Source organism: Pseudopodoces humilis, chromosome 4, assembly GCF_049639895.1.
Source record: "Pseudopodoces humilis isolate 2021_Gansu_Grassland_sample_001 chromosome 4, ASM4963989v1, whole genome shotgun sequence".
In the NCBI taxonomy this organism is placed as follows: domain Eukaryota; kingdom Metazoa; phylum Chordata; class Aves; order Passeriformes; family Paridae; genus Pseudopodoces; species Pseudopodoces humilis.
The window spans coordinates 21903993-22192350 of NC_142203.1; the positions used below are offsets into that span (position 1 = coordinate 21903993).

Here is a 288358-nt window from a genome sequence, read left to right on the forward strand (position 1 = left end):
CTGACTTTTTCTGGTAATGGCTGTGGGCACCTCTCTGATCTATGAACAGCTTGGTGTCGGGGCTTGTCTGCTTACTCACTCTTACTGGCAGACATGTAAGAATCTGGAGACTGCCTCTTTTTACATTTAAAGACTGCAAAAATATTTTAACCCTATTTCCAGAAATCCCCAGGAAGAGCACAACAAAGAAAACCCTTGATTAAACAAATTGTTTACCCTTGATTTCAAGCTTCACAGCTTTCCCCTTTGGATGGCTTGATGTGCCTGATCATAAAGCATAGTGTGCAATATCTGAAACAGTTTGGTATCCTGCAAGGGCAAATACCTCCAGAAAAAATATGTGTAAACATTTGCAGTTTAAGTGGTAGATAATCAAATGCAGATACTAAAACAAAGTAAACTATTGTCAGTGTGGAATTATCTTCATAGCTCAGTGAAAGAGTAACTAATTCTTTCTTTTTATTTCTTTTATACATATTGATACAGCTTGCTTATTTACATTTGGAAAATGGAGATTCATCAACACAAATTTGTGATCATTTCAAACTGTTAGTCTGTTATCATTTCTGGCCACAGTCAGAAACCAGTAATAAACTGCATACAATTAGACTGTATAGATGTTTGCATTGTGTATTGTATTGCACAAGCTGACAGGAAAGGAAAAGCTGGTTAGAGATCAACTGATTAGCTGGTTAGTTTGAAGAAAACCAAGTAGCTACAAAGGGAGAGTCATGTTTTTCACACTTTATTGAATGACAGAGTTGTCTACCTACCAGACTAGATTCCTGATACAAAAATTGGTGTTTATGTACCTATGGAAGGGATTTTTTTTTTTTATTAGGAGCAGTAATGTCAAATAAGATCATTAGAAGGCACTTTCTTGATGCAACCTTAGCATAAATAGATGAATTGTTGTTGTGGATCCTTCAGCTTTTATTTCTAATTGTTTGGGGTTTTTTTATTTTATGGACAATTACTAAACTTAGCCTGCTTTGATTAGTGGGTTAAATGAACTAGAAGAAAACATGGTACTCTTAATCCAAGGATGTGGTGAGGCTATGAAAAGGGTCTAGGGAAGGGTCTAGGGACACCTGAAATACTTCATCTCCTCAGCACATCCTCCCCACTCTAGGCAAAGGATCTCAGGTCCCTCTTAAAGCTGCATGGGCTGTGGGAGAGTGGGCATCACCACTCAGCAGTGATGCGTTTCAGCAGTGACTGCTGATGACACTGCATGCAATAACTAGGATATAACCCTAAGACTGTAGGCACACAAAAGATGTATCACATTTGAGAAGAGATTTTCCAGCTCATGCAGGAACTTGTGAATGATAAGAAGCAAAAAACTCGGTATCTTGAAAGAAGGCATGAAAGTTGGGCTTCTGATCAAACAGAAATGGCCTGATGATTCTTTCAATTTTGATATCAAGTTCCTGTAAACTATTTGAATTCCAGTAAATTCATTAAACTGTCAGTCAAACACCTATGATGTTATAGAATATGAAAATGTCCTCTGTGTTCATGTAGAGTAGGACACAGGTGATTTCCCTGAGATCACAAACACAGCAAACTGCTGATCCAAATCTGGGACACTGTTCTTCAGAAAACAGTGTAAAGTCTTGTCTTGTGAAAGGTACTCTCACTTCAAGTGGCTGATCCCACCATAAAAATAGCATATTACTTGTAGTTTAGCAGGTGGCTTCTAAAACGTTTAAATGACACCATTTTCTGCTGCCAGAGAAAACACCACATGCCTGGAATTGTGGATTTCTTACAAGGGGCCAAGAAACTGGTTACATGTGCTCTAAAGTCCCCTGCAGGTCCATCAATACAGGTCAGACAAAGACAAGGACCTACACAGAAAGGGTGATTTGGAGATATTCAGATAAAAGAGGGTTTAAATAATTTCTTGAATCTTTACTTTTCTTTCCTTCTCTATTACTTCCAGATGCTTCAGAGAGTATTGGTGTCAACTGGAGTTTACTTTAAAATTAATAATTCAGAAGTTTGATCATATATGTATCAATTTATGACTCTGTCATGGGTTGTGTCATTATATAAAGTAAAATCATGGCATGGAATCACTAAAAAAAAAAAATCTGTCAGTGAATGTTTTATTCCACTTCTATGGAAAAAGAGTCTATACAGGTCTCATAGGAACAGAGAGGGAGTTATTTTCAAACATTCTTGAAACTGAAATAACTTTACAGTCATAGTACAAACAGTATGAAACAAATGTATAGAGTCTTCTCCCTGCAGATGTGTTGGGGTTCTTTTCTCACTAATTCTCCCAGTATCATTATGGTAGCTTGCAAAACATTGGCAACAGGTGTGAGCCAGTAGTCAGCATATTTTTTGTATTACATTATGAAGCTGGAATACTCCTCTGTTCTAGGGAGACAGAATTCAGTAGAGCGTGGGAGCTATGGTTCTAGAATCTGGCATGTCTTCATAATGGAATGAGTTCTATTTTCAGTCAAAACCCAAGTAAAAGTAAGGCAGTTATTGGTATTCTTGGTGAACTTCTTAATTTTATTTCTAATTTTTTTTCAGTTATTCTGTGTTTATTTGTATGGTCATTAGTTAAGTCCATAAGAAAAAAGGCAAGTGGAAATCATTATACTAAAAATTGTAAAGAAGAGTGAACTAATTCAAAGTAAGATATTTCCTTAAGTATCCCATAACCTGTCATTTGTGGAAACTATGATGCTGTTAGGAGCACTCACTAATGCAGGGAACAGCTCATCATTCAATTCACCACACACTGAAAAAAATCCATGCATTGTTATTTATTATTCTTCTTGGCATATACTGATTGCTTCAGAGAAGACATAAAATGTGTTATTTATTCTTGGACTTTTCAGTGTATGCTTCAGCTGTATCACTGTAACAGTGACAAAAATAGAGGCTGCAGTGGATCTATCCCAGTAGAAACAAATGCACATGTGATTATTCATGGCAGTATTGAGGAATGGAATCTCACGCTGCTGTCGGTCCCTTCTTGCTTAGTCATGTATGCTGAAGTTTCTGATCAAAACCACTTTTTTATCTCCAAACCACCAGTTGCATACTCCTTGATAGTGTCTTTTGGACGCACATAATGTGAATGCCATACCAGATGTTGGTTCATGCCAGAAAACCTCAGATGTCTCAACGATTTTATTTCAGTTTTTCTTTATCTATGAGCGGTATGTGTGGTTTTTGTGCCAAGCCAGCCAGCCAGATTTGAAGGAATGGAAAGGCTACAGTTATCTTTTAGACAGATTTGATGAGGTTGTACTGTGTGTGGCATATGCAGAGACCAGATCCTCCATGGGCAGATGTGAACCTGATCGATGTGCACATGCCAAATTTACTCACAGTATTCTGTGCTACTTCATGAAGGTCTCCAGTGGGTGTATTTCATCTTAAGATACAGTGTGATCCTGAGTAATGTCCACTGAAATTGTGGATGTAAAACAGGGGTTTATGTCAAGATAGAGAAAGATGGAGCAGCTGAGCCGTGTCTGCCCATTAGATCTTTTACATCTTATGGCATACTAAGATTATGAAAAGGTTGTTCAGTTTCCCATCCTCTGGTCCTAGGCTCTATTCTGTTGTAGTAAACAGTGGAGCTGTTTACTCCCTGTAGTAAACAGGGAGCTGACTTTTTAAGTATACACACTACTGAGATGCCTCTGTATTGAGGCTTTTCTGACAGAGTTGGTCAGCAAGCAGTTCCCCTTTCTACTTCATAATTAACATCTACATTATGTCAGTTAGCTCAAATTTTTAGTAAGGTTTCAAAGCATCTAGTTCTTCAGAGTGCATCAAGGAAGTATATAAATATTTTAAAGGGTGGCATATATCAAACATTATGTGCACTTGGAGAATATGATGAAACTGTATTTTTAATTTCTGGTTTTTAATTCCTAGCCAAGTCAAGTGTTTGGACATATATGCAAATACGTTAATATGGCTTATATGAATGCAGGCAGTTGCCAAAATCCATCGTAAAACAAAAAATGTATTTACTTTATTAAATAAATGAAAAAAACAGCTTTGTATAAATACCTTTACCCTTTTTTTGCTAAACTTATTCTAAAAAAAAAAAAAGTCATTTGTGCAGAAAAATGAAATCTAGTGATATAGAAACAGAGAAAGGTCAGGAAACATACTATGAAACTATGAAACTCAGTGTGTTGTCTTATCTTTCTGTTTTTGCTGAAGCTACACCAATGTCATATAAATCTAAACTTTGTTTAATTACCAAGTGTTCACCATACATGTTCACATGTATACTTGCACTGGCCAAGCAGGATGACTTTTTCATCTGATTTAAGCCAGCATATTGGATCAATGCTGTTAATGTTTTACATCAGGGGAGAATGATGTCTGTACTATGCAGCTGGCATGCTAAGAGAAAAAAAAGCCACTCACTACCTTCCTTGCCACAACAAGAAGCAGTAATGTAGGATACATCTGCTTTAACACAGTCATAGCTGAAAGTGTGGTGTGCAAGGAATCCTTGACACAGATATATTTGGGGTTATGTAATACACAGTATTTCTAAGGGTTCATTGACACCTGCTCTTCACCTATCAAATCTTATGCTTCCATGATGGAATTAAGATGACAACATTCTTGCAGGCCCCCCAGGGGCTTGTGTTTTTACTTTTCACAGTAATACCCAAAAAACGAGCAAAGCAAACTGCTGCTGTGGTTATCCAAAGTTCATTTTCTCTTTCTCTTTATCATCCTGCAATAATTTCTACATCTTTTCTATTGATCTAGAGAGGGGAAGCTTAGTACTGTGCCACAGTCACCTGTTCCTTGGGGAAAGAATAAATAATCCCAGAAAAAGAAGCAGAAGGGAAAAAAATAAAAAAGCCCTGAAGATTGACTGGAAGCCCCGGTGTATTCCTTCTTACACCAGAGCATCATTTAAGTCTATGTTCTTCCATCTACCTTGTTTGTAGTAAATAGCTGCCCATTATGTCAGGTCAGGCAAGCGCTGTGGCGTCACAGCCCAGCAGCTGTGATCAGCTTGCCAAGCTGCAGGACAGCCCCCAGGGAGCAGGCACATGTGTCAGGCTCTTGAGCTGTCAAGGCTCAAAGCGACAGTTTATCTCGAGGCTTTAAAACATCCTCGCAAAGTTTCCCCTTCTTCCCTTCCCCCCCTCCTCTTGTTGACAATCTGCTTGAGAGAAGACAGATGCTGGAGTAGTTTTCTTTAGACTTGTGTAATTCCACAAGGCCCAGTGCACCAAATACAATTCCACCTGTCTTTTAAGAGGCCAAGCTGTGGAGGCAGATAGGTTGTTGTGGGGAGGACAAGGGGTCCTTCGTGCTAACACAAATATTTCCAGATGAATTTGATGCTGTCAGTGTGCCTTCCTTATGTTCTTTGCCCACAATAAACAAACTACTCTACAAGTTCCTAGAAAAACCAAGGAAATGTGTCTGGGGTCACATTTTTCAAGACACTTTTCAACTGCATTTAGCTGAATATTTTATAGTCTTTTTAAAGAGCACAGACTTACCAATATGACACATATTTTCCCCTTGCATCATTTTAGCCTTAGAACACAATAGAGTTCTCTGCAGATTTGTTTGCATGAAAATTAGATTTATCTTGTAAACAGAACTAAATTACTTATGAAATGCATCTTAAAATGCCAGTTTTATGTCACTGCCACCTTTGCAGGCTGATTCTATTCATGGTGCAAATCCAGAGCCATTTGTCATAGATATTATGTCCAATAGAGTACATTTTAAAAATATAACCTCTAAAAATCCCATAAATTGTGATGTACTCTCAGTGTACTTTGTCATCCTGTAATCACAAGAAAACACATTTTCACTCAGGGCCAACCTTTTCTGATCCTGACTGTCTTTTGTCACGAATGACAGATAATTTCTGTATTCACTTCCTAAATTGCACCTGCACCAACAGAAAGGAAGAGTACCCTTTCAATATATTTTCTGTCTTCCTTCTGCTCCTACTTTCTGTCTTTTACAAATATAGCCCAGGCAATCAGTATTAGAAAATCTTCCTTTGAGATGATACTGCCCTTGGCCCTCTCCATAAGACAAAAGAGTGATAAAAGTAGTGAAGAAACAATGAAATCTTCCTCCCTCACCACCAATTTTGCCATGCCTGATCTCCTCAAATAGTTGCTTTTCTTCATCTGAAGTTATGGAATTTAGAATGGGGAAAGGCACATTTTAAACTACAGAGTTGACAGGAAAGGTCATCAAGTTTATACTTAGGCTTTCTTCATTTTTCAGACCAGTCAGAACCTGCATACACAAGGAATCAAATGCTTTGGGGTTCATATGTGTATCCTCAAGCTGGCCTGCATGATGTTCTCCCTTCCCTGTATGGTTCCCGACGCACTCACAGATGGAACTCATCCTCACCTTAAGAGGTAACCAGTCAGGTCTGGACTTAGCATCACAGCCCTGCTGTTGTTCTGTTTGATTTACATCTTCAAAAAGCACACCTGGAAAGCCTCTTCTCACAGAATCTGGCTAACCAGAGAGGTTCATTATAGCATCCACCCATCCTTTGGTATCTGTTTCTTCAGAAGGGGAATGCTCACAATAAACACATTTGCAAAAGACATCAGCTAATGACTGAACTTATTCTTAGATGCTCATTGCTAAATATCTTCAGGTGGTCATGGTATTTTCAACTGATTCCTGTTTTTTAATTCTAATTTCCACACAAATTCAGGTAAATTAAATATATACTGACTCTCACAGCACCGGGAAAGGCACCAAGTATTTTTCTCTGGTCTAGACAGTTTTCTGTGCCTCTTCCAAATTTCTTATAATTCTTATATTAGATACCCAAACCTGAAATAACAAGTCAATTACTGCCAGTAGGGCACACTGAATCTCATCCAGGTACATCACAGAATGATTAACAGTAGCACTAAATTTCACACACGTGGCCTGTACCCTGCTGAATTTCAGCATGCGTAGCTAGAAACGAAGAAATGGAAGCTCCATCACTATGGTACAAGTGATTTTTCTTTCCCCATACTATCAGCAAACTGTAAAGATTATTTTTAACCTTAAAATTGTCATGGGTTTTTTGTTTGTTTGTTTGTTTGTTTGTTTGTTTGTTTATTGCTCTTCAAATCAAATCCTTCTGAGTCACCCCCTTTTTTTTTGCCCAGCTGCATACCTTCCAGTGGATGAGCATAATGGGATCTTTCAGATCTGCAAACTAAGCCATGTATATCATGGTACAGAGATGCCACAATAGAAGGTCTCTGAGTTAGTTTACATAATTAAAAAAAAAAAAAAAAAGCGAGCTTGTCCAGCAGCAAAATTTTATTAGCGGTACAAGTACATAATCTAACTTTAAGCTGAAACTGAAGATAGTTAGTAGAGATGATATTTTTTCCTCAAATGGCTTTCAGATAGGTCTCCATGGACAGCAATATTTGTTCATGCCACATAGGAAGGCATAAATTATATCATAGGAAAGTACTACAGTGACTTATGAATATATAATTTAAAATTATTTTTCCTATTCCTTTGAAATCAGTAGCCACAATATATAAGGACTAACATGATTCCAAAATCACAGTTTTTCTGTCTCTTCTAAATGTCCTTCAATAAATTGAAAAATTATGAACTTAACTATTTTTTATGGCATTTGGATTTGGTTTTGACAGCTCACAGCAACCCATACCATGCCTTTTGTAAGAACTCTTCTATGCTGCTTTGTGACCACTTTGAAAAATATAATGCCATCAACAAAAAGCCTTCATGAACTTTGAAGAATATTTTTAAAAGATGAACTGAAGTAGCAGAACTTTTGAATTTGACTTTCTCCACTAAAATTCAAGATTTCAGAGATGATAAGAGAATCCAGGATACCACTGTTTGGATTCTGTTAGTGTCCTACTAACTGTTATACAGTGCAGTGGAAATTTGCTAAGCTATCGTTTAGGAAACCAAGTCTCTATCCACTTCAGGAATGCTCTGAATTATAAAAAGGGAACGCTTCGGTTCATAAAAATGTGGCTGGATTGCTCAGAATGAAGTCTTTCAGTGCTTTTTTTTTCCTGCTAAAATGCATCAAACTGAATAACTGAGCTGTATTATTGCTATTCAAGGAAAATCTACTTAGTGATTAGAAAATGTCATTAAGAGCAGAATGTTTGTCTGTAAAAGTCTTTCCCTGATAAAATGTGTTGACCTAAATGATATTCCTCAAAGGTAAGTCAGAGCGTTATGTGATGTTCTCTTATCGATTGTTGATTCTATGTGTACCTCTGGGATCATAAACCACAAAGAAGTGTTTTGAAAGGAAAAAGAGTGACCTTTTATATGTAGGCATTTTAATACTATGTGATGCTGAAATAAATATAACAAAGGGAGGGGAAAATTTTTGTGAAAAAAAAATTTTGAGGGGTATTTTTGTTTATTCAGGATGAAATCGGAGTTGTAATACAGCACCTGCCCCTACAGTGAAAGCTATAACTTCAAACCAGCCCTTATATTCATGCAGTTAATATTGGAGAGGTAAAGTAGCAATCTTTTGCAAAGAAAGCATGAGACTCCCATCTGGGATGATAAATAAGGTGTTGCACCGTTGTCATTGTTAAGAAAAATAACTTCTACAATGATTATCTTTCTATATATATTTTTAAAATGATAAACAATCTTTGCTTCTTTTGTTTAAAAAACAAAATGAAACAGTGATATTGTTTATTAGCCAAATCAGCTCTCATATTCTTAAAAGAGGAGGCTTTGTAGATGCTGTAACAGTAGAAGGAAATTGAATTACTTTTATGCAACTGAAATGACTTGAAGATTGTGATTACTTTAAGGGCAATATTTGAGTCATGTTACTGGAAAGCTTATTTCTAGCCATCTGTCAGACTGACTTATATAATGCTCAGTTATATACAAGCTTTACAGAGAGCACCATGTGACTTATTCTTCATCAGTTTCTTTATGGTCTAAAGAGAACTAAACAATCCATCCTAAGCCTAATGTATTCCAAATCCCAAGAGGAGGAAGGAGGGTAAGTGTGGATCTATAGAGGGTTATGACCTTTAAGAGAACTCCAATTACAGGTATGGTAGGTAATTTCTCTTGGATCTTTACACTCCTCAAGACTAAGTGGTTCCTATTCCTGTGTTCAAGATATGGCTATATAAACTAACATATATCATGAAAGTGTACCTAAATATTTTAGCTGGAGTATATTTTGGACATGGTATTAATGAATCACAGAAACAGTTTAGCACTGAAAAATCAAACACAGCAGATTGGAAATAACAAGGCATTTATGTTAGAAGGATTTTTTGTAACACAGTACAAGTATCAATATATTTTGTGTAGACAGGATATTCCATCTGTGTTTTGTATCTTGTTATGGCTAACTTATAGTAGTCATAAAACTGAATAAACTGAGATGAGTAACTAGTGTTACAAAGAACTAAATCTAATTACTGGATACAAAGTCTTGACAAGGGTATGGAGTAGAGACTTAAATATTCACCTTACCTTCCAACAAAAGAAACTTTTCTTTTTCCCTAGAAATAAAAATATTTTGTTATTTCCAAGTAGCTAAGCTTTTCTGCATTTTTAAAATCCTAGCTGGAATTAGAATTAAACTACAGAAAAAATACAGTACACAATATTGCCAGTCTGTTCTTGGACAGGAAAGAAAGGGAGGAAGAGCAAGTAAGTATAGGCTTCCAAGTATTTAGCCAGAACTTTGTGGCTTCCTTACTGTGGCATCAAAGACAGTAAAAGTACACAGAGTTTCTCCCCTCCAAATTTGGACAGAATTTGCCCACTTCTATTCCATTTGTGTGAATTTACCCAGTATTTACCTCTGCTCCTTAGCACCATTTGAAGGCAGGGAAGATGTGTCACTCTGCCATGACCTGGAACAATGTATTTTTTAGTTTGGGGAAAATATTTCCAAACTCAGGAGTTACATGTTGATAACTTATGTAATTCTAATTTGTGACAAAATAAAATTGATTTCCCTGTGACTGAAGATTTGAATTGCAGAGGCTGGAACTAAAGAAATACTGCACAACAGTGGGGCAAGAGATGTTCTCCCAGTCTGTGGGAGAAGATGGCTGGAATAAAGGAGGAGTTAAAAAATGGCTGGCATGGAAGAGCACTGCAGAGGAAAGCAAAGTGTTTTGATACTAGTCAAAAATTCTCCCAGCATCTCCAGGGTGTTCTTGTATTGAAGGGATGGATCATGCCAGCAGCTGTATGATGCCTAGCCAACTCTCCTTCTGTCTAACCAGCTGTATGCCTGCTCTGTTGCAAGAGTGTCCCCTCCAGGTGGCTATCCTGGTTAGCTGATTGTTCATTCAGGCACTCACTTAGCTCCAGCTGTTCTCTGTGTAGCAGGAACACCTCCACGTCTCCCACCCTTTGTCACATCCCAGTAGCCAGAGCTGCCTGAGCAAGAGGTCATTTGAGACTGTCTGCTGTGGAGGCTGTAGCAGCCACCTTCCAGCCACATGGCCTGTGAGCCGCTCTCCAACCCTTGTACCTTGCCCTCAGACCTCTCTGCTCCTACTGGATCACAGTTTTCCACAGAAGCAATTTCAGGGGCTGTTGTCTTGCAGTGGTGGTCACTTTTTCAAGTGTTGACACAAGTTGTTATGATTTTCACCCTTTGGTTTATTTCTTAAGTTTTATCTCTTCCTTTTATGGTACCATGAATGTTGTCACCTGCACTTTCTCAACAGTCCAGAGTATTTGCACTATAAGAATTGCCCCTGCCTAGACATAGTTTCTTATTTTTTACTTTATTTGCATTTTATTTTTTTTTCAACATTTTAATGCACCTTTTCTGATGTTATTTCCCTTTAATGTTTGTGCATTTTTACTTATACCACCTTATTTTTATTTCTACTATTGACTTTTCCAGTTTGCTCATGCAATCTGTTTGCATTTGATTTCTATTCTCTATCTCTCTTTGCGTTTGATAAAATCGTTTGCACAATTAATTCCAGGTAAATATTTCTGCACCACTGCACTGTTTGCACAACCAGCCTGCCTTGCAGGTGAGAGGAAAAAAGGACTAGGATAGCACTCAGATCTCTGCAGAGCCTTTTGCCTTCCATACACAGTGATGTTGGAAGAGAGAAGGTGGAGAGGGAAAAAATGACCAAAGAATAAGTAATTTTTTCCCCCAAATATAGAAATCAAATGCAAACAGATTGCGTGAGCAAACTGGAAAAGTCAATAGTAGAAATAAAAATAAGGTGGTATAAGTAAAAATGCACAAACATTAAAGGGAAATAACATCAGAAAAGGTGCATTAAAATGTTGAAAAAAAGGTAATAAAATGCAAATAAAGTAAAAAATAAGCAACTATGTCTAGGCAGGGGTAATTCTTATAGTGCAAATACTCTTATGTGAATAAGAGCTAATGGGAGATGGTGCTGTGGGAAACACTGACAGAAAGAAAGATCTACAAACTTAGAAAACAGGAGATGCCAAACATTTCAGGTTCCATACGAAACAGTGATTTAGACTTTCGTTGTTCTCATAAGCAGTGAAAAAGAAAAATTGATCCTATCATTCCCCTTTGAGTGGATAATCCCACCTCCATTTGTAAAAAATAGCAAAAAAATTATTTCATGACTCAGCAATTGAACGCAACCCAAAAATGTTTGTGTCCTTACTTGTTTTGTACATGAAAATAATTACATAGAGGATGGTGAAGGGCTTAGAGGGAGAAGCTGTTCAAGGGGTGGCTGAGGTAATTTGATCTGTTCAGCCTGGAGAAGAGGGGACTGAGGGGAGACCTCACTGCAGTGACAGCTTCCTTGGGAGGGGAAGAGGAAGATCTCTCTGGTGACCAGTGATAGGACCTGATGGAACGGCCTGAAGCTGAGTCAGGAGAGGTTTGGGTTGGGTATCAGGAAAAGGTTTTTCACCCAGAGGGTGTTTGGTCACTGAACAGGCTCCCAGGGAAGAGGTCACAGCATCAGCTTGACAGAATTCAAGAAGTTTCTGGACAATGCTCTCAGGCAAACAGTGCTATCTTCAGGACTGTCCTGTGTAGGGCTGGGAGTTGGACTTTGATGATTCTTTTGGGACCCTTCTAACTCAAAATATTCTGTGATTCTATGACTTCATTTTGTTTTGTAATTATTGTAATTATCCCTTTCCTCTTCTGTCCTATTATCCTGTCTCTATCTCAACCCATGAATTTTACCTTTTCCATCCCTCTGTGGGGGCAATGAGTGGACAGCTCTGTAGTGCTAAGCTGCCTGCTGGGTTTGACCACAACACTTGTGAATGACCTTCCAAGCAGGGAGCACACAGAGGCATTGCCACACACAGCTGTCACCACTCTGCTGATGTCCTGTGCCTGTTACAAAGAGGTGTCACTGAGCTAGAGCTGTGGGACACACTGGTGTCGTGCAGATGCCCACACTGCCTGCCACTGAGCACAGTCACATACCAGCCAACATCTACCACAGCCTGAAAACACGCACACAGCACCTTTCTTGGCTGAAGCCCAGTACTGCCTACAGGAGAGCAGACAGAAGTTAGCATCCAGTCTGTACCTCTGGTGCACCCTTTAGAGAGCATGCATGCAGGATTCCGTGCTCTGGTACCCACATCACATCAAGCCTATGAATTGCAAACAAGTAATGTGTTCTCACAGGTTACTGTGAGGACTGATGACCTTACTACTCCAAACAGAGGAAAGCTGGAGCTGTCAAAAGCAGTTGGCAAAAGACTAGGACAGCTTGTTTTTCCTTGCAGGTAAGGGAAGGGTGTATTCATTAGCTGGTGCAATAGACAAAGGCCAAGATCAGAAGAAAGCATAGGGGATATTGTCTCTCTGCCTGTAAACATGAACACATTTTCGTGATCCTCTCCATTTTGTTGCCTGCTGAAGGTAGTGAGGTTTGCAATCCACTGGCAGCAGCATTGTGAGCAGAATACAAACATAGACTGAGAGAAAACCATGATCAAATAACTCCCTAGAGAGCAAATAGGCTCCAAGCATGCCAGAGTAGAGGGCTGTGTGCAAGGGGTTACACCAACCAGCCAGACCAGTTTCCACAGCTGCTTCCTTGGGGAATGGCTCAAATGGTTCAACAATGGCTCAAAAACTGCAATGTGCATCTTCTAGTTTCACAGAAGAATGGAATGGCTTAGATGGATGGTCCAGAGATCTAGATGCTCTAGAGATCATCTTGTCCAATTCCCCTGCTGAAACAGGTTCACCTACAGCAGATTGCACAGGATTGTGTCCAGATGGCTTCTGATAATCTCCAGAGAAGGAGACTCCACCACCCCTCCTCACAGACCGTTCTAGTGCTCTATCACTCTCACAGTAAAGGTGTTTAACCTCATATTCAGATGAAACTTCCTTTATTCTAATTTGTGCCTGTTGACCCTTGTGCTGTCAATGGATACCAGAGAGAACAGTCTGGCCCCATCCTCTTGAAACCCACCTTTAAATTATTTGTAATAAATATTTTGGTAATATTAAGTTTTTTAAGTAGGTACCACAAACTAATAATTTAGTGGGAGTAAACACCTTTCTATTGACTAAGAATTCTGCCAAGTTGTAGTGAAGACTCAGCAGCTTCGTGTGAATCCTTTACAATACATGCACACAGCATACTGTCACTGGAGCAATTTGATAACTTTTTGCAAACCAGTACAATGGATTTGTGCTCAGACTTAGCTAGACATTACAATGAACAAAGTTGTTGGGGTTTGGAATCTGTACATAAAGAATTCAAAGATCTGTTGGTAAACATGGCTCCCCCCAACATTTTGTCCAAGTTCACCTTCTGCTTTTTCTAAGCTCCTTGCATGTGCATAATCTCAATTTTTTAAAATAAAATAAAGATGTTAGCATATATACTGATCATCCTTTCTCTTTCACATTGTATAGCTTGGATATTTTAATTTTTTTTTCTTCACTTATCTACCAGGATTTCATACATTTTAAAATGTGGTATTTTTCTATGGGGCTGTTGGCATTTCTAATGGTAGATGCTCCATTAGGCTCCCCTTTTGACCTTTGTTCTAATCTAAGAAGCAAGTTACCTTGCACCAAATTAAACTGAGTCTCTATACTGAAGGGAGTGGAGTTACAGAGATATCTAATGAAAAGGAATCTGTCTGCAGGTGGCTGTAAATATGTTTTGGTTAATATATTAACTAGATAGTTTTCACATAAAAGGACCCAAAGTAAGGGAAGGCCAGTGGAAATCTGCTTGTGTACCATATTTTTCAGTCACAACAGAGACCACAATCTCATGTTGGGTAATATTCTTTAAGCCTATAAGTCAAGCAGTAGTCTAGAGTCCATGGCTTGAAGAAGACAAACACAGTTTAGTGTTGTCATGCAGCTCTCTCATTCTCTCCCCACTCTCCCCTCCTCTCTCTCCCTCTTTATTTTTTTATTTTTTTTTAAACGTAACTAATGTTTGGATACGTTCTGATAACATCTCTTCTATGTAAGTTCCAGATTGTGCAAGATCAGGATATTTTTCAGAGTCACATTTTCGCCTTACAGCAAAATGTTGATACAATCAAGACTGGCTAGATTACAAGCAATCACAATTTTTTAAAGTCATGTTTCATATTAACACAATAAATCTATCACCTGAGCAGATAAAATTATTCAACAGATAAAATCTTATAGTTTATTTGTTTACAAAGCTGCCAGGATGATTTTTAGGATCTTATTTCATGGTGTACATGTAGACACAACTGATATAAGCACTGGATAAGATTATGGTTTTGTTCTGCCTCCAGGAAAACACGTAATAATCTTCCTTTGTCAGAGGAAGTTGCCATGCCTTAGTTTTTCTGTTAAGGTCTCCAGATTGGTGACTGGACACTCCTCTGGAGCAATGGAAGCAGCTATAAAACTATTTAAATGTTGTGCTCATTTTTTTCAAGGTGTAGGTACCCAGCCCGCATTAGGGTGGGCAGAAGGTGCTTGGGTGTTACCTGTGGGACAGCCAAGACTGTGAACTAGATAGGGAGAGCATCCTCTCACACCAAGCTCTGTTTGCTTTCACAGTGGCTGCATGAGTGAGGGTATCCCGTTGCATTGCCTCTCGGGGAGAGAAGTCCAGGTCCCACACCTCAGTTACAGCAGCCCCAGGCAGCACTACAGACCAGGGCAGTGTCTGTAAAGCTGCTCAGAGGAAAAGCACCTGGGGGTTTACAGTGGCTGGACATGAGCCAGCTGTGTCCAGGTGTCCAAGAAGGCCTGTGGCATCCTGGTCTGTATCAGCAACAGTGTGGCCAGCAGGACTGGGCAGGGATCCTTCCCCTGTACTTGTAAATAGATATTTATTTACTATTTGCTTTCATTGTAGATCTGCATGAAATACGTCTTCGGGATTTTTAATTGAAAGTGCTACCAGGTGATCTGTTTTGTAGTTGTTCATTACAATACTGAAAAGAAAAGACTTTGTGATTGGATTTGTACTCTTCTGTCCTTAGTGTGTTTAGATTCCTATTGATTCAGTTAATGCATCCATCAGGGAAATAAAAATGTTAGGCCTCATTTAATTAAACCAAATTACTTCTGTGGCTTTTACATAGTTTTGCTTGGTTTGGTTTTGTTTTTTTTTTCTCTTATGGGAGCCTCATTAACATGTGTTGAGCTTTGCATTTTGTTTATAACCAAAAATAAGTGTAGCATATAATTTTTAGGGTGAATTAGAGTCCTATGTAACTTATCCGACAACACAAATCAGAGAGCACTAAGTGAACATCCTTTAAAGCAACATTTAACTTTAGAAAATAATCAGAAAGCTGGAGGAGCTAAAATTACTTGGTTTGAATATCTGCTGCTATATTTCTTTTTGTACCAAACTCTGTGTACATTTAGGACTGTATCTGACTGCCAAGTAAGCTCCAGATACAAAAAGGTCTTAACTGTAGACAAGGACAAGGTAAATATCTGTAGTTAAATATCTACAAGTATTTCTATCTGTAGTAGAATAATCTTACATTATATGCAATCTGTGGGGTAGAAGAAGGTTTTCTGGAACATGAATTCCAGAAGACTCAGGCTTGCCCCTTATAAAAGTAATCTTTATTCATAAAATTACGGAGGTACCTTGTACATCCTTGATCTAGAGTTTTGGTAAATCCATTAAGGATTTTGTGAAAAACATTTGCTATAATATGCATTTCTATATGCAGCTATGTGTTTATAAAATATAAAAAAGCAAGAGGCAAGCCTTCATATTTTTTGGTTATTCTTTAGAAGAATAACAAGCAACTTTAGAAGTTACTCTAAATGAATAGTAATGTTAAAGAGAACAAGTTCTCCATTATATTTAACAGTTTTTATAATGTTAATAATCAGATTCTCAGCTAAGATAAACTTTCACAATTCCTGTCTAGAGTTTTCTTTCTTCTATAAATCTTCCAAGCTATGCAAAAGGAGTAGCCTATTTTTCCTGTGATTCTATCCTGAAACTCAGTTTTCCAAAGGGAAAAAAATTAAATGGGATTCTCTAATATACAAGAAGTGAATTTATAAGAATGGACAACCCTCTAATTTCTACTTGTTTTTCTTTTCATAGCAACTTATAATGGATATATCAGGAACTCAGGAAGACAGCAATTACGTCAAAGCACTGATTTGTTTTCAGTAAGAATTTATCTGTAAGCAGTTAGGTGAGTACAGAGTGAAAATTTTACCAGCAGTCACTATGCAGCAACTTCCTGAGCATCCTGGGAACACTGGATGAAAGAAATCCTCTTTCTGATTACAGAGGGCTTTAATTTTCTTACTTGTAAATTTAGTATCACACAGAATTTGTGAACTAAATAAATAGTTTTCAACTCTGTTAGTTGCAAGATGTAACACTGGAAAACAAACTGGGTCTCTGGACATAAAAATACAGGATCATTCACCCTATGGAGTCTTTTTTTCCCATATGCAATATGTGTGCAGTTAAAATATATTGTTTGCAGACATTACTGTGTTTCACTATATAAGTTAAGTGAAAAGAAAATAGTGATAGAGGCTTTAACAACTAGTGATAGAGGTTTTAGTAAGTACATTCTGAGAAACTGACACCTATTAATACTGCAAGAACAGGGATTCTCTCCTCATACCTGATAAAAAAACAGTAGCTCTAGCTCTGACCATTGGAGAGCAACCTATGTTTTCGCTGTAATGATTAATGCTCCTCATGAGTGAGAAAGCATTTTCTTTCTGCCCAGATACCTGTTAAGACTTTCTCAACCCTTAGCACTTTTAGAGTATCAAGACCTCTAAGTGAGCAGGATGGGCTGAGACACCCATGCAAGTCACAGGAGAGCATGACGGAAGAAGAAAACTGGTTCAGCGACCTTGGTTAGGAGTGTGCCAGCACCACAGCTAACCCAAAGAGACTGCAGCCCCGATTAGGCTTAGTGCAATAATGGAAAACCATCCCATTCATTCAGTATTCAAGGTAAGCAGCTGTATAACAATTTGTTTCACAACAAAAAGTTGACAGAACAAATCCAAAACAACTCTGTGTGCATGTTTACATGGGAAGCTATTGGCATCAGCAGTGCATTTGATGGTGTGCTTCAAGTCCCTTATGCTTTTTGTAACATTTTCAAATTCATTGCTGTCTTCAAGATGACAGGAAATCCAGGTCTGCCTTCCTCCTGGGAGATCTTTATTCACAGACAAGTCAAAAACCCTTGACAAAAGGCAACCAAGGGAACTTGCTGACCTTTTAGCTGCCTGTCTAACATCAGTGCAAGTATTGCTTCCTGATAAAATGAGAAATTCAATTTAAGGGGAAACATAGCAGGTATTTGAGTAGGCTCTCATTTTATTTTACTTCTTGGGCTGTCTCTCAAGCAGAAAACAAATGTAAATAAATAGGATTTCATTCTTCATTCCTGGGCAGTTACCAGAGCTAACAACACTGCACACCAGGGTAATATCATTTTTGCACCATGGTCCAGACTTCTGTCTGCTCTCTTGTTCACTAATTGATGTTTATCTCCCCAGAACAAAACCATTTAGAAACCCTAGCTTTGTAGTATCCCATTATTTTTGTCCCAGATTTTAGGAATAAAATATTCCTTGATAACGCATCATCAATACCACAGTTCTTTGGAAATTACCTGATTCTCCCATCATGGTAAACCATAGTAAATTCCACCATTTTGATGTCAGATATAATGTCAGCATGCACAAAGCTTGCAGAGTTATTGAGGTGGTTTAGTTTGGTTCCCAACACAGCCAGTACCTTTCCAGTATGAACCTCTTTTCATCTTCCATACTCATCCCAAGAGAACCATTTGTTTCTTACATGATCAGCCTGAAAGACTTGAGTTTTCAGGTTGAAAGCCTTGATTGAAGAATGCACCAAAGACTGGAGCACCTCTCCTGCGAGGAAGGGCTGAGAGACCTGGGATTGCTCAGCCTGGAGGAAGGAAAGCAGCTCAGGGGAATTTTGTTAATGTATACAAGTATTTGAAGGGAGGGTGCAAAGATGATGGATCCAAACTCTGTCTGGTGCTGCCCAATGACAGAACCAGTGGCTGTGGGCACAGAGATTTCCTCTGACAGTAAGAAAACTTACTGCTGGGGATGACCTAGTGCTGGCACAGGTTTTCTGAGGAGGTGGCTGAGTCTCCATTCTTGGAAATATTCCAAACCTGGGTAACTGTCTCTGAGTGGCCCTGATTGAGCAAGCAAACTGGACAAATCACCTCTGGAGGTCTCTTCTAACCTCAGATCTTCTGTGATTATGTGATGCATGAAGGGCATTCGAAACCAGGAGATAACCTGGGTTCCTCCAAGGAGAAGTGATGTCATTTTATATATAGGAAGAAAATGATTAGATAATGGGTCCCCAATTTTGAGAAGGACCGAGAGTAACATTAAAGATACTTGGACTCATACGAAGTAATTTGGAAATATCTTCTTTTTTTTGTTCTGCCAGTATTTTTTGTTGGTTGGTTGGTTGGTTGGTTGGTTGGTTGGTTGGGGTTTTTGATTTTTGTGGGGTTTCTTTTATTTTAGTGTACTAAAAGTTAAAACCACTCCAAAGAATTTACCTTCTCTGCTTTAGTGTATATATAAAAATGTACTATTTTATGTGTATGTGGGACACAAACTATACAGAAGTTTCAAAATTAAATTCTCTGATGATTGTAGAGAATAACATATGGATATAATTAAATTGTGGTCTGTTTTGAAAACTAACACCCAAATGGGGAAATGTTAAAGCACAAAAGTTAGTCTTAGAGATTTACATATCAGGATCAATTTGTATGTTGCATATCTAACTATTTAGTACTACTTCAAGCAATTAGCAATACTAATATCTGCTGTAGAGATGCATATGGAAATTGAAGTAACCAACAGCCAGTGGTCAAAGTTAACAGAAGAGCTGTAATCTATGTTCTTCTTTGTTTTCTTGTTCTGCCTTCTCAGTAAAACTGCAGTGAGTGTTGATGCATGAGTCCCAGAACTGCTCCCTGTGACACCACCAGTAAAATTAAAAATATTAGGATTATTTGTCCTTCATTCATGTCCACAGTAACAAACATTATCATACATGTTCTGTATGTGCAATCCTGCAATGCTGAGTCCCTATATTCTGACTGAGCAGTGAAGATTTTCTGTTATTAGTATTTTAGCTATGCCTTTCTGCCTTTTCTACTTGGGCAGTAGGATAGGAAATGGTTTATTTGAAGAGACTTTATAAGAGGAAGGAAAAGGGCAAGAAATTTTGAAGAATGCTGTCTGTTCTGCATGGCTTCAGTGATGATGCATCTTTGGTTGGTTGGTTGGTTGGATTTTTTGTGCTTTTTTTAAAAGGGACTGTTTCAGTATACTGAAGATACCCTAAGGACATAAACCAATCAGATCTTACCAGCTGTTACATATTCAGGCCACACATCCTACAAGGAATGAAACCTGCCCTCTCAGAACAGCCTTAGCTTCTGTGTGAGCAAAGAAAAGACAAAACGAATTGTCATAAAAGACAAAAATGAGCCAGCTGCCTTTCCAGGGAAAAGGCATTGCCCCTTCCATATACAATTGTTTAAGTGGTTCACTCTGTGTACTTCAGGGCATCCTCCTTCACTCACACATATATTCTGGTATGGCCCATTAGTGTGTTTACACTATATTGCAGTTCTGTGTGCAGAAAGCAGGGACTTTACCAGTGAGAGGATGGAATGGGATGCAGATACGTTATTTATTCAGATGCCCATATTATCTTACAGTAAATTCATATGTGCAGATTAATCTCTTAAGTACTCAGTACCAAGATTTTATGCAATCAATTTTATGATTTATAAACTCCTGCACAGCATTGCTTTGCCTGCCTGTGCTTACACTGTTTATCTGAATCTGGATCATTTGAAGGAATTTATGTCCTTCCCTAGTATGAGCTGAAGGAACTCTCCTCATAGTTGTTAATCGTTGCTATCACTGCAGTGTTCTTGAGTTCTGAATCAATGGTGTGGGAGCAGTTCAATGTCCATTGTAAAGAGAGCATTTTGTACTCTCTGGGTGTGCAACAGGTCATAGCAGTGCCTGTGGCTCTGTGGAGAAGCATAATTATTGCTCTATTCCAAAAGAACATAGGCATTTCCATGTGAAGTAAAGAGGTACTACAATGCATGTAACAAAGTTCCCTAGATGCTGCAAATCTTATTCTTTCCATGTCTTATTCTGCAAAAATTTCAACTTTTGAGGTATGGTAACAGTGCCATTACAAAATCTAAATTAAACCAATATAAACTGTTTTCTAAACCTGACTATGGTATTCACCATCTGTGAGTTCAGAGGTAAAACATGGCCTTAGGAGAAGGATGTCACACAGCAGTTTCTTCATGACATTAACCTCCAAGGATTATATGACATGGATGCATGAACTGGAATCAGGTCAGTGCAGTAAGGATTGAGAAAAGAGCGAAGAACTAGTGGCTGTACAACGTATTCTGAATTTACAGGAGGGGGCAAGACGCAATCACAGTGAATGGTGGCAAAGCTGACATTCACCTGTATGTTGTACATGTGTTGCTGAACACAGAAGATGCTGGCTTATTCTGCATTTTAAAACAAGGCTTATTTTGGGCTGCTCAACCTCCTTTCTTGACTACAGGTGTCACAATGCCTTTTTGGTCCAGGCTGCCAGATTCCCAGCAAATATAATCACCCCAAAGCCACATTCTCTTTTTCTCACATTTATTCACCTGCCTTGAGGGAATTGCAAAGACACTGACCAGAATAGACTAGTAACATCAGGAAGAGATCTTGAAGTAAAACTGAAAAAGGACTTTTTTCAGCACAACCTAAACTGAAAAAGGACTTTTTTCAGCACAACCTATCTGAGTTGCCAGATCCATCTGATGAGTCATTGTCTAGGAGCTGACCATAAGGTATGAAATACATAAGCATAGCAATATGTTTCTTAGGTGAGAAGGAACTTAAGCCAATGTGCCTGTTTGTTATGACTTCAGAAAAGAAATTTTGCTTGTGTCTTGCTACAGCCACCAAAGGATGAGTAGTAATAGGTAAGGAGAAGTATAGGGCTTACCACTTTTAAACAAAGAGCACTACTCCCTGGCATCAGAAGAAAAATAAAATGCCCATTCCTAGCTTCCTGTCCCACAGAGTTCACATGCCCTCCTAATGCTTGTACAAAGGGCCAGGGCCTTGGCAGACATGAAGAATGTCTGGCTTTGCAGAGAAAAAAGGTGATTTTTATTTTATTTTATGGCAGACTCATGCCAGCAGATGCAATGCATCTGACAGCTCTCCTGCTGTAAAGGGTGTGTTGGGTTGGGTATGGATTGAAATGGGAAGTCTGTTCAGGAAGCTTTCAGTTGGCAGCTGATCCAGAGACCACTTTATTTTCAGTCTGGGGCAATGCTGGGTATGCTGGGTCTTGAGATCAGGGAGGAAAGCAGATCCCTCAGGCTTCAGTTCTTTCCGTAGCCCTGCCTTTCTTTGCTCTTTGTAAAAAGTATAAGGGAACACCCTGGAGGCAGTTTACAGTCCAGTCATCTGTGCAACCTACAAGATTCAAACTAAATTTAGAGATAAATCAAGGATAATCCAGCAGGGTTTTCACAGTTTATCCGTGCAAAGTTTGTCATTTCCTCAGTATATTTATTGCTTCTGGGTCTACTTCTGACAGTGGATATCAATAAAGTGGACAGATTTATTATTTAAGTTTAAATCATATTTGATACAATTTGGTGGTTAATATTTTATTTTTTACTAGCAATTCATCTAGAAACACTACTTTTTTCCTAATTTTTCTTACACTTGGAAAATCTCTGCACCCAGCATGAAGAAAATGAACCATCTGTGTGCCTGCATGAAACCCACTCTCTGGCAGTTCCCCTGAAATGCAGGTTCTCTGTGGAGGAGACCCAGACAGCTTCAGAGTATTGATCACAGATGAACAGTCTACAGTAACAAATCCTAGGGATAGCTCACCATTTTTTTTACTGAAGACCTTTTCAAACATTTCTCTAATCACTGGGTAGAAAGCTGTAAATTAAATCAGCCAGTTCAGGCTTTGGAAATGCTTAGCAGGCAGGGTGCAGCAGGAGAACATATAAGAGTTTGAATTATTGCATGCTGAAACCTTCCACATTTACATTCAAGTAATAATTTCTCGAAGTAAGCATAAATAAGAATTAAATATCTGCTAAGTCTTTTTTCTTCTGTCCTTTGATTACAGTTCTATTTTATTTATGGCTCCCAAAAGAGAGCCAGACTTCTATTATGTGACATTTCTTCTGTAAATTGTTAAAGAATAATAAAAATGAAATACTTCACAGCAGGTTTTTCATCTATTGTTACCTGCCTGTGGTATTAGCTTGGTCTCTTTCCCAAACCACTCTTTAGTAGGTGATTTTTTTTTCTGGCAGGGAAGCATCTTATTATAGTTTGTCTATCTCTTTCTCTGAAGAGAGGTGATTTAGCTGTACCAGGTATTTGCTGCTTCTGTCACTTTCTATGTTGCAACAGTTTCATTGTTAGTACCTGAAATACCGTAAAAGAAACTAAACAATTTATAAAAAAACACACACAAACTTTGCATGACCATATGGCAAGTTGTGTATTGAATATTGTTGAGGCTATGTAGAATTTCACGTTATTGGTCAAAACAGCATTTTCTTACCCCATTATACATCTGAATCTTTTTTCCAGACCTCTCAGCTCTGACAGAAATGCTCCTCTGAATTCCAGTCTCTGCTTATTTTTTGCCAGACCAGATTTATTTTTCCTTGTATCAACACTCTCCTTAGATAGCTGGTCTCACTCAGAAGGTACTTATACCTAGCTATATTTACTTTTGTAAAGTCTTTAGTAACCTTGGTTTTAATTTTGGTAAACAGTCCTAAAGATATAAAAAATTATAAAAAATTATGTCATGGAGGGCATAAATCTGAGAGTATAATATCTAGAACTTTATAGGCCACTGTCTTATCCGGCCTTTAAAATTATTTATTTAATTCTTCTTCAGGATGAGCACCCCTTTAAGTACTGCAAGCTTGACTATAAGTGAAGCCCGTTTCTCTTATTTCTGTTATTCCACCTCTTGCATTGGAAATGGTTGTTCTTGCAGCATGTTATGTAAGCTTGCACCAGTATAAAAACATTACAGTAATTTCTCTTCAGCCACACTCAAATTCTTCAATGAACTATATCCATCACTTTAGTTGGTGCTTTTATCTGCAAGACTTCTGCCACTATCCATAGTATTCTTCATTTTCCTTGTCATCCTTCTTTCTCTTCCTCTTTTTCATCTCTTTAAGCACATAAATTCTGTGCTTTTATGGCTGAGGCTTTTTTCATAAAAGATAGGATTGGAGAATACAGTACTGTTTCACTGTTTTAATTGTTTTAAATTTCCTATCAGTCATGGTAACATCCATTCTGAAAAGAAAGTGCCTTGGGGGCCAAGGACAATCTGTCTGCCAAACAGGGGCACATCTCTAGAAAGCAATCGTGCAGTTGACTTCCTTCTTCCTCTTGTCATCCTTTCCTCTAGAGGATGTAATTTTGAGCATCTTTCCTTTTTATCCCAGATCTTTTCCCAGGGGATCTTGTACGGTCATTGGTGGGAAAGCTAGTATCTGATCAGGATTATCTCTATATTTTATCTGTGCTCCTACATCCCATCCATGCTCCTGGTGGTCAGTGGCTCTTGCCTGGCACTTCTCAGGTGTCAGTCCAACCCTTTCTTCTGCTCAAGGAGACTGCCTGCTGGTGCTGGGTTAGCATTTCTATTCCATCCTTGCAAGGGTTGTCCCAGCCCAGACACCAATGCTCTTCACTGTCACAGAGTTAAGCCCTTTGGCCATTGTTGTCGTCCTGCTTTTCCCAGGTACAACAAAGGATTACTCCCTGTCCCTTTCTCTTTTCCCGAGGGGCTGGAGCTCAGGAGTGCAGGCACCAAGCAGTCCAAAGAGCAGCGTTGGCTGCCCCTAGGCATGAACCAGGTACTTGTCACACATTTCCTGCGAAGGTAAAACCAGCACAGCAAAATCTATATAGGAAGACTGCATATTTCACCCCCAGAACATACCTCAGATTTGCAGCATAAGCAGCTGGGCTGATGTGGGTTTTATTTTTAAGAATTCCTCACAACAAGTCTCTGCTTCAAACGCTATGAGCAATTACTCTGGTGAATATCTCAATAGAAGCATCAAACTTTTTATAATTATATCTAGTTGGTTCAGTCAGACAAGTATAGTGACTCAATGACCAGCTTTAGTAGTTTTTTTACTTTTTAATAACTCACATAGAAATTTTATTTTATTATTTGCATTTTTATAGTTTCAGTATCCTTCTGAGAAGAAACTTACCCAGTAAGTAAAGAAAAAACATTCTTAGGCAATATTCCCAAAACCCGAATAAAAAGTAACTTTTTTTTAATCCTGGAAATACAAAACCCCAACCAACCAATGAACTAAACAAAAAAAAAAAAAAAACCACTAACAAAAAAAACCCAAAAAAACCCCACAAAACAACAACAACACCAAACAAAACCCCACCAGACAGGAATTTTATAAAGCCTCCATTTTACTATTTCCTCCTTCCTGCCTATTTCTGACATAATTTCATTCTTACCTGTGTTATGACTGTTATAACTCTGTTATAACAAATTATTAATAACCAGGATGGGGTTAACTTTTGCACAGGCTTATTTTGAAGATCTGGCCAGGCTGCAATGTCAAAAGGCAAATTGCTGCTTTAGATTTTAGTTGCATCTATTAATTCCTCTTTCTTTTGTGGTAAATCTTGTATTACATAAAAATATTATTTAGTAGTAGACTCCGATGTAGATATTACATTTTGTTAAGCAGTGCTCTCCCCAGCCTATGGCATTGACAGGAGATGGCAGAGAAGGTAAGTTGCCCTCCAAAACCTTATACCCTTATTCTGAGTCCATTACCCTAAATGCTGGAAAAGTCTGAACTGAGACCTCTTTGCCATCTGGCTGTCTTCCAATGTTTTCTCCTACAAAACCTATCTCTGTTCTATTTACAGACTGAAGGGCATGTATGGAGCTGGCTCATCACTCCACAAACCTTTCTTGCATCTGTGGAAATAGCAGCCTCTGATCATAGACTCTGTGTAATTGAAACAGAAGTAATCCTAGCAATACATTTAATACATATTTGCAAAGAAAAGTGAAACCCAGAGAGATCCCTTCAATCTAAGGTATTTGTTGTTCAAATGCATAAAAACATCTGCAGCAGAGAATAATTCAGGCATAAGACCAAACAGTAAAGACAAAAATATCCTAGTGATTAGACACAGATCATCCTGAACTGCATACAATGGAGTTATTTCTACTTTTTTATTCCATTAGTAGTATGCTATCAATAAATCCACAAATAAAAGTATATCAGATTATCATCAGTCTTTTCTTAACTCACTTTGAAAATATTCATCATCTAAATCTGTTTCTCGCTCAAGCACAGCTCTGGAAGTGATTCAAAAAGATTAAACAGAGTTCTTCCAGCTCAGGCTTTATCATAGCAGACTGGCAGCGACACTCCCTGTTCTTCCTGTCTCTTGCTCTTAAATGTTTTCATAAATGAATTTGCTCTTATATGTTCTCATTAGCCCTGCCAATTTGGGGAAACACATTGCTTCTAATAAGGTGCAGGCTGTACACATGTTCCTTTTGGGGACTGGTGTAACAGCTTTTCATAAGGATTGTGTCAGCGAAAGGAAAAGAGTATTAACATTCCTCTTTTCTTAGCCAAGAGATTTCCTCAAGATTTCTTCAGTGTGCTATTTGCAAAAAAATGGCTCTAATGCAGCTGTTGCATCAGCCAAGCATTGTCCTCTTACAACGAGTACTCTGCTCTAAGTACTCTCATATTCTGAGCTTCCACCTTGGAACAGCCAAATCCCACATCACACAAATCTCAGCCAGTCACCCAACTGTCAAAAGTGTACAGGTTCTCTCTGCATTTGCCTTCTTGAGTGCAATTTCAGCACTGAAGCAGTGAACTGCTGCATAAAACTGATACATATTGTCTGCACAAAATGTTCCTTTGCTTGTACAGAAGAAAATAATGTGTTAGGGTCAAAAACTATCACCTTGAAATTACTAATATTATGTTGCTTTCACCCACTTCCAATCTTCTCCTTAGAAAAATAACTTCTGAACAAATTTACTCTATAGCAGGTTTTACTAATCTCACCATCTGTGTTTTCTGGCATTGTGTCATGTAAACTTCCCAGTATTACTACATAATATTGTCTTCTGACAGAATCTTAATTTTTTTCTCTCACTTATAAAATAAGCTGATAATTCAAAGCTGCACTTTTTCTTTACTGAGCTTTTCCTGTTTATTTTTTAAAAAATTAAGTTCATATGCAACACTCATATGCAAATGAAATTAATTCATTTTCTTTAATGGAAGGTAGTTATAACACAAAGCCCTCACTTGCAAATTAAAATTTTCTTATTTTATTGGACAAGTGGGTCATTAAATACAAAAAAGAGAAAGAAAATTTCATATCTTCAAAGGAATATTCTAAACCAGGACTTTAAAAAATCAACTGAGGGCTATGAATCCTACTGGGAAAACACAGGGATTTTGAAAGTAGTTTTTTAATGGCATGCAAGGTACTTTCAGCAATAATTGGACTCAATTAGATGACAAGATAAATTATTATTATCATACTCCTTTTTAGTGTTTAACACTTAGGCAATGGTTTACATCAGAGCATGTTTGCTTTACTTGCAGCAGAGAGTGCATCATTCTGGACAAACACCCAATCCTTGTGAACAAGAAAATTAAGGCTTGGGAGTGGGGCCCAAAACACCTTACCTCTGGTCCCTGTATTGGTGCTGGCCAAGTTTCCACACTCTCTCCAACATCAGACAGTGAATATCTGTGCTACAGAGAGAAGTGTGTGGGCTGGACAGCTTTGGCACAGAAGTGACAGGCAGCCATTGTAGGTCAGATATGAAGAGGGCACCACGATCCAGTCAGGAAGGTAGAGGCAAGCCTGTACGTCCTGAGAATGTCAGATAAACAGGTTGGAGAGCAAGCCAGCAGCATCCAGTGCTACCAGTTGCCAAAATGCAGATGATGTACTGTTCTTGGTCATGGAGTCAGGGACCTCTCAAAGCCCCTTTTACAGCACTTCCTAGTGGAACAAACTGGTAATGAGCAAGATGAACTAGCACTGGAAAACACTTAAATTACTTTCTCTTGGGAAAGTCTCATCACTGTGATTTAGTTCCCTGGGTACATCCAATGCTAGTGTCATCTTATGACCTCAAAAATGTTTTTTTTAGGACCAGTGCTCCAAGAAGCTCTGATTTAAGTGGTTTCAGCTTCCCTTACTGACCAAATCAGTAATCTCATAGGGGAGTATATGAAAAGAATGAGCTTCTTACTGAAAATTAAAGTCAATTATAAAATATTATAAGGTTATTACTTTTATTATTTCTATTCCTTAAATAGTTATATTATATTATATTATATTATATTATATTATATTATATTATATTATATTATATTATATTTTACAGTTTAGCAGTCGTGAAAGGTTGTGTACACTCTTAAGGGCCTAATCCCTCATTTCTCTGTACATATTTCACTTTCGAAATTTCACCAGAACTCTCAAATTGTAAAATGCTACCTGACTTCTTTTTCACTCTACATATGTAAAGACTAATCTATTGGAAACCAAGTGATTTTTATGCTGTTTACGCACATTTGAGATCTGACTCGACTTCCCTTGCAGTCATACCCGGCAGCTGAAATATCTTGCAGCCATTCATGGAGAATAAAAACATTCCTTTTCTGCTTTACATTCTTTTGTAATTACACCTGAATTTTGTTTCAGCTGTTGTTCCCTTTCCACTTTTCTTGACTGGAAATCAAAAAAGGTATTTAGTTACCAAACCATCTTCCTGGTTTCATGTAATCTAAGAGCTGCCCCTCTAAGGATTTAAACCATACTCTAGTTCCTCACTTAGGCAGACAGTAGCAGAATTGAATCTGAAATCTGAAAAGCACAGTCCCTTCTGGGTTTTTCTTGCTGTTTGAGCATTATCAAGAACTTTTCATTTTTTCTCTCTGCTGAGCAGTGTGAATGGCTGAAGAGCAAATTACTCCATGCTCAGAGCCAAAGTGAATTTCTTATAAAGAGATACCATGATATCAGCCCATGAAGACAATGAGAAGGCTGGCATCCTTAGTGCTTTTAACATCCCTGCTCTGACACGAGGTGATGCACTAGCCTGCAAGCTTTTGGCTGCTGGGGGAAAATGTGCAGACATCCTGAGAGATTAGATATGTCCATCTGAGCCTCAAAGAAGCGGAAACTAAACGACTGAAACATGTCAAAGGCCTCAGCTTCTGTCCCTTTTCGGAGGACCTTGTCCTGTACGTGTGCACTGGCATTTCAGCCAACTCTGGACACGGGGATGGGAGCAGAGAGAGCAGGCCCCAGTCCTTCTTCCCCCTGCCCCAAATGGTGCTGCCGACCTGGAGCCCCAGCAGCATGGGCAGGGGCGCGAGGCAGCGCTGGGCCCTCAGGGAGATAAGGGCTGATGGATGGCGTGGAAGGCCTGGCGACTGAGATAACGCTGGGACCTGCCCAGAAAGTATGCAGTGGGAGGAGATGTTCCCTGCCGCTGCCACAGCTCTATCTCCCGCTGCTCTTTGGAAAGAGGTGAGGGCCTAACCCCCTGGGTTTTTTTGTTTTTTGCAAGAACGTTTCCACCCCCTTGAAGCGAAAATCTTACCTGTGAAAAAGCTGGAAAGTAAGTCCATGCCTTCAAAGACCTTCCTGGCCTTCCTGACCCACACAGGTACACCTTTGCCGCACTCCTCTTATTCCTTGTCTTCCTGCTTGCTCAAGCATAAGGTCCCCAATGACCATAAGTGTTTGGTAGATCATTTCCCTGCTTCAGTGCCACTTCACACACATCCAATTTCACCCTTACTTAGTAATACGAAATTCTTCCACCTGTGGATTTGTGTTCTGACATCTTCAAGAGAAGATGTAGGCTCTCCTTGTCTTGTAGTCATTGCCACAAATGTAAAATTCAGTATAACCCAACAGAAAAAAAGATGCTCTGCACTTTTTTGAAAAGACAGTGCAAAATGGGATTTTCAAAGCTGTATTTTCACCCTTTCTCCTCACACAATCCTGTTATATTAAAAAAAACCAAAACCAAACTGGTGAGTAATCCTTTGGATCTTACTAGTCTAACATTGATAACACTGCTGTCACAAAGATATCTGCAAAAATGAGTGTATTAGGGGTTTTTTTACATGAAGTCAAAAATGGAAGCATTTATTTTAATTATGAGGGCATGGAATGTGGGTAATAAGAGCAGACCAAATTTGTTGTTCTTTGAAGAAATTTTTAGCATTATCAGCTAGAGCCTGTTGGTGAGGTCTTTTCGGGAGTGAAGTCTCTTCAGCAAATGAGTGTTTAATAATCCTCATGCTCTCATTTTTGTAATAATTTTAGTCTGATATTAAATATGACTTGTTCAGATGTTTCTCTGATACAAGGTATGTGTGTCAGTGTTTGGACAGAGAAAAATTGGATTCATATCTCTGTTATGCTTTCAAATTGCTAGGTCAGATTTGGGTCTCTGGCTGTAAATTCTTCAATTCTATTCTAAGTCAAAGGAATGTGACAGATTTAATACCCAGAATAAGTTATTAACTGCAATGATGCATAAACCAGTGGCACTTTCCAAAAAAGTAGTCTATACTGCTTCTGTTTTCTAAAGAAAAATTAAAATATAATCCTGTTTCCTTGTTATTTACAGTTCTTGCAAAAAATTTCTTGATTAATCCATCAAGAACTTGAAACTGATGTGCCCATAGATACAATTTTCTGAGTTTTTTTTATTGCAGTAATATTTCTGTTGGGATTAGTTACCCTTTCAAAATTTAAAAAGAGGAATTCATACATGCACAAAGCATTGAAGAATCACTAGCTATAAACAGAAAGTGCCTGTATCTACCACGACCTGTTTATAGAAGACTAATATAGAATTACGGGCTGTGTGGAAAGAAATCAAGAGATTGGGAGAGTAGGGAACGTTGTCAGCCTGTGCAGTGCTCAGCTGAAAAATAGATGGAGTGACCTGTTGACTTTGTAAGACTGAAAACACTTGGATTTGCTTCTCCTGCAGGCTAGTAAGTTATGGGGGTACCTTCCACATCAGGTTTACCCCCGCTGTTGTGGGGACCCTCGTACAGATCGTCAAGGTGGAAGCTGCAGGTCCTACACACCTTGTGCTTGAGGGATATATATTTCAAATTTTTCTGGCTAACTGGCACTGTTCATGAGGAGAGGCTGTTACATTTCCCTCTTTGAGGAACTGATGATACAATTCTTTGATGATTCTTTAGGGAAAATGATGATTTTCAGTGATTACCAAGGGCTTGGATAAGGCAGCCTACTATGCTTGTCAATAAATAAGTTTAGTTTTTAAGGTATTAGAGAATTTGTCCCTAAGCAGCAGTCTAAAGGATCACTGGACTGCTGTGAACATCTGCACCTGGAGAAAGGTGTGTGGGAAAAACAGAGTAATTTTTATTACAAAAGCTGAAACAATAAGAAAGAAAAAAAACCAACAAAACTCCAGCACACAAACCATATTTGGGAATTTTGGTATGTGAAATGGAGCCATATCTCTCCATAGCTGGTATTTGCTTAATGTAAGCTGAAAAAAACAATGGCCATACCTCACATTTCATATCTTGGTATCCTCAATAATTGGCTAGAGCATTGTGAATATTATTATTGCTTAGTAACTTATTCTCTTTGCAGCTATTTGCATGAATAACAAGAAATGAGAATGTTTTTAATTTTTAAATTAATAATATATTTTTTCAACCATTACATTACCTTCCTTTGCTGTAAAAAGCTAAGCTCCTAAACTACTAGAAGAGAAATAATGTAGAGTGTGGACTTGAACTGAGGACTTCTATGTCCCAGACAAGAAGCATAATTTCAGAATTTTATCTCTCATTTTAACTGCAAGATTTTTCCTAAATCTGAAAAAGAAGTCATGATTTGTAAAAAGGCTGCATCTCAGTATTTGCTTTCAGAAAAAAAACTTAAACTGAAAAGTTGTCATTTAGCCTTAAGCAGATAGACATTGTGGTATATAGCATTGAGGAATTCTACAAGAAATTAACTGTAATGTGTGTTATATCCTTCCTACTACAACTGTGGTGTTTTGGGAAAAGTACCCACTAGGCTAGAGCCAAGAGAATTTAAAAAGCTGTCATGAAACCCTATGAGAATGAGCCTGGCTTACCTGCAAAGGGCAATTTTGCTTTTTAAGCAGAAGAATAATCACAGAACAGGGTTATAATGTATTATTCTCCTAGGAGTGCTTTCATGATAGTCTTCACTGTGCCCATTCAGAATCCATATTTAGTAAGCATTAAATATTTTCCCTGAGGTAGTACTGTAAGATCTAACAGGTCTTAGCTGCTACCCCACCAAGCACTAATGATGAAGGCAAATGATTGAAAGATACTACTTTATATTCTGATGATCATCTTAATATGTTTCTGATATACTAAACTTGCTTTTTGAGTTTTTCAATACTATGCAAAGTAATTTCTATATACATATATATATACATACACACACATATATACATATACATATATATATATACACACACAAATATATATATACATATATGACTTCATCATGTCGAGTGCTTGGGCCAAAGCAATAAATTATAGGAAATCCTCAAGCTGAGACTTCTGTGCTACTTTTATTTCACCATGTTGTGTCTGGTTGAAGCTGGGATCCCGAATCAGCGGGGAACATTCTATACCTATAAATCACTAGTGGCTGTGTCCACACTTACGTCCTCACTCTTGTTTTGTTATGAGAATCATTTTCTGTTGTCTTAGGTACCCTTGGCATTTCTGATGATTTATGAATAGTTACTCTTATACCGAATTTTATGTTGTGCTGTGACAGAATGATCAGGCACATTTTGTCTTTCACACATTATGCCAGGTCATTGCACGAGGCACCATTTATAGCTGGTGCCAACAGCACCCTACCTCTAGCAGCCAGCATGAAGGTAGGAAAAACATGGGATCATGGAAACAATTGCAAAGGTGTTTATTAGAACTGCTTTAATCGTTTGCATAAGCAGAAATCGTAGCTGCTGTAGGGAGGCAATAGGTGGACTGGAGTCTGTAAGGTGTGATACAGATCTATTAAGGATTTGACATAAAAGTCCACAAAATCCAAGAATAAGGATCACCACCCTGCTCATGGCACCAGGGTTGGAGCTAGATGATCTTCCATGTGCCTTTGAGCTCAGGGCATTCTGTGATTATATGACATAAAAGAGAGTGCACAGTTCAGAAAATTGCTGCTCAGATCCTTCAACTGACACTTCACACTGTGTACAAAGCTGCTGTGATAAACTGGATCATTTGAAAGTTGTGGTTAGTTTTTAAAGAGTACGGGAAAATCCAATTATTTGGGAAGTAGGACCAACTGAATTGAAATTAATTCTGTAAGCACTGAGGTTCCAAATTCTGCTTTTTAGAGAAAATGTAACATAACACAAGTCATATATTTGAAAAAATGTTAAAATGGGCTTTAATTTCATACTTTTTTGATGTATTGAAGGTAGTTTTTATGATGTCATCCATATAGTTTAAATAAACAGTTTGCATATAAGGTTAACAAGCTGCAGTGGTAGCAGGGTCTGTGTGGGATTATATTAGAATTAATTTGATCAATTACTTTTAGTTCCAGAGGTCTCCAGAAGAGCCAGAAGCCAGCATATGCAGTTTGGCAGATGAAGAATCAGTGCAGTCAACACATGCCGTGAAGGTAATGAACATTCTTTCAAACTTCATTTTTCATCCTGAGTGGAGAAGACAAGTAAGCCAAGACACTGCTGCTCAGAGCAGCCAAAATGATAACCATAAATAATCATAATAGAAAGCCCATGGCTTAAATGAAATAGGGAAGGATAAAATAAGTATTTTGCCATTAAAATGATGTTTCTAAACCTCAAATTTTCATTATGATTTGCCCTGGAGTACATGAAGTTTCCTCAACCTTGAGATGCAGCTTTTGAATTAAAAGATTGCTGAACATTTTCTTTTGATAAACTGCTCACAAGAAAAGGCTGGTATAAACAACATTTAGTCAAATCAGGGGAAATCTTTGTAATAATGTATTTCATTTCCACTGCTGAACTGAAAACCAATCCTATTGGCCAGCTTTCATGGAAGAGAGTGGGAGGCATATCAGTGAAAGGATGCCATGGGCTCAGTGCTGCCTGGAGCTCATACTCCCATACAAACAAAACTTCTGATGACTTATTAGACACTTTTAACCAGGCTAGAGCCATAAAATAGGATCACAGATTTGAAACACTCAACAAGAGCAAGCTGCCTGCAGTCCATGTCCCTAATCTGTTTCTTGCTGCAGAGAGAAATTTGTTATTGGCTTGAAATTTGTTAGTATCCAAGCATAATTAAAATGACACCTTAGTGGAAATTGAAAAATGTGACAACAAGAGCAAAAAAAGTAATCTGTCATGCATTGCATTCTATAAGTACGCTCTTCTTCCTATCAGCTGTATTTTGTTTCTTTTCCTATCTCTCACTAATAGCTTATGTGTATGAGAAGCTTGATGCACTTAAATTATCCATAGGCCGATGGATACCAAACATTTTTATTTTTTATTAACAAATATAATAATGTTGCTCTTCTAAAAGAAGACTTTTATATCTTAATGCCTAAGTGTGGATTTAGAATGTTATGTTTAATTAATATGGTAACCTGCTATAAATTTTCATTTAACTGTAGGTGCACAGTTTCATATTAAGTTAAAATTGTCAGGTTGTTTGTACATGTTAAAAACATAAATGTTAGGATTTGTGTTTCATATTATGCAAGATTAAGACAAAAGCTAATACAGTTCAAAAAATCTCTCCTGATCTGATTCATCTTTTGGAAAGAAGAATTTAGTTTGACTATTTCCATGCAACTTTTTAAAATTACAACCTTTAAAAGTAAAATGAAGCCCAAATGAAGCAAATTAGCTCTACTAAAAATATTCTAATCAGAATTGCTTATACTTTCAACTTCTTCTTTCAAAAAAATCTGTGATAGCAGTGTTTTCAACTCAGTATTTTTTTAACAGTATTTTGATAACTTTTCCTCTTATTGAAATAGCAAACATAGTCAAATTCACTGCAAGCCATCCAGTTTTAATTTTTAAATTTTAAGATTGACAGTGTTACCGTATTTTCAATTTGCAAGTGTAAAAGCAAATTTCAATCAACCGAGCCCTGATGGCTAGACATCTGGTTTCTCTCACTTCTTAGAGCAGTCTGTTATCCATATGCAGCTACTGCCAAGTGATTTGCTTCATGTTTGTGCCTTGGCATTTCTCAGTCGTTCAGCCATTGCATTTTGTTACCTCTGAACAGAAATTCTAGGCAGAAATCCTGTTGTTCACTTGGCACGTGCATTGTTGTCATGTAAGTTTTAATCTGCACTGTTAGAGTAAAGATGGGACTTATTAGAGACTGTATTGCCCCTGTCTTCTTCCTTCACATCTCCCACTGCTTTTTCAGTAGCCCAAATAAATGCTCTCTCAGACTTTTCCCTTTGCAGTTCCTGAAAGGAGCAAGCTGTACACAGTGCAGACACAGCTGGCAGCGGGTGGCCATCAGGTCTGCAGCAAACCAGGTCATTAAGACCCGCAGTTTGCAGGGAAAGAAGGAAATTTGGCATGTGCTATCAACACCCACAGTTCATTAAATGCTTCTCAGTTGTCATAGGTGATGTTGCCTGACAAGGGGGAACAACCCACTGCAGTCAATTTTGATAACATTATTTCCGTGTCAAAAATTTGGCTATCACAGCTATAATGAAATGTTGACAGTAGGTGATTCTAAGTGTTTTTAGCGTTCAGGTGCTGGATCATACCACTCACAAGACACAGTTGCTTTCACCATAGTTTTTACTAGATAGGAAACGCTACCTTCACCTTGTGTCTGCAGCATTATTGGCTGTCAGGAAATGTTCCTTTAGGCTGTCTTGCTTGCTCTGTTCTCTCTGGATACATAACAATGCACATCTGAAGAGATGTTTATTGACTTCAGTGAGATTTAGAGTTTATATGTCTGGGAACACTCAAGAAAACTAATACAAATTAACTAAAGGTGTGAATTTAAAGTTGTGATTACTTTAACTGCATTATGTACACATTCTCATTCAAAATTGAAGTGGCCCTAATTCAATCTAACTGCATTTACTTCCAAAGTAAATTAATACATTCTAAATGAGAGTTGGTTACACAGAAACTTAAAGTGGTTTAGCCAATCTATTTTAAAAGTTAATTCAGATTGATTTTTCTGCATGTTCTAGACAAAAAAACAGGTCTTAAATGGAATGTGAAATCCTATTTCATTTAAGAGTGTAATGCAAAATGTTATTTGCTAGTTCCTCTAAGAATTATTCTGCATGTCTGCAGCCTATGTCTGATACCTAGAGATATTTTTTAAGTATCAAAATACTGCTTTTGTCATTATTTTCTACTTTACTATTCCTTTGCAACAGAGAATTCCTACAGATATGTCGCTCAACCTCTCTGGACCTTAGATCAGCAGTATCTGAGTGTTTTTAAGATAAATGATTTTATGTCACACTTTGAAAGCTGTTTCAAGTCTTCAGAAGGAAAAGAAATTAACATACTAATATTATATCTTGAACCAGCACAAAACAGAACTCAGGGCCATAAAGAATACATAAGTAAAAGGAGGCATGTTGGGCTGGTTTAGAGAAGTTATTGTGAAATTAATACAGTAGACATGCATGCATATAGATCCAAGCTCCGCTTAGATTAAAAAATAATGGCTATGAACTGTAATGTGTAACAGCAGAGATCCACACTAACTGCTGGACTGCTGTTAATGCCACACACACACTTATGTACTGGCTCTTATAGCAGCAGAATAAAATGCAGCAAGAAAGATGATTGCAGATAATTCTTGTTAACAACCACCTCTATCAATAGAGAAGTAGTTAATGGTATTTTCTTAGAGCATGGTATAATGTAGTATGTTTTACCTACTTATCAAATTCAGAGCAGGAGAAGAACAATTATTTTTACAAAGCTAAAGCATGCTGTAGTCTTCCAGAGAGAACCATTAGTATATCATTAGTTCACCATTAGCTCAAACAACCTCATTTGCTGATTGATTGATAGATGGACAGAAGAACAATATTTATGGTATGTATAACCAGTGAAGATAAGTTAGAGGAAGACTTATGAAGTGCCTCAATGAGTTAGTATAACAAATTTTACTGGTGGTCAATAAAGATTTGTGCTCCTAACCCTCTTGGTGGTTTTGATGAGAAGGGAAAGATATGACTGCCTATTAAAGTGCAGCTGTACCATATCCTAGCATACTGCTTTTAATTTAACTAAGGGTCCCTGGAGAGCTTCTTTTCTGATAGCACATACTAAGACTGCCCTGATGCCATGACTGTTATTGTTATCAGTGCTTGTTCTATGAGGCTGGTGTGGAAAAACTACCACATATTACAGCCATACCTTCATTTGATTGTGTAGCTGTACCTGAACAGAACAGGGTCTTTGAGAAATAGATTACTATTTAAATTAGGTTAAAAAAAACATTTTGGGCTGTGACAGTCAGGAGTAGGAAGAATATTAGGACTTTTAAAATTTGAGTTATGAAAGGCAGAAAAAGAATTCTTGAATTAACTTGCAATTGAAATAATTTAAATGCCTAAATTCAGTGCACAGGTATGAATTTATTCATGCTTAACATGTCAAAATTTTAACATCTGGCTGTAAAATCTTATCATTTTCTTTTGGATCAGTTGGTATTTCAAATAACTGAAAGTACTAAATCTTCCAAAAATCAAATATAGGATGCCCAAAAAAGTGTCAAATGTTTAGATGTAAAGCAAGCTAAATCTTATCTTTCAGCACAAGCCTGTCCTAGAAGCCACACAAAAATTTAAACCCTCTGTGTGTTCAAGCTGCATTTTGAAACCCCAGCCAGTTCTTGTGGTTCAGAACTGCTTTTTCATGCTTATTTGTGGCTATTTATGGAAATGATATTCAATATCTTAGGAACTTCCTACAATCCTTTTCAAATTCTCATGAGATGAAGAAAAATGAAATAATTTTTGGAAAAATATACAGATAACAAACCTGTTATTCACATTCGTGTCATATTTTGTGTGCTACCCCAAAGCACCTCATGTTATATGTGCCTTCTCTGGAATTTTTCCCTATGTTTATAAGACAAGGATAATTTGATATACAGTAAAACACACTGAAAAAATTAAAAATATTTAATCAACTATGAAGTGAGTTGATTATATTTTCTGTTTGATAAAGTCTATATAATATTTCTCCCTGAATATACAAAGACTTCTCTGGTACTGCTGAATTGAAATAGTAATAAGAAGGTCATATTCACTGAAAAATTTAAATGACAGTACCAACTCCATGACATAGGAAGTTTATTTAAAGTAATGTTGGTTACTTGATCTGCTAAGGCTGCAGCTGATCAGTCAGAGTGGTCTGGTATTTAACATATACTGCACGTGTGCAAGCTATAATTAAGATATAATAAAACTGTCCAAAAAGAGGCTAAAATTAGAGCTCTTTGTGAAACTGAGCCTACAGGTCTGACTATGAGAGTGCAAACAGGTTGGGACTGCAACTGCAGCAGGTTGCAATCCTTTGCACAGGCACCTGGCAGTTCAGCAGTGGGAAAAAGGGCTTCCTGAGCTCTCCCTGAACAGTGACTTACTTAGTGTTAGCACCCTGCTTCAGTGCAAGGGTATTAGTTTAAATCACTGCCAAATATAGTGATTTATCAGCTAAGCATATCTCCTGGGACTGTGCTTGAGCCTGTGTTGCAGCTGCACAGCTGGTGGTGTCCTTGAGGGACAGGAATGAATGCTACATCTACTGCAGTGTCGGCACAAAGTAGCATTATGAAGTCCAACTACAGAGCAAGTCACTAAAACCACCAAAATTAAGAATGAGGAACTCATGCTGATTAGGCTCAGTGGAAAATCGGTAAAGCTACTGAACTTTGAACTTCTAGATTTTGCTGGTTTTCCTACTTACAAAAAGGAAATAAAGATGTTTTAATGCCTCCTACCTCTATCATCTGTGAATAAAATTTAGGCCTAATTGCTATTCTTATATGATGAGAATTAGTCAGTGACATAGAGATTCCTTTACATCAGCAGTACTCAAGGAATTGCTCCATTTGTGGCATCTTTAACACTGAATTTCCTACTTGAGTGAGTTTTGTAATTTTTAAGTGTAAACAGATTTGGTGAGAACTCCTAGGAACAAGCAATTATTTTAAGGTCATTCAGTCATCTGGGAGGCATGCATGTGCACTGCATTACAAAGGAGTGTGCCGTTATTTTGGCTGGGATTGAGCTAATTTTCTTCCTAGTAGCTGATGCAGTGCTGTGCTTAGGATTTAGTATGACAATAGTGTCAATAATATTTTAGTCATTGGTAAGTAGTGCTTACTCTAAATTAAGGACATTTTAGTGTCCTCTGCTTTGGCATAGAGGGGCAAAAGCTGTCACTGGCAGAAGCTGGGAGGAAGCAAAACCAGGACACCTGATCTGAGCTGGCCAGAAGGGTATTCCATACCATAGAATGTTTAGTCCAGTATTTAAACTGAGGGGAGCTGCCAGGAGCTGCTGATCTTAAGATCAGCAGTCTTAAGCTGTGCCAGGAGAAATTTAGGCTAGACATTCGAAAATAATTCTCTACAGAAAGCATGGTTAAGCACTCAAATGGGCTTCCCAGGGAGGTGGTAGAGTCACTGTCCCTGGAGGTGTTTAAAAAAAGAATGGATGTGGCACTCAGTGCCATGATTTAGTTGATAAGGGGGTTTTAGGTCATAGGTTGGACTTGATGGTCTCAAAGGTCTATTCTAATCTAGTTGATTCTGTGATGCTATGGCTTGGGGAACAGTCTGGGCATTGGTCAGCAAGTGGTGAGCATTGTATCATGCATCGCTTTCTCTTGAGTTTTATTTTTCTTTCTCTCTCCTTTGTGTACTAATAATACTGCTACTATCATTAGTTTTATATATTGTATTTTATTTCAATGATTAAACTCAATGAAATGCAAATATAGCATGGTAAGTTCTTCTCCTCCAGTAGAAATCACAGCATCTGTGTGAGTTTTCTTGTAGTGTTTCAAGCTCCTTTTTTTCAAGTTTAAAGTTGGTGGCATATTGGTTTTGATTATTCTTTTAAGATTTTTCAGGATGGAATGAGTCATTCCCACAATGTAGTACAGCAGTCCTTCTGACAGCACCTTATTCTAACAGCCAGGTATCTTCCACATGGGTCACAGAAAATCTTTCATATATATATCTTTTAGTACTTTGGGTGTCCAGTCACAGGGAGCAACTCACAGCTCTTTTGGCCCTTGATGACAGCACAGAAGGACATCCACTGCCTTTAGACATTGACAGTTCAGGAAAAGAAAAAATAGGCAAGATAAACAAATGGAAGAGGCTAACAAATGGTACAGTAGGCCTGGTATACATGAAACACTAAAACAATAATGGAAACATTGAAAATCTGTTTTTCTAAAGGACTTTGTGACATCAAAGAACCTCTGGATGGTGTCAAGGGGGCAGTGCTACAGTATACAGAATTCCTGGCCAAAAAAGGGTAAATGGAGAAAAGTAAAGCGAGAAAAGTAAAGGGAAAAAGACCAGACTTTATTAAAACTGCATCTTTGCTAAAGGTATTGTAGCACCACTTTCCATCTTCCATTCTGCTAAATATCCTGATTTATACCTTACATCCCTTCAGTCATTCACACACAGACACAATTCTTACACACAGAGAACCAAAACTTCCCAAACTTCCCTGTACTGATATTAGTATTTCATTCAATGTGTCTATACAAACAAGCAGCACTAGGAAAACAGAATTAAATAATTGTCTCTAGCAACTGTGTTTCACGTGTACACAGAGTTGTTTAACATAATAACCCTATTGATCAAAACAGAACCTTATCTGAGCATTAAAAGTTATTACTGGAATTTTCAAAGACATTCCTAATCCAGATGTACATTTTCTACATTTTTAGGCTTCAGTATTAGAGATGGTAAGAAAGAACACTTCAGTGTTTCTCTTTTTTCTTTAGCTGCAGACATGTAATTTTATTTTAGTCTCCTTTAACAGCAGACCTTGATTTTGTTCAAATAATAAGAAAAACTGACTAGTCCTAAAAGAACAGCATATTCCAGACTAAAAGGTAAGAATTTGATATTGTTACAGGGAAAAATGCACCTCAAATTAAAGGCTGCTAAGGAATCTGTTTGACCTAGAATTCCTGCTTCAAGATGTTCACAGGCAAGGGAATAGAAATTTGCATCTGCTATATACAGAACAGGTTTTGAAGGTTACACATATAATTTCAAGGACTAGACCCATATTATTTCAAGGACTATATAGTCAGTTCTAAACCCTTGTCTGTGTCTGAAGAACAATTTTGTGTTTCAAAGAAACTGGTAGTCTCATTAAAGTCACCCCTACAGTTTGGCATTTTGGATCAGGCACTTAACTATCCTCTCTTCTGATATCTTTTGAGGCTGACTCAGCTTTTAGCTTATCTAAGAGTGGAGATGATAGCCAAAGATTGTGGGCACAAACAGGGGCCATCATTGTGTGCCATCAACCAAAGAGAGGCCATCAACAGGGTAACTCCACTAGCTCTGTGCTGCCAGATGCTGCTTACACTGGGGCACTCCTCTTGTGCCTTTAGGAAGCCATCTGCATTGGGGTGAAGCAATAAAGACTGTATAGGACATATGTTCTCTCAGGCTTAGTCTAGCTCACTTGATCGTAAGATCTTTTAGATGGAGCCAAAACAAATGATGTTTATGCATGACTTAACCCAGTGGGCTCCCAGTGGATGGCATGGGCTCATATTTGCTATTGCGTTGCAAAATATTAAGAAGCTATTGCACTATGTCATTATTATTCAGTGCATGCCAGAAAGTGCAAATGGTGTTTTTGAAAAGCCTCCAGAAAAAAGTTAATCTAGCTCTGTAGTTTTGCAGTGTAATAAATAGTCACTTTCCAGACAGTCAGAATTCTAATTACAGCTCACTGCAAAGAGACAAATGAATTTATCTGCAGTCTCTGTTTGCAGTGCAGGCACACACATGCACAATGAAGTGCATGATGAATGATGATAAATCCATAATCCCTTCTATATTCCTGTCTCAAAACATGGGATTTGATACCTGTTCAAAGCACAAAAGAAAGGATAAACAATCATCAGTCATTTTTAACAAGAGAAGTTTAGTAAAGAGAAGCAAACAAAATCTGTCTTCAGTTTATATTACCCATAAAAAAAACAAATTCAAGTGTTGAGCTTTTGAGAGAAAGCAATGAGAAAACTCAATCCTTAGGTACAAAAAACCTAAACTAAAACATAACAAAAAATCATCCCCCTATGAAAAAAAGCAAACCCAAAGCCAAAAAAAAAGAGAAACAAAACAAATGGACAAAAACCCTCTATACCCTGCCTGAGTCATTCTGGACTGGGAAAATTGGAAAAATAAAGGAGACAATAACTTTGCTGTATTCTCCATGAACCAGAGACCTAGACAAAATGACCTGTTAGCTCCTAAACCACCACTCCCCGTATTTGAGAAGGATGTCCTAAAGATATCAGAATGACCCCTGTGAGGATGGGTGGAGCGACCTCTCTGCCCAGCAACATCACCACTGTGAGCATTCTAGCAGTGACTGCCTTACACCAGGTTTACTCCTCACTTGGTAGCAGTCAGTGAATTCAGACTGAAGTATTTTGACAGGTAGGAGGATACCATGGCACAAAGCCATAGTACCAGTGCTGAAGAGAGAGGGGAGAGGCTTTGCCAAAATATACTCCCTCAAAGGTAGCTGCTTACTGTAATCACACATCATTTATTGAGTATGAAAGACAGTCTGATACAGGGAGGGTGCAATGACCTTGCAATTCATTTCACTTTTCTTTGTCACAGACAAGACACAGCTGGGTCAGACTGAGGTTCTTACCCACTATCTGACCAATATGTGTTTTTTCCCCCCCCCCTAGCATTAGTTTTCTTTATAGACACCAATTAGGAGAAATTCCTCTTCAGAAGTTAGCAGGTCAGATAGAGTGCAGGTGTTTACACTGACCCAACTCAACTGCGTCCTGCTGAATCTGTCCAGAGCACTATGCAGCATATCAGTGGTCTCCAGACACCATAGGGACCTTGCTGACCTTGCCTGTGCTTGCCCGGAGTAGAAGGGGAGACCACCAGGATGTCTGTCAGAGCTCCTCCAAATGCTGCTTGCCCTAGCATGATGCATCATGGAATTTATCAGCCTGATCTGGCAGAAAAATAGTGTTGAGGATTTTTTCAGATAGCATTTTGGGAACATCGTAGTGCATCAGCCTGAGTTTCTCATTATTGGAATCTACAGGCTTTATTAAATATGTCTGTGCAGTTCCATGTATCACATGGTTTTCCTGAGTTTTAACAGGTTCATTAGTTTTGTGACAAACAACACTACTACAGATAAGATATTTATACAGAGTAAGACAGAGCACATGTAAAAAAATATTAACCTTGTTAGGCAGCCCCATGTTTTAGATGCTACCCAATGTCTGAGCTCTTCTCTTATCAGCAGGTCCTTTTGTTTAAGTAATTAGTGTACTTTCTTGACATTAAAAGGCTCAAAGGCTTGAATGTCTTAGGAAGTTTAAAAGTATACATTCACCTCCTTTCACTGCACACAAGTTCCCTTTGAGTCTTCTCATGGCATACAAACTGTGCCATACTCCCTGGAAACTTGACTGATTTTGTTGAACCCTAGACAACCAGGATAAGTATATTGTTGACACGTACGCAGATAAGAGGATATGGGCAAATTTTGGCTGGTGACTATCTATTGACATGACAAATGTGCTGCTTTCAAGCCTTGTGGCATTAACCAGCATGTATGCACTGCTTTTTTTTAATCCATAGCACACATTGCATACATGAGACAGTTAAGAGATCTGTTCTTATAAAATATATATGCTGTAGGTAGTAAACATGGATTCATTTTTTAATGGGTTTACTTGCAGGAAGTCACTAACTCTTAATGCACATAGTTGCTGATGATCAGATTGTGTATTCATTCAGTAAGCTATAAGTACTCCAGTGGCAAATATCCCTTAGTTTCAGCTATATTGTAATTTTTTTTTTTTTTTTTTGCTTTATTTCTCCTGATTACTGTACATATATAGTATTTAGTATACTGAATACTATACTATTTACAGACAGTGCTCACTATTATTTTCCCTGGAAAACCATGCATTATTTCATTTTGGCTAATCAGATCTTCTCCATTTGTTACTCTTTTCTCTTTGTGTTTTATAGATCATCAATGTATTTTACATGTGCTTGCTTGATCTCTTGCTTGGAGAGAGGCCTTTAAAAAAAATACATGGTGCAAAATGCAGGTGAATTTTTTGTCATAAATGAAATGAAAGCAAAAGATTCACCTCTGTTATACTTTTATAAATCAAAGGGTAGGAGAAGGATTTAGGATATTCCCTGATGAAAAAAGAAAAAAGACTATAGAAAGTACTAAAAGTCTTGGATACTGCCACAGAAGGCAAAGGCATACAAGGTAAGAAAAATGTTGTGTATGGCCCAAATCTTCGCAACACTTATTCCCAGGCACTTGGGATGCTGATAAACAATAACACCTTATGATGGTTTTACAAAAGCAAAAGGAAACAGTCTTCAGTGCTAGTAGAGCCACCCAAGCCCTTCTGAATATTCCACTGAGCTGGAATCCAGCCTCTCAGGTGCCTCTCGGTCAACACATGGTGGATACGGCAGAACTCAGCCTATAGGTTTCTCCTGAATTCCCTCTGTATTTCATGACACTTAGTCATGCAAAGAGACATCATGCTCAAGGAGCTGGAAAAACAAATTTATATTGATGTAGTATGGCTGGGGAAAATCAGCCCATGAAACCCAAATCTGTCATTAGTTTTTGGACTTCCCTTTATTCTGGGAATTATCATGTAAGAGTTTTCTTCATAGCTTTTAGGCCATCAATTAAGGAAGTCTTTGAGATTTTTACTATTTGCACAGCATAAAATGTATCAAATTTATCTACTTTCCTATGGTGGTAAATGAGAAAATGATGGAGCTGATCTCCAAACTGAACTTTATTATCAACAAACTAAATTCACAGGTACTGCTGGTCTAAATGTTCTGCAGTCCATGTCAACTCCTAGAGTGCTTCTTAGAGAAAAACTTAATAAAAATTCTATTTCTAGCTGCTTTCTGGTGAACCAGCTTATCATTTTCATCAGTGAAGCCTTAGACTTCTCTTCATCTCTGTTTCAGCTCATACATAGTAGACCTTCTGGAATGTATGCTGTGAAGACAGAGAAAGCTGGTAAGAATCCTTTTCCAGCATCAAAGCTGGCTAATAGTTCCAAAACAAACAGAAGCTCTGCATATAAACTGACTTTCTGTGAATTTTTTAATCATGGAAATACAATTTTTTTTTTTAAAAAAAAGAAACCTTCAGGGATCTATGTGATTTTTTGCTAATACTATTAGAGTATTCTGTTGCTGCAGCTCATTTATCTTTCCACAGAAAAGAAATGTACCTGACATAACTTTCAATATTTTGAAGGTGTTTCCCAGACTCCACACTGAAATGGACAGTCCCCACCCAAAAAAATGCTCAGTCAACAGCAGCAACTGTGAATCAATATACTGCTACAATTTATACAAGAAAATGTCATATTACAACACACTGCACATGCATTAAGATCTCTTTTCTTCTGTATTTTCAGGGCAAAGAGGTCTTCGCTATCTGGCATTCAGAAATTCAACAGACCTTTCAATTTTTTAATTCTTTTTCTTGCAAATAGAGTATAAGGTTAAACAAAAAGGTCCAAGCCTATTAAGTTATACTATAAAAACCCAGTGCTTAGCATTCCCTCTTTGTACACAATTTTTTTTTGTTCTTTTTCTTTTTAATCATAATTTATAAACTAGAGTTTCACAATTCAGCTGCTAGCATTGAGTATCCATTCCAGAGCAGCACTTGAATGGACATCAGTCCAGCTGTAACAGAGGGTGTTACTGGCTTTTCTAGCTCTTCCCAAATTTCACAATGGCACTGGCTGCAGAACGATGCAGATAGAGCAACATTTACTGAAAGAAAGAAAGGAGGGAAGAAGAATCACAAAGGAGGTTGAAAGTTGATTGCAAAAAACTCTGCAAAAATTTATGTTATTGAAATCCAAATTCAGCATAACTAAACAGTTCTGATAAATCATGAGTGGCCCACACTGCATCATCATGGAGTGTAGAATGGTATGATTAGTATAAGAACCTTCAAAGAAACAGGCTGGATTTTTCCCTAAATTTTTTTTCCAACACATTACATTCCTATAAGTACATGGGTGGGAGGCCAGCCAACACTTTTAGCCTGGCTTTCAGTCATGCTACTGGCATCAGATTTATCTTGAATGAGTAGAGAAGGGAATCTGATGTCCAGAGGAGACCACAAGCTGTCAAAGAAGTGAGGAAGGGAATGTGCTGCTAGGACACAACACTGGATAATCACCGTGTCCTTGCACAGCATGTCTAGACCACAAGATAAATTCAGAGTAGGGAAAAATGGACTGGGAATGTCTCAAGATGATTATCAACACTTACCAGCATCATTTCTGTGATTATTGCATTTCCATTTTCTTCGCTGAAAAGATACTGTACTTCTGACAGATCTTCTATAGCAAGTAATTTCACTGAGTTCTCTTTTTACCATCTTTTGTGAAAATAACAGAAAATAAGGGTGAAGGAAAGACAGAAGGTAGAAAACAACAATTCTAGGGAAAAAAAAAAAAAAACCCTGTAAAATAGCATAAGGAGCAAAAGGAAAACAAAATATACATTTGACAGAGCAAAATGTTGGAATGCAGGCAGGGAGGATCACCATATTGTCCCAGGTGCTGTTAAGGACTTTTCTCTCTACTTTACATTTTCATATCAGTCTTCTTCAGTAATCAGAATTAAAAACAAAAAATTGTAAGTTTTAAAAATTGATCTGTACATATGGTCAGATAGGAGATAGATAGGTGAACATAAGGCAGTGTGATGAACCAGAAGCTTCTTGTGGTCCTTTCCAGCCCCATCTCCTACAATCCCATGATAAGGGAGAATGTTATTAGAGACAGATACCTAACTGACAAAAGTAACTGATCATGTTGAACAAATGTGAGAGACAAGATCATTCTTTAAAGAATTCTTAAGAAAATACTGTACAGGATTTATATTGTGACAGAATGATCTAAGTGATTTTGGTTTATGTTTCAGGATTACTATTTGCTTCACGTGAACTGGAACACTTGTTTCATCTGGATGCTTCTCTTTTAAAAAAATCCCCTGTGGCTTCTTTTCAGATATAAATAAAACTGAGAAAAATATGTGGAGTGTGGATGAAGGAAGAAAAACAACAGATCCAGACTTCCTGGTACCATTCAGTGGCAGCAGATGCCAAACATAACAAGTAAGTTTTACAACAAGCATTACCGATTAGTCACCTTTCTCATGGAAACTCTGGGACAAGAAAAAAAAATCACAGTTTAACTCTGTGTCTTTTGATAAGCACTTTTCAACAATCCATAAAATGTGGGTATCTCCAACATAAAGAGAAATCAGTGCTTGCTCTTGCATTTTGAGCTACAGGCTAAAACTGTGCATACCCTGCAGAAGTTTTATAGGTTTAGCATTAAGACAGAGCACCTTGCACCTAAAATGAAGACCCAGTCTTAAGGCTCCCTATTCTAAGGCCACATATACACATATCATTCATTAAAAACATAGCCAGAGTACTGCACAATGTCTCTTGAAAGATTTGGTTCACATTCCATCAACACTGCACATATTAATTATCTGCCCCAAACTTTCCCAATATACAAGTAAGACTTTACTTCTTGCAACATTGTAAGGGAAATGCAAGATGGTTCACCATCACTTTTCTTTACACCATTCTTTAAAACTTCTCATATATTTGATTAGTATCACATCTTTCACTGCTTCCTCAGTTTTTCCTCAGAGATTATGTAATTTAATTTTTTATCCTTTTGTTGCTGTTCCTTGAAGTACTTTCAGTCAGTGTATATTTTTTACTGTCCTCGACAGACACATAATATTCTTGGCCCAGAGCCTAAACATTATGTAAAAAAATAAAAATCTCTTTCTCATGCCTTATGCAAAATGCTGCTGTTAATAAATCCATAATGAATGTGCAGATGATATTTTGTTGTCTTACGGGTTAGTTCTTGTTTTGCATTTGTGTGTTTCATAGTTTCCTTCTGATACTTTTTTTTCAAATTCTAGCAGACAATTTTCAAGTTCCTTAATTTAAGAATTTAATCCTTTTTCAGTTTTTCACTTATCTATAGAGTAAAGGCAGAATTATTAAGCCTGAATTTTCATCAACTAAATCACTTTTGAAGGACTGGTGGAGACGTGTGTTATCAGCTTTATATCATCTCGGTATTTTGGCTCACCAGTTTTGGATAGCTTTTCTGGGAAGCAGTTGGGTCTTTGAAAATGCATATTATGGTAACTACTCAAAGCTATCAAGGGAAATGTTTTTTTCTAAAGACAAAAACTACTTAGAATTTTAGTTCAGTAACATGCAAAGGCTTTGATTCGGTAGATTTGTGTTTTTCAATATTGCAAGTTACTTTTACTCCTTTTTTCATTCATATGCTCATCTTCTTGGATGGACAATGTGAGAAGTATTTTTTACCTGTCTAGGGGGTGCACAGATTTTAGGTTTTTCTGTAGTACATCTTTGTGAATTTTGTTACCCACTTTGTAAAGAAGGACTCCAGTCATATTACTTTCACAGTAAGTTTTAGTGCACATAGCTCTTGGCCACTGCAGCTACTTGATCAATATAGAGAAATGGTAATCCCTGTTAAATTGAGGTTGGAATTTACCACCAGAGGGAGTCTACCTAGTGTCACATGTAGGACAAAATATGCTCTGATTTCACAATTTCAGACCATAGGTTTTACAAGAAAGTCTAAGAATATAAAATATAATAACATGAGTGACAACCTTGAAGTATGTTCTGAATATAAACTGTGTTACCAAGTGTAGTGTCAACACCTCTGTTAGAAAAGCAAGTTGATGTATCTTAAATTACTGAATTAATGAAGTAACCTGCTGCTTATGTCAGGTTCGACATAAATGTCTGATAAAAATGAAAGCCAACACATTGTTTTTCTTTGACAAAGAATAATATAAAATCCTTTGACTGAAACTGATGAATTTTTTTCAGAAGTAACATTCTCATCTAAAATAATAGGTTCCATGTCAACATACAGACATGGCAAAATAAAATATATTGTGGGCAATAGCTTAGAGCTGTTATAAGAGAACAAAAAGGTCACTAGTGCAAAATAGAATGTTCTTATTTTTTTTTTAATACTCTGGTTAAAACATAGTATGGGAATTTCCTAATGCTGATGGTTTATGTTCAGGATCTCTTAAGAGACACGACTTCGAAACATTTACTCTCAAAACCAGAAAACACATAATGCATTCTCATCATTCTGAAGACATAATTAGAAATCCACTAACATTTTTCTTTTGATTTTATTTGAATATTCTGATACTTGGATCTAATAAGTAGCATGATGAGAGCATTTAAGCATTCTGCCAGAACATCAGAGATTATAATAATTTCCTCTCTTTTAAAAGGCTTAAGAAAAAAGGAATAAAGTTCTAAAAAAAATTGAAGGAATTTATCCAATATAATATCCAAACAGGTTACACTGATAATAATCTTAGCTCAGCATATATAGGTTGTTAAGATCATATATAAATATGTATTATATATTTTTAAATTCTACCATGAATCCCACATTGTATATGCAAAAGCTAAGCAAATAATCATATCTTTATACACCTCCCTATGTTCTCATTGTCAGCTTTCAAGGCACCTCCTGAATGCTCCAGCTGTATCCTCAGTATGCCATAAATACAGGCTCAAAAATTCACAGCACCTCAAGATACACCATTCCTCCTCTATCCCCATCCACTCATCTGTGCCTGGTGAGAGGATGGAAGTGACCCTGCTACAACATTTCCTGGAGCCTGGACAGGAGCAGAGTGCCAAGCAGGGATAGAATCCAGTTCTTTGTGAGATGCTCAGCCTTCCTCATCTTTTCTCCATGAACAGTCAGTGCCTGGACCTGACAACCTGTATCAGGTTGCAGAGCACAGCAAACATCTGCCTTCACAGGTCCTGCTGCCTGAACACCCATGCAAAAGCACTGGTACCATAAGTGCACTTGCATTTCTTCCAGACCCCCCAGTCAACACCATTTCTACAGACAGTGTTGCCTCTGGACAAACCCTGATACAGCAGCAGACTGCTGGAAGAGAAGTGTGTGCCAGCATTGCATTTTCAGCCCTTACTTGGTGAATAGACACATAGAAGTCACCCTGGCACATGGACTGGATGGATGACAGTAAACACTGGGCATGTACTGGTATAACAAAATGAAGAAATTGTACTTACCAAATGTATACCCCTAATGCTAGTGTACTAACTACAAATGTACTAAATGTTAGTGCGCTGTCAGGGACAGCAGTGATGGTGAGGACCACACAGACTGTCCTGAAGTCTCTTCCTGGATGACCAACCATCAGGAGCCTGCACTCTCTCCTAAGGGGGCAGATCATGTCCTGCGGCTGCATGGGCTGTGCTTCATCCTTTTCTGCTTCATGCAACCAGCCCTGTTTTCTGGGCAGGAGATGGGACATCTCTTCTCCAGACAGCACAGAGAAGGCACTGCTTACTCTGATTGTGGCTCCTGCTGCACCGAGATCCCCAAGTGAAACATTGCCTTGATAGAGGTAGGCTCCTTTCCAGCAGGTGCCCGTTGCCAGCATGGCAGTATGCACTTTTATGAAGTCTAACACTCACAGAAGTGTTTAGGTAAAAGTCAAAGAAACTAAAGCTCAATCCACACAGGTATGCACAACCAATCCTCTTGATGTCACCAGAAAACAGGTGCCTGGAGGACCTTAGGTATGTGTAGTAAATTTTTGGATAAAAAAGCATGAAACCTGTGTCACTGCATATCTATGCAAAACAGAGTTGTATACATTACCTTTCTAAATATGCTACTGAAAAAACATAGACAAACATATGATCAGAGCAACAGCCACAACAAACAAAGTTATGGTCTTATCCCAACCCCTGAAATAATTGTTCTCCAAAATGAATATAGGGCAAATCTTCCAAATTTCAACAACCAGATCATTTCTATTTTAAAACTTGAAGACTAACTAACCTTATAAACATTTAAGTTGGTTTTGCAGGAGGTGACACTATACCACATGAATGTCTAAGCCTTTCTGAAAATTTCAACTATGTCTAGATCCAGATTTTAGTACTGATCCCTATTGAATTAATTTTTAAAAATCTAAAGGTACTGCAACTGAAAAATAGTTAAATTGTTAGATACAACAATCATGTCATAATGATTGAACTATTTTACAGTTGCAGTACCTTTAGATCTTTAAAAATTAAATAGATTTAAATAATAAATATTCTCTAAACATGAATCTTGATTCTTAACAATTCTTCCAAAACCACCATGTTCTTCTACTCACATGTACTACTCATTACGTATATGCTATACAAGAACTATATGATACTTTTAGTTCTGTGTCTCTGTCACCAAGTTCAAGTGGGAGCTGTTTTCAGATCACCTGAGACAAAATCAGTCAGGCTTTTTGGAGTGCAAACCTAGCTGGATCCTACTTGGGCTGCCAAAATAATTTCTACCTGTGCCTCTCAGCGGTCTGGTTCAACCAGCAATAACCCCCCGCCCCACATAGGAGAGGACGACAAAAAAAGGAGTACAAGTGCATCCTCTGCTAACACAGAAGAAACTGGGCCAAACTTAAGGTGAGCCAGGTGACATATTTGCCCAGAGCAGGTACTGCTTCCAACCCATGCCTTGAACTGCTCGTTGCCACCAAGTGATTCCCAGCATGTGGATCTTATTTGTTTGATCCTTCATCTGATGGCTTCCAACAGCAATCACTCCCACTTGCACAACAGGCAGATCCACTGAGGGGAACGGCCAGGGGCAGCTCCCAGGTGTGCAGCTGTGGAAACAGCTTTTCGACGCCACAGATCTCAACATCTCTTGGAGAAAAAAAGCTTCAATACAGCACACGCTTTGTAGAAATTCATTTGGTCTGTGGAGATGAAGGTGCATATGCTTTTTGGAAGAAAGTATTCAAAATCTTCAAGGATTTAAAATTTATTGAAATAATTAGTTCAGTGGACTGGTTGTTCTGGAGAAATCAGCATGTCAGCTGTTTCTGACCTACATTCCTAGAATCAGGCAGGAAGTGGGAGGCTGCTCTTCCTTCTTCCATTTTAATCTTAGAACTGAAAAAAAAGGAGGAAATGAGACATCAGTCCACTATCTCCATCTTATCGTGTCAGTACACTAGCAATGACAGGAAGAGAACTTAGTGATCTCCAGGACAAGCTTTTTTTTTGTTTTAATGAAATATTTTTATTTTTCTCAAATATTTATGTTTATTTCTTTTTTCACTGCTATATATATTTATAATACACAAAGTGATAGATATACACAGCTAGACATAATTATATTTTGTATAACAAAAGAGTACATATAATTATTTAAAGAGTGTGTATATATAATACTCAAGTGAGAATATATATAGTCTCTATACACTACAAATATAGACTATACACTATATGTAAGTAGGTACACATAAGTACTTTATCTATATGCAGTGATATATATTAACCTCCACACTCTTTCGCTCTCTATTTATTGCTTTATAGTGGCTTTTTCCTTGTGGATATGCATATTTTTGTAAAAGATTTAAGATCAAAAGCTAAAAAAAATCTAACATGTAGCTTGTGTCAAAGCAGACATCAGTACCTCAGCTACCCAAGGAAAGGACCAAAGATAAGACTTTCTATAAGTTTCCTCTATGGTCATTTAAAAGATGTACAAGAAATAGGGGGAGGTGATCTAGAGTAAATTGGAATTCCTCTTTGAAGGTGTGTATCTCCTACCTAAATGGGGAACATAAAAATTAGGATAGTTACATTAAAGGAAATTAAAAATAATACCTTAAAAATAGGTAAGCAAAAGCTCTTTACTATCTGTCTTTATCTGAAAGGGAAAACAAACCTAAGGTAGGATGAGCTTCCTTATGGTGGTGCTGGGTTTTTTAAGGGTTGAAGTTAAAGCAATCCCACTATGTGCTACTCTGGAATATTCATGCTGAACTTTATTAGTATCACTTTCAGTTTGCATAAAAAATATTCCTAAGCAGATTCAGTGATTTCATTAATTATTTTACTGGCAAATCATATTTGTAAACTCTGTTATTTAAATGAGACACTTGATGCTATGTTTTTTGATATATGCAACACTAAATTAATCAAGGCATATAAAATATATTGCAGGATGCAATGTAAAACAGATAGATTATTAGAAATGCCACATGCCCTCTTTGTAGCTAAATTTGTAGTTTATGCAGGTCAAGCATTTAAAAAAAATCCCTTGTAAGATATCAATTTAATTTCAATGGTTTGTTACTTAAGTTCCCATTTCTTTATTAATGGATTCCTCCTATCTTATGATTCACTGAGCTCTTGAAGCTGTTTTCTTATGAAGAAATTTGAAGACGTGTTTATTAACTTATTTAGAAACCATGTTGATTGCTTTCTCAACACTTTTGAGAGATTAATCTTTTTTTTTCTTGGTCTGTCTTTAGCATATGTTATCACTTGAATTACAAGCTTGAAGGAAATAGATTTTTCAAAGCAAAAATTTATGCCTCCAGAGGATAAAATTAGCCAGAGCATGGTGAAATAAAATTTGTAAAAGGAGAATTATGTTGCAAAGCCAGATTTTTGCTTAACATGTCTGAAAATATCTAAAGAAAAGTAAACATATGTATTAGATACTGTATCAGCTCTAGTGGCAACAGTGCCAGATCCTTTAGCAAGCTTTCCTATTCCTCGATGGGAAAGCCATAATCAACATTAAATTGATAAACTAATTGTTATAACAACCAGAGACAGTGTTATTTGGTGGAAATCAATTATGTTAGAAGTTTTCCATTTTTCCTACTTATCTTTTGCCTGGTTTGGCTATAATGTAGACAGATGCCCCAAGTCAGTTTACAGCAAAATTGTAAATGATGCAAATTACAGCTGCATTTGGCCTGTGAAACTTGAAATAAAGAAAATTCTGGTTCATGCATATTCACTATACAATTTTCAATGAAAAATTGCTTTCAGACGCCTTTATCTTGTATTCCCACAAAGTGGAAAAAAAAATCTCTGTGGATTGGAGGCTATACTCTGAAAAAAAATGACTGGAGATATTTGAAATAATTTTTTTTTGGTGCCTAGCTCTCATAATCCATGCAAATGCAAACATTTTGAGAGATATTTGTACGTTGGATAGTGTTTTTTGTTATCTTTTATTTTAGGGTTTTTGTTCTTTTAAAGCAGCAGCAGTGTACCAGTGTGTCTGGAGGGAGCGAAGACATTTTTTTCTTAGGTTAATTTTGGACTGAGTATTATTAATAGTATTTTGTCTCAGGTTAATTCTGCAGTCACTTTATAATTTTTATTATGATAAATACTATAATTAGCCAGAAAGCTACGTTTAAGACTAAGGCTCATTAACTTAGAGAGTTTATAATTTAGGATATGCGCATATGTTTTGCAGAATGAGATTTTCTCACCTAATCACAGTTGGTCTAAAGCATCTACCTAAGTATAAACTTCCTCTCTTGGTGACGGAAATAGGCACTCATCATTAAATTACTCCTAGTGTAAGAGTTAGAGATGGATAGGAGGCCCGAGAAACCATCTATTTATTTTTATTAACTCCTGCCACAGCCCAAACTAAGTGGAATAGCTCTCATTAGGCTGCTGTCTTTTAGCCAGCTAAAGTTATTCAATGTGAACTGTACCCAAAATGCAAATGAAAAACATAAGGGAAAACTGAAGTGCAGGATTTTGGAAGGAAGTATTGGACACACATGTTCTTACGTGGTTTCAGAGAGCAGATTTCCATTCCTTTACTTTGTGCTTTAAAATCTAGGTGAATTACCTCAAATCAAGCAAACTGAGAGAGCAAACTATTTAAAAGCATTAAACACCTATATAAGACCAGATGTTACAACTCCCTCATTTTGTACATGGCTAACTGCAGCAAGGGAAAAGCTGGAAGCTAAAGAGCTGGCCTTCCACAATCTCTTGGGAGACCATATTGTCAGCTCCCTAGCAATGACTTCAAAGTCATGAGAACATACAAAATACATTGTGTCCAGTGTCTGGAATATAAATAAGAAATATTGTTCCTTTTATATCCCAGAGACGTAGTTGCAATGTCACCCTTGCCTTCTACACACATTTTATGAATGAATCAATTAACCAGCACTATAGTTTAACATTTTTGAGAATGCAGACCTTTTAGAAAAATACTATGATCAGTAAAACTTACATATATTCTGATGGTAACATTGGAAAACTCTCAGTCACCCTGTGATGGATTGAGGCTCCCATTACTGCGATCCCATAGTGCAGGAGTAGGCTGGTGTATTCCATTGGCACAGCCTCTGTTTTGTGCCAAGCAAGCAGAGAAATAAGCTTCCTTCCCACTGGATGCAGATTTGATGCAATTCTCCCAGTGTTTAGAGTGGTGAGCTGGAGTGGTTATTACATTGTTTTTTGCTGCATATCACTTTCATTTTCTTCGATGCTGCTACCTTCTCTATTCTTAGTCTTCTTCCATGATTGTCCAATGAAGAAAAAATATGCAAAAAGCTTCCACTTCATTTACATTCTGCCCTACTCCCACCGCAAATCTTCTAAACTAAGATCAGCTCAGGAATCATAACACTTTGAAAGAGAAAGACAATATAGACTTTCTTCATCTATCAAGTGGTATCACAAAATAATTTTAAGCTCTCACCTTAGTAAGTCCTACACTAGATGGAGATAGGACTTATGGCTGATAGAGATAAGACGTAGGTCTGATTATTGAAATTTTTTTAAAGTGCATGCCTTTGGCAGGTGATTTTTAAAAAATTCTTCTACAAATAGAGAGTTGGAAATGAATTGTTGGTTTGTTTGGTGGTGGTGGTTTTGGTTTGATTTCATTTTTTCATTTTTCACTGTTTTCATTATGGTTCTGACCTCAAAATTCTCACTAGATTAAATTTTCCAGGACAAATTAGATGACATTGAGTGACAATGTTACATTCACCACTGGTGAAGCAGTGATAATAAGAGTTTGGAGGCACTGAGCATTTTCTAATGTAGTACCAGAAACTAACTGCAGAAAAGAGGATTACCTCTGACCTTGTCTTCCACATGAGGAAAGGAAAACGTTCCACATATTCCATGTTCCAAGAAACATGGAATCCATAAAAAAAAAATCCAAAGATCATGAAAAATTGCTCATATCAGGGCCTCCCTTACATGAAACATCTTCTCTAACTGGAGGAATTTTGCAGTGGTAAATTTTGATGTGCCACCCAGGCATAGCACCAACTGATAATGTGCACTGACTTGTCTCTGACACTGTATTGAAGGTGCAGCCTCCTTTCCTCACTGTTCTCTTTTTCTTGTGTCATGCAGTTTTGGACGAAAGAATTAAGACAACTCACAACATAAATATGAACAGATAGCTCTTTAAAAGAGCTTCAAAGAATATCCACTGGGATTAATTGATAGAAATATCACTTGGACAGCAGCTAAGATTGCACATGAATTTTTGAAGAGATTGATAGCTTCTAATGTTCTTATATCTAACTGAAAGTCCTAGCAAGTCAGAAAATGCTAAACAATGTATGTATATTGGCTTCAGCGACTGGACAAAAAACCTTGTAATAACTTGTCCCTGATAAAATGAGTAAAAACTGATTAATAAAATACTGCAAATGGTCATGCCTTGCATGGGACAAGCTGCACAACTTAAATAATTTTGCTTTGCTCTCTGTAAGCAGGAAAGTAGGTCAAGACAGTTATAGTTTAGAATTATAGAAGTGGATGAAATAGACATAGTCATGCACCACAGGTTTGACATTACATGGCACAAAAATTTAACCAGGCTGAAACTGAACAAATTAGGTCAGGGAGACGAGATTAACAGTCGTTCAGAGCTAATATCATGAAGTTGTGGTTTCAATACCCATACAGCAGGCCATTTTCTTAGGAGTTGTACTTGCTGATTCTTGTGGTTTTCTTCCAACTCAGAATATGCCAGAATTACTTGGCACTGAGGAACGTTTAGTTCCCTTTAATGTGATTAAGACTGCTTCTCTTTGCAGACAAAAGCATATGACTGAGGAAGTGTTAACTTCTGGCAAGTGCATTTGATGCTTTTTCCAAGTATTGCCCCACCTCCATCCATTCTGGGTCTTTTAAAATACATCTTCTTCTTTAGAAAGAGATGTCTCAGGTTTGTCACCTGCTAACAACATCCTGATATTTATTTCCAGCATGACTCTTGTATCAGAACACCTAAGATTTGACAGACAGTTGTCAGGGAGCAAGTATCTGAAGCCCAAAGCAAATCAGGATCGCAGAGGCTACTGTGTCTTTAATCAAGTTGCAATGGCCTAGATTATCTAAGATTAGAAGTTCAAAATAAAATCAAAGCTTTGCTGGAAGACATTCTCTCTCTTGTAAATCATAAACAGTGGAGGAAAATCTAAATAGCATGTCAGAGTATATCATAGTAACCAAAGTGTCTTGCTGAGTTCTCACTTAGTGCTTACGAATTTTTTAAAAAGTACTTCTACATCATCTTGCTATTTTAACAGGGTAAACATACCCAGCTAACGTTAGTTGCATTGTATATTTAAGTGTACCGGAGCATTAGATGAACCAGTGAATGGAAATTCCCATTCCATTATTTGTTAGAGGGCAGAACCTGCCACTACTCCAAAGGAAAATGAAATACCTAACTGATAAAAGAATTGTTTTATTTCACATACATTAAATTTTTTTTTGTAAGATATGACAACACTGACCACTCACTGGCAAAAAAAAGGTGAAAGAAAAAGTTCTTTTTTTATAAAGATATGCAATTTTTTATAAGATATGCAATTAAATACTCAGATAGAAAGACAGAACAAAAGAACAGTCATCATGATCTGAAGTGTAAAGTTATTTTTCTGAAAGGAAGAGTGAGCACAAGAACAAAATGGACAGATTTGGTAAATACTTGTGTTTTTTAATTTTTCTTAGGAAGGCTGACTCATTGAAAGTCTTTACTGCTGTAAGCAAGTGCAGTCACTATACAAGAGCACAACATTCCTTTCTACATATTTTATAAACAGGAAAAATAAAATCTTAGAAATGTATTTCCTCTAATTCTAAGCACTCTGGTGGATGTTGCACTCCCACTGTACTTAGACGTTTTCTTGAAATCTCTCTTAGTGAGGAAACATTCCTTTGGTATTTATTGAACATTTATCTTTTATGATTTTCACAAGAAAGCTAATGAAACAATACGTGTTAATCTGTTGTAGAGTAAGTACAAAATCGGTGCAGAAAACAAAATCAAAAGCTACTTTTCAGTGAATACAGTTTTTATGGAAGGATGAATTGAATGAAAGATGAATGAAGTGATCTAGCCTGATACAATTTAACATTCTCACCAGTAATAGAAAGCTGAGAATGCATACTATATTTATAAGTGATGCCAAACAGCTGTAGCTTAGCTAAAGAATTCAAAATCATTAAAACAAACTGGAGTAAATGTTGGTAAAAAGAAAGACAAAATTCAATAGGGAGAGATTTTATCCAGTCTGTACAAAATGAGGCCAGTATCTGTCCTGAATATGGTCACAAACTGAACAAGGGCAGTGTCATGATGCTGCAAAATCATACTTCCTATGAAAATGTTTCACTGGTAGGATAGTGGTGAAACTTCTTTTCTGATCCTTGAGAGCAAAGCATTAAAGCAGTTTGTCTGCAGAAGTTTTGGGGTCTTCATCACTGGAGTTGTTGAAGTAAAGGTTTGACAAATGTTTTCCAGCAAATAGGTTAGGTAATCTCCTGTGGCTTCCTCCAGATCCAAACCATGCAGACAGACCTTGAACTTGTATAATCACTCACTCTTCCGAAACAGCTACTTGTAAGTCATGAGTCATGATTTTCTTTCAGTTTCATTGATATTTCAGTTACTAAAATAACACAATATTACAGTGGCTATTGCACTAGTACAGTCCTAAAACAGAGTCAGTAAAGTAAGACTCTGAAAATCTGGCATATTTGATTGTAAACCTTGATTCACATAGCTTAGAGCATATCCATCTTTATTTTGCATCTAACTTAATAGTTTTTTGACAGATGGGCAGAATGTAGTTAACAGTATAGTGCCTAAACCCAGATAACTTCTTGTAACTATTTCAAGGCTTCAGCACCTCGGTGACCCAAACCAGGGAAATGACATGGAGCTATAATACTGTGGTACTGTTAATTTTAAAAGCAATTTAAAGTCAAGGAGATTATACTTCTGAGTGAAACCTGATTCTGCAGGAAAAAAAATAAAAGGAGCTTTTTATTGTGTAAGAGCTCCGAAGGGTATTTATGCAGCATACATTTTTGATTTCCATATGTCTTCATAAGTGCTGGGCTACGAAGGCTTGCTGAGCCCACAGATGCTGGGGGCAGAAGCAGGAGTGATACAGTGACAGTTTCATGCAGCAGGTGTACTGATTTGGAGGAACTACTGGCTGGTGGGCCAAAACCAGAAATTACCGTTTTTGGAGGGTTCTCAATGGATCCCAAGGCTAATCAAGAAAGTTTGAGCTAGTAAAGGGTTAGAAAGTGACACAATAGAGAAGGAAAGAAACAAAAGCCTACTCCTAAAAATGTGTGGGGGTAAGGCTACTACTGTGATACTGGGGCTTCCTGCCTAGGTGACAAAACATTTGAAATGTTAGATATTCTAGCAAAAAAAGCCCAAACCCTAGTGATCTCAATTAGGGCATCAAAATCAGTAAATCAGTTTAGATTTAAATTTTTCCATCTCTGCTCAGTTCCTGTGTAATGGGCACCATACCCAGACGATAAAGTTCATCAGTGCCTGTGAAACATGCAGTGACAGACCTCAGAGAAATGGATGTGAGAAGATAAATCCTTTTGTCTTCAGTGTAGACTTGAGACTGCATGTAGTAAATGAAGTACAGAGCTGTTAGGAAACAAGGAAAAACTGTAACTGTGCAGTAAATGCTCCTTGGGAAGAGGGCTCCTGTAGAATCTTATTACCAGGTAATTGAAGCAGGAACATGGCACATATGCAAGTTCCACATGTAAACCCAGCTTTGGAATTTCTACTTCTACTGTTCAGCAGCTTTGCAGCTTAATTAATGTCTATCTCACACAGCATTACAGCAGTGGATTTATTGGCTGCAAAGGAAGGGGTGGCTGCAGTTTCCATTAGGATACATTCCTCTTCTCTTAGATTTTCACTTAGTAGCATGAGGTAGAGTTGACAGCTCTGGCATATTTGTTGAATGACGTACATATTAATGTACACCCTGACAGGGATGAGGAATGAGGCTTGGCATTAAATTGGGGTTTTGCCTTTCGCAGTAACACATCACAATCTCATATGAGATTGGCTTTTTGCAGTCATTCTAAATTTTCCTGCAGCATTGTTTTCCAATTTATATCTTTGATTGCTTTTCTCTAATTTGGATTCTTATTCCACACAGATTAACTAATCAGTTTATCAACCTTGAACCTCAATTAGTTAAAAAACCAGTTTCTATAGTTATCTTTGGGTTATTTCTTGACCCGTTTGACACAAAAAAAACCTATTATAGGTTTCTGTGGCCACAGATCTCTTTAGCCTGACTGTAATTACAGTGCTACTTCGAAACAAAGAAGCTAAACTTCTCACATACCTTCCTTAATGATTGACAAAAAACAACCAAGCTAACTTAGGGAATTCTGCTACTTAACCACTTCTTGGGAAAGGTAAGGGGGTGAGGATAGGGCTGGGGCTGTGGAGGGGCTTTGAGGAGGGGCAGGGGCTGTGGCAGGGGCTGTGGAGGGGGTTTGAGAAGGGGCAGGGGCTGTGGCAGGGGCTGTGGAGGGGGTTTGAGAAGGGGCAGGGGCTGTGGCACGGCAAGGGCGGGAAGGGAACGCCCCCCCCGCCCCAGCCCGGCCGCCGCGGTCACGTGCCGGCGCGGATGTGGGGCGGTCACGTGGGCGCGGGGGCCGGGCCGGAGCGGAAGATGGCGGCGGGGAGGGGGCCGCCGCCGCTGGGGGAGACGCGGCCAGCCGACCTCGAGGAGCTGGAGGACGGAGAGGACCTCTTCACCAGCACCGTGTCCACCCTGGAGGTGAGGAGAGCTCGCCCTCCGCTGCAGGCCCTGCGTCCCGTGGCCGGGCCGGCGCCCCCCGGGCCTTCACCTCCCGTACCCTCCCCTCACCGTCAGGCCCCCGGTGCTTCGCTCCTGCCCACCTCTCCCCCCCCCGTCCCCCGCCGATGCCCCTGCCGACCTGGCCTCCGGCCGCGGCCCCACCGCCCACGTCTGCTTCGGCTCGTCGGTGCTTCCCTCACGGAGGGTAGAGGGGCTTCTGATGCCAAGAGAAGCTCAAAACTCTTTTCTCCAAGTACCGCTGTTTTCCCTCCTCTTACCCTCTTCTTCTTGTGCTGCCAGGGAAATATTCTGACCTTACCTCTTTGCAGTTTCGCTGGGGTATGTGGATGTGGGTGTGGGTGTGTGTCTCCGCCTTAGACTTTGAGTGGATTAATAACGACCCATTTTCTTTGTTTGGCCTCTTTCCGAGGCTTCACTCCATTTCAGTTTGCAAATCTTGCAGAAACTTACTTGTCACTGAGGTTTCTTCCAAGAGAGCCGACGCAGTGCTGGGCTGCGGCGGCTGCTGGGACCTGCTGGGAAAGAAGACGAGGAGACATGAGAAATGCTTATGTGTTCATTCCTTATAGTGGGAGCCTTTTTGGCACGTTGTTGTGATCACGTTCCACCTATGTGTCTTGCCAGTATCTTCTGGAAGAACTTTATTCTTCCTGTACACAGATGTCCATTTAAAAAGAAAATGGTTCTTATCCTCTTTTCCTGAAGCGTTTTCTGTCCCTGACCTTTACAGAAATAGGATTGGTGTGTGTTGCTTTGGTTTTGCTCTGGCTGTTGTGTGTCCTTAACAAAAAAAACTGCAGTATACAACGAGGCTTTTAAATGTAATTTAAAGTCACTTGCCTTTTCTCAAGCTTTCTTTTTTCTTTCTTTTTGTAGATGCATTATCTGTGCATTGGTAGAAAAAAGATGTGTGGAAAAAATACACTGAAGGAATAAGAAATGATGTGAATCTGCAGTTGACAAGAATTGCATGAGCAGACTTCTGTGCATCTCTGTGTGACACCGTGTGTATTACTGGAGTCTTTTTCAGTGCACTGAGAAAGACTGCAGTGTAACACAAACAATGTTTTTATTGATGTGGTCTGGGACTAAAGCTGCAGGAGATAAGATAGATTTAGTGTCCAAATCACAGTTACCTTGAGATAAAAAAGTTACTGAAACTCTCTAACTGCAAACACTAGAAAAGAAATGGGCTTTGTATCAGTTGCTTTGGCTGACAATTCCACTGTGCTGCTTTTTTTATGTACACAGTCTGTTTGGGATAGAGTCTCTGAGTAGAAAAGGGAAGCCTCTTTGCATAAAGAAAACCTTTTAAAAGCTGTGTCAGTAAGCTTTTTTGACATCAGCATTTAGGGCACTGCCTTAATCTTGTGATTTTCCTGCAAATTTGGAAGGAAGAAAATTGACTTTGGACTTCTTACTAGCTTGAATACAAATGGATGGATTCAGTGTATAGAGTACCATAGTCCAGAGAAAAATGATTGTCTCATGATGTGGGCCTAGTTAAACTTTTGTCTTGAGTGTTACTTTAATCTGGTAAATATTTATGGACAAACTGATTATAGATGGCAGTGGGAGTTGTACAGTAACAACAGAATGGTGTCATCATTTTTGTAGTTAATCATATATTTGTTTGCTGATACTAGAAGTGGGAGTGTGGCAAGAGACACTGAGGTCCAAACCCAACTTACATGAGGGCTTTGGTACTTTGGAAGGGTTCCCAAATGGTTTATCTTGGAGCTGTCCATTTGCTTTTAGCATGATTAATTTCATTCCCTTCCTATTTTGTCTTGCTTTCATTCTCTTTCCAGTTCACAAAATGTGTGCTGTGCCTTTCCTGCCTATAATTTGATTGTGCAGTGGAAAAGCTGTGTGGTTTCTAATACATCTTTCAAATATCTTCCATATTAACAAAGTCTCCATTGGGAAAACACAGGCTAAGTGCTTTTGACAAAATATACATTCAGTGTATATTACGAATGGCAAATATAGCCATTTAAATACAGCTAAAAAATATGCAAATATAGCATTTAAATACAGAGTCTTAGTTACTTCAGTGCCTTCAAATGGAGAATATTATGAGGTTCAAGTTGAATTCTCTAATGTTTAGAAAAAAGAAGATGGAGTTTTAACTTTCTCTGTTCATGTTGTAAAAAAGTTAATGTCTTTGACTCTCTCAATTGTAGAAAATAAAACGTTAGAAAGATCTCATTGAGCTGTAACACCTGGGATTTCTGGAGTGCAGTAGAAACACATTATAGGACTTGAAAATTTGCTTTGTGGCAGAGAATGAGAACTCTTCCTTCCTATGATCTTAGGACACCAGTAAACTGGGAACTAGGTTGGGCAGCAACTTGTGTGAGCTGATGGGATGCTAGTTTTATTGTCAGGTATCCACAGTGCCTATGAGTAGTAGAATGAGAATGATTATTTTGTTTTCATTGTGCCAGCTGTATTTTGAGTGTGGACAACTGCCTCTCTTACATTCAAGGTTACTAAGAGGTTACCATTTAGCTGGCAGAGTGGCTTTCATTAGTGAGAACAGCCAGGATGAATCATGTAAATGGTTTAAGCCAGAATTGCATTTACAGTGATAATGAGTGGTGAGTTCCATGTGAATAATATTGCTAGTTATTATATATATCTGCTGGTTGGTATCTGCAGTGCTCTCCTAGGTATCAGGTTTTTGTGGCTCAGTGTCTTCCTGAGACCTAGGTAGACTTGTCTACTTGCTAAAATTTCAAGTGCATGGATTTTAGTGGTGATGTTTTGTGCTTGTTTGTGTTTTTTGGGGGGGGTTTTGGGGGTGTTTTTTTGTTGTTGGTTGGTTTTTGTTTGGTTGGTTTTGGTTTTTTGGTTGTTGTTCAGTTTTGGTTTTTTTAAGACTGTCCATAATTTGCACTGCAAGAGGTTCTGGAAGTTAGCTGTGCATTGTGAGAAGAATCACTCCCTATTATAAGTCTAATCAACAAACTGCTAATTTGCTGTCTGTGTCCTCTGCTGCCATTAGAAGGGTCCACAAACAACTATATGAAAGTCAAATTTGGTGACATGTATAAGATATATGTTAGATTTTCCAAAAAAATGGCCTGTTCACTGTTACTCTCTTTTCACCATTTGTACCTTCTTCCTCCTCCATGCACCAGTCTTTGTCACCTTCTTTGTTTATATGTTGCACCATTTCTTACTTCATTTTCCCTAAACTTCTCACTTATCTCTCTACTGCTAGTCTGTCTTTTCTGAAGGTGCCATGTGAATGCAGAAACCTAGGTTGCCACCTACTTACTCAAACAGTATTTATATTCCCATACTCCTGTCCGTTGGTGGGGCTTTTTATAATGGAAAAATACATGGAGGAACTTGAAAATAATCAGTCAGCAGTAGATGTGGTAATTTATCAAGGACTGTCATTTAAGCAGGGTGTATAATAATCTCATTGCCAGTTGATCAGTTTATGTCAAAGATCTGCAATATCCATTTGAGTCAAAACACTAGATAGCCACAGAAGTCCAGATGGCTTTAATGATATTCATTCAGTTTAACAGTGGCCATTACTGAGGATGCAGTAAAGCTCCCATTGGAATATCAGAGAGGAAGGTACTAAGTCCTTCAATACTGTACTATGCCTTTGCAGCAAGCTAAGTCTGTATCCAGGATTAATTGATGTAATTCTACTGAAAATGTGTGTCTCGTTGCTTGATGTTAAATCCTGGCTGTAGTGGAAGTATGTGGAAATTCATTCCAAGGTGGCTGCTTGTGTCATCTTCCTTTCTGCTGCAAATGACACTGTCCTTCTGTTGAGTCTTTTATCTCTGCCCACGCTGTTATTTGTGAGCTCCTGTAACCCTGTTTCAGACAATGAGCTGGATTAACCAGAACAACTAGACTATTATAATGGCCACCTTTTGTCAGCCTTCTGTGTTTTGACTGAAGGAAGCTAGGAGGGGCTCATGCAAGCAGAACTAGTTTGGGGGGGTACCATACTATTAGGAGAAAGGAGGATGTCCAAACATCTAGAGCTATAATTTCAGCCAGCAGAAAATGCAAGATATTTTTCTTGTTTCTGCTAAAGTCAGAGCTCTAAAATACTTGGTTAGTGCCTCCAGATGTAACGAGCAACAGAAGAACAGAAATTTGAGCTTGTTACTGACACTGTAAATTGGGTCCATGAGAATTTTACCAGAAACTTGTTTTCAAGAAGAACAAGGCAGGATCCTGACTGTCCTGCAAGCCTGGATATCCTGGCCATTGAGTATCTTGAGTATTGGAGGCTTCGCCAAACCTTCAGCTCAGGACTTGTTCAGAAATTTCACAGCTGTGTACATTTCAGGAAATTGATGTATTTGTGACATTTTGTGAATCCTTGGCAATGAGTAAGTTTAAAGTTTCTAAAGAGCAGTGCTATTTGTCAGGGCCATGAGGGTTTTGTTAGTCTTATCTCCATTTCTTGTCTTATACAGAGATTTTCACTGCACTAACTACTAACTCCTGTGGCAGCCATTTTCATTGGCCATTTTAGCAGTATTTTGTAGAGATACAAAAGCAAAGTTAGGGTCCTGTCTTTTAGCTCTCTTCCGTAGAAGACTGTCACTGAAACAGCTTAATATATTATTTGCATGCATGTGTGCTTTTTTGGTTTTTGAGAGGCTGGATGGACTTTCTGACCCTCTGGCTGTGCAGAATAATCAGATTATTAGAAATTATTGACTTTGTTTTTGATACATAAGGGCTGTGCCTTGCTGGGTTTTTGTAGTTCCCTGAGGACTATGTCCATTTTGAAGAGATTATACTTCATTGCAAAACTCTTGAACAAGCTGATGCAGTGTTCAGACAATGAATATTTTTAAGATGCTTCTACACATTGTCTTTTTCTTATAAAGTCACAACTCTTAGTGAATATATTTAATCCCATTCTTAATTCATCTTGTCTGAGAACTCAGCTGTTTAAAAGGACCAAAGAGCCACAGAAAGATAAATAGACCAGTAGAGACCTTATTCACATGTCAGCTTGTTGGAGTTTATTTCCATGTGGAATTCATGACTCCCCATGGCATGGGAGAGAAGAATTGCAAGGGTAAAAATGGGAAGACCAGTGGACAGAGATGAAGAGAATTTAATGGGTAGAGTAAAAGTTGCATGTGTAAGCAATATAATGAATTTATTCAACTCTTCCATGGGCACTGTTGTTTTTTTTTTTTTCTCTGTTGCAGTTAAGTGTGCTTAACTATCTGCAGGAAGAGAGAATTGTAATGGTGACTTAGACAAATGTTGTAACTCCAGATATCCTCTCCATCCTCCTTCACCATAGCTTTGCTGAGCATGGTTTTACAAGGTGTGGGATATCCCTCTGGTCAGCTTTGCTCTTCAGCTTTCTGAGGTGCCCATAAGGTCTGTTTGAGTCCTCACCTTTTGCAAATTCTCTCATATGTAATTTGGAGAAAGCTGTCTGTAACTGCTCTACTAACTGCAGCTATGAAGCTTGGTATCCAGTGCAGAAATACTGCCTTTCTTTAGCTGTGCCATTGGAGAGGATCTTTCCTGTCTCAGTAACAGAAAGAGACTTGGTGGCATGTATTTATAGGCATTCTTAGAGGAATCTGTATCTTTCTTTAAAGTGGGAATGTCTCTGACCTTTGGTTAACTTCTAACTTTAGGCATGCAAATTTTACTGTGGGTTGATCAGATTTAAGTGTTCAAAGTGAATTTGGTGTCTGATAGAATAGTTTTGTGATTATTAGCCAGGTTGTGCTGGTTTTGCATTAATTTGTGTTTGGTGAAGAGGGAAGCTCATACTACTGCAGGTATAGTCAAAAATAATCATTAGTAACCAAAATAGCTTCTTCTGATAAAACTGAGAAGATAGACTGAGGGAATAGCTTGAAGGTGTAAGTGTTCTCCAAGTGTTCTTTTCCACCGTTCATTAAGCAAGAGCATAATTAAGTGATAAAGCAGAAAGCTGATGTGCTATAGGGAAGGCTTTTCTTCCCTGTGACTGTCTGTAGTAGAGCTGTTTTTCATGGCAATGACTTGACAAGCACAAACCTATTCTTTGTCTGTGGCAATGTGGGACTCCCCCTGTGTCCTTAAAATTCAGTCTATCAAAATGTAAATGCATTGCTGTTCAAGGCTGACTAACAGCAAAACTGGTTTGGAATGAGAACCTGTGATGTTTCAGTGAAGAACTGCTTTGCTGATAAAACTTTAAACTTCTTGAACCTTAAGCATTGAGAAATCAAGCATTTCCATGCTCTTCTGTTTTAGTTGAAATACAAGGTGTTGAACTTGTGCTGGCTGTAGAGACAGAAATATGCTACTTCTCAGTTGTGAAATTGCTTAAAACCTTCAGCTGTTACGTGTAACACATATATACTCTCAGTTGTAAAATAACTGAAACATGTCAATTGCTGTGGTTTTCTTGCATTTAGCTCACTTAATCTAAATTATTGCAAGTCTCGTAATACAATTGAAAGAGCTGAGTTTTATCTCCTTATGATGCTTCACAGAGTCTTCACAGAGTGGACAAACATACCTTTATTACCACAGAGCACTCTGTTTCCTGTGGGATCATTTTGGCATTTGTTTCATATGAGATGAGAAGTGTTCATGTGACTAGTGGATTGGTTCCTTACAAGGTTATAAACTCTACTACCTACCTACAGTTTCTAAGTGTTCCTTCTTTGATGCTCTTTGCAGGCTCTAGGGCAATATCGTGCCAAGAGTTTGATAGACTGCTCCTTTTGCTATTCATCACTTTGGTTTGTTTCTGGTTTCCCCATGTTGCATTTCATGAGCTTTTCAGGGAGTGGCTGCTTCTGGCAAAAGGAAGGAGATGTGATCTCTTCTGTCATTTGAACAGATCAGTTCATTGTTGCAACCAAAAAGATTTAGATTCTGCTGATTTTGGCTGGGGTAGAGTTAATTTTCTTCACTGTGACTAGAATGAGACCGTGTTTTGGATTTGTGCTGAGCACGACATTGTTAATACAGAGATGTGTTTGTTATTGCTGAGCAGGGCTTACACAGAGCCAAGACCTTCTCTGCTGTTTGTACTTCCGCACTGGTGAGGAAATTGGGAGTGCATGGAAGGCTGGGTGGAGACACAGGTGGGACACCAGCTGACCAAAGGGATATTCCAGACCATGTGACACCATGCTCTGCACATAAAGTGGAGGGGAGAAGGAAGAAAACCAGTTATAAGGAAGGCCTCTCTGTTAGGACTCTTGCCTCTGCTTTATTTATGAATATGAAAATACAATCTGGACAGACTTTTTCAGTGACTTTTCAGTGACGTTTCAGTGTTTTTCAGTCTTTTTTTTTTTTAACCTTTTTGAGTTTACAGTGTCCTTTGAAGTGTAGCTTTAAATATCTAGTGTCTTTTTAAAACATGCATGCATCCATGAATAAATATGCTGTTGTTGAAAACTCCTTAGCTAGCTATCCTGGATGAAGTTGTGAGACATGAGTTTTGCAAATTTTCTGGTAGTAAAACAGTAAACACAGTTGATACATTTTCAAAAAAGATATTTTCTAACTGAAGCACTGATCTTCAATTATGCATGTATTTATTTTATAAGTAAGCTATTCATTTGGTGGCCCATGTTCAGTATTGCTTTAATTTCCCTGAGTGTCTTCAACAGGGCAAGTTCTAGTCTTCAGTGAATTAAATAATTGTATCTGTGGCAAGCCCAGCTTCTATGTACAGTACAATGTGATCCTCTGATCCTCTGTGGCAGTAATCCTGTTGCAAAGCTGTCAAAATTTCTTACAGCTCCAAGCAAGCCTTATATTATTTGGATGGCATTAATGCATTCTTTTCAATCATAGAGCACTAGGAGATTTTGTTACTGATTTCTGGGTATGTATAAATTCAGATTTAAAATCCAAGCCTTTCCAGGAAAAACCTAATCATCAAATTACATTTGGCATTACTAATAAACTTACTCTACATAATTCTGTAGCAGCTTTTGTTTCACATTAATTAAACCTGAAGAAACTGTTGACTGTTCTTTATCTCAAATGAAGAAATTTTAAGAGCTGTTGACTTGCTTATATCTTTTATTCATTGTTGCTATGCTAGGAATAGGAAATGGAAATAGCTGACAGGGTTTTCTTTTTGTACATCTTTTGCTTCTTTGCAATGAAAGAATGTTGCAATAATTGTTACATATTGACACATGGCAACTGGCTCTTTTAATTTTTTTTTTTAATTATTTTTTGGTGTTTTTTTTGGAAACAGTCAAGTCCTTCATCTCCAGAGCCAGCAAGTCTTCCTGCAGAAGACCTCAGCACAAACTCCAATGGTCCAAAGCCATCAGAAATCATGCTGGACGGTGACAGAGAAGACCTCTTTGCTGGTAATGACCATTTTCTTCTAGTGTGCCTGTACAAACCCTTTCATCCTTGGACTGAAAGAAATGTGCTTTTCTGAGGGGGAGGAAATCTTATAAGTAGTTTGACAGTGTTGTATAGTTTTTTTTCTTGTGAAAAAATGTTGTTAGTTAAGTTTGTTTATGAGTTTCTCAGTGGTGTGTACTGTCAGAGTGTAGTATGGGAGTGTTGAGCTGGTTACTAACCTCTTCTGCTGACAGTAAGAATAGTCTTTATCATTCTGTGATTCAAAATGTTCAAATGTTTGTGTGGAAATGCATGACTTAAGTTCCTTTCTTGTTTTCTGCTTAATAATCATGCATAAACTGTCATAGTCCTTTTTCCAATGATAAAAGAGAGAGATAATTCAGATTGTATGGCAAGCATTTCCTTCTTAATACTCTTGTTTTAATGTAAAGGTAACAAACTGGCACATGGGACCAGTCCTATCATTTCACTGCATGGTTGTGTCTCTGACAGTTAACAGTATTGCATGCTTTAAAAAAAGATGTGAAAATTCTGATAAGTGATCTGTTAATAGACAGAATGTTTCTAAAGCTTCATAAATCAGTTGCTACTTCAGTGTCAGTTTTCAACTATGGGTTATTGTTGCTGTCAATTAGAGTTGTAAGAAAATTAACTATTCAAGAAAGGAAGTGTAATATTTGGAATATATTATGTGCATAAGATGGTTCTGAATATTATGTCTCAATACTATAATTTTCCCTATTACTTTATATTGAGTTAGTCAATTGACAGTCTGCTTTGAATGCAGTCATCTCATCTTCATTGATTATCTAATGTAATAATTCCAAAAGAAACTTAAGAACCTTTAGCTCTGGGTTATTTTGTGTAAATGCATATATACACATGCCCATTACATTTGTTCTAAACTTACGTAATTTGTATTTCCATATATTTGAACTTACTTGTTCATGACACTGTTAGAATGCATTGACTAGTTTAGTACCTCTCTGAAAGTGTTTTAAGAGAAAAAAGAAATAAAGGATAGAGGGATAATCTTACTTTTTTCTGTGTTTGATTTGCATTGTAACTCACAAAGACTGTAAGTGCTTTAGCAATGAGGTTTTCTAGTTCTAGTCAGTAGTTTGGTTATTTAGCTTCAGTATATAAAGCCAGCTTTTTATAACCATAGAGCCATCTGGAGTGGATATTTTAAGGAAGCCAGTTCTCCTTTGGATAATATTAAGAAAAGAAAAAGGGGGAGTGGAGTAAATATTTAGGGGAGTCAGACAGAAGGAACAAATGTTTGCAGTCATATTGTTTCAGCTAAAATGAATGCTGTGAGAATAACACATGGAATTGATTTAATGAGTTTGGGTTTTGCCATGTAGGACATTCTCTTAAATGCTTGCAGCACTGAACTGAAGGCATCTAACACTGCATGTCCACCTCAGCTGAGACTGGTCTTTTAAAGTTCAATTTATAGTAGAGAGTGTGTCTTATACTCTCAAATAGAGGAAAAAACAAATGTGATTTATGGACCATGAGATAAAATACGATGTTTTTCACAGTTTCCTGTTCTAAGCAAGAAGTCTGTATAATGCAGTTTAACCCAAGTCATGAACTTCTGTGTTTGTGTCACTGTCATACCAAAATGGTGTTCTGAAAAACTGTGTTGCATTTATTTTCCATTATTGTGCACTCACAAGTATAACTATTCTTTCTTAGGACTGTTTTGCTAGACAGTATAGAAACAGTGTGAGAAAGGCAAGATGAGATACCAAATTTCTTGCTTCCAGCATTATTGCATAAGTCTGGCTTTCTAGGAAAGTGAGTGTGACAGGGTTTTTCTTTGATGTGTTGAAATTCCAAAGAATCTTAACTTGGCACAGCTTATAGGAAATGGAGAGGAGAAAAAATTAGGCTCCATAGCTTTATAACTTCGGTTGTTTCTTCATGTTGAACTACTAGACACTTTAAAATCCAGGTAAAGGAATTCCTGTTTGTGGCTCCTGAATGGAGACATTGCCATTCTTCAGAGTCAGAAATAATTATAGTTTTTCAGACATGTAAAAAATGTGATGGTATGCCCCTGTAGCTGTTGTAGACTTAATAAAACTTTTTCATTGCTCCACCTCATATTCCAACCTAATAGAAAAGGAGGTGAAGCAGTACAAATTTTCTGTACTGCTTTAATGCAGGACAGAACCTGGGAAATGGTTTATGCTTTTTTGATTATGCTTAAAACCTCTTTGCTATTATGTTTCTGTGACAGCTACAGAATAATATGTGCAATATAATTATTCTTTAACTTGTCTTCTGGAACTCATAGCTGAATTATTAAAATAGGGTTTCAAAAATGGAAGAAATTAGTTTTCCTGCTGTCATTGGAGATGAGTAAATTTTGCTGCTTTGTTGTGGTTCTTGGTTCTGTGACAAAGTAAAGTGTCTTGCTAAACCCACTTAAAGACTTCCACCCTTAGAATAAAAGTCACTATGTTGATTCTTTGGCCAGAAGAATTAGTTTATCTTACCATATAGAGCTCTTATACACAGAGATCATAATGGTCAGTCATGAGGCAATGTTAGGTGTATCTTGAGGAATCTGGAGATATATCTTAAAGCTTGGTTGTTAATAACCTGCTATTGCACAATGAAGAGCTAGATACTGAACTGGTCTTCCAAAATGTTGACCCAAAGTTCAGTGTATAGCTGCACAAATATGCCATTGACTGCCCATGAGGGGCATACCTGTCTGTGCCTTCTCCCTCTGGTTCTCATGGTACATGATCTTCGTAGAAGTTCACTAGATGGTGAACTCATCTTTGAAGTTTTATCAGTGTTCTGTTGCCTTCTTCAAAAAAGTGGAAAATTGTAATTTTTCCTCTCCTCTGTCAGGTAGAAGATTCCTGTTACTTTGTTTTTTATACTCTGAAATGTGTTTGGGAATGGATCATGTTATGGAAGTGTCTAGCTGTTGTGAGGAAAAGTCATTGTGTTGGGGGCTGGGGTGATGTTTATTTTCATTGGGCTATTTTTTTGTTTTGGTGGTGTTTTGTCTTGTTCAGTTTTGTGGGTTTTTTTTTTTGCTTTAGGCTTTTTTCTTGGGATTTGAGACAGAAAAGGTGGTGATAATTCTCTGATCCAGACAAGATATGTTCTTCAGGCCCATCTGAACAGAAAAGCTTCTAGCTGACAGTATCTGTCAGGCTGTTGTCATGTCTGATGTGGAGAGTTTGTGCAAATGCCTTGCTGCTTCTTAGAATCTGCTTTGTTTAGTTATTATGCAAAAAATAAATGCATGAAAGCTTGTGAACCTACATTTTTGAAGTCAGAAGGTGGTTATTTTAGTATCTGACTGTTGTGTTAAAACTATTTCTGTTCTCATTAAGGTTATGCTTCTGGTATAACAATAAGGACCATGGACTATGACTTGGGTGTAATAATTCTTACAGTCAGTTCAGTTAAGTCTCTGAAATATTGCTGTGCCCAGAGAAGCCTTTTTTTGTAATAGTTTGTCCCCGCTTCTGCATAACAGCTTCTACTTAAGTTTACTGCCAAATTAATATGTTCGCATGGGCAAACTTTCAAAGATAATAAACCAGTTTAATCATTCAAGCTATGTCAGGATGTTAAAGGTCTGACATTTGGAAGTGTGACTAGTAAAAATAACTTGGGGCTGAAGTGAGCTGCTGGTGAGGAGTTGCAAACTTGCATTTTCTGAGATAGTTCACAAAAACTGCTGGTGAAAAATAAAGAAACAAGCTCTGTGTAATCCTGAGATTAAACCCCATGCTTGAGTGTGGATAGAAACTTGTTGTGGTTGGCTGTTGAATGTTAATTAAGCATATGTAGTTGTCTTCTACAGCAGAATTACATGTCTTCATGTTCTTTTGGAGCTAAGCAACTTGACAGTGATCCCTAACAAAGACTGTTTATGGATGGTAAAGTATGTATTTATGTGTAGCAGTCTGCACTATTAGATTGGTGGCAGTTCTTAATATGTTCTGATAACTCCCATATCTGATATTAAGTGTTGAATCTCAGTGTTTTCTTCCCAAAAGATGAAGAGCAGTTGCTTGCTTCTAAGCAAGAACCAACTATCCTGGAAAAGAAGACATCTAGATTTCATTTTTCATGCCAATAACAATACTGAATATTTTAAAATAACCAAACAAAACCCACACAAACCTCTGAAACCCAAACCCAATAATAAACTACACCACAAAACCACAACTTTATGCTAAGTTTTCAGGTGAAGATCTAAAATGAATAGGTTAAGCAAATGTTTCTGGAAGTGCCATAGTTTCTATTGTGAAGCCTACCAAACTAATGTCCCCATGGGGAAAAAAAACACACCTGCAAAACAAGCAGAAGAATTATCAATAAAACCTTTTAATCAGACCATGTTATCTGATTACTCAAAGTAAAGGGATATATGTAAGAAGCATAAATGCCAGGGTTCATCAGAAGAAACGTATTTAGTTTCATTTACTTCAGCTCATGTACTACTTGGAGACTGCTGCTCTGAGGGGGAAAAATAGCTAGAAGTTAGAACCTGCTGTTTTATATAAAGCTAATGCTTCTTTTTCCTTTCAGAATCCTTGAGTACTTTTGTTTTAAACAAAAAGTGTGTTAACTTTCTTCTGTCCAACTCAGTCTCATCATCCTCTTCCTTATCTTTTCCATGACATGCTTCTAGATTTGCATAATGTCTGGAGGCATGCCAAACCTGGGGTAAGAGGTTACAAGAGTGAGAATGGCATAAATTCTCTTTTCTTCCTAAAGTAGCTGACTTACTACTGTCAAACAAACGGCTACTATTTTCTCTGGGCAAGTTCCTTCAGGGAAATAAAAAAGAAATGTCAGGCAGCAGCTTTAAAAATTTGCTAATCCTGTTTGGAATTCATTTGATACAGAAACTAGGTCACATTATGATACTAATGAGTATGCAGATACAAGTCTGAAATAGAGGAAGCCTAAAGAAGTGTACTTCAGTTTCATCTGATGGCAGCTCTGCTTTCTTACACTAAATTCACAGTTTTTTCATGAAGTTATGCTTTATGAAAAATAGGAGGATTTTGTTCTCAGCTAATGAAAGTGAGAAATCTGTGTACTTGTTTAGTGACTTGTTTTATAAACGTGTCTAAAATTTGAAGATATAGAGAAGTATATAGTGGTGCTTAATTGTTTGTTTCTTGAATGTGCTAGAATATAGCTAGTGATAGAAAAAAGGAAGAACTGAAGTGCAATTGCTTTATTTCGTATATATTTTATATTTTACATTTCATCATGTATATAGTATACTGTGTTGCATATGTATGTGCATATTTTTCTGTGAAATGTTTCTGTGAAATATTCATTTGTACAACATACATGTTGAATGCTGTTAACCACTGAAGGAGAGAAACTGCCTCTTGTTGAAATGTTGCTGTTCTGCCAACCTTAAAGCTCTTTCACAGCTGCTTCAGTATGACTTCCCACCTGATCTTAGGTTTTGAATTAAAATTCCATATAGTTTAACACTCAGTGTCCTTCCTGTGGCATTTGAGGAAAGGAAGCATTAGCAGATGCTTATGTTCTTTAAGATTTAGTAGTAAGAATAAAGCAATGCTGTGAAAATAATTATTTTCAAAGAAAGGCTGTAGAGTCTTCTTTCATATTAAAAATGGAGAATATTTAATTTTAACTTCATTTTGAAAATACTATGAAAAACCTGTCATTTGAAATTAGGAAAAGCAGTGCCAGTGGGCTGGGGGAATTGATCATTCCCCTTGGCTCAGCCCTGCTGAAGCCACACCTGAAGTCCAGGTGTGAGTCCAGGTCTGAGCTATCCAATGCAAGGGAGACATGAACAGTTGGAAGTTACTCCAGTGCAGGGCCATGAAAACGATTGAGGCTGTAAAGTGTACAGCATAAGAGATAAGAAAGCCTTGTGCTGTTCATCCTGGAGTAGAGGCTTGGAGTGGGGAGGATCCTATAGTGTGTATAAATACTGTAGGGTAGTGAATGGAGAAGAGGGAGCCTGACTTCTCAGTAGTGCTCACAGACAGAACGGGAGGCAATGGCTACACACTGAAAACCAGATCATATATAAGACAAATCTTATGTTTTTGTTTGTTTGTCTTTGGTGGGGGTGAGGGTGTGATGTTGGCTTTTGATGTTTTCTTGTTGGTAAGGGTGGTCAAGCACTGGCACAGGTTATCCAAGGAAGAAGTGGATTCTCCTCTTTTGAGATGCTCAAAATTCATCTGGATGTGGTCCAGTTTAGCCTGCTCTAGCTAGAGTTCTGCTTGAACAGAGAGGTTAGATTAGATGATTTCAAAAGTCCTTTCCAAACTCAGCAATTCTGTGATATGCTCCAAAATAAAACAATGACAGAAAATTTGCTAGCCTCAAGCCAGAATGAATGTCTTCTTTGGTGTAGTGAATTTTTACCTGTTTGATAATTACTACCCACAGAAGTCCAGTTTGTGAATGGACTTGAGGTCTATTGGAAAGTCAATTTTGGTATCAAATGATATCAAATTATATAAATTTTGCTATCAAATGGTTCTATGGTCCATGTTCTCTTCTAAGAAACTGTAATTCTTGAAAATGCATGTCTAGTGAGAACACAGCAATGTTCATTTATTTGAGCTAGAACAGGAATTTTTGTGTATGCAGGAAATGTGTAGTTTGCCAGTGGTCAAAACCAGTTACTGAGATTTGTAGACCAGGGGTTTACATTGTCTTTAAAGGCCGCAGAACTGTCCACAGTTTAAAAGAAGTAATCAGTTTCTAGAGAGCTGTTTTAAGCCCCAGAGAGTGGAGATAAAAACTATAGATAATCTTAATGTCTCACCTGCTAATATTGCTACTTTACAGTTTGTGGGGTATTTGGCAGGAGTGGGGGTGTATTAATGGTTTGTAACTTTGTTATATGACTTAGTCTGCTTAGCTACCAGCCTGTATGACCAAATCAGCTGTTGTTCAGAGTGCAAAACAGGTGATGAAAAAGAGCTGCTTCTGTGGTAAAAAAAAATTTATTAGTGTAGACAATATGTCATACAGAAAGAAATGATTTGTGGCTTCTTCTCTAAAAGACTCTTTACTGAACAGTATAAAAAAAAAAAAAAAGTCAATATTGATCTTCATTTAACCCATTCATTCTGCACTACAAACCCAAATGTCATATCTGGTTTTAGCTATGTACTGAAGAAAGTTATCTTGCACAAATGGGTGCTGGTTTTTTTATCGTCATTCTTTATTGTGCATGTTTGTTGTCTTTGTGATGCATATCCATCTGTGTGGCACAGACTATTTGTTGCTAACTCAAAATGTTTATGTAGAAGCAACAGAAGAAGTTTCATTGGACAGTCCAGAGAGGGATCCAATACTTTCACCAGAACCTACTCCGGCAGTCACTCCTGTAACACCTACTGCATTAATAGCTCCCAGAATGGAATCAAAAAGTGTAACAGCTCCAGTGATTTTTGATAGATCCAGAGAAGAGGTATGCTGTAAACTTCTAAATTATGGAAATGTTTCATTTGAATTTTTAAGTTTTATCTTGTTTTAAAATGCCAATGTTAAATTAAAGGCAATGTTAAATGTTGATGCATGGCATTATACCTTGCTGTTTGTTTTGCAAAAGAAGTTTAGTGTGAACTTGACTCACGAAAATACTGTAAGAATTCACTACTGAGCTGATTATGTTTGAGATACTCAGTATTAGGAGTAAGAAGTTCTGTTCCTTCAGAATAGATACTTTAAAAATATGTGTAGGAGTAAGCTGTGAATTTGATACATGAGAAATGTTATTAATGTAAAATAATTTTAGCTAGCATGTTACAGTTTCAACTTGTATTTCTGAAGCTGTTCTTAATGGGGAAATTGAACAAGCAGTTCTTAGAATTATCCTGCGTGCTAACAAACAGCTGAGGATAATTGTATTCTTAACATTTCTATTTACATGTGGTGTTTCTGTCAAAGTATGGACATTGCTGAATGCTATTCATTCTGGACAGTTCTTACTAGACAGTGAATTTGCAAACAAGACCTACCCGTGACTCAATGATGTCTACTTCCCCAGACACCATCTGTTAGCATTTGGTTCTGATTTTGCACCCTTCAGCCCTGGTACTGTCCTTTCTGCCATGGAATTTCTTAAGATCTCTCTTTTTATCAAACTTGGGTATAGTACATGAAAGATTATGAAATGCTGGAAGAATAAAACTCTGGCAAGTATCAGAAAATTTTTTTCTGTTGCTTTTCCCTTCCCAGGCTCCTCTGCTACAGATACTGTTAATGAAAAGGAATGTCTGTCCTTTGATTAGAGCTACATTGAAGCATTGCAAATGAGAGTAGTTGTGAATCAGTGTCTGCTGGCATTGTAGGTGATACAGTGAATGGACCCCTAAGTCTGCTGTACTGAAAGCTTTTGCAGTAGGGCTTAAAGCTGAAATCACAGGACCATTTAGTTTGGAAAAGACCTTCAGGATCATTGAGTCCAGCTGTAAACTGAGCAATACCAAGTCACCACAAGAACTTTTGTTGCAATTACAGTCAATATTAGAAAGTATATTAACGTTGGAGACAGGAAATGTTTCATAATTACACAAACATACTGACCTTTTCTCCTCTATATCCTTATCCTTGTACCCATACATAACATGGATGTCCATTACCTTGTTTAATGTGGTATGTTTTTTTCCTAGATTGAAGAGGAAGCAAATGGAGATTTGTTTGATATAGAAATCAATGTATCAGACCCAGAGAAAGTTGGTAAGTTCCTTGAGCTAGAAATTCAGATGGCAGACTGTCTTATTCCTTGAAGACCATACTTAGATTTTAGCTTGATTTCCTCTTTAGTTTCCCTTTGGCAATTTTTAGTATCTAAATGGAAATCTATTTAATTTATATTTTGGACTAAAAAGTATATGGCAGGATTACACTACCTTCCCTGGGATAAAGTATATGGCAGGATTACACTATCTTCCCTGGGATAAAGTATATGGCAGGATTACACTACCTTCCCTGGGATAAGTATTTTACTTCTCTTACAGGAGATGGCATGAATGCTTATATGGCATACAGAGTAACAACAAAGGTAGGTAGTGGAACAAAAATTTGTGACTACTTTGTATTGTAGCTGAGATGGATCAGTAATTCACAACAATTTATTTTTTTTTAAGACATCACTTTCAATATTCCACAAAAATGAATTCTCTGTTAAAAGAAGATTCAGTGATTTTCTTGGCCTGCACAGCAAATTAGCAACAAAATACATGCATATTGGTTATATTGTGCCTCCAGCTCCAGAAAAAAGTATTGTAGGTAAGTGCAGTTTCAATAAGGTGACACTTAAGTATTGAATAGAAATTACTCTTCTGCATAAATACTGCTTGCTTCTTCTCAGGTGATCCAAATATTCTTCATGTTCTGTATTTTAAAAAAGTTTATGTTAAATTGGAAAGATATGTAATGACCTCTTCCTAACTCAGCCTAGTGTTGATAATGAGAAGGATATCTCTTAATGCATGGCCTTGTGTTTCTTATCTATGAGTCTTTGCTGTTGCTCTTCAAGAGCTGATTAGTCTAACAAAACAAGGATGTTGAAAGAGTTTATTTTTACATTGAGCTGTTACCAATTGCCTGCAATATATAGAGCTTCATACATACTTCAGGTCTCTGATACTTCTGTTTGTTTCTTTTGATCATGGTTGAATGCAAAACCTCATAAATTTTGCAAGGCTTTTATGCAAAAAACGACTTTTGACTTGAATTCCTTAAAAGATCAGGTTCTTTCTCCATGAGCTAAGAAGCATGCCTGCGGCATTAAAACAACTTCAATTTTGTGATCTCTAAGTAGGAGAGGTTCTTTCAAAATAGGTAAATATTTAAAACAGTAAAGCCTGTTAAAGACTTCTGTCTTACTCATAAATAAGTGACTTCAATTTAGGATGTTGTTTGATATGTAGGCAATGGCAGGACTTCTTTTCAGTATTTTAGTCTGTAAAGAAAATCAAAGCAGCAGTTTTTCATGTAAGTTTTCCATGTAGGAGTAGTCAGACTGAATAGATGTAGGCAGCAGAAGGCTTGGAAAATTCATTATTTTACTCATGAAAAAAAGAGAACTCTGTTTTTTAAGCCTGTGAGACTAAAAATTTGACCTGAATCTTTGATAGTTCTTGAAATTTATGGGTAATTCTGTAATAATCAGTTTTTCCTATAACAAAAATAAGTCTAATTCCAAATGCTAACAGGGCTTATGAAAATGGAATGACGCTTCTGATCATGTCCTTTGGATTATACAACATTTAAGGCATTTATGACAGTGTGTGTTTACTTGAAAATGTAGTGCTTGCATCACAGTCAAGTTTAGCTTAGACTGGATTTCAGCTAAGACTTGAGCAAACCCAGCATAAAAGTTTACACACCTGGAAGACAGTAAAATGGTGGGACTTACTGCAGTGCAAGCAAGCACTGGCTGGCACTTCAAAGCCTTGTGTAGAGACTTTATGCTGCAGGTAGGTTGGGAAAACTCAGACTGTGTAGAATATTTTCAAACAAGCATGACACTCCCTGTTTAAAGTTGAACCTCACAGGTGTTAATTCTGTTTAAGAGCATGTAGTCAGTACATTTCCAGTTCTGGAGAAAAGAAGGAATTTATTCTAGTCTGTTTTGAAATAATGCATCTTAAAGCAGAGAGCTTACAAAACAGCTGAAAGTAAGATGACGTACTCTTAATATTACGCATGTTGATGTTTAAAGTCTTAATACATAATGTCATACATTCAGTGTTATGCATTGTATGTTGTAAAACAGTCCTGGTCTGTTCATTCTGTTACACTGTTGGTAACACCTGGAGTTTTAAACTACAGTTTTGCTGTGTTGATGAGTGGTAGGGGCTGGAATTTTAGATCTTAGCTACAAATTCAAGTCCATCAATTACTGACTGTGGAACAAAAGGATACAAGTGAGTCAATTTTGAGCTGGAGTTGGTTATTCATTAAGGTACCTCACTATTTGCATTAGTGTGTATGAAAAATTACATTTTCATTTTTAAAGAAAATAATCTGTTATGTCACAGATCTTTTCCTGTAAAGGGTTAGAGGAGTGCTTGGTCTACAGAAACAGGCTTTGCACTTTCATTTAAATGAGCCTATATTAGCAGAGAAAGAAATCTGGCAAGATATTTAAAAATAACTGTCATTATTACAGGGTACGAATTCCTAATATATGTCATTTGTTTGTGTATTCAGTTTTTCCCTATGAACTTCTGTTCAAAGTTCAGCTATGAAGGCTCTTTTGTATTAAGCCACAGGATATCCTCCTTTCTACAGTAAAATATTATTATATAGTAATACTGTAATGTAAAAAGGTGAGGCATGTGAATTACCTCAACTTCCCTTGAATACTTTAATCCTTGTATTTGAAGGCATACTCAATTTTACAGACAAATTTATCGATTTAGTTACATTATGCTGTGAGAATACTTTTGGAAAAAAAAAATCTTATCAGATTTATTTTCAGCATGTTGCAGAGGAGAGAAAAATTAAGGTTTAACTGAGAGGTTAAGAGTTCCTTCTTGTTCCTGTAAGGCTTTGCTGCTTGTTTCCTCCAGGGTTATACTGTGTGAGACTTCTGAGACCAGAAGGGAGACTGGGGGAGGAACTTAGGGAACTGTTGACCTAGCAGATTAATGAGTACATAGTCAGAATCTCAAAACTTCTAGCTGAAGAAAAAAGTAATAGATAAGAAATACACTACAGCTAGAAATCAGATGTCTGGACTGCATAATAAAATACCTTCCTGTTTTTTAGGAAATAAGAAGAATTATTTATGTCCAGTTTTTTTTTCATAGTGTTTTTGATGGGACTCAGTTTGTTAAACTCTGAGTTTAGATCTTTAGCATGAAAAATAGTGACTTCAGTCTGACTGTTTTAGAGTTCTTCTGTTGCTGAGGTTGAATGTATTTCCCATGCCATGACACATCAATAACTAGTTGCCACTATTGTCATGGTCAGAGGAAGCATTGTAAGGCTGCATACATTTTATTCTCCTGATTTTATTCTCCATGCAATTCAGTTCAGAATTTTCAGAACTTGTTAGATTGAGTTAGTTGATTAAAAACCTATTAGTTTTAGAGCTCAAAAGAAAAAATAGTAGAAAGAAAATAGTGGTAATAAGCTTAACAGTGAGTAGGCTTACAACCTGAGGACATTTTTGTACTCTGCTTTATGTGGCTAACTGTTTTCTTTTTCTGGACATGAGTTGCCAGTAAGACTCTGATCAGCATTTAGATTGTTTACATAAATGCAAATCAACCTAGTTTTACTTACCTATTAGTCACAATTGATATGTTACAGGAAACTGACTATTTCACAGAGCTACTTCCACAAAACCATGTAGCATGCAGTGTGATTTTTTTTATGTTCCTATGTAGTGTTTTTCATTGTAATTTGATTTAAATATGTAGACTTAGGTGAGTCTTACATTCTAATCACATCAGTTATGCTAATGATATATCTCTGATAAAATAAAATCAATATGATGCTGTTTCCTTCAAGGCATGACCAAGGTTAAAGTAGGCAAAGAAGATTCTTCATCTACTGAATTTGTAGAGAAAAGAAGAGCAGCTCTAGAAAGGTAATGTGTGTATCTAAAATTTATTTAGGCTCAGAATTACTTGTACACTATATGGGTTCTGTAATTGCAACACTGGTGATCTGTACTTATATGAATCCTGGAAACTGTATACAACTGTCAAATTTCTGTGTAGAAATTAAATAGTTCCCACTAATGACAGGAAGAGTAGCCCTATTCGCAAAAATGGTTATAGCTAACTTGTTTCAGACCTAAAATTAAGATTGCAGGGGGTCAGTAAATAAAACTACCATTGCCAGCTTCTGTAGACATTTTGGGTGGAAGGAATTTAGTCACTTACAGCAATGTATTTGTTCCATAGCAAATCAGCTGTTGGGCCAGAAGGTAGGTGAAGAGACCATCAATCACTTCAAAGTAAAATGTGCTTCTGATGATGTGCATTGATGACATTGATGTGACTTGCTGAATTTTGGCATAAGAGATATTGGATCTCTGTCACCCAGCACTGATATACAGCTGATACTGTTCAACTGTCTTTGTCAGGAAGGGTTCCATCCCTGGTATACTGCCACGTTAACCTTAACTTGTACTTCATACAGAGTATGGAGCAATGAAAAAAGTTTAGCAATTTAATGTGTAAAATAGTTTTACTGCAATCCGTACTTGCTTGAGTAAAAACCAGATGAGGATCTGGTAGCCATACCTAATGGAGGGTGGATAAAAAAATTACACTTGAAGTCTAAGCAGAAGTGCAGAAAAAAAAAGGAGTTGCATTGAATTTTACTTGTGTGTGAGTCTTTTAGAACTAAATGGATTGAAGGCTGTAGTCTATGCAGTATATAAATAGTTTATACCTAGACCATAATCAAGTTATTTGTCCAAGATTTCCTCTAATTCTAAAATAAATAAGCCAGAATTACCTGTGATGAAAAGCCTGTCCATTGCACTGTGCAAAAATGTTTAAATGAGCTAATTTTTTTTTCTGGCTTAAATTGGTTAATAAAGGAGTAGGTCTTCACTCAGCTATTTAAAATAAGAACTATATTATTTTACAACTGTGGAACATATAGATATGGTAGGCCCCACCTTAAGGAGATTCTGGTGTAAACAAACTGTGTTGTGAAACACTACCCAACCTTTAGTATGCTATGTTGTGGTATGGAGTGCATGCCACTGCATTATGTTCAGTCAGGCACATTAAAACTGTTCTGTTACCTAAAAATTTTAATTTTTAAAATCATAGGTATCTACAACGAACAGTAAAGCACCCAACCTTGCTACAGGATCCAGATTTGAGACAATTCTTGGAAAGCTCTGAGGTATTTATATTCTTCTATCTTCTTTCATTTATTTCTAGATATGGTAGCCTACCAAGCAACATATTCACATTGAGACCGAATTCCCTAAATTAATATGAAATCCAATTGGACTCTGCCCTTCATGGGATAAAATGGCAGAGGCTACTTAGATAATGGTGTGCCTCAAGCTCTGATAAAACTTACAGTGGTATTGACAAAAAGCTATTTGCTGTATAGTGACTTCTCAAGCAAGTTGGTCTTTTCAGTTCTGATGCTACTGCTTGTTAAGGAAGATCCAAAATTAAACTGGCTAAGAAGAAGCAGCTCTCTTGCCTCTAGGAGTTCAGCTTGAGGTGTATTGGTAGGATAATGTGAAAATGCTGGCAGTGCTGCTGGCCAGGCTAGGTATTTTGCGAATAACTATTTCAGTCACCTGTACCATTAATCTGGTACCTTTCACAATATTAAATTGGTTGTTAAAGATACATAATATCTCTTTATAAATGTGCATAGTGGTTTCACTCTAACACTGAACTGTATTTTGGCTAATGTCAGTATCTTTGTTATATTAATAAGTCACAGAGGCCTCCCTACTGATAAAAGCATCAATAGATAACTTACAGTAGGTTTGTCAATGCTGCTGACAGACAAAACATCACAAGAAGGGTAAATGGTCTGACATAGGGGCCACCTTGTATAGCATATCCAATCTAGCCTGAATAATAATATCAATTAAATGTAAAATTTTCTAATGTAACTCTGAGAGTTTCTCAGTGCAGGTACTTCTCAGTACCTAAGCAGGTAACATGTTCTCTTGCTACTTGAGGTACATTTATAGCCTTATATTGAAAAGCAAAAAGTCATCAACTTTTTATTATCAGCATGCAGTGCATGTCTTGCATTACAATTAAACATGTAACAGAATTTCCTTTGTCTAATTTGTTGTTAATCTAAGCTTTTCTGTTCCTGTAGTGGCAGTCTGTTCTTTGTAGCATATAGGTGGCCATTTAGGACATTTGGCTAGTTCATAACAGCTTTGGACAAGTGGTTTGTTTCTTCCATTTAAATGTAAAGATGTAGAAGAAAAGTAAATAGTCTATATTTTTAAGTTTTCCTCTTGAGAATGTAGAGTAGTAAATTTGAGAAATTAGATTCCACTATATTGAAACACTTTACAGGAGTAAAGAAAACACTATATCCTTTTCTTTCCCCCTTGTGCCCAGTTAAACCTCCATCCTTTTAGCCAGTCCCTTTGCCCTTATTTGTCATTCAATTCCAGCTGCCGAGAGCAGTTAACACCCAGGCTCTGAGTGGAGCAGGAATATTGAGGATGGTGAACAAGGCTGCCGACGCTGTCAACAAAATGACAATCAAGATGAATGAATCGGATGCAGTAAGAGCTGATTTTTTGGCTTGAATAATGAGATGAATTAATGAGCCTCAACAATTGCATTTTAAAGCTGTAGAAGTAGAAAATGGGTTATTAATTTCCTTATTGGCTTGAATTCTTAGCTGTATCAGTTGACCACCCTGGAAGTAGCTGGATAATTTGCTTCTTTAGAACCAGAAATGTTGTTGGTAACAACAATTTCTCTAATTTGTAATGTTTGACTCTTTCATCTTTTGTCAGTGGTTTGAAGAAAAACAGCAGCAATTTGAGAATCTGGATCAGCAGCTTAGGAAGCTTCATGCCAGTGTTGAAGCGTTAGTCTGCCACAGAAAAGGTAACTTTACTTTTATATGAACCTGAGGAAATGGTGATGGAACGAGCTCAGCATGTCAGAACTCATAACCAAATTTGTTACACGATGTATTTTAGTGCAAAAATTTTCTAATTGTAACTACTCCAGTGTTTTTTATACCTGTCTTTAATTTTAAATTCAGCCAGAATATCTCTCATTCCTAGAGTTTTGTCCTGGTTTAGGGCAAATTTTGGAGAAAACCTCCAATAGGGCCCCCTCTAGGAAGCAAACCCACGTGGCCCCTTCCCCCCGCCTCCACCTCAACCAGTTCAAAAATTATTGTTCAAAAATGAACAATACCAAATCACAAAACCTCTCGCCACTCTGAAGAGATGACAAAATTCAGAGGGTCTCCCTCCTTTGGGTGTTTGCTCTGTTTTCAGTCCCTCTGGCGCTGGAAAATGCTGCTGCCCAGGCTGGGCTCCCGGTACTCCACGGGTGCAAGCTCCTGGTGTTCCCCCAAGTCTCCAGTCCAGAGCAGGTTCGATTTGTTTCAGAAAAAGGGAAGAAAAGCAGTCCAGGAAGACCTCTCTGCTTTGGCTAGCTGGAAAGCCAAGGCGATCTGTGTCTTGTTGTCTGTCTGTGCTGTAGTCAAAACCCTGTCCTGGAATGTGGGGGGAGCAAGTACAGTCTCTGATAACAGACTCTGTGCTTCTTCTCTACTTATCATTACTCTAAGATGAAGTTTTAAAGGTACAAAACCTATTTCTGGGCCAGGCAGATGAATGGCATACAATTTAACATCACAGTCACTATAATGATATAGCATATTTTTTCCCTTACAGTTTCATTATCACATCTAGCAAGTGATTCTACTACAGTAGACATCCATAAATTTATCTTTAGGTCTCATGGCAAGAGTAATTTCTTTCTGAACAAAAAGTGGCTGCATAAATCCATTTAAACATCTTTTGGTTCAGTATTGCTCTGTTAACTGAGTTTAAGTGCTTATATAGGAATTTCTTATTCTTAATTTAGTCTGCATAATGATATACACTTAAGCTACTGTTAAGGTAAACTTTTCTGGAAAGATAAGTAGTCACAGAATATCAGCTTTTTGTTTGCTTATTTCACATTTAAGCAAAGCATATATGTTTATATTGTAATATAAATTACATTTATATAATATACATTTATATCTGCTTTTTGTCAGAGATGGATTTACATCAGATTATTAAAAAAAAAGAACATAATAAAAACCAAAATAAACAAGACAAAACCCCAAACAAATCACAATTTTGAATTTGTAGCTCAAGAAGACCGTATATGTGCTGACAATATTGTATTGTGTTAAAAAAACTGTGTTACCTTTGAGCCTTTCCAAAAGTACTTGAAGATGTAATAAGTTTCTCATAATTTTAATCAAGAATTACTCTGTGCAGTAGAATATTTTTAGCAACCTCTCCTCAGGTGTAAGGAGTATTTAAGAAGTGATGGAAAATGGAAATCTTTATTTACTGTTTATTTGACACCTTATAGATTTGAAGAACTGTTGGTTCATTAGTTTTTTCTAAGGGTTGTGTTTAAATTGTAAAGGTTTTAAATATCTAAAGACAGCTTCGTTCTGCAATCACTTCTGGTGTTCTGAAGGTTCTGCAGGAACACCAATGTTGCAAACTAATGTGAAGTAATTTGGACCAAACATTTGATTAAAGATTCTTCATGAAACTAAAGTTTATTCAGGATTACATACAGTTTGGGACAATTGCACCAGTATTTGTTAATAAGCTCAAAACTTCACTTTCACTGATGCTGATATATGAGGTGTGGTTGTTTTTTTTTTGTTTTAAGGCATATCAGAATGTGACTACATTACAGTATGTACACATGAAAGTTACTTAAAGTCATTAAAACAGCCCAACAGAAATAAATTCCACTCATGGGAGTGGTTATTATGTGAAAGGGTTGGGTTTTTTCCCATGCTGAACTAAATGGAAAAAATGTGCTGTAAACCTGTTGAAATTTTTGAACCTCTGAAAATTTGCTGTGTAGGTGACTTGACTTTTGTTTTGCGGGTTTGCATTTTCTTTGAAGTAGGCAATTGGATAATACTGAAGTGACTTCTTTTTTTTTCATGTATTTTGCTGGACAGAGTAAGCAGGACATTGACAGGGTTGGCAAAGCACTTACTGATTGAGAGTTTTTTTGCACAGGAGTCTTTTTCCTAAATGTGGTTTCATTGTGATGTTCTTGTGTATCTTACTGTGATCTTTAGCTTTTTTTCAGTTATGAAGTTAAACCTCTGCTCCACTGATTTATACTGCAGAGTAATATAACAAATTAACTAAATCATGGTGAACATTATTCCTGTGTTTCAGAGCTTTCAGCCAACACTGCTGCCTTTGCTAAAAGTGCTGCCATGCTAGGTAACTCGGAGGACCACACTGCTCTATCTAGAGCTTTGTCTCAGCTTGCAGAGGTTGAGGAGAAGATAGATCAGTTGCATCAAGAACAAGCTTTTGCTGATTTCTATGTGTTCTCAGAACTGCTTGGTGACTACATTCGTCTGATTGCTGCAGTAAAAGTGAGTAATACTAGGAAAATTACTGATTTAGTGTTTAAAGTCACATTCCTCAGCTTATAGGTTTAGGGTAAATTAATTTGTGCATTTGCCCATGTAACACAATTAAGTTTTTGCCTGATGTTCTAGCAGGGCAAAGTGAAAGCATTCATGAATTACTCCAGTGATAAAAATGTCTGTGATCAAAAATGTAAATGGAGTGGTAAGATCCAGAGAAAGTGCAAATCTGCTTTGAGCAATACTGATTGTATACAGTATTTGGGGATACTGTACTCTACTGTGTATAAGCATACTGCATCTGTTTATTTCAGATTACTTATTGTTACAGTAAGCATACATAAATGTGGAAGAACATAATTTGGCATTCTATATTCGGTAGATAGCCAGTAATGTTTTTAAATAAAAAACCACAATTTGCGGATCTACATCTCATTAAAGAAAATGTTCAATTTAAGTGTAAGCTATGCTGCACAGCATGATTAGGTTTAGACATGAAAACAGGTGTCTGTGAATTCTGTCCAGAAATACCTTTGAACTTGCCAGGTTGTTTGAAGTTATTTTTCTTTTGACTTTGTTTCTCTTTTAATTTTTTTTCATATGTGTACTTTATTTTTGCTGCCTTAGTCCGCTGCTAATATAAACGTGTTGCTGAAAATGCATGTAATCTATATGCATGATTGCTGGAATCTGCATTTAGAGAATAGTCTGCCTAATAGAGCACTTCATAGTCGTTGTTTTGGTAGTGTTTTGATAAAATGAGGGACATAAAATAATTTGGAGCACTGAAATGTCTGCTCTGAAAAGGGTTCTTGAATAGCCTGTTATTTGTAGAGGGTATTGAACTGTGCAATGTCAAATGATGTCAAGTGAAATGTGATAGATGGTAGATACATTAAAGTTTCTTTGAGTATATTAGTTGTTCTAGCTTTATCCCATAATTATTTTTTCCTACTGGGAATTTAGATATCTCTAACAATTCTAATCGTTTAATAAGTATGTCTTTTCTCACAGGGTGTGTTTGATCATCGAATGAAATGCTGGCAGAAGTGGCAAGATGCTCAGGTCACTTTACAGAAAAAACGTGAAGCTGAAGCAAAGCTCCAACTTGCCAACAAACCTGATAAATTACAGCAAGCTAAAGATGAGATAAAAGAGGTAATGTTATCAAACATTATTTTGGAGGTCAGATTTTCTGCATTGGCTCATTCATTCTGCATTAATGCTGCTTTATACCATTTTTGTTTACAAATCACTTACTTGCTGTTTCCCATATTTACTGAAATTTTTAAGAGGAATTTTCTTAAAACACTTAATGTGTGCAATTTTTACTCGTAAGATCTGTAAGACGGTTAATACTGTCTCTACAGAGTCTGGGAGATTGGAGGGAGGGAACATGGACAAGTTAATGCTTTTAACTGTTAACTGCTCACTTGGATAGGCAGAGGAGCATCTCTTGGTTTCTAAAGCTAAGATGATGGGTAAATCCAGCAAAAACAACTAATAGAGAACTATTCCCATGTTTTGCTTAAATATGCAGCTTTTCTACCCATATATATGTGCATGTATATATGGTGTAATTTCAGTAAAAATAAATCTAACATGTTGAAGTGTCATAATTTATACACTTTTTCTATCATGCTTCACTAAGGAAATTGAAGAGGTAGGACAACTTAATTATTTAACACTAATGCATTCTAAGTATGCTCTAGTGCTCTCCCATGAAATAATGGAAGAACGTTATTGCTGATTTCAAGCTCTTTTGTACAGTTGCTTTGTTTGGCTTCCTCATTGGTCACTAACCACATGCTCCTTTCTTCTTTTTGCCCTTTGGTTTATTTCACATACAGTATTGAAATAACTCATTAACTTGATTTTCTTTCCCTTAAAGTCCTTTGTTTTCTGAGGAAACCTACACTTACTCTTGTGTGAACACATTCTTGTTGATTGTCTCTCCTGATGTCACCCATCCATGCACAATAAATTTCCTGATTACTGGTTGTAGTGGGGAAATAGTGATCCTTTCCTAGTCCCAATATTCAAGTAATTACTTTTTTCTGAAGGAATTATTTTTCCTGCACTATTGGATAATTAGAGAATGTTTTTAGTAAGCCCACAGCTTAAATGTGCCAGTTGAAAGTTTTTACTGCCACTGGAATGTATTCAGAGTTGCTGCATTCAGTAATAGTGGACCCTCTGGCAGAGGAATTGTAAAATGGAAGCCTAAGCAGCTTGAGCATCATCCATGACTTGGTTGTTTCTTGTGGATAAAGGACAAAGGACAGTCCTAGAGATACCTTATTGAATGAGAAATTTCTCCTCATCAGACACTATAAAATGGCAAACTATTACCCAGTGATAATTCACATAGACCTGAGATTTGTGCATGATGAAACTGAAATGTTGAACTCATTAGGCCTGTAGAAGCTTTCTCAGAAATCTGAGGCACCTCTGGACGGGGTAGAAATGTATGGGCAATTACAATCTATTTTTCCTTAGCTGTGTTTTATACTATTTCAGTTACTGGCTAACTCTTCAGGCTGATTTTCCATGAAGAAGATACTATCATGACTCAGTAAATAGCTTCATTGTGTATATCTAAAAGGGCAGTCAGGGAACTAAACATAAGCGTATAAGAATATAAATATGGAGATGTTTATTGGAACACAGAGGATGTTTATCTCATATCACAGTAGAAACTTGACATTGCATCACAAAATGCTTTTTGTGATTAAGTAGTGCCATTGGATTGCTGACAGGAAGATGCTACACTGAAGCATGTTGCTTCCCTGCTGCTTTTTTTCTGATGAAGATAAATGTTACTGAATGTATTTGTTCTTAGTTAATATGTTGAGATGAGCAGATACAATTGCATTTCAAAGAACTGCTAGCCTGCTGTGGGGGCTCTCAGTTAATCTACGCAGCTAGCTTAAATTTAACAGTGTAATGGGTGTGTAAAAACAGCTACAGGGCAGTGTAGATGATGATCATCCCTTCCTGTCTAGCTGGATGCCTTTTTGCAGAAACAGAGGAGAAACAACCTAGTGTCATATGTTACATGAATGCAATGCTCCAAATATGGCAAAACCCCATAAGAAACATCTCTTGCTCTGAATTTTCCTGTAGTGATCATCTTATCTGCAGTAAGGTTTCCATTCCAGCCTTCTATGAAAACAGTTGCCACTGAAAAAGCAGGCTTGTGCTTTGGAAAGCATATAAACACCGCCTCAGTAGCTTGTCATTTGCAACAGAAATATGATAGCGATAATCAAGTACTTGACCAGACACAGAGGTGAAGATTTACTCATCTCTTCTGGAATTAGAAAAGTATGGGGAACTAACTTGAGACTCTTCCAAGCTTGATTGGACAGGTTTAGGTTCCTTTGTATGGAGTTTGTAAAGGGAATAGTAAGTAAAGCCTTTGAGATAAATTTTGTTTTCTAAAGAATATTTTAAGTGCTGTTAATTGTTCTTAATAGCAGTACTAAGATGTTTTTACATTTTATCTACAGATTGCATTGCCTTAAAGATACCTTTGTTGTAACTGATCTGATGACATCCTATAACATAAATTTGAAATTGTTATTGTAAGATTTTCTTTTAAATAGGCCAAAACAATCAATTAAGTCCTTTTAGCTCTTGACTATCAATGTGCTAAAAAAGTTCAGATATGGGTAGACAACACAAAATCTTACCTCTGTATGTCTTTCCTTTGCCAGTGGGAGACAAAAGTTCAGCAAGGGGAAAAAGATTTTGAACAGATCTCCAAAACCATTCGCAAAGAAGTGGGAAGATTTGAGGCATGTATAATTTTGTCCAAGTAAATGACAGTTCTACTGTAGATAATACTGACATTGCAAGTAAAATTTATTAAGAAGTTAATATGCCATAATTTATTTATTAACAGAAGGAACGAGTGAAAGACTTTAAAACTGTTATTATCGAGTACTTAGAGTCGTTAGTGCAAACACAACAGCAGGTAAGATATATTTTAAGCTTTGTACAAGTTAATAAATAATACATTCCATATTAGGGTGGCAGTAAAAAGTTGGGCTTTAAGCACAGGAGTTTCTGAAACATTAAGAGCTACTAATCTGTAGCTAACTAGCTGTATTGATGAATGACATGATGATTGCAGTTTCCCAGCCCTTGCAGAACTTCAGGGAAGCAGTGGAGAAGCTTCCTTAGGGATATGGGCAAGCAGTGGGTCTTGTCATCTTCTCAGACTGAATTAATACTTTCACTTAGAGATTGGAGTAAATTTTAATGAGTATGTACTTAACGCTTACTGAAGAGACTTGGATTCTTAAATGTTTATTGTTCTTTTTAAAAAGTATGATTTATTATTGAATATTGGAAAGCATTAAAACAGTTTTTAGTGTCTGAGAAATAGATCTTGTTACTAAAAAAAGTCTGGATTCTTTCTTCTATTCATGGCAGGAATACAGCCTTCCAGCTTTATTTAATTTAACAAAAACCAAAAAGCTGTATCTTTAGCAGTAAAATTAAGTGATCTTTTAAAAAAGTCTGTAAAATTGTATTCTATAACATTGTATTCAACATGTGGCAATGTATCTATAGCTATGAGCAGATTTGTGTATTCATTACTTGTGTTTTTTCTATATTACTTGTGTTTTGCACTATATAAAAATATTAATGAAATAAGCACCTACATTCTTACTTTGTCTCATGGAGGCAAGTTTACTGCAAAAAGAGGTAGGTATGCATTGTGTTTTCCAACATTTAGTACTTAATGACTGATTTTCCCTTCTCTTCAAGCTAATAAAATACTGGGAGGCATTCCTACCTGAAGCCAAAGCCATTGCCTAAAAGAAGAATATTCCAAATGACAAGACACTCTGGATGTTTGTCCTGGATAAAACTAAATTCCATGGTGAAATCACTTTTAATCATTCAAATAAACCACTATATATTATATTAATTAACATGTGGCTTTTTTTATATACCACAGCATTTTATTAACAAGCTGCATGTCCTGACCCTCTTCAAAGTGGACTGTGGCATGATGTTCTGCAAGACATTGCTGAATTGAACACTGTTGTGTCTTAATACTTGCACTGAAATGTGCACTGCAAGGCCAGAAAGCTGATATTTTTGTTCCCTACAACACATTGTTCCGTAGTATGTTTACCTGATCTTTATGTAACAAATTTAATTGCATTGATTAATGTTCACTTAAACATTCCTATACAAAATCATGTTTTTGTGATTACAATAATAAAGGGATGTACCTTGTGAAACATTAAACACTCTGGGCTTCTGTCTGTAGATAATTAATGGTGTTCTTAGGAGTACCTTTTAGAACAAATTAAGATGTATCCAGGGCTGACGAAATATTTAGCAATGAGTGCTGGAAAAGGTATTAAAGATCCACGAACAATTCTCTGTGGTAAACTCTTCTATTTTTTCATTCTGAATCCCTTCATTACAGGTGTTCTTTTCACTTGGAATTATCACTGCCTTAGCAAAGTCTACTGTGTTAATAATCATAGGGTCAAAGGACTGATGTTTGGGCAACAGATAGTTGTAAACTAAAATCTCCTTCAAGTGTTTACAAAGCTTCTGCAGAGTTAAAATCATCTGCATGATCAAATTCTACTGGACTGATCCATTGCATCAATTGTATTCAGTGGTCTCAGTATACAAAAATAAAAAAAAATCTTGCAATAAGTCTGGTAATAATTGAGGAGGAAAAGTGGATAATTCAGCTGAGTGCCTCTTAGTTGTAAGAGCCAGCATTCTGTTTGAAGTTTCTTGGGTAGAAAATACATTTGAAGGGACTGGTTATACCTTTTGCAAGAAATCAGAGCAGGTAAACATTTTTCTGAAATACACAATATTAACATAAGAAATGCTGTCCTGTCATTTTAATGAAATACTGAGCTTGTTTATTAGTATTAATGGATGGTATTAATGTTAACAAATTTTAGGCAAATACTGATCAAATAAAAAACCAAGAGAAGCGGTTGCTTTCAGCTAATCATAAGACTGCAGGATAAAGCCATGAATTTGTATTGTTTGGGGTCATATATAAAGAGCCATAAATATAAAGAAGCCATTCTGAACAGAATGGAAACATCAATTCAACTGTAAGGTCATACTCTATTTTTACAACAAAGTTAGTGTAAACTTGACAGATTAGTGTTTGCTATTGTTTCTCTACATACCTTTCTTGACTCAGTATTTTTAGGAGTTTTCAAGGCAACTAGAACAGAAAAAAACCCATCAAAATTTATCAAGCCTAAATCAAGCTTATTTTTAAATGATCAAACGCTAAAACCTAAAGCTAGTAATACCTTATGCATCAATGTTTGTTCAGTCATTAATCTTAAAATTGCCCTTTGAAGAGCTCAGGTATGCAGGAGTTTTATGATGAACAAATGGATCTAGGCGTAGCACTGTTAAGTGTTGCAATGTACTTAATGTTGGCTTGCTTGCAGCTAATGAAAATTGACCAACAGCTCAGTATTAAACTTCAGATATATACTGCTCCCACTGAAAATGATAACTTCTGGAACTAAAAGACTCAGTTTGGACATGCAAGAGTGATGGTGAATGGGTGAACATATCCTTTCACAATCTTTTTTCTGTAAGTGGTTTGTCCAGCTTTCTTAGCTCTTGGTCTCTTTTTGCTTCTATCAGGGTTAGAATTCATTTGAATGATGGATCAGTTTTCTTTGCGACAGGAGAATGAGAAAGTCTGCTATCAAAGATTGGTGTGGCTGTCTATACCAGTCAACTGAAAACAAGAATGAGTTGTGCAAGTTTTTTCTTAAAACCAGAAGCCTTTTAGGGAACAAAAGGTTAATGGCATTTCTGGAGTTCGCTGTCATACAGGGTTGGCTGCTAATACAAAAGATTCTAGGGTTTTTTTTTTTGCATCGCAAGGTTAGTTTGAACAGAAGATCCAGATCAGCTGTCACATTTGGCTAGCATAGAACTCTCCTTGTTTCAAGAAGCTGTTAATGATCCTGAGATTGGCTTAGCTGGCTGATAATGCCAAGACTCTGGGTTCAGGTCCCAGATGGGTGATTCATTTAAGAGTTGTACTTGATGATCTTTGTGGGTCCCTTTCAACTCAGAATATTCTGTGATCCGGAAATTTATTTTGTTTATCTTGCCCTGCATTGTGAAGATCGGAGGTTTGGTTACTGTCTTTCTTAGTGCAATTAACATCCATATTAGCAAATGTTTCTCAACCCAAGTGAATGGAGGTATTACTGAACTCTTTCCTCTGTGGACTTCACTACTAGATATTATACTAAATTTAAGTGTGTATTTCATTAAAACTACAAGCCAGTGTACCACTGAAGAATCACTAGCATGAGCAAAATGTAAATGTTTGCAAAATTATGAACTGCATTTGGAATACTGTATGAAAGACAAAGTGCTACTGAATTCTACTTTACCTTTTAGATTAAAATACAATGCACATATTTGCAACAAATTCTTCTATTCATCATGTCCATGGTCCTTTTTAATTTAAATATATACTACATTAAGTGGCTCAAATTGAAGATATTGTTATTTTTCTTAAACCGATGTTCAGTGTACAATAAGTCTGTAATTTTTTCGTTGCCATCCCTTTTAAAACAGAATATTCTGCTTCCCTACCAGTTATTCTTTCTTTTACCTCTCCTAAGTTATTTCCCTCTGAAAGCCTCATATGGGAGTTTGTTTCAGCATCTGTGGAGTTCATGCCCCAAATATGTCAGTTTCTTTCAAATTGTGGAGATGAGCTGCTGGCTGGTAGATCCTGTACATTTAAGTGAGCAGCCAACATCCACTAAAATTATATGTACAGTGAAATGGTTGTCTTAAAAACAAATAAACAAATAAAAACAAAGTAGGAAAAAAAACCCTTTGGGTTTTTATTTTTTTCTCTCCTTCCACTTTGGAGTAGAACAGGCTATGTAATAATTTGTGGCAAAATATGAGTCCATTACAAACGAGAAAAAATGGGCAATATTTTATCAAGTTTGAAGCTGCATTTTCAGGTTGTTCAGAATGTTACTTGTTACTTGCTCAGACGATTCTTCCTTTTCTAAAAAAATTCTTGTCTTCCATAGTTGAATCAATGGTAGTAAATTGCAATGGTAGTAACTTGCTAGTAATCTTTTGACTTCACTGGTAAATTCATTCCTTCCCTTCCCCCACCCCAGATCAATGAGGAAATGATTAATAAAGGGGAAGTGTATAACATAATCCAAATTTTTTTTCTGTCATTAAGAAAGAAAAGTGCACAAAGTAAGGTAGGCAGATCTGTCCTAGCAGGATATTCATATACAAACTAAAGTTAAATATGCAATGGAAATGGTAGGGCAAGAAAAGACTAGCACTAAACCTCGCTGAATTTTGTGAGTTGACTTAAAACAAGATTTGTAGCAATTGAAAAACTGAAAAACTCAGGTTGTGGTCTAATTAAGGACTGTCTTTTTTTTTATCTGGCCTCTTGTTTTGATGTGTATTTTACTTATCATTTAGATTAGAATTTTTCTGTGGGTTTCTTTGCCTACTTCTATTCTGGAAACCAGCCATTCAGAAAGTCCTTGATTCATGAGAATTAGTGGAAATCATCTTTCAGATTTTCCTATAATTATTCCTTTTTCTCTCCTATGAATCATTCTAACATGATGTTAAATTCTCCCTCCCTGCATGAGGAATTGCACAGTGATTATTTTGGGAAAAAAGAAATATAGAAATGGCCAGCAAAGGGGTGGTTTGATGATTCCTAGTTTTGTAATCATGGAAGGTTAGGTAGGATCTGATGACAGGGAACAGTTACAGCTGGAGGGAGTATATTATTAATTTATTTCACATTCTGGATCAAGGTGATTTAAGAATATAACCCAAGGTATTGATACCTGCAACAACACCCAGCAGTGAAGACCAACACTTCCTAGAGTAGTTTTGAGAGCCTGCCCAACAGATGAATTTGAAGACAGTCTATGTCACTATTACCAGCAGAGTTCAACCATTTTACTTAGTTTTGCTTTTAGGATTACTAATATAATTTTAATACATGTTATGACAGTTCAAGTCAAGCTACATTTGAAGTATATTCACCTTTGTTTTTTGGGGAAAGCATTGTAACAGCTGTGCAGTTAGCTTTCAAAGACCTGGCTGGTTTTGAACACATTTTGATAGCAGTCTATGAACTAATGTTTCTTAAATTTTTGATCCTCAGTGTATTAGACAGAAAGACAATCCTTGGCCAGCCAGCCATGGGGAGAAATCCTTTTTTTTTCTTCAGATGTAACTTTAAAGATTAGCCAACTAATGATGATATATTGTGTAAATTAAGTATTTAACATTCTAAAACATATTGACGTATTTGAAATCAGCTCACCATGTAATCTTCCTTGTTCCTCTTGGCTGATGCACAGTCAAAAGTTCCATTAGGTTCTATTGAATTTGAAGCCAGATTAATGTCTAAAACTTTTCTTTGTTAATATGATATTAAGGATAAAAGTAGCTTTTCGAATTTACTGCTTATTAGGTTGCAAACAGCCACAGACAGTGTTCCTATGAAATTCTTCTACTGACTTCTCAGAGTAAATGCATTATGGCACAAGTAGTGTCCTAAGACATCCCTCTGTTATTTTATTGGGGGGAGAACAGAAACAATGCCTAAATACTGGATTTTTAAACAGAAAGTAATTATAATGATAATAGTAAGTAATAATAGATAATAGAATGTAATAATAATAGAAAGTAATGTAATGATAATAGAAAGTAATAATGGTAATTATTACCTAGTATGCTTGCATTTCCTAGAGTGATAAAACTATTATTATATGGCTAGTCTTTCCTTGGGATTATTTTAATATCTTTATCAGAAGGTGGTTTGTAGGGTACACACCTTTCAGTCAAAGGGCATGATGGAGAGCACACAGTGGCTGGAAATGCTGCTTTTGTCACCACTACCACGGAGCAGTGCTGGGACTGTCCTGCTTGTCAGCAGTTGAGGACACTGCTCTGGGAGCAGTGTTGTGCAGAAATAGATGCTTGAGGAATATGTGGCTTTGATTTCAGGTAATTTTTTAAAATTTTTGGTTTGCTACTTTGCTTTAGTTTAGCAAAGTAAAATAGTGTTAGTTTGCTTAAGTCTTCTTGGTGTAAGTGAAACGGTGCCTACTTTGTATTGCATCCTTCAAGGTCACAGTACTTTGTTTAGAGCAAAATATAATTAAATTTACCTTTCAGTAAAATAAATAGAGGGAAAAGGAACTTGTAATGTTCCCCTCTCCCTCCCCAGTGCTATTATCTAGATGGAAACAAGTTAATTTTCAAAAGAAATTGCAAAAAGCTGATAGCATAAATCACAGACATTGGATAAATTTGTTTTCTGCCCATTTTTGAGTTATATTTTCATACTTCAATCTACTTATGAAGCTCAAACCTTCTATGGTCATAGATTTATCATGGTAGCTACCATGAAAACACTACTAAAACATCAGTGACAGTCTGAGGTTGTCTCAGGTAGTGCCTAAGACTCTCCAGACCCTAAAGGTGAGTTCTAAGTTCTACCATCTAATTCAGTAGCAGTTTGTTGACATTTTGCAGTGCTTCCAAATGGTTTGAAGCTTGGAGTTAGCAAATTTATGTGAAGTCAAAGCCTGTACCAACAGCATGGCCTTCTAACAGCACGGTCTCCTAACAGACCTTCTGTTTCTGCCTCTATTACTCCTTAAGCTGTCAAAACAGATGCTTATTTTGGAGTCTTATTTAATTTCTCCAGTGTCAAGAAATCATCTACATTCTCTGAAATGGTATGGTTTTCTCTGCTAAATAACAATGTTGAGAGGTAGCTTCTTGGGAGCACACACAACACAGGCAACTTTCCTGAGTACCAGGTTGTTTTTTTTCCTACTATCTCAATTTCATGTCTGTTCACAACAGGCACTACTAAAGGTGCTGCATTTGTTTGTTGACTGACCTAGTCATAGCAGAAAGCTGTGCTTCCATTCAGTGGGCTTGGTAGTCTGCAGAGTTGAGTGGTAAGAAACCGTATGAGGTTCAGTAAGGGTGAATGTAGGGTCCTGCACCTGGGGAGGAATAACCTCAAGTGCCAGCACAGGTTGGGGGCTTACCTACTGGAGGGCAGCTCTATGGAGGAGCACCATGGACTGCAAGTGCCCTTGTGGCTAGGAGGGCCAGTGGTGCCTGGAGTGCATCGGGAAGAGTGTGGCCAGCAAGCGGAAGGAGCTCCAGTGACTCCACATCTGGAGTCTTGTGTTCAATGCTAGTCTTGGTACGAGAAAGATAAGGTACAATATAAGAGGGTCTGGTGGAGGCCACAAAGATGATGAGGGATCTGGAGCATGTCTCTTATGAGGAGAGATGGGAGCTGGGCCCGTTTCGTGTGAAGACTGAGAGGATCTCATCAATGCATACAAATATCTCAAAGGTGGGTGCCAAGAGGATGGTGGCAGATTCTTTTCAGTAGTGCCCAGCAGCAGTACAAAGAGTAATAGTCATAAACTACAACAAAAGTAAATCCGCCTCAGCCTGAAGAAGAGCTTTACACTGAGAGTGGCAGAGCACTGGCACAAGCTGCCCAGGGGGACCTGGAGTCTTCCACTCTCCCTCTCTCCAAACCCATCTGGATGTGTTCCTGTGTCACCTGCTCTACGTGACCCTGCCTTGGCATGGGATTGGTCTGGATGATCTCTAGAGGTGCCTGCCAACCTTAACCAATCTGTGATTCAGGTTTGAGCTGCGGTGTGATTGTAGGAGTGGATAAATTCATCCCTCTAGAAGTCATTTTTTCCCCTCCGTTTTTTGTGCTCCGCAGTAGTGCTGCAGCTTTGACAGAACAAGAGGCCGACGCTGTCGAGCACCGTTTGTTTTAAACCACGTTTTTTTTCCAGAGGAAGCTTCTCCCACCTCATCCCGCCCGCGCGAGGGAACGCGGGGGCGGGGCGAGCCAATCTCCCGCCCCGCCCCTGTCACGTGTCGGAGGATCACGTGACTGGCGCGCAGATGGCGGTGGCTCTGCCGCCGCACTGAGGGAACTCGGCATGGAGGTGTTCATCCCATCCTTCCGATACGAGGAGAGCGAGCTGGAGCGGGGATACACGGTGAGGTGCGCCGGGGCGGGGCACGCCCGCGCCTCGGGGTGGCCATGTGTCGGCGGCCAGCGGGGGCTACGCTGTGGCGCCCGGCAGGCATCAGCGTGCCGGGGCCGTCCTGCCCTCCCTGCCCAGGCCAGCCCCGAACGGCCCTGCCCAGCCTTGCCCTGACCAGCGCAGCCCATCCTTGCCCTACCAGTCCTGTCCAGCTCTGCCCAGCCTTGTCCTGTTCTCCCCATCTCTGCCATGCTCTTGCCCCGCCCTGCCCTCTCCAGCATTACCCTGGCTAACTCTGCCCTGCAGAGAGCCATCGCAGCCCTGCTCTGTACACCCCAGCCCTGCCCTCGTCCAGGCCGGCCTCTCCACGCCCAGCCGTGCCCAGCGCAGCCCATCCCTGCTCTGCCCCTCTCGGCTCGGGGAGGATGGTCTCAGCCCGCCAGACACCTGCTGCCTCACACGAGTTCTGTTCTGCGGGCCAGCAGCCACAGTGGCCAGCGAGGGAGGAGAGGCAGCTGCCTCGCCAATCGGCCCTGCAGGGTCCATGTACCCTGCAGGGCCAAACACAATGAAGGGGCTGGAGTATCTCGCATGTGGAAAGGCTGAGAGAACTCGGTCTGCTCGTTCTGGAGAAGAAAAGGGGCGGGGCATCTCTTCAATGTGTAATGATGATCTTAAATCATGATCTGAATGGACAGAATGAGGGGGTCAGACTCTTCGTATTGGTGCCCAGTGATAGGAGAGGTGACAGTGGGAAAACATCAGAACACAAGGAATGCCCTTTAAACAGAAGACAAGACTAGTCTGTTATCATGTGGGTGATCAAGCACTGGATAAGTTGCCCAGAGGACTGAGCTCTCTGTTCTTGCAGGTGCTCAAAACCCGCCTGGACACTATCCTGGGTAGCCATTGTATAGTTGAACCTCCTTGAACAGGAAGGTTAGTCTGCACAATTTTTAGAGGTCCTTTTTGTTCCCAGTAGTTTTCTCATTGCACAGAACTGCTGGACAGTAGCACATTCACATGGTCCTGAGTGGAGACGTGTACCAAAACACAAGGTATTTGCCTGAAAGTAGATGGTCAAAGCTTTCTTCTTTTATTAAATATATTCATGTTGTAGCTTAGAATAAAAATTGAATCCTGTAGAACTTCTAGAAGATTAATCCATGTAGGCATAGTTCCATGAAGCAAATTCATCTTCCTTATGCTTAATGCTGCATATTATTTGGTCTTCATACTAGCAGGTGTTTGTAGGCCTTGCAAAAGGTGAACCACTTTAGTTGTATTAATGTGGGAGTGTAGCAGCATTAATATTTTTGCCTCCTGGGTGAATTTAAATGTGACTCCCTACAAGACACCTGTGTGATTCTGGGGACTTGGCTTTAAAGCATTTGGACTGAATGTGATTGAGTGTGATTACAATAGCTCAGACTGATCCCACTACATCCTGGTTGAGCAGGTTAGTTGAAATGACAGAGTGATTTCTAAGATTTGCATATTACACAAATATGATTTTTCATACTAATAGTTATTTTTAGTATTTCCTTTTTAGTGGGTTTCTGTTTCTTTAAATGTAATACAGTCTGTGACTCCTGCTATCTAGAGGATTTGCATTTTTTTAATTTCATAATTGTTAAGCTGTGTAAGCTTCAGAGAAATCAGAAATTACATTATATGATCCTATATATCCTTGAAGATCCTTGGAGTCTTCCAAGAAAATGATCCTGAGAGTGAACATGTTCTATTACAACACTGTTGTTACAGCATTTTTCCTCTTGAGTCATTTACTGGTGGTGAGTCAGTCACATGGATCTGAAAGTTGCTGTAGTTCAGTAAATTTTGGTAGTTTTTCCTTCATGATTATTTTGCCATTTTGATCAGCTAAGGGGATTCTATTCTACATCCCATACAAAACATGACCAAACTTTATGCTGACCGTGGAACTGTATGAGGAAATACAAACTGTAGGTAAAGTTTGTCTGGGTTGGCATGCTTGTAGGAGAGGATATGGAAAACTGTTCTGATCATAATGTGTATTTCTTTTGTGTTTTAACAGGCGTATGGACTATTCATGAGAAAGGCTTATGCCAATTTAATTGCTAATTTTTGATTATGTAAATAATTTGCATAAGTATTGTTTCAAGTACAGAAATTCAAAGGGGTACACTATATGTCCTCCTTTCAGCAAAACTGAGGTTAGTGGAAGCTTACCATTACGCTTTACTGGCTATGAAATTGCACAGGCAATTCACTTTAAATTAGTTTACATCAACTTTACAACATTAGAATTTACAACAGTTTGGTTAAAGGTCAAGGAAGGTATACTCCCAATGAACACTACTGGCAAACTAGTAACAAAGGAACTAGAAAAGGCTGAGCTACATAACTTTTTTTGCTTCAGTCTTCTCTTGCAGTCTCTTTTTCCCACAGTTCTCAAATGGATGGACTGCAAGGCAGGTAATGGGCAAGTAAGTTGTAAGAGATAATAAGGGTCATGAAGCACCTGAACATAGCTAAGTCTATGGGTGCTGACAAGATGCATGCCAGAGTCCTCTGGGAATTGGCTGATGTAGCTGCCAAGCCAGTATCGCCTTGATATTTAAAAAGTCATGTGAAATCCCAGGTGACTGGAAAAAGGAGTACCCATCTTTAAAGAGCATAGAAGGGAGGACCTTTCAAACTACCAATCTGTCAGTCTCACCTCTGTGCCTGGGAAGACGATGCAACAGATCCTCCTAGAAGTTCTGCTAAGGCACATGGAGGACAGGGAGATGATTAGAGGCAGCCAGTACAGCTGCACCAAGGGTGAGTCCTGCCTGACCAGCCTGGTGGCCTTCTGTGGTGGAGTGGCTGCACCAGTGCCTAAGGGAAGGGCTACAGCTGCCATTTATCTGGACTTCAGTATGGCCTTTGCGTGGTCCCCTCACAACATCGCTCTCTCTAAATTGGAGAGATAAGGATTCTGCAGATCAGCTGTTAGATGGAAAGAATTTGTTGGATGGTGACATCCAGAGGGTAGTAGTCAATGGCTCAGAGTCCCAGTGGACCTCAGTGGCAAGTGGTGCCCTCAGGCATCTGTACTGGGACCAGAGTTATTTAATATCTTCATTTATGACGTAGACAAAAGGATGGAGTGCACCCTCAGCAAATCTGCAGATGACACCAAGCTGGGTGGTGCGGTGACACTCCTGAAGATGGGATGCCATCCAGAGGGACCTGGACAAGGTCCAGAAGTGTGTTTGTGGGACCTTAATGAGATTCAAAAAGGCCAAGCACAAGGTGCTGCACCTGGGTTTGGACAACCCCCAGTATCAGTCCAGGCTGGGAATGAAGGTTTTGAGAGCACCCCAAGAAGGGCTTGGTGGTGGTGGTGGATGAGAGACTGGACATGACCCAGCCATGAGCATTCACAGCCCAGAGAGCCAAACTGTCCTGGGCTGCATCCAAAGCAGCGTGGGCAGCAGGGGAGGGAGGGGATTGTGCCCCTCTGCTTTGCTCTGGTGAGACCCCAGCTGGAAGGGATCTGCTGCATTCAGCTCTGGGGTCCCCAACACAAGAAAGAGAACGACTGTTGGAATCAGTCCAGAGAAGGGGTACAAAAGATGGATCAGAGGCATGGAGCACCTCTGCTTTCCTCTTCCAGTGAGTTTTAAGAGAGTTCGTGTGTCCAGCCTGGAGAAGAGAGGACTCCATTTTTGCAATGAACAGGGCTTTTAAGAAAGACAGGGACAGATCTGTCTTTTAAGAAAGACAGAAGACTTTATAGTAGGTCTTTTTCAGTAGAACAAAGAGAGTGCTTTTAAACTAGAAGAGGATAGATTTAGAGTAGACATAAAGAACACAGTTTTTACAGTGAGGATAGTGAAACCCTGCACAGGTTGCCCAGAGAGATTTCAAATGGTCTGTCTCTGGAATCATTCAAGACCAGTTTGGATGAGGCTCTCGGCAACCTGACCTAGATGAGGATCTCCCTGCTTATTGCAGAAGGAATGGATTAGATGACCTTTAAAAGTCCCTTCCAGCCCAAACTATTATGCAATTCTGTGATCATAGAAGTACCAGTTTACACAGTTGATCATTTTACTGTTGTCTTTCCCACAAGCGCTAACTTGCTCAAAGTGTTTTGTTGGACTGGAGTAGCTGGAACAAGGAACTATCAGAGATTATGCAACTAATAGCAGAAAAGGATGATGGAAGCAGATAGAAGATTGCTGACATGCTGACTGCCCACCAGCCCAGTCACATGCCAGTGGGTTACAGAGGGTGCTTTCTGCACTGTGACTGCCGGGGCCATTGCAAACAAGCAGCAGTCAAGGATGGTTTTTTGATAAGAGTGGTGATGGTTGTCCTAGTGTCTTTGCTAGAAGCAGTGATGGTGGTGACCTCCTGCATGAAACGAGGTACTGAAGGGAGAGTTGTTCCTCTCTATGGGGGCTCTGCATTGCAACCATAACATACTTTCCTGACATTCCTGCATTTCTGGTTCCTTATCTTTAGCGGAACAGAGTCCAGTTCCCCTGGATGTAGGCTGCTACTGTGTGTTCTTACTTTCTGGAAAGAAAAGACACAAAAGGGATGTTTGTCCTTTTCTTTATGGGAGTTCATTACCCACTTACTGGCTTATCTTCAGCTTAAGCCTGTTGTTTCAGATTATTTTCTTTTTTTCCCTGGTGTGGCTAGACAGCACTTAGAAAGTGGAATGGTCAAGATCTGTCAGTTCTTTGCCATAGAAAGAGGAAATTTCTCTGTAGCTTCAGAGGGAAAACTACAGTGCAATTAAGAAATAGAAAGGGTGGTCTTGACCAGAGAGGTAAAATATTAGGGATATAAAAGATTAGAAAGAAAAATTAGGGGAAAATCTTATTATGCAATGCTTGAGATTGAGTTCTGTCAGTAAAGTAAATGGGAAACACAGTTTTTTCCAAAGTGCCTGTTTCAGGAGCTCAGCTTTCCTAAAGTACTATTCCTCTGATATAAAATCTTTAAAGTATTTTTCCCTCATCCCCCACACAAAAAATCCCAAATTAAAACCCCAGATTAAATTGAACTTGTTCCAGCTCTGTTTGGAATATACATAAAATGATGAAACACAGAATATGGGAAATGTCAGTTTTCTTGGTGGACAATTAAATTTCATTGTCAGTTTAAATTGATGACACTAGCTTCTAAACTATTGAGCCTGTGCTAATAAATGCAACAGTTGTTCATAATTTGGCAGTGGATGACCTTTAAATGTAGGCGCTTACTAAGGATGTCCCTAGAGAACAATTCAACTTCGAAATGACACTCACGTGTTCTTGTTGTCATTTAAATATGCTCCCTTTGTCAATAACAGAATAATAAATACTAGTTAGATTTCTAATGTTGATTCAGATCCCAGGAAACTTACTGAATAAATTAGTGTACATTTGATTTATATTGACCAAAAAAATTTTACAGTGGTATATTGCAGGTCAAGGTGACATACATTTAAATGTGTTGTAGAGCAGAGGGCATACTTGACTGACACAAGTGCTTACTGCATTTTTAATTAACACTTCCAATACTACTCCCCAGTTTGCTTCTGGAGTTGCAAATGTAGAAGCAAGATCTGACATGTAAGATCATAAACTAATACGGGTTTTTTAAAAGTCCATTGGCTTTACCTCCATAGAATCAGCGGTTTAATTACAAGGCTGTACTTCTCTTTACCACAAGGATCTAAACTGTCCTATGGTTTATGTGTTTTAGCATTCTTTGCTGTTAAATAAATGTACATAGAGTCAAAAAGGGAAGTTTTTAGTTGTTCTTCCATGGAGACCTAGAATAAGCCACAGTAGCAAGTTATAAAGGAGTAATATCTATAATTTTTTTAATTACATAGTTTGGAGGGAGTAATTACAAGTTTGTGTAAAAAAATTTCTAATTACTACTGTTCTAGCCCTTTCACTTTTCTAGACTGTGTAAACTTGGTAGTTCTAAAAAGTCTGAACAGATTTTGAATGCCTTGAGTTTGAAATCTGCCAGTATGAAGACTACTTGCTTACCAGGCAGGCTTTTGTAAGCTCACAATGTATTAACCTAGTGCCACACGTTGAAATAAGTGATACACCAGTTACTCCAAGTTCAAGGAAGTTAAACAGAAGTATTCAATCTATTAGGTCTAATTAGTTTTGTACAGTCTTAGTGTCTTCATTTCAAATGTCCTGGCTTCTCTGCAAGGCAGTCAGAGTAGATCTGTACAGATGCATTTCTCTCCTACAGGGATGGTGAAGATGATAAAAGATACTTTGACAGATGTCAGTGATTCTGTAATGTCGTAAAAATGCTGTTTTGATCATTGGTTTTGGTGAGTTTGATGTTCTAATGAGGGTGCATGTGTTAGGGGAGGAAAAATTGATAATTTAAGCCAGATTGCTGTTATTAAAAATACATTTTTTTCTTTTTTTCTTTTTTTTTTTAGTAACTTGTCAGCAATGGTGATTAAATCTCTTTACTACAGTCAGTTTTCCTGTTTGACAGACTTTGTCAGTGATATGAAACTGACCCCTTGGTATGCAGTGGAAGCTTGAAGAGTGTAAAGTAAGACACAAAGAATTTTGCAGTGCACACCTTGGCAGCCAAGGTGGAAACTAGGAAGAGGTAAAACCAAGGTGAAAACTGGCTGAATTTGTACAAAGCAATCAGTTAGAGCTGTGGACAGATCAGAGGGAGACACCTCTGTGTCCAGTGATCAATGACCAGTCACTTCAGTGATCTCCAGTTGCCGGGCAATTGCTCGAAGGCCCCTGATTCACAGTTATGGAATCTTATTGGAAAGGGCCATGTAAGATTTCTCTAAGGAGGAAATACCTTTTGCTTTATTTGTGATAGATCAGCAGCTGTGTAGAGAAGAAGCAGCATGATTACCTCTATCAATTTTCCATCTGAAAGAGCAGAAGTTGACTCATTCTACAACACAACTGCAAAACATCCATTTTCCATTTATGTCTCAATATCTACTGGTTTGCAGTTTTAATGAGGAATTTACATTTTCAGAAAGATTGGAGGTAGCAGGGCATTCAGACATGCATCACAATAAGGATATATTTGAATTCCATTAGATCTTTGGGAGCGATTGGGGCCAAGATTTTGTTAGTAATGTAATGCTATCAGTTGAATTATTTCATCTGAAGATTCATGCTTAACAGCTCCTGGTGATGTTTCCAGATAGCATCAAGTCATGATAATAAAATCTTGTCCACAAAGATAGTGTTAAACATGTTTACATTCTTCACTAGCCAGGAGTGAGAACACATGAGGCTTTAAAATGCAACATGAGGGAAGATGGAATCAATTTCTCCCTTTTTCTTACTGCAATTTTAAATGGTTTTTAAATTTTTTATCACCTGACATAATTCATTCCAGGTTTAATTGATAATTAGGCACCATTGTTATGACTTTTATTAAGTTATCTTGCAATTTGATGTGATACCTAAGAGGTGCTTTTGTGCTAAGTGCTTGGTGGGCTGACTTCGGTGCTGCATTCAGGTTTAGCTATGCACCGTGGAAGTGTGCTAATGCAGGCTTTCAGCCCACCATATTCTTACTATCAGTAGTCATTATTTATTTGTGTTCACAGGAATTATATGAGAACTTGTATCAACTTTTCATTTTCAGTTTTCTATAAGCCTGAATATTTTGTGATTTGTGGAAGACTAAAATAGCATTTTGGAGAGCGTTCTGTGAGGGGATTTTAAAGACAGAACAGAAGTGTTGTCATTCCCTTTGAAAGTGGCATTGTATTTTTAGTAGAAATTGAAAGGAGAACTGTATGTAGTCCTTTAATAAACTTATTCTGTGACACTGTGATGATAAGTTTTGCAGCTAGAGCATGAATATCTTCCTGTGAACAGTCTTTCTAAAATTATTATTTCAACCTGTATATTGTGTTATAAATTTCACATTTCATAAACCAATAAATGTTGTAGGATTTTTGTTTGGTTTTTTTTTAAATAAAGTATTTGGAGCACAACAGTGAGGCTTGGATACTTTCAGCCATTGAAATAAGATGAGACAGAAGGACCATACCATGAGTAAGGAGCACCATGTCCGTGCTAGGTTCTAAACAAAGTAAGTTTCTTCTCATTCCTCCTCTGTTGGTGCAGTGAGAGCTCCACCTCTCGTTGAAAAAATCCTTCCGTTCCAGAAGTATATAAATAGGAAATCTGAGAAGATGATTTTGGCTGTTGAACTTGCCCTCAGTGTAGGGTACTGACTATGATAAGTAATTTATGAGAAGTGACAGCCAAACCTCCACTGCAACCTCCATCTAGTATATTATTTATTTAGATGTCACAGTGTTTGTGGGTCCCAGTTAAGTCCAGGACCATTATGAGACGGTTGTGGAATAATGTACATGCTACACAGAGTTTCAAAAGTCACTCTTGAAAGGGATTGCCTACATTTGATAATAGTTGTTTCCTGATGACATGCTGTGAAAATCATTGCATATCCAAAAAGGTATTCTTACTATTTGAGTACTTAATTCTTTAACAGAGTGAAAACAGTAAAAAATTTCTGTGAAAGTCTTCTATCCTAGTAGGTTACCTTGAAAATGGTAAGATAAAAATTACCGATCTTCATTATTTAATTTTTTATATTTCTTGTCTCTCCTGTAATTGATTCACTTTAAAAAAATTGAACCACTTTTTGTACCAGTGCAGAAGGTATTCAAGTGCTGCAGTGTCTTCAGATTGGAAAATAATGACATCTAAAGCTTTCCTTATAATCTTTTACTAAAGAATAAAAAAGTCTTGATTAGGTAATGAAATAATCAACTGTTCAGCAGCAAGTCTGCATTGATTACAATACACTACTTTTATAAAAAAGGACCATATGTTTTGAGAAATACAGCTAACTGCCTCTACTTCTGGTTTTGCACAGGACTCTTTCTTTGTATACAGATTCCCTTCTCTACTCTTTATTAAGTAGCCAAGTTCTTACCAGGAATATGTCTCACTGATCATGTGTCTTCCTTGCAGTTGAGCTGTGATAGTAACTAATCTGACTTTCTTGTTCTTTTAAGATGTGGAGAAAATAAAAAAAGGAGTATGTCTTCAGTTTAAAAATAAATTAATGGACTAATACATATATGGCAATGTCAGGGAGTGTAATAAAGATATTAGTTTTTGCTTTAAATATGTGAAGAAATGGATATTTGGGAAAAAATGCACATCAACATTGGATTTGAAAGTTATGCCATTATAGAATCAGAAAACATATTAGCCTATTATTTTTTCTGATTCTGATTGACTTCAAAATTCTTAAATCTTACAATTAAGATTGAGAACATTCAAAAACTAGTTTCTAATTAGAGATTCATTCACTAAAAGTCAAAGACCTAGGATTTATGTTCTAGTGAGGGAGCATAAAAAGTCAGTAATTACTGAAAACATCTGTTTTTAGTGTTGATTAGAAAAGGCCAAAGGCCTTTTCTTTTGCTGAGTGCTCAAAATGTGGATGTGATTGTGTGATTGGTAGGAATAGTGTCTTTGCACCGTTGCCTTTGACATGGTGACTAGAAAGCTCAAGTAGATTCTAAAGTATAGCTGAGTTTGGGGTGGATTTTTTGTTTTTCGGTTTGGTTTGATGTTTGTTGTTTGGTTTTTGGGGGATTTTGTTGTTGTTTTTTTTTAATTAAAATTTCCTTTTCATGTTTGTCCTCTCTAACAAAATCTGTTCCTAATTTTGATTTTACCTTCCCTTGTAAGAAGTGTTTCAATATCAGACATCCAAGTTTTGCCATTTATTCCTATTGCCATTTGGGAAGAAAGAGAGAATATTTTTATGTGTGTTTTAAAACAATTCAGTTAGAGCTTGATGAAAGTGTTATTTCTGATTCATTTTCTTGTCTCAAATAACCCAGTCCTTATGCTGGCCTGAATTAGAGGCAGAAAGTTCAGCACTTGCAGCTAAGAAGTCTTTTAACAATTTATTTTTGCTATCTACTTGCTACTATGTATTTATCTGGAAAATAAGGAGAATATTTTTCATTATGTGCATTTAGTCTTCATATTTGAACTTTTCCTTACCAGGTTTGTATCTAATTGCAGCTTTAGAAAACCTCTAAACACAGTTTTAAGGATGAAAAAACCTGGTACCATCTGGTTCATAGTATAGAACTCTAAATTAAAAGAGATTTTTTTGTCTAACCAGTGTGAGAAAGAAGGAAATTTCTTCTGAAATAAGTTGTTCTGTAAGCTTAGAAAAGATGACTAGATGATAGTTACTTAAACCATGAAAGCCACTGCTGTTTGCTTTTCCTTTTTCTTGCTTTATTTGTTCAGTTGGGTTTTTTTATTATTTTTTTTTAATAAATTGTGAATATTAGTATTACTCTTCTTGAATGCAGTGGCCAAGATAATACCACTAACACAAAACCTTCCTAATTGTCTAAGTATTTAAATAATACATTTTGTGCACTGATAAAGAAAATGTTACTTTTGAAGTGTGTTTGATGTCTAGGAAAGAAATGGTAACATGCTGCACATTCAAAGCTATTTTTTGCTACTAAATTGTCAAAAATTGCTGATTTGAAAGGGGGTAAAAACCTGCTTAAAGTAATCACTGATACAACTGTTATCTGTTACAGGCTAAGAACTTAATGCCCTATTGCTCAAATGACTTTTTACAATAACGAGATAGCTATATCACACTCCTAAGTGAAAAGCTCATGAACTTGCCTGCATGGCAAGCAAGTTATTTCCAACCTCCACTCTTCTAATAAGCTCCCAAAGTTGTTGTTGCTTATAAAAGTGGAAAATGGACCTGATAAAAATGTTTAGTCTGCAGGGCTGTGTTTTATTTATCATATCACAAAAGAACAAAAGAATGTTTTGTTGCATCATGGTCAAAATAGAAGCGACCTTGCTTGTTCATGAGTGCTCAAAGCCTAGAGATAAGAGGCAAAGTAATAGAGTACAATAGAAAGAGTGTAGTGTAATTATTTGTGGCTTGTCAAGTGAAGCCCTTTCAGGCCCCAAGCGATTCAAATCTGGGAAGTCTGCACAATTCTGTACACTAACCATAGCCAGCATCAGAGAAATCTCACCCAGCTTCTCCGACAGTACTGAAATTGCATCAGTTTGTCATGCACTGAGCATGCCAGCTTCGCACAATATCATTTGCTTGCAAATGGGCCTGGCCTCAACGCCCTGAGACACATTCTTTGGTATCTGACTCTTGGCCTGTGATTTGTCATGTCTCCAGTGCTATCGGCGTAAAGTAATTTTAATAGATTCTGATGGTTTGCTTGTGGAAGGTAAAGAATGCACTACAGATTGTGTCAGGTGGCTTTCTATGGCATGTAGTTTGGTGGGGGCCCTCATGATGGTGATAGCCAAACAAAGAGTATGGAGAAATGAGGACTCTATTTTGAATGGTATTTAACACTGCCCTTCTGAGCACCCTGTTGTGGACATCCTTGCTAACTCAGCAAGTCCAAGAACTTAGCAGCTCACCAAAGCAGTGTTATTTGTGCTTCAGAGTTATTTATGTATGAGAGATACAGCAGAAAAACAGTGGGTTTTTTGTCCCTATTCAGAAAGTGCATAAAATGTATAAAAATGTTAATTAGTTTACAAGAAGTAAACTGGATATTTATTTGTTTTGGTGTTTACCTTTTTATTATTTTTATTATTTGTTTGAAGTGTTAGTACTCTCTAAATAAAAATCCCTGGATTTTTAGCAAGTATGTTATACAATACATTAAAAAAAATTAAGAGGCTTGTGCAATTTATACTAACATGTATTTTTTATAAAATTACATAAATATGGCCTAAAATATAGATTCCTGAAGAATTTCTTCATAGATTTTAATTGATGTATTTATTTGACAATTATTTGATTACTAAATCTTTGCCTGGAATTGTTTTCTTACACTATGAAGAAAGTATGTGGCATTTTTTTACTCTTCCTTTGACAACACTGAGATGAGATTATTTTGCCATTGACAACTCTGATCTTTGCATCATTTTTTTTCAGCTGACTTCCCTAATTGATTACTACTTTGGTGCTGGAGCCTGCAGCATAGCTCTCCAGAATTCTGCTGACACCAATCGATTAATGTGAAGGTGTTAGTTAGTGATTTCATCTAAGAAACATTCAAAACCATGTCAGTACTTGATTCTTAAAAACTGCCAGATCATTGGATTTTGTTATTTTGAGCATGTTAGTTTGGGTTAACAAGGATTTCTCTGGAGAGACAGCAAAAATGAAACAAAATAAAAAACAAAAACAAAACACCACCAACTAAAAACAAAACAAAAATCCAAAATAACAATAAAAACCCCAAACAAACAAAAAAGAAAAACAAAAAAAACAAAGAAAAAGAAAAAAAAACAGCCAAAGAAAGAGAAAAAACCCCATACTTTGAAGTGACTCTTGTGGGAAGAACAGATTTTATTGAGTCATACATTAATACAGTATACATGCACATGCCTTAATATTTAAAAGACTGTTTTAAAATATGTTCCTATTAATATTTAAGGTATCTCTGAGGAATTTATAAAAATGCTTCAGCACAAACTATTTCTTTCTGTGTTTACCTGGGGAATTTTTGACAGCAGTGTAACTCTGAGCACCCCGCTAGCAAGTCTGTGCAGGTCTGCCACTTTTTTTTTCCTACAGTAGATTCCACATTTGCTTAGCAGCTTTGCATAGCTAAGCAAATTTTTAAAATGAGCCTGCATTTTTTTCCTTTTTTGTTCTAAATATGTTCTGAAAAATAGCATTGTTTTATGTAATTCCTCAGAGTAATTATGTGTTTTGACCAGAACTCACTGTTCAATATTGCACATAAGAAGAAAGAAGTAAAGTTTATTTTTAAGCTTGATGTTAACTTTTGAAAGCATGTTTTGCTTTTATTTCTTGGTGGAGTTTTTTGTAGGATGATTTCTTAAAACAGCGTAGATTTCTATGTAAAACAACTCTGCCTGATTTCCTAGGGATGCTTATGGAGGCTACAGGTTTGTTAAATCCAGTGAACATGCTATTATCACAGGCTTTGTTTGTAGAGAAGGCGTCCTAAATCAGTTGCCTCTACACCAGCATCAAAACTGACAAAATACTGTGGTCAGTGTAATATCCTTATATTCAGATGGGGCAGAATGTAGATGGGCATCCACACACGTGTTTTTTGGGTGCAGATACACAGAAGCACATGCATATGTCAGTGTTAGAAGAATTTATATGGTTGTATTGCTGAAGGCTCTGTTCGAGTTCCAGTATGACTTGATGTTTTAGTGATATGGATAATGGAATGAGAATGCCATTGACACCAAGGTAGAAGTGACTGGAGAGCAAGAGTAGAGTTTAAAATAATATTGATAAGTTGGAAAGTTTATTTAAGAAAGGAAAATGGGGTGCTAACTCAATAGGAACTAGTTCCAAGTGTTATATTTATCAAAAACTAATCAGCTACATGGAGTAACATCCTAAAGATTAGGCAGCAGATATTCCTGAGGTGATCTGGCGGTTATCATGCATCACAAGATGGTCATGTCACAGGCAAATGCCTTTTAGTGTTTCAAAAGATGAATGTAACAAAAAGGTCAATGATGTGGAGTGTATACTAAGTGTGGAGTATTGTGTCCAGTTTTAGGTACTGCATGTTAAGAAACATGTGAATGTGTGAGAAAAAGTGTAGACAAAAGAAGGCAATGTAGGAGCACATACAACAAGTTACATTGCTTTCTGGATCTCTGATCAATGTGAAGGAGCTCTTTAGATTGAAAACAAAACAGTGGGTAGGAACTGCGTGACAGTGGGTAGGAACAGCAATAAAAAGCTGTTGAGTAACAGAGGCAATTGGTCTGTGTATTGGCAGTGTTATGGTCTTATGCTGTGCAGTTACCTATCCTATCTACCTATCCAGTCTATAGGGCTAACTGTGAAATGGTGCTGAATCCTAAAGATACTATAGCCCCAGAACACTCTTCAGGAGCAGGGTATGGAAGCTTTGTCTGTACGAGGCTTAGAAGTTTCTGTCAAGAGTAAGAAACCAACTGACTTTCTGTCAATGGAGACAGCAGGAAGAGCCAGGTAACTCCAAAAAACATAGAGCCAGAATAGACCTCAGGCTCCTTTTTGTGAGCCCTCCCCTTGACACCTGGCTGTCATCCTTTGCATTATTTCAAAAAGTTTTATTTGCATTTGTCGCCTAATCTTTTGTCTCTTACAAATTCTGTGGCTTTCTGAAATTCTTATTTAAGAGTCCACGCAGAGTAGTTCTTTCTCTTCTCCTGGGAAAAGTAGAGGCATCTCATAACAGAATAGCTGCTGAAACAGTCATGAACTTCTCCAACTCTGTTTCTTCATGCAAGAGAAAAACTGTAATTTGTCAATTTCCCCAGGTAATCCTTTCTCAAGGTCTTCCTGGGAGGTAAAAATTCTATTTTTTCTCCCCCATTTTTAGCTAATATTATTCAGTAAAGCATTTTTGTTTGGTATGTATCCTGTTTAGTGCTTCAGAATTGGACTACATGTATCTGGTTGTGTAATCTGGTTGTACACTGCTGTGTACATAGCAATGATGGGAGGTGCAGAACATCAGGGCTGACATCTTCTTCTATATACTGGTCAAGAAACTGCGAAAATTCAATGCTACTCTTACTTCAGTCAGTATGCCTCTTCCTGTGTATGGTTTTTGCCCCAAAGTGAAAGGTTTCTAAATGCTTAAATTTCTAGATGTGTGGCATCTTAAGAGGTGACTGGTGGGTTAGCTGTGAAGCAGAAAGCAGTGCAGGGACAGGAGGATTAGGAGTCCCATCAGAGGTCTGAGTCTCTAATTCCAGTCCTGTTCACAGATCTGTTTCACCTCGATCCTGTCACATCTCAAGGTCATGAAGATAGACTGTACAAGTTAGAAGACTCTTCAGGTTTACTAAATGACAGAATTAAAAGAAGACCAAGCAATTTGTGCCATTTATTCCTGAGTATTTTCAGAAACTGATGAAAAAATTGTATTTTTAAAGGATTATTTCAGAGGGGTTTGTGGGGCAACAAATTTGGGTTATGCCAAGTTATGTACTTTATCTGCAGAACTTGCTGTAAGTATCACCTAGTCTTGAATTTGATTAATGAATTACTTACATATTTTTAGTTTTGTGGGGTGAGTTGCTGCTTTGTTTCTGTGCTCAAACATCAGCATTATCTCCATTTCCTAATGTATCTTATGTGTTCACTGGTAATGCAGACCTTGTCTCTGCCCTAGTGCTGGAGGCATGATGTGATGACTCTCAGTAGTAAGTTCTTGTTTGCTTGTTCATATGTGCTCTTTGTTAGGCACTGCTACAATCCATTGCATGATGTGATCATGTGCCTTGCCAGAACTCAAAGAAAGAGCAAAGAATAGTGCTCTTCCGCTTGCCATTCTAGTTCCCCCTTGCTTCTCTTAGCCAAGGACATACACTGATAGTCTAGTTCTACTTAATTCTTGGTGTATGTAATCCATTTATTGCTCATGTTTAGATGTAGCTTTTTACCCTTCACACCATGGAAATCATCAAAAAATCTTCTGTGGTTTCAGCAAGAATAGTACCTTAAAACAGAAGGCTCGGTGGAAAATATTGGATGCACAGCAGTATGGTGATGTGCCACTGTCCTGAGCACTAAATAGAAACCTCTCATATTTCACTGCTGTCTTTCTCATTAGTTAGGACACTAAGTGATTTAAATATCCCTACTATGCAAGAATCATGGTCACTGACAAGGAGTATGATTACAGTGGTTTGGTTTTTTTTTTTTTTTACTCCTCATAGCTCAAATAGGCTATTAGAAATAGCCTATTTGATATTTCACAAGGTAACAGGGTGAGGTTACGCTGGGCAGCATGATAAGTAGGCAACATGAGTTGACATCAGTCCACAGTTATAAACCCATTTTTACCTCCTGCATTGCAAAAGTTTTTAATTTCTTGTTTGGAGACATGTAGACAGGTTTGTAAAACATGATTCCGTTTACAAATCGTAAATTTGTAAATTTTGCAGATTTGCAGAAGAGCATTGAGAGCTAATTTATAATTCCCCAGAGAATGCAAATTTGTAGCCAGGTAAGCTATCTTATGGCTGGCATATATTGACTGTCAGCCTTTCAGAGGCCCCAGCACTGGATCCTGCAAGCACCGAAGACACAAGATTGAAATTTGATTACTGACTAACCTTCTTCTGGGTGTTTTAAACCCAAGAGCTCTGTGCATGCATGGACTGCTCAGGTGCTAGTAGAGAGCAGATGGCACAAAGTGCCATGAGAGCATACTTGGAAAAGGAACTGAGGAGGGAAATCCCCAAGTCAGCCCAATTTGGTTTTGTACCCATGCAGTCAAACCATAGCTTTCCACTGCTGTACAGAGATCAGGGGCTTGAAGCTAAAACAGGTGAAAAGCTGTAGTTCAATCAGATAGCCTTCTGGCATAGTATGTTTGGTACTGAATCTGGCTTGGCAATAGCTTTGGCATAGCATGACTTTCTACTACCATATAGAGGGAGTCAAGGTTCCCAATAGACTTAGGGCCCTTTTCTGGTGTGGACAGCTTGAAAATGTAAAATGTTTTCCTTGCATATAATCATGAAATGGTTTGGATTGGAAGGATTGGATTTAAAAATCATCTAATCCAGCTCTTCACCATGGGCAGGGACACCTTTCACAGGATCATACTTCTGATTAGATTCAGCCTGACCTTGGGCACTTCCATTGTTGGCATATCCACAGCTTCTCTGGGCAACCTGTTCCAGTGTCTCATTGCCCTCATCATAAAAAAATTCTTCCTTGTTTCCAATCTAAATCCTTACTCTTAATTTAAGGGTTAATATTGCCACTTTTCCTGTCACTACAAACCTCAGTAAAAATTAGTCTGTCTCCATCTTCCCTGCAAGTCCCCATTATATATTGAAAGGCCACAAAACAATCTCCCTGGAGCTTTCTCATCTTGGGCTGAACAACAACAATTCCTTTACAGCTCTTCACAGCAGGGATGTTTCAGCTCTCTGGTCAATTCTGTGCCGCTTCTCTGGACTTGCTCCAACAGATCCATGTCTTCCATGTCACTGAGGACCCACTTCAGGTGGAATCTCACCAGAGCAGAGAGGGAGAACCTTCTCCTTCTCCCTGCTGACCATGCTGCCTAGAAAGCAGTTGGCTTTCTACGCTGTGAGCGTACATTGCTGGGTCATGCCCAACTCTTAATTCACCAGTAGCCCATATCCTTTTCTGCCTGGCTGCACTCAACCCATTCATACTCTAGCTTCTGTGGATACTTAGGGTTAACTGTTGCAGTGTGTTTCTTGCTAATGGTAGGTTCTCTTATTGCCCATGTTGATGGTTTGGTCCAAATGAGACCCTCCCACCACATGCTCTCAATCTACCCTGAGTTTCCAGTCAATCTGTTTTAGGCCCACTGCATGCTTGAAATTCCACTTCGGAAATCCCCTAAACTTCAACGTTTGATTAGTCCATGTGACCCAACTTACCCCCCCTACCTCCCTCATTGGATGAATTGTGAACCCTGCCTTTTACTCTCCCCAGGATATCTCTGATTAGCTGATGCTTTGTACCCTCCCTTTGAACCGCCTCCCTATTTTAGCTGTTGCACGCTCGCATTTTCTGTCTTCTGCTCCCAATATTCCCCAGAGCAATAAATCCGCCGTTATCCCATGCAAAAGACCTCCCTCTCGTCCTTGTCTCCTCAGAGCGCAGACTGACAGCCAAAAAGCCATAGAGCAAGTGCTCTAGTCGTACCTCGGGTCCTCCTACTCTTGAGGTGTGACCCACTCTTGGCAGGGGCCAAAGTGATAGTTAACTGAACCCTGTTTGCTCTTGGCCATGTGGAATTTCATGACATTCATATGGGCTCACTTGTCAAGCCTGCCAAGGTCCCTCTGGATGACATCCCTTCAGCAAATGAACTGCACCACTCAGCTTGTGTTTGGTTCAGTTTTGTGTTCAGAGGGCACTTACAAGGCCTGGGATCAAACATGAGCAAGACCAACCACAACAGTGGTAGAATGCTTGCTCAATGAATAATGAAAAGATATTGAGGAATAAGTTTTTAATTATCACTTGAGGCAAGCCCAATGGGATTGATTAAATTGTACATGGACAGGATTATTTCTTGAATTCTGTGACTTTGGAGTTCTTGACTTTTAACCTCAATGGTTTTGTTGTATTTGTTTTGATGAAATAATGTCTAAATTTATACTTCACAGTGAATGTTGCAGTACTCAGTATTTCAGTGAAAACAACAGAAAAGTTCACTGTATAGTTTGGGAAAAAATAGCTGAGTTACAGGCTTCTTAAATGTTTTATAACATGTCACTGTTGGTTTATTTTATTTTTTTTTTCCTTTTTATTCTCCTTTGTGTAATATATAAATATTTAAATATGGCTCCCAAAAATAAAATCTCTCTAAATGCTGAGCTCCTGTTGAAGGCTCTAGGGATTTGGTGTACTAAGTTAGAACTGGTTGAATGCATTTTAAAAATAACTTGTGGCTGTAACTGTTTACTTCAACAGCTTGACTAGTGGTCAGAAGTAAGAGCCAGGGTGCAGGTCCACCTGCTGGTGGCCACTGAAACAGCTGGAGGTCCAGTTTTTGCCTCTGGACTCAGAGGCTAGCTCTGCTACTCCTGAGCAACCTTTTATTGTAAGCTCCCAGTATGAATATATACTGAGCAACATTGGACTGACTTGGTTTAGATGCAATGGAAACTTGCAGTCACCACAGAATATTCTTTTTTAATTAGCAGGAATTTTGAAGCAGAGAAATTATTTAAGCTTTCTAAGCAAAGGTTTTCCTCAGAAGAGGGAATCGGCACTGTTTTGTCTTACTAGGTTTTTGGGACTACTCCTAGATGAAGTGAAGTCAGAAGCAAATATCTGTTTTGTTTGTTCTGCCCCCTGCACTTTATGTTGTAATCCTGTGTTTCTAACTAAAAAGTCCAATGGTCAAAGAAATGGATTTAGAATTCACACTTAGCTTAATTTTGCTGTTTTCTAGTTCTAACTGGATTCTGATCCAAGTATGTGTATGCGTTTCTTATATTTATAAATGTAAGAAAACATTCATCACTTCAATTAAACTTTTACTTTCCTGTTAATGTACTCATATTAGTGCTAAGATCTTGAATAGATTCTCCTACAGCTTGAAAATAATAAAATAATGTATTAGGTGATAAACTGTGTTATGGAGCACTATTGATTACCTCACTTATTAGTTGGGCATTAAAGCAGATGGTGTTTAGACAAATAATTAAATGCTCTTGTGACTTGCTTTTTATGTATAAAATAAAAGAGTGGCAAGCAAAATGTAAATCATGGGGGCTTTTTATAATTCCCATTCATGTTCAATTGTGAATGTACAGGAATGTACATTATTCTCATTTAGAAAAATCTAGTACACTAAAGTTAGATTTTTCTGGATGGTTTTTAATTTTCTCTTTTTTCTTTAATTTAATTCTTACTAATAATATGGTTTTCAGCTATAGATACTGGTATATGGGTAGTATTCTTTGCAAATCATCTCTTGATAATTTTGGGTGTTTATAATAACAAGAGGAATTAAAGTTTTAAAGGCCATAGGAAGCACTGGAGTATTTTTGCCTATTCTAAGTTACTAGTATTAGTCTTCCTGTAGCTTAAATAAGGTATGCGTGCTCAGCCTGCAGGTTGTCCATGTAAGTTAGCTCAGGTTCAGTCCTTGGAGTGATGGCTCTTGTCGGTTTGTATCTTTGCTGGGGTGCCTAACAGACCAGTAGGGGTCACTCTATGCATTGAATTTAGGGAACATGTTGGTAATTTTAATTACTCTTTTTAATTGTGTATGCTAGCACACTTGAAAAGAAGAAATCCTAGAGAACAATTCTATTAATTTTTATTAAATTACTTTTTTTCTTTGTGTTGGGAGTATCTGTACAAAGCACATACAATAGTTAAATTTTGTAAGTTAACTATGAAGCATGGCTATGTCTCAGACTGGATATCTAATGATACAGTTTCAGAAGAGTCTTGGAGAGAGTCTTCACAGTTTGCTGAAAGAGACTGTGCTGAAAAGGAAGTGATTCTGGTTGGGGGTTATTGTATTTCCATGTTCCAACTCAATGAAAGAGGCTGGAAAGTCTGGTGAGGTGGGTCAATGTGCCACATAAATGCTTCAATAATGTATTCTTCCATTTCTCTGAAAGTCAAACTTTAAGGCCATTTTTAAAACTCTAGCAGAAGGCTATCAAGCATGGTGCATCTGTTAAATGAAATAGATGGGTGAAGATATCCTGGTCTTCTAAGTCAGGCAGTTAATTGTGCAACTAGTTGATCAGTGCGGTCACTTCTAACCAATATATAAGATCCATCTGTTCCCAGTTTTTCTGTACTGTCAGTGTTGTGAAATATAATCTTTCCTTCCTGCTCTCTTCAGAAATCTATATCTTAGGATTTAAAATGTTTTCCATATAAGATTGAAGCATCATAACGCTTGTGAAAGGACATAATCCTTTCTTAAATGGGGCATATATCCTGTTCTAAATTAAAGACTGAGTAATACTTTCTTTACTAAGATTTCTTAATGAGGGATGCATTGCACATTTTGATGGAACTGGCTATGCTATTTATATTCCTATCCTTTCCATGACCTCCTCTTCCACACTTATTTCTGTAGCTTTTATACTTCTGTTTTTCTCTGCCACAGTTGTGTGTAGGAGCTTAGGTGTTACTTCAAAAGAGTTGCAAGCCGTGGAGAGTCTTCAATGGAAGTGGTCTGTGGAAAAAGCCCAGCAAAAATCACTCCAATCTGGTGGTTTAGCTGAAATCCAGGACTGGAGAGTTCCGTTTCTGACTCAAGCAAGTCAGAGTGGTCTGGTAGTTTGCTTCAGAAAAGCACAGATAATCACGTGGAGTCAGGTGAAACAGAGATAGAGAGTAAGAGCATATTTGTAATATTCACAATCTTTGCTTCAGAGACTTCTTGTAGGGATGAAGTGATTGATTTCAGTAATACTGGCACAAGAGCAAATGGGAGCAGAAAAAATAATAGCAAGATAGTAAGGACCAGCATTTGCTTGTTTTTCTGTGCCTGATTTGCTTAATTTGATTGATAAGGGTATCTTAAAACTTGTGCTGATCACTTTTGCATACATTGCACTTTGACAAGAAAACAAAAGATCGGCTCAAGAGTGTGTCTGTCTCCATTTTTTCAGTGAAGTGGTTGAAATTCGATTTATGTTGGTAATTTTTTATTATAGTTAATTGTGTAGTTTCTTTTTGTTAACTGTTGTCTCTTAGAAGTGTGTAGTAGGGAAGCACTGGAAGGGTAGGGTGAAGAAATAAGTGCTAAGAAGTAATAAGGAGAGTAAAGAAGTTCTTTTCCTTGTATTCTTTATGTAGCTTACATAAAACTGATACTTTGTTTCTTTAAGTAGTCCAAAAATTGGCAGAGAAATGTCTTTAAATGACTATTCTGCATTTTTAATTGGAATGGTATAACAACTTTTGTAATCCTGTAACATAAAAGCTATCAGCATCAGCAAATGTTACTTGAATTCACAAAATTAATTCAACTTTAGTGTTTTTTTAGTGAGACTGCTTGTTTTTCTTTGTTGCAATATTTTTTTCTCTGCATTTCCAGTAAAGTCATTATGGCTTGAATAAATTGTAGCTTTTCTTTGTTCTCTCTGCCACCAGGTATACTGGTTGTTCTGGTCATCTGAGCCTAACATTTTTTAATGTTTATATGTAGCCCTTATTTCTCCGAAACTGATCTTTGGAAGAAAAGCTTGCTCTCCTTTTCACAGAATCAGAGAATGTTTAAGGTTGGAAGGGACCATTGGAGGTCACTTTGGCTAATCTCCTTGTTCAAAGAGGGTCCCATAGAGTACATTATACAGGATTGTGTCCAGATAGCTTTTAAATATCCTGCAGTGAGGGAGACTCCAAAACATCTCTGGGTGATTTTTCCAGTTCAGTCACTCTCACGGTGAAGTTCTTCCACATTCTCAGGTGGAACTTTCAGTGCATCAGTTTCTGCCCGTTGCCTCATTCTGTTGCTTGGCACCACCAAGAAAAGCCTGGTCCATCCTCTTGGCACCCTCCCTTCAGATACTCATAGACATTGATAAGGTCCCCTCTTAGCTGTCTCTTCTCAAGGCTAAACAGTCCCAGCTCCCTCAGCCTTCTTCAGTAAGAGAGATTCTCCAGTCCCCTAAAAACCTTTGAAACCTTCTGTTGGACCTACCCCAGGAATTTCATGTCTGTCTTGTGCTGAGGATTCCAGAGGTAGCAGTGGGGATCAAGCTCAGTTCCCTTTGGCCCAGTGTACTGTAATGTGGCTGCTTGTCTAACTTCAGACCCCCACCAAAATTAATTTCAAATTAATTTCAAATACTTTATTATGTTTTATTATATTTATCATAACTTTAAAAGAGTGAACATGTGAGTATTTCCACCTCTTAGGTTGATGCATGTAGCAAAATTGTACAGTAGCTTTACAGTATTGTTGCTAACATGATAGCACAGAGATTATTAGCTTCAGTTAGGTAATGCTAATACTTACTGCAGTACATTACTTAACCCTTATACATAACACAGATGATTTATGCTAATGGTTAATGAGAATGAATAGTGATAATTAGGAGATTATAGGTTTGGAGGTTCTTTTTTGTTTTTGTTTGTTTTTTGGGGGGGTTGTGGGGTTTTTTTTTAAGGAAGTATTTGGTTTCAGCAAATGTTTTTATCAGTGATTACTTGTATTAATTTTTGCAACTTTTTATTGAAAAAAAGCTATCTATGTGGAGTCAGAATGAAATAGGTATTAGAGAGTTCAGGGGCTTGATATGAATTAGGAATATGACAGATATGAACATATTGGACTATATTTTCACACAGCAACCTGGTGAATGAGATAACAGGAAAAAACCAACCAAACCATTCCTTTGCTTCTTCATCCATAGAGAAAAAATGGACTCTCTTCAAAGTATATCCAAAAAATGTTTTTTAAAGAATGTTGACAGAATCACCAGATTTGTATGTTCAGACCAGATAAAGGGAACAGGTTATAAGATCTGAGAAGATAAAAATATTTTATCACTTTATTGACTGAAACAGTATTTCCATGGTTTCTTTTAAACTTGTGATTCCCTTTTTTGTCTATGTACTGCTTTTCTGTAGGTAATTATAAATTTTTATTCAATTTAGGCTTTTCTTAAATCACAGATGTATCAATTTACCTTTTATAAACTCAATCTCATTTTCAAGCATACTTGTATTTAACATAAAAAACTTAAAACTTGACTTTAAAAAAAGTAAAAAGTAGTACAACAGAAATTTTAAAAGGAAAGATTTCAAAGGCCCAAGTAGTAATGTAACTGACAATTGGGCAATCAAGCCACCTAAAGACTGTGAAAAGACATGTTACATCATACAGTAGTAAATGTCATACTGGTTTTGGAAGTTACTTTCTGTACACTGAACTTTATACAGAGTAAAAATTGATAGTTTTGTCAAGGAGCAGAGGAAGAAGACTGATCCTGAAGGAGGCATCAAAAAGTGACACTGCTGAAATTGTCATAGATTCTCAATGTGGATTTCTCTTGAGTGGTGTGCCTTCAGTGCAAAGATGAACCCCTGCTTAAAAGAGCCCTCCTAAATGATGTTTTCCAGTGGAAAGGTGTAATTGTATGGATGATACAGGTTGTAGTGTTTCATGCTTTGGAATTCAAAATTATAGAGAGAACAGTAAGTTACTCGAAAATAGTAAATATTGTAATGTTTGTGACTACATGCTTTTGTTTTCCTTAGGCTTTCAGGATTCATTTTAGAAATGTTGGGTTCTTGTTGTATTTTGAACCTTTTATAAGACAACAATCTATGCTGCTATTTATTCACTAACAAGGAAAGATGCCTCTAATGCATGATGAATCCAAGTATTAGTTTTTTTTCTTTTGACTTTGACTTTAACTCCACTGAGTTTAACTAAGAAAACAGAAAAGTCATTGCTTCAGCTAAGTGTGCCTGTCCAGGAAGAAGTGATGATACTGCTACAGGCATGCTTTGAGCAATGGCTTGTGCATTTACCCAGTTCATATATCCCTGTCATAAAGAGTCAGTTTCTGTTCTTTTGAAGTGATGTGGCTTTCTGTGAATTATTCACAGGGAAGAAAAGGTCTTCTGTGCCATCTAAAACAGAAACAAATGTCTGTAATATATGTTTTTCTGTAACAAAATCAAGGAATATTAAAATGGTGCCCTAAATATGAGCAAGCCATTTATATAATTGTGTGGTACAGTTAGGATCTGCTGTAGAAAAATAAAAGCTAAATCTAAAAGAAATTAACTAATAACATTATCAGATGTAAAGTTATTTTACATTATCTAACGACTGAAAGAGTGAAGTATGTTCATCATAATTCTCTTTCAAATTCAATGCATCCTCTATACATCCCTGTGTCAGCAGCCTATTACACATTCTCTGTTTCCATTTCTCTTAGCTCCTGTTCTATTAGGGTGGTAATGTATGGATTTGCATTTTTCCTGAGAGAACTGACTCCAAGGAATTAGCACAATTTGGGAATTATAAGTACTGAGTAGTTTCCTTAATTTTCAGGGTGACTGCATTGAATGAAGATAGATGTTTCTTGTGCTTTGGACAGATACTTTACATTTCGAATAAAACAAATAGTTTTAGATCCAGGGTTAAATTAAAAGTAGGTTCACTTAGGGATTTTTTTTTGGTTTTGATAATTAATTAGAAATTGTGCTGTCATCAGTATCAGTGTCAAGCCTTTCAGCCCAGATATTTATGCATATCAGACGACTGAGATGAAGAGAATTTCCTGTTTTCTGTATAAGCACAAAGTACAAAGACCAGACTTGGAAGGAACAAAATGTAATTTGTCTTCAACTTCTTGTCTAAAGATACTCTTCTGTTCTTCTGGATAATTTTTAAGTTCTTATGAGTAAAAGCTTATGCAGTAAAAGATTTTACAGAAGAATACAGATCACTTCTTTGTTTTCTTTTTTAAAAAACCTCAGGGGTAAAATGAATTTCATAAATATACCTTAAATAGCATCCTATCCTTTTCCGTTGCCTGGGGTACTTCCTCTTTCCTTCCCACTAACTTCAAGATTACAGACAGTTTGCTTTTTAGACATTCAGCATCATATGCATTGAATGTGTGACTGTTTCTTTATCTTCCATTTTCCCCTTAGATCTTAGTACATGTTAAATATGCATGGTTTTGTGTATGTACAAATAAATGCTGACAGCTAACCATAGCATCTGAGATGACAGTTTCTTTTAGATGCAGACTGAGCTAGCTCTGAAAAATGTTGAAGATGTATTTGAAAGCTGTTTGCTGTGAATAAGTTCTTGGTTTCATTTTTGTGAATCGTTGTAAATATTGCCTTCTGGGCTGAAATTTTCCATCACAAGTAATTAGTACACATTGAAATTTGTAAGGTTCAGTGACATAATTCATCTGCTTCTGAGAAGAAAAAAAAACAAACAAAAAAACCGCCAACAAAATAAGGAAATTGTTTTGCCAGAATTAATAAAATAAATTTGATCATGTAACTGTTGTGTTGTCTTATTTTTTCCCCTTTTGGAGTGGGAATTAGAAAGTTTTATTAGAGTATGAGGAGTAATTTTGCTGTACCTGTAGCATGATGCAGTCTTAGCCAGATGACCTCTGAAAATCTCAGTTTACCCCAAGTTTTTTTGAGTCTGAAAGCAAAATTCTTCTAGATTTTTTTTCAGAAAGTGCATTACAAAAACACCAAGAAAATAACAATACCCTCCTAACAACCATTGTTGGTTTTGTCTGAAAGAAGTTTTGGTGATAACAACTGGACTGAAAATTAGCAAGACTAATGTCACATTTTCCCTTTTTTGTTAATGAGTTATTACAGATTGGTCCATATCGTTTCTGCTGTGAAACAGCAGAAGATGTACTCTGCTTATTTAAGACATTATTCGTGTGCATTTCTCTGTTATTTTAAAGCTTGAATTTCTCTAGGTGTGTAAGATTTGGATTTAGTCAACTTCTGGTTTCATGCTGCTTGCCTAAATCAAGGTATAGGAAATGCCTTCTCTGAGAACTGAGTCTTTTTTCTCTATCCCCTTGAAATGGAAAGAAGTTTTTTGTGTCTGAGGTGGTAAATTATTTTGTTTTGGATCGGAAGACTGTATTCATTTATAAGCAGTTAGCCTGAATGCAATGCTTAACTTAGAAAGGTTGAGCATCACTCACCTGTAGCAATGGTGGAACAAAGATATGGACCACCTTTGTGCATACAAGGGAAATCACTTTATTGTAGAAAACACTCCCCATTTACACCCTCAGCTGCTACCAGACATAACCAAAACTTAACAGAAGAAGGGCACCCACTGGCTGGGCCAGCTGTCACCTGCTGTCCACGCATAGCTGTCTCTCAGCGCACAGCTGACCTCTTAACTGTCCAGGCTGCAGCTGTGCCCTCCTACAGGGCTTTCTGGTAAGCTTTAATAACTTCAATAAGTTTATAATTTACAGCCCCATATCCTACATCTCCCCTCCCTTTTTTTTAATAATAGTGACAACAATAATAACCATACCAACTTTTCACATGTAATACGTGCCTATAACATAGCAACTACATCAGAACAGTGTGACAGAAGGTTGCACACACCGGTGATGGAACCCACTGTCTCTCATGTGCAGTCTGTCTCATCTCATCTCAATTTAAAAATTTATAGACATATAGGGCTTTAGTTTTTAGTTTGCCATGAGGACACCCCAGCTCCTCTGCTTTTTTTTTAGATACAAAGGCAGTGCCTGTCATTCCCCCTGCAGGGCCCCTTGCAGAAAGGATGACAAACTCAACACAATGTACAGAATAATTATGGTGACACAGATCAGTCAGCTCTGTGGGAGAGTGGGAAATGCTCATATTCTGGGAGACACCCCATTGCTGCAAGAAACTATAAACTCACTCTGAGGGGTAAGCAGGTCCATGGTCCATTTTGATGGTGTTGGGAAGGCCTAGAGTGGTAAAACAGGCATGCTAATGCTGGATAGCATCATGGTCTTCTCTCTGGTGTGAGCAGTAATAATTTAACATTCAATTGTGAACGAAATTAACATGGTGAAACTTACAACTGCCTATATGCTTTGCTATTACCCAGGGTCTGCCAAGAAGACTTCTTTTCACAATGAGGACTTGGAAAGCCTCTTCTGGACAAGGCCTCAATGTTTACCTCCAAGGAAAGTGGACTAGCTTCTGCAAAGCCAAATTAGGTAGTCAAAGTGACTTACCTTCAATTTACTTGTACAGAAACACCTGGTTTTGATGGCATACTTGCCCTTGCCAGTCAAAGCCATAGCCTGGCCAGAGCTAAGAACTAGACTGGGAAGGCTTCCCTATCATATCGTTAAAAGAAATCTTTCAGCATTAACTTACAGAGCAGCCAGCTTTGTTGTCTAGCTAAATAACCAATGATATTATAAATAACTTGTAAATAACTATGCACATATATATACAGCTCTTTAGAGAGTACCATGCACCCTTTTGTCACAAATAAACCAATTCAAAACTATCAAAGGAAACATCTCCTTGTCTCAGTTAGGTCCTACAGGTCTGTTCATATTCTGTTATTTAAATGCTGCAGTACCTTAAGATTGTCAAATCAGCACTTAACATTCTTCTGTATAAATGAAATCACATTTCAAGGAAATGAGTATCTTAGGAATCATGTACAAAAGAAACCAGCAAGCACCATTGAAATGAAATGCAGTATGCCACTGCCAATTTTGTGGTTTGAAATACCTCTGAAGTAAATTTAACAAGACCCTTAAAATGTATTTGCAGGCTTACAAGTCAAACTTCAGAAAAATCAATCTACCATTAGAAAACAAGAATAGGTGTCAATAAATACATGAACACAGTCCAAATGACCAAACTCAGGGATATGGGTTGCTTATCTTCTATCTTAAACTAGAAATCTGTTGTACAATGATCTCCTTGCAAATGTACGGAGTATGAAACCGTACAGAAAATCTCAATGTTAAGTGTACTGATACGTTGTTGCCAATACACTGGAAAACATTTGATTGAAAAGAAGCCCTTAACCCTTTAAACACAAAAGATGACTTTGCAGACAACACTAGAGGCACCAAAATGCATATTTGACAAAATCTGAAGAATGTGAAAATACCATGAAGCATCCATTAAAGGGAAAATCTTTAACATGACTAGACACCCAGTCCAGCAGGGTGCTCAGTTTTGCATCAGCAATATTAATCATCTGATGTAGGAGCTACCTTACCTGGCTCAAGTTCCTCCTTTGTTCCTGGGATTTTTCACCTCCAATATTTGCTCCCACTGGTTACCCACCTTCTAGATGGGGTGCATGCGTGAATTCCTTGAGTTCTTTCCTGAACTCTTCCCGGATCCTTTTCCCAGACTCTTCCTGGCTGGTCAATTCCTTGACTCAGTGATACGGAAGTGCTGTGGGAGTGGTATCTATCCTGTACTACCTTATATGTCCCAAATCGGGCAAGCCATTTGTAACAACGGGGAACAAAGACATGGACCCCCCTTTGTGCATCACTCTATTGTAGAAAATTATGGGAATCACTTTATTGTAGAAAACACTCCCGTTTATATCTTCAGCTTCTACCAGACATAACCAAAACTTAACAGAAGAAGGGCACCCATTGGCTGGGCCAGCTGTAGCCTGCAGTCCACACATAGCTGTCTTTCAGCCCCCAGCCAACCTCTTAACTGTCCAGGCTGCAGCTGTGCCCTCCTACAGGGCTTTCTGGTAAGCTTTAATAAATTTAACATTTATAACGCAATATCCTACACTTACTTTCTGTAAAGAGCCACTCTTGGACCATCAGCATCTTTCCTCATTCTTTATTTTTTCTTGGAAACAAAAGAAAAAACTGCTGCTGCCTTCTGTAAGATATGAAATGGAAAGCAAGTTCCTCTGATGTCTGTGCTGTACCCCTAGAAGTTTCATGGTTTCAACCCCTTCAGGTACTACTTGTAACATACTGGCTTTTTTTGAATCACTGCAGTTTACGTAGGGCTTTGTCCTGAGTTTTCCAGTTAGACTGCTAATGCAACCATATTTTCTGTAAGAAATGGTTATATTATGTAATTATACCCTGACAGGTTACTCTGTGGAAAATGAGTTTTCTGTTCAACATAACAAAGAAAGAAAGTAATGAAAATAATAAAATTAATATTTTAGCTGCAGGACATTTTGCATGGAGAGCCTCTGCTTATGAGCGCCTCAGCATTTAAATCAATGCAGTTTGAAAGACTCTCATACAAGTTGATATAATAACCTCTGAGATACTAATGATGAGTTATCACTTCCACTGGGAAACTGTACCAGTCCCAAGCATAAAAGTGGTCATTTAAAATGTCTTTACTAAGCAGCACAGTATTCTGCAGAACTAAATCTCAAGTAGATCTGGCTCCATAAATGGTAATTCCATCTTTTTTTAAAAGGTCAGCTCAATTAGATTTTGGCAAGATTGAGTCTTCAGTGTCTCTTATTATATTCATCAGGACACATTGGCTGGTAGTTTGCAAGTGTTCATGAGCAAAACGGGTTAGTAATATATTGGTACCAGTACAAATAGATTGTCCTCATCACCACATAGACAAAACACTCATGAGAACTGTGCAATTCTTTAAACACTAGTGGCATGATATAATGAAGTTGTATTCCATTAAGCACTTGTATACAAGGGAGCAAAATGTCATCACCTGAGTGTGGCTGCATTTCTGTGATACAACCTCATCTGTTCCGTCAACTAGTTTTGCTCTGATCAATAAGCAGTTTTCTGTGGCCTTTCACTACTGTCAGATGTCATTGAATGATGTAAATACACATCAGAAACTAGAAACTTGACAGCTCACCTAGACTAAAGAGAGAAGTGTGGGAGGGGGTGTACTGCTGGGATAGACAGAAATGACAGCTGATGTCTGCTGTGTATAAATGATTTGATATTGCTACAGACAAGATTTTTCATTTTCCATAAGCATGCAACAAAATGATTCCGACTTGTACAAGTCAAATCATTCAAAAAGACCAAAAAGAATAAGAAGGATTTTTATATTGTAGGACAGCACTGAACAGAATGGTCCACTTGCAAATTGCCTTTATTTTTATTCATGCCTTTTGGTACTAAATCTTGGGTCATACTTGATGCTAAAATGAAGGAATAATAAATAAATATTAGAAATATTCTACTAGGCAGTGTACAATGAGTAAATATCTATTCATGCTAGCATGCTCTTTCAAAGTATTAGAGAACTCACTTCAATATTTCATTACAGAATCAAAAAATTGGAAGTATTTTGGTTGCTTCTGTTGTTTTTCAGTTGTGAAGAAGCTTAAAAATACTTTCAAAAATGGCGATAGAGGAGAACAGTTATTTTCCGTAGTGGGGAATTGTAGCTGAAATGTGCAGGGTTTTTTTCTAGTTTGAAGTCTTTTTGATTCACTTCATGATTCCAATGAAGATCAACTGCCAAGAGTTAAGAGGAAGAGGAAAGTGTTTAGTGCTATTCAGTGTCTCATTTATAGCTGCTATATTATGGGTCTTGCACTGTGGAGCATACTTGCTTCTATTTTACCATAAGAAATTTATAATATGAGTTCCAGAACACAGTTTTCTGTGCAGAGAGGAAGTTTCTATAATAGATGGTTGGGGGTAGATAAGCATTTAAGGTTTTTGAAAAGTTGCATGGTATTTGGCCTTTCATCTTGTGGGTTGGTTTAATCCTTCCTTTGCAGTGTATATATGTATCCTGCCATATATGTATGTCTTTACTATATGTGCTGCTATGTAAGAAGCAAAATATAGAAGTCATGATTTTGAAGAGAAACTAAGTGTGTTAGTAAAATAAAATCTGTTTCTAAAAAAAATCAGTGGGTTTTGTAACTTAAAGTAATAACCTGCTGATGTGTTAACAGAGTGATCTGAACTCTGGCCTGCTTGTGATAGCAATGTCACTGGTACCAGCTTACACTCTGCCTTTCTTTCCTGACAACTGGCAAAACTGCTGAGAAAAATGGGAGTATTATCTCTGTGTGATGGTGTGTGCATCTAATGGAGTTCACAGTCTGCACCTTCGCTCCACTCTAGTGAGACCCCACATGCAGTGCTGCATCCAGATCTGGGGTTGCCAGCACAGGAAGGACCCCAGCGTGTTGGAGGAAGTCCAGGGGAATGACATAAAGATGATCAGAGGGATGGAACACCACTTCTGTAAGGAAAGGCTGAGAGAACTGGAGATGGTTCAGCCTAGAGAAGAAAAGATTCTGGTGTGACCTTCTAGCAACATTTCAGAACCTAAGGAGACTCCACAAGAAAGATGAAGAGGGTCTTTTAACAAGGGTGTGCAGTGATAAAACAAGGGGCAATGGAATTAAACTGAAAAAGAGTAGATTTAAATTAGACTTAAGAAAGAAATTTTTTATTGTGAGTGTGGTAAAGTACTGGAACAGTTTGTCCAGAGAAGCTATGAATGCCCTGTCCCTGGAAGTGTTCGATGCCAGGTTGAATGGGGTCCTGAGCAACCTGGGCTAGTGGAAGGTGTACCTGCCTATGGCAGAGGAGAACTACATGATCTTTATGCTGCCTGCCAACCCAAACCCTTTGTGATTCTTTGATATCTTTTCTGCTTTATAATGTCGTCGTTCTTCAGTGTTCTTATCCATGACACTGAAGTATAATTTGTATGAAGAAAAGCCTGTGCTTCTGCTATGTCAGGTTTTGGGCATATGCCATGAGGTCAGTGCTTATGTATTGGAGATTGGGTCTTCAATAGCCACTGGCCGTACTGTTCTTATATACCAGGATGTCTCAGCTAAGAAGCCTGGATTCAGAGCAGGTGTCACAAGTCCCATTGAATTCTGGAGTTCTCAGCTGAGGTTCTCAGGTTTCCATCACCTCTGTCTCTAAGGGGTTTTCTGCTGGGATTTTAGGCCATAGTTGTCCTCATCTGGGACTTAGAACAGGTTTCTTAAAACTTGGTTAAGAATAGCCAAGCATAAGCACTCTGAATTACATGCATGCTCTGTTTTCTCAGACATCAGGTCATAGCTTTACCTTTTCTTTATACTCTCAATTATTTGGTGCTTTGTGTTGTATACAGAGAATGACCAAGTGCTCACCTGCCATTACAAATTTGTAAGGAGCACAATGAAATACAAAGTATATGATTCTAAGTCATCAATTGTTACTCTGCTAGCATATTTCAGTTAATTTACTGTGTATTATGAACTATTGTTGTGAAAGAGAGGCTGCTGGACGGCACTGTATAGGTTGATGTTTATTTTAAATAAGAAAATTATTTTTAGTTTAATTTACCTTATGAAGTCACTCAGAACCAGTATTGTGGTCTTGCAAATTAAAAATATCACTTTTTCTGATACAAAAACAACCAAACAGTATTAGTGTGCATACAAAAATGGTAACATAGTAAACATATGGTAAATAGTTTACCATAGTAAAAAAATGGTAACATGGTAAAATAGAGTTATGTGTAACATAACAGGTGTAGCTGTTGAGCAGAACTTTGGTAACTAAATTCATTGTGACCAGGATATTGCCCACTTTTTGTGGGGGTAGAAAGGGAGGTGATTGACTTGTGGGCTGTCAATCACCTGTCTTTTGAATGTCTGGACTCAAATCTTGAGAATTATTCAAATTCTCTAGAAACTAACAAGAGGGCTCTAGGGCTCTGTTTCAGTTTACAACATTCCTGTGTTTTAGGATACTTCATAGGTTTATCTAATGTAATGTCTTTTTTTTTTATTATTTCTACTTAGTTCCTTATACTGGCAAGTGAGATTAGCTGTCTCATAGCCCAGTACAACACCTCCAAATACTCCTAGCCTCCAGAATGCATTGAAAAGTCCCCTAGAAAAAGGGAATAAAATGTCATTTTCCACTGCTCACAGTCCCATTCTGGATCTGATATTTATAAGATTCTTTCTAGAGCTATTTCTGCTGTAGTTTTGAAATACACTTGTGATCATAATGCATGGCCCAGTGATAAAAAGGTTAAAACTCATTTGTGGTAACAGATGGTTGTGTGGTTGCCACAAGCATATAGTGATTTTCCATAATATTCTTTTTCTCCCTGTTGCACATAATAAAGTAAGCACATAACCTGGTTTGTTTTGGTTTGGCTTTTTTTTTATTTATTTACAGATTTTGCAGTGTTTCTGTCACTTCAACTTCTTGTTCCTTATTAAGACTTCAGAGATACAAACCAGTAGCTCAGTAATTGCTTTCTTGAATCTGCCTTTAATAATTACATTTAGTAAAGCTGTATCGAAAATTAGAAAGGCAGAGACTAATGGAAAACTAGATTTTTCACTGAATTAGAAAGCAAGACAATCCATATATTGACAACATTTCAAGTTGAAACAGATCAGGAAAACTGTTTTGGACTGTCTGTGCAAAGAGGCAAACACAGGCCTGATGTGCAGTGGCATCTGCATTTTATACAGGCAGAGAAACTATAAGAGATTTCATGTAAATAGGTGTTTTTAGAGGGGACAGTAGAAATCTGATTTGGAAGCAAGTCACCTGAGGTTTTTTTAGTCAGAGAACCTTTTTCTTCACATTAAAAGTCTACAAAGTGCTAACTTTTCACTGATCCAAATGCCTTAAAGGCAAGGTGGGAAAAGAAGAAATATGCTTTAATTTCTTGTTTTAGAAGTATGGAAGAATATTTGCTGAAGGTGGTATCACAGCACTGTGAGTCAGCTTGTATGAAGGGGGTAGAGGAGAGGAGATATTGTTGGTCATTGTTTAATCAGTAGTGGGACCTTTCACTGAAAATTTAAGGCATTTGAATTCCCATTTGAAGAGCAAGGGAAAACATGAAAACTGTTCTCAGGCTTCTGTCCCTGATATGTTAATATTTTAAATGTCTCTTATTACAAGCAGACAGGGGATTGCCTCACTGATTGATTGATTGATGTATTAAGCACAATGTGTTCATTAATTACTAGATGTTTTGTGTTACCTCATAATTTAAAATATAGCCCAAAAACTAAACAACTTTGAAATGTTTATAGATCTGGCAGTGTAAATAGATTATATAATGGTTGTGTATAAAACAACCAAAAATGTTGGCTGTAAAAGCTTAAAAGCTTGTGCTTACAAGATTTGTTTTTTCCTGTTTTTTGGGGGTTTTTTTTTGTTAGTTTTTTTTTACTGTTCTGTCTCTTACATGCTTTTCTTTTTCATATAATAACTGAGCTGTTTTTTGTTAATAAACATCATTTGGGTATCTTTGGGTCTTTTGTAGTATTTTGAGATTGGTCTTTGCTTCAGTTAGCTGCTAAACAGACATGGGGCCTAAAATAGGTTGACACCTTCAGCATTTTTGGAGACCCTTATTTTTAAACAACAGTACAATTCCTCTTACATGCTGCACATTTAATAAAGTTTGTTTTGACAGCATAATGCTTTCTTCTGCTGCATTATAGAATGCATACAAAGAATTGGGCACATTTTTCATGTGTGATTTGGATTGGTGTAGATTAGTAGAGCATAGATCTAGTGATTTTTATTACATTGTGGATCAGTTTTGATAAACATGGGAAAAGAGTTTTGATTATGTAAATTTATACAGTTTATTGGATACTAAATTCATTTTACTGCAAAATGTTGCTGAACTTTAAATTTTTAGTATGTCTCATTGATCATAGGTTGATGGTTTGCAGGTTTCTGAACATAGAAAAAAAGACTTCTCCAGCTAGAAACTTCACCTTAAATCCTAATCACATAGTAGAGGATTAAATAGTAACTTTCATTGTGTTAAACATGTATATTATTCACTGTGTAATTTTAAGTTAATTAATAGTAATGGTTGGTAGTCTAATAGACCTTTTCACTAATCCAGCAACTTTTATGGCATATGGAAAGCTCCAGTTATTGCTACTGTTAGCAGACAGTGTACTATACTGTGAGGTGATAACAGCAATGCAGCCACTCTTTGATCACCAGCAATCTGGCACATTTCACTTCTGTTTGTAGAACCCATAAAAGCTAATATTTTCCTTGTTTGGAATGGAAGTAATAAATGTATACGAAAGCACTTCATAAGCACAGAGGAAATGGAAAGAAGCAGGAAGGTGACACATGCTTGAGATACCCTCCTGTAAGATCAAACCAGCATTCTTTGTAATTTGGTAGGAATTTTTCAGTTGCAAATGAATTGCTGTTTGGATAGTAATTTTTGGACCTAAGGGATTTTTTTTCTGAACCTGGTGGGAAAGATGGAAGACTTTTTTAAAAAGAGAAATAGCATGAAGCTCATGGGAATATCTATCATCTTCCATCCCATTCACCTTCTTCAAAATATTGCAACAGGATCTTCAGAAAAACTTTGCAAACCTGAAGAGCAAATTGCTGCTTGATAACCAAAATCCCAAAAAACTAAAAATTTGTGACAGTCATGAATGTATAACTGGGTCTTCTAAATGTCTTCCAAAAAATGAGCATAGAAAAATAAGCAAATTTTTTTCATCTTTTTACTTCTCCTCCTGCCTTGGAAGGAGCTTTCATAGCATCATAAGGTCATTTGGGTTGGCAAGGGCCCATGAGGGTCCAGGCACACCCCCACCACCACCCCTGCTCCACACAGGGCCAATGTAGATCAAATTCCACAGGGTCATGTCCTATCATGTTTTGGCTTTCTCCACTATTTCTCTGGGCCCCAGCTCCGGTATTTATCTAATATACACTTTCCAATGAAACTATTAAATAAGTCAGATTTGGCACTAGGTCTGGTCTTATTTTTACAGAAAAACTGAGTGATCTTTTCATGCAGTAATTTTTCATTGGTTCTTTAAAAAGAATGGGTAGAAGATTTGGTGGAAAATGTTTTTAGTGGAAAGAAAGATGGGGAAATAGAGTTATAACAGAATATCCTAATATAATAGAAATATATGGGTTTAGGGCTTCCACTTTTAACTTCAGGCCTCTGAATTGTGCCCAGTCTGGATGCTCTAAGTCAGTTTTTCTAAAAACAGACATGAAATAAGTTGTTCAGCATTGCAGCAGCACTTGGACTTCAGATCTAAAGTTTCCAAAGTAATCGTGATGTTACCATTTGCCATACTTTTCTGTATGTGTGGTTTTCCTGCCTTCTTAAATGTTTTCTTTTAGTTTTTACATGGATGGAGCCCATAAAGACATTGTCCTTTGCTCATTTGTTGCCAGCACAGTCAGTCATGCATGCTGAGCTAAGTGGACACTCCGTGGGGAAAAGGAGTGTGTGACTGACTGCTGTGAGTAGGTATGTGCAACAGTGTGGGTTGCATTGTGTGAAAAGCTTAAATGGCACTGTGAGCATTTAAATTCACAACCCTTGTTTCTTAACAGTTTACCCTTTTGCTTTTTTTTACCCCTGAGCAGGTAGCAGGGAAGGGAATATATTGTTTGTATAGGTACTGCCCCAGATGTATGACCAGTCGATGTGGACCTTTGAGGTCCCTAATACAGACCTCTTGACTAAGAGACACTTGGATTTTTCTCATCCAGCTGCCTCACCAGCTGAGGAGGGAGGCAGAGGGGTACCATGTGTTACCAGTGGGTTTTCAGAGCAAGCAGATGCAGTGACATACACTTCTGATTCATGCACAGTGGAATTGTGCATTCCTTTTCAGAATACAGGAGTGGGAGTATTTCAAACTACAAACCCCTTCTCCTTCTCTTCCTTGGCTGCCTTATTTTAATGGTAACACAATATGGTCTTCACAGGTGTTGTTTCCCTGTGCCATAGCATGGGTTCCTGTCCAGCATCTCTTATACAAAACTTTAAAATGTCCTCCAATCATTTTTCTGCTGTTCCTGAATAGAAGAGTGTTCTATAGCCTGAAATTTATCCTATTTTGTGGAGAAGCCATGAACTTTCAATCAGATCAGACATGCTCTGTGAAAATAACAGAGCACCAGCAGTGCCTATCCTACTGGAAAAACTACATTATGAACATACTCAGTGCAAAGTTTTATTAGTAGTTAGGCAGTTTTCCAGAAGTTTATGGCTTGGCCAAATTTGCCTCCCAGATGTCTTCCTGGTCTTCTCATCCACATCTTGGAGAAATTTGAAGCAGCTTGGGTTTTCTTTTGGATTGAGTTTTGGAGTTTTGATTGGGTTTTTGGCATGGATAATGTAAAATGTATTTTTCTTTAAGTATGTGTTTGGATTGTCTCAGCTGTAACTTTCTAAAAATATTTTCTGTCTGAATCACATACCTGATACAGAAAATCTAAGTCCAAAAATTAAAGGTTGGCAAAACTATAGGTAACCGAGAACAGTCTTGTAATGGAAAATATTAAATTATTCTAATTGCTCCTGGCTCTGCAGTTGAATTCTATAATGTGTTTTATTAAATTACTTCCATCTCAGGTCATCTTCAAATGTTATTGAGATTGTAAGAAGAAAAGTAACAGCAGTGTGTCTGATCTGCAACATGAAACAAGAGGGTGGGGAATTAGTTGATACAAGATGAATGTTCCCCTTTATTACCCCTTTAAAATTCTTACCCATGAAAAACATGTGGGTGAAAGAAAAGGTAAGTAGGGACAGTGGCTTTACAGAAAGATGAGTAGTAGTTTCTTGCTGAGGCAGTTGGAGATGACTTCTCAAGTCACATATAGGATAGGGTAGGTTGAATTTTTTTTTCCCTGTAAATAGAAAAGTGACACATTCTCTAAATATGTAGAAGAATCAACTTTTGCTGCAATTAAGAACCTAGAGTAAACTAGGCATTTGCATGCCTTCTGCAAGGGTGCGCTGCAGTTTCATAATAATAGAGCCTTTTAACAACAACAAAAAAAAATTAGAAAAAGTTATTTATGACAGCATTTTGTGTGAATAAAAATGGCAGAAGTTTTTCTATTCAGTACAAAAGGTAAAAACCAGGAAAATGGCAAGACTCAAAGAGGTTTGGAAAGGCAAGTGACATTTTTGCTAAGTCCCTTATAAAGCAAGAAGAGAATTTGAAGGCTCAGAATGAAGGAAGGAGTGACAGTGTCATGTTTTACCTCTAAGACTTCTTAGTGGTATCTGTAATATTTTCTTGACAGTATTTTTGTCCAACTGAATCTAGGGTTTTAAGTCTGTATGTGTTTAAATGGGGAACTTGGTTGGTATCTGCTGGTGATGAACATCAAGTTTTCTTGTAAAATAGTGAAGATTTCATTCACACCCAAGAAACCAGGACATGAAATGTGACTTATATTTCAGCTTAAACAAGTGGATGGATTCTGTTTCCTCATAATGCTGTTTTTAGGAAGATAATAGCTTTGTTACTAAAGTGTTCAAGTCAAGTTTGTTCTTTGGTAGTCTGTGTTTGGATGTGTCTTCTATTTTTGTTTTCATTGAGGAAAAGGCAGTTTTAGATTTTTAGACCTGTGAATAGTACTGTTTGATGCTTTAACATTTGAGGAGACTGCCATATTGTATTATCAGTTCAAGCAGCAGACAGCAGTTAAAAACAGCACAATTTTCAGTCATCCACATCCTATTGCTTTGTTTGCAGTATGCATGCTTTTATTTACACATTTCCTGCATCAGATTCAAATTATAACTTATTTAAAATCTCTCAGAAATGCACTGGATACATAGAATGTTATCTGGCTGAATACTTGTACAGGCATGTAATTAGTTGATATTTGCCTCACCGTCTTCCAAGTGACTGAGAGACCAGTTGCAAAATAACATAATATTCACTGAATCAATTTTTGTGTCTTTGATACTATAAATACATGACTATACGTGTACTTTTATGTGTATTATATATGTATCCAGTGGTTTTGGATAGGTTATTCAATCTTGTATCTCAAAACTGCTAATAGGATATTTTTATTATATATATTATGCTGAATATTGGTTTGTATTGGTATTTCTACTGCCTTGGAAGCTATAGGATCTGTTGACTTGATTGTACTGGAAGTAGTTCCCATAAGTGGTTTGCATGTTGCCTTTTCTCAGACATGGCTGTTTGAGTCAAAATCTGTGCTGCCTTAGCTCTTCCACTAATGTCAATATAGTTTTCTGCTTGAAGTGTCTTTGATTTACGTACTTGCTGTGTTTTCTTTTGTAATGAAAGCAAGTTAGGAAATATTTGTTCCTCTTCCCTGTGTTATTTCTTTATGTTCAAGTAAAATCCAAACCCTGCCCTTCATGCTCACCTGCTCCCTTTTGTGGTATGCCTGCAGCTTGCTGACTGCAGTTCCCATAAACATACCTGGGACAGACCCAGGCCAGCCCTCTTGTCACTGAGCTTTGTCCAAACTTTATGATGAATTCTGCAGCGTGTGCTGCCCATGCTGCTGCTACTGTTAATGCTGTTACCAGTCCCTGAGCCAGTTTAAATCTGGCTCAGGAATATTTGCATTCACTGTGTCCAATTAGCCAACTATAAAAATACTCCATTAGTCACAGCATGTAAATTCAGAAGCTCAAAAACTTAAATCTCAATTTGGGTGCAATATTTTATTATTTTTGAGTACTGTTTGTGGTAGCTTTGGTAGTTGTGCAGTTTGTCACTTCCATTCTCTCTACCTTCCTTGCACATGAAGAAGCATTTGATTTTCTACAGCTGAATACATCGATAACCACATCCTGGTAACCTGTTTCAGGTCTTGTCACAGTCACAGCAGGCTTACTCCAGTAACAAAACTGTCTTATATCTATTTGAGCTTATTTCTTTGTCCCACTTTGAATTACCATTTGAAACAGATTGACCTGGCAAGGGAAACCTTTGGTGAGCAGGATGGCATTCTTTGATAAATTGATGCAGTGACTTGTCTTTCCAGGAACAAGTGCTGATGTTTGAAGCAGTGCTGTTAGTTGTTTGTAAGAGTAACACAGGTGTCAGGCAATTGCAGAGGTAATGAGGTTTCCATTTTGGAAGACAGGCCAATGCCAATTTAGTGGAAGTTTGGATGATTTAACTTAGTGAAGGGAAGTGCCTGAAGGTGTTACATGCATCCTGACTGCTCATCTTCTTATTAGCAGAATAACATTTTGGGGCTGAAGATAGGGTAATCACAGTATTTAAATGTAATATATGAACATATAAGTTGCACAGACATTTAGAAAAACAACCTTCTTTGTCTACTGCTCTTAAAAATTTATTTGGATGAACTAGTATGTGGTAAAGAGGAGCAGAGACTTCTCAGATGGATTACTGCAGAGACCCTAATAAGAAATGATGCAAAGTGGATATGGAATTATTTTTTCCCCTGGTATTTAATCACCATGATGAATGTGGAGCTGATTTTAATAGCTTGTGTATATGGTATCTTGACTAAATCCTGTTGTGTTTTGTATTCATATGTGTTTTGTTAGACACCAGCAGAGAAGAAGACTAAATTCATGTGCTGTGGTAGATGTACCATGGAAAATGAGAAAGTAGAAAGTCAGTTCCTTTGAAATGCTTATTAACCTGCTGCTTGTACATCGTTTTATGTGTTCTTTGGCACCATCTACATTTCTGTTTGTAAACAAAATATCTGTGCTTCAGAGGCATTAGGTCACCCAGGTGTTCTCCAGACAGCAAGTTCAAGTGCAAACAGAATAACACAGACTCAATTTCTAGAAAGGAACTTTATGTTGTGTCTGACCTCTCAAAAAAAAAGGAGCTTCTTGCTGCTAGTTGGCTGCAATATGAGGGCACTTGTATTGTGGTTAGAAATTGCATCCTGCCTTGGGAAGGCAGACTCTTTACAGACTCTCCAGAGAAAATAGCAAAGGATTTTGTGACAAAATAGAATATTCCTTATATTTTATCCAACTTAGATTTAATCTGTTTCTTCTAAATACACTTTTGGCATCAGTTATTTTTGCAGTATTCAAGTATTTTATCACAATTTACTGTTTCTATTGGAAAGCTAATATTTTCCATTAAAGGCTTACAGTTTTTCTATTAGTTGAGCATATATGATAAGAGGCATTGAGATGATCCAGATGAGCAAATAGAGCAGATTAGGATAATTTTATTTTTCATCTTTATAACTTTAGATTTTAGCATGGATTGTAAACTTTTTCCTTTTTCAGTAAAGAATCAACACATTTTGCCTTAAGTTTGACTGTAAGGAAGTTAGCCAAATAGGTAACCAGAGTGACAATGAGATTTTGAAAGGGTGTCTTATGTAGCAGTTGTCCTCTGCAGGCCAATAAAGAAAAATACCAAAAACAAGTCAGATCTTGTAGTGTCTTGGTTTGGTTACAAATTAGATTTCCATAGCCAGTGTATCATTGGCAAGGGAGAAGTTTTTTAGTTTAGAAAGCCAAGTAAGTTATTTTTCAGGAAATGACAGAGAGGTTCCTATGGGATTTTATGAACCATGTGTTTGGAAGAGATTGGTTTAAAGAGAGTTGAAAAAATCAGAAAACTACTTACTCTTACGTGTCAGCTACTCTTTCATTCAACAGTGACAGCTCTGTAGAAGCCTCCCTCGAGCTTCCTGGGTTATAAGAATTACAAATCTGCCTGACTGGGTTGCAGTATAAATTGTTTTACTGTCTTTTTCTCCAAACCCTAAGAAATATGACAGACACCTATAAAAGACTATTTTCATGAAGAATATCCCTGAATTTTGTGCACACCTTTTGTACATTATTCCTGCTAACACTCCCATTTTACAACTGGAGGGGCCTCATACTGCAAAAGAGTATAGGGGAATTGTGAGGAAATAATCCTTAACTATTTTGTATTGTTGGTGGAAAATACGAACTGCACACTGGAAGGTTCTTGAAGAGGTTGTAATCTGATTTAGGTAGATACTGGCAACAGTAAAACAGGTAACTGTTGGGGAACAGAAAACTTTTTAAGTAAACAAATGGCTGAAGGTTGTATAAATTAGTAAGGAGGCATTTGAATTAGGAGTCACATTTATAAAAACAAGTGATTGTTCTTATATACACATCTTTTTATTTAATTATTCTTTTTATCAATGAAAGCCCAAGTTAGATTGCGGTAACATGAAATTTAACAGGAGTTAGTGAAACAACAGACTTGTTCTCTTATGTCATAGTAGAAAATCTATTTTTGTGTGTTAAAAAGAGTAAAGCTGTTTTCCCAGGCCAGAATGGGTATGGTAACTGCTTCACGGATTGGAACTGTTGGGAATACTCTCTGGAAATCATGCAGTGATCATTTCACTTCTCTGTTACAGTGTTTCTTCCTCACAAACTCTGGACAAAGCAGTGTCATAATTACATAATATCAAGCTTTTATTTCCATAGTCAATAAAACTGTGTACTTTTCTCCTAGTGGTGTAACTTAATTTTGTACATTGTACTTCGGACTAAGTGAAAGAAACAGTCTGATTACATATAACTCATGACAGTGCTTGGGGTAAGGGAAGGGACTCTTCCTGAGTTTAACCCAACTTTTGAACTGCTTTTAGGTGAGATAAGCAAATCTTATAACTGATAATGCAGTGGATCTTAGTCTTTTTGGGGCTCCTCAGTAGAAGTGAAACATGTGTTGAGCAGAGCTATGCTGCTGGAGGGCAAGGCACAGGCACAAGGAGCACCTGCCCTGGTTGCAGGGAGGTGGAAGAAGCTGCGAGGACCAGCGCCCAAATGTCTGCACCAGCTGAGTTGCCCCTCTTCAGCTCTAGCTTTCTGCCTGTTCTCATAGCCATCGGGAAAACGTTCAGCATTTGCGAGGATGATACCAGGAAGGGAGGATGACTCTTAGCTCTGTGCCTGTTCATACTCCCTCCCAACACTCTCAATTCCTCAGACATTCACTTCCTTTACTGTCTCTGGCAGACACTCTCATCTCTTCTTTGGCACCCAAAGAAAAACCACATGGAGCAAACTGGTCTCTTCAGGGCTACACTGCTTCCTTCTTTACTGTGCCCCAACTAATTTCCCAGTTCTGCAGCAGAAAGGGAGCCCTTTCCTTATGGGCAGATTGCAGGAGCTCAGGTAAAGGCTGCCTGTGTAGAAGAGCAGTTTTTAAAGAGGGTTAACTGATGTGTCTATTAAGCAACCCACCCAAGGAACAGACAGTTTTAAGTCTCAGTAGCATGAAATGGTGGCAATAACCAAAGTAAACATTGGGTGCTAGACTAAGGAGAACTAAAACTGGGGGGGATGTGGTTGGAGAGCAAAAGGGAGATTTCACTTGCCTCATGCCAGTGTGACCCATGTCAGCCTCTGTGCCCTTGAGCTGCCCTGTGCCCAGCGCAGAACTGAGTTTTGTTGCCCGGCTTTCCAAAAGATGAAGTCAGAATAAGTTAATGTGTTTTCATTCGGGGGATAGTGAGATTCAGTTTTATCAAGGCTGCTCTGAAGTTTGAGTTGGCTCTGAATACTGTCCTTGTCTCCACCTCTGCTGTGGAGGGTATTCAGAAGTATGGAGCATTGCCATGAGGCACTGACACTCCTAAGATGCCTAACTGCTGTTGCAGCTATGTGCAGCTCTGGTTACCACCACCACCCAGGTGCTTTTGCTGGTTGTGTAGAATATTGTTTTCCCCTGAAACAGTAGGATGGAAATAGGCTTAAAGTTATCTTTTGATCTCTATTTCCTGGGGTCTTCTAGTTGTAGTCATAGCACAACTGAGACAGAAAACGTGTCATTGCCTGAGCAATAATATAACTCTAAACACGTGGAAATCCTATTAGTGTTTCATGGATTGTAGCTGTCATTTCATTTGCTCTGGAATTCCTTTCATATGGCCATGGCAAAGGTTTAAGGTTGAGTTTTCTTGACACTTTGAATGCATTAGCTGCTCCTCTGACAAAAGTCTGTCAAGTATACTGAAGCATCTGAAGGGATCTATTTATTTCTGTAAGTAATATATTAAATAGAATTAGGGTCAGTAAGCTTGGTCTTGGGAGATAAAAACATGACACTAGAATTTTGTGGAGTTTTCTTTCCTGGTGAATGTTAGACAAATGTATCTGGTTTTGTAAATTTATCTTTTTCTGCTTCTGTTTTTTGTATCTCCTTATTCTAAATGACACTTCCCCAAATCTCTTTTTCAACTGTAATGTTTCAAAAGTATTGCAATTCACTTTTTCATGTATAAGTATGCACAATATGTTAGGATTAACTTACCATAATAGTAAACTATGTAGCTAGCCTAATTTCCATGAGTGAATATGACAGACATATTTCTTGCGTAATAGAAAACCAAACTGGGATATTACTATACTTGTTAGTTTTCATCTCTACTCATGGTCATGTTTATCATTCTTGTCTGCATTTTTTTGTTAAATTGATCATTGCAGGATTTTTTGAGACTAAGTTACTGGAGTTGCTTATTTTTGCATCAGATTATCAGATAAAAGATGTCCTTCTGTATCCAATGTACACATGTAGGTAAGAACTGAAGGGGCACAGTGTCAATATTACCCATAATTCATGATATGCACATGTGGGCACCATGGGCAGTTTTTATACATCTTATTAGTTCCTGTTTTCTTCCATTTATGCTTTCTGTCTTCAAAATTCACAGTGATACAGTACCAGTTTTTTGCCCACAATCCAGTTTGTTGTTATGTAATACCGTCCACTTTCTGCAACAAAAAGAGAAATGTATATGCTCTTCTTGGAAATACTGGAAAAGGACCATTCATTTAGAGGTTTAGTAATGATCAGAAACAAATAAATTCAGGAAACTGGCAAAATTTGGCATAGTTCCTAATAAGAAGAAGAAAATGGTTTCAAGGATCTGAATACAATCCATATAATTGAAACCAAGTGAAGAGGAAAAAAAATAATTATGTGTAAATCTGTTTTATACTCAGATCTGAAAGTTTTTGCTATTTTATTAACAAAGACCTTAGGAATTCTTTTTTTGAAATTTTCATCACAAGTTTGATGGTTATGAATTACAGTGGCAGATGTGCAATTCTGTTGGTTTAAAAGATTGGCATTATTCATACTGATATCCAGTTCAGAGATTTTTGCCCCATACATTATTAATGTGGGTTAAAGTCTGCTGGAAGAATGCTTTCAATGGATAATGATCTGGCTATGTGCAGACATCGCTGATAATTATTGGGGCAGCAACCAAGAACAGTGAGATGTTTCTATTTTCAAAGTATTCTTGGAGTTTTCTAATTGGTGTCTTCAAATCTATGGTCCTTTGTGTCCTAGTCAGAGTGAACTGCAAATCATTCAGTGCAGTGTAATTTCTGGTATTTCAATGACTATGGGAAAAGTATTTTGCTTGTCTAATTCAGAGATTAATTCTTGCATTTTTCATTTAACTATCTGTCACTTACAAAAAGTCATATATCTTTTCAGAGTTATCTGTTCAAAGAGCATGAACATTTTTACTAGAAAAGTAATTTCCTAGCACTGTTGCATTTTTCCCTCCATAGTTCTTCCATCTTTATTTTGGCACTTTCATCTATGTTCACCAGTTTCCTTACATTGTTTTTCTGCCAGAGCCTGCAATTGCTCAGTTAAATTTGTGTGAGATTTGCTTATAGCTATTTTGTATCCATTAAGAGATCGTATCTCTCCCAGCTTAATGTATCTTTTTGTCTTTCACACAAAAACTATACCATTGTATGAAACAGTGGCATAGAAACTAATTTATATGCTTTTAATTTGCTAATGTGAATTCTGCTCTGGTAAATTATGAGTAGGCAAACCTGGAATTCATGCAATCAAAATAAAGAAATGTAATGATACAAGTTTATTAACACAATCGTGTTATTTCTTGAATTTCTGCTTTGCAAGTTACTTTGTAAATCAGTTTAATATTTAGATTTAAATTAAGTAAAAATATTTCTGGGTTGTCCACTCATTTATCATAAATTGCTTTATATTTCCAAAGTATAGGTGCCACAGTGAGTAGATTAGAAACATAATTTGCACAGATATTCAACTTCAAGCATAGCAGAGTTATTGCTGGTTTTGTAAATTTGAAGTGTCTCCTAAAGCTGGATCTGAGGCCTCTGGATAGAGAGGGGCAAGTTAAAACCTCTACATCCAAGGAGTTGAAGGTATATGGGTGGCATTTTCTCTATTTTGAAATAATATTATTTTGCATGCCAAGCTGCACTTCTCTCTTGCACCTTCTGTGGAAGTAACTCTCAAATATATTGTTCAATATCATGATGTTAGCAAAAATTATGAAACTGTTTTTAAAACAGGAGGAAGAATAAATGTTTTTGGTGTACTGAAACCATTTATGTGGTTCCTTAACTTGTGATGAAACATAGAACAAAATAGATACATGCTTTGAAAAGAAGGCCCACATAGGGATTTATATTTCCTTTTGCATGATCCAGATATTCTCCTTTATGAAAACATGGGTTTTTAGATTTCAGAGGGACAGATATTTCTCTGAAGATGCACATATGAATAAAATCAAAATGGAACTGCACATGCCAACCTGTGATTCACAAGAAAGTTACCTGCCAAGGGAGTGCTTATAGCTGAAGCAGGAGCCTCTTAGACTTCTCCAAATTGCTTGGCAAACCCTGTAGCCAACAGAAGTGCTAAATTTAAAGTGATGAGTAGCTCTTAGCTGACTGAGATGAAAGTGTGTGTTTTGAGTTCTTCATAATTCCTGGAGATTTAATAGCAAATAAATACAAAACTATTGCAACACCCTAGCTAGAGACTCATGATGACTTTTCACTTAACTACTTTCATATTTTGTTCTCAATTTTTTCTGACAAGTTATCCTTAAAACTCCTTTGTTCCTGTGCAATCCAAAAAAATTGTTTCATGCAGAACTATTTATTTCATATTATGTGTAGAATATGAAATGCAAATAATATTTTCTGCTCATTTAATTATCATGTTAAGTCTTAACTAGAGAAAAATGTCTGCATTGGTTTTCCTTTGCACAGGATTCTCTTTACAACTCTGAACTTAATAAAATAAGTTGTAGGGGTGCCTTAGAGTTTTTTTCATGTGTAGAGGAAAATTGTTTAATAGCCACTGGCTGTTCTTTCAAAGTAGTCCAAATAGATAGGAGGAGAAAAAAAAGCAGTGCAACCAAAGAAGGTCATCTGTGTGTACTGTTAGGACACAGACATAGTCCTATTCAAAGATGCAAAATGTAGCACAGGTTATTACAGCAACCCAAATGAATTTTGGTAATGTAAATGTTGGTGTGAAATGATTATGGTCCTATCCATACTGCTTTCAAACAAAGGTAAAAGCATTTCAATCTGGATTAGATAAAATGCTGTCTGTTTTTAATATTGTTTGGCTAGCCAGTGAAAGCCATAGCATTTTGACCTGTTTGAAAGGCAGGTTCTAGTGAACAATAGAGTTTATCCAGTATGGTATGCCAGTGTTTGCTCTGATTAATGCTAGCTGGGCATGTTGTGACAGAAAACCCTTTTTTCTGCATTCAGGCATAAACACTGCTCACAAATTTATTTCAAAGAACATTTTATTTAGCTAAGTGGTGGGTCTCTATGTGCTCATCTGTGCTGAACATTGTTTCTCATCGTCCTGAAAATAATTATTTCCAAAATTTTCTGGGCTAAACAGAAAACAAAGAACTCATAGATAGAATAGTCACTTTTTCTGTATTACAGGTCTGCTGATTTTGTCTTCATTTAATAGACCATATTTTCTTGAGTACCTCAAAATATTTCTCATCACTTGCCCTCAAAACTGACCTGCTGACCTGAGAATCAAGAAAATGTCATGTTAGTGACTACTAATTAGTGGATCCAGAGAGTTGCTTCTCCTGGCCTTTCAACCTTCCTGAGGCAGCAACAAAAGCTGTCACATGTATCATACAAAGAAAACAAGCATTTGCCATGTGTGCATTTTATTTTGTTTTTTCCTAGAGTATACACAGCACAAGTTCAGTTGAGACTAGAGATGAATTTGTAGGTTAGGAGGAAATTAGCCTCAAATACAGTATTTGCATTTATTTCTCTATTTTCGTGCTAACATAATGCATATATTATCCAGCTCTTATTCAACATGTATGAATGTATTAGTATGCTGTACTGTAAGAAGGGGAAAAGAGTTAATCTCTATTTTTCTTTCTCCCTATTTTTTTCTGTTCCTATCATTCCTTTTTATATTTTTTATTGGTTTAATGTATGTTGCCTCTTTCTGAAAGGAGATATTTTAATGCTTAGTTTTTAATGTAAAGCATATAGTCCATGCTTAATCTGTTTTTTTCATATGTTTGTTGAACAAACATGTTAAAAGAAGATTCAGCCATATTTACCATTAATCACTCTTGTACTTCTGCAACTCATGAGGCACACTGGGTTTTTTGGGACTACTCAGAAGAATGACTGTGGTAAAATGTGACTGTCACAGCCATGTCACTGAACTGTTTTATGCAAGTAACATTACCCTCTTTTTTATTATTTATAATTTTCAGGTCTTTAAAATAGAAGTGCTGATGAGTGGAAGGAAACATTTTGTGGAGAAGAGGTATAGTGAATTCCATGCACTTCATAAAAAGGTACTGATCCTTTTCTTTATAATCTGTGGCTTTATTTTGCCTCAGTGATGTTTTCCTCTCTCTTGTAATTGTAACTATACATGGTTTATCTTAAATACATCCTGTGATCCATGCCTCTGGAAATTAATTCCTAACTATCTCAATTTCTTCTCTGTTTTGCAGAAGGGAGTGATGCTTTCTTACATGTCACTAAGTCTCCATTTCTTTTTGATTATTGTTTGCATGCTGTATAGCTAAAATGCCTATCTGCAGTATATTTTTGTTGTTTTGTAAAGTCACATTCCAACCACAAATAAGTAGAGTGGTACTTTCCCCAATCAGGCAAATAATTTGTTTATTTTATATATTTTATTGCTTACCTGCCATATGCAAATATGAGGAAACAACTTTTGTACTTGAAGAAACCAGACATGAAAATGATTGAATAAACTACCTCAATTAATGTAATATAAAATATCTGCTAAGCTTGTCTACTGAATCATCTTAGTAACATATAGAAGGGAACTCGGTATTTTCAAGGCTGGTTATCCACTAATAAATCTTTAAATTGTTTTGACCAGTGTTAAAGGAAAAGTATGATTTTTTCTCTCCAAGCTGAACTGAATACTGCTGTGCTGTTGTGCTGCTGAAAGGCAAGCTTTACTTTTCTACTTTATGGAGGCCAAGTATTGTGAAGGAGAATTCTGGAGGAGCATTGCAGCCCGTTACCGACAGTGGGGCTGTAATGAAGAGCTTCAGTCCTAGGATCTGGATTAACTAAACACCTCTTGGTTCGTAGGTCTGAGTGGCAGTGGAGTGTGGGCACAATCAGAAACTTTGACTGATGCTGCTTGCCTTCATTATGGAAAAGCTTCCTCTGCAAACAACAGAGACCAGCATGGGTATTTACACCTCCTGTCAGTGCAACATCAGAGGAGTTTATTTCCACCAGTATGTTTGCTGGTTGTCCTGAATTAGCTCAGGAAAGAAACTAGCCTGGTGCTACAGAGGATGAATTTGCCAGGCTTTTAAGGTGCATAGGTTTTAGCAAACTTGTCCGAGCAAAAGACAACTATTGACCCATCAAAAGTCCAAAGACAAGAACCATTTACTTTACTGAGCTATAATTAAGATGTGCTAGTGCTTCTTGCTTATTTGATTTTTGCTTCAGTAGTGGTATCATCTGCCTCTTATTAATACTTATTTCCTTGTTTATTGTTTTAATACGGATGTGTCTCATGTTGTCATTCTTGTGTTCATATTAAATATGGAACTAAATAAGCAACAGTGTCAGAAACAGCAAAATAACTCACTCACCCACCACTAAGCCTTGCAATATATGAGTACCTTGTTTTACAAATGAGAATAATTCTGCAGTTGAAGGTAAAGCAGATGAATAGAGTTTATACAATGAAATAGGCTAAGGAAACAGTAAGAGGGAAAAATCAGGATTTACATCCTTAAAATGTGCCCTATCCAAGCAGGTAGGATCCTATTGTTAGAATAGTATAGTATTGTATAATGCAATGTCGTACAGAATTAGAATTAGAAATATAATTGAATATTTTCAGTTGGAAAAGATGTACAACAATTATACAGTCCAACTGCCTAAGCAATGCAGGGATGACCAGAAAGTACAGCATTATATTAAGGGTATTGTTCAAATGTCCCTGACAGGCTTGGGACATCCACCACCTCTTCCAGAAGCCTGTTTTAGTGTTTGATCACCCTCTTGGTAAAGAAGTGCTTCCTGATCTTCACTCTGAACCTCACCTGGCACAGCTGTGAACCATTCCCAGATGTCCTGTTGCTGGATCCCAGGGAGAAATGATCAGCACCTCCCACTCCATTTCCCCTCCATAGGAAGCAATATGATCGCCCCTCATCATACTTTTCTCCAAACAAAGCAAACTCAGTGTCCTTGGCCACTTGGCATCTATCTGCTGAGCACCTGCAGGTAGGTCATTTGCAAGCAGAGGAGAAGAAAAGCCGACACCAAGGCTGGATCTGGAAGAGGGAGGAGAAGGCCAGTGGTTGTGGGCAGAAGCTTTTCCTAGGCTGCTCACCATCTGGGCAGCTGCCCCGTCCGCGGCTGTTCCTTCACAGGGGCAGGACTTTGTCCTTCTCCTTCTTGGGCTCCTGCTGCGGCAGAGTATGACTCTGATGTGAGAGCAGCACCAAATTGTTGCTCCAGGCAAGAGGAGAGATTTGGGCACCACCATAGCGAGGCTGCACCAGGCAGTGCAGGCTGGTAGGAGAGCAGAGCCCAGAGACATGGGGCAGAAGGTACAGAGAAGAGGAGCCAGGCCTGAGGCGATGAGCAGTGGGTCAGGGCCTGGCTCTGGAGACCCCGGAATAGAAACACCTGTCCCAGGACCAGCTGCAAAGATGCAGGCATGGAGCTGGACAGAACTTGCCTTTAGAGGATCAATGAAACAGTATCTGGCACAAGTAGAAAGACCCACCAGCATTAGCATTCCATCCTACCTAGCAAAAAAGTGAAAAGGGGTGAGGATAGAATCTGTACTGTTAACAACACTGAGACTTTTCCTGTAGGTTTGTGCATTTAATTTCAATAGTTGAGGCTGGAAGCTTTTGAGGGCTGGCAAATGCCACAGCTGATTGCTGCTTTAGCCATATTCCAAGGCACCTTCTGACATCACTTACATGGTGCTGGGCTCTTGTTTGCTGGAGAGGCCTTGGGGGTCTCTTCCTTCTCTTCAGGAGTTGCTGTGACCATTCAGAGGAGAATTTACTGCCATCTGGAAGTGACAACCCTGGGCACAGCCTTACCTGACTCAGCCTGGGGCTCTTCTTGCTCTGTAGAATGGCAATGGGAGCTGAGGGGAGGTTGATGGGATCCTCACCAGCAGCAGTGGAGGAGGTGGCCTTTCTGCTGCTGCATTGCACAGCAGCACATGCACACTGCTGCATCAATCTTACTGTGCAGTTTTGGAGGGACACCCCCAGCATCCAGTCCAGCAGCTCTGCATCCATCCTGTGTTTGGTTGGGATGGTTGTGATGGTGTCTTCCACCATGGCTCATCCAACGCAGTTGCCAAATATCTCCACCTCCTGACGGATCCAGGGTTGCAGTGTATGGAGGAACGCTGCATGGTTCTGAAAGCAATTCAACGAGCATGGAGGCTGGATGCCACCCACAGGACCCCTGAGCACTCCTTGAAGCCCACCTTTGTTGTGCTCCAGAATGATGGAGGTTCTGGGCAGCTGGATGTCCCAGAGCCACTCCCACCTTGTGGATGATTCATGTCGTAGTGGGGTGTGGTGACATACTCCAAGCAGTCATCATCCAACTGCAACAATTGCAAGACTGACAGTATCCTCCTCTTGCAGAAGGGGTGCTCAGGTTTGTTCTCAGTCCAACGCAGGATGGACAGGTAGCAGAACTGGTGGAGCGTCCGCATCACACAACAGGCCTTCTCCCAGCTGTCCCGACAGACAGGACAGCAGGTCGAACTTCACTGTAGTTTCTCGAGCTGCACAATAAAACATAAAAGTCATGGATGACTGCAGTCTCACTCTCACATTTGTCTTCTTGTACACCACTTTTACTGCAATAACTCCTTTTGCAGAGATTTCTTAGAACACCAGAAAACCATAAATGATAACCCCTTTCTGTCTCTGCAGAAATAGTAGCAAAATGAACAAACCTGAGAAACAGATATTCTAACCAGGCACTTTGCACCCTGTTTCAATTTGTTTAATTTTCTCATTCACTCGCTGTCTGTACATTGTACTCTGGAAATGGATAATGACTTTTTTCTTATTTGTTCCCTGCACAGATGCAAAACATTTAGCATATTTTGGCAATAATATACCTTTTTAATAAGTCTTAACTTTTTGAAGCTGTAAAATTTTGTTTAGTATTGTTGAACAGTTTGTGCTCTGAACCTGTCTTAGTTCTTTCAGTGTTACAGAAGTCCTAGAGAAAGCATTTGCATCAGTTTGCTATCAGCATGCCAATACGGTATTTATCTTCTGTTCCTCTCTTCCCCTTTAATTTAAGATGTATGTTTCATTCTAAATTGCTGTGAGTACCTGGCAGTTGGAAAGGTCTCTTTAGACTTGCCGCATATTCAAGGTGCCCTTAGTGTTGGAGATGTCTGTAGTGCGTAGGAGAAACAAAGCTTCTGTAGAGAACACCTGTAGTAGAAAATGGGCATAGAGGCTGATAAGGAGATTGTGCCTTTCATTGGAGAACAGCATGCCTCACTGGCATTGTGTGGAGGAAGGAGGACTTTGTTGCTCAAAGAAGATGTTATTCATTCATCAGAATGCCAATCAATGTTTTGATTAATTATATTTTTTAAACAGAGCTGTTTCTAAGAACATGTCTGGATTTTCCTCTGTCTTGAGTTTGATATGTCATAGATTCCAGTTTGTAAAAGAGTAAATCCTGTACCATCTGGCTGTAGTGGAAAAGGTTTAAAATATTTTCAAGACTGCCATGTTACACCAAGAGTACAGGTTTTTCTTTTGGCAGAAACCACCCACAGATGTTGGCTTCTATGAAATAGTTTGCATAGGCCATTATGCTTTTCCCTGATTATGAACAACAAACCTTTCCTGTCAGGCTATGCACCATTCACATTACAGTATTATATATAAGTCTGAACAAAAGTGTTATTATACTCATGTGGAAAGTTTTTTTAGCAAGAATTAAATTATTTCTAGCTGTATACCATAGTTAAAAATACGACCATTTGTTCATATTTATTCCCAAATATCTTTTTATACTTCTTTTCCTGTTCATTATTAGATATTGGTAGTTATTTTTAGGGACAATAATGCTAGAAGGTCACAGTATTAAAACTACTGCAGTGAAATTTGCAAAAATCTGAAGTTTAAAACATTTTTAAAACAGGTTTGTTTTGCAAATTGTCTGTAATTTTAATATAACTAGTGTATACTGTAAATCATATTGTGTTCTCACAATTGGACATATAACTTTTACTTGATAATGTGAGCCACCTTTAAGTCTTTCTGGAAATAAAGACTACAGTATGTCAATAGGTGTTAGGTCAGTATTACAGACAGAAAGGTCCTGTGGGCAATTATAGACCTCAGATAAATATGTTTTGTTTTGGGTAGGGACAAGTCTGAAGGAATACAGCTAATGCATATCTGGTTTTGCTTAATATTCCTTGACATTGTTATAATTATTTGTAGCAAAATATAGGACTGTGTTCTTTTAAGCATAAGAAAGTCAACTTTTGAGATATCTTTTTTATGTCTGTATAGTGCTGGCTTTATACTTACAACCAGTATCTATGCCAGCACATTAAGTAGTTGGGTTTTGGATGTTTTATATGTAATGGGGCCGCAGAACACAAAAGGATTGTTAATCATCAGCTGAGTTACCAGCCACAGGGTATTTATCTTGTAAGCAGCTAGGTCTTGGTGGACGCTTGCATAGTTTCAGATTTGTCTGCACTCATCTGGAGCATCCTCCTCATTTGTTGCTCACCTGCAAGTGCTGTCATAGTTCACAACAGCAGTGACCGCAGTTTCTTCCACATCCTCAATCAATTTAGAGGGAGAAATGGGGGGTTGTATTCTGTTTTTAAGATCAGTCAGTAAACGTTGCTGGGTTTGGAGTTTTATTTTGGAGTGTTGTTTTTCTCATTTCACATTTAATTGTAATTTAGCACTGTTAAGAAATAAGGAAGTTGCAAAATGTTTCCAGAGCAATTGAGGTTTCCCGGCTGCAGTTTCGATACTTGTGATTGCAGAGACTTTGATATGTTGCCACTGCTTTTTCCTATAGTGACATCTCAGCAAGCTCAAAGATGAAATGTAAATACTCAGTCTCCCATGGGTATGCATGTCAAAGTCAATTTTGAGTTTCTTTCCTTGCATTCTTTGCTTCAGATTTACTCAGAGGCAATATCCAATAGAAATAATGCCACCTTCTATTAAAATGCTGTGGAGTCTATTTCAGTTATTATTTGTGCCCTGTAGTTTTGAGGAAAACATTAGTATTTTTTGGGTTTAAAAAAATACGTTGATCCAGCAAGAAAATTTTTGTGTTGTCAGGTTGCATGTTTGTGTCTATCTATATGCAACCATATGTATGCATATATATAAAAAAATGTATATGTGTGTGTGTTTATATATATATATATATATATATACAGACATTATTTATAGATCTGTGTAGATACATGTATAAGCTTTCCTGTGGGAATCTTTAGAGGAATAGTTATGGACCTCTCTTTGAAATATAATCAGTGACAATCTTGCTAATCTCTGTGTAAGATAGCAAACACATACTGTCAATCTGTTGGTACACTTTGAGAAAATGGATATTTTGCTCTCTTGATTGCTGTCTCTCTAGAGAAATGGTTAGTACTCCCTGCACTTTTCACACCTTGTTCGTAAGTGCCTAAATCTGGAGTTAGAAACTATCATGGTGTGTTCACTGCACTTAGCAAGATAATTTCTGGTTATGTCATGGTGGTGATGTAACATATTGTCCCAAGTAGACTTGTGGGAAACTCCAATTCCAAGTATTCTCATGTAGTGGTTGCCATTTTATTTTCAGGCTGTTAGTCAACAAGAAATTGTTATTAGGGTTCCTCTTTCACATCCCGGGGAACTGGATGTGAAGATTTTAAACCATGCTCTGTAGGTGTGACATCTGCTACTATTTCAGGGAGACAATTGTAACTTTATTTCTATGGTGTTGTCCTTAATACCTAGGTTTTTTACATTGTTAAATAAACTTGTTTATTTTAAAGTGACATTATTGTACTTTGTTTCTATCTTGTTTGTTTGTTTGTTTGTTTGTTTGTTTGTTTTTTTGTCTTTCAGCTCAAGAAGTTCATAAGAACACCAGAAATCCCTTCAAAGCATGTGAGAAACTGGGTCCCCAAGGTCCTGGAGCAGCGTCGACAAGGCTTGGAATTGTACTTGCAGGTGTGTCTCCTTGAAGCCTGATGAAAGTAATAGCTGCATCTGTTTCTAGAGCATTAGAAAGTATGAAGTGTGGCATTTTACTGATAGGCAGTTTTAGAGGTGGGAAGTGAACTGGGTACTTACCAGCAGCAGTGATTTCTGTTCACTTAGCAGGACTACCAGCTGGAAAGCCTGACTGTTTTGCATTTTTTTTCTGATTTTTCCAAAGGCTGTTCATTGACTTTGGTGAACCTTCATTTTCATCTGCCTAAAATGGGAAAAATAATGTTATTCTTTCCAAACTTTTTCTGACTATACCAATCAAAAATTTTGCAGAAAAAAATATAAGGAGGCTTAATTTAGCTCACCTGTATTTAGACAGACTAGGGAAGCATCAGCTCATCAACTTCATATCACTCTGCTATACATGCCCATATATGAATTGTTAGTCTAGCTGAAATAGGCACCTGTCATCTCGTATTAATCTCAGTTAGTTTGGATATTTGCATTTTAAGTCTTAGGTTCTACCTAGATGGGTCATGATTTTGATAAAGACAATGAAAGGAATGATGCAGTTGTATAGACATCTTAATATATCAGGAATAAATCCCATTCACTTTTAATAAATGGAATTTCTTTTGTCACCATGATTGCTTTAAAAAATGCCCTGTGGTGTAGGTTCACAGCTATTTCTCTAGGGGCAAAGCCCGATGAAGGTGTTACTCTAAACCTGTTCCCAGTTCGCTGCACTTTCAGCTGCACTAATGCAAGTGCTGTTTTACTGAAGGGGATCATAGAAATAATGTGTCAAAACATAACTCTTTTGGGAGGAAGGCAAGAGTAACAGTCTTCTATTTTTACTCACATCAGCCACTTGGAGTAAATTTTTGTTTTTTCTTATTTCCACACAACTTTCTTTTGGACATAAGCACTACTAAGGCACATGTACCAATTTGTCTTAAGCAGTTGATTTCATTAAAAGGATAGAGAGGTAATTTGGCTATCCCTTTTTAATTGCTGATAAACTGTAAAATAACATCTCCCCCTACTGGAAGAGTTAGTCAACTCTTGTTCTTTTGCAGCCTTGCACATTTAATTAACTCTTCCTGTATTCTATTGCTGTTGGCTGTCATAGGAACATGCAATAGTTTAAGTTGGAAGGGACTGCTGGGCATCATCTCTTTAAAATATGACAAGCCTGTAAGTTATAACCATACTGATGTGCATACTAATTTAAACAAGGAGAAAAGTTGTTAATACTTTTGTCAAAATTATAAATTTGTTTCCAGTAATAGAAAGCAGAATTAATCATCGGTGAAATTTTAACTTTTAAGATAATTAGAGCCTGATTCTAGACAATGAAAAGTTCATAGCTTCAGTTTTGAGATGTTTTTAATAGTGCCAAGCATTTACCAAAGTACAGTGTAGAAATATACTACAATTTCAGAAGACACAATCTTGTTTTTATTTAACATTATGTATATAAAATATTGCAAACACATTTTCAGGTGGTACTAGTGACAGTTAATCTGTAGGAGCTGTTTGGCTGTTACTGTCACTAGTCAGCAGTGGTTCTTGTAGCCAGACATTTGTGTAGCAGATCAACTTGTAGGAAATCATGCCAGTCATTACTTGTTTTGTATAAAACCAGCAGAACCATATGCAAATATGGAGCTATTACATAGATGTAATGTTCAGTGAATTTGTTTTAGCATGCCATGCCAATGGCCATCAAATACAGTCCTCTACCTGACATGGTCTAACCATGTTGGATTCTTAATATATTTTTAATAAAGTAGTTGTCTATAATTAAATACACATAAACATATTGACATGAAATGAAAGTAGTAGAATCACCCTACTAAGCAGTAAAGAAAGCAACACATTCCCCTAAGACAGAAGGTGCTGCAGTTGCCAGGACCTTGTTACTTCTTTGTGACCTTTTCATGATGAAACCGCCCTTTTAAATCCTTTCAGCGCAGGTTGTTTGTTTCTTGGAGTGGATGGACAGGAGCTCACAAGCATTTCATTATTTCTTTATGAACAGTAGCAAAATTACAAATAAATTATTATTAAATTGTGAGCTACAAAGAGTAGTTTTTTTTAATGTATCAGTAGCCACTGCCAGCTAATTGTCATAAGACTGCTTATTTTACTTTTGTTTTTGAAAGGTTGGGTCAGGACTTTTTCTTGTTATAATAGACCATTTTTCATGGAATTTTGAAAGAATGATTTATCTTACACTGTTTTTTAAGTAAGACTTTCATATTTTACAAGTCTGACTGGAATGTGCAACTTTTTTATGCTGTGAAACAATTGACTAGAAGCACTAATATGCTTAGTAATTCAACTGCATGTATAATAATATTTACAGAGACCTTGTGAATACTGAGAACAATCAACTGACTGACAAAAGGAAAGAAGGATTATGTTTAATTTATTAATGAGGAAACAGATGCAAAGATAAGTGAATGACAGATGGGGGCCCCAAACATTCAAGCAAATTAGTATGAAAAAATAAGCTATTGCTACTCTGCTTATCATGGTAAATGTCTCTGTGCATGATCTTGGACTACAGCATAAAGGACTTAAGCTGAGTTGATTTAGTCTTTGCTAAATAAGACAATCATAAAATCACAGAATAAATGGAATTGGAAGGGACCCACAAGGATCATTGAGTCCAACTCCTGGCCTGCACAGGACAGCCCAAAAGTGTCCATGTGCCTGAGAGCATTGTCCAAGCACTTCTTGTGCTGTTGGGCTGGTGCTGTGACCACTTCCCTGGAGAGCCTGTTCAGTGCCCAAACACCCTCTGGGTGAAGTACAACCTAAGCCTGCCCTGACACAGCTTCAGGCCATTCCCTTGGGTGCTGTCACTGGGCACCACAGAGAAGAGATCAGTGCCTGTCCCTCCTCTTCCTCTCATGAGGATGTTGAAAATGAGGTCTCCCCTCAGTCTTCTGTAAATCTCAAAACACCTGTTAATGCCAGTAGAAGAGCACTAAACCAGCTTTTATTACCTTGTCATGTCCATCAACTAGGTAGCTATAGTTGCTTATATATCTGAGCTTTTAGTTTGCTGTAGAGGAGAGATAAGAATCCAGGTGGTTTTGATTTTAAATTTGTAAAATAAATCACTGGGTTACATTATTGCTGACAAAAATCTCTCTTTATAGCAGTTTTAGTCTGCAATAAGATTTGAACTTAGTATTTATTTATGGTTAGAAATACCTTCTCTTGATGAGCTTCATGAGGAGCTGGGTGATGAAGGAAAGAAGAAGCATAAGGATTTTAAGCAGTTGGTTGTATAAGGCGCCTATAATTTGAGAAGGGCTGCCAAAAGTATCTGGCCTGAAAGGCTGTGACTCCTCATAGTAGTGACTGTAGATAAATGTATTTGCTTGAGTGTACCAGAAGGTGAAGGTAAGTGTGGAAGATGATGGAGCATTGTGGTTTCTGGATGGTGTTTGTTTGGTTTTGGTTTTTTTCATCCACTGTCCAATCTTGGACTGTTACCACAAAGCAATACAAAAATATAATTTAGTTTGTGTATTTTAAATAAGATATAAATAACTTGAAAACTCCCTCTTCCACAGTTTTTACTGTATCTGAGTTCAGTAAGCCATTTCATAGATGGACCAAGTAAACAGGTAGTTGGGGTCTTATTTTGAACATTAAAGGGTGGCACTGGAGGGACCTTATCTAACTGGCTATCAAAGCAGCTGCATCTGCTTTGGGTCATATCAGTATTTGTTACAAATACATTTGATATGATATACTATTGGAGGAGAAGTTTTTACAGAGCTTATTTCCTGTGAATTGGTAATGGGAAAGAATTTGATCTAGCCACCTGCTCATTTGGAGTTAGGTCATATCCTTGTCCCAGTAAGCTGACACTGGATGTTATTGCCATCCAGGCTGTCTGCCCCAGGGACATGCCCTTTGACAGGTCTGCCTTTTAGAGTTCAATGAAATAGATATTTTCTAACCCCCTTGGGATGAAGAAATCTCAACATTTGCTGATATCATCAGTCCAACAAGATAACAAGCATCATTTACAGAATTCACTGTGAAGTGGCACCCACACCCCAGCATGAGACTTGGTAGCTGCCGCTAGTCTTCACTGCAATAATTTGCTTATAGGGAGAGATTTTGAAGGAGGCCCATTTTTTCTATTAGTTTCAGGGTACTAACTCATTTCATGTGGTCTGGGTGACCTGAAGAAATTCTTCTTGTGACTAGCAAGGCTCTAATATAAAACAGAGAGTTGTAGACCTTCTGAAGTGCTCTATATATATGTAGCGTCTCTATGTGCATATGTCTCTAACCAGAGTTAATATGTAGAGCTAATATTTCTCTCTTGGCTGAGGTCAAGAAAACATACTTGCCTTTTATTTATTCTTGAACTTTTTACAAAGAGAGCAGTCCTGATTCCTGGAGATAAGATTGGTTAAAGTGCTCCTTGGCTGTGAGACATGAAGACTTGATGAACTTCAACATTCCAGTATTTTCAGGAATCCAGATCTTAAAAATGAATTATGGCATTTATGAAACTGGACTAGAGATTTGTTTTCCATTTAAGGAAATAATCTGGAGATCTGAGAAGCACTTTGACCCATATTTCAGTATTCTTCAGAATGCAATTCTCTTTAAAAATATTTTAACTACCAATACTTCCTGAAAAACATAAGTAAAACCATATCTGTTATGATTTTATTCTTAAGAAATTCAAATCCAATCCTATACTCCTTAGCTGTCTTAGTTTTTAGCAGGGTGGAGTTAAGAAAACAGTGAATGGGATAATGTAATGAATAATGTGTAGTTGCTTTATGAGTAAGCTCATCAGAAATAAAAAGAAGAAAAGTACATGTTATTATTTTGCATTTTTTTTGCTCTTTTTGGGGGAACAGTTCAACTGCAACTGCAAAAAATGAGGACAAATGAGCTATTTCTGTAGTTAGTTACACTGCAGAGGAGAAACTGTCAATACAGAAAATCTGGCTCAAGGTGTCATTTCTTCATGGGCCACTGTGATTTCCTTTAATTACTTCAATTAGCATTGATACAAAATTCTTTATGGTAAAGTTTAAATAAGTAAATAATCTTTTCTGACTGGACAGTGGGTATGAACAAAATTTTTTTACTATTTTCTTTTAAGTTGATCTAATTTTGGGACATTGTTTCATGAAGTTTCAGATTCAGTTAAAAAATACTGAAAGGTTCTTTTTGTTGACTTGAAAACTCCATTGCAGAGCATTTCAGACCTAATACAGCATTTCATATTCAGCTGGGGATAAGAATTGTGCTTTCATTGAGCTTCAGTTGTTGCCCCTTTTCACTATCATTCTGAGGGCTGTGTTAATGTGATTTCTCAGGGGTTTTTTATCAAATTGTGAAGAAAAAGACTTTTCCATCACCTTGTGGGGAGTTTCATTAGTTCTTCACTGCTTAACTGATTCAATTTCCGTTGACCTCTTGCTATTCTAACAAGAAGGCGTGTGAACTCAGCCATTTATAACCTTGTCCATCGTCAAGAAGACTGGAGAGATCTCTGCTCTAAGATGAGGCATCTAGGCTCCTGATGCCAGTGTGCAAGTACTCCACATAGTGTGTTTGCTAGAACTCTGCCTTTCAGTAGCCAAATATGCCGGTTCTGTAACTGCAGCTGAAATCCTGCTTCAGAACTCTCTTGCCTGGAGTAGGATCAGAAAAGAGATTTATATGGGGAAAAGAAATCCTTGGTGATGTACACGGTTTTTCATTGTTTTTTTCTTCTCTTTGTGAAGTAGAGGTAAAAATGGTCTCATGGTAGTACATAAAAGCTGTCTGAGCTCTCTTAAGCAGAACGAAAACTAGGACTTCATATAAAGACACGAAGATCTTGATTGTGGCTTCAGCTGATATGGATGTCTAGGATCAGATATAATCTGTAAGTGCTTTCTAAGTGGAACAGTTTTTGATGTTACATATGTAATGTCTGTAGAGGTGCACTGGTGCTGTTGTAGATGTTTAGAGTTATTGAGATCTCTGTGTCTGATATGTGCACTTTTATGAGACATTTTATTGGCTTGCCCAATAAAAATGAATCAAGTTGCTTACTATTTAATTATGGAAATGCAATGGCAAAATGATCTTAGAACTAGTCAATGATCATTCAACTATTTAAATTTTATTTGTGTGGTTCACATTCGTCACATTTATCCATTCTGTCCATGTCCATTCATCAATTTATCCATTCATTACATTCATTTTTCTTCCTTTATATTCTCAGTATTTCCTTTTTAGTCTCATTCTGTATCAAGCATTTATTTGTTCCCATATACCTGTGTGCCTTCACCAGAGGCACACAGGTATATGTGCCTCTGGCAAAATTTTGAGTTAGTTCAATTGGAAGACTGGAAAGGTCCCAGTATGAAGGGACAGCCTATATCAAGCATAGAAGGTCCTGTAGTTGGAAATAACTTTTGAAGTTGGTTTTGTTTTGAGGAAAAATGTCATTTATGGTCTTGCACAGTTACACTCTTCCTTGGTATCTGTTTATAGCCATTTTGGGATATAGGATACAGTGCTAAATGGATCTTTGGTCTGAAACAATGACTTTTCATATATAATCCTTAAAGTAATTACAGAGATGCTTGCGTTTCAGCTTGTTATTAGATTTGCTTAAACATTAACATGTTTTCAAGAACTGAGCCCTGTATGTATCATGAACACTATCTAAAAAGGAAAAGGAGTAATTGTGCGGTTGAGAAGACATATTTGAATAATTGAGATATATCTATAGAGATAGATAGATAGATAGATAGATAGATAGATAGATAGATAGATAGATAGATAGACAGATAGATAGATAGAAAAGGAAGAGGCATGCAGGTGATGTGACTGCAAAGCCACTTGTAAAGGCTAATGCTTTCTCTGACCAAATTCTTGGGAGGTAATTGGTTATATACTTAAAAGCTGAATTCAGAGATTGAAATTTTAAGCTATGAAGGTTTTGTGCAAAATGTGGGCTTCTTTTTTATTATTCCCCTCCTTCTTCTGTGTGTACGTGACCTGTGGGGTTTTTCCCACTAGGCTTCTGTTTAACCATTCCCCATATCCGAGAGCAGATCACTTTGACTTCTTTGTGTCATTCATTAGGCACCACAAAGGTTTCTGCAGAGGCAGTCCTTCCCTTTGTCCTATGTACACATTTCCTTTGTCCTATGTACATATTCACTGTTATGGTCTATTTCTAACTAAATTAAGACCAAACCGGCTTATTTGCAGAAAAGAAAATTCCCATCAAGTCCAGAAAAGATGCTTATCTTCCTGATTGCTGTTTCTGGAAACCAGATTTATTTTAAATACAGGTAAATATGCTGAGAAGAAAGGGTTTAGCACTAGAAAGTTGTGGAAAAAAACCCCATGGAATTCAGTGAAATAAGATTTAACTAATATTTTGCTGGAAAGTCTGTTGAATCATCCACATCTATAAATCACATTGAAAATTATCCAAAATTATGCAGTGTCTTTCATCTCTAACTCCATTTAGTGTGCAATAATCAAGGCTGAACAGTTCCTGTGAGGAGTTCTAAAAGCATTGGTATGATAAGTATAAAAAGGCAAAATGTTCTTTGTCCTCATTAAAGATTGTGAGCAGAGTGTTAAATAATATTAATGGCTGGGATTGTCAGTACTTAACAGTACTTTCCTAGTACAAGTGATTTTATTGATCGATACAGTCTCAATGTAACAGGGCAGATTATTCTACTGATTTTATCGAAACCTTAACTAAGTTTGTTAGTGTACCACATATCCTTAAATAGATCTAGATGATGATGTAGATTAAGAAAAGCAGACCACCATCCATCTTTTTTTGATCAGTTAATAACTTAAATCCATCATTGCTGCAACCGGCTTTTTTAAGATTCTGTTGTGCATACGTGTTTCTTTGGTGGGTTTAGATGGCTGTGGATTTTAAAGAAGTGTGCCTGACACATGCAGGATTGCATATTTGTTACAAGGAAGCAGAAAGCCAAAGAAAACAGGGAAGGAAAATAATTCTGTAGATAATTTAAAGGAGACCCATTTATTAAAAGTGTCTTTCTGGAGAGATTTATGAAGAATTATTTGAAGCATGTTTCAAGCATGCTCAAAAAATTACCTGGCTTGTGTTTTAGGACTTAAATTTTTGCTTTTCAACTTGTGCATTATTGTGATTTATGATTAGTCTTTTTTCCTTCTTCTTCAATAACCTGTTTGGTTTTGCTGTATAGAATTGTGCTGCATGAACTCTCATTTTACTCTTCTTACATGTTAGAGGTGATCAAAATAAATTTTACTCAGTTAAGCACAGAATTTGCATTAGTAGTTGTCACACATTTAGAAACCATATCTAATCTCTTCTCATTATACTGTGGATCGTAGGGATACTGTATTTTACATACTTTTGCCCAAGTTCAGATGAACATGAAAGTGTACTAATCATGCATTTCCATACAGAGAGAAATGGCCTCTGTCACAACTCCATATGCTAAGAATAACTGGAAGGTGTTTAAGAGGAGAGAGAAAGAAATTAATTTCTCTGTCTAAGACACAGTCTATGAAAGCAGAACTAGGGATATTAAAACTCAATGACTGGCACACTCCCATAGTCTGCTGATGACTGTTCTAACAGCCCTGATTCCTTCTAAATCCATATACAATATGAGATACCTAATTCTTTTAGCCATGATGAAAGAAAATGTCACCTTCCTTATCCTGAATGCAGCTCCACATTTGACATGTAGGCAGTAATTTTTCTTTTTCATTAGTAGATATTTAATAGATTTGCTTGAACTCTTTGGGGAAGGTGAAGGGAAGTCAACATTTTTTTGTCCATTATAGTAAAGAGGGAAGGAAGAAGCAGTAAGTCCTCCAGTCTTATCACCACTTGAAGTTTGGTAGAAAGACTCAAGGTTTTTCCCATCTTTTTAATCAATCCATAGCATTTTAAACGTATTTTCAGTTCCTATTCTGTGATATTTTACATAAGGTAATTCTTATATTTAGTTATAAAAAAGACTGTTGCTTTTTTAAATTAGACTTTCAAAGCAAGTTAAATCTTAAGGGCTTTTTCTTCAAAATTAGTCTGTGAAGTCAATGAATTGCTAATAAAGGGATAAACTTATTTTCTACTGAAGAAGTATATTATTGCATGTGTAGTGTAACACACTATGTTTTCTTAAATGTTGTTCAGTAGTATGCAGCACTAAATTAGAATGTAGTTTAGGCCTACATTGCATTGACTTTATGCAATCTGCTAGCATTCTTCTGCATACACTCTTTGTGTGAATGAAGATCCACCATTAATATTTTTTACACAGTTATAAAATGTACATGAATTACACAGTTATAAATGTGAGAGCAGGAGAAAAATGTTCATGAAGAAGGGAATCAATTTTTTTTTACAGCAGGATTTGAATCTGCACATAAGGCACAGGCTGTGTTTGGAAGCCAGAGGAAGAAAACAAAATATGGAATATATGCTGCATAACTGGTACCATTTATTATGTGCTTTGGATGATGAACTCATTCTGGGGGAAAAAGTAGTGTAGGATCATGCTACATGTGTAAGCAGTGTTAAATAAATCCTTACACATAAGGAAGCTCGATTAAAGCTTGATTACCATAATAACTTCATTGTCCAACATTATCCAGCATTGTTTGTTGGACCTCGTTTAACATAGACCATTCTGGAAAACTAAAAAAACAAAACCCAACATCTGTGGAACTAATCACAGGGGGTTACCAGAAAGGTACTGAAATAAATAAGCAGTAATTCTTGACCTTCTGCTTTAGATGTTGAAAGGAAAGAGCATAGGAACAGAAGAATTTTATGCAAGGACTGCTAAACAAAACATGAGATCTGGTCTATCAGTAGCTAAGAGAGATGAGCAGAGGAAGAGGCGAACAGTCTTCCTCAGATGGGTTGTGGCAGGGTGGTCAGTGAGCCCTCTCCTTTGATTCTGCAGTGAATTTAATGCTTCTGCATTAGATATCATTTCAGGGTGTCCGTGTGTGCTGCCTTTTCTTGGCATTTATGCAGTCTTACATGACTCCTTTCTGAAAGATGTTGAAGGATTTCAGAGTGAACTAAGGGGGGAAGGTCCTGTGGTCATGGGTAGTTTAGGAGATTAACAAATGCTTGTTATCTTCTCTGACATTGTCTATCTCTACCCACATCATTACTGATTGTCTTTTTCTTTCCTCCACTTCTTACTTTCTCCGTTGTCCAAATATAATAAAGATTTAGTTACATGTAAAAAAGAGCTCATTTTACAATAAACCCATTCATTGCAGAATTTTTTGACTGAGATAGGCTTGGATTCCTGTGAAGGTAGATTTGCATACAAATGCACATTATTGAATGATGCCTAAATTTATAACTCTGATAAGTATTTTTCCCTTAGTCCTTGAAAATATGTACATTAAAATACTTCCAGGATTACTTATGATAAATACTGTCAATTACATATAAGAAAATTTTCAAGAAGTATTGATGTAAAAATTTATGTTTGTGGTGCAGTTTCATCTTTTTAATTTCTCGTAATTATAATTGTCTTTATCTAATATACTTTTTCTTCTGTAGATGAAAAAAAGTTTACAGAAACAAAGCATGAAGGAGAAGTAGAACCTTTAATTTCATTAGGCATGTTGTAACTGGTGAAGATTAATGTATATATCTCTTGCTAATTCTTTTCAATTACTCAGTTCATATAAATTCCCAAACCTTGTTAATTATGCTGAAGTCAGGTGGTAATTTTTAACAGTGTTTCCACAGCAAGGGAATTTTCCTGGTCTAACCTTGCCCTCCTGTAGAAACTCTCAGCAGATTAGGCATTCTGACTCTAGTCCATTCGTTTTCAGCACAAGCCTAATTGCTGCCGACTGCCTGCCACAGGTACCCTGGTTATTGTACATTTAAGGGATGCAGGTTCTTCTGAGAACAAATAAGGAAAGATTAATTGTTTGTTTTGTTTCATCCCAAGAGAAATGTGGGAGCTTAATCAAGAAAAATAATTTCTTCTGTTGATTTGGCTTATTTGTGGAAAGGGATAATTGTATAGAGACAGGCACAGAGCTATGCATTTTGAAAGAAACTTTGCCATTCACCTACTTGGGAGGCAAAGATACAGCAAAATGAATGTAACACAGCATTGGAATTGATGGGGATGGTTCACATTTCTCATAGTAAGTAATTTGGCTGCTGGGCTTTTATTTGAACCAATATTGCTAGGTGGTGTTGTCATTTGTTTTGTCTGCTTCTTTGGATATCTAATCAAGTAGGGGGAAAAACGCTTTTCCAAATTGTCCTTAATTGCTAGAGCACGAAGTGAGCTAAGCACTCAGGTATTTCCAATTAAAGAACTTGTTTCCAGCAAGCACCATTAAATCTATCTTTCCCAATCTGATAAATAAGCTATCAAAGAGTGGAACAGATTAATTGAGAGCAATTAGTTCAAAGCTCAGTATAACAGTTAGACTGAACCAACATTATCAATGAATGCAAATTTTACATAAAGCAGTAAGATGCACTGATGCAACAAAACAGAGTTAAGAGTAGCCACTAAGCACAAAGGAAAATTTTATATTTGATATAGAAAGAAAAGACTTGGGAAAATCACAGATGATACAATTCAGAACCATCACAAGATTTATTCCAATTGCATCTAAAGCATAAGAAAGCCCTGCATATACTTCAACACTTGTGTTTGTAGACAGTAATCTCCAAGTGTGCTTTGCTTATGTTAATAATCAGTAACACCTTTGGTAGAGACTTAGTCTGTGCACTGTATTTTGAATCCCCTTTAGTTCAGGTTTGTGTTCCTATCTATCTAGACATTTTAGATGGGTGTTGCTTTCTTCCAGCTGCCTGCGCATGCCAAATTGCATTGGTCCACATGGTATAAACGTAAATCTGCATGTGGGTCCTCTGGATATTTCTGTTAATGACAAAACATAGAAAAAGCACCTGGATGCTCTCTTTACATGTCAGCATTTTGACAGTGCACACGTCATCATGAGGAGATAGCCTCTCTGTCACCTTAGATATTGAAATAAACTTACAGGCTCTGAGTATTAATATGTTAAGAAAAGGTTTTACAAGTTTGTTCGCTTGTTGATAACAGTTGTGTATATTCTGCTTTGGAGAATTTTGGTACTCCATCAAGAAGAAGGCACATGAAATAGACTAATTTCTGTCAGTTTTCACAGAACTACCTTGGCTAGGTAAGTTATATTGCTGCTCTGTGTGTTGGCATCATTCCCGTAAATTGACAGCACAAATATACCAGCTGCCACAACTTTTAAAACTGCTCTCTTACAACATCAGTTTGTGTGGTGCATCTCTGGCCTTTACAGCAGCAATGTGGCTGGAGTCTGCTTTTGCAGAATTACAGTTTTAAAATGGTTGGATAAAAATCTTATTTCTTATGCTGTTGCAACCCACTGGGTACATCTATTCTAGGAAAATGAAAAGGTCAGTGATAACTTTCCCAATAAAACCTTCTGAGAAAATGTCATTCCAGTTACATGTATCTTACAGGGGGAGTTCATCCTCCATTTTTTGAGTTTCATATTTTTTTGAGCTCCATATTTTTTATTTCCGGAATATCATCATCATTAGAGGAATTCAGCATTCATAACCATGATAGTATGGTGTCATATCAGCTCATGAACTGATGATAACAGACATGCTTTAGCAGACATAGGACTTTGAATACAGGTAGTTCACAGTATTTTTCTTTGTATCCTTGCTGGCAAGTCACAACCGAATAAAATCACGGTTGTATTTCGTGTAACCATAGTCTTCTGAGCAGCTTCCCTTTAATGTTTACTCAAATTATCTCCAAAAAGTCATGGGGAAGTTAGACAAGTGAAATGTCCCCTAGTTTCTTCAGATGTCAAGGCATCCAGATCTTCAAGTGCACTTTCAGTGTGGGATCTAGCTCTCACATATAGCTCAGTGGGAAAGGTTCCTGATGTAACACTCATAAAGAAAAGCACTCACAAAGCCTCAGGAGAGTATGGAGAAAAAAAGACCATGCACAGAATTCAGAGTCTACAGTCTTGCAACCAGCAGCATTTAAGCACCCATCTCCACATTATCCCATCAGACGTTTCTCTGTGTATTTGGACTCAGTCAAGGTCAAGCAGTGATATGTTTCGAACAGCAGCAGTTGTATAACTTCACAACTAAGTAGCAGTTTGTGTTTCTGTAATGATATTGCATTAAAATGCCATGCAATAGTGCTTACCTACTTTACAGGGGGAAATTTTTCATAATTAATCAAATTCAGGCAAATTTAATTATGTGACCTGAATTAGTTATCCAGCTTTAAGTGCTGGAATCACAAGAACATGTACTGCAAGAGTGAGTTACCACAAAATATTGGGGTCATTTTGTAGTATTGGAAATAAAGATTAGTTTAGGGTTTTCTGGCGAATATGCCCTCTAATGTTGTTGGACATTCTTGATAACTGTTGTTCAATGCAGATACTCAGGAAATGTATTATTAATGTAAAAGTACAGACAACATTTCAGTGAAGAGGTCCAGCAGCCAGGCTTGACAACTCAACCCAAATTGTAAGTGGCAAAAAAAATCCCAAAAAGAATGAAAATTTCTCTAGTTTGTCAGTTATTTTTGCCCAATTTTACAAAGCAGTGATCTTCACCAAGGAAGTCAGAGAGAAGAGTCTATCATCAGACAAGACTGATGCGTTTGTTACTGTGTATATGGAGACATGTGAATTATTTTCCCTGTAGCATATTTACCAGTTACAACCACCATATTACCTTTTTTATATCTATAGCAGATTCTTTCAACTTCAGATTGTTTCAGGTCTCAGTCTTCCAACCTTTTATTGTTTTGATTTTTTCCCCCAAAATTTAATTTTGTCCTTTTGACTTTATTCAATCTTATTCAATCTACATATCAGTTATAGTGTTGTCTTCTGATGATCATGTATTGAAAGTCATCTCTGTGGGCAGTCCACAGACAATGATAGGTTTTTTTGGTAGATTTCAGTTCTACTATAAATCCTTTCTGAACCCTTACACTACATCCACATCTGGTGGCATACTCACTTTTATTTGCTCAACATGGAGTCTAGATTAAGCTCTCTCTACCACTGTATATTATATAGTACTGTTCTGCCTTTTCATTGAAGCACCAAGAAATGTGACTTAAATAACAATTTTGCCTAGTTTCAGATGCTAAAGCTTTCTTGTAAGATAAACCAGAACCTTCAGAGAAAGAATGACCACTGGGAAAAAGAGGCACAACACAGCGTTTTTTTATGAATTCTTCTTGTGTGGGAAACACAGAGACCAAATATTTGTGCCAAAGCGAGTAACAGAAATAAGGAAGATTGCTGTCTAAAAAGCCAGAATGTATGATTCATTAATTGTGATACTCAATTTCAACCTCATTTGTGGAGATTTCTAACCATAATTAAGTAGTTCTCTGGTTGCTGAGTGAGGAACAAACATCAAAAATACGGGATTTATATGGAACATATTTGCATTCTCGTAGCATTCTAATGTTGTGATAATTTTTAACACAAATACAGATAGCTCTTCTGTTTCTGATAGCAAGCTAAATTGCAATATTTTTTCTCTGTTTTGGAGAAGGCATCCTTCTTTCAATAAAAAGAATGTGGAGAATTTTTAGCCAAATCAGAACATTGTCCACAGAATTGCTGTGGTGTGACATCAGTGCCATCAGAACAGAAAAGGTAAATAAGCATTCACTGACCAAGTTAGGATGGTCTTTTTTTACAAGCAATTGCATTGTTCCTCACCTTTATCATGGACTCCCATGCTGGTGAGTTTTGGGAGGGACAAGTGTCAAGAAATAGAACCATAATGAAGTACCTGTGATTGAGCAAGGATTACACTGCTCTGTTAATTCTGTAAAAACTTGTCAGTTTGCCACCCAAATAAATGCCTAGACTGCGTAGGACATGGAGCAGAGTGACCTCTAGAAGAAAAATCAATGGCAATTCATATTTCATATGTCTATAATTGCTTGTGAGAGCATGGCAGCAGTTTGTTTATAGAGCAGCTTGTTCTACTAGGGATTGTTTCCTGACTTTTTCTTCTTTCTAGTGGTGATGCCTCTCATGAACTGTGAATTACAGCTAGACACAGCAATAGACAAGTTTTATTGGTGGTGATTTTTTATTATTGTTTTCACATTACTGTCTTCAGAATTGCCACAATGTGTTCTGTTCCAACCAGTGCACTAATCTATAGTTACATGTAAATCGTACTCACAACTGTTTCCTTGAAAGACGCATGAAGCTGTTTTTTACCCTCTTTTTAGTAGGCAAGACTCTATCCTCCATGAAGTCATCCATTTGCTAGTATTTTAGACATCAAACTGATTCTATTGTATGGCCATCATTTTTAAGCAATTGTCAGAGAAACAAGGCATTCTCACAGTCTGCTAATTTAAAGACAGAATTTTGAAAATATCTTTTCTTCCCCCCTGCTTTGCTTTGGTTGTTTTTTTTTTGGGGGGGGGGGGTTGGGTTTTTTATTTTTTTGTGGTTTTGTTTGGTTGGTTTTGGGTTTTTTTATTTGGTGTGGGTTTTTTTTTTTTTGGTTTTTTTTTTTTTTGAGAAGCTGTTGTAAGATTTGTATCCCCACTGAGGACTGAGATGTCATAGGGATAGAGAAAATGCCGCTCACTTTATGGATTACTGTTAGGTCAACAAAACTTTGGCAGCATTGATTAACTTGACAGTGAGTACAGCAGTACATTTATCACTTATGGCTGTGCTGTAGAAAATCTAATAAGAGGCAAACAATTCCCTTTAGAGCAGTAACAGGTTCACTGTGGCTAACGGTGCATGCACTGGAAATTTCTGACTTTAAATTATACCCTTGCTGCTAGTTGGGTCATTGACTCCAAGCTACTGCACTTTCACTACTATGTTCTGTATTATTAATTTGATCAAAGTTATTTTGGCTTCTATAAATGTGTGCAAACCATATTTTGAAGTTCATATAAACTCATAAACATTTTTGAAGAAGGAATGCAGGAGGAACATGATCCATGAACAAGCTACATTATAAAGAAGGGAGAGTTGCTTGTTACAATTACAAATTTTTGGGATCTTACAAGGTTATAGAAGAAAAACTTTGAACTGTTGCATACAAACCTCCCTCTAATTCACAGATTTAAATAAATCCTGAACCCAAATCTATCTTACATTTAATAAGTTTCTTTGATTGTTCAGAAGGACTTTTTCCACATGTGTGAATATGTTCTTTTTAAATTACCAGTAATTACCTTAAAAATTCTATATATGTAGATTTACAGATATGTCCTTCCAGTTGTCTTCTTTTTTTGCAATAATGAGAACTGAACTGCTAAGAAGAGATATTTTTTTTTGCCTTTCCTATATAGAAGCAATGCTGCTTGACTACGGGTTACTGTTTGGCTGTAATCCTATGGTGAAATTGGGTTTTATTCAGTATTTCTTGTTTTCACTTTAATAGAACTTTTCTCAAAGCCTATGACCTGTGCATTAGAAAATATATTTACATTGCAAATATTTAAAAAAAAAATAATTAAGGTTTCTTAAAAAAATTTTGTACTGATTAGTTCTCTTAAATGGAAGCCCTGCATAAGATACTCTTCTACAGAAGAATATCAAGATTTTTTTGCAGTTCAAATAACCAAATGTATGTCAAGGTCACATACCCAAATAATTGTGTTTTTAGAAATGTGCAGGAAAGAAGATTGAAGAAAATTTGGTGTTAAGTGCAGATCAGAATATAGAGTGTGCGGCTTAACTTGTGGCTTTGTGATACAATCTGCAAAATTGCTGTTCAAATGAGAGAGTAGTAATTTTAATATTTTTTTTTCATATTAGGCTATCTGGTACACTGGACTAGAGAGCATTTGTGGTTAGCAACTGTTATTTCAAGTATTTTTTGTTATTTCAGGAAACTGTTTAAATTGGAGGTTTTGTTCTTCAGTATCTGTAAAAATGATGTTGTTTTCTTTGTTGGGAGAGAAGTATTCCACTTGAATCAATTGTCAGGAGGCTTAATGTAATAAGGCAGTTTGTGGTCTGACTAAAAGAAACACTGTGCAGAAGAAATTCCCATAGCAGTTTGTTTTTAACAGAAAAACTGAGTTCACCTGAACCATAAATACATTGAAAACTGAGGCTTAATAAGGTAGAGCAGTTTCAGAAGGAAGAGGGATTGTTGTCCAAAGTATGTCTTGTAATGTCTACAATTTAACCAAATATCTGTGTTAATGGTAGCAAAGCCCTATCAACACCATAATAGCAGATTCTTTGCAAGATGTCATCAAACAAGTTGATATTAATAACCTTTGCATAGTTAGAGGGAAAACATAATTAAAATAGTGGCTCTCCTTTCCTTTTTTTTTTTTTTTTGTTTTTAATTTCCAGGATAGAAGTTGTGTTTCTCACTCTCTTACTGCATTTTATAGGTAATAAGACACATTTCCACACTTTCTCCTGGGTTCATACAATAAAGAAGTTACCCTACTGGCTGCCTTACTGAACAGAGACCTGGTATTGATTACCTATCACACTGGCATCAGAACTACTCTTAGGATTCAATTTTTTTGTTGTTTTGCATATTTTATTGATCAGAAGTGGTAAATGAGCATCAAGCGTGCAAGAAGACGATGAATTGTTTACTTGCATAAAATAACCTTTCAATAAGGGAAGATGCATTGCTCACACTTTTGGTGCTGTTCTGCTGCCCGAAGCAGATGGCATTCAGCTGCTATTGATTTGCTCCTATAGTTACAGAGCAGCATGTAACAAGGCATGCTCATTTCTCTGAAAGAGAGGTGAGGTTTTTTGCCAGGGTGGCAGGAGTGAAAAAAGGAAGGATGGGGGGGTTTTGAGGATTGTTTTGGGGTTGTAGGGTTTTTACAAGAAAATCGTTGAAGCCCTGCAAACAAAGCAGGATTTCTGTGTTTGCAGGGGAAGGGAATTACTTTGTCCAATTCTGGCACTTCTGATGACATTAATTCCTGATGTAGATTGAATCCATGAGCAAGCAAGTACTTAGGATTTTTAAAATAGCCATAATTTAGCATCACAAGTTCCACACAGCAAGTCTTAACTGCCATGTTTTTTTAATCTATATATGTTTTATCCTACTTGTGTAAAGACTGTTGAATCATTAGCAAGACAAAATCATACTGCAATATGGGCTTGATTCTGCAAACAGTTAATTTCACTGAAGAGTACAGAATTTAATGATTTGCTGTTGGATCTCTCCTATACTGGAGGACATGCAGACATGATGAAGCCACCTTTCTCTGAAAATTTATGTGGAAGGATGTTTAATGCAAAATTTTGGTATGAACAAGATCTCTAATTTTTTGGCAGATTTTAAACAAATTCAGATATCTGATAGAAGAGGGTGTCAGCAAATATAGTATAGACATGTTTGTTCTAAGACAAAACATTTTAGTTAACTTGTAGGCTTATTCCTGAAAGAGTAGTTTTGTGGGTGGTACTGAGGAGCAGGGTACAGTCCTCGATCAATCTGTTTTCACATAGAAATAACCCATCTGTCAAGATCCACAAGTGTTGTAGTATGAGAGTCCAATTCAGACTCTTGGTGACAAAACTGGACGAGTTAAGTGTTTTGACAACACATATTAAAGCCTTTCTTGCCCACCTGACTGTTCTGCAGTGACTTACTGCAGGAAATGCTTAGTGTTGCTTTTAGACAGTCTTGAGCATCTTCCTGTCCTTATCCTATATAGGAAAATAAAATTATATAATTTACTCCATTAGGACTGCTCTACTGTCCTCCATTTCTTTTATATTGTGTTTCTTTTTAGTGAAAATAATGACTGAGTTATGGCCCTGGCAGAACTTTATTACAGCATAGTTAGTAGCTAATTATTTATCAAGAATTTAATTTAAACATACATATCAGTATCTGAAAAAAATTCCTACTTCATCTATTCATATTACTCTTCACTGATTTCAGTTTGCTTGTGTAATTTATGAAGTGCTGTCTATGCTTTTTTAATATCCATATGGTTAAGTGTCATTACGTTTTGACTATTTGTTATGATGCTTCTACAGCATAAGCAGGCAAGAAGACATTGTCTGAATCTTTGACTTTAACCTGTTGTTCCATACATAGTAGGCATGTTTTGTTTTTTTAAAAAACACTCATCTCTTATGAGTGTTTTTCAAAGCAAACCTTTGTGATTTTTTCAGGAAACAGATTGTTTTTAATCAATGGCTAATGCTGTCAGCACAGCATTTGTTGCATTGCTCTGAATTGATTTGGTCTTGCTCTCTTGTGGGGCTAAGGAAAAGTTTGAAACATAAGAATGTTTACAAACAAAAATTAATATGAAGAACACGGGTAAGTGTGTGTTTTAAAATAGAGTTTTCTCTTGCTACAAGAAAACCATTTGCTTTCACAAATTTAAACAAATATATTCATATTCTTGTTCTTTACCTGTGGTGTCTATCTGTACTGTTAGGACTGACTCCAGTTTACTTCTTTTTCTCCATTTCTGAGTTTGTCAGTGATCAAAATATACTTTCTGCTTCTTTGCCATTGTGTTAGCAGCCACTTCCTTAAGTACAGAATCAAGATGTCAAAGTAAATTGTTAGCATATTAACTATTCAGGGGAAAAAATAACACCAACAAAAAAAAAACCCAGTCCCACACACAGATTTTTGCCTTTCTTGGCAAAAATAATAAAGGTAAATAAATGTCTTTCACACAACATGTATTTTCTCGTTAAGTTGATTAATATTTAAGTAAGCTTCAGAGATTTTAAAATAAAGCTTGCCAGTTTCCTTGTAGCTACACTTCCAACACTACAAAATAGCCTAGAGTACTTATTCAACATTGTGTTTTGTGTAGAAAGGGCTACCAACCTTCAAAACTAACAAAAAACCAGAAACCACCACCATATAAATCTAAATATATTTCGTCAGCTATGTTACCCCTGCTTTACCTCTGCAAAAATGACACAATTGAGTTCATTAACCCCAGGTACAGTGAATTCCCTGGGCTTTCTACATTCGCGTGTTTGGACTTCGGAGTGGGTACCTGCTGCTTAGTCTAATTAGTTTCAAAGGGAATGTAGAATCATTTCTCAAGAGTTTACTTTGACCCAAAACATCTGACAAGAAAATGTCAGAGAGACAAAATAAGGAGTTATTGTGCAGTTGAATAGCATTTTTGTTACAGTATCCTGTAGAAACAATGCAGATGAGCAGATCATTCTCAGATGACTTCTGAGTTTTTGATAGGAGATTTGCATGAAATTCTCATTCTTCTAGAAAGGAAGACTTGTTTTCATAGATAAGTTCCTCAGACCTTTTCAAACATCTGGCTCTTTCCTTGTTCTCAGCAAAGCCAGCAAAATCAGTTAGATCTGTGGGAGATTCCTTATGAAGCTAAAAAGAAGTGAAATGCTATTACAGCTATTAACAACTCACTCCCCTAATCACTGATGGTCATTCTAAGGTCCAGCATTGTTTTATTATATTTTTTCCAATATACATCACTCAGAGCTGTGTTCTCCTAACTTATCTTGTAACAACTTATTTATCTTTGCAAGGAACCTGTAACAACTTACTTATCTTTGCTGAGTTTGTCTTAAGGCCTTTGGTAGGCAGGTTTGTCAAAAGCTTTTTGGAAATGAAAGTAGGCTCTATCCTTTCAGGGGTTGCAAGTAAGTATTGAAACAGAGTCTCTTTCCTCTGTTGTAATAGCTAGTCAGTAACCATCTAACCAAAGTCTCTCTGTTTCAATCACAGCAGTTCTGTGATATGTTTCCATTCAGATGTGTTTATCTTTGTTCTCAGTAATTCTCCTCCTTATTGCCGTTACTAACTTCCTGGTACAGGCATAACACTCTATTAATACCCAGTTCTCTCAGGGTACTCTATTGTAATTAGTAGTAGTAGTAGTAGTAGTAGTAGTAGTAGTACTGCTATTATTGGTGTTACCATCATCATCATCACTGTAATTTTTTTAGTTCTCTGGTTCTAAAGCAGCTATTAACAATATGTTATACACCATTGTTAATCCAGAAAATGAATAAGTTGAGTTTTCTTTGAAGGAATACTGTGTTCCTGCTGACTTGTTACTGTAATAAACAAATACCTGTGTGTTTTATGACCTCAACTACAGAAATGCTTTGATGAGGATCCAAAAAAAAGGGAAAATGGACATGTATGCTGAATATTCTAGATTTAAATCTCACAGTGATGAATATTGATAGCTTCACAGTGGCCTCTCATGTCTTGGACTGACATACTTTTTGCTGGACTGCCAGGCCCAGAGAGTGGAAGTGAATGGAGTTACATCCAGCTCATGGCCAGTCACATCTACTGTGTTTGGTTCAGAGAAGCCTTGCCATACATGAAACAGATGCCTGTCAAATGTCTACATGACAGAATGTGTTCCACAAGCATGCCTGCACTCTTTAAGTGTTGTAGGCATTTGGTGAGATGCACAAGCCACCTGAAAACACACAGTAAAGACATTGTCTGTTCATGGACAAGTACACCCTTTTTTGCCTAAAACCAGCTGGACTGCCAGGCCCAGAGAGTGGAAGTGAATGGAGTTACATCCAGCACATGGCCAGTCACAAGTGCTGATCCCCAGGACTCAGTGTTGGGGACGGCCCTGTTTTAAGTCTTTACCCATGGTCTGGATGTGGGGATCAAGTGCACCCTGTCAGCTTGCAGAGGACACTAAACTGGGTGGGAGTGTTGATCTGCTGGCAGTTAGGAAGGCTGTGCAGAGGGATCTGGACAGGCTGGATTGATGGGCTGAGGCCAACCATGAGGTTCAGTAAGACAAAGAGCTGTGTCCTGCCTTTGGGTCACAACAGCCCCAAAGCAGTGCTACAGGCTGGGGGCAGAGTAGCTGGAAAGCTGCACAGCAGAAAAGGACTGGGAGGGTGCTGGTTGTCAGTAGCTGAATATGAGCCAACTGTGTGCCCATGTTGGGGGCCAAGAAGGTCAATGCCATCCTGGCCTGTGTCCACAATAGTGTGGCCAGCAGGAGCAGGGCAGGGATTTTCCCCCTGTACCAGGCACTGGTGACCCCACACCTTGAATTCTGTATTCAGATCTGGGCCCCTCAATTCAAGAAGGACATTGAAGCACTGGAGCATGTCTAGAGAAAGGCAGTGGAGCTGGGGAAGGGCCTGGAGCACAAGTGTTGTTGGGAACAGGTAAGGTAGCTGGGGGTGTTTTGCCTGGAGAAATTTTTTCTCAGGGGGGACCCAACACTCTACAACTACGTGAAAGTAGGTTGTGGCACTTATCTTTCAGGTAAGTGGCAGGATAAGAGGAAATGACCTCTAGTTGGGCAGGGGAGGTTTAGATCACATGTAAGGGAAAATTACTTCAAGGAGCAGGTCATCAAGCGTTGGAACAAGCTGTCCAGGGAAGTAGAATACTATCCCTGAGTTATTTGAAAGACATATCGACATGGCACTTAGGGACTTGATTTAGGATGGATTCAGAAGTGGTGGATTAAGGGTTGATCTTAACGACTTATTCCCACCTAAGTAATTCTACAGTTCTAAGAAAGGCTTGTCACACGCTTAAATAAATATAGATATAGATAGGTATATATATAGTCATTGAAGGTATTCCTGCACCTGTTTGTTATCACCATTACTATTCACATTGTCTTAATTACTTCTTAATTTTCCATGTACCTAGTGGTCTGTTACTTCTGAAAAATACTTCAATTTACACATTTTGAAGTCATCTGGTTTTGTCTGTCATTAGTGGATGTATTAATTCTCTGTATTACTTTCTTCTTACTTATTTTTAAAAGCCTTTCTTGTTCCTGCTAAGTTTTTATATCATTAACTTGGCCTGCCCTTCTTTTCTTTTCTCTCCGTTTCTTTTCCTCTTGCTCTGTTGATTTCTTCATTTCTCATTCAGCTTTGTCTTAACCTCCAATCCTCTGAGCAGTGTCTCAGGAAATTGTATTGACTGCTTCTTTTCATTTGTATTTTTCAAAGAAACTGTTCTTGCACTTTGTTTCTAATCTTACAAGGACAAGTCTGCTCTTTTACTGAAGAGAAGCTCGCTGTTTGCTCCCACTAAATTATGTTCCCAGTTTTCTGGAAAAAAAAATCAGTATTTTATTTTCATATCAAATGGCTTATATTTGTAGACTTAGCCACAAGTCTGCACTTAGTAGTTAAATATTAGTTGGAATTGTAACTGTGCTTTCAAATAGCTTTCTAGCCAAGGTGCTCTCATCTTAAGACCTATGTGGTAGTATTTTTAATCAAAATGAGTAAACTGCCTTGCAATGTAAATTATAGACACTGTCATGAGTTTCTGCATTCACATTTGATGATGATCCAGTAGTCATTTAACCTACCGGGCTTCCCTTTCATCTAATTTACCCTTTGCATACCTTGAGATTAGTATGATAGATGGATTTGTCACTCATGAGATACTGGGGGAGTTTTAAGCTTACAGGAAGTATCCTCCAGTCTTGAGGTTCAGAGGTGCAATTCCCCTCTGTTGTTCTTTTTTTTAAAATTCTTGTGTCTTTACATTAGCTTTCAGATAGTTCAGTTGGAACTTCTGGATCTCTGTTGGATATATTTTGTCTTATAATACTTATGGTCAATATTTGTTCCCTTTCAAGCTCCACTGCATGGGTGTCACTCTTACTGTTGTCTCCCCTTTGATAGACAGTGTGGGAGTGTCAACTAGCTGGTGCTTCATATGGAGCATCACTTCTGTGTTGTACGTGTGTTTGCACGCTTCTTGAAACTTTATATAGGATTTAAACACATTTGATAACCTCCTTCTATTCTTACATATGTGAATACTTCTGGTAGTAAGGAAAAGTTGAAATTATTTTTAGAATTCATCCCAGTTAATAACCTCTAACAAGCCTCACTGAACAAGGAGTGAGTTTCTTCATAGTTCTTCACGATGGATATTATAAAAGATTATTGTATCTGCTATTACTTAAAAAAATAAAAGCTTAATCTTACAAGTCTGGTTCCTTTCTCTTCTTGGATTTTGATAACCTTTTTATCATTTCATGGGACTGTGTAAAGGAGTTCAGGAAAAGCAGGTTAATAGAAGAATATAGACTCTAAAATGTTCTAAAAGATGTGGATTTTGGTCCCAGTGGAGACTGACACTCCAGCCTACTTACTGTAGCTGGAATGTATCGATTTTCTTTTCCCCCATTTTAGCTGCACCACTGAATTAGGTATTGTGAAGCATCTTTCCCTGTGAAGAGAGGAAAAACTGTCATGAACTTTTTCACCCTAACAGTACAGCCTTTCAAACTAAACGCGATTGAATGGAAAAGTCTGTAAGAACCCTGCAATTCAGCTCCCGCTCTCTTTTCTCCCTGTTCAACAGCTCTTCCAGCAACCTCAGGAAAATGTGATAGATGACTATAAGAAATCGATTTTTAAATATTTCTTCATTAAAGCCAGTATTAATAATAATAATAATAATAATAATAATAATAATAATAATAATAATAGAAAATGATACATTTCTGTGGCATGATCTCTGAAGGTTAGCGAAGTGGTCTTGTTCAGGTTTTCAGCAAGATGTTCAGTTACTGTTATAATTGGCTGATGAGTAGGTTTGGGCCTAACTAGAATGCCAGTGTTCGATTTCACAGTGTCCTCTGTGAAGATATGTCACCATTTACCCTGGCTCTAGTGACAATTTTCTAAAAAGGAAACTCATGGGAAATCATTATGCTGTTTATATGTCTCCCTTGTTGGAGAGCATTATCCTGTGATATTTTAGCACTGTTTTCCACTGCATGATGGCATCTAGCTAAGGTTAAGGCAGAACAAGTCCCTTTGCAATTTTGTGACTGTATTTTACTTACTGAAGGAGAAAAGATAACCAACAATTAAGTATTTCAGATGTCACTGAAAGAACATGTGCAACTAATCAATGACATCCTTAGGGAACATGATTTTATGAAACTGATAAGGTAGAAAAATTGGGGATTTTATGATTTGTCTTACATAATAATAATTGCAACCTTCCAATGAAAAAGACATTTCTGCTGATGTAAACATCAGACTTTCCCTTGTGTTGTGTTGTGTTGTGGGTTTTTCTCCTGAAGCACAGAGTAGTTCATTAAAGTGTGACAGTAACAGATAAACACCCTTTACAATTTTCTACGAAAATATGGCACTTTTAGTTCAGCTGAAATCAATGAGTTGAAAAATGTATTTCTGGAGTCACTTCACAAATCACTTCCTTGGGGTTGTGTTAGCTGGTTTAATTTTGGGGGAAGAGGGGATTTTATTTACTTTAGGAAGGAAATACAAATCCTGGGTTTTTTTTCTTAAATCAGTGTACTTAGCACTAGGGGACCTATATTTGAAAATCGTTGCTATGATCTTGATAGAATTTGGATGCAATAAAAATCCACATTACAAAGAAACTAAGTGTGACTCTTTATTTATTTATTTGAAAATGTTTATCTTTCAGTTTCTGAGCAAACAAGGAAGCTTAAAAGCCAATATCATATATTCACTTGAACAAATGCTGCAGTTGCGTATATTAAATCACAAATTATAGGTTGTGGTTGAGAAACTTTACCTGCTGGTTCCTTTTCTGCATACCTATCATTTTGGTTTCTAAAATATGGATTTCTTACAAGTTTTCAGACAGAAGTAAAAAACCTATTGTGTTATGGGTTGGTTCAGGTAAATTAAGACAATTGTAGTAACATTTCTGATTAAAGAGTAATTTTTTTTTTTATTTAAATAGGAAGCTGAGAATGGTTAGACTTTTTTCCTAGACATCCACTTTGGGTCACCACTAGAGTTAGGAAATGTGTTTAGACAGGCACACCTAATCTATTGTGGCTTGTTGGTGCTTGTGGGACTTTTGTTTTGGTATTGGCTGGTTGGTTGGTTTGGGGTTTGTGTGGGTTTTTTGTTGGCTTTTCTTTGGTTTAGTTTTGTTGTTGTTGTTGTTATCAGGCTTTGTTTTTCTCCTTTTGGTGTCCACCGTGTATTTTAAATGACAAGATTACGTCCTCACCCTTTGTTGAATCACAGCCAATGAAGTCAAGCCAGAAGATAATTTGCCCCCATTAGTATAATTTACTTGTAAACTTCATATTTTTATTTTTAATGCTTAAAAATCCATATTACATTACATCAGTTGAAAAATCTTCCTTTGGTCAATGTAGTCATTCCTTCCTTCATAAAATTCTGGAAATGACAAAATTCCCAATCAGCAGAGGCAGTATACAAATACAGTGCAATGCAAATTCTACATTTTCAAGTTTTGGGATCACCAAAGCAGAGTTATTGACAGCTAACAAATTGTATGGCTTGACATACTAAAATGGATAGTATTTGCTTACATCTTACAGAGAAAGGCATTTGGTCAGGCCAGGATTAGCAGAGCTTGGGTTGACTTCATAAATGTTGTGAGAAAAAAAACCAAAATAGAATAAGATGAAGTTTGAAATTGCATATAAGCACTTATATATATAAGCACTTACAAGGATGCCCTTAAACATCTTTCTACGACTTTTTGTGGTTCCTCATTGCATATAATTAGCAAAATTATTTTATTTGAGCCAGTCATACACATTTCTATGCAAGTCACATACCCTCTGAATATGCATCCACCTCCACACCTTCTTTTATGCATAACCTGAATGCAGAATGGGATAAATTTTGCATCAGCAGAGTGCTGATTTTGCAGAATGCAAAGTGGCATTTTTTTAATGCAGCATCTTCATATAGAGGTGAACTGAAAGGCTTAACACTTACCAACATCTTGGACCTCCTTGTTTGTTACATCCCTTAAAAGCTAGAACAGAAAAGTTAAAAAGCTGCATTTTTCCCTGTTTTTTTTTTTTCAAACATTTTAGTGATGGCCTCAGCTGTTGAGAAAGTGTAGCTTCTGAATTCAGACTTCCAGATAAAACATAAAAAAGATCCAGGTTTCAAATATCTTTGTTTTTAAATGCTTTTAAGTCCATGCACATCTTATGTAATCTTAACATTAAGCAGGTTTTCCTTACACAAATAACCAAACCATTTGCTGTAAAACCTGCTACGAAATCTAGATGACTTCTAGATATCTCTTCCAACCTTTTTTTTTTTTGGTGATCTTTCTTTTCTCTATATAGCATTGTGTCTCCCTTGTGATACTGTAATGTAAATGAATACAGTAATGTGTCTTTCCATCACCAGACTTGTTTCTTCTCTATATTTATTTCTTCTATCATAGGATGGGAAAGTAAACAGGATGAAAATGGTTCATTTGCTTCTAGGAGCCAATTTAATTTTAAATCCAGTAAAATTTCTGTAACATTTCAGTAAAATACACATTCACTTCAGATCAGGCCTTCATGAAGAAATCTCTTTAAGAAAGCTTATGGCTTCCTTTTTCTCATGAATTACACATTTTCAGAATGTATGACAGTATGAACAGTAAAGAAATAGGGGGTTAATCTTTCAGGTGAGACATTGGTTGAATTTATGAACTGTTTTTCTTTGCCTTGTGAAAACTGTAAATCATCTCATCAAAGGAAAAAGCCAGTATATGTAGTCTGGCCATTATGTGCCCATTTTATCACAGTTGTGGAAGAATGTGGCAAGTCTGGCCGGCAGCTGCATGGTCAGAGCTTTGTCATTTGGAGCTGTAGTGCAGATACATGGACTATGTTGTAAGCTGACCTGTCAAGCCAAGCAAGGAGTTTCCCTTGTTGTCATTTGCCAAATGGTGCATTAATAAAACTGCACAAAATGGAGATGACTTCTGCTCATAAGCCAAATGGTAGTCTTCTGTGAGGTGAACATGAGAGCTCCGAGCTGAGGCTGTTTTATTTTATATTTTAAATAAACAGAATTTTATTCACCAATGAGTGTGCCAGTAACTTAGTTCCAGAATCAGACATCTCTGCTTGAGAGGCATATAGGTTGGCACCAGTGATGGCAGGTGAAAAAGAATGAAGTAGAATAAGCTGGATGTATTCCTAAGTGATTCATCAAGAACTGTGGTTTTCCTATCAAATAGGCATTCAAAAATAGGTGTAAAAAAATGATGAAAAGTATTGCAAGAGAGAAATGTTTTAGTAGCTGTGGAACTGTGCAATATCTAAAATATTTTTAAAATGTGGATTTCTATTGTGCCTTTTCTTTTACAGACAGTCATTTTAGAAAATGAAGAGCTCCCTAAGATATTTCTTGATTTTCTGAATGTTCGTCATGTACCTACCTTGCCAAAAGCAGAAAGCTGTGGGTAAGCTCTCGTTTACTGAAAAATATATGGAGGCCAAAAGGCCCATATCCACTCAGTGCTGATGCAATTCTATTGACTTAAAATGGTCTTGCTGCCAACTCTAACACTGTAAAATAAATGGGCATTAGGTTCATGTTAAGTATGTTTATATATCCCCAAAAGGTCGTAAAATAAATCCAGCATGTTCAAAGACAGAAGGGAAGTTTAATGTAATATTCTTGGAAAGCAAAGGAGAGCTTAGATGATAAAAATATGACTTCTTGTAGATCGTGAAGTATCTACTGAAATGTAAGATATTCATAAGCACTAAAATTGCATAGAAAGCCTTTGCATGTGTTTTATGATCATAGTATCTGCACAAAGTAGAAGCTCATTTTATGATCATTTTATGATCTTGCTCTATATGTTCAATAATGAGGTTCTTTCACCTTTCTGATGACATTACCCCAGTGACCTGATGGCCCATCCCCTGGAAAGGGTTCCTAACCAGAGTGGCAGGAGTAAATCTTAGTACAATGAGTGTAACAACTACAAAAATACCTAAACCAGTGTAACTGGAAGCTCTGTTACCATCTGCAGCTGTGAGCTTTGTAGGGAAAATTTCTTTTACTATGTAAGCAAAGATAATGGGGCTGGTAGTGCAGAAGCATTACCAGACTGTTCTCCCCAGAAAGCCATGTGGCCCTTTTCCACTTTGGGACAGGCTGTTTGGATCTGCAGTGGTGAGAAGGCAAGTTTACCTGAAGATAATTTTGAGGCAATCTTAGACTTGGAGTTCTCTATGGCCCAGGGCAGTGTCCAGAGTGGTTCAGAAGGTGTCAGGCTTGTAGTTTCCACTTGCAGTTAATGACATCAGACAGTATCCTCAGTGGAACTGAGGACATACCCCAACACTTCACAGATGGGTAAACGGAAATTAATCTGTTACAGTAAAATGGATGTTGTAATTTTCAAGTAGTGGTGGTTATAAAATGATACAGTCTCCCTGTGTATTTCCTTCTATGGCATTATGTGGCCACTAACCAGAAGAAAATTGCTTCCTTTGGCGATTCTTAAAAGATTTGGGGGTTTTAATTGTAAAATTAATTTTGTTGTAACCAAATCTTCCTCTCACTTTACTTGCAGCTCTTTTGATGAAACAGAATCTGAAGAATCAAGGTGAGCTTGATTTCTACTCTTTATAAGTACCTAATTAATACACCTAATTAATAAACTCCTTAAATTATTGGCGTTTACTTCATTTGTTCCTTGCAGTTAACAAATTAGAAGTAGTTTAGCATTAAAATTAGATGTATTTGTTAAATATTACCATCAGCTGTGCTATGTCTATCCATTTTTAGTGTGGCTTGAACATCCTTATGCTACTGTTGAGAAATTCCGTACAAAACTGGCAGAATATACTGCCAGCTCTGAAATACATCTGGAAATGTATTTTTTGTAGCAAGAAGATTTAGCAGATGAAATTAGAGGTCTGGGTTCTTCCCTATGCATTTGATAGAGTTTCATCTGCATGTGGTTGCACTACTTGGAATGTATACATACAGAGCAGAGTGGAGAGGGATGGGGGAAACTGCGCGTACCGTGGCTGAGGGCAGGAGTCAGGCCTGGGGGGCTTCTAAGGACTTCTCTCCATGGGCAATGGGTACAGCTACCAGTTTGGGGGCTGTAAGAACATGGTGACATTTTGATTCTGCTTGGTGGTCTGAGAGCCTATAGGCATGGAGCCTGGCTGTAAATGGTCTTGTAGCTTGCATGACACCACTGCAAGCGAGCAGAATAGAATCAGGAAGTCTCAGAGCCAGCTGCAAGCTATTCCTCCTGGAGTGCAGCCCCTTCACTCCAGCTTGGCATTGAGGGTTTCACTATGGCTGGGGAGCAGCGAGCTTTGCTTGCAGGAGATGGAGCCTGCCCTTCTGGGCAATGCTGGTGTACGGAACCTCACTGCACGGCTCCTGGCAACTCAACCACCTCACTTTATGAAAGCTAGTTTGTAGAACAGTCTGTTTGCTGTCCCTTGATACTGACATCCCTGTTCTTGATCTTTCCAGCAAACTGTCCCACCAGCCTGTGCTGCTGTTCCTAAGGGATCCATATGTCTTGCCTAAAGCCAACGGTAATCAAACCTGTTATCTGTTAACAGCACTTTACTGATCTGACCCTGCACTGCATAAACCACATTATTATTATTATTAGTACTGGCCTAGTCAAATGACACTGGTCCAAAATCTAATAATCCAGCAATAAAATGATAGTTCTTGTGTAAGAAACCATCAAAACACTGAGTGGGGTGGGTGATTTGTAAAAAGGTGGAATTTTCTCCTGCAGTTGTTCTCTCAGGCAAATCTACTGAGAATTCAAATCAAAAGATGAAGAACACTTTTTCTTTTCTTTTGTTGTTGTTGACCCTTTGGCTGTTTTGCCTGAAGGATTTGAACTTGAATACCCAGTCCTTTGTAAGTGCTTTTTCCCTAAACAACAGTCGATCTACTGCAAGCGTGTTTGTATTTCCATTTGGATTATTATTATTTCTTATCATTCATGGCCTCCAGAGCTCTTTATGGGAGGAAAAAAAGTGTACTTTAAGTGTAAGTGGTGTATTTCACAGGACATTTACATTAGACTTATATGGTTCAAAAGAGTGTTTGAAATTGTTGTAAACCCTCATTTTTAGCATAAAAAGGTTTTTGAATTAAAAATTCAGAGAATTTACCCTGTCTTAAATTAAATGTGTGCAGGGAAAAAAAGTACCATTTTCAGAGTGTATTCCTCTCGGCTTTGTCATTTTACTTGTTTGAACTTGTTGTTTCTACTAAATATTTTATTAAAAAATGTAATACGCTTTCAGAAGATAATTTTCTCCCTAAGAGACACATAGATTCTTTTTTAATGTGATGTTTTGTTTCATTTTACAAAATACTGTGTAGAAACCAGATTCTCACACTGCCTTGAAACTCGTTAAATTTTTAAGAATAAATTTAGGAAAGAACACTTTTTTTCATAGACAGTGGAGTGTACTTCCTTGAGATTTTCTCAATATGTTTATAAACACTTGAGGCGAGGGAATAAGGAAGACAAAACCAATCTCTTTTCAGTGCAGCCCAGTGATAGGACTAGAACATAAGGAGCTGTGTCCCAAGCCTGGGCACAGGTTGCCCAGAGTGGTGTTGGGTCTCCACTTTTGGAGACACATGGAAGCTGCCTGGCCAGGGTCCTGCGCAACTGCCTGCAGGCGCTCCTGCTTGAAGAGGGATTTGGACCAGATCACCTCCAGACATCTCCCAGCTGCAGCTTTCTGTGGTTCTGTTGTTTTTTTCAAGCTGTTTATCAGAACCATAGGGACAAACTCATGTATTTTGAGAGGGTTAAGTAGTCTTTCTTGCAGGCAATGTCCACACTAGCTAGTAGTGGGGCCAAACACTACTGACCCTATGAAGTCTTGCTGAACTTTAACGTGTAACTAGAGTGAAACACAAACAGAGGTCCAGTATGATTCAGGTCCACATCAGAAGACACGTTACAAGGTTGTTTAGCTTTTACTGTGCCTTAGCACTAGTCTGATCTCACAGACTGAATGTGAGAGGCTGCAGTGCAAATCACAGATTCAATGAACCAAAGCACAGTAAGGGGAGGGGGTCACTGCACAGGATCATGTCTGACCCAACTGACAACAGTAATGAAGAATCACCCACACAGTAACCTGTTTAAAATTTGGTCCAGATGCTGCCCATACTAATATTTAGAGTGAGCCACTTTGCATGTCTTAATCTTAGTGTTTAAGGTTCCTCCTAATTATATACTTGATTCCTCAAGAGCCTGGTATAAATCACAAAGAACATGTAACTCCATACCATTCTGAAGAGAGAAAATGGATTTCATATACAGTTATCCCAAAAAATTGAGATGGTGCTTAGAATTTCCAGCCCACATGTAACATTTTGCTGTTAGACTTCAAGATTCTGCAGTTCTGTCATAGTATTTATCTCCCTCCCATAATGTATACTCTGAGTAAGGGTAAGCTTCCTTTTTGTGAAATCATTAGGAAGTTTCCAATGAATTTTGTAACTGTTTTTTTAACTAATGCAAAAAGGCCTTAATATAAAGGCCTCTTCTAATGAGTAACATGTTCAAATATTGAGTAGGCCTCATTAATGACATCTGAAACAAAAGACATTTCAGGCTTTTGCCAAAGCATTTTCTGGCCTTGAAAATGTATTTACATTACTACAGTATTTAGAATTTTCTATGGCAGGTGAATATCTTTGTATTTGAAAACCCTAAAACATCAAATTCACTGCAAGTCATTCTATAACTTAATGAATTAAAACACAAATTAGAATGTGAGTTGTGGTTTAGAAAAGGAAGAAGAAAACCAAGTCCTGAGTAGAGACTATTAGTTGGCTCAGGTCTAGTTAGAAAGAAACAAAGTTTTTACACAACTACCACTGCCTTTAATTCTTGTTTTTAGTTTGCAGCACAGAGAAAATATAGATGAGTTTTCTAAAATTTTTCCTCTCAGATCAGTTCTTTGATAGACTCTGGTTCCTATGTAGAAACAGCAAAGGTTGTTCAACCTGTGATGAAAAGTAAGTGTCCATTAACAACTATTTTTGTTGTATGTTTTCTTCAAAAAAGGTGAATTTCAATCAGAAGTCTTTCCTGGATACAGGAATGCCTGTGTTAATGTATTTCAATAAATAGGAAATGGTGTGAGTTTTAAACAAAATAAATAACTATTTCTGGAATATAATACTCAAAGAACATTTTTATCCTGTCACTGCACTGTTACTTGTCTTTATAAAATATAATCTTCCCATTATTCCAGTGACTGGGCTTTAAGCACTGCTGAGTTGCAAGACAATTTTTCCAGAAATAAGATCCACAGTTACTAACCTCATTGATTTTCAGATTCCCTTTCTCATGATGTATCTAACTGTCGGTGTGCCCAAGTGCCCATTACTTTATGTGTAAGGGTATGGGGAGAAAAAAAAAATAATGTTCTCAAAAAAAAAAAAAAATATTAAGGAAAAACTTAATATGCTTCAAATTGGAGATGATACCTTGGAATCTAAAAGAATGGGATCTTAGATTTATTGTCACTTGTTTGAAAATTGTTCTGATGATTCTTTAAGCCATGCAAATATCACAGATCTGGAAGACTGTGCTTTGTTGTGTTTATACTTGTTATATATATATATATATATATACACTTTAGTTGTATTTAACTTAAATTGACATGCTTGATTTTTTAAAGCAGAAAAGGCTCATATAAAATCTAATGTTGTGGGGTTGTATCCTTTTGAAAATCAATCCTTGTGTTCTTAAATATACAGTATGTTATAGAAGAACCAATAAAAACTGGTTTCTGGAACTGCGTCATTTAATCAAGAAGGAAAGCATCAGATCACCTTTACAAGTGTATTTTTGATAAAATTAATGACAACTGAATAGGGTTATTCTGACAGGGTAATTTGGGACAGATGAGCTTACAGGATTTGAGGAAACATTACTGGATTCAAAATATTAGCAAGTCATTTATAATTATGACTTACTATGAGAAGCTGGGTAGAATTATGCATATATTGTTTACAGAGGTTACAGTTAATGAAAACATCCTAAAATATCTCTGTTCATAACATCCGTAATATTCTTAATCACTTTATTAATTACAATGAAATAACACATTTAAGACAATGAGGATTGTTTTTATAGGGTTCAAATCTACTTTTGCTCAATATTTTCACTTCAAAAATTATTTCTGTGAAAGAATTAGGGACAAACCCTTATTCCCACCCACATTAGGTGATCAAGTACTAATCAAGTGATACATCAAGTACTAATGATTTTTATAAAAGTTGCATCTCCCCTTTGTGAATATCCTGTAGGCTGATAGTTGAAGGATTGATTAGTGTGGAAAGTTGTGCATCAGAAATAATCTGTTCTTAGCAGGAAATCCATTTCTAGTACACAAATAATTTTAAGGTTGTAAAATGTGATCAGAAATTCTTAGTTTTAATGCCTGGTGATTTAAATAGACCCTTCATTAAAATCTCAGATGTTGGTGCATTTCAAAACTCTTCTCAATTCAACAGTGTACATCCATGTACATGGATCTATTACTGTGTTCTATCAGGCAATTCTTTCATGCCAAACAGAACATGAGAATTAACTAGCAGTTTCCTCTGCATCTGTGACAACAAAATAGTGGGAATTTTTTCCTTCAAGTACTGTAGGATGACGTTTTGTAGCATGTGACTTTTTAGGTTGATTGGACAACCTGAAAATTTCTTGCCTCAAATAATCATCTTTGTACAGGCATCCTCAAGTCTTCTCAGTCTGAACACTGCTGTAAACCACAATACAAAAAACAGCTTTGAAGTATTCCCAGTAGTAATCTTGAAATTTCTTCAAGTATATTGAGATTTTGTTAGAAACTGAATTGCCAGTGTAATCCATCTTCCTTGTGAGAAAAGATTCAGATAAAGAGCTGGAGCCTAGCAGCATTAAGTATTAGAACATCCCTTTAAATCAATAAGCTACAAATCTGGCAGTGCATTCATGCAATGCCCAGTGCTACCTTAAAGTGGCTTTAATGCTGAAACAGCACTACTAATAGCACATCCCCAACATGGATAAACAGTTGAGTAATGCAGTAACCCAACGTAAATGAGGCCTTACCTAGTTAAGTTTCACAAAAAACATTTATATTGTATTGACATAGATAAGAAGGTAAGTTTCTTCTCTTTTTTCCTTTCTTTTTTCAGATGACTTTCCAAACGTAGTTATAGATGGCATTCTACATGGAATATTCTATCCTCATTTACTGCCCAGGTAGAAGTAATACAAGGCAAGAAGAAGCTGAAGCAAGTCTCTGAGTCATGGTTAACAGAACTAACAGGAATAAAATTCTGTGATGTGAAAATTATGCTCAGAAGAAAGAGGCACAACCTTAGATTAAGTTCAAGCATTATGTCTTTTTAAATAAAATCACTGTCATTACAGTTGCTGCTTTTAAAAAAAAAAGAAGATATGGAAACAACAGTATTGAAGTTATTTATACCTTCTATATATTGACATGCTCTATTTAACACTAAATGTTCTAAGTCATACACTGTATTATGCTAACCTTTGAAGAGAAAAGTTTTACTAATTATTTCTATAATTGCTATTAAAGCAAACACTAAACAATTTTGCACCAGGATTTTTCCCAGCACATTACCCATTGCTGGCACTGGATGGATTATAAGTGCTGAAGAGAGTGTGTGCAGAATTGGAAACATGCTTTCACATTCTGAAACACATAGCACTCTCTGAGGAAATTTTCTAGATTTCAGTTGAAATTATTTTACTTACCAAGAGCTTTTATGTGGCTTTTACACATCTAACCTATGTGTTTGTTTATTCTCCACATCAACTTGCTGACTGTATTCCATATATTAACATTTTATAAGTGACAGAACATAGAACTATGTGGTAAACTAAAGCAAGAATATTATGAAGATTATGATCAAACTAAAACTGATACATATATATGTATGTTCAGATTTAACTGGAAATTTGTACACGTGCTACTGGACATTACAAAATAAATAACTAGGACATGAATGTACGACTTCAGTGGCTTTTTCTGTGCTTTTATATTGAAATTTTTCTGAGATTTTGTCATCTGAAAAGGGTCTTACAGATGTCTCCCTATGAAGTGTGAGAAAATAACTGTGTCTGCTCACTTAAGGCTCTTAGCTTAGCTGAACATGGTAGCCTTACAAAACTGGATGTCTTGGTGAACAAAAATCAGTGTAATGGAACACACAGTAGGTCACTGGGGCTCATCAGCAGGAGTGTTACACAAAAGTAGCAATGGCAAAGCTGGGCACAAACATACGTCTGATCCTGGAGATACATGGGTTGCCTGTTCTAACTACTAAATGTGTTTGGAAGCCATTTGAGGAGAGTGGAAAGCTAGGACTTGGTAAAAAGGTAGGCCTGTGACTACAGCACTTGTTCAGGTAGCATAACTTTATGAGGTCTATAGGTTCAGACTCCAGGGAAGTTTTCATCTACTGGCAGAAAGCTGGTTGGGCAAGGCAGTCTGAGGCATTCTCACTCCTGCTTGCTCACCCTGCTCCCAGAGCTGCTTTTTAGAAAATTTTACTTTAAACAGCTAGTAGAAAGGAAAGTGATTGGGGTAAAATGGAAATCTCATTGCCTAGCACTAGACAAACTTAGAGGCCCTTGCCAAGTTCTCCTCCGCTTTTGTTTGCAGAGGACAGTAATCCTTTCACAGATCTCTGGAAAGAAGTGTCAGTATTTACCTTCAGGAGAGGCCCCAGAGCTGTGGATGAAGAACCAGCAGGAGCATCCTCTAACTGCAAATGACAGGAGAATCTGGGTTAAATCCCTGTCCACAGCTTTTTCTTGTTTCCTTGTGAGTGGAATGCCAATAGGTACCCACAAGCGCTGTGCTGCAGCAGCCTCTTCTACCCTGAATCACTTCAACTCTGGATACCTCACATGGGCTCCAGGATGCCCTTCAGGAAGTTAGTCACTACAAACAGGAGTGGTGTGCTGCCCATTGTACAGGTGGATGAATCCTTCATCAGATCTTGGCACTGCCTCTTCTGTCTTGAGTCTTAAAACAGCTCAAAAGGAAAAAAAAAAAACACTTATCTTCCCTGTGGAGTTCTGTAAGAACTTAACACAGATGTCTCTTAAGCGTTACCCTCCACTGACCTTCTCTGAAAGCTACCAGTTGTCAGTTTAAGAGCTATTTATGAAGCATCACCAAAAAAAATGAACCTAAAGTTCTCCAACTTATAGCAAAACTTAAACAAAAAGCATTTGAGCTTAAAATAAGTAACATTAGTTAGGTATTACAAAATTCACCATGCTGTAAAACAAGGATTCTTCTCTTTTAATCAGTTTCTAACTAATTATCTCATTCAATAATAGAAAAGCTGCTTGTTCTTGATCGCAGAATGGTATCTAAATAATAAATAAAGACCGTAGGGACTTTTATCTGACATGTTAAGATTAGGAAAATTTACCATCTCTGCTCTAACCTTACAACCTTATCTACTGAAAAGCAAAACCTCCTGCATATTTTTTGGAATCAACAAAGGTGAGAAAAAAGACTTTGGGGAGTGCAGTAAAAAATGCTCTCAAGTATTTATTTGAAATCAAAGTTTATTTATTCAAAACACTTCCATCTTTTTTTTTTTTAAGTTTTTAAAAATGCTGGCAGTGTTACAGTAAATATTTTCAGTTGAAAATACAAAAACAAATATTGCTAAAATTTCCAAACAGAACAAAATTACTTTAAATGTTGAAAAAATAGAATTACTGCTACCCTAAAGTGCTATAATTTTTTATTGAAGACTTTTCTGCAAGAAAAAGAAGGTTTTTTTCTGCAAGATCTAGAATTTGGTGGCATATGTCTTGAATTTCAGAGTGGCAGCTCCAACAAGTTGTTACAGAAATAGTCCTATCTTTTCTGTATTTGGCAAATGATAAGTATTGCCTAAATGTAACTTCCTGTGTTTTAAGGAGAAAACTCAGTGGATCAATGAGATTGCTCAAAAACTTGCATTAAAGAAAAGTGATTAAGTTTTACTTTTCATTCTGAGTATTGTTCTCACCAGTCACCAACTTCAACTACAAACGGTTCCTTTACAGCTATTTTGCCACTGTTGACAATCACGCAGTCTTGAAGGGGCCGATCATGTTCATCTGTCTGCTGGAGTTCTATTGAGTGCACCACAGACTGTCAAATAAAAAAAGAACAAACAGAAAGGTTCAGTTTAGCCAAAGAAACTCCAGCGGCTGAAGTCTGGTGCCACGGAAACAACGAAGTGTGTCTAACATCACTGCTTATTAACCAGCTTGTGAACAAAGACCTTTACCCTGTCAACTTCCCACATTCTTTTTTTTCCACATTAGCAGTTGTGCCACTCTGTAAATCACACACAGCTGACAGAAGCACAGGAAAAGCTGTTTGCCCTCCTAGAAAATATTTCAGCCAACAAAAACATTTTGAAGGGGCAACTGAAAATGTACTTTCAGCTGATTAAGCTGGCACATACAGGATTTTATCTGTGGCCTGCGAGCGGAAAGTGAATCCAGAGATCAGAAAATGTGAGCATTATTTTTCTAATTGTACAGTATAACTGTGCTTACAGAAATCTGGTTACTGCTTTAACCTTTAGCACACAACACACACATACAGATTTTAGTGTGGTACCTTGCCACCAATATTTTTAAAAGACAAAATTCATTTAGGTTTATTGACAACTTGGTTTTGGATATGCATTCATTAATCTGACTAAACTGAAACTTCAGTCTAAATATCTTCTCAAAAATTTACAGCTACTACTGTAGATCAATTTAAATGGAATTCAGTATGAATATGGAAGTGAAGGGCAAGTATTCTGATGCCTTTTTCAAACTCCTCAAAGTCCAGTAGCTCATGTTTTCCCCAATAATTTAAATACACAGATTAAAAAGGAGTCATTTTTAGGGAAAACCAGACTAATAAAAGTATAATCATTTGTAAATATAATTTTTTAGCTTAAAATTCTATTTGGACTCTCATCGGTATGTGTTTGCATCCTTTACATTCACATGTTTCTAAAAACCCTTAACAGTGAAAGTGTTACCTATAACTAGCATGTGCTACAAAATTTAATTTTAGCCTGTACAAAAAGAATTATTTCATGGGTAACAGTGTTACTGAAAGGAGGAGATGAACTTTCTCCATTTGTAATCTGCAAGTGTCAGAGTTCATTTCAGTTGTTAGCAGCCTGAAATAATGGCTGTGAAAGGCAAAAGCATGGTACAGGTTTCCATTTCTGCTATTTCAGTTCTAAATCATCCAGCTGGAGCTCTTCACAATCGTTTTCTACCGTGTACATATTGGATGAATACTCAACTGTTTCTGAACTATGGTAACAGGGATCTAATGGGTCCAGATAATAATTTGTCCAGATCAACCACTACTTTAAACTTACCATTCCATCAAGGACTTTGCCAAATACTACATGTTTTCCATCTAGCCAGGAAGGCTTTGTCACACTGATGAAGAACTGGGATCCGTTGGTGTCGGGGCCGGAATTAGCCATGCTAACCCATCCAATTCCATAGTGTTTGAGCTTGAAGTTCTCATCAGGAAACCTTTCTCCATAGATGCTTCTTCCTGTGACAAAAAAATAAGAAAGCAAACTTACTTAAAAAAAAAAAAAGAACATAATCAAACAAGAGCCTCTTTTTGTTCAAAAATGGGAAAAGCCAAGTATGAATTCAGGACTTGAAGGTTCATTGTTTGAGTAAACACAGCAGCATCACTGTTCAAGCATCAGCAACTCCATAACTAAAATCATTTTGTGTGTAAAGGTGAGCTAAACCACCACACATAAGGAGAGAATAGCTAAAGCTGATGATGTTTTATGCTTCGAATTTAAGCAAGCTGAATACCTTCAAAGGTCTGGTTTACAGATACCACTGAACAATAGTATACTTCATCTTGCTGAGCAAATTAAAGTACATTCTTATGGTCACGAACAATAAGGCTGCCATGTTTTGTGACAATTTCAATATTTAAACCTTTCCCTTATGCTAAGAAATTGCTTTAGGCATGTTTAGAAACATAGGAAGACCAAATGGAAATCAGACTAAAATACTTTGTGTGGATGTGTCCCATGACACAAAGATTCTGATGTTGCTAAAGTAGTTCAGGGAGAAAACACGTGAGTCATGGTCAAACCACCATTACTCTGAAAAGAGAAGGCTGTCTAACTCCTTACTTGTGCAGTGCCTAGCACAATGGGGACACCCAACACCACCAGGTGCTATCCCAATGAACAACATCAGCAGGCAAATACATGCTTCCTACCTTTAATGCTAAAACTATGTCTTTGGTATTATGGTCTTCCCCTTTGTTCACTGCTAGGAAAAGGAATGTGTGTTTTCCATTCTATCCCAGCAGGAAAATCTCTAACAGTTCATGCAGACAGTTCAAATCGTAGCATGTGAAGAATGTTCATGTAAAGGAAGAGAAGAAATCAGCAGCCAGTGAGTGCAGAGCAAGAGATGCTGTGCTCGCACTGCCCCCCGAGTGGACTGAACTGTTCTTCTGGAGGCTCAGGAGGGAGAACTGATACACCCAGCCAGGACTCACAGCACCACAAGTTTATGATTTCAGTTTTAGTAAGAGAAAAAAGGGGAGAGGGCATAACTACTCTAATTTCTTTCTCTCTCCCTGTTATGGAATTCCTTCTCACAGCACATCTCAGAGGTTCCTCAGAACGGGCTGAGCTGAGGGCAGAGGACAGCCTCCTTCTTCCCTACCTGCCTTCCCTCTATGCGCTTTCACTTTCATCACGGATTAGACTTCTGCTGGATGGCTTGAATAGGTTCACCTATACATGCAATCAGTGAGTGCCTCAGGGAAGGAGCGCTGTCACAAAGCCAGAGCAGGGGAAGGGTGGAGACATCCATCTTTTGGAGACGGTAAGTTGTAGGAGCAGCTCAGCTGGTCACGTGGCTCCAGCCCAGCACGCAAAGCCATGCTTCTTGAATGGGGACAAGTCACAGACAGAAAAGAGCTATCTGCAAAAATTGAGGACAAAGGAAGAGCTACACATACTTATAAATCAGATAATCCAAATAGCTGCAGCTTAGGCTACATGATACTTGGAAAAGTACTAGATGCTCTAAAACAAACGTGGGCTGGTTTGGTGTTATTTCATTTATCTGAGCAGAAACCATGAAGGAATATGCTGGTTTGCCCATATTTTCAGCAGACATTTGAACAAAGAAAAGGGAACCTGGAAGATACTAAGTATGTTACCTCCTGATCCATCTCCAGCTGTAAAGTCTCCTCCTTGAATCATGAAGTCTTTGATCACACGATGAAATTTACTTCCTTTGTATCCATATCCTCTCTAAGGAAATGAAATAATTCTTTAAATTAATGTAACATCCAGTTCTATACATCCAGTTTTATACAATCACTCACACAAGTTGTGTGTGAATGGCTAGATTTCACAGAATATATCACTGAGGGATGTAATACTGTTAAGAAACACATTAAACTGAGGTGCAAGTAAACACAGCTGCACTGCCACAAAGAAGGTGTTATTCAGGTGATCAAAGCCATTGTCTTTATTTGAGTGGTATCTGACCACAGTAACTCCACATGCTAGGTCTGCAAGGCAGGGACAGATTGAGGTGCTCATATCCAGCATCTTGTTACATCTTATGAACCAAGGACCTGAGAAGACACACATTAGTGCACATCCTTGGGGATGGCACTTGTGCACAGGCTCCAGTGAATGAAGACTGAAACTGCATCAAACAAACACTGCCTTCCCAAGCCAAACTTCAGTACACAGTGGAAGAAAACCACAAACGTACTTCTCCAGTTGCCAACGCAATGAAGTTCTCCACGGTCTTTGGGACAACTTTTCCAAACAGTCCAATTACAATTCTGCCAACATCTTTGTCTCCAATCTTCACGTCAAAGAACACCTAAATATTTTTTGTGAAGGGAACAAAAGTGATATAGATATGAGCACAACAAACAACCAAGCTTTTCAAAGAGTAAGGTGGTAAGAAATTACTTCTGGCTGGTCAGTACTAATAATATCTGGCAACTCCTAAGGGTGTCGTTTCAGAGAAATCCTTTCAGAGCCTCCAAAATCAGGTTATGCAGAGAACTGCTTTTAATGGCTTGGTAGGGCTACTGTATCTCAAGTTTGAAGATAGTGTTCAAGAAGATTTTTCCAGGACACGTAAGTCTTTAAAGTTGAATGGAAAAAATGAAATATGAAAGTAAGGATGAACAACAATGCTATTCCCATATGGGAGAAAATAACAGGGAACTATGGTGCTGACACTCCCCACAAATGACAATTTGCTATTCACTCATGATCTTCACTGTTCTAGGCATCAGTATGTATACACAAAAGCCTAAATTCCATGAACTGACAAACAGTGGGAAGAAAATCTTACGGCTCAAGCAAGCAGTCACCTTCCTAAACATGAATTCAAACCCAGCAGAGAAATAACCAGACCAGCTTATTCAGCTGATTGCCTAAAAGGGGCAATGTATATGTCACTGAAAAGCAACTTCAAAAAGATAAATGAGTTATAAGACATTTTAATATAGTTCAGAATCTATGAATGCATATTTGAACGTGCAAAAATGTTCCAATAATTACTGAAAATAGGAACAGCTGTCAGGAAATGAGGCATTTTGAAGTTCTGAAAAAGTTACATAAAGGCTATTACAACTTCTAGGAAACAGCAATGTGTACTCCTATGATGTGGTATTTGCTGTTCCTTGTGGCACTCAACCAAGTATTACTTGTCTGTAATGCTAAGAAATTAGTCCAATAATGATAATAAATGACCACAGTCTCTCCAACATGAATGCCTCTTTCACGCTCTCCTACTAAACATTTTTACCATTTCTTGATCTTCCATGTGGTTTTGACTGTTGAACTTTTGGCTAACACTATAAAAGCCCTACAAAGGAAATAAAATTCCTTTTGATACACCTCATCCATTTCCTTGGCACTTGGCACTGAATAACATGCTTCTTAGATGTGTGGCTCCCAAAGTATTAACAGCACACTTTCACTAACTTCTTAACAGTTTTATAAACAAGCCCCTCTGAACTGTGCTGCCAGGGTTATCTAGGTAAGGGATATTGCCTTCCTACGATTTCTAACCCATTGCTTGTCTATTTTGCCTGGAAATGTTGTTCAGTAGGACTGCCTGAAATACATAGGCATACATAAGTAACAAGACTCAGGCTACCAAACAATCACCCCACAGAGCAGGAACATCATACACTTTGTTGACAGCACAAGGAGACAAGTTCATCATATGCTGTAAGCCTACCACAGCCACAAGGCTTCATACGTGGCACTGCTGCCTGCCTAAGGAGCAAACCCAGCACTTTTAAAAATGTGTCTCTGTGTATCTTTGGCCACAAAATCAAGTATGGAAATATTTGTTAGCCCTAAACACTATTTCTGCATAGAAAAGCCATGTTTCTCATGTGTGTATTTCCACAGGTTTTCTGGAAATTCAGTAAGCATGTAGACACTAGTAGGCTGTTCGATACACTTTTAAATCTCAAAAAACATCTGGCCAAATTATTCACCAAAAACACTGAAAAAAAAATAAATATTATAAATCTTCTATCTTATTAATATTTTTATAAATATTTAATCGTATTTACAATCTGAAGTATTTCAAGACTGAAATGAAAAAAGGACACACCAATAAGAGTGGCTGGTTCTCATAAAAATATTCATGTATAATTTACACAAGATGTTTGAAAAAATGGACAAGAGCATTCAATTATTCAGGGAAACTAAAGCTGACTTTGAAAGGACGATCTCATGATTCTTAGAGACCAGGTAATGTAATAACCTCCTAAATGCAACAATACATGGTATAAAGCCACAACAAGGGGGCCAAAATACATCTGGAATCATCCTGAGAGAGAAGTTTGGCTTTGGGCTTGTGAAGGTCAGAGGAGGAAAACAAATACTAGAAATAATTAAAATGGATACAGGAAAGAGATGGGCATCTTGAGTGCCCAATCAAGATGGGCACATCTGTACTGTGAGTTCGTACCCTGAATGATGCATGTCATTCTGGCTTCTCTATTGCAGAATGATAAAACCAACCTAAAAATGTAGAAAAATGGGCAGAACAGATGCTTAACGGGTATGGATTACCTCTTATATGAAGAAAGGTTACAGAAACTACTTAAACTGGGAGAAAACTAGTGTGATTTGATGATGAGCTTTGTAAAGTTACCACTGCCTAGGACATGGGAAACTGGCAACGCAATTTTTTATGTGCCACAACAATCAGAAAAGGACATAAAATTATAGCCCAGGCAGAAGGAATGAAGAAGGAAAGTGCTTCATGCATAATTAAATGGCAATATACTGCCAGAAGATTATTTGGAGGTCAAATTTACCCCTCCCCCCAAAAAAAAAATCAAAAAAAAAAAATCTGTGGTCTAGAAGTCCATGGCAATGACACTGTAAGCAGTTGCAGACAACAGCAGTAATGAAGTACAAAGGCACAGTCCATGGCTTAGGATGCCTAAGGCATGCTAGAGGAAGCAGTTCTGCCCCTGCCCTTCCCTGTCACACTTCCATGAGTGTCTTTCCCAGCATGGACACACGCTTTCCTAACTGCAAGTGGAAAGACACTTGTAGGCTGAAACATGGAATTCCTGCTTTATCCAAAGTCGGACTAAACACCCCACCTCCTGCACCAATTTTTTGGGAAGAGATGCTGGTGTGCTGCAGTACCTAGGTGTCTCACTATCCTGCCGGCAGGCCCCACAGCCCACATCTCCTGGGCAGTGCCATTGCAATGGCCACGTGTGCCACAGGCGCACAGCCCAGCCATCGTACCTGCCCAGGAGCCCTGCAGCACTGAGCCCCACGGATCCTGGCCTGCAGCTCTCCTGGCAGCCTCCAGCACCTACACCTCCCCTGGGGCCAACAAAGGGACTGCCCTCACAATGAGCAAACCAAGAGCTTCACAGAATGACAGAATGGGGGGCAGAGTGGAAAGGAGGCATCTGGCCCAGCCTCTCCACTCCAGCAGGGCCATCCCAGAGCACATGACACAGAATTGTGTCCAGATGATTCCTGAATATCTCTTGTGAGGGAGACTCCACAGCCCCTCTGGGCAACCTGTTCCAGTGCTCAGTCACCTGCACAGTAAAGGAGCTCTTCCTCCTATTCAGGTGGAACTTCCTGCACATCAGTTTGTCACCACCAAGCAGAGCCTGCTCCATCCTCTTGGCACCCTCCCCTCACATACTCATAGACATTGATAAGGTCCTTTCTCAGTCGTTCCTTCTCCAGGCTGAAGAGGCCCAGCTCCCACAGCCTTCCCGGCAAGAGATGTTCCTCTCCCCAGATCAACTTTGTAGTCCTCCGCTGGATCCTCTCCAGGAGTTTCAGCAGAGAAGGCAGGGGGGAATGGATAAAACCCAGATGAGCCCAGCGTAGTTAAACGCCCCCTGCTCGGGGCAGACTGGCAGCATCAGCAGCCCCAAACTGCCCTGGCAGCAGCAGAGGCTGCAGCAGCGGCGGAGGGGTGAGGAATTTAAAAGTTTCCACTTCTGCAAGCCAGAGGGAGGCTTTGCTGGCCTCTGCGGTGCGCCAGCGCCTACAGAAAGGCGGCATGCCCAAAGGGATTAAACAGCCGGTAACCAACCAACCAACCAACCGAAAAAAACTAATAAAACGGTGAAGTTCTGGCGTTCGGCCAAGCCTGCCCCAAGCCCTCTGTGCCCGGGATGCGGCGCGGGGCGGGCTGTAGGAGCGGGGCAGGGCAGAGGCCGGCCGGCTCCCCCGGCACCGCCGCCACGGCCGCGGGACATCCCCGCCGCGGGCCCCGCCCGACACCTCCCGAGGCTTCCCACCGGCGGAGACGCCGCCCCGGCCGCGGGCGAGAGTCACCTTGGCTGTCACGCTGGGTCCCCTCCTCTTGAAGGCCTCGGCCGCCGGGGCCAGGAAGCACAGACAGGCCAGGGCGCCGAGCAGCGTCCCGCGGGCCATGGCGCCGGCCGAGCGCTGCGGCGCCTGCGCCGGGGTAGGGCGGCTCCTCCCGCGCCGGGGCGGGGGGCTCCGGGGAGCCACCGCCCGCCCCAGGGAGCGGTCGTCCGTGCCGGGGAAACGCCGCCAGTCCAGGAGAAAGTGCCGCCAATGCCAGGGACTGGTCACTCACCCTAGGGATCGGTCATCCATCCCGGCAGGAGCGGTGACCCGCCCGGGGACTGAGCTGCGGTCCCGGCGCTGCCCGGGTGCGGGGCTGCCAGGACGGCCTGGCTGGATTTGGGGCGAGTGCAAGTGCCAGGCTCGGCCATGCACGTTCCTGATGGGCGGCGGGGAGCCGTGTGCCCTCCCCCGGCCAGCCGCGCCCCACGGGAGCTGCAGTGCCTGAGAGGGGCACGACGGCCCAGCCTTCGCCTACGGCCAGGCTGTGTGCCCAGGAAGGTCCCACATGTAGGTGGAGTAGGTAAAACAGTAAATGCTTAAGGGATTGAGCCAGCCTTTCCTTGTGGGAAAGGGCAGTCATATCCTGGGCTGCATTCGAAAGAGCGTTGCCGGGAGGTCGAGGGAGGTGTTCCTGTTCCTCAGCCCTGGTGAGGACACATCGGGAGTGCTCTGTCCAGTTCTGGGCTCCTAAGCATTAAGAGAAGTGTGGAGCTCCCAGAGTGGGTCCAGCACAGGGCAAGAAAGGGACAAGAACATCCCTCTTTTGACCAAAGAAAGGCTGAGAGAGCTGGGCCTATTCAGCCTGGAAAAAAGTTACTGAGATGGGCCCACATTAATATCTATGAGTATCTGAAGGGAGGATGTCAAGAGTCTGTACCACGCTCTGCTTGGTGGTGCCCAGCAATAGATAAGAGGCAACAGGCCTAAACTGATGTACAAGATGGTCCACTTGATTACAAGCAAGAATTTCTTTACTGTGCAGGTGGTTGCACATTGGAACAGATTGCCCAGAGAGATTGCAGAGTCTCCGCCACTGGAAATACTCAAGAACCATCTGGGAATAATCCTGTGCCATGTGCTCTAGGACAACCCACATGGCCCACTGTGGTCCCTTCCAACCTGACCAGTTCTCTGATTCTGTGATTTTGGAAGTGGGTCTTTGATCTTTGCTGTATTTAATGTGCTGAGTAGAAACAGGAGCCTGTGAGGCACTTGTAATACTTTTGGGCTCATTTGTGCTCCCAGTGGTATGCACTGCTTTGCACCCATGTCAGCTTGCACCTCTGGCTTTGGACAATAAACAGCAGCACTAAAGGAATTCATCAAACACAAACATTTCTCCCAAGCCATTACGTGCTAAAAAATCATTTGCATTCAGGACCTGCTTCAAATGGTATTGCTGCAGCAGTCCCTAGAAAATTTGTAAATTGTAGCACACAGTGAAATTTTGTGGCCCCTCAGCTGCCAGCCGTATGAAAGTTATAATAGATGCCAATACACTGCATGCAGGAAGCTGTCAATGGCTTATGTAAACACATTGAGGCTTAAACCCAGCAGCGCTGTGGTTCTGGGTGTATGGCACAGATCTCAAACAGACAATTGCAAGTCCAGCCCAGAGCTCAGATGCAGTGCCCAGGAGAGAATGTGCTCTGCACCACTGCAAGTGCACTGCATGTCTGCTGAACCCCTCAGCTTTAGACTGTGCCTCAGCTGGCAAGTAGTAGAGACAATAGCCACAGAGTCATAAAATTGTTCAGGTGAGAGAAGACCTTTAGGATCATGGAGTCCAACCATTAACCAAACACTGCCAAGCCCAGCACTTAACCATGTTCCTAAGCACCACATTGACATGTTCTTAAAATACCTCCAGAGTTGGTGATTCTACAACTTCCCTGGAAAGCCTGTTCCAGTGCTTGACAGCCCTTTTCACAAAAGAATTTTTCATAATATCCAACTTAAGCCTTTCCTGGCACAGTTTTGGGATATTTCCTCTTACCTTAAGACTTGCTACTTGAGAGAAAGAGGTTGACCCTCCACCTTGCTACAGCCTCCTTTCAGGTTGTTGAAAAAGTGATCAGGTGTCCCCTTGGTTGTTATTTTATCCCTCATCTGATCCTCATCAGATCTGTGCAACAGGCTGTTCCCCACCTTCGTTGACCTTCCCTGGACACACTTCAGCACTTCAACATCTTTCTTGTAGTGAGGGGCCCAAAGCTGAACCCAAAATTTAAGTGGCCTCACCAGTGCCCAATACAGGGTGACAGTCTCTTTCTTTGTTGTGCTGGCCACACCATTTTTGATACAGATTAGGATATCATTTCCCTGTCTGGCCACCTGGACACAGTTGGCTCATGTTCAACTACTGTCAACCAGCACCCCCAAGTCTTTTTCAGCTGGGCCACTTTCTAGCCACTCTGCCCCCAGCCTGTAGCATTGCTTGGGGCTGTTGTGACCAAAGTGCAGGACCTGGCACTTCCTCTGTTGAATCTCATCATCTTGGTTTCAGCCCATCAATCCATCCTGTCCAGATCCCTCTGCACAGCCTTCCTAACCTCCAGCAGATCAACACTCCCACCCAACTTACTGTCCTCTGCAAGCTGACAGGGTGCACTTGATCCCCACATCCAGACCATGGGTAAAGACTTAAAACAGGGCTGTCCCCAGCACTGAGTCCTGGGGATCAGCACTTGTGACTGGCCATGTGCTGGATGTAACTCCATTCACTTCCACTCTCTGGGCCTGGCAGTCCAGCTGGTTTTAGGCAAAAAAGGGTGTACTTGTCCATGAACAGACAATGTCTTTACTGTGTGTTTTCAGGTGGCTTGTGCATCTCACCAAATGCCTACAACACTTAAAGAGTGCAGGCATGCTTGTGGAACACATTCTGTCATGTAGACATTTGACAGGCATCTGTTTCATGTATGGCAAGGCTTCTCTGAACCAAACACAGTAAGCTGGCGCATTAGAAAGATCCACTTCAAAAGTCATTCCTCATCCAATCCAAAACATAGCATACCCTGATGCTCACTTTTGACTATATGGGGTGATCACAGACTGTCGTAAGACATAGGGGATGTAACTTTTCTGCTTTTTTTCATTCTGCCCATGTGCTGTCTCACTGGTGTATATTAGTGAGTAATGAGATTTCTCGTCAGGCAACTACAGTAAAAATTAATTTCACAGGCACAGCAGAGGTGGTGGTTACAGATTCCACATTATATAGCACGAGCAGAAACACCAAATTATCATCTTGCTTAACTGATGACTGACAGAAATAAATCCTTTTTCCTCAAGAGGTGTAAAACATACTTGAAGATCCTGAGTCAAAGAGCCATCTGGACAAATCTAGGACTAAACTTTCACATCGGACCTATGTGCTGGCATTTTGTACAACTGAGGGTTTTACCAAAGCCCTACTCCTAGGAACTAGGAATATCAGCACTAGGGGATATGGGGCTTCAGGGCATGGTTCAAGACACTTATCCTGCAGCTATTTAGATTTATTCATTTCAGTAAACCAAAACTAGTTCATGTGCGTATATGTGGTTATGACACTTCTCTGACCCCATTACTAATGAGCACAACAATATTGCAGAGTCATATTCTCTAAATATCAAAGCAGGCCCAAAAGGAATTGTGTCTCTTACACTGTTCTCTTTGATATGTCAATGCACTTTCAGCAAGTATGTTAGTATGAGAGTTTACTCAGAGTAAACTGCATATGTGTTTATTCTCTGCCAGTTTGATAAGGTACTGAGAAGTTAATATTATGATTCATATCCTTTGCTTGCACTGCAAACACGTAGCAATGGTGCTCAACTAACCCTGGCATTAAATCTTACAGCAGAAATATAACGAAGACCAAAGGCTTACTGATTTGTTCCAGTAGTGGAATAGAAACTTTAAAAAAGTATATATTGCTGTATAAATTAATTAGACAATAGTTAAGGATTCTGTGTAACAGTTACAGAAACATTTCCAGTCCCCATATGTGTCAAATCCCATAAATCTCAATAGTTAAGATCCAGGAGGTGTAAACTTACCCTTTCAATCTCTGTTTAGAGAATTATAGAATCATAGGATGATTTGAGCTGGAAGGAACTTTGAAGATCATCTAGTTCCAACTCTCTTGCCATAAGCAGGTACACCTTTCCCTAGACCAGGTTGCTCAGAGCCCATCCAACCTGGCCATGAACTCTTCCAGGGACAGGGCATCCACAGCTTCTCTGGGAAGCCTGCTCCAGTGTCTCACCACCCCCACCATGAGGATTTTTTTCTAATATCTAACCTAAACCTTTTAGTCTATTAATTTAAAGTATTTCCAGATTTGGCATGCATGGGACAGAACATTTTTGATACTTTAAATGCATGTGGGTCACCAGGTGAATGTGTTAAGAAATAAGGAAAAGGGTGGAGCCAAAGCTAATTCCACATTTTGAATTTGAAAGAAGACCAAGGCTGGCTGATGAGACTGTATTGTCTCAGAACAGTTCAGTCAGAGTAGTACACTGATTCAAACCAGGAGGTGCAGAAGAATGAGCTGGGAAGACACAAAAAAGATGATCTGGCTGAGAGGCTCCTTAATTTAATACTCCTTAATATTTTAAAATATATAATTTTTAATTTATTTTAAAATAAATATAATTAAAATTTAATACAGAGTGTATGAAGGTGTGCTGAACTACACTATCTAGTCACAATTTCCAAGTTTCCAAGAGTTTCCTTTCACTCTCCATCAATAAAAATGTTGGTGTTTGCAAGGATGACTTCCTTGTTTATTGAAGTGTAAATATGTTTCGTCCATGTACAAGATGGCAGTATGAGGCAGGAAGAATGAAAGGAGTGCTTGATAGCACTGAAGATATTTAAAAACAGCAAGATGGGAAGATGAGACGGGATCTGGTTTACATTATCTTGGAAAGTTTATGCATACTGGTGATGCTGCTAAATAATTTTTGGAAGAAGATAAAACAATGTTTAAAGAGGAAATCTTGAAAAGAGGCAGAAACTTAATATGTTCAGTGAAAAGTCAATTTTACACAGAAAATCTCTTCCTGATGCTAAAAGAAATACATGTTCTTTTTGTAGGAGTTTTATGTCACGACTATCAAATTGGAAGTACACAAAAGCTGGACAAACAGTAAACTTTGTGCTAGCTGTGAAAAGAAAGAAATCCTCACAATGAAACTAGACAATGTGTTTTATGAGGTTGTTAAAAAACTTGTTATAAGTCTTTATTTTTCTGCTTTAATTATTCATAGCTTTCTTGAAGAATTTGGAGGTCTTTGCAAACATTTTAAACCAACTGGATACAGTGTGCTGAGATGCACTGTGGCTTTGCACAGAGACAACTTCTCCATATTAAAATAAAAAAATATTAAAAAAAAAGTTGCAAAATCAATAAAGGGTCTACAACAGAAAACCATTCTTTCCTGTTCAGTCTTTCCTAGCCATAAACAATTTGTTCACCTCTTCAGTGAAGCTGATCTGAAAAACTGTTATCATTTCTTCCCTCAGTTTTCTTTTCTGTAGACTAAACAAGCCCAATTCCTTCTATCTTTCCACATGGGTCAAGTATTAGAGCAGGCGTCATCTGGATGTATAGCTTTTAGCTGAAATATTACCTTTGTCTTTACACACAAGTAGAAGCTTCAGATAAGCACATTTTGTCATTTCTTGCCTTTTTTTTATCCTTCGTTTTTAAGTTGTTCAAGTGACATAAGGCTGTTGTGGCAAAGATTATGTAGCCCATTCAAAGAATATGCTAAGGCTATCTTGTGTTTGTATTATGGTGCACAGGACATGTTGCATTTTTGAGCTAGCTTGCGTGTTATTTGGGTGTTTGTCTCTTGATGTCACCAACCTTTTAAAAGAATAATTTGCTACCGTTTGACAGTCTTCGATTTAAGTAATAGTGTCTGTAATGAGATGTTTCATTGTTTCTTACAGGCTCTCTACAATTGAAAATGGGTGCAGAAGAGAGAACTATTGAGCGTATAGAATCAGACAGATTTTGATTTCTAGTAGTATTAGCATTGGCAGTAATTCTAGCACTTCCCTTCAGCACTATGGTGTGATATGAGCAATGATTTATTGTAGTGATATAGAAATATTTCATCTCTAAATTGCTCAAATACATCATGGTATACAGGTAAAAGAATTCTGGTACACATAATAATGCTTTATGGTTCTGTAGGCACCTTTATCCTGGCACCTGAGAGCTGCCAGGATAAAACTCGAAGTAAACATCATGTCCTGTAAGACTGCTGTGACTGAGCTTTTATTTTTATTTTCTCACTTTGAAATGGGTTTTTTGTTCTCAAGGTTGAATCACTGGAAGTGTGTCCTCCCTTCCAGGACTGATCTTTGTCCAGAAAGTTTTACACTGCCATCATGTTACTTGTCTTGTTTATTTAAAGTATCACTGGCAGAATAAAATCATAGTTTTAAAGCCAAGATTTAATCCCATAAAGTCTAAGACGTGCCCCACTGCATCTTATATACCAGCTGAATTATAAAATGGTTAAAAGTGTTAAAAGATCAGAGCCATTGTGACCTGACATATGATTCTAAGATGCAACAGTTAAAAAAAAAAACAGCTTAAGGTCTGCAAATTGTAAGTCACTGTATATGGCCCTCATGAATAATGAAGAAAGAGGTTTATGGGAAGTTTTGTGTGTGTTTTTTTGTCTTTTCCTTTATGTGACTTCAGAAAGATGGAGTGTATCTTATGTGCTGTCTCTTCTATTAAACCACTTGTAAAATGGCTTAGACTGCTCCTGTCATCTGGTGCACTTATGCTAAATAAATGTGTCCTATGCTCCGGATAAGTGTCTTCCTTCTGGTGAATAGTTTTTAAGCTTTTTAAATTTTGTATCCAAACACAATTTGAAGTGTCACCCTTTCCACTCTAATGGTCAAAGCATTTATTTAGGTGATACCAGCAATGTGTTTTCAAAATAGTCCAGCTGGAGGCAGAACCATTTTGAGCCTATATGTTTACAGGATATCAGAGCTATCTGTAATTGCACTTCTCATTTAGCACATAGTCATTCATTTAAATTCTGTTTTTCATAGCATCTCTGGTTGCATAATATCCCTTAGGGCAAAACTGATTTTTTTTTTTTCAGTAAAGCTTAGCTCTGAGGAAATGTACAGTAAGATTTCTTTGTTTCTTTGTTTCTTTGTTTTCAAGGTAAAAAAGCTAAAATGTAGGGGGAAAAAAAGCTAAAACTGCATAGGATCCTAATTTTTTTTTTCCCTTCCCCAAATATTACTTCCAATTATAGTAAGTTGTTCATTCCAGTTCTCGATTGCATATCCCTAAGTTATGGCTGTGGTCTCTTTTCCATGGAACTACTTACACCTAAAGGTAAGTACGTAAATGTTGGAAAAGTATGTCTCTGTCAATAAATTTAAGTTACAGTAACAAATACTTCCAGCTTGATAATGCCCAGAGGTGCAAATCAGAATATATAATCTGTGTTTCTAGGCTCTTAAGGATAAAAGAGAATTCCTTCCTCAAATAGGGAAATGAGAAACTGAGGAAGTAGCATTCCATCACATGTCTACGGTGAAGAATATGTACAAGTTTATTCTTTTTATGTGATACTTTCAATTATTACTATAATTGTTCTTGGTGGCAGAGGGGAGCAAGGGAAAGGTAGGGAAAGAAGGACATAGGAAGAGTGAAACAGTGAGAGCTCATTGGTTGTGTAGGAGGTAAATGGAAACCCAGGAGTAACAATCAGAAGAAAACAAACATAATCACCAGAGCTAAGGCATGTGAATGGGTTTGACCCTCACCTTCCAAATACCAGATCAGGTTGTAGTAATAAAAAGAAAAAATGAAACTTAAATCTGTTCAAAAGGAAAGTGAAAATTTCAAGAGTTTTTCCTTTACAAATCATATGGAAAACATTGAATATTTAGAGAGATTTTGTATGAAAACTGATCATTTTAGAAAAGACCTGACCATCTAGAATAAGGGAGGAAGCTGCTGCCAGGATAGTTTTAAATGGAAAGGAAATATGTTGGTGGTTTGTTTCAAGATGAGTGAAAGGTGAAGATACATGATATTTCTCTGTACAACTCACTGTGGAGCCTGCTGTGCTGACAGAAGTATAAAGCTAGCCTCATTAGTACAGGAAATATGGGTTAGAAGACACAGGGAAAAAAAATACGTGTAATTTCGATGTCCCTGAAGTTCTGCATTGTTATCACCATGTTAAAAGTAGTGTCTGATCAAGGACCTCGTCTGTCTAGTTTCTCTCTAATCCTATTCAGTAAGATATGATAAGTGTTAAGATAAAGTCAAAAGATATATTATAAGGAGTATTTCTGAAAAGATGTATTAATTTGCTATCTGACAGATTACATTATATAAAAAAGATATCTTAATCTACCTTAAGAAAGATTTGTGTCTAGTTCTTCACCTCTATATTTAATTTTTATTAAGATTTTATTCTTATGCATATACAGGTACACTTGACTTAGGTGCCACCCTATTTGTTGCATGTTTCAAGTCTTTCAGAAAACAGACACTGAAGTAAACGAAGTATTTTATTAGAGCTGTAATATTGTTCTTGAGGATCTTGCCAATCAGAGATCAAAATTCTGAGAAATACCTACCATGATCCTTCGTCTATATGAAATAATTTTGTATACATTTTTGTACATTAAACCTGTGCAACAGCTAGAGGAACTCTGCCTAGATGGTGTAAGGATCAAGGAAAGGACAACAGTCCTGTGTACAAGGTGGGCATTAAGTGGTCAGCTGTTAGCAAAATATATAATTGGTGTTTTTACCTAGTATCTTTTTATAAGTGTTACTGTCAGTCACAGGTAAAATTCCCTACACTGATGCTCATTAAGAATTTCCCTGTCACAGTATCTGGAAGAATGTAATGATTTCTCACACTTAAAATAAAAAGTGATATTCTGATATATTCATGATACAATAACTGCATGCATTGACATTTTAGCGTATGTTCAAATAAATACTATTGAAACTATTCTTCTTTCTCTTGCCATGCTAAGTTGATTGTCTCTTTTCTAAGCGATTTTTTCAATAAAATCCTACTCTCAAGTGTTTGTAAATTCTACATTTTCTGCCCAGTAACTTATTCCAGCAGTCAACTTTGCATTATATAATTGTAGTGCTTGTAATGAGTAGAAGTGTGTGTTATTTTTGAGAAAGGAATTGTAGGTGATTTGGAAATAATTCTGACTCATGGCTTTGGAGAGCTGCACTGATGGCAGCAGGACTCTCTGTGATGGGATGGCCTTGGCTGCATATGAGATGCCCACTGTCGTGGTTTAACATAGGTTTGGTTTTTACCTAGGGAGGGAGTCCGCGCCCTGCGGAAGCGGTTCCATGTGGGGACCTGGTGGTGATGTTTAAATCAGTGGAACCGATCAGCTGGCTAGCGTTGAAGATTGACACTTAGCTAAACCACTTAAAAGAGCTGGATACGCCTCTGTGAAAGCACGTTTAAGGACGGGCAGGCCCGATGGTGTCGGCTCGGGCCTTGCTGCAGTGTTGGCGCCTTCGCAGAGAGCCCGCCAGGCCTTGTTCCCAGTGAGGCGGTCGGGGCCCCTTCCCGCTCAGCTGCGGCTATCTCGGCATGGCTTGCAGTGCCCTTTTCTTAGTCACTTTTTAGCCAGCCATGCGGCGAGCAGAAGGACAAAGGCAGTGGCAGCAGCTGTTCTTTTTTTCGGCTCCCCGCATGAGGAGAAGGCGTGGGGTGGTGCCGGCAGCCAGGGCAAGTCGCACGGTGTCGGCGGAGACCGCGCTTGATCAACAGAGAGGAACAGCGAGCGATCTCCCTGTGCACAACCTGACACCTTTCAGCGCTGCAGAACTCTGTAAAAACTGTTTCAGGTGACAAAGCTTGAGAACAAATGAACCTACAAACACCAATTCTCTCCTGAATCAGGAAAAGGAAAGGGTAAGGACACAAAAGGAGAACATGGGACACTGAGGTCAGTAAAGAAGGAGTCAAATTCTAGATGGGAGGAGAATGAGGAGATGCCTTAGTCTTGGGCTGAAATTCTCTTGTAAGGTTATGGTGAAGTGATAATTGGTAAATCAGACTCTTTTTCCCTGTAACTCATGGAATGCATTGGGGGGGATGTAGCGTTCTAATCACAGCCATGAACAGAGGCACCTATGGTGAAGCATGCAGATGTTGAAGTAGCTGTAATTCAATGAGAACTCTGAACAAAGAGAAATAAGAGTGATAAAGGCCCTTTGCCCTCAGGGAGGAACAAGAAGACCTCTGTTCCCAGAGATAAAATAGGAGAACTTCAGCTTTTATGCTAGAACAGCTCATCTTTAATATAGTACCCCAATAATTTGATAAGGCCCATGAAAACAGCTTTGGGAAAGCTGAAGACATGGGAGGGACTCTCCCACTGAGAACAGATTTTCCTTTCCTGGGCAGCTGATTGTGACATTGAAGCTACAAGAGAACTGTTCCTTGTGGAGAGGTCTCTGTGGCATGGCAAGAGAGACTCCTCTCCCTAAGTGGACTGAAGAAATATAATTCTAGAGGTGATAAACCGACTGAAAGTTCCAGGTTTTGTCCCTTTACATTGTCAGTGGGAAAGAAGAGAGGAGATGGGGGGAGGAGAAGTGTTCTGAAAGCTTATTCTGATTTCTTGTTACTTTTTCTTTTCATTCTGTTAATAAAGTTTTCTTTATACCCTTTTAAGTTTTGAGCCTGATTTGCTCTTATTTTAATCATTACTGTGCAGCAGAAAATGACTAAATAATTCTGGTGGGTGCACTGGTATTTTGCCAGCATTAGACCCACTACATTAATTGGTGCATTGGCTACGAAACTCAGATTGTCAAACCAAAACCACTATACTTAATTGGTATTTCCACCTGGTTTCCAGAACTGCTACACTCATCAACTTACTCTATCACTCTCCTCAGCAGGATGGGGGGGGGGGGAAATAAGATGGAGAAAACAGCAATGAGTTAAGAAGGAAGTTTAACAAGAAAAACAAAAACAAGGCAAAGGTTGTGCATGGAAGAAAAGGAAAGCAAAAGATTTATTGTCTACTTCTTATCTGCAGATGATATCCAGACACTTCCCAGGAATTAGGGCTTCAGTATACCTACCAGTTGCTGGGGTGAGGAAGGAGGCAGAATGTTGGGGAGACAGTGCTAGTGAGAGACAGTGCTAGCCTGCTGCCAGGGCTGGTCAGCAGCAGCCAAAGCATGACCAGCATCTCTCCAGCCACCAACTCACAGCAAAGCAAGGTGAAGGCTGCTGTGGGGAGAAGAACCTGTCCCAGCCAGACCCAATACACCTATATTTGCAGTTCTGGTGTTGAGAGGTACGTGAGGCATCTCAGCATTGAATTCCCATTATCAAAAGAGGAACTGGGAGGCCTGACATGAAAAGTTGGGGATTTTAAACATTTTGTTCTCTTTTGGGAAAGGAGCTTTCAGCCATGGTGGAACTTTTCATTACTGCTTGTAGATTTTACAGTTAAGCTAGTGAAAAAGATTAGTGTTTTAATGATTTTTTTTTTAAAGTGTCATCAACACCATAAGCCATGAAGACTGCACAAAACATTTTAAAACAAGAATTTCTTACAAAATACATAGAAATACAATTGTCTGGAATGAGAATTTGCTCATACAGCTGTCACTTCTCAATATTTAACTCATCAGAAACTGATGCAGATGGCAAGTTTACCACTTGTCATTTGTATTCTCTATATTTCCTATGAAGCAAGACTTCTAAGCCTTAAATGTCAGTACTTGTTCTTAGTATATTGTCGTTAAATGTTTTACTGAATTTTGGTTTTGTCACCCATTGATATGAAGAACTGTAAGAACAGTCTGGGTAAATTTCAATTGATCTGAGCAAACAGAGCATATTTCTGAACAACGTGGTGTAGTCAAAGATGTCTCTGCTCATGGCAGGCATTTGGTCTAGCTCACCTTTGAAGGCCCCTTCCAACCCAAACTATTCTATGATTCTATTAAGCTGGTCAAATTTGTGACTGCAAGCGAAGGAACCCAGGATAACTAGCTCAAAGATCAGATCAGGTGTTTATAGCACCTCACTGGGAAATGCTCTCAGAAGTATAACTTCACATTCTATTTTATGTGCCAAAGTACTTAGTGTAATTGTTAATACCACTGAAAGCATTGCTTTTCTTTCAGTTTTAGATTTGATTTGGATGACATATTTTATCTGTGTCTGGAACCATATGCTAATATCATAATGATTTGGATGGCATATTGCACAGTTTTGATTGACAAACTAATGATTTGGATGGTGAAACAGATTGGAGAGCCCCCTTATTTAACCCCTTAAATTCTAGGTAATCTTCATTAGAGGCCCCAAAGACTTGTATTGATTATTGGTTTTCAGTTTAAAATAAACCTTGGTGGATTTAAATATAATCCCAAAAAAGCTACCTGGAAGCTGACTTATTTTTATGTCAGTTTTTACATATCCTGAAGTACAGCCCTGGTTTCTAGCAGAAGCAGCATCAGAGTAGAAACAAAGCAGATGTTTCTCTGATTGTATCTAAGGATATGTCAATGGTATTCTTAGAAATAGAGAAATTTTGGCTTGGCAAACTAGCGGTGGCATTTTTGTTCTCATTAAAACATCAGATTGATAAAGTCCATGTACTGTTTTGTTCCAAAATGTTCAGGCTTCTTTAAACATTAGCATTCTTATGATTTCATTGGCATTGCAGGTTTCTAGGAAACTTACTCTTTTATAGATCTCTTCCTTCACATCTTTCCTTCCATCAATCTGACAAGTGAGAAAAAAAGTCAGCCCTAAGACTGCCAGTTGTAGCTGCTGCTAAACGCAGGATTACAATAAATACTTGAAATTTGTTTTCAGGGAAGCTTTTTCCTGTTCGAGGCTCTCTCTCTCTCTCCTGCCATTGACAGGAAAGCCAGAACTTTTTTTAGACTCGGCAATGTTCTGCGTCAAAATTCTTTAACTTCAGACAACATAGACAGGGAAGTGACAGCTTTATATGTATCTCTTTGTAGAAGACCTCAGTAGTGTTGTAAATCCAGAGTATATTCACAACTGTTGTGCTTTTATACACTGCTGTAAAAGCAGATGGATATATCATTTGATGTGCAAACTACTGTTTTCACACTTAAGACACCAATCTGTAAATTTGAACCAGTAAATCTCCCTGAACATGAAGACAAAGTTGGTACTTGTTTCATAAACACATTGGCTATGTATATTATGGCTAATGCAGCTAATGTTCCCCTAAAGGATAAACAATGTCATCCACAGCTAAAGTGTTTTCTTTTAATGGCGTGGTTCATAAATTACAATGTCATTAAAAAATTAAAGGCAAACTATTTACAAAAGCAAAATAAGTTCACTGTGAAAGTGAGTGAAATGTAAATTAGAACTTGGATCTTTATTCTGCCTCTTTAGCATCAGTGTAAACTCAGTTCTAACAAAGTGGTGTTTGCCTCTGTCAGAGCAGGATATTCCAGAGCACAAGAACAGTGCACTGGTGAAGCATTCCAGCAGGAGTGTCCTTGTTGGCTGACCTTCTCTTCTCTCTGTCTTCTGTCTGTGATGCTTCCCCATTAATTGCATTTTCTGTCTGAGTAGGATTTTTACATTTGCTGGTGTAAGATTTATATATTTGGCAACCTTTAAGGATCAGCTTGGCTAAGGATGTTTTTCTAGTGAGACTAAGAGTGTTCACATGTGGTCTTTTCTTCCAGAGTGGTAGAAAAGACGTTACACAGCTATGATCTGATTAAATGAAGCTTATCCATAGTTGTGTCTGTCTTACCAGTTCAAAGATAGAGGTGTGATTCATGCCTCTCCCTTTAGACCTAGAATAGGACTGTGTGACCACAGATACTATCACTAGCTGTATTTTAGCCATGAATAAGAAAAATTGTAAGGTGTCCCAATCCTGATTTATGGAAGAAAATAAGATGACTGTGGATTTCAGATCAAATTAGAAAGAATTCCTCTGTGAAATCTGAAACAGGAGCAGACCATCTCTAAAGAGCAGCTAAGAAGACAGGCACAAGTTCATACTGTGGCAAACTGGGATAAACATGAAGTTAGAATTTCACATTCCTTTTCCTTCTTCTCTCTTTTTCCACTGAGAATTTTCAGAGATTTACAAAAGAATTTAGCTCATCTGTGTGCCTCATTGCTACATATGCATCAGTGGCTCAGATTCCATCTGTATCTTTTAGAAGTCTGGAGAGAAAATGGTGAGTCCCCTCTGAAGCTGTTTCCAGCCATACAATGACAACTGTGTCTCCATCTTCCAGTGGATGCTATTGCCTCCTCTAATAAGACATCAGGATCCTGACAAGAAAGTTGATGTGCAGTAAGCTCGTTCTGAACCACAGCAAGGGCAAAACTGTACCGTGAGATGATGCTTTGACTACCTGCCTGAGATACTGTTTGCAGTAGTATACAGAGCTCTGTGTCCCTCAGTGAAGCCTTGGCATCCTGTCTGAAGTTGGATAAACAGATAGTGTCAGTATCTATGACTGCTTTATTTAACATTTATCTTGCCTGGAAACTGTGTCTCTCCCTGCTGGGCAAGGTACCTGATAAAGCAAACAGAGAATTTTGCTGAGATGTTGAACAATCTCCACTGCTTCAGTTGAAGGTGACTACCTGAGGCTTGGAGAGCCCATCAGTCACTGAGCTCCTACCCAGTTTTGCACCTACTATTACAGCAGAATCATCTTCAAAGTCATGTATTGTCTAAGTGAGTGGTATGAGGTAGTAGTTGTCCTTTCCTAAATTCCTCTTTCTAATGCCTCCTAATGTTGCATTTATGTGTGTACCTAGCAGTAATGTCAGCAAGACAAGTAAATTTAATAGAAGGTGTATTTTCAAAGGGTCTTCACAGGCATGCAGAGTTGCAGAAACTAAGGTGATGCCTTGTGAGGGAAAGCAGGGGTAAGCAACAAAATAAACCAAGTTTTTTGGCGTGAGCAATCCTGGCTGCAATGAGTAATATCACTTGCTGTCACTAATATTATGCAGGGAATGGTTCTAAGACCGAGCATGTGCTCAGTATTCTGGGCAAACAATTGAATTCAGCTAAATTACTTCCTTGATTCTAAAATTGTAGCCTACTAACCAGTTGCAAATTATCTGCATTTTGCTTTCTGAACAGCAGATGTGTTGGGAAGGCATGGTACTGCAGATTAATAGAATTGTTTGTTAACAGAACTCTGGGCTTCCCAAGGAAGTGTTTTTCAAAATTGCCTTGGGTAGGGAAGACAATGTCTATTACAGAATCGGCTACAGTCCCTTCTCAGGAAAAATGATCATAGATATAGCTACAGATCATGAATTATTTGCTGTTTTATTAGGAACATTATCCTATCCATTTATAAGGAGCACCAGACCTTAGTTGTTGGCAGCTGCCAGTCCTGGAGCAGCAAAAATTATAATAATCCATGTAAGAGGACTCTTAGACTGAGAAGCCGGAAAAAGGCTTTGCACGCTGTCACATCCATCTCTGACCCAGACTCAGCTTACTTATAAAACCTCAGAAGTTGCAGTGGGAGTTCCATTTCTCTCATTAAAAAAAATTGGCAGTTGAAAAAAGAGTTTCATATTTTGAGGATTTGCCTTTCAAAACAGACTCAGAAATTTATATATCAGCCTAGAACGTGCTGCAAGAAATTCTGAAAGAAATTGTCTAAAAAATGTAGCCAGGAGATGCCTGTGGGAGTAGAGTGAGTGAGCTAACAGAAGTCATGAATGCCTGGCTTAACTTCAGGTGTCATCAAAGCTACGTTCATACAAAGCTGACTTCAGAAGGCCTTAACTCAGGAATAAAAGTCTGGTGTCAAGAACTGCATTGTGACCTAGTTCAGACTAGTATCACCACAACACCAGTATACATCAAATCTTGGATGATTAGACACTTAACAACGCTTTTATCCCCATATCATGATCAGTGCAGTAAATTCAATAGGACTTGGAGAACAGTCTAATTCTTGTTTATCATGGAAATAAGGCATAAATGTGAAAAGGAGACTCAGTAAAAAGACAAGTAGTTCATGTTTATTTTGAATGTCTTTTTTCCCGTAAGGAATGCCAACAGCAAAAAAGAAGGATGGACAGAAGTAATAAGAACAAGACAAAGGTACACTAAGGTACGCTAAAAGGTACACACTATTTTCAGTCCTGCTTTCTATTTCTATTTTCACTTGAATGCAAAAGATAGGTGTTTTTAAAGTTTCCCATTGACTACACAAAGCCCTAGTGACTACTACCATTGACTTTGAAATGGAAGGATCAGAAGAGATCACATAAAATGCAGTCTTTAGTAAAATTCTAGTTAATAGAATACATCTGGGGTGCTTTGTTTTAGGAAAAACAGGTTCATACTGTTTCACAGATTAATATGCTCAAGAATTGCTGATATGAATCATGAAAGCATAACCTTTTTTGGGAAATGTTGTTATAGATTGCTTAATTGCATTATGTTAAGTTCTATTTATTCCATTTTTCTACCTTGGTTCAACCACATAGGAAACAGGAGTAGCACAACTGGAGTTGGAGAAAAATTGAGAGAGGGAGAAGTCACTTAGATTAGAGTGGAGCACTCCTTTGATTCTAAAGGATTTTTTTTCTGCAGAAGGATTGAAGTAGGTGTTTCAAAAGTTGCCAGTCAAGAGATGCCTAAAACCTAGCGACAGAGCTGTCTTCCTCTTCTTTCAATATGGCAAAACAGGAGCCTGAGAGATGAGTATTGTAGATACATTTCAGCTGCTTTAACCGACCCTTTTTTCCTTCTTGAGTGTAAAGTCTAGTGGCCAAGAACCATGATTATTCAGCAAGAGGAGAGTTCCCAAAAGTTTTCCTGACTTCACCAGCCCAGCAGGTAACTTTAGCATAGCTGCAAGGCTATGAAGCTGTTATAACATTACATCCAAAGGTTATAAAAGGAGTGTTTCCTACTAAATTTCAGAGGAAGGGAAAGGGGCATTGCAAGATCAAGACTTTATGTGTTTACTCCTAATTACTCAGAATTTTTCAACGTATGATTTCTTCCATAGTTAGGATTGGAGAGGAAAAGGTAACAAGTCTGAGTAACTCATTAATGATAATACTAGCCTCCTATTTTACATTGCGACTCTTCATGTTGCTGCAGGTTATTGAGGGATAGGCAATTAATAACATTGGTGAGATTATCCTTTTTCTGTGTAACTGCAGCTACACATTATTTTTTGTAGTTTCATAGTCTACTCTCCTTAATTTTCCCTGGTCATTTCAGAAGGGGAACTAATATGTTTGTAAAAATACAAGGTGGTGCAGGAACTAACACATTAGCCCATAACTTGGAACTGTCAGTGATAAACCTCTCTGGGGGATGCAGGGTCTGCCATGTGGTATAAAAAAGCCAGAGTTCTGGGAATGCTTATGCGTGCAACAGGACAAGTTGGAATCAGAAAACACATTGATTACACATTTATTTTTAAGATGCCCTTTTGTGTTGTACCTGATCTGACTCAGTTGTGGGCTATTGCCAATAGTGATTCCAGTCCTCCTTCTTTTTTTTTTATGCTTCACAAGTGACAGACTCTATCTGGTCCTTTATATCATATGAAATACTATTAATACAACCATGCAGCAGGTCATGTAAACCTGCTGATCTGATAATGAATGTACCTTTCTTCTTTGTAGATCAGTTATTCGGTGGATGAGAGAACCAGAACACCTCACCTGAAAGGCTCATTATTAATAGATCCAGTTTTACATTGGTGAAAGAGAGTAGAAAAGCAGTTTTTTATGTTTATGTTATTTTTACAATATTTATTTATGTTTATTAATTAAACATGTTATTTATGTTTATTATTAAGATTATACAGGAAATATAGCAGGACAGACTCAGTTCTAGGATCTCATAGTCAGTTGCACCCTTTTCCTTCCACTCAACAGATACACAAATGTTTTATATTTTTCTTCCAAAGGATTGGAAAAATAACTGACCAATTCAGAAACACAGTTTCTCTCAGGATTTGATGTAGATTCTGATGTTGACTTGCCCACTGGCTGTTGCCATTTTCCTTTTGTCTGCTTCTGTACCACTTCTGGCCACTTGTTAGACCTGCAGAACGGGACGGGCTGCAGTGGTCATTAATTCCTCTTTCTACACAAGTGAACACTAGGATTCTTACAAAAGATTAAGTTATATAGATGGTAAATGATTCTGTTTGGTTTGATCAGAATTGATCAGAGTATTCAGATAGTTGAGCTAAGGCATGCAGCTATGCTCACATGTACAATCCTTGAAAACAGCTTTCTTGCTGCTCTCACTTTTTTCCTCAAAACTCGTTCATGTTACATCACTTAAAGTTATATTATCAATTTCTATTAATTAACACACCAAATCAGGAAAACCACCTACTATTTAGCATAATTTTATTTTTCAATCTGATTGCACCCCAGTTAAGGACTCCCCAGTAAAAGGCATGGACATACTAGAGATAGTCCAGCCATGAAGAAGATGAAGGGGTTAAAGTATCTTTCCTATGAAGGAAAGACTGGAAGTCTGAAAGACTTCCTCCTGGAGAGCAGGAAGCTCAGGGGGATCTCACCAATACATGTACATACTTGAAAGCACAGTGCAAAGAGAGACAGGTTCTTTTTGGTGGTGCCCAGAGGCCGTGGGCACATGCTGAAACACAGGAGGCTTCATCTAAATACCCAGAAACACTTTGTTATTGTGAGGGTCACTGAGCACTGGCACAGATAGCCCAGGATGGGGGAGAGTCTCCATCCTTGGAGATAAGAAAAACCTGTTGGGCCATAGTCCTGAGCAACTGGCTGTAGGTGTCCCTGCTTGAGCAGAAGGTTGCACCTGATGATCTCCATCACATCTTTTCCACAAGACCATGTAATCTGCTTGTACTGAGAGTTTGAACTTCCATCATTTACTGCTTACAACCCTTTCTGATAATAAATTACACAGTAATATGATATCCGAATCTGGATATAGATAGAGTCTGATGTTCTCTATGATTCATCCACAAGAAGGAATACCAGAATTACTGCCATATGCACTCTATCTTCAATCTTACCAAAATAAACACTGAAGGCATTGGGGGTGAAGCAAATTGCTCAGTTTCCTAAAGTAGAACAAACAGCACCATGTTATCCTCTCCTTCTTCATGTTAAAATAACTGAAGAATTCTCTCTGTTAGTAATTAATATGGTAAAAATGTAAGAGAAACAAGACAAAACCTGTATGAATGTAAAGGCAGTTTAGGAAAGATTTTGGATTACATAGTTAAATCCCAAGTCTTTCATATCCAGTTAGCTCCAAGAACAACATCATGATCTATCAACTGTGATCTCTTTGCCATGAATAGAACTTTAAGTAGCTTTACCAAAGGCTGTATTCATCAAATTTAAGCACAGAGGCAAAGGAAATATGCTCACTTCTGGACCACTTTCCTCTGAATGTTTAGCTGTTCACATGACACTTATTCCATTGGTTTCAAAGAATATATTTTTATGTGTGAAGTCTAAAGCCATACTTAATCCATGTAGGATCACAACCTATTATTTTCACTGACTTAATGTCTTAATCTGGAGGATAGCCATTTGCAGGTAGTGATATTGATAAGAGGTTTCGTAGATAAAAATTCTGATGGAGGTTCTAATTGCCACTATTTCTTTTTTACTTATTACTACCATTTTTTCTTAGCCAAATAAAAAGCCACCCCACACACAAACAAAAAAACCAAAACCCATGCGCACTCACACAAGAAAAACAACACCAAAACCAGCAACACCCCACCTCTCAACCACTTAATGAAATAAAACCTGAGTGAAACCTAAATAAGGTTTGTGACATCTTAGCTTTCCACTAATTTTTAACTGAAGTAGTTGTCTGCCAGACCAAAGCAGCTTCCTTTTATACTACTGATGGCTTCAGGATGTTTCAGACTTTCTCTTAAATATATAATAGCTTAACCATCCTCATAATGTCCTAAAGGGCATACCAATTCTGTACACTTCTTCTTGGAAGATGTACTCAAAAGTGAATGTTCTGGGCTGTGAGTTAAATTCTGTTTGAGGTCTTCTTGTCTGTATGTACACTTACAAGTTTGTGCTATATAAATGTGTACAGAGATGTTTTGAAACAAGCCAGATCTGCTTATTATTTTAACTTAATTGCTGAATGGGCAGACTGCCCTACTTTCTTGTAACTTTTTATTGCAGGGAAGCTGACTAATCTGGCTCTTCCTCCATCAACAGAACTTTGTGAACTGTTCACATCCCACTTTAAGAACAAAATTAAGATCATTGTGAGTTACTTTCCCGCTAACAAAGCTGCCAACACTAACAATTCTCTAATTCCAAATCTTGAGCCTGTCAAAATTTTCAAGTACAAATACTTTTGGCATTTTATGTTCCAACATCTCAGGGCACTATTATGTTTTGCCAAATCTTTGGTCTAAACAGTTACAGTTTTTCTTCATTCTGTAGTCCCACTGGGTGCTCACATTGTTAATATTTCTTTGATGATGGGGAATGTCTTAATAATGACACAAAGTAAAACAATTATCAGTCCAGTTTTAAGAAAAAAAAAATCTGCTACTAATAGAAGATCTTGCATTTGCTATTTAATATTATTTTTCTTTTTTTTTTCTTTTTTTTTCTTGTGATTGTAGCATACTGTAAATGTGGCAGAATCTTTCAAAGAACATTTTTTGGTTTCAGCTCAAGCTGGACCCTGTCCTCTGCACTGGGAAACAGTATTCTGAGGAGTTAATTTTAGGTGATGAATTTTTGTCGCTGCTGCTTGACCTCTCAATTTACTTTGACGTTATTTTGATCATAATAGAACATTAGGTCCCTTGGCAACTCAGATTGGTTTTGTTCTAGTTTTCATTGAGATCTCTTATGCACAAAGCCATTCTGCCTTTCTCTTTCTGTCCCTCTCTCTCATGCATGTATTCACAGGCACACACTCTCTGGAGTATTTTACACATATCATAGCACAATACAGGCAAGAAGAGGTGATCTGATGCTTAATAACCAGCTCTCCTGGCCAATGTGTGGGTTCATTCACTGCCATTCTGATAAAAGATTATATGCCTAGCATGTACACCATTTTCCAGCAGAAGGTATCAGAGCTTTTTACAAGTCAGTAATAACTAGTACCTCTGTAGAGACATTGTTGCAGACAGGAAGGTTTGCCTATTACATTACTGGGGAAAGTAGTTAGCCTGGGTACAGAAACCCAGGATCATGAAGAAAGGAGGATCATTACAGAATTCTCATGGTTTTTCAGCCATCCTGTCTCAACTCATTTATTTGATACAGTTTTGTGCACACTATTCAGGATATAAACAGTTTTAGGTCATGTTTTTTTCATTCTCTATGTCTTAGTGCAAATCGTGTGTGTCATTTTGTTAGTTTCCATGCCATTTTATGTGGACGGTGCTGTCAACTGGGTTGACACGTGCCCTGATATAATTTAATATAATTTAATATAATTTAATTCTATACAGTCTGGCAGGTCTGCTTAAGTCTTCAGGTGTTAGATCCCTTATTTCTGCAACACAATATCTATTAGCACTGGTCTTTTTCCCAGCTTTTCAGGAGGTGTAAAACAAAAGCATGTAAGGTAAAATCACCAGTCATTGGTTCCAGAAACTACTTGCACATAGTTGCCTTTATTGCATTCTGTATTGATACTCCAGGTATTCCTGCCTTATAAATCAAATGCCCTGTTTTACCTTATCTCTTATCTTATAGACAACTAATAAGTATTATTCTCATCCCTTTTTATTTAAGTTACACTTGATATTTCTCGTGAGCAACAGACCCAACACATCTGTTTCTCAAAGAGACTACCAAAATACTGGTCCATTTCTCTTTATAGATTGTATTATTTTAAATGTTTTATATAACCAAGTCCTCCTAGTGTCAGCGTCTATTCTCCAGATTGTTTTGAAAGTATCTGGGATATTTAGTAAGTGATCTGACTTTCTTCAAGTTGAAAAAGAAGCCTTAAAAGGCTAGAAAAAGGAGAACTTAATTCCATTCTTCTTGGATCATTTTTTCCGTGATTTGAAAGACTATATGAAATATTATGGATGTATTTAATAAAAAATATATTTTAGGTGAGTCCAGTAATAGAACACCCCAGGTATCCAATATTGGTGATTTTTTATCACAGACGTTTTGTGGGTAAGTACTTAAAATATGGATTTTAAGTGACTGTAACTATACAGTACTGAAGGTTGTGTTTTACATAGTCTATTAGATTTTCTACACTGCATTTATTATTTTGAGAAACTCAAAATTCTTTTAATGTGGCTACTCCTGAAATACAACCTGGGTTCAAAAATCAAAGGTCTTTTTTTTCTTGATCACACCATATCACAGTTAATAAAGATAAAGGAATCAGAGTTTAACTAATAAATCTGCTTATCTTACATAAATGGAACTACCTAATTCTTCTACCACAGTGTTGATTCTACACAATTACCAGAAATTAAAAGTGGTGGGGAAATATGTTTTAATCACAGAAAAACAGAAGAAGGAAAAGCAGCTGTGACTCAGTGAAACCAGGAGTAAGGCTGTTGGAAGATCTCATTTTTATATAGTCACTTTCCTGACCACCGTCACATTTTGGTTTTAAATAGATACAATTGAACCAATATTACTGTAAAAGGCTTAGGGACAGCTTTCAGCAGAGTGTCAAGTTCCCATTAAATAAGCTGAAATTAAGTACACTTAACAGTAATAATTTTCTTTGAAATGACAACTTCCACATGTCTATTCAAGCTAGGGGATGACTATGTATAACAAAGTAGTCATCCATATATACTTCATATATTTTTATATTCCATGTGTGTGTGTATAGATATAAATTGATAGACAGACAGACAGACAGATAGATAGATAGACAGACAGACAGATAGGTCAATCGATCTTGGTATAAGTGTATACTTCGGTCATTTGGCAAGTGAAAATAGGTTCCAAGATTCTACTGGATACTAAACCAGATCTAATAAACCCAGTGTCATATTCTGTTTTATGCAGAGTCTATTCCTTCTGACTGAACCCCTATTGATTTGCAATCTGCTTCTTAAGATACAAAGGTAACATAATGCATAGCTCTCAGATTAATTTCCAGAATTCTGTATCTGTCTGTATGTGCAGATTATAACAGAAATGAATGGAGATAAATGTTCTAGGACTCAAGTTCAAATTGTACTCTGGGCACACTATATTGCCTACGCACGCGTCAGCATACCATTCACCATTCTAGAAAACTCTCTTTTATAAAAGTTATCACAGAAAATACTCCTTGGGCGTCCTCCATGGAATATACACTCTGAAAAATCTATCTTTGAAAGTTTTCTTGTTCAGAGACTAAACAGACTTTGTTGAAAGGCCCAGTTCTCATGCTGAATCTGAAAGAGGTTCTTAGGTTATTACGAATTAGTCATAATATGTGAATGTTGTCTCCCTTTGTATATTATTAGACAAATTTCGAAAGAAGTAATAATGATTCTCTGTTTCTTCAGGTCATGTGATTTTAGCTGAGGAACCATTTTCCCTCCAAATGATTTGAGAATTACTGCAGGCTTTAGTTATGGCATAAATCTATATAAAAATGGTTCTTACTTCTTTTGTCTAAAGCATGGAATCAAAGCCACATCTTTCAAATCTTCAGTCTTTTCTAGGAGTAAGATGGACAATGACTGTTTGATTTAAAAATACAAGCTTTGTATGCTGAGTGCCTGATAGTGTTTATTATAGCACTTGTGCTGAAATCAGTGAGACTTGGGATGCATGGCTGTCATCAAAATTTTCCCATTCTCATTACCCTTTACTCTTGATTACCAAAAACTTAAATAGAAAAGAGGGAATCATATATAATGTGTATAAGGGAGCTTCTCAAAATGTATGCTTTGTCTTTGTTTGAAGTACTTCCTCCCTTCCAGCCCTATTATCTTCTGCTTTGGAATTATAAATATAATCATAAAAGGAGTGTTTTTTAATATTGATTAATATTTTGTTATGGTCTGTCCTACTTATATTGGTCTGCTTTCACTGAATGGAGTCCAGTATTGCAGTCCTATGTAAAATGTGTCAAGCCTTTATTTTGTGGCTTTACAGCCAGAAAGAACTTGGAGGTACTCGCAAAGAACATCATCTGCATCATTTTTTCTAGGTTTTTTTCCTGGGCACTACTTCTGTATCTCTACATTTCCTGATGCTGATTTCTGAAAGTAGTGTCTCTGGCTAACTGCTCACCTTTTCTGCCTCTTCTCTAATGGTTTTGCAAATCTGAAGAAATCTCTGGAAGTTCCACAAAGAGCAAGATTACATGTTGGACAACCACATTAACAGTGAAAATGGAAGGAAGAACATGTCTGAAAAGGTACATGCCAAGGTTGCTCAAGGAATGTGAAGTTAAACAGAGCAGAAGAGTAAGATGAGGAGTGTACTCACCTCACATCTCCTGGAGATGTACCTACAATCTGCTGTTCAGGAACAGGAAGGAGAGCAATCTGTCATAAGATCAGAGAACATAAAATTAATTTCTTGCTAGAATCTGTTTGAGCTTTTAAAATACTGCAGGTTTACTTTAGCTGTCTAGGACTTGTCATGGTTTAGATTACATTGCATTTGTGTGATGACTGCATTTGTTTCCTCTCTATAATGAAGATCACTTGCATGCTAAGTCATGTAGTATTAGTGTAAATATAGTATAGTATAAATGCTATTAGCTAAAGTGTAATATTTTTATGTTTTCAGTGGGTTTTAGGGCATTTTATCTTAATTAGTGCCATTGTATTGAATTGCATGGCATGTTTTAATAATACATGCAGGTGCATGCATTTTAAGTCTGTTCCATCAGAGAAATGGGCTGTTTCATGTGAAAAGTAGTGATAACATTCCAGAATTTTATAAGTCTATTTGAGATAAATAGTCCCACAATCCATTAAGATTTAAGAGGTGTGATTTGGGTTTGTATCTCTGAAAAGAGGAAACACAAGCAATTACTTGTGCAAGAGCTCCACTGAGCTGCATATACTGCTTGTCCTTTAAGTTCCTTATCATGCATGATATTGACAGCATGACTTTGGTTGTTTTACATTCTCTGGAAATATAAATGTAACTGGTTGAAATTATTAACTTTAGAGAAATCTGAAATTTATAATGGTTCTAGTGGAAATAATAGAGTTCCTACTAGGAACTTTACAATAAAAAAGAAATGCATTTATATGACTAATTAGCTTAAAATATGGTAACAGGAAACAAATTTTCAAGTTTAGCACTAAGCACATTCTCTTTAGTAGAGCATTTGGTAGACAAGAAAATCTTAAATGGATCCCAAATTCTTTTCTGTATAGCAGTAGAGATCATTTTGCAAATTCTCATGGCCTTCAGTGTCACACAAAGACCATTCACTGAGATTTTCTTTTCCACACAGCTGAGAAGAATTTACCAACTTTGTATAGTTTATTTTTTTCACCTGACAGCTAAAAATTACGTGTTCAACCAGCAGAACAAACAATGTGAGAGGCCCCTTTTTTTCAGCGCAAGACTTGCATTAACCTGCCTCTTAGGGTATTTTGCATTAGTCTGGCTGGCATGGACTGAGTAAGGATGTGATTCCTCTTCATAATGCTGTCTGCAGATTGTAAGACCCAGAATAAATGTGATAAAGTTATTTCAGGACAATTGCCTCTTATGCTCTAAGAATAAATTTCACAGGGAAAGTATAATACTTTGGTTAAGTTACCAACATATGAAACACCTGTATCTTACTACTCATGTGTTGTCCTGTAAGTTTCCTGTAATAACTGTTGAACCTGTCTTAAAGTGCAGTTTTTCAAACTTTGAATTAAATAACCAACATAAAGGAGTGTCAGGAAAACAAATTTCATAGTTTGCAAACTCAAAAAACCTCCAGGCTCTGCTGTCATGAAGATCAGGACAATGTATCTGCAATGAGTTTCTTTCACTGGAACAAAAGAAGCAGTGGTGCTTCTTTTGGGATTAAGTGATAGGAGATATCCCATATGTGTTCCTAGAGGAACTGTTTGCATGCCAGAAATGGAGGAACAGCATTCCAAGGTTAGCTCTTGGCTTTAGAGTGGAACTGAGATCTTGTGACTACAGCAGAGGCTGTAAGGGATGTGTCATGTTCTTGCAAAGGGACGTGATTTAGCCAGTGGCTCCGATAACTGAGATTTGTCTACAGTCGATGTCAGGCAAAGCTGAAGCTTTTGTCCATGCTGCTTCACTGTCCTGGAGTGACTTTATGATGCTTGTATCCCCAGTTGTTTTGTTTATACTGGATATTGAGTTCTGCACCTTTCAGACTGGTTCTGAGAGGGAAGGGGGCGGGAAAGAAGAAGTGCAGAGTTTGCTGCAGAAACTGCACTCACTCCCCCACATGCTGCTCCTGCACTGTGCTGTCTGCAGCACAGACAGACAGTGGGACGGAGCTCTCCTGTGCTTTTAGTTAGTTTTTAGCTAGCTGAGGCAGAGAAGTTCCCTGAAATGTTTTTTTTTCCTTTTTCTTGGATCTGTTCAAACCTGCTCTGGGCTGAAAACCCAGACACACCACAGGAGCTCACACCTGTGGCCCACTGGGGCCAGGACCTCGGCACTTTCCAGTGCCAGAGGGACTGATAAGAGACTGAGCAAGCTGAACTACACCACATAAAAAGGACTTTCTGAATTTGCCATCTCTTCAGAACAGCAAGGGGTTTTATTGTTTAATATTATTCAATTTCTGTTAAATAAAAAGTTTTTTCCACTTTTCTCCAAAGAAATCTATTCCTGAACCTGTTGGGGGAGGGGCCATTTGAATTTGCTTTCTGAAGGGACCTCATTCGGAGGTTTCCTCCCAAATTAGCCCTAAACCAGGACATTCACCCAAGCTCCACATAGAGCAGAATGCTACCTAAGTCCTTAATTCTGGTCAAGTTCCTCCTGCCCTCCTGGCCTCTAGCTGTTCTGTTGATAGTGTGCCCAGCAAGGGTGCAGATAACTACTACCAGAGTCTCTGATGCTTTTCTGCATCATTTGCTGTCAAGAAGTTAGATGGAATTTTATTGCTCGTTGTTTGATTCTTAGCCCTTCATTTTCCTCAGTGGTTACCCCAAAATTCCAGGACAGGCATTGCCTGATCCCAAGGTGAGCTGCTATAGGCTGACTCTCACCTTCTTTATCTTTTTTCATTGGATCTCTATATTCCACCATGGGGTGCTTTGCATCAGGGCTTTTTCTATTTTTTTCTTGATACAAAATCATGTTCTGATAAATTACTTGTGTTTGTCTTTCTTTCAAATATCAGGAATTGATAAAAGCGCACTGATGTGGTTAATGTCTTAGAGGGTTTATGGCTTTAACTGGTCAGGGTTTTTTATGTATATATAACCTGACCATTACACTTTGTTATTTTTATTTCCTCTGTTGTCTGTGTGATATTCACTTCCTAAGATCCTTTGATCTCCACTTGACCACCTCTTATCTCAGTGCAGAGGTCCATAGCAACATTTGTGTTTCCATTTCTTTACCTATGGTGCATTGCATTCTGAAGTTTTATGTTTTTTTCTTCCTGTCTTTTCTACTGAAAGCTCTGAGATTGTTATTGGGTATTTTCAGGGGAAGAAGAAGAGGGTAGAGCTCTTATGGTATACAATAGAAAGAAATTATTTCTTTTTAAACTTTTTGGACTTAACAGCTATTCCACGTTTGATGACAATGTCAATGTACTGAACTTAGCAACGAAAGTATTTCTTTTCAGTCTATTCTTTCTTTTCTTTATAAACCCCAAATCTGTACTTGCACTGCCAGTGTAGCAGAATACCTAAACTTTTCCAGCCAAAATGTGGAATAGCTCACAAAATCATGTGTCTCTAGAGCTTTGGCTTTTAGGGTTATCTATTTTTATAATATCGGTTCAGCTGGATGGAGCCTAAGTACCTGTGACAGGCTATAGAAAGCCTACTTGTTTTTTATTATCAAGAGCTTAGCTCCCAGTGTAGATTTAGTTCAGGTGCACAAGGTGAAATAACAAGGCCAGAAGTTGTCAGAAGCCAAACAGGAATCTAGAAAAACTGATTCTTGTTAGTCATAAGGGAAGATGAGGTACTTAAGCAGCACCTTAAGTGTGTAGTGATTCTCTTTATTTCCTACATCAGCTGTTTTACTTTTGGCTCCCTGCTTTTAATAATTCACACTAGAGAATGCCAGAATATAAATCTTGCTGCAGAAAACTGCCAGCTTCAGTATGCTTCCTCTTTATTGAAAAGCCAGATGTTTTATCTGTGTAATTTATTTTTTAATATCTATATCTCTGGATTCAGTTTTGGACTTCTATAGTTCTAGGTAACTTTATGGGAAATATTTGACCACATGAAGAACTGAAACAAACATTCGTCATGTAAAGCATTGGAAAGTGATCTAGAACAACTGTGGTGAAATGGCAAGTGCTCCACTGTACTTACTTAGGTATTTCAGTTCTTGATTTAGATATTCCTTGAGAATTTGTCTTCATATAATGTCCAGTTTTATCCGTTTACCTAGAAAACTCCATTACTCATGAGGTGCTATTTAGCAATTATGTTGTAGCAGCTAAAATTTTCTACTTGGTGCTAAAGCTGTGGCCAGACATTTTTCATAGTATGCATGGTACATACCATGGTACTCATTAGCAGCTCTTCCAGGACTATTACCCTCTCCTTACCCCAGTTCCTTCTCTACACACAAAACTTTACCAGTGTTCTGGGTTTGGTTGGGGTAATATTCTTTACAGTGGCTGGTATGGGGCTGTGTTTTTGTGCTGGGCACAGGGCTGATAACACAGAGATGTTTTTGTTATTGCTGAGCAGCGCTTACACAGAGCCAAGGCCTTCTCTGCTGTTTGTACTTCCATGCTGGAGAGGAAGTTGGGGGTGCCTGAGAGGCTGGGAGGAGACATGGCTGGGACAGGGGACCCCAAGGGACCAAAGGGATATTCCAGACCATTTGACATCATGCTCTGTACATAAAGTGGGAGGGGAAGAAGGCAGAAATGATGCATTCTTGCAGTGTTGGTGTTTGTCTTCCCAAGTCACCTTTATGTGTCCTGCTCTCCCGGAGATGACTGCTCATGGGAATCAGTGAATTAATTCCTTATTTTGCTTTGCTTGTGTGCATGGCTTTTGCTTTCCTTGTTAACCTGTCTTTATCTCAAAATATTAATTTTCTGTCTTTTACCCTTCCCATTCTCTCCTTGATCCCACTGGTGGGGGAGGAGCAAGTGGCTGCTGGTTAGGATTAAACTATAAAATATGGTTTACCATAAGACAGCTATTCCTGAGTAATGGTGTCAGAATGAACAAGGTATTCAAAAATCTGAGTCGCTGAAGCTTGTTTCACATGAGGTCTTTTAAGGAAAAGATCATCTTCCAGACATAGACCGGAAGTGAACTTTGACAGGATAGACATTTCATAATTGTTCCTGCAGCCTTTTACCACATGGTAAGCAAAGGAAGATACAATCCCTGCTTTGACCTCTTGTTCCCTGGGACTGTCAGTCTTTTACTTTTCCCATCAATAGCTTCAGTGGTGATCTATAAAGGCAAAAAGCCCAATGGAAGAAGACAAGAAAAACCAAACCAAAACCCCATTCCCTCTCCCTCCCTAAAAAGCCCCCCAACAAAACAAACTACTTGAGTTCAGGCCTGGAGAAATCTGTTACAAAAGTAAAAATTTTGAACAAGTACTTAAATGGAAAACAGAGAATGTGAGTTTTTTTCTGTTCAAAACATTGAGTCACAATTATAATCCTGCACCAAAATTGGAAAGAAACCCCAAAATCTCAATTTATTTAAGCAAATATCATGGCAGTTTTGTCCAGACCTTATCATTCCTATGTCACGTGCTAACAATCATATTTAATAGATTCTGTATTTCTGAGAGATATTTTTAGATAAAGTAAATTCTCTAGGCTGTTTTGCTGCTTGAGGTAGCCGCCCAGAGTTGCATTCAAAATGTTGAGTCACTTGGCTTTGGAAGGCTTGACATCAGGGATTTTAAAGGAGATCTGCCTTTCAGACTGCTCCCTTACACTTTTTTTAAAAATTGTTGAATGAAGTACATTCAGTAAGAGTGTACACTCAGACTGCAAACATCAAAAAACCATGAAAGCTGGGCTTAAAGATGTCGGAGGTGACTAACGTATTCTGCCAATTCATCCTGTTATTACCCAGAGAATAGATTTTAAGTTCTAGAATCCTATCTGGAAAGCATCTAGAAGTGTTGCATTATAGATCAAATGCTGCCTTTGGGTTTAAAAATGAAAAAAACATCATCAATAACAAAAAACCAAAACCCAAGCAAACAAAGCAAACCAAAGCAAAAAAAAAAACCAAAACAAAACAAAAAAAACCCAAAACAAAAAAAAAACCACAAAACAAACCATGCAAACAACAAAACCAACTAAAAAAATAAAAAAAACCAACAAACAACTCCAAAAACATCAAAAAATGGAGAGGGTTTTCAGATGGGTTCCTTGTGAAAGTAGGAATGAAATTAAGCCAAATTTGTCATGGCAACTTTCTTCATGCCATGACTTGATTTATTTTCAGTTGGTCTTTAGAACTGAGAATTCATTTTCTTATCCCTTATGCAGTGTGCCTTGCTTAAGGAGCAGAGTTTGTTTTGTTGACGGGCATAAATATTTGAATCTGTCTGTGAGGAGGATTTGGTGGCTGGGGGAATTGGTAATAGACTATAGCTCATTTCGCCCCAAGGGTCACTGGTTCACATCCGTATCAGGTCAATAGTGGCAGAAAGTCATTATGGATCTGGCTGGCATCTGCCTCGTGGCCATTGCCAAATCATTTAACTGTCGCTGTCCGGTTCCACGTGGCCAGGTGTTTTCCTTTCTTCCCCGCAGCAGACCCCCTCGGATAGCCTCTTACCACCTGCTCCCAAGGAAGGGACACAGTTCCCTTTCCTGGAGGAGTCCCTTCAGCCCGCGGGCGCCCCGGGGACCGGCGGCTCCTGCTCCCTCCGTGTCACACGGCGGGGCCGGGCGCCCCTCCCGACCCGCTCGGAGGGACACCCCGGGGTCCGGGGGCTCTGACAGTGGCGGCAGCACTTCCCCCGTGGCGCCCCCCCGGGGGGCCTCCCCGCCCCTGCATCGCCCGCGGGTCCGCCGGGAGCCACCCTCGGCAGCGACCCTCGGCAGTGACCCCCGATGACACCCCTGATGACACCCCCGATGACACCCCCGCTGACACCCCCGCAGCCACCCCCAGCTCCGCGGTCGCTGCCGCTCCCGCACAGCCCCTCTCTCTCTGGGCTGCACCCCGTGCCCGGCCCCGGGGCGCGTTGCCAGCGGCTTTTTCGGGCAATTTCATGGACTCTTGCCGCGCTTCGGCCGCTTGCTGATTCCGGGGAAGCAGAAGGGGGAGGGCAGTGCGTAGCTTCAGCTCAGGAAGGGCTCGGGAGGCGGCGGGTGCCTCCAGGCCGCCCTGCCCTCGGCCTCTGCTTGGGCCTGGGGAGCGGCGCCCTCCTGAGCGGGGCTCGTCTGCCCCGGCGCAGCTCGTGTTGGGAGCAAGCACCACGTTTTAAACACGTGTGTAGAGACAGGTCCGTGTAGAGCCATTGTGTAGAGCCGTCCTCTATCCCTTCTCCTCCCCCTCCTCTTCGAGGGGAACTGGAATCCGAACGGTGAGATGTAGGAGAGCGCGAATCCCCGTGAATCCCATCTGAATAAATGTCTATATTAATGAATTATTAACTCGGCCGCTCGTGACCTTAAAACTGGAATGAGGAGATGCCTAGGGCAAGAAGGAAAGCTGCTGAATCCTTTATCGGACTCCTGTCAGAGGTAACCGACCATTTGTCTTTTTGTCTTGCCCAGATCAGGAGAATTAATTAATATGAAAGGCAAACTTTTTAATTGTGTGTCAAACGAAATCAGATAGGGTGTCCCCGATTCAATCCCTTGCTAAAAGGGGTTTAGCTCCCTTTTCTAACCCAAGCCTAGAATAAAGCCTTCGAGTTTCCAAAGAGAAGGGCATTCTTCCTAAGTGTTGTTTACAAAACAAAACTAAACTAACCAAACAAACAAAAAATAATAATAATAATAATAATAAAAAACCACCAACACAAACCAGAAAACCCAACCAAACACCCTAAAAGGAAAAAAAAATCGCAGGGAAAATGATGAATTTGGGTAGTTAATTTATCGATCTTGGCTCCTCTTCCCACTTGTTTTATTTTAGAGGTCATTAATCAATGAAGAAAAACACCACCGTGTTCCCCCTTTGCATTTAATACACTTACCCTCCTTATTTATTTCTTTTGAACAAATTCCTAGCAAATATTCACCAATCGATTCGTAGACGATGGATTTTTATAAAGGTTTGATCGCCTTCTAAACAGTCAATGTGATTTGTTTCAGCACTCGTCCTCTAAATAATGAAAAAGTCTGAAAGAGGAGGAAGGAGATGGCAGTAGTTAAAGCCTTTTTTTCTTTTTTCCCTCTCATCTTTACGTCCAGAAGCAAAGAAATAAAATCATTTTAAAAATTATTTTAAGAAAACCCAAACCTCACAACAAAAGCAAACCCAAGAAACACCAGCAAATAGACCAACTCGGGAGAGGCAGGAGGGACGCGCACAAACCGCTCTGCCTGGGGAAGCGAGACCAGAGGTCAGGGTTGGCTAAAGCCATCCCGGGGAGGTGCAGGTTCAGGGCTGGGAGCCCTGCTGGCGAATCTGCCTGCTCGGCTCTTCCCGAGGGAGCAAAGGAGCGGCGATGGCTGGGCGAGAAGCCGTCCTCTGCCCTGGCGAGACACGCCGCTGCCTTTCCCCTGGGCCGGCTCAGAGAGCCCCGCTCTCCCCTCCCTCCGCTCGGCACCGGCGCTGACCCGCGGCTCACCGACATTCCCCGCGTGTGCTCTCCTCCATTCCCACCCTGGGTCGAGTGGACCCAGCGCAGCGGCGCTTCTTGTAGCTAAGGACAAAAGCCAAATGACAAGGCGCAGTGAGCCCGTCGGCCCCCGCCGCCCCCGGCCGAGTGAGTGACCGATCGGACCAGCGGGCAGAGCCGGGGGCGCGGGCCCGGGCTGCTGAGGGGACCCGCTCCCTCCCTGCCGTCCGCACGGCCCCAGGACCGGCAAGCACGGCGAGCCTCCTTTCTTCCTCGCCTCCGGTTCCTCAGTGTCCCGGAGTGTCAAGGGAGTCCATAAATTTTATTCTGCCACCTTGGTCGCTCAAAGCGCTACTTTTCTGTCTGTTAAAAAAATTCCAAAAGCAACAGATTGAAGTACTCCTGAATATGAACCTTCATGGAATACTTCTGTTAACAACTCGAAGCAAATGCAGGTATTGACAATGTACTTAAGTCCATTAGTTAGGATCTTTCCTCTGCTTCATCACATTTTTCTAGGGCAAAACGAATTTTTGAGATTGCTACCACTAAAAGCAATTCAGTGTTTTAGAAAGAAATCCATTAAGGAAAACAACCATAGCACAGATGTGCACGTTAAAAAAAAAAAAAAATACTAATAGAAATAGTCGGATGGGGCGGAATAAAACTGTGACCAGGAGGGAGTTGGATAGGGACGAAACATTGTATTAATGAATGAAAACGGAGAAAACCAAGCGCGCCCACTGTCAGTGCACCCAACACCGACCGCCAGCGACGGTGCGAACAGACTCCCAGCCTGCACCTCTGTCTCCCAGCTGAGCGGTAGCGCTGCAGAACTTCAGAAAGAGGATTAATAGAGCTAGAGGGATGAAAATTATTACATATTGCATAATGGAATTGATCAAAGACTTAAAGAAGGTTTTTATGTCCAACTTTATAATCCCTAAAAATGGGTGCTGGGGGTGTTCCTACTCCTGTTTGCCTTTAATTTAGGTGTTATCAATCTATACAGCAGATGACGGATGACCTTGTCAAAATGACTCCAGTCAAAACAATTTTTGCCCCAGCCCTGTTCAAATTTGTGTTAAAATGTCCTGCCTTAGACACAGACAAAGTCTAAACAGCAGCAGCTTTCCCAGGCTCTGAGAGAATGAAGGGTGGGAAAGAAACAAACTAGAAACAGTGTGGGGAGAATGGTGAAAACATTTTACACGCTCACACGTTATGTTTGTAGGCAATTGTGCATTCGGTGTCAGCATAACACCTGTCTACGAGGGCTCTTCTGACACTAGAGAGATGTTTCGGTAAGGTAAAGTTAGTGCATTTTGTCCTAAATGCAAGGCGTACCATGTACGTGCGATATTCCTAAGAGATTATAGTTTTCGTCTGGTTTTTCATACGGTGTAGGAAAGAAACTGAAAAAAAAACCCCAAACCTGTTAAATACTCACTGATACGTGAGCTCAACAACTGAGCAGCGGGGCGGGAAACGCAAATTTCTAAGCAGAGTGGGGACGAAAAGTCACTAGAGATGAGAAGTTTCTCGCCACAGGTTGCATCTCCCTCTGGCATACTTCTTGCAGTGCGCTGTAACCGAGTACAAAGAGCAGAAGTGAGACGTGCTAGTGCTCGAGGATGCGAGCTCTGAGGAAGGAGAAACTGGGGCGGTGGGTTCCCTCTGTGCTGGGACTGGTCTCAGGTAGCCGAGGGGAAAGGAAGGCATGTCATTCAGGATACATCTTAAGAGAACTACCTGAGGCAGTATCAGGACAGGTCGGGTAAGTGTCTAAAATCCACCCAAACCCCCGAGAGGCAAAAAGTAAGTGAGACAAGAGCACGGCTAACGGGAGGGTGGCTGTGTGCGAGGCGGGGTCCGGAGCTCCAGCAGCTCGGCTCTGGGGTCGGCGCAGCTGCGCGGATCCCGCTCGGGAGAGCGCCGGACCACCACTCCCCTCCGTCAAGGGAAAAGCCAAAAGCCCAGCTCTTTTCGGGACGATTGTGCTTCGGAACTGGGGGAGAAAAGAGGGAGAGAGAAAGAGAGGGAGGGAAACTGGAGAGAGAGAGAGAGGGAGAGAGGTAGAAGGCTGGGGGGGTGGGAGGGAGGGAAGGAGGAGGGAAGGGTAGAAAGGGGCACCTTTAAAAGTTGAGCAAGGAACAAAGTGGGGGAAGTTGCCAAAAAAAGAGCTCTGCATCCAGACTTGCTGGTAACTTCCCGATCCCTCCCCTCCTCGTACACACCACACACACTTGTATTTTGCGCTGTCGTAAAACCCACGTGTCTCGTCCAGAGCCTGCCAGAGCCGAGCCGAGCGCCCGGCCGCGACTGCGATGCGCAGCCACAGCAGAGGGAGCCCGGCGGCTCGCAGCTAGCCGGCCCGCCGGTCCCCGGCAACTAGAGGAGGATCACCCCGCTCCCGCGTGGACAAAGACCAGAGAAGTCTTTGCTCCTGGCCGTTGCCCGGCTCGAAGGCTCCTGGGGCAGCCGACACCTCTGCACGCCGCCCGCGCAGCAGCGCTCCCCCGCTCAGGTAAGGCAGACCCGGGCCGGGGCCTCTCCGACTTGTCCGGCACAGCGGGGCACCTTCACCGGGGGGCAGGGCACTGCCGGCCCGCGCCCTCCGCCTGTGAACGCCCGAGTGGAAAACAGCAGCGGCCGGAGAGAAGAGAGACCCGCGCGTGTGTGCGTGTGACTGAACTTTCCTCCGCCTCCTCCTCCTCCTCCCTGTTGTCAGCGGAGAGTCGATTGCTTCCGCGGAGAGAGGGAAAGGAGTGAAAAGGGAAGACAGTGCGTGCACTGGGGACGTGGTGAGCTGTGAGTCCTGCGGGGCGGCGGGGGGTGCTCTCCGGACACGGGCCGGCGTGAGGGGCTGTCCGCCATCGCCCGCGTCCTGCCCGTGCTCTGGGGCCGACACCGGGGGACAGCCTTGTAGCCACGACCACCACGTTTCTCGTTCTTGGGCTTTTCGGGACGAGGTTTTCTCCTGACGAGCCTGGCCACGGGCAGGGGGAGCGACGGGTGCAGGGTCCCGCCGCCGATCCCGCACAGCCGCGGGCGCAGAGCCCACGCTTGGCCCAGTGTGTCCGAGCGTGTGTCCGACCGCGGGGTCGGGGCGGCCCTGCCGGGGCGGGGCGGGGGTCTCAAGTCTTCTGTCCCCTTCCTCCCCGCTCCACAGGCAGAGAGATGCTGAAGCCCGGAGACCCCGGCGGATCCGCGTTCCTGAAGGTGGATCCCGCCTATCTGCAGCACTGGCAGCAGCTTTTCCCGCAGAGCAGCCAGCTCAAAAGCAGCGGGCCCCTCGCCCAGCTCCAGCCACCCGAGAGAGCCGAGCCCCCGGCTGACAGCCTCCGCCTGCGCCCCACCTCCCCCTCCTCTGCCTCCTCCTCCTCTTCCTCGTCCACTCCGTCTTCCTCCTCCACCTCGTCCTGCGTCGCTGCCGCGGCCGCTTCTCTGGCTGGTCTGACCTCCCTGCCTGTGACCCAGCTCCCGGTCTTCGGCCCGCTGCAGAGCTCGGAGCTCCCGGCCGGGGGAGCGCCCGCTTCCCTGCAGGGCAAGGATTTGTGCGGAGCCGGCAGCGGCAAATGCGGCGACCGTGGCGCCGCCCGCTATCGCTGCACGGCCGAGGAGCTGGACTACTACCTGTACGGGCAGCAGCGCATGGAGATCATCCCCCTGAACCAGCACACCAGTGACCCCAACAACCGTACGTATCGTGCCCCTTCTCACACTCGTCCACCCCTTACCCTCCGCTTCTCCGCGCACGGGGCCAGCCCGGGAACGCTCCAGGCTGGGGGACCGCAATTGGTGCCTGCACCGCTCTCACTTCACGAGGAGCATCCTCCGTCTCTCCCTTCCCTTTCTTTAGTTTTTGCGTTGTTACCAGTTGTTTCAGGAGACGGGCGGCAAATCTTCTGTAGCAGTTCTCCTTGTCTGAAACCCAGGTCCTTCCCTGGAAGGCACGCTTCACCGGAAAGGCTGTGGTGGGGGTAGATTTCTTTCAGAAGGCTGCTTAGGAGAATGGATTCAGCAAAGGTTCAGGGCAACTAGCTACAAAGCTGGTCTTTTTTCGCATTGTATGTCCCACTCCATTCCTGCCTGGAAAACTCAGGCTTCGCTGAATACCCAGAAATCAAGTAGTCCTCTGAGCAGGGGAAAAGTTGCAGTTTTCATCAGATGGTCTAGAGCAAAGTTTTCCTCTTTCTTATCTCGGAGTATCGTTTCCTTTCAGACTTCGTTAACACCTCGCTGGTTTTTGTTTTCGCCCCCACGGAAAAACATTACATGGTCGTTTAAAGAGAAAAGGCGATTTTCTGGAGGAAATGTCTGCTTGAGTGTCAGAATTAATTTAGCACTTGGTGATTATAAAGAGTTTATCCCTGTTGCAAATTATAAAGTTGGGTTGGTTTTTTGGGGGGTGAGAGGGGGCACCGCTATTATTAAACATCTGTATGGATGAGAGGTTTGTAATTTTAGAAACTGGTTCTGCCGTTTTCCCCCCTGTATCTATCAATATGATGCACCCGAGGACATTGACGGGATGAAAAGAACTATACAAACTCCCATTAGTTCATCAGTTTTATAACTAACATTCAGAGCACACGGATCTCTCCCTCTTAAAATACATGGCTCTGGCCCATGGACTTCCCCCCCCCCCCCCAATACTCCCTTATATACTAAGGTTTCTTAAGTCTCTTTATTTTTGTTGTCCTTCTCAACCACCACTCCCCAAATGTCTGTTTAAGGAAGGCTGTTGAACAGACAAACGATACCCCAAACCAGCAATCCTGAAACACATGCCCAGGCAAAACGCAGATTCGTTTAGTTAAATTTCAGACGAGGAGCTTGTTTTGAAAGTTTCCATGACACCCTGTAATGTATTAATTAAACTGCGTGGATGCTAGCACAGTCTTCAGCGCTGTGCATATGTGCGGGAGGAAAGTTGAGTAGGAGTTTGGTGGAGATTTTTCCCGCCTTCTTACCATTGCTGAGCTTTCTGTATGGGATGTCGACTTTATTTTGAGCGACTTCCTCATGCTTAGTTTTACCCTGTAGTGAAACCTGTTCGTGTATTTTGTGTTCTCGGGTGAAGAAAACGTGATCTTATAAATTACATGCAGAAAATGGAATCCGAAATGCACTTCTAATGGACAACCGAACCATTCAGAAAATACATGTTTTGCTTCTCGGAGCCGCTCTGTAAATCTAAAGAGCAAAGGTTTTAAAAGGAGAATGGAATATTAAAAAGCGGTTTAGGGGGGGAACATTTTTAAGGAGTGAGTGGAATAACAGCACCCCGCAGAGTCGGAGGCGAAGACTGAATAATTTCTTCCCGAGCGCGATATTAAAGGTGGATTCGGGAAAGCAAACAGGTCGATTGCGGAAGGGACGCTTGTTAATTGCGTCCGGCTCTGACGGGGCAGCCGTCGCCGTCGGAAGGACGGTCAGGGGGCAGCCAGCGCCATCTCGCTTTTTTTTTTGTTTGTTTGTTTGTTTTTCTTCAGTTAGATCTAAACATTCTTATAATTTACTTGTTTACTGGGCGGCTTTCGCTCCAGCGGTTATTAGTTGCCTCTGAGCGAAAATTTCAACGGGAGTGTTTCAGTCTTCTGGGACCAAGCTCAGTTGCTTTGGGCAACTCGTGCTTAAAAAAAATAAAGAAAAAAGTAAACTGTCATTGAAGGAGTGCCGCAACTGTGCCGTGCCACGCACTCCAAGCCCTCACACGATCACAGGAACAAGCTGCAGGGCACGGGCCTGGCTGCCCCTCCGCGGCTCCCCGAGCGCCGCCGGGGTCACGCTAGCGGTCCGTGGGCAGGCGGGATTTCCAGCCGCCTTGACTCCCACCTTCAGCCCCCGTTTCGTATCACTCCCACCCTCACTGCCCGTTTGAGGGGAAAGAGGTGGGGGCAGTGGGTAAGATGAGGAGCCGTCTACTTTAGTTTGAGTTGTACTTGCTTGCTGCATTTCCATCTCCGAACAGCTTCACCGAGACTCCGAGACCGGAGGGCTCTGCCCAGCCCGGCACAGACACCGGACCGCAGGGACTAATCCCCTCCCTGGAGCGGGGGCGTCGATCTGCTCCTCTGCCCGGCCCAGCAGGCCTCCGTCTGCTTCTCGGTCTCTAATCTTAGCTGTACCTCCTCCACCAACCGAGCGAATGCCCAGTCTCACCTACTTTCCCAGACATTACTCTCTCTCTCTATTCCGAGCATCCCCTTATTCTCCGGGGCACCCCGCGTGTCCCCGTTCCCCGGCAGGTCCCACACGCTCTGGAGAGGCGCCGGCGGACTTCTCCTACGCCCCGGCCGCTCTGCGGGGCCGCGGCGGGGCAGGGGCGGTGGCCGGGCCCTCTGGAGGAGCCCGATCGGCTGCCGAGGCTGTCCCGGCCCGGCCCCGGTCCCCAGCACCCGGCCCGGCCCGGCCCGGCGCCGGGCGGCCGCCACGGGAAGATGGATGGGCGGCGGTTTCCCAGTAGACACACGCCTTGATCGTCAAATATCAATGGATATGGCACGGTCTTGGGCGAGGGAGGGGGGCGAGGGCCGCCTAGGAGCTGTGGGTTAAGCGTCTGTATGTAATTGTTTTAAATTGAAAGGGGGTTAGCTAGGGAAAAATAATAATAAAAAAAGCAATCAAGAGACAAAACCCTAATTAGAGCCCAGCAGTCTTTACTCCCAGGGAAGTAAAGGGGATTATGTTAAAGCCCTGATAATGTGTCAGGCGGCTGGGGACCGTTTGCTTCCCAGCCTTGAATCTGGAAGGACAAGGGTATTTCTGGGCGCTGGGGGAGGGGAGCTCGGGTGGCCAGGAGGAGATCTAGGGTGAGTCCGGGGGCTGTGGGACCGGCTTGTTCCCTTGGAGGCTTGCCCCTTTCTTCTTGGGAGACGCTTCCGCACTGAGTACTCTGAGACTCCTCCACCTCCACCAGAAAGCACCGACCTGCCACTGTAAAAAATACGCTGTGTAAAACTGAAGTGTCACGCGACCAAGCACTTTGCACGCCTTTTCCCATTCAATTTATGGGGAGACAGTGTATATATAACATGCTGTGAAGTAGATCGGTGTGGAAAATATTCTGACTTTTTTTTTTTTTTTTTTTTTTTTTTTCCGCTGGACTGCTGGTAACCTGTATGATTTAGCTATTTTACATCATTAGTTACCCGGCACCCTTAAACATAGCAGATAGCCATACATTAGATTGAGGTTAGGGAGGTGGTGACTGTTTATTTAGGGTGATAAAATGGTCCATCAGCAGTAATCTCCATCGATATGTGCCACCAGGAGATGAAGGATGAGGGGACAAGCCACAATTAATTGCCCTATAGTTTTGTAGGAGAGAGTGGAGCCGGTGCGGACTGAACTTCGATCTCCTCTCCTCGCGCCTATTCATCATCTCTACATTGTATATGGGGGTCTCTCAGGGGCAGACGGTGGCAAGGTTTATCTACACGCAATATTCTCCTACCCTTCTCATACCTGACACGGAAATTTAATTCATTCATACCTATAGTAGAAGACAGGGAAAATCAAACCCACCTCCCTCAATCCGCCCCCCCACTCGCCTCTTAAAAATAACCCGAAAGCTTCTCTGCAGGCGGGACGGGCCCCCTGACCCACTTCGGGGCGCCCAGGCTCGCTCTCGAGCAACATGTTCGGCAGAGGGGCTGTGGCGCGGTGTGCCTGAGCCCCGGCCGGGAGTCACGGACGGCGGGGCAGCTCCTGCGCTGGTGCGGGAGCAGAGCCGCTGCCGCCGGCCGGGCTCCGCTCGCCTCCTCGGCACCGCGGGGGGAACGGCGAGGGACTGCGAGAGGCTTCAAGCCCTGCGAGAGAGGGGCTCGAGCGTCCGGGACCCGGTGACAGCCTTGGGTCAGCGGGCTGAGCTTGGTCCCGCTCTCTGCAAAGAGTATTTAGAATAAGAAAGTAAATAAAAAGAAGGCACCCGACGGGAAAGTGCATCTGTGTTTCGTCCCCCGGAAAGTCTGCCTCCAGTGAGGCAGTCTGAAAGAAACTGCCAGTAATTTGGTGAACGGAGGTAGATACCAGCTCATCTGTGAGGAAACTGGAGGGAGGCAGTGCCTCCCTGGAAAGCTCCAGCCCTCAGGAAATGAAAGGGTACTGTCTCTTCCCACCCTCCCTCCTGCTTAGCTGGGTACCCGGGCCCAGACAGGGATACAGGGCCAGCCGTAGTGATTTATACTTGCAAGTGAGTAATACCATGTGAAATGATGGCCACTTACACTGGATACCTGCATGCTTGTGGTGAATTATGAAGCAGAGGGTCAGAGGCCACCCTTCTTTAATACCAGCAAACTGCAGGTATCCAGTCTAACTGCACCTTTGAAGCATATTATTGCTGAGGAAAAAATGTACTTCTTTCATTTATTGTTACAGCTGGTTTGCTGGTGAAAACACTGTGTTAAACCCTAGTTTTCACTGACAAAAGGCTTTTCCTTTCAGATTTGCTTTAAAGCGTGCAGTAGTAGTGTAGTATTTATGTTGGTGCATGTTTAAATTACATTTTGGGGGCAATGGTATGTCCTTTTGCCTAGGTTTAGTACTTTTAACTGTATTCACACAGAGTTATAGTATTGGCATTACATTGTGTTCATTTTTCTGGAGGCACATAAATAGTAACATATTGCAGTCCTTCCATAAGAACCATGCCAAACAGCTCCACTAGGAAATGGGTTAATTTTCTTTTTCTTGCATCTTCCTTTCCTTAATCCTTCTTATCTATAGAATCTGAAGGTATAAAGTAAGAAACTGATCTCCTTCCAAAGTGTTTGGCTGTATCTGGGCCTGCAATACAGTGGAGTATTCTCACCGATTTTACCTTCTACATCTCTAGATTTTATCAAGACACAGTCTGCTCTGGCTGATGTCCTTTATTTTCCCATTTTCATCAAGTCCTCCAATTTTCTCACATTTCTTGCTTCTTCTTGACTTGATTTAGGGCTTGACTGATGCTATTACAGACAGTGGAATTGTCCATTTCAACTGTTCTCAGTGAAGCACTGTACTCACACTCAGCTGCTTTCTGAGGCCAAAACTGGAGGAAGGGCACAGTACACCTCTCCTCATCACCCTGTGTGGCCATCCTCTGGGAAGTTCACACTTGTATGGCATCCCTTTCATGTGAACTCCCCACACCAGTGTGGGTCATAATGGCCACCACCCAGTTTGGAGACTCGGGTGATGTCAGTGGGCCACAACGCTCTCACTCTCAACCCCCCATTTCTTTTCCATGTCTTATTAAGCAGATTGGTGCAGTGTGACACATTGTGCTCTGCACTATTTTCAGTATTCAGAGTTCAGCCGAGATGATGCTGTTGATCCTGCTGTGAGGCAGGGTAGTGTGCAAGCCTTGGAATTCTTGATTTTTTTCCCCAATCTGATATGAAGGCAATCCTTCCCTTGTCCTCTGAGGCAAAGGAATACACTGCCTACAGTGATGGTCCTTAAATGGAATTACACAAAAGTTAGTCACAGAAGAAGAAAAGATGCACAGTAGCCTTTTTACTCCAGGCGTGGTATAGTATATCCAGGGTGGCTTCCATTCCTTATAGCATTTATGAGAATTTTTTAAGGTTTTATTTGTACAATTACATAACAATTAAAGCTAAACGTATAAAGCATGAAACTGAAAAGAATTTCAGTACTGCTTAGTATTAAAGACAGATTCCTTCCTCCTCATCAACAAGCCATTAGCCAAAACAGTTTCAAAAGATGTTCCATTTTTCAAATTTTCAGCTTTGGCAGGACAAAGGGAAAGGAACACAGCAGGGGATCAGATACTGTGACTGCCAAGCATTAAGACATTACCACTGTTTTTGGACAGTGGAAAATAAATATCACCATGTGTGATTTTCTGTAAGGATAAATGACAGTGACACAGGGTTTGTTTATACTCCTTGACAATTTCTTAGTTTCTTTTTCTTGGAAATGTAGAAATAAAATGTTTAACCCACATTCATCCACACATTTTGTCAGAATGAAGTAAGGAAATTATTGTTCTAGTCAGGTACTGAAATTTTTGTGCATGACAAGTTATGTATATCTGGTGGTATGATGCAGGAACTTGATGCTGAAATTGTCTGACAGGAGTCAAGAAGGTACTTTAGCATGTTTAATGTAAATTTCTCCAGAGACACAGTTTCTCTAAGAAATTCATTGTAACCAGCTAATTGTGAGGAGGGATATACATCTAGAAAATATTAAAGCTGTTCAAACAATTAGAATTCAAGGGCCTACCCTGGGTGCTAACTGACATCATGGTTAGACATAATTCCTCTAAGCTCTCAGTTTTCCTGTAAGATGTTTTCTTTCTAACTTGCATGGGTTGATGCCAGATTTCATTGAATCATAGGACAATTTGTGTTGGAAAAGATCTGTGAAGTCATCAAGTCCAACTGTAGATCATAGAGTTCAGCCATAATCTGTTTGGAGTGTATCGCATGCCAAACTGTTTCGGATTGTGGGTTTGTTTTTTTGTTGTTTGGGTTTTTTCTTCCCTTTTCTTATCTGGGATCCTTTCCTATCTGACGTCCAGTGCCAAACTGCAGTGCTGCCCCTAACATCTTTGAATATGCCAAAACCACAGGGTTTCTTGATGGCTGGTTTTGAAGAGGAAAGGGAAGAGAAGACGCTGTGGTGATACCTCACTTTCCAAACTAGCTATGGAAATAATAATAATAATAATAAAAAGATCCCCAACAGCCCTCCCCAACCCCCAGCATATAGTTGATGCCTTTTATTCATCATGCCTCAGAATGGTTGTAGGAATATCTGCTGAGTAATAATCTTCTTTCAGGACTCGTCAGAAATATCTTCCTTGGGGTCCTGCAAATCCCATCCTCCATCCACCTCTGATTGACGTGGCTGAGAGAGCAAAACTCCTCTGCAGTTGCGGTTTAGCCCAACAGAAGTCGTTTTGCGGCAGGGATGATGTAGTTAAGACAAGGCGGCGTTGCACCAGCCCAAGTCAGGCTTTTGCCGACGGAGGCGCGGTCCCCACTAGGTGGCTTTGTCCTGCCGTGCCGGCCGGCTCTCCTCTGCCTCCTGCCTCCTGCCCGGAGCTGCTAGGGATGGATGCTTTGGGGCCGGTTTCACATGCAGCCCTTCTTCAGGACCAGAGTAATGCACAGCTCGGGGTTTGTCTCCTCGCTCTCTGCTGAGATCTGCTACCGATGCTGCGGGTAGGGGACTTGAACTGATGAGCACTGGCTGGAGACATGAGTTTTCTGCAAGACCCAAAGGTTTAATGATCTTGAGCGAAATTAGATTCCACGTGTAACTTTGTAATAATTTCCTGTTGCTGAACGCGCCACTTTTTTATGCTAAAATTTAGAAGAGGATGACACAAAAGAGTGTTTATGTAGCGTGCCTAAAACTGGGGAATACACAGAGAAGCCATAATTTGAAGATACATCCTTTGTAGTCCTTCAGAAGCTTTTGCTGAAATAAGGGCAGGGTTTTCCTTTGAAGGATCTGTAGGAAAGAGGCCGACTTAATACACTGTACATCCACTTTGGAAAGAAGAACCTCTGAGTCAGGGCCCCTGAGGATTGAAACTGTGGTTGCAGGCAGTCTAGTCTAAGTCTGTGGCAAAGACCAAGAAACTCCTGCTTCTGTAGTGAATGCCGTGCTCTGTTTTCATAAGGAGTGGTATATAAAATTATTAGGGGAAAGATGCAGGACTTGCTACAAGAATACTATGCCATAATTATTGGTTTTTCTTTGTATTTCTGGAACAAGTTTATATGGAAACCTTTATTGTGCTACAAAAATGAAACGTAAAGAAGATGGCAACTTATTTCAAGAGATTCATTGTTATGTTAACTCAGCATATCTCCAGAGAAATTAATTTCTTGAACATGAAACATTTTCCTGGAAGATGTACATTTGTGGTGTGTGGAATAGTGTGCAGTGGAAATATTTAACCAAAATTTTCTTTGCTCAGAAAAGAAAAGTCATGGTAGGATCTTCCCAAAATGGAGACACATCATTCATTATTAACAACAGTTAGGGAAATTAACAGTTTTACAACTGATCTTTTTCACAGGAATTGCTCACAAACTTAGATAGGCTGTTTTGGGTTTTTTGCCTAGCTTCAGTTACATGTCACAGCCGAAGAACATGCAGTCTAATTCAATAAATAAAACCTCAGATGTGTGCTAGGAACCAGTAATATTTGCTGCATAATTTCAGTTTTAAGCTTAGATTTGTCTTTAGGAAAGCAAATGTGCATGCAGGCTCCAGTTTGTCACTCATGAGGTTCTGGTTTATTTATTTTATTTTCCGAACAGACAGGCATGCACACACACATGTTAATGTAAAAAGCAGAGTGAACGTTCATTTAAAATAAGGATTAAATTAAATCTTGTTCCAATTAAGCCCTTGGGCTGAGCTGTGGTAAGGCAGTTGAGGGGGACTTGTAAGGCACTATGACTCTGTTTTAAAATGTCTCACTTAAACACACTGGGATGGTTTAACTGGGCTATTTATATTAGTCAAAAAATTCATCTTTAAAAACATTGTTAAAGTAAATGAATCTTGGCAGGTTTGTGAATACACCAGGCTTGCAAATTGTCTGCAGGATTTCTGCTCAGCCTTTGGAATTTCTTATTTAGGGCTTTGGTGAGATCTGGGAAACCAGCCTAAGCAAGACACAAAAGGGCACGGTGTGTATGAGTACTGCCATGGAATGGCAGCGCAAGCGCAGGGATCTGCGTGGTATGGCCAGAGGCAGCGGTGATGATGGAGGCCAGCAGCACCGCTCTGATGGTGTTTTTCCCTCTTTGTCCCTCAGGATGTGACATGTGTGCTGATAACCGCAACGGAGAGTGCCCTATGCACGGGCCCCTGCACTCCCTGCGTCGGCTGGTGGGCACCAGCAGCGCGGCCGCGGCAGCCCCTCCGCCCGAGATCCCGGAGTGGCTCCGGGACCTGCCCCGGGAAGTGTGTCTGTGCACCAGCACAGTGCCTGGCCTGGCCTATGGCATTTGTGCGGCACAACGGATCCAGCAGGGCACCTGGATTGGGCCCTTCCAGGGAATCTTGCTCTTGCCAGAGAAGGTTCAAGCAGGTGCCATCAGGAACACTCAACATCTCTGGGAAGTAAGTTATAATCTTTCCTTCCTTGTCAAATTTGATCTTTTTGAAGCAAACATGGAGTGATTGTATGCAGTACTAGCACCAGAATTAGCCATGAAAATAAGCTAACAAACCCAAAACTCAAATAAACCGAGTAAGCAGGTTTGAAATTGTAGCCAGTGCAAGCAAAAGCCTTGCTATGATAAAGGTAGTCAGAAAACCAGTGGACAGCACAGAGCCCCAGTTGGTGTGCAAAAGAAGAGCTGACTGTTGCAGGTGCTGTGATGTGTAGTAGAGAGACTTCATCAGAGAAGCCTGAAGCTTTTACAACACCCAGTGCTTTCTATATTTTGACCTGAGTTACAAGAGCTGGTAGAGGTCTCAGGTCACAGCACTAGCTGCATCATGTTAGAGCAGCACATGTGGGTTGAGATGGAGTGCTGCATCTTTGCTGTGGCCCCCAGACAATCCAAGAAATCTGCTGAAACAAGCCCAGGACCCTATTCTACAGCCTGACCCTTTGCAGAGTGAAGGACATAGTGCTTGTTCAGTTTAGTTCAGCTCTGGTCCTGTACCTACCGTGCATTCCCCTAATGAGGTTTCCAGTACTTTTTTACTTTTACTTTGTAGAAGCCACTTTCAGATATCTCAAGGTTGTAGTTTTGTTTTGATTTTTTTAAAAAATATTTGTCACTGTCTTAGAGAGTGTAACAGTGATAACTGTTAGGGAAAACCTATAATCCTTGTGTGTCAGAAAGAGCTTACTCTCTTTCTAGCCTTTTGCCATTCATTTCTTCTTTAATTTGTACTGGAAGGTGTAATTTTTTAGTTCTTCTTAGTCCTCTCTAGCTTCAATCTCTGCTTGCCTCAAAATTGATGCAACAGTCAGTAGAAGCACGCCCATAGATCTATGGTATTTGCTTATCTAGACCAAATCCAAATCTTCAGAATATGAGTAATCTATGGAGATGCAGAGTGGTTTTGCTGTCTTCAGTGTGTGTAGAGTGAAAGTGAATAGATCTTTGAAAGATATTTCTGGGTGCGGAAGAGTAGGAGCTCCTATGCTTTCCTAGGTGTAAACAAATAATAAACTACACATCAGGGTCTTTGTCTCAAAGTACTTATTCAAAAACATCATTGTGGCAAGAAGCAGATTTTCACATTAAAAAGATCAATCTCACATCACACCTGAATGTGATCAGTAGAACTGGATGAATTGCAATGATTGGGAATTTTGCTGCTGCCTCCAGTGGAGTTGGAATTTCTCTTGTACAGGAGATATTGATATTTTGGATTTAAATCTGCTCCCACCAAAGTCCAGTGATTATAATTACAGTACTTTGGGGTATATTATCAAACCAATATTTTTATGGAACACTTTATAATGATGTTGGGGGCTCTAATTATTAAGAAGGGCATTGTGGTTTAGACTATTCTAATTAACAGAATACATAATAGTAAAGTGAGATTGCCAGATCCATGTACTACATAAAAAACTGAAATTTAGATAAAATAAATGGAGTCAGATAATTTTTCCATAAATATTTACATTATCAATTTATTTTTTAAATGAATCAGTTTTATGCAAATAAAGTTGCAAAACTTGACAATATCTTTTTAAAAAGGCAAGAATTTTTAATCATATTTCAGGTTAACTTAAAAACTGTTCTGAGGCAATGAAAGAAGCTAGGGCTTTTTTAAAAATTCAAAAGCAAAACCCAAAAAGATACTAAGGAAGAAATAAAGAACAGTAGTATTGTATATACAAGATTCAGGCCGTAAGTTGTTATCAGCTGAGTTTTTTTGTGTGGGATTACTCTTGTGCTCTTAACACACAACACAGACTTCCTGTTGACTAGCAAAATGAATGCATGTACTTTAATTGAATTATCTTAAAAATAAGAATTCAGTTTGATTTATTAATAATGTATTGTTAGGCAGCTCTTGGTCTTGAATTATTTCTGTTAATGACAAAAACTGTTATCAAAGAAACACATACTCTAAGCTCTAGCTAAAATTTTGCAGTTTCTCATTAGTTTTGTCTTTCAGTTTGACATACTTTGTCTATCAGAAACCAAATGTTTAATAAAGAAAACTATATTAAAAGAAAGTAATTGGAAAGTATGTGTACAAAACCTGATCTGTGAAAATACATAAAAGCAAATGACAGTGTATATCTCCATTGTCTGTATGCATTTAGTCTACATGGAAAAATGATAAAAGAATGTCTCATCATAGTCCCTTTATAAAGTTGTGACTTTAGTCAATTCTCTACCACCAATATTTCCCAGACAGCTGCAAATACAAGTCTGTCTACAGATCAGCTGTTCAGCATTAGGTCTTGATGGACCTTATGAAGAGAATTTCATGTTTTTAGTATCAAAAATTGCATTCTAATATTTTAGTCTCAAGACTGTAAAGTTGATAGATATTTGTTTTAGTTTGAAATTCTTTGTGTACACCAGGCAAACAGAAGGGCTATTGCAAACGCTTTTAAGCATAGTTGCTGTTTTGGTTGCTTTTTTTTTTTAATACTCTTTGTTGTGGGAAACATTAGAAGCATTGCATTTGATGTATAGTTCAATGCTATGGAAATATGCTTCAGCCTGTCTGCACAAGTGTTCCCACTATGCACTCAATGTTTGCTTTGTATGTGATCCACACAGCATAATGTACAACATCTCAGAGTAAATTACATACCATTCCAATACCTCACAACAGGCCTTGACACCTATGGGTGTTCATGGGAAATTACAGAGTTCTCTCACAATCAGCCAAGATAATTTTTTATAACTTACAGAAAGATCAGTCTTTCAGAAAGCCAAAAATATTAGTCATTTCAGTTGTAGTCCTTTTTTTCCCCTTTGGCCCACTTCTATAACCAGAGTTTGCTTGTATTTTATAAAAATACAATAAACTTTGATTTGTTTAAAACAAAAACAGGACTGGGTGTATTAAGTAAACACTCCCTTCGGTAATACAGGCATTTATTCCAGCAGCGCTTGATAATGTTTCTGATCCCTTTTTTTTTTTTCTTTTTTGAAGTAGTGAGAATTATCCTTTTGTTATTGCAAAGAAACAGAGACTTTTTTAGCAATTAGGTCTTACTGATGAGAATGAGATAATTTTCTGCTAATGTGTTTTCTAATAAAGAAGTGGAAAGGCACACTCGATTCCAACATATATGAAAACATTATCTCAATTATTAATGTGTCCTTACTCCCTGGAGATAAATTAATCTAGTTGCACATGGTTTTCCCTTTCTGTTTAACATCAAAATTTAATAAGAGTAGACTTAAGGAATGTATACGATATGCACTTAAATTCTATTAGGATAGAACACTGAGGTTTAAATGTGCATACATTTTAGTAGTCAAAATTTTTCAGGCTCCCAAGTTTAAAATGTGAATTCTGGAAACAGCTAATTTGTAAATTGTCTTTTTCCCCTGCAAATGCAGCTTAGATGAAAAAAATTTTATTGACAGACATATCAAAGGATATAGTCTTATTAGTTTCCTGTTCTTCATGTGCCTGATAAAGAGTTTGTTATCTCTTTTTTTTTTCTTTCATGAGTGGTCAAATAGTTGTTTTTTTCCTTACAACAGCCTAAGAAGGTCAAATATAATATTTCACTTCATTTCAACTTTACTTAATTGAAGCTTAGCATTTTTGGAAGTAATGCTTTATCATATGCAACTTTTTTTTCACAGGGATGAGCAAAATTTTATATATATAATATGTATATATATGTGTTTATCAGGGTGTTCATTAGTAAATATAAAATGCTAAACCTGTGCAACTGATTTTGCCCCTAAAAAATTCCCTCTCTCCCCTTGCTTCCTTTACCCCCCCACCCCCTCCCCCTCCCTGAATTAACTGGCACAAGAAAGTGTACATGTAATCTTAATAAAGTACCATATGGGTACTCTTTGTCCTTCTTGTGTCTCAACTGAAGCAAAAGAAAACATTGCCTTTGCCTTCTGCTGGAGCAAGAGCAGGCATTTTGCTGGGATGCATGCTGGCCAGGGCCCATGCAGCAATACTGGATGGTTTTGAACAAATTAATATGCACAGAGAATCCTTACCCTTCAAATGAAGCACTCATTCCAGTTATGGTGATAGATTCATATTTAGATTCTCAGGGCTGCAGTTTTGGACTAAATTTGCTGTTACAGAAAAGCACTGGGGGATAGAATTATGCGCATGCTGCCGTTCTATTAAAGTGAAAATTATGTTTCTCAGCAATCTGTCATCTAGTATTCCAGACTGCTTGTCAGCTCTGTTTCAAATTTGTCATGTTCATAAAATTCAAGTAATTTTGTCTTGAAAAGCCTCCTTAGTTACTTTACTATTGTATCTTAAGTTATTAAGAGTAACAGCTGGACCCATTCTGTTATTTTCTTGTTTTGCCATTTCTGAGGATTTTGTGTGATGCATGACCCTTGCATTTATTTTCCACTGAAAAAGCCCAATAATCTTCATTTTTACATGAATTTTAAGTTCCTGTGCTGTGAGAATATATCACTAATGTTGTGGTCAGCAGCATGCTAAGCTGTAAGCTCGGTAAGAAAATTGTGCTAAGCATCATAAGTCATTGGTATTTCTGGATCACTTGCTAGCACATTTTCCCAGATAACTTCTATCAGTTACAAACTCCTTTCTTATGGTCCATAAAAAGTTAGTGTGATCCCAAGTGTAGAAGGTGCTTTATATTTAATAATTTTTGCGCTTCGAAAAGCCAAACAAAATTCTGATGTTTATTTTGGAAGGCCTGTGACCTTCACAAGACTTTATCATGCATTATCTTCATGTATCTCCATGTTTTTGGTATGTTCTCTCTGTCTACACAACGTATGCATTGCATGCTTAAGCGCATGTGCTACAAAATAAATCCAGTTTGGTGTGGGGACAGGTTCTCTTCCTATTGAACAAAGTGAAGTTTGGAATAAACTTTGTTGTTTGGGATTGGATACAGCCCCTGAATTTTAACAGTGTTACTGAAACAGGAATTTTGAGGACTGCATGGAACATGCATGCGTCTGGACACACGCTATTCCCAGAAAAAAAAATATTTTCTAAATTGCTAGATCATGCAGGGACTATCTGTTTTTCCATGGCACATAATCTCACCTTGGAGATTTCATTATGTAATATGCAAAAGTACTGACGTGAAACACAAATAAAAATAAAAGCTCGATTCTGTCCTTATTTGACCACCAGCTTTCTCTGTTGGTGACTAGGCACCAATGTTATGGCAATATTTGACCTTCTAATTTACTTAATTACAAAAGCAGTTTCCACTATTGGATGAGACTAGTTTGTAAGGCCTGAAATTGCAATTAATTTATGATACCATTATTCTGCTGACTTCTGATTCAAAACTGCGTAAATAAAGGCAATACTTAAATGACCTATACAAGTGTCCAAAATGTGTTGCAGGCCTGATGCCTTTATGTATTTATTATAATGTATTTATTATAGATTTGACTAAATGAAACAATGCTATGTGCTTTTCCAGGTGGTGGTGATGCTCGATATCCTGCAGAACTGCCTCAACCACTGCTCTAGGTACATTTTGGTCTCCCAGCTTCCGTGGCATCAAATGCGCATGGAGTTTAAAGTGCAGACTTTTAAATAAGCCCTTAACATAAAAGCTGGAAAATTCAGCCCAGGCTATACCTTCCCTCCACGCACTTGGCACTTTTTCCAGATAAGTTACAGAATTCCATTATCCAAATTGTTACACATGTGTGACAGAGGTTGACCTTTAGTCATGTCAATCCTTTTTGCGTAGGCCTCGGGCTCCAGCCTAATGGCTCAAAGCCTGATTTACTCACTGTAATAAGGGCAGGAGGTCGAGCAATTGTCAGCTTGCCTGCTCATACTCGTCTCGGAGCCTGGTTGAAGGCTGTTAACACAAAGCTTTTCAAAGTGAATTTACAACCACCACCACTGACATAGGCCAATCAGTACACCATAAATGTCAGGTTAGTGAGATTGAGCAGTAAGTAAAGCACTGCCAGCCCACTATTGGCTGAAATCAATTGCTTAAGGTTTAACTGAGAATAGCAATGCCTCTACGACCACGTCTGCAGAACCAGCTTGAGGGTGGAGAGTGAGTTGGAGGGTGCTTTAGGTAGAATTACCCACCAGCCACAGCCATGGCATCATGTCCTGCATCTGTTATCCTTCTGCTTGAACAATGTCTGCTCTGACAGAATCCATGGTCAAAAAGTTGCTAGACCAGCCTTTTAGTTAGAGAAATAAGATTATTGTGGTTTTTCCCCTATAGAAAAAAAAAAGAGTAGGGGGTAAAACAGTGGGCTGTCTTACCTGGCCAAAGGACGCTAGGATAGTTTTCAGTGTCTTATTTCAGTAATTCTTAACTATTTTTAGTCCTCAATTCACAGAAGGTTTTTTTCATAAGGAAACTGTGGCTTTTTTTGCAATTGGCTTGTAACTGGAAGCTATCACAGGTTTCACTAAAGAGTGATTATGTACCTGATGGTATGAATATCCATGAGATGTAGTTACCCGCAAGACTGAATGTTTTTATCATTTTGTGTAGTGACAGCTTGGACAACAATTCATTTGGCTTTGAAAGCATCAGCATTAAAATGTAGAAATCCATTAAAATGCTGTATGCCAGGATTTATAAATTAGGCAATTTCCTTGATTATTGCAATCATTTACAAAATTGATTGTCCTAGTGTGGTATAGGCAGATTTCAGCAACGATCATTGACAACAGGCGCATCCTCTAATACCTATACTCATTGTTCTTTAAAAGAAAAGCCACTCTACTGCTAGGTTATTCTCCATCTCAAGGTCAATTATGCATTGAAAAAGTCTACTAATGTAGAAGATCACACATCTTTAAAGTAGAACCACATTAGCTATTTATAGCCTGTAATGATAGACGGAACACTTATTTTTCCTTCTGTTTGTAATTTGTTTGTTGACATCCAAGGCATTCACTTGAATCTGTAGCACATATACTTTTTGTGATCTGTTATTGAAAGGTAAATAATTTTGGCAAATTGCAGCTGTAAATATTTATTTGATTGAGGATTTAAAAGTCAATAACATGTTTTATTTGTTGCATCTTAAAGTTCTAATTAACCAATAGATAGAGTACAGTAACTTGATTTGAGTCAATTATTTCTGGAAGACACAATCAAGAAATTATGTCATAAAGCAAATATGCCCTAGAAGTTTTCCTATATTAAAACAAATACAATAAAGCCACAAAATGCTAGCCACCAACCACAAAACCACAGTGCTTTCTACTTGCATGGAAATTAGCAATGTGCAAGGTAAAAATCTTAAAATGCAGGTGATTTCAGGACATTCTTTTTTCAAACTGTACACAAGGTCCAGTCATAGCTGGCAAAAAGCTGTTTTGTATCATATGCATATCAGGAGTTTCCAAGACTGATGTCCTGCAGTTGTTAGTCCTTGCCTAGACACTGATAGCCACTGATGTCACTAGGAGCTTTGATTTAAGGAGGTCTTCACTCATGACTGAATAACACAGTACCGGTGTAATCACAGTTCTTAAATCTTTTTTTCAAAGATAGGTGAGTAGCTCTTCGGCAGAACCACCTGCATATTGTCTGCTGCTGTCTATACAGAAAAAATATTGCAGTAAATGTTAAGGGATCTTTGTATAAATGCATTCATTAGACCAAAAGACAGCACTTCACTTTTGCTGCACAAAAGGGAGGTTTGCACTGCCAGTGGATGTGTAGTAGTGCGTTGTGTTAAGTTAGATGAATATTAGACACAAAGAAAAGCATTTTTTTCTTCTGTATCTTGTAAAAAATGTGTAGCTCATAAATTTGTTGTTTGTAGTACATTGCATATTAGTTGCCTGGATTGAGCAAGGTGTACATAAACAGTTCTGTATTTTGTCAGTAATTCAACCTGATACTTTCTGTGTGGAGACATACCGGCATGTGAGAAAGCAAATTTATTGAGCTGAGGGTATTTCTAAAGATGCTTTGGTTTCATCTGTGGAACTACAAAGTGGAGAAAAGTGGTTTTATCATGACTACCATGCCCTATGAAATAGAAGGCATAGGAAATTCACCTGTAGCAGAGCCCTGGAGTTGCAAATAGAGTAGCGGTCAGTATTACAGTCCTAAACTAGTAATCCTACATTAAGTGACGTGTCATCTAAAACACATACGACATAAGCAAATATAAGGTTGACTGTTTTTACCTAGACTAATCTTCTAGTTCTCTACTGGTCACTTTTTTTGTCTTTTAAAATATTTCATGTGCATTATTTTGCCTGTTGCCACATCAGCATTCACTATGGAAAGCAGGATATTAGTTTTTATCAATCTGTGAAAGGAATTTTGTATGGATTGGTGACTGGCACCGTTTTTAGATCAAAATTTTGCAAAAGGAGTGAGCCATTTAAGTAAAAATATTTTTTTAAAAAACATTCTCTTTTCTAGATAATCTTTATTATCTCTTACTGTATCTATTCCTATTCCTATTCCTATTCCTATTCCTATTCCTATTCCTATTCCTATTCCTAGTCCTAGTCCTAGTCCTAGTCCTTTTAAACTGTCTTGAATGCTCTCCTCGTTTCCAGTGCTCCAGTAGAAGGAGATGAAAGACACACTCAATCACTTCGACAAAAATGAGGAGAACTCAGAATTGGCTTGTTTTCTTCTTTTTTGGTGTTTTTTTGTATAATCAGTTTTTAATAAAGTGCATCTTAATTTCCAATTAGAGAGATGAAGAGAGAGTTGTAGATTTTAGCCTGGGTTTGTGTTAATTCACCTTATCATGACCAGCAATATTTCAGTGACAGCTGCAGTAACAAAGTGACATTTTCTGTCATAAAAAAAAATTATTTGTCTTTCAGAGAAGACGTTATGAGATTTGACATTTGATGAAAAAACCCCAAATGTTACAAAAAAAAGAAGGAAAAAAATATTCTTATCCGTGACCTAGGGAGGGCCATTGGTGATCTCAGAGCAGGAAGACTGGTTGGATTCTTAGATGGCATGCATTCAGAAAGTTCAGGAAGAAACACTAACATTTAATGAACATAAATATATTTCATTTTCACTGATGCGAAAATATTATCACGATACTTACACAAAATTAATAGGTTTCTGAAAAGAAAAAAAAAAGGTTGATTTTAAAAAGGGTGTGGTTTTCATCCAAAAGTGTAAACTGCAGATTGGTTTTGACCAGTTCTAACAGAAATGAACAAAAAGTTACACAAATTTGTAAGTTTCACTTGAAGCTGTTGTAACCTTTTGAGGCAGTTATTGAAGTGTACCAATCTGGGACCTCAGCTGTGTTTTCAGCAGTGCTCTTTTTTCCATGGACCCAAGCCTGTGTTTTGTTAGATACCACGCCCTGATTCTGGCATTTTTCTTCCTGATAAATGTGAGGTCTTTCTGTGTGGGGACCAAAGCTTTTCACCCAGCTGAATCTCTTCTGTTGTTCATGGACCAACACTATAAAGTTCAATTTGCTGCATATCTTTCAGCATGTTTAAAAGTCAGAATTTAGAAAGCTCAGTTTCTGATAAAATTTTATCAAAAAGATAAGCAAAATGAAGATGAACATTGGCATTTCCTTAGACCACATGTTAATCATGAAAATGTATAGGAAAAGAATGGGTACCAAGTAGATGATCAAATCTTTGCATCAGTGTTGCCTGATCTGAATTCCATTCTCTGCTCTGATCAAACCAGGATCACATTCAAGTTACTTGGAATGAAAGGTTGCATTTTAGGAGTATTAACTTTTCTGCTTGTTTCTCCTGGATGGTGCTAATTCTCTCCCAGTCTAGGGGCTTGGTGAATTTTGAGCAGAGGGCCTGGGCTCAGGGGTGTCTCTAGCCCACCACATGGCAGAGCCTGCAGTAGGGTAGGCTATGTATCTGAGCCTGGGTGGGCTCAGACTAACTCTGGCTGAGTAGCTGTTTGACCTTGGGGTCTGTCATTCCCAACAAAAGATGGTCGAAGGTCAGTCTGAGGTCTGTAGCCTCCCTTTCCTCCGAAGACCATATTTGTCTGTCTCTTTTCTTAACCTTTGTGAGTTTTTGTTTATTCAATATGATATTAATTTTCATGCCCAAACAACACAAAAGTGACATGACCCAGCGATAGTAACACTGCAGAAGTTTTACCTCATTGTCTGAAATTGATTTTTCTTTTACTTTTAAAAGGATAATTTGTGTACAATTTCATAGTTTGCTGCCAAGCCAAATCAGACGGTCTCTCATTCAAAGATAAAGTAACTGCCATTTTGGATCACTTTAAAGACTTTGGTAGAGTCTTACTCTCCTTAATCCTTCATTCTTAATTTATATTTCTTCCACATCGTTACTTATCTCCTCTGAAATCTCACAGGTCCACATATTATACTTTACGCCAGTCATTTGCACCTGTGGCCTGCATGTTGCAGTGGCTGTATTTATGATCAAAAATAGTTAGCAATGCCACTCAGGATGCTATCAATCACAATTAGAAATAACAAAGATAGCCACTTTGGAGAAGTTTGTGCAGTGCCTCCTGTCCTCTCTGAAGCTCAGCAGAACACTGCTCCTGTCATGTGCCCAGCCACTGGTTGGCAGGCAGGTTAGGAGAAATGCTCCTCTCTCTGCCACATCTGGCTTTCATTCATCTGTTTTAAAAAGACACCAAGAATTTAACATTACTGCAGCATCAGCAGAGAAAATAGCTGGCTACGGTGATAGTTAAGACAAGTAAATTCATTGTCTTGGCAATAATTTATGATTATAGAAAACTTAGTGTCTATATGGTCCACCATTGTGTGTTTTACTAATTTTTAACTTTTCTTACTTCTGTTTTATTATTTTCTAATTTTTATTTAAATTTTTAAAATTAAAATTCTTATTTATTTTGTTATTTGTTACTGTAAAAATCTGTCATAAAAATTATTCTTGTGATTTTTGTGCAGAAGGATATGCTTTAATATTAGTGCTTCCTACAAAGGGAGCAAACATTTTGGCATTTTCCTTCTGTATTGATAGTGATTTTATTTATTTGAAGAATTAACCATATTATCTCCTGTTGAGAGCATCCATTCTAGTTGTCATCTGACATTAAATGTGGAAAAATGTTTTCTCTTTGAAAAGTGAAGATGGTCTGGATGTACATTAATATTTCTACAGTAATTTCATTGCTTTATTAAAATAATGCTACAGCCATTCATTGCAACTTGATATTAACTTATTTAGTAAATATGTAACAGGATTAATATTGAGAAATTTTTGTAGAAGAAAGACTTCATAGTTCAGCATCCAAGGATCAGATTGGCACAGACTGAAAGGCTGGCTGAGTTTCTCCCTTCTTCACACCCTTTGAAAGTCTCAATGTAAAAATCAGAGAGCTAGATATCATTTTCTCAGAAAATTCAGTATCTGTATAGGCTGAAAAAGCATACCTTGAGATCACAGGAAAAATTGGGACAACAGAGAGATGCAGGACACTAAAACAATGTGTTTGAAGAAGATGAAGAATAGGACAGCAATGGTAATACCAATGAGTTTGGAGAAAGAGCCAGAGCTTTCTCTGACTCTGAGTGCTGTAGATTACTGCTATTCTTTCTCTTTGTTCTCAAAGATTACAGGAGATTTTAGCACTCTCACAAACCAGGCTAAACTTGTCTCAGGAGCATTGTACTGCTGGTCTGTTACTCAGTTTTTTGCTGGTTCTGTCTTATGATAAGTCATGGATATCCCACAGAAAGTCATGGGCAAAACATTAAAAAATAATAGCATTCAGAATTAGTAATTTTCATGCATGTTCTGCTCTGGATTTTTCCCACTCTCTTGCTGATGAATTTAAATATTTTATCTAGGTCAAGGCTTCAAAACTTGCAGGTCCCTTTAAACATAGCTTCATGAATATTCTTGAGCATGCAAGGCTTTCTTAAAGACCTTTTCGTGTCCTGAACACTGTACTAGGAAACATGGTATGACCAAGGGTGGACCAGGGCAGGAGCATCTGGGCACCAGCTTTTTGTGTCTCTGGTCTAAGCTGTCCAGACAGAAGCTTGCTGTGCACTGTAAGCCATGTGGGCATGTGTCTGCTAGCACAGTGCCGTGCCCAAGGGTAAAACTCCTTACAAGTGTAATTGTCTTGTGGACTGAAACCCTGCTGTGCCCAGACAGTGTTATGAGTAGAGGGAGATGGATCTCCGTGCCTTCTGACATGACTCTGCTCAGTGCCTCTTGGGAAAAAAAAATAGTGATTATTTGAGCAACACCTTACTTCCTGAAATCTGTGAGATAATTTAAATCTTCCACTTTTAGCTGCAGGTCATTTACCCTACCTGCAACACTGAATGGGCTACTCAGTGGGATTAAGTTAATCAAGAGCAAGTGATGTAACCATAAATGCCAGAAGAGTTCTTATATTGCGTGCTTTACATTAGGGCAGTTTTGCACATACACACAGGTTGAATCAGTTCTAACATTTGCTCAAACTGCTCACAAACCTTATCAGTGAAAGTGGAATGGTTTCATATTAAGTCTTGAGAACTCCAAGTAAACTTCAAGATTTAAACCAAACTAAACCAAACCAAACATCAGTTGCTGTGCCTAGCTACAACCAATTGGATTAGATGACTTCTCTTGAGTTCATGACAACTATAAATACTATGAATGGAGGCCTGGGTGTTTAAGCTTATATCACAACATCTCTGCACAATTCTGAGTTTTCATTTACTCCTTTCAACTTTGTTGGAGCTGTTGAGGAGCTTACAGAAAGTATGAAGTGGCTTCCAGAATCAGAACTTCCGAACTTTGCCCTGCTGTCAGACTGCAGGAGCTTTTAGGCATTTTCATTCTGTTTCATGGTTGCTTGTACTTTGTAGTTGCTAAAAAGACTCCAATGTTACTTTCCATTCAAGCAAAACCAAAAATGTTTGGAGTTTCAAAGAGAGACAAATATTTACAACTCATACATCAGTCTCTTAAATTTTTAGTTCTGGAGGAGTCTGTTGGAAAGGCACCAGAGGCCAAGGAGACAGAAGTTGGCTTTGTGCATGAGCATAGGAATTTGAGTTGCCCATGAGCATTACGGCATTTAACTCTCCAGCAAAGGGTCATGGTAGCTATAAATTGCATAATATGACTAGTATCATATGACTGAAATGTCTTTGAAAAGTTACCATGTGTCTAGAGACCACAACTAGAGTACTGTGGTAAAAGACTACAAGGTGGCTGTGGAGGTGATCACCTTCTGGAAAAAACACCTTTGAATATTGTTCTTAATGGAGCGTGATGTATTGCCTTCATTATGGAAGAGGTTAGAGTTGATTTGACTTCTTGGTTTAGACACTGACATATGTAAAAGAAAATCCAGCCTGGCAGAAGGGATTTTGTATTTAATGGATGAGACATGATAAACAAAATACCATGGCTAGAAACTGAAGCTAGACAAAATGCATCCCAAAAGAGGAAGGTAACTATGTTTAGCAGTAAAACATAAGAATATCTTGCTAAAAGATTCTGGTACCTTTGACTTTTAAAAGGTAATTAGATGTGCCAAGTTGTGCATCTTTGGATTCAATGATCTCAGCCTTTTGCCTTCCAAAACCCCCAGGCTGTACACGAGGAGAGCAAGACTGTCTGCATCTTCCTTGTAGTACTTTGCACAAGAATCTCACTTTCACTGGGGTGTTTTCTGAGAGTTTCTTCCCTCAGCTGCCCAGGCAGATTCTGCATTCTCAGTGGGGTTTTTCTGGGAGCCAGAGAATTGCTGCAGGGCCTTGGGTGAGCGGCAGTGGTGTCAGGTATTAGTCTTTCCTTTCACAGCCAGCACTGTGGTGCCCTAGGCTGACTGCCACTGTCCTTGTGCGCATGTCATGATCTCTACAGCTTCAAGGTAGGGCTGTCCTGGCTTTCTCCAGGCCTCAGGGCATTAACTCCCTTAACATTTCCCTGGAGTTACAGGGGCAGCAGGCACTCATGTCACTCAGTCCTCAAGCATGTGCTAGTCCTCTCCCTTTTTTCTATCTTTTCCTGTATAGAAGTTAATGGCCCATGAAGTATAGTCTTCAAGGAGCAGATGATCTAACAGTCCCTTCTAGCTCTGAAATTCATAAAGCTACAAACCCAACCAAGAAAAGTTACTGTGTCTGTGTAAACCTTATCAAAACTGAGTTCTGTTCATTCTCCAGAGTAAGTTTCTGTGCTTATAAATTCCTCTCAGCCTCTTTTTATGACAGAGTGCAGCACATCAGAGGAACTGTCTGATAAAGATGGGGAGAGAGGAGAGGGATTATTATAAAAGCTGTCCCTGTGGCTCTGCCCGGAAGTCTGCATATTTCTCTTATACATGAAGTGGCATATACAGACTGCAGCTTAACCCAGATTTCCAGAGAAATAATAATGTGGAAGAAATAAAAACAGTAGCTCTGAGTTTTCTAGCTATTATCCTACTGCAAGAACTCTGAATGGACATGCAACTACATACTGCAAACCCCCACAGCTGTCAGTTTGGAAAACCCTTTGATGAATTGGATCTTGATATTTACAGAATCTATTAAAATACAGCCCATCATGTGTTTGTTTATATGTTGACAAGATGATGTACACCCTGCAGGTCAAGGGTGATGTGAACTGTTTTGGTGTTCTTGTCAAAGCAGCTAAAAAAAGAGTATTTAAATAATTTTTGTAGAATAATTGTCTAAGAATGTAAAAGCAACATATGAAATTCTTACTTAAAAAAAAAAATCTCTACTGATCTGACACAAAAATCTGAACTTGTTATCAATCAAAAAGACTTTCCTACTTCTTCCCTAATATGTTAGAAAATTGGCAGCTCAGATAGAAAAACAAATAGCAAAATTAAACAGAAAGGAATTGATTTAACTACTTGGGTGGGTATCCAGTACTACATAAAATTTTTCATTTGGGCTTGTCACTTATTAAATATATTTTTTTAACTAATAAGTCTATGCAGCACATACAAAGTCTTGCACTATTTTGCTATAAATATTCTAAGTCAGAATTAGCATTATAAATTAAGTTTTATTTCTTTGAACATCATTCATGTTTGATTTTTTCCTTGCATTTACAAAGAAAAAGTATTGTCTGAAATACAATCATTTCAGTCTAGTAGTTCTCACTGATATGCCTTGCAACTCCAAATGTGTCTGTATTGAGGGTGTTACTTGTGTGAAATTAGACCCCAAACTCATATGCTGAAGGATTTCAGAGCATTCTCTCTGCTTTGCTTTCACTGCATTGTTATTAGATTTTATTCTCATTAAGTAGGCTAAGGACTAAGGCATCTTACTGTAGAAGGCTCTTTCCATCTCGAACTTTTAACACTTGTTTTTTTCAGCTCCTTGGAGTCACCTATTTATATTATGTATAAATATAATTTATATATTTTTAAATACATAAATCATGTCCCAAACAAAATCTAGCCTATGATTATTTTGGTGACATAAAGGAAATCAGGAAAGAGGGCAGAAGAGAGGGTGAGTTTCAAGGCAACAAAAATATCCTGTTTTCTTGAGTTTTTACATGCAAGTTGTAAAAGTTGATACTTCTGAGATATTCATATGCTTCACTGTTTTAGAAAGGAATATTGAAATCTATGTATCTGTGTCTATATTGTGAATGCAAAGTGGAGTTGGGGTGAAAAGCCTGAGAAGGAAGACAGTGTGAAGGTGAAAGAGTAAGTGGATAAAGGGAGGGGGTCAGGGAAGGAATGAAGAAATGGATCTAGGCAGTGTGAGAAAGGAGGGATCAGCTGTGCTGCACATAAGAAACATGAGGTGACAGCTGGACATGAGCTGTCCCGAGATGTTGTGCTGAAGAAGTGGTAGTGTTGGCCCTCCTGTTCCCCTTGGGAAGAAGGACCTGAGAGCAGCTCATGGTATCTTGAGATTTCCTCTTCTTAAAGGCAACAGGCTGCGCTGCTTCAGCTTTGGTTGCAGTTTATTCCTGGGCCCTGGGGTCCCTCAGAAAGCTGCTCTTTGGATCAGGTCAGGGAAAGGATGCAGAGCAGCCTGTTCTTTTATTCATGGTACAGAAAGGAGGTTCAGGATTTTTTTGAGCTGAAATACTGCTAGGTTTTTTCTCTTCCTTCTTTTTTTTTGTTACAGATTTATTTTGTTCTGGCAAAGCAAAGTGCTTATAACTTTGTTTCAAAATGAAAGCCAAGGGACTCCTTCACATATCTGGAACCTTCTTCCTTCCTCTTTATTCCAACTTGTCTTAACCTTGCTCTAAAAGCATTACTGTAAACATTTTTCTCTCTCTTTCCCCCTCCCAGGTTTTGTTTTTTAAGTTTATTTTCTGTTGGATTGCCAAGAATGAACCATTTAGAACTAGTTGTGAGATTGCTGTGTACGGACACTTGCCCAGAGAGACCTGAGGTGATGCCACCAAACCCAGAGGCATGCTCATCAGATGTTAGTGCTCCTTGGTCACCAGGGCTATAGCTACCCTCTACAGTGAAGTGTTGAATTGATTTATTTCTGAATGAGCTATTGAACCTGCATGGCACAATATAGGTGAGTTGTCCGTGCTGCTAGCCTGGATGCATCCTTTCAGGGTGCCTGGGTGCGATGCACTAAGCTGCATTCACAAGTTAGCAAGGCTTGAGATTCTGAAAGCACCCAGATCAGTGATCGGGGCTCTGAGCAGAGCTTGGTGATTAAACTGAAAACAAGATTTAAGTGCCCCAGGAAGAAAAAATGTGTCCCAATTTGCTCTGAGATATTATTATGATGGCACCTATTTAGATGCTGAAGATGCTTCAGCTGCATGGTAGGAACAATGCTCAGGTAAGAAAATCTGAACATGGATGAAAACACTTTTTAAATTTTTTGTGTGTGTGTGTGTGTTAAACTCAATTTCTACTATCAAGCTTACAGCAAAATCAGAAAAATTAATTATCAAACTAACAACAAAATTTTCTCCTGATTTTCTGGAATGTTACATTGAGTTTTGATGTATATAATTTAAAGCACTAAGCAGTAGAGTTTAAAGCAAAGGAAGGAGGTGAATATGATTCAAAAATTAAAGTATCTCAAAAAAAACCCCAATGCACTTAAACTGCTTTTTTTTTTATTTTATTTTTATGTACAAACAGGTAATAAAGGTTTCAGTTTAAATACTGCTGTAAACTGGAGCATGAATTATAGACAAGCATCACACTTGCATTACATTTTCCAGATTTTCCAAGTTTGTCAGAGTGAATGCTCTTTGGACAATGTTTCTGACAGTTTAATTAATTATAATGGAAATATAACAAAATGCTCATGCCTTTAACTGTATTCTTTGGCAAGTATTGCATTTCATGAAGAACTTCATAACTCTAAAAAGGAAGGAATCCAATATATTAGTTAAGCTTTTTCATTTTTATTAATGGTCTTTGTTATATGGGTTACTTGTGTGGGAAGCAGACTTTCAGGCAAGAAGAATGAAAAAAATTGGAAAACCAAAGAAACAACTCACTAGTGTCATGCTAAAGGGCTCTCATGGGCCTTATGGGCAGATTAGTTTGCTTTCAGAGAACGTGCTTAGAAATAAGGAAGTATGATATGGGATTTAGTCACTGGTTGCTGATACATAATTATAAGATGGTTTGGGTTTGGAGGGACCTTAAAGACCCTCTGGTTCCAGCCCCTCTGCCATGGGCTCCTGCCATGGACACCTCCCACTAGACCAGGTTCCTCAAAAGCCCCATCCAAACTTGGCCTTGAACCCTCCCAGGATAATCCTTGGTGTTAGGGTCAGACGTTAGAGAAGAAAAAGAAGTCAACCAAGTTGCTTGCTGGTAGCTGTGGCTACCTTCACTACAGGCTACTAAACTGCTGTGCACAGCTCACTGGTGGTCTGCAGGAGCTTGTGAAGTGTCCTGCAGATTACACGAAGGACTGAGTTCAAAGGAGCCTCACTAGGTGGTATAATCACTGGCTGTATTTCAGCACCGTCATGACATGCTTTCCATGACACAAACCAGGATCTATACCCTGCCTAACATTGGCATGCCACTAGGATTTTCACACACAGAGTTAAGAATATCTGTGCACTCACCAGACAATTGTTTGCAAATGTCCTATTTGTGTATGCACGCTCTCAGTTTGCTTGTGAAGTCTTGCCACAGCTGAATGCCAGGTGTCAATGTAGTGTGTGTGGGCATAGGTTGCCTCAGCAGGGTAAAAACCAGCCTTCCTTGCAGCTGGTTGTGCTGTCTGGATAATAAGGTAGTGGCAAGAGTCACTAGATGACACTGTTACACAGTTTCACACCATCGGATTTCTCAGCGCCTGTGTAGACACGCTGAGCTCTCTCCGGTGTTCCAGCTCCCATTAGTTTGCACTAGCACAAGTGTCATGATGATTTTCCCTCTGATTAAGTCTTTCTAATTAGACTTCGCTGGAAGGCAGAGTTGGCACTGCATTTTGTACAAAGTTGAGTATGGTTTGCATCCCAAAGACCCATTTTTGGCAGCAATGATTTCTCCACTGTTAAGGAAAGGGTCTGCAAAGACCTCTCTGCCTTTGGAGAGCTCAGAAGACAATGGTGTGCACCACAAGCAAGCCCGTGTTGACACAGAGCCTGCTGGCTGCTCTGGTGTGGTGGTGTTGGAGAGGAAAGGTCAGCAAGGGGAGCCACAGCTGCTTTGCCAGAACCCCACCTGCCCCCCAGACCAACCCGGTTCTGACATGGAGTGATGGACTGTTTGGAGCCATTGCATTTTCCATGTGGAAACTGTGTCTTCCCTTGGCCCTTCTCCCAGTGGAGGAATTAGAGCCTCTGGTCTTAAGTAAAGGCTTTTTGCTCCTCCGTTTGATAAGGCTGAAGTAGTTAGACACACCAGGCTTTACTACTTTTGCTGCCATTTGTAACGGGAAGATTTTGCTGCAGTTCGAGCAGTGGTATCCCATTCTTGTCGTGCTCCAGACATTCTCATATTCTTGCCACCACATATTATCTCAGGGCTTCCATAAAATGACTCGAGATGTGCCAGCTTGTCAAGTCTTGAAATTAAAATTGAGTGGAAGGGGAACACTTTTATTTATTTATTTGTTTATGTTACGTTTTGAGCATGTGTCTGAAAAGCTTCACCAGCACAGTAATTTTGTAAGCAATATGACAAAAAAAAGAGTGTTTTTTTCCCCTTTGCTTTTTTTTCTTTTTTCCCCTTTCCCCCAGCTCTAATCATTTACTGGGTAGGAAAGGTCATTTTTGGGAAGAGGCTTTCAGCAGCCTTAGAAGCCACATCTCTCTTAAAAATTGCTGTTACTTCTGTGTTCTTAATAAAAAAAAGGAAAAAATAAATTTAAAGAGGGAGGAGTATATTTTGGAAAGAATGCTGAAAAAACATTTAAAACCCAAAACTCCTGATTGGTTGACAGCATGCTTTCATAGTAATAATGGTGGCTCTTCTAAGACTGATATGATTCTATACATTTACTTATAAATGTATTTGTATAGAGAAGGTATTTTTGTTTCTCTAGTAAAAAGTATACAACAATAGTTACACTTCAATGTTGAGATGATAAAAATTGTTCATACACTTTTCTTCAAGAGCATGAGAAGACAACACAAAAAATGGCTGAGTTCTTTGAGTACTAGTCGTAGTAGTCCACTCTAGGGTGTGGCAATTTACAGCAAGTTGTGCTTGCAGCACCACTAAACATTCAATGTCACTAAGCACCTGATCTAAGGGAGATAACCTTGATTACTGTGTGCTGCAAATCACCAACAGTGCCCCAGTCTTTATTATCAGGTTCCCCTATTGCAAATTCACTCAGAACACATTGTATTGCATCCAAAGATGTTTCTGCACCTCTGGGCAGACACAAGCCAAATAATTTTGATCAGGGTAATTATTTCGGTCTTATAAGTGATGTGATTCCAGCAAAAATTAGTTTACCACAGGATAGCAAACTCTCAGTAAGACACAATAAATAGCTGTAAGTACATCCCCTGCTGTCATGACCTAGGTTACTAATTGACACCCAGAGAACAGATTCGTCTGCACCAGTCCCAATCACTTTGATTGCAGTGTAGATATGCTCTAAATCAGTGACATTTTTAATCTGAGATTAAAACTGATCTATATGATAGACTGGTATCTTTTCTTATGCAATGCATGCAATGTATCTAAAACAAAGGCTGCTTACATTAATTGTCTTCATTTTTTTGCAAATAAAAGGCTGCCAATGTATTTTTTGGGTAACCTTTACTCCCAGTTGTAACCAGCAGAAGGTCAGAAGAAGTTCAAAATTACATGATGGAGTTTATCTATTTTTTTTTTTCTAAATGACCTGGTTCTTGCCATTGCAAGTCATATTAAATTGTTTTGGTTGTATGATATGTGATTTTTATATTAATGCCATATTTAAAATGTATTTATTTTAAACATTTGAGTTCTGACTATTATAGCTCAGATCTGTGTGGTTTTATGACTAAGACATTTGCAAATTTACAGTTAAAATTGTTTTGTCAGGAACCAAACAGGGTTGCATTTTAAAAGGAAAACTTTGGATAATTGCATCATGATGGATCTTTTGAGTCATGTTTATTTTTACTCTCAGGGATATTAAATCAATACAAATCTCAGAACAGACTGTGTTCAGTATGTGAATGACATATATGATGAGGTTTGGATTTTTTTCTCATTTATGTGAACAGTATATGTAGATGTAACATTAAAGCTGACAGACTTTAAGTGGAGTTACAAAGTTAATGGTATGGTTTACATCAGCTGTAAAATGGGAATTGCAATACATACCTTTGTAATATTACAGGTGAAAGTGCTGCAGTCATTTGTTGTAAGTGTGGTAAGGTCTTCTTGCTCTTTTTCTCCCATCACCACTATAATTGAAAAATCTGCTAGCTATCTGCTTCTGCCGGGTATTTTTTCATTGACTTTTAGAGGATTTGCACTGTAATTAAAAAACTGAAATACAGACTCTCTGCATTGTGCTGTATGATGCCTTTTGACCCTGTTCGTAGAGCTTCCATGCAATTTTGTATTTACAGTTGCTCTTAGCAGTACAACTTTGGGTCTGATTCAGATTGTATTTACAGTGTTAAAAACTCTATTAGAATCTGAGGGTTTGTTTTGGTCACTGTTGGTTTTGAACACTTTTAGATAGAACACTTTTTAGATTGAGAAAATGTCACAAAACATGACTTTTGAATGTAATGGTTATGGAAAGTATCTACAACTGAACTGTGTTATTGCTAATGATTTGTCTGTAGAGATTAAAAGGGATTTCATTAACAGTCAGAACTATATTTGTAGGAATACAGAAATTGCTCCTGCATTTTCACTGATTTTGATGTCATGGGTAAGAAGGTAAATCTCCTGAAATGTGGAAAAAGCAGGAAAAAAAAAAGGAAAAAAAACCAGAAGAAAACAGGAAATGCAGTTTTCATCTTTTCAAACTGACAAGCAGCCTGTATAATATAGGATATCCTGTATACATAGTGAAGTAAAATATGAAAAGCACTCAGGGCACGCTCTTTTTGGTATTGTCATGGCAACAGTACTCTTCTGAATATGCAGCAACTTAAATTTCCAGAGATTTGAGAAAACAATAGCTGTAATCTGGACCTATTGCCTGCACAATTGTTAAAACACATGAGGTTTGTTGAGCACATACAAAATGTGCACCAAGATTTTTCTGTCCTGCATGGTTCCAGATTTTACTTTCTTGCTACTTCACATTTCACAAAATGACATCTAGAAGAAGTTACATGCTTTTGGGAAGAAAAAAAACCCTTTGGGGCTCAGTAAAGCTCAGTGACCCAATCTATACCTCACTGTTGAGCAAAAGCTACTGGGTACTTTTGGGAGAAATTTTAGTCACCACTATAGCTTTCACATTGCAAGGCACAGTGCCCCAGGACCCCTTTCCTCCTGCACTCACTGTGACAGACCGCACTGTACATTTTGATCCTCTGTGTGCTGAGCTTGCAGTGATAGCAGCAGTACTAAGTGCCTGGTAACTGAAAAGTACTTACATATCAGTGTCATACACTGGAATCAGTGTCAAAGAGGAGATTATTACAGCAGAGGATGTTTTGGGGACAAAAGACACACATCCATACAAAAGCCAGGCTTCATTAGTCACGCTCACTGCAAGACTACCCTTTAAAGTATGGAATGCTCCTGAATGTACCTCATTATTAAGACTCTGGTAAGTGTCTTTTCCTCTCAGTCAGTTTGTTTATTCATCCTTGATTCCAAGGATTTGCTCAGTTTTCTAGTAAGTATAATATATTTCCTATCCAGATGCCACATGGGATTACTAGACAATTTACTTATCTGGACAGAATAAATGTCTTCCCTTTGAAGCCTGGAGTAACTCAGATCCTTCCCTGCTCTCTACTGGAGAGTGAAAAGTGTTTGAGAAAAAGAAGCAAAATCTTGCACAGTGACATACTATCATATTCTGTGGAGGAACCTCAGTGTTTCTTGACAGAATGAGTCAGCAGAGGCTAGAATCACAGTGCATTAACTTCTCCTGTCTCACTCATCCTATACTCCCAGTTTCTTGGAGAATTTTTAGACAAATTTGAACTGGCTAAGATGACAGTCCTGGGATTTCAGCAGCTCTTTGGGCTGCCTCAGTACAGTGTCTTATCTAAAGTTGGCAGTGACTCTGTAATAGCAGTGACTCCCTAAAAGTTAAAGTACTTTTTTGCCTCTCGTCTTTTACTTTGATTTTCTGCAGAAAACATCAACCTCTTTATTTTATTGTTGTTAGGTGTAGTGGGTTAAAGATGCTAAGCAACCAAGGATTTTGAGTTTAGGAATGGTTTCAGAATAACTATAAAATATTAAATTTACGTTATCCACAATATGTTGGAGGTCAGTTTGCCCTCAAAACATAATGTCTGACAATTGTGCTTTCTTAGTGTGGGTTAGAAAAAGAATATAGTAGACTTAAGAAAACATCATAATTTAAGAAGTGACACATTTCAACAAAGGCATAAAACTGTAGGCAGTACAGAAAAGAAGCAAAACCTTAGGAAACCATTACTTCATTAGGACAAATATTTTATGTCTTTTAAAAGACTCCTTATTAAAAAGGGTGAGCTCTAGGATATTCATACTTGCGTGAAATAGTAAATCTGTCATTTGAGAACAAGAAGTGCTTCATTCTGTGGACAAATTGATTTTTATTACAGCTTCATCAAATTCTTTGAAAACAGTTAGTCTGAGGGTATTGCTAAGAATTGGCTCACAGTTATTTTTAATATTCTCTCATCTTACAAATACAGCAGTCAAACCAGTTAGGAAAGTCAACCACATACAGTAAGTATACAGTCCGTGAGGCATTAAAAAGAAGCTGAACAAGGACTCATTTGCTTACTAGCAGCAAGGGGTTCTTGAGGAACCCCTTGCAAAAATACCTGTTTTCTACAATGTTTAGTTTCTCTGCCCTTTCTTTAGGATGTCTTCTTTTGCTCCCAAATACCTGGAGAAATATACATCTGACTTACGCTGCCGGCCTTCGCATGTACCAGCAGACAGGGAATACCAGCTGGCCAAGAAAGGGCTCAGATTTTAACCTGCCTGCAGATACAGCCAGGGTTTATCTTCCCCAGAAGCAGGAGGGAGCTGGTAGAGATCTGCACCCCACTGGGAAACCAAAGCTTTTCTATCTGGCAGAGTGGAAGCATGGTAACTCCTGATTAACTCAGGAAAACTGTGAAGTTGTACTCCTGATTATTCTTTTTATATTTAAGCAGAAAATTCTTGTGATTGTGCAGGAGGGAGAAAGATACTGGAAAGGAGTGGAGAAAAGGTTATGCTTTCATCACATTTTCTGGGTCTCTCAGTTAATTTAGCCTTATCTGTGTCTTTTAGATTGCAAGCTCTTAGGTGCCATGACTGTTTTTATGTGTGTCTTTAACTGGGGTACAACAGATAACTGGTTATAAATTGTTGGAGTTTCCCAAGGAAGCAATTTTTTGTTTTGAAGCTAATGCTCAGAAAATAAAACTTTTTGCAAAAAAGTGTCAGTTTCATGGAAATATCTCACAAATAAAAGGATAAATAGTTCAAAATTATCTAAATTGATATTAAATTGAAGTTCTTACATTTTCTAAACAGAAAATGTATTTCTCAGTTCAAAATTCCTTTAATTTTTAAAGCACAGTAAGGTTACAATGAAAGTACATTTTGGTTTATAAAAACTTGAAATAATCCAAATTAAAAAACAAGAAATCTTTGTCCAAAATATTTTGTTATTGTTATTGTTTTACAACCATTGTGAGATTTTGAACAGATCCAGCAAAACAGTTTTACAGACAGCCTTGCTAGAAAATTATTAATATCTCCTTCTTACTAAATTTTGAGCTTGTGGGAAAAATCATCAAAATAATTGGTTTATTTTATATTTTTTTAAATTTAGTCTTGAGGAAAAATAGAACTTGCTTTGCACAAATCATTTTACTGTTAAAATATTCAAGATGGATTATAATCACTGGTTCTATTGGTTTCAAATTATTTTGTCTGCCTTGAGTTTATTTGTAAAAAGTGGTCATTTAAAGCCAGCAGATTTGCTGCTCAAACTACTTGACTGTTTCTGAAATAGTCCTGCTTCATCTGTGTTGGCCTATATAAGCCACCTGTACATTTTCACTTATACATGTTTGGGATAAAAATTTCACTTTTACAGAAAATTATTTTGGCACAGAGAGGAGAGTAGAGAAAAAGCTGGAAGGATAAGGTATATACTTTTAAAGGTGAAAGAGATAATGCAGAAAGTAATAATGAAAGAGACCAACACCAATCTTTGGAATCAGTCCTTCATTTTCACTCTAATGAGATATTCTTGTGTGTTTTTCTGCAACCTGATAGATTGAGGGACAGAAAAAAGAAACATGATGAAACAGTGGCTGATGAAAGACTAGAGGCAAGTCAAGAAAATTTTGGATAACATAGGATAGCTAAATAAGAGAAAGTTAGAGTTATCACTAAGAAAATTATTTCTTATTCAATTTAGAAATAATGATAGGGACCATAGCTGCGTAAATTATATTTGTATAATGAGGTCACCTCTTTGGAACCAGAGTCATGGAACCAGCATAAAGTAGAGATCCAAATGTACCATTTGTAGAATTTAATGTGCTTCTTGCAGTTTTTAGGAGTGGCAGTGATTGATTCATTCCAGGAGCAAGTAAGCATGCCTGCTGCTGAATTGCCAACACCAGTACAGCCAGCGTCTCTGTGTTGCCTGGACATCGCTGGTCCCAGTACCACCCTTGTTAGATACCAGATAGCTTTTGAGAACTGCCTGAAGCCCCACAGAACATAGCTTGCTCTCTTCTAGCCTTTTGGAGAGAGGCTAATTTATATTTATTTGTAAACCTGCATCATTCTAAATGTTTTTAATTTAAAAAACTGTGTCCAAGAGTTACCTGTAGTCCAGATTAAGAGCATCTTTACTGCTTATTTCTAGATCAAATCTATCTGAATATACTCTTTCTTGGCATTGATCTACAAAGTGAATACCTAAAGGGGAAGTGCTTTGTTTTTGTTACCATTCATGTAATTTTCCAAATTAAGTGTTTCCATTCTCATCCTTTGAGTCTCTCAACCAGGTTTTAATTTTCACAGCATGAAGATGTGATGAGTACATGAGCAGTTATTCAGATTTGGTCATAGTCTGAGATTAATTACAGAACACAGGTTTGTAATAATGACTTTGCCAAAATCCATCAAACATTGATCCTTTACTGTATCAGCAAATACGGAAATGAAAATGATTATGGAGAGCGGAGAGCTTGAACTGAAGAATACTTGGAACCTGTTGCATTTCATCCACCTCAATGGGTAGACAAAATGTTGTAATGATGAGTTCACCCTTTATTTACTGTATACACAGTTTGTGACAGTGGTTTTTGTAACTCTAAAAATTACACCTAATAAATAAGAGAGGATACAGATTTTCTTGATTACATAAACCTAAATATTTATTCGAGATTTCATGAGAAGTTTGTCTTAATTTAAACAGAGCTAGGGCTTCTGAATGGGTGCCATTTATTTGATGTGGACACGAAACAAGTTTTAGTAATATCCACACCCATTTAACCAGTAAATGTTTTCTACTAAGGTTTTGCTTCGGCATGGTTTGCCTACTGCAGTCAAAATGAAACTGAAGTCAGCTTTTCATAGATCATATTTAAGGGTTTTATCCTTCATTGCATGAAGGATTGCTGGCTTTAATTAAAAAAAATCAGGAGAGACATGTAAATGTTGTTGCTGTAGTTCAGAGAAATGCAGTATTACTTGTATTTTCCCTTTTGGTATTGATGTATGTAGAAGCTGGAGACACTAGCACTTTGTGGCTATTGCTGCTGAGAAGGGGAAAGGAAAAAGATAGGCTTGAAACACAGCCTGCAAGATGGCACAAAGCCAGTGCACTGAAAAATGGCAAACGTCACATTTAACAGCTGGACACAGAAATATTTCTCTTTAATTTGGAAGGAGAAAATTTTCTTCACAGCAGGGCACTCTCAAAAGAGTACAACATCAAAGAGGGTGGGTCTCCCCAGTCAAACATCATCTGGCTCCAGTGATGGAGCAAAATGAATGAACTGTCAGGACTTTTTTCCAGTGTGTATGTTTTTGCCAAGTGAAAAGTAAAAGGTTTAGTGGCTTGTTCTGATCACAGACCAAATCCTGATAATGGAAAGCTGATTCCCTAAAGTCCTCCTCTGATCAGCTGACAGACAATGTCTGAAGAAGACCCCATATTGATTGATGGTCCACTTTGTATTGATGGCCTCTGCCACCCTTAGAGATAAGTGAGATATGCCAAATGCTTGACAGCTCTGGAGGGCTCCTGTGATTGAGTCTCAAGCAATGTTCTAATCTAATGTTATAATCCCCACAGAAACAAACACACTTCTAAAGAAACTTAGCATGATACTTACCAACACCAGACCTGCACTCAGGAAAGAAAAAAACCTTTTTCACATTCTCCACTATGACGTCCACTATCAACATCAGCACTACTCCTTTACTGCACTTCTTTCATTTGCTTCTTGATTCTGACTTCAGCCCCAAAGAAGCTGCAAACTAGCCACTCCTGTGCTGTTTTTCTGACAATCCTATAATTTAACAAATTTGAAGGAATAATAGACTCTAGGAATTTTTTGATATGAAAACATGGCAACACAGTTTGTTCAGCCATTACTCATTTGTTTTATGAGGAATCTCGGGCACAGTTTATCATATACTTTATTACTTGACCTTTTAATCATCATCTGGGGAACTTGACATTCCAGACATTCCAAAATATTCCAAACTAAAAATATCACAGTGCCTCATTATTTAAAACTCACAAAGGAATTAAGTATATTTTCTAAGGTATGTAATTTTTACTGAAATTCCTCATTTATGGTAAGCCTTAATGAGAAGTTTAAAAAAGGATTGAAAGAATTATCTGTGGAGCCTGTGTTGTAGTAGTAAATTGGTGCTCTGCTGTGATAGATGTTCTACACATACACTGTAAACACAGCCCCTATCCATATTTACTTACAAACTCAGAGTGAAGATAAGCAAATGGTGCACAAAAAATGTTATCAAAATCCCTGTTTTCTACAGCCACAGGATCAAGACTTTAAGTACTTGCTGTAAGCCATGTGACAAACCATTTTCAGGGCAGGAGCTAAACCCAGGCATCTGCAGAGCAATTCAAGTGTCTGAATGGAGGTGTTTAGTGGATTTTTAAATCCTGGAAAGTATCTAAGACTTACAGACAGGGCTGACAAGTAATGCTCAGAACTTAAGGATAACTGCTTGTCTTCTGGAGCAGTCACTGAAGTTTTAGTGGAATACTTGAACACACCAGAAACACTAGTGGGAACTTAAGTTTACACACCTGAATATTGTTATTATAGCCTTAGTCCAAGGACAAACCCTTATCAATGGGTCATAACCATTACACTAGGCAACAATATTTTTTTAGAAGAAAATAATGCTCTTGACATTTCTTGAAGGGAAGGCGACTTGTGAACAAGCTTTCATTTTGGAGAGGATTTTCACCTGTAGTGCATGTTTGCATTAGGGTTGAGATTTTTTATATAAGGTTGGATGGGGCCACTTGAGTCACATAGTCCAAGCTCCCTGCTCAAGGAGGGTTTCATAGCCATGCTACCCAGGATTGTGTGCAGACAGCTTTTGAATATCTCCTTAGAAGGAGACTCTGCAAACTCTCAGGGCAGCCTGCTCTAATGGTCAGTCAACCTCACAGTTTTCCTTCACATAGATGTAGAACTTCCTGAACATCAGTTTCTGACCACTGCCTCTTGTCTTTTTGCTTGGCACCACCAAGAAGAGTGACTCCAACCTCCTGATACCCTCCCTGTAGATCCCTTAGAAGCTCTTGCAGCTCTGTGCTTGAGAAGTACCTTTATAATCTAGTTCTTAAAATGCTTAAAGGAACACGACATTAGAGCTTTTAAAAATCCTAAAGGTAAAGAAAATTATGAGAAGCCCCAAGTGCTGCAAACTGAAACCAAACTAAAATAAATTACAGAATGATAAATGTGCCGTATGTTCTATGCACTGTATTTCAGTATGTCTGAAATACTAGTATGTCCCTAAATTAATATTAGTATTAATACTAAATTAATATTAATATAAGTATGTCCCTAAGCACTGAGTCTGTGATTTGTATGTCTGAGATTTACTGCCTCTCTGGAGGTACTGATTATGCACAAAACTATGAAAACACAGTTTGGAATGGTGTTTTGAAGTACTTAAGAGAAATTATAGGAGTGAGGGATGAAAAGCTGTGCTGTTCTTGGGCCATCAACTTGCTCTTACAAGCAAGGTAAGCCTTGAGTTTGAAGGACATACCCTCCATACTTTTGTTCTTTTTTATATTTAAGAATCAGGGCAAATTAAAATATTTTCCATTCATGAGTTTCTTTTGGTCCTGAGTGATTTCTCTGGGGTCACAGAGTCATCAGGAAGTCACCCCAGGAGTGTGTACCTACTCACTTGTTTTGGCTTAGTTGTCTAGCTTGATACTGAGAGATTAAATCTGCCAAAATCCTTCTGGAATATTTTGTTCTGTAAAGGAATGAAAAAATATGAAACAAACACTTTTTAGTTTCACTTTTCAATGTCTAATGGTTTTGAGGACCTCGAAGAAAATGGCTGAAGCTCTGTTATTACCTTGCAAAGGAAATAGTGTTCTGTTTTCACAGGCACTGGGAGCAAGAAAGAATCACTGTAACTGTCTTGATTCTCTGGCTCCAAATATAATTTTAGGAGCTTTATTACTGAGAAAGTTCATTGATTATTTCCAGTTGAATGAGGGTTTTCAGTATAGGGCCCTTACTTGTAATTCCTTCCCTGTTATATTTACTAGGATATGAATTTACCAGTCAAGGGGTGTGAGAATCTTCTTGATATGATAGTCAGCTACGATAATTTGCTTCTCTGTTTTAAAACCATCTTTTCACTTTTAGTCTGGTTTCTTCAATGGTCTCTCTGAATAGTGAGCCTAGATTGGTAACATTTTTCTCTTTGTGTTCCATGTCCCACACAGAAAAGACTGGAGGAAACAACTTCAGTCTGTTGCCTCCACATGGAGGTAAGGCTAGCAGGCTGCACAAGAATGCAATACAATGAGCAGGGTGGAAAGAACAATGCTGAACAAAAATGTCTCCCTTGCAGAATGACTCATGGCTGGAGAACCACAGCTTTTTTTGTTCTATCAATGTACCTGTCAGGAGAGTGCAAAACCACACACAGGGAAGGCCCTGTGATGTCAGTGGATACTGCAGGAGCACTGGTCCTTTACAGATCTGTTTACATGTGTGTAAGTTTCCAGCCTCATGAGTGGGGATTTTTTTCTGCTCTGGGTCTTCCTCTCATTGCCCTGGTGTTGAGTAACACTGTTGTGTTACATGAAATTCTTTCCTAATCCAGGACCTCCACGGGCTAATGTCAAAACAAACCACTGAGACTTGACTTAAAAAAAAAGTAATTTTATGAAGTCCACATAATCAGCAGGGCATTGCTTTCATGACACTTTCTGGAATAAGGCCCCAGTCCTCCAACTGCTTACACAGATGCTTGATTTCACACACGAGTGGTCCCATTGAGATCAATGGGACTACAACATGTGCAGAAGTGTTTGCTGGACTGAGGTCTAAGTGAGAGATGAAGCCTTTCACCTAGCACAGACAGTTCAAACCAATGTTTATAGTTTCATATGCCATAATCCTTTGAGAAACATTAAAACTAAATAGCTTTTAATATTATTTGGCAAGTATTCTCTTTTATAAAAATTGCTAGATGATGCCTGCTAGATTAAAGAGAAAAACATTAAGTAGATATTTCAAGATGTACACTCCACATCAGATACGGTTAATTTTAGAAAATTTCTTTGATTTGTGTGAATGGTCAAAGGAGACCATTGGCTGTCAGCATATATTTCTGTACATTTTCACAGAGGGATTGCATCCAGTTGGCCAAAAATTTTGCTTTGACTTTAACCAGTGAGGCCTCCTGATATTTCCTCCTTGCTCATTTATTTCAGATTTCTATTCTGTTAATTGCTTTGGGAAACTTGTTGATAATTCTGAGTATGAAAAAATTGCATGTAGTACAAATATTGCAGCAATGAAAAATCCTTCTTTGAATAGACTGTTGCATTTTCTACATGGTAAGGAGATAATATCAATTATTACTATAAAAATAGAAGCACTTCAAAGCAAGTAACTAGTTATTGACATGGATTTACTTCATATAGATATAAAGACCATAGTAACTGGCTTTCATTTTCTACCTAATAAATAAGCCAAAGCATCCTTATCTCCTACTAAGACAACAAGCTTGAATGTTATCTGAAACATATTTATATTTTTGATTCTGCTATCTGTCCATAAATAATCTGAAGGCATTTTACTTTAACTGGTAAAACAAAGCAATTAGTCTTATCAAGAAACAGAGGAACATATGAGAAGTATTTATAACTAATGTCTTTCTGAAATAATGGCCATGTAATTGAACAGGGAACCTGTCAAAACATTTCCACTTGTAGCAAAAGGAGGTTGATGACATGTATACTACTATTGTTGCATACCAGTTTTACATGTATAGTTGATTATTACAAATACAATAATATTTATTAGGCATCAAAATTTGATTTATCAGAATATGATGAATACTCTTTTCTTTATTCTGGCTGTTCAGCCTGTTTGCTGTATAGGGCATCTAAAAGATGGCATGTAATTTACAGAATATTTCAATGTTTGAGATGTGGTCTTCACAAAGGATGTTATTATATATTATCACTATTGTCATAAATCAACATCAGTTTTTCTTTTTAGTTACGCTGTATTTGGAGAGTTTTCCATGCATTTTAGTTTGTCTCTGAGTTCCATTATATTTCATTTTTCTTTTATACAGTGAGACTAAAGAGTTCTTAGAAAGTTTGCTGAATACTCTTACTTGATCATCAAGTAAGTGAAAGAAATGAGAAAGAAGTGATGGTTACATGTTTCTACTGTAGATGGTTTCTACTCACCCTTCTCATTCAGTGCGTAACAAGAAGACACATATTTAGAAGAGCCCTCCTGTCCTAAAGCAGATGCCCAGCTTCTAATAATAAGGCATTTAAAGCCTAAAAGCATTCATTCTTTGAACACTTCTTGCTATCAGTATGAACCCAGATGTCTTTTGATTTTCAGCCTTAACTATGCTCCCTAAATGTAGTATTTCCAACGAATTCTGTTAGAAGTCTTCTCTATTTCAGTTCATGCAGCATCTTCTGAATGTTTCCAGCTTTCTAGATAATGAGGTCCTTTCACAGTGTGCTGATTTCAAAGCCAGCTAGGCATCAGTACACTACACAGAATCCAACCTAAATGAATAAGTTATCAAGTCATGCATACAATCCAGTTTGCTTTCAGTTTGATGTGATTAGAAGCTCTAACAAATAAATAATGTATATGTATTATGATAAACTCTAGAGTTCATCAGCATTTTGCTTAACAACCACTGCCTTAGGCAAGTCAAATTCAGTTATCTGACTCTCAGGGCTTTTCAGGAAAGAGACATCTATTTCTTCTGCTTTATGGAAGAGGTAATTTGTTCTGTTGGCTATAGAGCTGTCTTCTACCAGTAATGCCACTTAACACTCTTCCCCATCTATGAAAGCATACCTATATTCAACTTTACTTACAGTACTAGTCTACTGTAGACGATGAGTAAAATGCTGCAAAGTGAATTTAAAAAGAATAAATAAATGAAGTATAGCAGTTTCCTTCAAAAGAAGATGATGTTGACGACAGGATTGGGTGTTTATGGGTGAGAACAAAGAGGAAGGCCAATATAGCAGATATTCTGGTGGAAGTCTGTTTTAGACCATCCATCTAGCCAAGACCAAGAGGCAGGTGAAATATTCTATAAACAGCTGGGAGAAGTCTCATGATGGTCATCTCTTGTTCTAGAGGGAGACTTCAATTTAGCCAAAGTTTGCTGTAAATGGAACACTGCAGAGGGGGAAAAGTCCAGGATGATTGTGGAGTGTGTGGAAGATGTCTTCTTGACATAGATGGTGAGGGAGTCAGCTATGAAATGTGCCATGCTGGAGCTGCTTGTGGACAGAGAAGGACTTGCAGGTTATGTGGTGGTCAGAGGCTGTCATGAGCACAATGATCACAAAATGATCGAATTTTCAGATCTCAGAGATGTAAAGAGGAAGATCAGCAGAACCATCTTGGACTTCCAGAGAGCAGACTTTGGCCTGTTTCAGCTGACAAAGTCCCTTGGGAGGCAGTCTTGAATGGCAAGGAGTCCAGGAAGATTGATGTTCCTTAAGAACAAAATCATAAAGGAACAGGAGCAGGCTGTCCACGTACGCCAAAAGATGAATTGGTGGGGAAGCAGATTAGCCTGGTCAAACAGAGAACTTTGTCTGGAAGTCAGAGGAAAAAAGAGAAGAAGAAAGGGGCAGGCAGCTCCAGAGGACTACAAGGATATAATGAGTTTATGCAGAGAGAAAATTAGAGGGGCCAAAGCCCAATTGCTGTAAAAGAAAATAAAATGGTTTCTGTAAGTTGTGTCACAGCTTGAGGGCCAAATAGAATCTCTTTGGTGGATATGTAAGGAAACAGTGACAAAAGATGTAAAAAAGGCTAAGGAACTTAATGCCTTCTTTAACCCAGTCTTTAACAGTAAGACCAATTCTCTGAACAACCAGTCCTCTGAGCTGTAAGACAGGTGTGGGAAGCAGAATGAAACCCCTGTAATCAAGAGAAAAATGGTAAGAGACCTGCTACTCCATTTGAACATACACAAGTCTAAGGGGTCAGATGGAATTGACAGAAGTCTTGAGGAGCTGGAGGAAGAGCTCACTAAGCTATTTTCAATCATTTATAAGTGCTCATGGCTCATCAGGGAGGTCCTGATTGACCAGAGGTCAGCAGATGTAAAGCCCAGCTACAAGAGGGGCAGAAAGAAGGACACAGGGAACAACAGACCTGTAAGCATGGTCTTGGTGCCAGGGGAGGTCATGGAGCAAATCACCCTGAGTGCCATCATGCAGACAACCAGGACTGGGCCCGGCCAGCATAGGTTTAAGAAAGGCAAGTCCTGCTTGACTGACCTGGTCTTTTTCTGTGAAAGTCTGACATAATTCATGAATGAGGAAAAGGCTATGGATATTCTCTACCTGGTCTTCAGTGGAGCCTTTGATGCCATTTCCCACCAAATTCTGCTGGAAAAACTGATGCTGTTGGCTTGTACTCTTCAAGTAAAAAACTAAAACTGGCCTTGTCCAGAGAGTAGAAGTGAGTGGTGCTAAATACAGCTGGTGGCCAGTCACAAGTGCTGTTACCCTGGGCTCAGCAGTGGGGAACAGCCCTGCTCAAAATCTTTATCCATGGTATGGATGTGGGAATCAAGCGCATCCTCTGTCAGTCTGCAGACGACACTAATTTACACAGAAGTGTTGATCTGCTGGAGTGTGGATAGCTCTGCAGAGGGATCTGGACAGGCTGGATTGACAGGCTGAGGCCAAGTCTATGAGGTCAAACGAAGGCAAGTACCAGGTCCTGCACTTTGGTCACAACAGCCCTGAATGATGATACAGGCTGGGGGCAGAGAGGCTGGAAAGAAGTCTCAGTGGAAAAGAACCGGGGAGCACTGGTCAACAGCAGCTGAACATGAGCCAGCTGTGCCCAGGTGGCCAAGGAAGCCAGTAGCATCCTGGCCTCTATCAGCAATAGTGTGGCCAGCAGGACCAGGACAGTGACCATCCCCCTGTACTGGGCACTGGTGAGGCCACACAAGTCCTGTGTTCAGTTCAGAGCCCCACACTACAAAAAGGACATTGTGGTGCTGCAGCATGTCCAAGAGAATGGCAGCGGAGATGAGGAAGGGTCTGGAGCACAAGTCCTGTGAGGAAGAGCTGAGAGAGCTGGGGATGTTTAGTCTGAAGTAAAAGGGGACTGGGGGGAGTTTATTGCTCTGTACAGCTGCCTGAAAGGAGATTCTAGGAGGATACAAGCTGGTGTGTTCTCCAGCGCCAGGAAAAGAGTAACCAGCCACAAACAGTGCCAGGGAATTGCTTGGATATTAGGGAAAAGTTCTTCACCAAGAGGGCTGTCAAGCACTGGAACAAGCTGTTGAGGGAAGTGATAGAGTCACCATCCCTGGAGGTATTTAAAAGAAGTGTAGCTGTGGCACTCGGGGACTACATTTAATGCTTGGCTTGGCAGTGTTGGCTTAAGGGTTAGATTCAATGATTTTAAAAGTCTTTTGCAACCTAAACAATTCTATGATTCTATAATTGCACACCTTTTACAGACTGTCATCTTAATAGCCAGGCTTATAACGATTACCCTTTTTTGCATATTTTTCAACTTCCATTTAGGATAGACAGCTTTGAAGATGTATTGTTTTTCCATCAAAAGCAGGGTCTCACAATACTGAGATTTGCCTAGTGTCGAGCTTATTGAGTTCTGATGCCCGAGTTAGAAAGAAGAGACTTGCAGTGTAACTGGCTCGTAGGGTCATACACTGTTACAGAAAGAATATAACTTGCATGGATGCTACCATAGCTAACATGTCTGGTTACAACTTTTTCATCATATTACCAGTAGTTTTGGGTACATCTTTGCTATCTTGACTGTTCCCATTGAAGCCAAGACAAAACATCTTCAGAGAGGCAAAGACTCATAGTAAGCGATGTGAAAATTCTATGATTTTATGTATGTGTTATCAAGGAGAATAACAGTGAACAGCAAAATGCAAGAGTCTCTATAATGGTAAGAATTAATTCTTGAATATTTTGTGGCTTTCTTCACATCTTTTTTGATGTCTTGCAACATAAAACAAATATTCTAATAGCTACTTTTACAATATAAATGTATTTGCAAAGAAAAAATCTATTTTGAGGATCACTCTATTCCCTGACTGCCTGAAATGAAAACGAGCAGCCAAATAATTATCTGTTAATACATTTCTATCTGATTAAATGGAAAAATAAAATGCAGGAAGTATTTCTAAAGTCATAATCCTTTAACAGTCCATGGATAGAGAAAAAAGGAAGGCAATAGATAAGGAGGAAAGAACTTCAACAAACTATTTTTGCTCTTGCTGCTGCTTCTGTGAAATCATTTGTAATTGCTTCATAATTTGGTTTTCTCTGCAGCTGTGCTGTTATATTTGAACTTCTTTAGCCTACAATTTTGTGGTATCTATACCAGAAACTGGAGCAACAGTTTTTTGCACTGGAATTAGATATACCCCATTGATCCAAGTGAACAATACTGACTTTATCAGTACTGAAATAACTGAAGTTCTCAAAAGTCTCTTTAGCACTCCATCTTGTCTTTTAATACTGCTTAAACCTTAGATGGTCCATGTTTATGTTACCTTTGTTATTTATGTTAGCTATGGCTGTTCAGAGATTTTAAAGCAACACTTTTATGAGTGCAATGTGCTTTAGAAATTGTTATTGCTGCCATTGTTCATTGCTCTTATCATTGTCTTTGAAGTAGCAGTATCTGTGTCCTCCAAATAATTGTCCTCAACCAATCCAGCAAGTAATACATCTAGTCCTTCATATTTAATTTATGTTTGCATGCCGTTAGAAGAAGAGCCTCTATTTATGTCCTGATTATTTAATAAAGCAATGCTTGCAGGGAAAGGAATAGAAAACACTGAAAAGAGAAGACTGTATTCTAATGATGGGCTTTGGACTTTCTTGGACAATGAAACAGTTTTTTTGTATTCTGAAGTCCAAGGATGAAATTCATAGAAGTATGTATCATATTCTGAGTTTTTTGATCTGCTACATATCAGAAAATATCTGTAAACAGACAAGAGCCTATTAAAAAGTTAATTAACTATAAGAAGTTAATTAACTATTAGGCAACTGCTAAGTGGGACCATAATTCATGTCAAATGAGGTGAGCTCAGACCTCTTTTATCAGATTCCAGTCTCTTCCACAAATCTGGTCCATTCCATTCCATTCCATTCCATTCCATTCCATTCCATTCCATTCCATTCCATTCCATTCGGTTCCGTTCCATTCCGTTCCATTCCGTTCCATTCCGTTCCATTCCGTTCCGTTCCATGATAAACAAAAAACCACATCAAAAACCTTTAACCCTTCAAAGTCAGCAAAACCAACAGTTATCAAGGTCCAGTAAGAAGCTTAGGTAACACTTCCAAGTGCAGTCAAAGTAGAAAAAGGAAATAACTAATTCTGTTTCCACTACTTAGATCAGTTACTGATGTGAGATAGAGAAAAAATAAATGCAGAGTCTGAAGGGACTTGAAGAAATGGCATTCTATTTTGCCATGAGGCTATTTCAATGTGTTAAAAATTATGGCAGTGTAGATGGATGTAATGATCAAGTGAGGTAGCCAAAAACTTCCAGTAACATAAGTTTACCACAGGTTTCTGCAGTATTTTCTGTAATAGTTACTATGACTGTTTAAGGATGTTTGCAGGTGTAATAGAGATGTGGGTAAATATGTATATCAATGGTTCACTGTAGTTCCTGTGTTCACAGATTGTTCCATAGGTTTGGTTTTTCTCCATGGTTTTTCTCCATGGTTTGCTCCCTCATGATGGTTTCTTCGGGCAGTTATGTGTTCAATGCTCTCCTGATTTATATAACTCTAAAATGAATAAGAACTCCTGCATGCTGGGACATGGAAAATAGTAACCACATCTGAGTTTTGGGGTTTTTTTTCCAGATTTTAACCCATATTATGCAATTTGACAAATAGATTTGACACAGTATTGTATTTTAACTTCTAAGCCTAGGGCTTCTGCTTCCTTATAGATGGGTTAACAGTCCTGTAAGAATAGAGATAAGAATACTGTTGGATAGATTATGAGTATGCAGCAATATCCTCCTAGGAAAGGAGGGCATAATGTCATTTGATGCATCAGTATTTGTGAGAATAAAGTATTTGAAAATACTTAATCTTACAGCACAGCCCTTCCAATTCCAGACCAAGGCCCGGGAAAGATCCAGTCCTATGTTTTCATGACAGATTTTAATTTTTCATATCAGTTAATGACTGTTTATTTACACAAAGTTCTGGGTAGGACCCTGTCTGCCAAGATATGAGTGTCACTACTGATTATGGCAGTCCTCTGTGTCTTTCTTGATTCATGACATCTGGGGATTAGGAAGTTATCAGCTCTTTATTTATGGGAATTGTTTTTGCCTCATGTTAAGTCATATATTGTTATGTGAATAAGCAGCATGCAAATGGATAGATAATAAACGCTGCTGAGAATGTTTGAATGGATATTGCCAAAATGGTTTCAGCCAAGTACTGTTAGTCATTAATTTATCCTTCTCTTCCTTTTTATAGGCTGATGTCCTGTAGAAGTTCTCTGATTTCTTCAGATTTTTATAGTTTAGCTTATTCTACTCCCGTGTTCAACATACATTAAGATATTCGCATAAGAATAGGTTCTTGCTGATAATCAGCATGTTACCATATATAAAAAATAAACTTAATCCCTGGGATTGGAGTATTTGTTTGCTTCTTAGGACTCCTGATTTCTCTGACTTCATTCACTTCAGTGCATGTTGGGGTAGGATCTTTTTTATCCAGCACAGGAGTATTTGGTCCTTGTCACAGACACTTGGGAACAAAGGATAAGGATCGCCATAGACACTTGGTTTCTGTGTGTCTCATGCTCTTGCAATGGACATATTCCTCCTGATTATTCACAGTCCCTCTTGGCCAAAAACAAAAGCAAAGCTGGTTCCTGAATTTGAGACTGTCTTTTGGTAGAAGGACAAACTAGATTTTGATTCCTGTGTATATTTTTGTGTGAACTGTAAGAAACGCTGTTTTAAAAAAAATATAAGTATTGAATATATTCATATTCAATATATTCATATACTCATCTGAGATTATTCTCTTGATATTGAAATAGACATTCAAGATTGTTAATTTGTTAATATACTGATTGTTAATATACTAGAAGTGTTCAATGTAATGAATGTGCTTCCACTTTAGTTAGCAGAATTCATGTTTTCAAGAAGACATCAATTAAGGCTCATACAATTTCCAAAGGGATAACATTTTTGGGGTATGGATATTAAAGCAAATATAAAGTTCATAGAGGGACAGAAGGCATAAAAATGAGATTTACTTCAGATAGGCACCTAATTGTTCAGATACGTTTATGAAGTTTGTCAGAGTAATTATGTAATAAGTAAAAATCTTGTGAGATCACATGTTTTTACTCAGATTAGATCTACCTCGATAGGTAGGTTAGGTTTTCTAAGCAGTCAGGAGGGCAGATATGCATGATACATTTATCTTTTCATGTCAGAGCCTCCAGAGGAACTCTTGATCAGACAGGGCATCCACTTTTGAATAGAAACATAATACTGTATTTTTTTAAATCACCATAACTGGCTCTCATGTCCTTAACAGGGATGTAATGTTAAGGAAAACAATGTTTCCCTCAGGACTGGTTTCTCATTTAGTACTTCAAAAAAGTTGCATGTCTCAAGGGAGTTCCTAAAGACATCATCAACTCCGTTTTTCCTTCTAGTCTCATTTGTTTTGATGTTATGAATCCTACAACTCCTAACATATCATGTGAGGCTGCTGCAGTATATGCTTTTGCTGCAGCTGAGATGTGAAAGAGGGATCCTTGTTTAGGAATTACTACTGCCCCTTGCTCAGATGTCCCAGCCATTTTATTGCACACTTTACATCCAGATTTTCTTGTTTATCTGGCAGTTCATTATTTAAGGCCAGCTTGTCAAAATAGGTTAAATATTCTTTGGGAAACATGTTCACATCTTTGAGACACCACAAATACTTTAAATATTAAGAGATTGGCTTGATAAGAGAAACATGATAAACTTACATCCCCTAAAATACTTCTCTGCTTTTTTCATGTTTATTTCTAAGTGTATCAGTACACAGACGACAAACTTCATGGCAATAAAGTCCTGGAAATGCCACAGAGACACACCAGCAGTGAAAATGATTGCTGATTATTTGTTCTAACCGCTTGACCTTGTGACATCTCCCCCAGATATATGACCAAGATGGGACACTGCAGCACTTTATCGATGGTGGAGAACCCAGCAAGTCAAGCTGGATGAGGTACATACGATGTGCGAGGCACTGTGGGGAGCAGAACTTAACGGTGGTTCAGTACAGGTAAAGTGACTTTTGATTCACCCAATGACACAAAATGAGAATGTTTTATCAGACTGTAACCATCAGGAGTACTGCTGCCTTTGATTGCAAAGCCAGCACCAGAGCTTTGGAGGATGTGCTCACGTGGAGCAGCAAGCGCAGGGTGAAGCTCCAGGGAGCGAGGGCAGCTCTGTGTCACTTGTGTGACCACCACACCACACCACACCACACCGCACAGCGCTCTCTGCACTTTTTCAAACAGTCTCATCAGAGGCAAGCCAACACAAGCAGTTCTCCACCCTTAATAGAGACGCAAGTGATAGGGGAGGGGGAAAAGTGGCACCCAGAGGCTTCCTGAGGGTCAGTCACGAGGTGTATACACATCTCGAGCTTTTTTGTTGAGTGCACCTGCCAGCCAAGATTGCTAGAACTTGTACCTCTTATGTTGCTGGCTAGAGAAAAACAAAATGTGAAGAAAAATGTAAAGAAATTATGGTGCATTTTACTTTGTACTGGCAAATAGATCCAGAAAACCCAGACAACACATTACATAAATACATGATCTCAGCTATAAACAAACCTTTTGCCTTAGAATCAGAAGCCACTGCTTGGCCTTATTAAATGTGGTAGGAAGCACATCAAAGAATGCCCCAGGCTTGCCAGTTGCAGTGAGCAATGATTTTTTGCTGGTTGCTTTAGAGAGCAGAGTTTCTTTTATTTAGGAAAAATCTTAAACTTATTTAAACTACCTTTAAAATTAAAAATAAAACATACAAAAGCAAGCTAAAATGAAATATATAAAGTTTGATTATCCCATAGGGATCCAATTTAACAATGGTAAAATTGTTCAGTTGCATTTTCAACTTTTTTTATTCTCTGGCCAGTTGACTAAACAATGCTGCAGTTAAAAAAATAACAATCCTATTTATACATTACAAATCTTTTATTATATGCTTAAATATCTGCTATCTATAGCTAAAATACCATAGGATTTTAAATAAACACTCTGGATAATGAATAAAGATTGTTGTGATGAAAGACTGTTTTTGTAGATATCTTGTGGACTATTACTCTATTTGGTGATGTGTGCGTGCACATATATATAAAAAAATAAAAAATATATGCGTATATATATATATGACAAAGCTAAATGAAAAGTTAGCATGAGAAAGTCATTACACATCTGTCAATATTAAGTGGATTTTACAACTCTCCTTTCATGATGGAGTTTTTACTTAGAGTTCCCTCTGTTGATCTGTTTTCGATTACTTCAGATCTTTATAAAATGAACTACAAAAACACAATTTAAAAAACTGGCATCCATCACCAGTGACTGCATCCAAGTGTAAGAAAATAGAAAAGTTGGACACTGAAAAACCAGCCTAATTTTTATTGTACATGGACGTCCTCCTCACAGAAAGTCAGCTGGTTTAAATTCATTCTGTTATGATTTGTAATATCTAAATGGAATTTTCTTCAAAGTGCTCTTGATTGATTGACCCTTAGCTGAACGTTTTGTTTTTATTTTGAGGCTGACAATAATGTTTGTTGGCATGTGTTCTGCTTCAACTGCGTTGGGACGCCATGAAGCTATCTTTATGAGTCATCCAACCACAATACTAAATACATGTCAGCAAAGGAAATATTATCCGAAAAGGGAAAAATCCCTTTGATGTACTTCAGCATGCAGAGATTTCTGCGAGTTTTGGAAGCTCTGCACACTTGTAAGGGACGGTGTACACTTACACTTTTTTTTCCCTGCCTACTCCAAGCCCCACAGACCACCCATTGCTCAAAAACAGTTC

At 38.4% G+C, this 288358-nt stretch overlaps 4 protein-coding genes and 1 long non-coding RNA gene across 7 annotated transcripts in view; 4 read left to right on the forward strand and 1 right to left on the reverse strand.

Annotated features, from left to right (window-relative positions):
* The first annotated feature begins 29237 nt into the window (after positions 1-29237).
* LOC148184462 (uncharacterized) lies at positions 29238-50515 on the forward strand. The gene is made up of 4 exons (XR_015772417.1): positions 29238-29327; positions 33278-33361; positions 47043-47149; positions 49590-50515. It is a non-coding gene; the product is annotated as an uncharacterized LOC148184462 (long non-coding RNA).
* A 10404-nt stretch (positions 50516-60919) lies between these two features.
* On the forward strand, positions 60920-95106 carry SNX2 (sorting nexin 2). 2 transcript variants are annotated; one of them, XM_014257087.2, is made up of 16 exons: positions 60941-61050; positions 61969-62096; positions 69329-69446; positions 76755-76918; positions 78123-78189; positions 78471-78514; positions 78600-78741; positions 81979-82057; positions 83259-83334; positions 84593-84706; positions 84944-85037; positions 87374-87579; positions 88588-88731; positions 91293-91373; positions 91481-91552; positions 92353-95106. In XM_014257087.2, exons 3-16 carry the CDS (start codon positions 69413-69415, stop codon positions 92401-92403), a joined length of 1368 nt encoding a protein of 455 aa, XP_014112562.1. In that variant the 5' UTR covers positions 60941-61050; positions 61969-62096; positions 69329-69412; the 3' UTR covers positions 92404-95106. The 2 variants fall into 2 exon arrangements, with proteins under 2 accessions (XP_005528178.2, XP_014112562.1); XM_005528121.3 differs by lacking the exon at positions 61969-62096 and having other exon boundaries at positions 60920-61050.
* A 4457-nt stretch (positions 95107-99563) lies between these two features.
* Positions 99564-190937, forward strand: SNX24 (sorting nexin 24). 2 transcript variants are annotated; one of them, XM_005528119.2, is made up of 7 exons: positions 99564-99677; positions 148043-148126; positions 154940-155044; positions 183241-183335; positions 184461-184493; positions 185384-185448; positions 190097-190937. In XM_005528119.2, exons 1-7 carry the CDS (start codon positions 99618-99620, stop codon positions 190165-190167), a joined length of 513 nt encoding a protein of 170 aa, XP_005528176.1. In that variant the 5' UTR covers positions 99564-99617; the 3' UTR covers positions 190168-190937. The 2 variants fall into 2 exon arrangements, with proteins under 2 accessions (XP_005528176.1, XP_087910357.1); XM_088054231.1 differs by lacking the exon at positions 148043-148126 and having other exon boundaries at positions 99571-99677.
* Positions 190938-192497: 1560 nt separating this feature from the next.
* Positions 192498-200949, reverse strand: PPIC (peptidylprolyl isomerase C). The gene is made up of 5 exons (XM_005528118.3): positions 200831-200949; positions 196740-196853; positions 196174-196267; positions 194336-194520; positions 192498-193092 (listed from the first exon to the last, which is right to left on the reverse strand). Exons 1-5 carry the CDS (start codon positions 200927-200929, stop codon positions 192964-192966), a joined length of 621 nt encoding a protein of 206 aa, XP_005528175.1. The 5' UTR covers positions 200930-200949; the 3' UTR covers positions 192498-192963.
* Positions 200950-236265: 35316 nt separating this feature from the next.
* The window catches only part of PRDM6 (PR/SET domain 6), a 75872-nt gene continuing 23779 nt past the window's right edge, over positions 236266-288358 (forward strand). The window contains exons 1-4 of the mRNA XM_005528117.3: positions 236266-236329; positions 236975-237502; positions 246608-246915; positions 286447-286574. Of these exons, the coding sequence (XP_005528174.2) occupies positions 236983-237502; positions 246608-246915; positions 286447-286574 (956 nt within the window). The 5' untranslated portion in view covers positions 236266-236329; positions 236975-236982. The remainder of the gene's footprint in view (positions 236330-236974; positions 237503-246607; positions 246916-286446; positions 286575-288358) is intronic.

Excerpts from the sequence above, each read along its gene's own strand:
- SNX2 (XM_005528121.3), top strand. The coding sequence starts at position 60,943 with ATGGCGGCGGGGAGGGGGCCGCCGCCGCTGGGGGAGACGCGGCCAGCC. Across the intron at positions 78,190-78,470 it reads ATCAGACCCAGAGAAAGTTG|GAGATGGCATGAATGCTTAT; the intron begins GTAAGTTCCTTG and ends CTTCTCTTACAG. Across the intron at positions 83,335-84,592 it reads AATTCTTGGAAAGCTCTGAG|CTGCCGAGAGCAGTTAACAC; the intron begins GTATTTATATTC and ends ATTCAATTCCAG.
- PPIC (XM_005528118.3), bottom strand. The coding sequence starts at position 200,929 with ATGGCCCGCGGGACGCTGCTCGGCGCCCTGGCCTGTCTGTGCTTCCTG. Across the intron at positions 196,854-200,830 it reads GACCCAGCGTGACAGCCAAG|GTGTTCTTTGACGTGAAGAT; the intron begins GTGACTCTCGCC and ends AAAAATATTTAG. Across the intron at positions 194,521-196,173 it reads AGCTGGAGATGGATCAGGAG|GAAGAAGCATCTATGGAGAA; the intron begins GTAACATACTTA and ends TTTTTGTCACAG.
- SNX24 (XM_005528119.2), top strand. The coding sequence starts at position 99,618 with ATGGAGGTGTTCATCCCATCCTTCCGATACGAGGAGAGCGAGCTGGAG. Across the intron at positions 99,678-148,042 it reads AGCTGGAGCGGGGATACACG|GTCTTTAAAATAGAAGTGCT; the intron begins GTGAGGTGCGCC and ends TATAATTTTCAG. Across the intron at positions 148,127-154,939 it reads TCCATGCACTTCATAAAAAG|CTCAAGAAGTTCATAAGAAC; the intron begins GTACTGATCCTT and ends TTTGTCTTTCAG.